Source organism: Pogona vitticeps, chromosome 2 (genome assembly GCF_051106095.1).
Source record: "Pogona vitticeps strain Pit_001003342236 chromosome 2, PviZW2.1, whole genome shotgun sequence".
Taxonomy (NCBI): Eukaryota; Metazoa; Chordata; class Lepidosauria; order Squamata; family Agamidae; genus Pogona; species Pogona vitticeps.
In genome coordinates this window covers 28,837,120-29,062,210 of record NC_135784.1, presented here as the reverse complement: position 1 = coordinate 29,062,210, position 225,091 = coordinate 28,837,120, and the positions used below count along the sequence as shown (strand labels likewise).

General features: G+C 44.0%; 6 protein-coding genes, 3 long non-coding RNA genes and 1 other non-coding gene across 17 annotated transcripts; 4 read left to right on the top strand and 6 right to left on the bottom strand.

Annotated features, from left to right (window-relative positions):
* Positions 1–5,081: 5,081 nt before the first annotated feature.
* On the bottom strand, positions 5,082–32,785 carry LOC110091279 (neural proliferation differentiation and control protein 1). 2 transcript variants are annotated; one of them, XM_020815351.3, is made up of 9 exons: positions 29,755–32,785; positions 22,461–22,607; positions 17,812–17,925; positions 14,852–15,067; positions 14,677–14,743; positions 12,608–12,692; positions 11,196–11,272; positions 10,103–10,218; positions 5,082–5,787 (listed from the first exon to the last, which is right to left on the bottom strand). In XM_020815351.3, the coding sequence occupies exons 1-8, from the start codon at positions 30,215–30,217 to the stop codon at positions 10,146–10,148; spliced, it is 1,242 nt and encodes a 413-aa protein (XP_020671010.3). In that variant the 5' UTR covers positions 30,218–32,785; the 3' UTR covers positions 5,082–5,787; positions 10,103–10,145. The 2 variants fall into 2 exon arrangements, with proteins under 2 accessions (XP_020671010.3, XP_020671009.3); XM_020815350.3 differs by having other exon boundaries at positions 10,103–10,199.
* An 11,945-nt stretch (positions 32,786–44,730) lies between these two features.
* LOC140704300 (uncharacterized) lies at positions 44,731–51,302 on the bottom strand. Of its 2 annotated transcripts, none has more exons than XR_012083398.2 (3): positions 51,168–51,302; positions 46,804–46,910; positions 44,731–44,937 (listed from the first exon to the last, which is right to left on the bottom strand). It is a non-coding gene; the product is annotated as an uncharacterized LOC140704300 (long non-coding RNA). The 2 variants fall into 2 exon arrangements; XR_012083397.2 differs by having other exon boundaries at positions 51,164–51,295.
* Positions 51,303–80,495: 29,193 nt separating this feature from the next.
* On the bottom strand, positions 80,496–100,649 carry LOC110091289 (nmrA-like family domain-containing protein 1). Of its 2 annotated transcripts, none has more exons than XM_072989096.2 (5): positions 100,462–100,629; positions 99,076–99,308; positions 90,495–90,744; positions 87,680–87,870; positions 80,496–80,639 (listed from the first exon to the last, which is right to left on the bottom strand). In XM_072989096.2, the coding sequence occupies exons 1-5, from the start codon at positions 100,505–100,507 to the stop codon at positions 80,628–80,630; spliced, it is 732 nt and encodes a 243-aa protein (XP_072845197.2). In that variant the 5' UTR covers positions 100,508–100,629; the 3' UTR covers positions 80,496–80,627. The 2 variants fall into 2 exon arrangements, with proteins under 2 accessions (XP_072845197.2, XP_072845196.2); XM_072989095.2 differs by lacking the exon at positions 80,496–80,639 and adding an exon at positions 84,504–85,796 and having other exon boundaries at positions 100,462–100,649.
* A 6,778-nt stretch (positions 100,650–107,427) lies between these two features.
* On the top strand, positions 107,428–134,239 carry LSM2 (LSM2 homolog, U6 small nuclear RNA and mRNA degradation associated). 3 transcript variants are annotated; one of them, XM_072989094.2, is made up of 5 exons: positions 107,428–107,552; positions 130,248–130,315; positions 130,827–130,857; positions 131,650–131,709; positions 133,317–134,239. In XM_072989094.2, the coding sequence occupies exons 1-5, from the start codon at positions 107,550–107,552 to the stop codon at positions 133,440–133,442; spliced, it is 288 nt and encodes a 95-aa protein (XP_072845195.1). In that variant the 5' UTR covers positions 107,428–107,549; the 3' UTR covers positions 133,443–134,239. The 3 variants fall into 3 exon arrangements, with proteins under 3 accessions (XP_072845195.1, XP_020671019.1, XP_072845194.1); XM_020815360.3 differs by lacking the exon at positions 107,428–107,552 and adding an exon at positions 128,473–128,605; XM_072989093.2 differs by lacking the exon at positions 107,428–107,552 and adding an exon at positions 128,953–129,046.
* Positions 113,149–120,387, bottom strand: LOC110091286 (nmrA-like family domain-containing protein 1). Its single transcript, XM_072989091.2, has 5 exons — positions 120,154–120,387; positions 118,508–118,740; positions 117,505–117,754; positions 115,519–115,709; positions 113,149–114,706 (listed from the first exon to the last, which is right to left on the bottom strand). The coding sequence occupies exons 1-5, from the start codon at positions 120,197–120,199 to the stop codon at positions 114,536–114,538; spliced, it is 891 nt and encodes a 296-aa protein (XP_072845192.2). The 5' UTR covers positions 120,200–120,387; the 3' UTR covers positions 113,149–114,535.
* Positions 123,046–123,836, bottom strand: LOC144587574 (uncharacterized). Its single transcript, XR_013542720.1, has 2 exons — positions 123,505–123,836; positions 123,046–123,185 (listed from the first exon to the last, which is right to left on the bottom strand). It is a non-coding gene; the product is annotated as an uncharacterized LOC144587574 (long non-coding RNA).
* A 3,805-nt stretch (positions 134,240–138,044) lies between the features above and the next one.
* On the top strand, positions 138,045–180,385 carry VARS1 (valyl-tRNA synthetase 1). Of its 2 annotated transcripts, XM_078388683.1 has the most exons (32): positions 138,163–138,180; positions 139,219–139,316; positions 140,264–140,636; positions 142,618–142,761; positions 143,432–143,582; positions 144,446–144,609; positions 145,254–145,338; positions 147,999–148,099; positions 154,319–154,446; positions 156,212–156,376; positions 157,967–158,048; positions 159,010–159,129; positions 159,228–159,336; positions 159,563–159,651; positions 160,829–160,919; positions 161,809–161,933; positions 162,846–162,949; positions 164,616–164,774; positions 165,650–165,740; positions 166,028–166,133; positions 167,385–167,455; positions 167,585–167,710; positions 168,328–168,432; positions 169,767–169,835; positions 170,348–170,426; positions 170,551–170,678; positions 170,922–171,077; positions 173,786–173,995; positions 174,374–174,485; positions 177,515–177,690; positions 178,787–178,936; positions 180,122–180,385. In XM_078388683.1, exons 3-32 carry the CDS (start codon positions 140,283–140,285, stop codon positions 180,188–180,190), a joined length of 3,819 nt encoding a protein of 1,272 aa, XP_078244809.1. In that variant the 5' UTR covers positions 138,163–138,180; positions 139,219–139,316; positions 140,264–140,282; the 3' UTR covers positions 180,191–180,385. The 2 variants fall into 2 exon arrangements, with proteins under 2 accessions (XP_020671012.3, XP_078244809.1); XM_020815353.3 differs by lacking the exon at positions 139,219–139,316 and having other exon boundaries at positions 138,045–138,180.
* Positions 180,386–185,623: 5,238 nt separating this feature from the next.
* LOC110091285 (uncharacterized) lies at positions 185,624–188,792 on the bottom strand. Its single transcript, XR_013542721.1, has 3 exons — positions 188,687–188,792; positions 186,639–186,765; positions 185,624–185,779 (listed from the first exon to the last, which is right to left on the bottom strand). It is a non-coding gene; the product is annotated as an uncharacterized LOC110091285 (long non-coding RNA).
* Positions 188,499–219,778, top strand: VWA7 (von Willebrand factor A domain containing 7). 2 transcript variants are annotated; one of them, XM_072989098.2, is made up of 17 exons: positions 188,499–188,787; positions 195,105–195,361; positions 196,702–196,983; positions 198,245–198,341; positions 198,826–198,948; positions 201,553–201,748; positions 203,990–204,159; positions 206,393–206,505; positions 208,263–208,379; positions 208,527–208,706; positions 210,129–210,309; positions 212,806–212,958; positions 214,027–214,119; positions 214,851–215,131; positions 215,560–215,696; positions 216,844–217,012; positions 218,874–219,778. In XM_072989098.2, the coding sequence occupies exons 1-17, from the start codon at positions 188,553–188,555 to the stop codon at positions 219,294–219,296; spliced, it is 3,207 nt and encodes a 1,068-aa protein (XP_072845199.2). In that variant the 5' UTR covers positions 188,499–188,552; the 3' UTR covers positions 219,297–219,778. The 2 variants fall into 2 exon arrangements, with proteins under 2 accessions (XP_072845199.2, XP_078244810.1); XM_078388684.1 differs by lacking the exon at positions 188,499–188,787 and adding an exon at positions 189,317–189,414.
* On the top strand, positions 193,235–193,430 carry LOC144587678 (U2 spliceosomal RNA). The gene has a single exon (XR_013542836.1). It is a non-coding gene; the product is annotated as a U2 spliceosomal RNA (small nuclear RNA).
* Positions 219,779–225,091: the final 5,313 nt, after the last annotated feature.

Genomic DNA, 225,091 nt, shown 5'->3' with positions numbered 1-225,091 from the left:
CCCTGAGCAAACCAGTCTGTCCGGACTAAATGCGGGTGCCTCAGCAACTAAATGCTGCAGCCAGCAGCAACAAAAAAAAGTTAAGAGGTTTCAGGGGTGAAGCGGAGGACTTCTTAGGAACATAACTTAGAATTGAGCAATCTAGTCGAAACTGGTTTTGTGAATAGACTCTGATAAAAAGTTAGCTGCTTTAGCTGAGATATAATCAAGGGTGGAAAGGACTGTGCGGCTGTCCTGGAAAATCAGCTGGATTCTCTTTTCTTTCCATCTTGAACTATTGTTGTCCTGTATATTGTTGAAAAACTTTTAATATATACAGTATTTTGAATTGTTTTTATCTTGCATGTAGTGAGCTGCCCAGAGCAGACTATGTCTAGATGGGCGGCATATAAATGCAATCAATCAATCAATCAATCAATCAATCAATCAATCAATCAATCAATCAATCAATCAATCAATCAATCAATCAAGCCAAACCAGTGGGGATGCTGAACGCTGCCCACGAAAACGGAGGTGTTGCCTCCCTGTTCGGCACTGCACCCTTTGGCTCGAAAGATGCTGGCTAGCTTCCTCCGAAAGGCCACAGAGGGTCCTTGGGCAAGGCATCATAGAAAAAGTGGCCTGGAAGAGCCCTCAAAGCCAGATAGACTGAAGAAGTCGGCCACCATCCCAGGAGCCAAATGGCATGAGACAGAAAGAGGAAACAAGCCCAAAACATCTTTTGGTGGCATGTCGGGTGAACAGTAAAGGTTGTGTTGTGTTGGTTTTTGACACTCCTACCATTTTGCCGTCTGAGGCCATGGCATCAGTTTGGCCACTGTTAGAGCCAGCTCTGCATGTTCTACGACAGGACAACTCTTAGAGGTTGAGGAGGGAACTGGAGCCATTAGCAAATGCTGCTAACTGGGTAGCCACAGCAGGGGAAAGAAGAGAGAGAGGGAAAGTGAAGATGATTTGCTATCTTTTATCTACAAATGTTGCCCTGATTGGCCCACTCTAGGTTTTGCTGTTGTTCCAGACCACATGTGACACTGGCCGTTTAATTAAAAACTCTAGGTTTTGCTGTTGTTCCAGACCACATGTGACACTGGCCGTTTAATTAAATTGCAGGGTATAAATCTTTAAACAAATAAATTAATTATTGTGGGTTTTTCGGGCTCTTTGGCCATGTTCTGAAGGTTGTTCTTCCTGACGTTTCACCAGTCTCTGTGGCCGGCATCTTCAGAGGATTGGAGTAGGAACTGTGACCAGAGCATGGACAGAGCTCCTACTCCAGTCCTCTGAAGATGCCGGCCACAGAAACTGGAAAAACATCAGGAAGAACAACCTTCAGAACACGGCCAAAGAGCTCAGAAAACCCACAACGACCATTAGATCCTGGCCGTGAAAGCCTTCGTGAATACAAATTAATTATCCTCACTCCTCAATGCTATCCTAACACAAAAGAATTACAGAGCCACGTTTCCGAAGGTGATATTTAGAGGTGAGCAAAAGTCAGGCCTGCTGAATTCTTGCAACCATGCCAGTGTTAATGGTACAAGAATAATAAGGGGGAACCTCAGATACACAGACTGGAAAAATGACAGATACTTGGTGGCATCCCCATGATCTAAAACACCATGATTTCTGTATTCTGTTACCAGTGACTGCGCTGCCAAGGGCTGGTGGGACTTGTAGTCCAAAACACTACTTACTCTTAAGAAAGGCTAGGGTAACAGATACTTTGAACTAAAATTCCTCCAATGATTATGGGTTCCCAGCCTTGAGTCCCTAGATGTCTTTGGGCTTAAACTCCAAGAAGCCTTCACAACTAGATATGCTGGGCCAGGATTTCTAGGAATTGGATTTCTGAGGACCCAAAGTTGGGAACCACTGTGTCCCTTGCCTAAGGCTCTGTTCATTGAGGATGATGAGAGTTAAAGTAAAAAAAAATATATGGAGAGTAGAGATCGGCATGAACTGGCATGAATCACTGAACTGGCACTTTGTGCTCATCTCTAATGGAGGATAGTGAGTTGGGGCAGGATTGTTTTCAGTAGCTAGAGAGCCAGCAGCCCTATTTCACTGGTAATAAACAGCAGAATCAATGGATGGTGGCCCATTAAGGTAAAGGGGAGATGCCTTAAGCAAAGAGTCTTTCTCTTGGCAAGCCCATGCATGCCTGCTTCCTTACCTGAGGCAGAGGGGCCCAATCCCACCTGTGAGTGAATGTGGGAAACAATAAGGAAGTGAGGAGGGGAGAGAGAAAGTAAAGAAGTGAAGAAGGCAGCTAACTGCCCAATTTGGTAACCAAGCCCAGAGGGAAGGGTCATTTCTAATTTTGGGAGCAAGGTGTAGTTCCTGTTTCCAAGCTGAATTGAGGGGTGAAGGAATGGGGTGGGTGGGTAGGAATGTCTGAAGGAATTTTTGTTTGCTTCTGTGTAGCAGGGGAGCTCTGCCTGTCACTCCCACTTCATCCACACACACAAACATCATCCTAGTGAGCCGCAGCGGCTGTTAAGCAGAGAAGAGCTTCAGTAGGTCAAGGGTGGGTAAAAATGTACTGCTTCTATCCTGTTTCTTGGGGTATCACTCATGGCAACCAGAACCAGCATAGCCCACAGCGATCACGAATGGAAGACGGCACACTGTCCACCTGGGGTCTAAAAGTGCTACTGGGTGCCAGCTTTTTTAAAATAAAAAATCCCCAAAAAGCACATTTTCTCTCCCTGACCCCATTAACAGCCACTGACTTTGCACTTCAAGCTATTATTAAATGTATGAAAAGTGAGCCCCCCAAGCTTGGTCACTTGGCAAGCCTACAGAGGTGCTGCTGTGTGGCGGTGCAAATAACATTCACTCTCACCTCATAAAAATAATTACAAAATTTGAAAAAAAAGACACAGAGAATATAGAAACATCTGGACATACTCTTTATCTGCATTTCTTCCCCCTCCCCACTGCGCCCACAACACTTCCACATTTATTCAAGTCTGTGAGGAATTGAATGAGTAAGCCTAAGTTCTGAGGAGCTGAAAGAGGTTTTAAACAGTGAGATAAGAGGAGAGAAGAAGCTAGAGGTGCAAACCAAGGATCTGGAAAATTCCTTGGTTCAAAGAGCCAGGCAGTCTGGCCTTAGGCAAGCTTGCACAATTCCAGGGCGACCCCTGAAGAAGGGAAATGTAAACCACTTCTCAATGTCCTCTAAGTAGAACACCTTGAAAAGGGTCGCCATAAGTCAGAATTGACTCAACAGCACATTATTAATAATATTAATATTATTAAAGATGGCTGTCAGTTTTCCCTACAGCTGTTGCTTAATCTGAAATTCATAACTGATAAACATATCCTAAAATTATTATTTTAATGCAAACAGATAGGCACATTATATTACAGCGGCAAGTGCTATGCACAAAAATTATACTAACATATATCTATGCAGCTCTCTTCTTACCCTCACCACTCCGAATACCCTTGCCTGGTGAATTACTGCTAGTCAGAGATCATTTTGGCCTAGATGGACTGTCTAGTTGTATTCCTCCCCCCCACATGTCTGTGGATGTCCCAACCTCATGCTGTGCATGTAGGGAGCAGAATCCTTAGAGTCGTCGTCCCCAAAGTAACTTTTTTGAGCTGTGGGAGATGGTTAACCCTATTTGTTCTAAAACAAATGGAAATACAGCCTCACAACTTACAGAAAGTGAGTGCACTACAACCTGCTCCTACATTATAGGCTGTTGAGATTTCTATGCACGGGTTTTCACTGCTTGTTAATGGCAGTGCCATTTTAGCTGTCCTTTTCTTGCTCCGTCATCCTTGGGTCATTTCCAGCTCTACTATGGTTCTGTGTAGTGTGCAAATTACAATAGTCTCTCAAGACTGAAGGATGCCTAATGCCTAAGTATGCAAATGTCCTGCAAAGCATGGATCTTTCTTCCGGCACACCCATGGAGCTTCAACGGGGCCCATGCTCTTTCTATAGAAGGACGCACACACCCTGCAAGCAGGTCCAGAGCTTCCCCATGCATTTTGGCACACATCCATGTATGTATCTGCAACTGAGCTATACAGAGAAGCTGGCTGCTAGCATCAAAGCACTGCGTACGAAAGAAGACTCTCAAGGAACACTCCATTTAAACGGCTCAAGCTGGAGAAAGAAAAGGTTCCACACCACAGGCAGACATGGTATGATACAGTGGCAGGATCACTACAACTTTCAGGCATATATAAAAGGGAAAGTTTTGAACCTAGCTTCTAGGAGCGCACCATACAGAACTGAACGAGAGCTTTCTTTGCAGTGCTACTGCTAAGGCAGAATGGCTTCTTCACATGGGCCCACCTGGGACTTCTCCATGTAGCTTTAAGCGCCCAGAGGTATTTTCTTCCTCTGATCTTTAATATGTGTTTTGTCTTGTAAGTAGAGCAGCTTCAATTTCCATACTTTTGCATTAGGTGCACCAGTGGCTGCTTGAAAGAATGAGCTGCAAGCAAGATAATCCTATCCTTGAAGTCTGAGCACACGACACATCTAACACCCTGAATGACCCATATGATTTGTTTGCTTGTTGTTGTTGTGTGTTTGCTTGTTGTGTGTTTGCTTGTTTTCTTTGTTGCACATGTAGATGATTTGATGCTGGAGCAGAGAAGCATTTTTCTGGGCTAAGGGAGAGATCAGAGGTAAGAGCTCCCTCTATTTGATCCTGAAAGACCCTTTGGTCAGGGATCACAGGCTGACACCATGCAAATATATAATATGAAATCAGAAACATGCCTCCCAGTTCAGTTGCATTTGCAGGCAAATAGGCACAACACTACGGGGAAGGATGCAAACCCCCCCCTCCCCACCCCTTTGCAGAACTTGGAAAAATTCCTTTTTTGGACTACAGTTCCGAGAACTCTTAGTTGAGACAGTGACCGTGCTGGCAGGGAAATTTGGGGAGCTGTAGTCTGAAAAAGTAACTTCAGCAAGCTTTGCCCTGTTTGATTCAAAGATGCTTCACACCAATCCATCAGGAGCCAGAGAATTGCGAGACCATTGTGAAGAAAGCTACCTACCATTGGGCAGAGTGAGTCTTGGGTGTCGTCATGAAAGGGAAGCCAAGTGATTTTTACTTAATTTATTACTACTGCACATGCTTGTGGCCGCTTTCTGATGCTGGTGCCAAACTAATTTGACCTCTGCTGGGTACTGGGTACCTTTTATTTGTGGGAGTGGGACGGGGGAGGATGTAGCGGTGTGGATTTGCTCATCTTCCTGGGATAGCAATATACTTTGGGCCAGCCCTGGATGGGGAGAGAGGATACACATGTACATGCGCATACACATCCACAACAGCTATGCATGAGGAAGAAGTCCTCCCGCTCACAGGCGCATCCCTAGCTGGATTGGGTTGGAGGAAAGCTCCCCAGTGGAGAATTAATAGGATCAGAACAGCTTGAAAAGGGGTATCTAGGAACACCAGGAATGCAGGCACATAATTACCAGGTGATGTTAATTTGAGGCATTTCTACATTAAAAAAAACAAAACAAAACCACGCCACTAGAGATGCCTCCCTTTGAGTCCATTCCCATAGGATAGATAAAATGGTGATGGAGGAATACATAATATGGATTCTATCTTTCCTCAAAGGAGCAGAATACAAGGCTGGGTTTTCTTTTTGCAAACTGGAGTCTTCCATGTATAAATTCATGAGGTGAAGGTGGAGATGGTCACCGAGTGGCGCAAGAGAGAAGAAATGTTCTCAGGGAGGGCATTGGTGCAGGGTGGTGGTGTCAAAGAGAGGGTTGTGGATCTCCATCTCACCGCTCTGTGGAAAGAGAAAAGGAGAAGATGTCAATTAAAGTATTCTCAGAAAGGAAGGTAGAACCCTTCTTGATGGCCAATTTACGTACTTATGGATGAGAATCACATAGTTCTCTTTTTTCTGGACTCCTGTCACTTCAGGTTGCATATAGCAGAACTTAATCTTTGAACATGTCTCGGTTAAAGGCAGGGGCACAACAACCAAAGAGTAAAGCTTTTGTCAGACATGCTAATTTTCTATGTGCAATGAATGGTTTTCCTCCATGTGACAGTGCTCAAATATGTGACTTTTGTCCATAGATATGAGCAGTGCAGTCCAGGAAAACACTGTGATCCTGTTGCATATCTAGACTGGCCTTTACCTTTACTTTTTAATGTCTTATTCCCATTTTCTGCCATGAACACTCCCTGAGTAGAGCATGCAGCTAGCATCAGGTTTAAACCTGGAGGCTCTGTCTTTGGAACCTTTAAAGAACTCTGCGCTACGGAGGTATAAATGGAGGACTAAGCCATTTGACTCCACTGCTCCAGAGGTTCAATCATTCACACATCTCTCTACGTCTCTGCAAAGGGTATTAGGTGCAGCCAGGTGTCACACTGAAAAGTCATAGTTCTGTGCATAGCTAGCCGCACTCCTGTATAAATGGGGGACTATAAATGGGGGCAGATCTTGAAAAGTTACTATTTTGGCCTAAACAGTCAGCATGGTCGCTGACCATCATGGTAATAATGGAAGGATAATTGGAAGCTGTAGTTAAAAAAAAAGTACTAGGTAATTCCAAGCTTTGGGTTGTAACACCTCAAGCATAAATCTTGGAAATAACTAGTTACAAATAATGTACTTAATTGCTTTCTCATTAAGTAGTTACTTTTCTAGTTACTTCTAAAAGTGTCCTAAATAGCTCCAAAGTTGTGTTTGTGTGTGTGCTTGTCTGTCTGTAGCAAATTGTTTAGAAGTAACATTCAAATGTAGTATTCAAATGTTATTTTTAAAGAGCATTTTTGAAAACCCTCTTCAAGGCACTTTGAAAGGAATTCTTTTATCAAGTTTAAGCTGCAAAGGGAATTTTTTTCCCTCTGTTTGTTTCATCTGGTGGGAACTGGAGGTAATTTATTGCTACCAAAACAGCAGCAATAACAGCAACTTAGAACTTATAAATTTAACCCTTTTTTGATTGTGACACCTAGAATCTCCTTTGGCTGGGATTCTCCCATCTCCAGCAAGAGAGCGGCGCAACTTCTAGCCCATTCAGGCTGAAACAGTGGCGGGAGTGAGTTTGGGTTTCAAAGGTTGATGATGACACAGAGATTCGGGTAATCCTTCAAACTCATGTTCTCACCCCATCCAGAGGTCCTGAAGACCTTAGTAGATTCCTCTTGCAGTCTCCCAGGGGAATTTCTGCGGAGCCTGCAGCCCAGCACACAGTTCTCCCCAACAATATATATACAATATACATTTGTTTATTTTTTGTTTGCTTGTTTATATACAAAGCAGATAATTAACCTGTTTCTGCTCCTGAATGCTTCCAGCAGCATTCAAGTTGAGAGTCTTGGGAAGACCCTTAAAGCCCCCTGCCCCACTCCATGCCCATAAAAATCTCTGATACAAAACTAATTCTATATAACAGATTTTCATGGGTTATACTAAAACTAGTGTGCGGCAAGGAGAAATCAGCAGGGCAGAGGAAAACGCCCATCCCCAGACCCATTCTGTCCTGGGGGAGGGGGCCTTGGAGACAAAGGCTGGCCCCCAAAGCTACTTGAGATGTCCCGCTTTTGTTTCCATGATCAACAGCCCTGATAAGGAAATGGCAGCACCTATAATTACACCCATTGGGACACAAAGGTCTTCAGGGTGTCCGTCTGGAGGTCCACACCCTTGTCATCCTCACCTTTTGAGATTAAATGCCTGAAGGGATTTTCAGTGATGCAGTTGGTTGATTTTAGGTTCTGGGCTTTGGGCCATAAATAACGCACAGGAGTTCACTTATTTCGAAAGATTAAACCAACCTGCCTGTCTGAGTGAGGAACTGGACTGGTGCCAAATTCCTTCCCTGATGCCACCACTGACCAAGCCTGGAGGTCTCCTCCACCTTCCTTCCTAAAGCGAGCAGGAGCTTGCGAGAGGAACCTCATCTCTTGCTCCATTCAGGAAAACGTTCTAGTGGATCATCTCTCAGCTTTGGCCTGACAACTCCAGTCAGGTTCCAAGGTCTCTAAACACTACCATCGCCAGTGACACGCGACAATCTCCTGCTGTCCCAACATGCTGTGCAGACTAGTGTGGGGCGAGGAGAAATCAGTAGGGCAAAAAGATGTGAGTAAATGATCCAGCTGGCATCTCACATAAGCAAGCCAAGAAGCCGCTCTTGACAAAACTAGAGAAATATGAAATGCAGAGAAATCCAAGTAGCCCCATAAGCTATGATAGAACAGCCTTCTGTGATCTGAGGCTCTTCAGATAGGCTAGGATGATGGGCCTTGTAATCCAAGATACCTAGAGAGGACCAGCTTGGGGAATGCTAGCTTTAATTAATTCTTTTAATGTAACCCTCTTTCTTACATATACCTAAAAGAAATTATGGCATTTAAATACAAATGGCCTTTATGTGAGATTTATGTTGAGTGGAGGAAGGGTGGTAGAAATGTCAATTATAATCCTTACATTGTTCAGGGTGGGAGGTAGGGAAAGAGACACATGTCAGTGGAAACCAAACACACTAAAAAGGGGGGTGGGGATGAAAGTAATCTGCTTATAGTTTAGAAACAGAATCTTTATTTGACTTTATTATTCTGCCAGTTACCATAGTGCTTGTATTTTTTTCTCTCTTTTTAAGATCTAAGCTATTCTGCTTTTCAGGGGATGAGGTGCTCCCAGAGTGGATGCTAATTATTCATGTTCATTAAAATAAAATTAATAACCCTTTGCACTCAGGACTAAAAGGAGGGTTTATGCCCTACTAAACAATTGGGTAGAATACTGTGTGCATAATTTCCTTGGCAACCCAAGAGATATTGCCCAGCAGCACACCTGAGGCCCGGTTGCGGCTGCTTCTCTTGGACTGAGAAAAAATGAGTAATCCCAGTGAGGAAGGAAGTAGAAGGGACGGTAACCTAGGGCAATGAGACCTGCCAGAAATTAGGGCCGTCCCTGCCATTGGACAGAGTGAGGTAGCTGCCGGAGATGGCACAACACTGGCAGCTTTTTCTTATCCTCTGGACTGTCTCTTTCTCTTTGAGGATAGAGCCATGCGTCTTTCTCCCCTCAGGTGGGCTGCCATCCTGAGGGGCATTAGAAGATTTTACCCCCATACAAGGTTCAGTTAGCAGCCCAGTTGGCTTCTGCATGTAAAATGCCTCTTTTGCCTCAGGTGAGAAAAGGGTCGATCCAGAGCGGACTATCACAGACCCAGTGGGATTGAATGATTGTATGTAAACTGCATTTGGGACCGTTGAGGACTGAAAGGCAGGATAGCAGGGCTAGCCAAAATGAGGCAGCCATCTTAGGCCTTGAAAAAGTGGTGCGCTCACGACAGAGCAGCCACAGCCACTCACTTTGCCATGCCTCACGCAACCTCTCCAGCCACCCTTTTCTTTTTCCCTGTTGCCACACACCCCATGTCCCATCTGAGGATTGCTCCTCTCCTGGTCTCACACGCTGATAAAGAGGAGGAGAAGCAGGGCCACTGTGGTGTTTCAGTCCCCCACAGCCACCCACTTACATACCCTGGGTGTGCTTTATTGATTTATAAATATTTTTACCTCACTTTTCTCCTAAAAAAAGGACCCAAGGTGGCTCACATCATTTAAAACACAACGTTAAGAGCTAAAAACAGCACATTATCCAAATATGAAATAATTTGTCATCCTGGCTGAGGTATCAGGGAGGGAGCCAGCCAAATAAGGTCCTCTCCATAATGGCCTGGCTATAAAGACATTTGGGCCTTATTTCCAGGGCCAGCCATGGAGCAGCCAGGGTCCACCGGCATGGGGCCATGGGGAGCAAAGGGCCACCCACCGCCTTCCACCTCCTGGTAGGTGCTGCATAATGGGAGTTTTATCATGGGGGCTCAGCAGGCGCCTTTCTCTTCCCACCTCAGGTGTCAGGGGAGCTTGCGCTGTTGATGCAGGCTAGAAATCAAAGCAATTAAAATATATATAGATCTCCCTATTCAGGACAGCTGAACCTGTTTTCATGCCTGTGTTGTGATCAGAAGGAGAACTGAAATTTTCAGGAGAAGGGCTTGGAAGGCTGAGCAGGAGTTCTTGCAAACCGCCCTCACTCCTGACAGCATGAGCGCTACAGGAAGGTTACATACCGGGGCTAGCCCAGGACACTCGTACACGGTATAATCTCCATTTTCAGTCTCTGACTCTGTGGAGAGCTGCTGTACTGGTGGTTTTGGAGGATCTCTCCTGGAGAAGGAGAGAAGAGCTTCAGATAGGAGGTTCAGGACATGAAAAACAAAGAGATCCCAGTTTTTTTAGAATAATTAAACAATGTGGTTTTAACAGCCTCAGCATAACTGTTTTTTAAACCTTTCAAGAAACTCTAAATCAGCTACTTCAGTCTTGCCTGGGGAAGGTGGGTGTTGTAATCCAACACACCTGGGCAATACTGGGTTTAGGAAGGCTCCTCTTGACAATCTGTCATATGGTAAAGCTGTTCTTAAAATGCTACCATTTTGAATCACGAATGGATGACCAATACGCAGGGGGAAACCCTATTATTTATTATGTTCTGCTTAGGAAACAAATAGACGTGGCAGAAAGTTATGCGAGATCCTCCTTAACATCTAATTTCTAAAGGGGAAGGGCTTCTGGGAGTGATTGTAGTGCTGTTTAATATAAAGCAGTCCTGAAATTTCTCACTTCCATTCTGATCCAAATAAAAAACAAAAACCAGTTTTAGCTTGTAATAAACTCTTGGTGGAGAAAAACCTCTGAACCAAACCAAACATCCATCTGGACCAATATTAGCTCATCTGACATGAAGGGGCCTTCTATTATCTGAGACAGAGGCCTTCCAGAGGCTTGTTACCCGTGTGGTCCTTTTATTGGAGGTGGGCAGGAATTACGCCGGTGGTTTTGCACATTCTGTGCAGCCAATATGCCCAGCCCTACTGTTTGTCAGAGTGAGGCATCTACCTGAGGCAGTAGATTTTGGGATGTCATGGAAGAGTGGCAATTTGACTTTAATTGTCAAATTGCTTTTCCTTGGGAGAGGAAGAGATGCTTATGGGATTTTTAATTTTATTTTTGCTTTAGTTACCAAAATGATTTTCCTCTGGTTTGCGAGAGATAGGAGCCGTTCAGGCAGACTTAACAATTGAATGGTGAGCCTTTCCCTCTTAGTAGTTTCTCAATTTCTCCCACTCCCCAAAAGATGCTTTTTAAAAATGGAGTACTTACTCCTCACTGGTGAGCAGTTTCTTCTGATGTTGATAGTGGTGAACTTGGCAAGACTGGGCTAGCCTAGAGTCCATGTACTGAAGGGGAATCACAGAAACAAAGGATTAAGGACCGCCTCATTGATAAAAACCCTACCTGGTCCATGATTCTATTCCCCATAGTGACCAACCAGGTGCTTATGTGAAGTCAATGAACAAAACTGAAGAGACCACCTCATTTTTGTTGTTGTTCTCAATTAGGAAATCCAGAGGCAGGCTGAATATGATCCTGAAGGCAATCGCTATGATGATAACAAGTAGCGGATATTAATTGGTATGATCCTAAAATTTGGGACTTAAATGAAGGAGCCTTATGGTGCCATGGTTAAACTGCAGTCCAGATTCTGCTCACAAACTGAGTTTGATCTCCTTGGTCTCAGGTAGCACACTCAAGACTGACTCAACCTTCCATCCCTCCGAGGTCGGTAAATTGAGTACCCAGCTCGTGTGTGTAAACCACCCAGAGAATGCTTTATAACTTTGCAAGCAGCACACTTTGCTTTTGCTTTTGAATTTGTCTAATCCCCATTAAAAACCATCCATGTCAGTAGCCATTACATACATATTTATAGTGCCTCGCTTAACGAGGAAATCGCTTGACGATTAGTTTTTTTAAACAATGGTTTAAATGGGAAAAATCCACTTCACGATGATTGGTTCCCTGCCTCGATCTAAAAACAGCTGATTGTCGGGTTTCAAAATGGCCACCGGGTGTAGAAAATGGCCCCCCACTGTTTCCTAGGACAGATTCCTCGCTTTACAGGCACCGAAAATGGCCGCCCCTATGGAGAATTTTCGCTGGACGGTGTTTTCAGCCCATTGGAACGCATTGAAGGGTTTTCAATGCATTTCAATGGGCTTTTTTATTTCGCTTAACGATGATTTCGTTCTACAGCGATTTCGCTGGAATGGATTATCCTCGTTAAGTGAGGCACCACTGTACTCACCCACTCACTCATTATGTTCCTATGCGGTCTTTCTCCTGGCATTGGGACCGTACTAGCATGTATGACAATAAATTCCACAGCCAAACTAAAACAACCAGAGTTTTGTGGCATCTTTAAGACAGAATAGTGTTATTTGGAACCAGCTGTTGCAGATGGCATTCCCACTTCCCTGGAATGTAGAGCTGTAGATGGAGCAGATAATCGGGGCTTTAAGCCAAGGCACTTGTATAGCATAATTACTGCTCTCCAATAGTTCACCTATGCGCTGTGTGTGAAGTAGCTCCTTTCTCAAACTTCCCAATAAGCCTCTGTATGGAAACTGGGATCCAGAACTATGAACTGAAGGAGTTTTCTGACACCTCACCATCACTCTCACCCCCACCTACACAAATACCCATGAAGAGAACCGAAGAGCACAATCACTTACAGCACTGGGCTGATGGTATCGGTACTGGTTTCCACGTGTGGCTGTGTATGCCATCTTCTGAGCTAAGCGTACTTCTGTCTGTAGCCTGTCAATTAATCACAGGATGGTGGGGTTTGTTTTGTTTTTTGGTATTGTACTCATTGATCCTTTTAACATTGTATACTCATTGCTGTTAACTTAAATATTGTCTTTTAATAGCGGTAAGCCGCCTTGGGTCCTTTTTAAGGAGAAAGGCGGGTTCCAAATAAATAAATAAATAAATAAATAAATAAATAAATAAATAAATAAATAAATAAATAAATAAATAGAGTTGTCAAATTTCCTGATTTAGCCATATTCAGCCTCTCTCTCTGGTTTATTTCGTGTATTCCGTGTCATTGCTGCTTTCTAGTAGTTGTTAGGATCATCAAATTAGGATATTTCAAGGAAACTGATAACCAAATATGTGGCACCTGAAAAAAATTAGGGCTTTTGCATATCTATACCTTTGCATAGATTGAGGCAGTGATTGACTTAAAACACAAATTCATTATCTGACGAAATGACTGTAAGTAGTTAAAGACTAAGGCCAGACTACTGCTGTGGGAAAACCTGGTGCACAAAAGCACCAGAGCAAATGAGATCCTTCTTCCAAGGAGGTCTGTTTCCCATCACCCTTCACACTGCAGGTTGTGCGGTCGCGTGACCGATCAATAGGGACCCCTGCCGGAGGGAAAAAAACCTGCTGCACAATGGCCCTTAGGCATGCAGTTTTTCTTAACAGGATTTTGGTCTAGCATATGTAGATTTGAAGCAACATTTCTTTCCCCTTTTTAAAGTTCCATGAGACTCTTTGTTCTTCAGTTTTTCCCATAAAAAAATCTTTGATTCAAACAATTTGTCTCCAGCCCCTTTGGAAACAAAGGCTAAGTATGCGAAAATTACACAGGGACAAATTCTTCTCTCAGTTCTCCTTCTCTATCTTTCATCCTGCCCTTCCCTCTGTACAACTACAGCTTGTTTGAAATTTACATGATAAGCACCGGGGCCAAGCAGCTATTTTTTGGCTTTCAGAACTCAGTAGAGCAGCACTTACATTGACTGCACTGACTAAATCAGAGGAGGCAGAAGAGAGATAATGATCTATTTGTGGATCTAGGAATGCTACACAGGGATGTTTGCCTCCTCATAACAGGGCAGGAATGAAATAATCTTAGGAGTGAGCTGGATTACCTTTTTTTTCTATGGCAGGAGGGGTTCTGGTATTCAGAAAATCTATATTCCTTTATTCTAATTATTCAAGGTGATTCTAAGGCATTCAAAATATGTTCTTTGCACTCATCTCCAGTTGTCCGATCTTGGTTACCCCTCTTGTTTAACGATTCTGGGAAGCGGATCCTACATGGCTAAGGTCTATCTAATACTAGTAGTAACAGTAATAGCAATAGCAGCAGCAACTTGGAATTTCCTTTTTGGGATTACAGGTTCCAGAGTCCCCAAACCAACATGGCTGCTGTTCTGTGAGCTGTAGTCTAAGTTCTGAATTAATAAAAATAATAGTAAGAAATAACTAAAAACATCAGCAGCAATTTATGTTGGAGTTATTTCAGCCTCATACGCTGCCTTTAGTAGATTTGATGGGAGGCACCTATCTGGGCTGAGGTGACTGTCAGTCAATCCAGCAGTAACCAATTGTTCCTTCCCTGTCTCCGATATCAAAGGGAGCTACGTCTCTCTGTTTAAGTGACTTTTCCTCTCTCTTTTTAGTCAGTAAACAGTTAGTGCGCAGTTAAAGAACGTAGTATGTTGCAGTCAGTGTTGAAATGGAGTTAGTCTGTTGAGGCCTGTTGCTTAAAGCAGTCATGTTTTTAGTTTTCTGTTATCTGTTCAACTGTAAGTAAATGAAACATTTTTATTTTGTCCTCTGCTAATGTTTTAGTGTGGGTTATTGAGACTGTAAGTGCCAGTTGATGAGCAAAAGGGTTGGACTACTCTGGGGAACTTGAAGCTAATTCAGTTTTGTCAATCCCTGCACTTCTCCTGTGCAGCTAGAGTAATTTAACCAAAACTCAGTGACAATTGCTACCTACCTGTACCAACAAATGGCAGCCACCACCAATCCAGAAACCCCTGTCACTGTGCACATCACCACAAGAGCTGTAGAGATGAACAATTAATCCTTTTAGAGTCAGGTGGGGATGACCAATTGTAGTTTTCACACAATCAAGCTCTCATTCCAACCCTCCTCATCACTCATATACTCACTGAGGGATACAGCTTTGTTCAAACTTGTAGCTGGGGGACGGGATCGTTGCTTAAAATCCACTTTCACCCTCCCTGGGGGTGTGGTGGCCAAGGCAGGAGTGTCTTCATAGGATTCTGAAGAAACTGGGATGGTGCTCATGAAATAGGAGATGTTTGTAGGGAGAGAAGTGGGGAATGGGGTAGGCTGGCTGGGAGGTTCAAACAGCCCAGTGCTGCCTGACAAGACAAGACAAGAAAAAGAGTTTGAATAATCCTGTTTTTCTATAGTTCTTCAGCATTTGACGTCTGAGTGGCACATTGGCTATTGCAATTTTCTGTAAGAGAAAATACTCCTTAGTAATGCCTGTAATTTAGTGGCACCTTTTCATTTAAATGATGAGCTTGAAACTGATAAGACTTACACAGTTAACTCATAACAAGTCCTGCTGGCTTGACCTACGGACATAGATGATGGAAATTTGACCTCTGGATCTAGATGGTGGGAATTTTGCTCCGACAACATTGGAAAGGTATCAGGTGTTTTATCAGTAAAGCTGAGGTGAGCAACCTGGGTTTAATTTCAGCTTCGCCAAGGTCTGCACATCCCTGCTGCTAGTACATCTCCACAAACCAGAAAAAAACATTAAAGCATTTGATGTGCTTTAAAGTGTACCACCTCCTCACCCCAGTTTGATGTCAAGTTTCAGGGCCAAACCACAACAAGCCATTTAAAGCAAGCAGACTTTGTTCGCTTTCATTGAGATTGTTCCAGTTCATTGGCAGAGTGAGGCAGCACAGTTTTGGGGAATGCTGCAGGATAGCCCTGCGGGAGGGGATGTATGAACGTTGCTCTGTCATTCCATAATATGGTGCCTATATTCTGGTTAAAGCAGCAGTGTGGTGCAATGCATAGAGCAACAGACTGGGATTCGGGAGGCATGGATTGAAATCCCTAATGCACCATGGAAACCTCACTGGGTGGTGATACTGGAAAAGTCATTTGTTGGATAGGTCACATACTTTGAGAACCATATAAGGGTCACCGTAAATCAGATGTGACTTGATTTATGGAGGCATTCAAGAGAAATTCAAACAACCATCTGGCAGATATCCTTTGATTCCGATTCCTGCATTGAGCAGGGGGTTGGACTGGATGGCCTTATGGGTCCCTTCCAATGTCATGATTCTATGATTCCATGTTATGCAGAATTAGAGAGCTGGTATGATGCAGTGGAGACAGTGTTATGTCAGAACACCAGAAACCTAGGTTTAAACTCAGCCATAGAAATTCCCTGGGGGTGACTGCGATGATAAACCATCCCTTGAATGTCTCTCATATTATTAGGGTTGCCACATTTCAGAAGCAATCTGAGGGCACATGACAATTATATAAAAATTTACATTTAATATATTCACTGGTAGCTAATTAATCAAGGATTTAAGGTTTGCTTTCTTGCTTGCTTAGTTAAATGGACCTTCTCTCCATTTTTCAGTGGTGGCAGAGCATGAGCTTTGGAGCTCCAGGTTCAGTCTGTGACACTTATGTCCGACTAGCAAGGACTCGTGTTTAAAAGCCCAGATAGCTGCTTGCACTCTAGACCAATAATAATGAGCGTTTTGTATCCAAGGGCTTCCGATTTAATATAATGAAGTTTCCTCTGTAATACATGCTAGCAGTTATGGGAACAGCCAACTTTGATAGGTATGAGGGCCAAATTTTCACCTCCAGCACCACCATGGGCTGTATAAGGCCTGTAAATAGTAGGAAATGACAAAAGGTTTGGCCAAAAAAGATCAAAACTGGAAATGCCCACTTCTCATTTTGATTGTTTTGGCTGGCAAGAAAACTTTGGCTGAAGGAGTTTGGACACACACACACATACCCACACACATACACACTCATAAATGAGCCACTTTTTCTGAGGGGGGGGGGAAATACACCACCCCCATGCCCATTCAGGGGTCCCATTTGTGGATACATCAGGTCCCTCAAAAGTGGGTTTAGTGGGTTGTGCAAGTCTCACTGGGCACAAGTGGGCATTCACTTCTCAAAAGGGGTGATGGTGGTCAGAATATAGAATGTTACTTTTAACAGTGGAACTTTGTGTGTTGTTTATTATATTGACAAAAACAACAGAAAAAAATTAAAAAGATAAAAGAAGACAAAAACATTGTGGCACCTTAAAGACTCACTGGTATTTTAATGTGAGCCTTCATGGATCAAGTCCACTTTCTCAGACCTAAGAGTGAATCTACATGGAAAATATTTATACACGGCTCCAAATCAGAGACTGTATTTGGGCACAAGTTGTTGACCTGGCAATGACCTTTAAAACCCCTGTTAATAGTCAGTTCCCCTCCCAGGAAGCATTATTCTGTAAACAATGACAATGATTGGTGGTTAAATTAATTCCAGACTATATTTAACAGCAGGAACAATAAGAGAATGATTATCTCTAATCACCAGTGGGGACTGTGAGATGGGATTGGTAGGTAGTAAAGAAATATACAGTACCTGGGAATTTCAGCAGATACAACACAATATTTTATAATGACCTAAGAAACCTTTGCTTATATTGAGTCCATTGAGATGAGTTCTAAACATGTGTATATATTTTATCTCAGCTCTCTCTCTCTCTCTCTGGGTTCTTGCCCTGTAATTTTTCTTCTCCAGAATGGCAAATTTCAGGTCTAGTGTGGAATGTTCAGGTAAATTAAAATATATATATTAAAACAGTCAAATGAATGTTTTCATAATATTTCAAAAAAGCAGATTGTTGCATTATACTTTAATAACATGAAATGCATTATTGTTGCTAAAAGGAAAGACTTTCTAATTTCCTACAGTGGCTGGGCCAGTTCTGATATTGCCCCTTGAAAATACCGACATGCCAACAAGGACCTAGTTACAGATTTCTGTAAGCAATTGTACTTTTTTTAAAAATTCCAGGCTCTGGGATTGGTCGATTCGATATACATACCAGTCAGAGTGGTCTCTGGGCTTGGCAGTCGCAGCCCTTTTTCATGCTTGGCCAGGAGAGAGCGGATGAGGCCAGGCAAATCTTTGGGCCTCTTCTGGGTTTTGGGTTTGCTTTCTAAAAGAGAGGGGAACGAGTAAGCAAAAGGAGGTACATATTTGAAGCACCACTTAGCAGATCCTCTCCTCTCCTCTGTGACTTCTACTCGCCAACTGTCCTAGTTACAACACAAGATGTAATGTACCCAAGTCTACTTGACAGAATATTATGAGCAACAACAACCAGACATTTCTTTGCCTTGAGGAATATATAATCTTTATTTATGTTGGAGCTTTGTTTGCAACCTTACATGCTGTCTGTGGTTTGTGTAACTGGGAGGGACATTTCTGGACTGAAGTGATTATACATCTATCCAGCACTATCTAATCATCCTTTCCAATATTTGATTTCCAAAGAGAGCCCCACCTCTCAGCTAAGTAGCCTGGCTTCCTGCCTTTCTCTGTTGGAAGCAGTTTGTTTGCTGTTGATCTGTTTGCAACTGTAAGTAATGAAGCATTTTTACTCTTTCTCTTACCAATATCTCAGAGTGAGTTACTGAGATTTTAAGTGTCATTTAATGAGAAAAGGGTGGACACTCGGGAACTTGTAGCTATTCTCCTCCACAGATCTCTGTATTTCTAATGCCTAACAAAAGGAAATTTTACCAGAAATTCAAAACTCTGCAACAATGTCAACAGTGGAGGAGACAATGAAAAGAAAGGCCACAATAAGAGCTAATACGGGAAACAACAAAAAAATAATGATATGTATGATGCAACTCTTTAGGATACTCCATTGCTGTACTTTCTACCTCTTCTTCAGAATGGCAACACTTCCTCCACTGACCCTTGCCCAACCTGGCTAATCAAAGCAGCCAGGCCTATAACAACTGAATGGGCCACTGCAATAACTAATGGGTTTCTCCAGGAGGAGACACTCATTAGGCCCATTAGGAAGAAACCAAGTTTGGCAGCGGAGGACATCGGCAATTATAGGCCCATCACCAATGTTTCTTTCCTTAGCAAAGTGGTAGAGAGGGTAGTGGCTGACTAGCTCCAGGCTCTTTTGGATGAATCCAATGTCCTGGATCCATCTCAGTCTGGTTTCAGGTCATGCCCGTTCATTTCCACATTGATTTCAAAGTATAAATAATGACATATAAAAACCTAAACGGTTTAGGATCTCACTATGTAGCAGAACGCTTCCTCCCACCTAGATCTACCCAAATCACTTGTTCTAGCCAGGATGGGCAGCTGAGGGGCCTAACGCCGAGGGAGGCCCAGAGAGAAAGAACAAGAAACCGGGCCTTCTCAGCAGTGGCTCCTCACCTCTGGAACAATCTCCCCCCAGAAATTTGTCTGGCTCCCTCGCTGGGTGTTTCTTTAGGCAGGCCTTCCCTCCTGCCATTATTTATTTTTCCTGTCTTGTATTATATTAATGGTGTTGTTTTATTTTATACTGTTATTATTTTATGAATTGCTGTTCACCGCACAGAGCAGACTTCAGTCTAGATGGGCAGGATATAAATAAATTAATTAAATGAATAATTTCTTCTTTATTTCTTTCCCCCCCCCGGGGGGGCAGTCAGCACTCAGTGGCTATTATTGAGCATGATCCCAGGTTGGGGAAGTGTACTTCTGCACACGATGCATTTTCCCTGAGGGCAATGGTCCATCTGTTTTGTGCACGCATTATACAAAATGATGCATGGTCAAAAAATTCTCTTAATACTATTATGTGATCAAATGTAGTTTTTGCTTGTAATACAACTGCATATCATTCAAGGCCACAGTTCAGAAACATTTTTTTCTTGGACAATAGCTCCAGGAGACGTTTCCACTGGAGATAGAATAATCTCCCAACACTAGGCGTTTCTGTACTAGACCTAAGGTATGATTAGTTATTGATATTATTTCTTAAAATTATATCCTACTTTTCTACCATAAATGGTGCTCAAGGTGGCCAGCTGCACTAAAATGCAAGATGAAAATGCAAGATGAAATTGATACATTGTAACTAAAACATAAAAACAATTCAGTTAGAGGCACATGAGCAGAATTAGCTCCATCACCCACCAGCTAAGACCTGGTTTTCCTTCACAGGAAGATCTACAGCCTGAGAGCAGCCACCAAAAAGGCCCCATCTCACTTTCCGGCCAAACGTAAACGCCAGTAATGGAAGGCTCTAGAAAAGGGTATGTCATAAGTGTCTCAGACAGCCTTGTATGCGAGGCTGTGGTCTCACAAATGGCTTGGTTCCCAAGCCATATAAGGCATAAGCTAGGATCCTACTGGATATTTACATAAGCTCAAGAGGAATTGCCAAAGTTACCATGGCTAACTGACAAGGTGACCTTGCCTGAAGGTCATGTGTCTGATCATGCCTCTGACATGTGCCCAGCAGCTTGACATACTTAGCTGTGGGAACCTCTGCAGCTCCTCTTGCATAGGCATAAATGTCCAGCAAGCTTTTGGCTAGCATGTAGCTAAAATATATGCCATTGTGGTTAGATCTGACATTCCAAGAATGGGTATAGTTAGCACACTAGCCTTGGGAACACCATCATTACAAATAACATCACTAAGATCTGGGCAACTAGCTCTCACTACAGTCTGGGCATCAACATTTGACAGAATCAAGAAGGACTCCCTAACTGTGAAACTGAGTTTTTACAGAAGAGAGTGTATACAACTTGGTATTCCTTCTTCCACCTTCATTTGACCAAAAGCCCTTCTCGTCTGAATTAAAAACTTCAGTCTGTTCACTCCCATTCTGTCCTTTACTAACATCAAACACTGATTTAGAAGTTCAACAGCTTCTTTGGACTTAGGCAGAAGGAAAGCAAGATGTCTATTACACATTATATTTTTTCTGCAACCTATGCTTGAGTTTCTGTGTGGGTTTGAACATTTTTATGCGTAATCTGGTGAGAAAGGCCAGATTACTCATAAACATGTTTGAACTTGCTTATGGGTTCAAATGTGAGTTGCAGAGAAAATGTGAAGTGTCATAGAAATCCTCCCCTCGGTCATATGGGAAGTACTAGATACCAGAACTCCAGACAACCTTTCTCAGCAATTTCATTTATAGGTTGCTTAGCAAGAGCAATAAACTGGAATCTTGCGGGGACACCACAGCCTCATAGCCTAGAAGACGTTATTTAAAAAGACTTCTTCAGCACTGCTTTTTCAAGTCACCCCTCCAGAAAACAGTGTCTCCAAATCCTATCCTGGGCAGGCAGTTCAGAAGAATATTGCAGTCCATGGGAGACTTCCCTGCAGCTTCAGAGCATTGAGTGGATGCTGTCAGAGGCTGCAAAGAGTTCCGATGGAGCCAAAGAGGACATAATCATCAGGCCCAAGTTACATTATAATGGGTCTAGATCAGCCGTTCCCAACTTTTTTTGTTTTTGTTTTGGCCATAGTCATAAACACAATATGAAATAAACACAGCCCCAATCAGGATAGTATAAGTTGCATAATGAACCTTGTAAGGTGATGTACAGAGAATTGTTTCCAGACTGTGGCCCCTTTCAATTATGCCAGGGGTCCCCAAAGAGGACATATTGTATGACCCCCCATAGAGAATGGCTGATCTAGATAATTCAGCCCACTCAAAAACACTTGGAGATAAGATGATACAACATACTCCATTCTCAAAAATGATGAAGTTCAGGAGGATTTTTTTAAAAAACAAAGATCTCACTATTCTTCTTTTCAAAAGAATGATGGAATCACTGTTTGTTCCAAAGGGCATTCACCACTACCCAGAGTTTGCTAAAGTTACTCATTTGGACTACAAGCCCCAGAATGCCCCAGGCAGCAACATGGCATCTTTTCTGGTTGGAGGAGTCTGGGTGCCATCCAAAAAGATAAATGTTCCAAGCTAGTCACCAAAAGGATCGACTTAGCCTGTTACCACTCTCAGGGCACTTTTATAAGCCAGGAATGGCAAGGGTGAGATACATAGTAAGTTTCACTTCATGGGATCTGGCCTTAGACTCTACAGACTGAAAAATGTTTATTATATCCAGACAAACAGGGACTAAATGCACACATCAGCTGGACCTGTACCATAAAATTGACACAACAGTGATTTTTTTTTCCACAGAAGTGTCACATAATAAATTGGTCACAACAGTTTATCAATGGGTTTCCATTTCTTTTTCTTTCTCCTTTTATGCTGAAGGCAGAAAGACAGACAGACCTGAAGAGCAACAGTTCAACAGATATCAAGAGTAGGCACAGATTCGTTCCCTCAGCTGTTGCAGTGGTTCTGATCCTAATTCACCTCAGGCAACAAGGATGTATGGGGTAAACAGGGCCAAAACAACCTTAATTTGGCGTCACTTGACCATATTTATCTTATTGCACTGGAAAGTATAATCTTGGTTTGCACGGTTAGTGGTTTTAATGCCAATAAAGGTTTTGATTGATTGATTGATTGAACAACCTTAATGTACTTTTTTTTTTTGGCTGAAGAATCCCTCTGTAATCCTCAGTTATCATGACCAGAATCTTAACCCAAATATTTTTGCTCTTCCTGTAGACTCTTGAAAGGCACAGTCCCTCTCCACTTATGGGTCAGAAGAATTCTCAGCTTGCAGCTCTTACCATGCTTGGGGACTTTCACACAGTCGCCATCTGCATCTTCCTCATAATTGGGGAAACATGGGCCACAGCTAGGTGCCCCCTCGGGCCCACATCCCAGCCGTCGACGGAGAAGGCAGTTGAGTTTGTCTCTGGCAGGGCAGAGGGGATCTGTAAAAGGCAATGTGGTAAAAAAAAAGAAGAAAAGGAAGGTTTGTTTGAAGATTTACAGAGAGGGTCTCTGCAGTTTGCAAAAAACCCTCATGACCAAATGCTAATAGGGTCTCTCCTTCCTCATTCCTGACAAGGCAGGAATCCTGGCTTCTAAGATCCAAAGTACATATTACAACAAGTGTGTATCTGTGTATGTGCATCTGCATGCACATGATCTTATGTGATTTAAAGAAAAAAGCATTGGGATATAAAACCTTCTTCCACCATTTTGTCTCACATAGTCCTTTCTTCCAGTTACTTTTTGCTCAGATGATTCCAGCTTGAGAAAGGGGCCTAGCCAGAGCTCGGTAATAATTAGTTAAAAGTCATATATTCATGTGCAATTAAGGGGTGGTACCTAGTGTGGTGTAATAGATAGAGCGGCAGACTAGGTTTCGAATCTCTTCTCAGCCATGGAGAGTGGAACTGGTAAAACCACTCCTTACATATCTCATTTACTTTGAAAGCCTTGTTAGGGTCCTCTGTAAGTCGGCTCCGACTTGACAGCACATAACTAACTAACTAGTTATTCAGGGCAACAAGAGTGTAACTAAATATAAAAAGTACCACAGCATATAGTTGCATTGTGACTGCTTTTGTGTAATAAGTAATGTTGTACAGTTCTTCCCAGTTCTTCTGGATCTTCAACCTGTACCATGGAAGATTTGACACTCGCTGCCCCCAAAAGCTCTTTATATTGGGTGAAAGTTCTGTTCTGTTCTTGATTGTACTCTGGTGGTTCTGACATGAACAAAGAAAAGAGACTTACCGATTACAACTTTTAAATGTTATTTAAAGGCATTTTAGGCAGGATTTCTGAACCTTTTATGTCATCCCCTTATCTCTTATTAGTCCTACCTGGAAAGAGGAATATTATTTTGCTTGGTTTTTTGTACTTTTAAACAGAAGGAACCAGAGTGTGTCTCACTGTAAATTTCTGGTCTGTTGTACATGACTCATAATAATAACAAACTATTTGCCCAAATAAATTAATTAGATAACCAGTTCTTTAAAAGGAGAGAAAATAAGAAGAAAGATTGCACTTGGGAAAAAGGGGGCCTGGAAGAACAAGCTATGAGTCTCCCATCCTCTGTTTTTTAAACAAGAAATTCCTTCTTTTTCAGTTTTGCACCTTATGTAGTATAATATTTAGGTATGCTTCATGTATATACTCAAAAGAGTGGGTGCTACAGCCAATTCCAGCTCCTTGCGTGTATTCACACATGAGATTTCAGATGTCTTAAGAGTGATATCTTCTCTTCAATTATAACATGACTTTGCACCACATACCAAAGCATAGTGCTGTAACCATGGGGGAAGAGGAAGGTGAGTGGAAGGCAATGGTAAAGACCTGGGTTTAGAGCTTTATTTTCAGTCAGTAACTCCATAGTCATCACTTTTGGTTAACATCATGCCTGTTATTTGAAAAGTAATGCATTATTATGTAATTACTAATGAGCTGCTTTCCTGTCATTTAATTTTTAAAAAAAAATCACTTCAAATTATACAGAAAAAACTACTTAATAACAGAAAAACAGCATGACAACATCTGTGGTTTAGAAGTAACCAGTAAATTTTACTCATTACTGCAAAAAAGACACAATATTGTAATTTCATTACTTTAAAAAAAATAACAAAGGGGGAAAAAACTTGTATTACACTGATGAAATGGTTACTTGTCATTTGTTACTTCCAAGCTCTAGTTAACAGGGACATCCCTACTGTTAGTGAGGTCCAGTCAATTCACAGCCTCCAATAGCAGTTCTTAGGAGTCCCCGGTGGCCTTGCCCCAGCTCCTTCCCAGCTGATCCCTCAACTACTTCCAGGTCTTGGAGGCAGACTCCACAAGCCACATAGCCCAGCCTATAACAGTGATGGCCAACCTATGGCACACATGCCGCAGCTGGCATGCAGAGCCCTTGAGCCATAAGTCACTGGATCGCTACTCCCCTCCCTTCCTCGCAATCAAACCTCAGGAGGCGTCAGCAGCTAGGATCCGGACCAGCTGGCACCGGCAGCAGATCCGGAATGGGGTCTTGAGGCACCTCCATGCCTGGGATTCCCCATTTTGCCACCACTTCAGATTCCGCCACCACCGCAGCACGTCGCCTGCTGGTTGCTCCCCCCCCCCCCCAATTTTGGGCACTCGGCCCCAAATAGGTTTGCTGCCACTGTCCTATAACCTCCAAACTAGTCCATTACCCTTGGGTATTCTCAGCCAGGTAATTGTGACAAAAAGCGCCATCTTCCCATTCCTACCTTGAGGAGGAGAGGCCTAGAGAGGCCCATTTCATGACTGCAAGGACTACAACACACCTTCAAAATGCTCTGTGGAGACACTGTCTGGTAGTGTTTCCCCCCCCCCCCCCCAAGTACTAACCAGTTCTTAGCACAAATAAATGCATAGTGGTTGCGTTGACATTTGTTTTCATGGTGACCTCCTACCTCTAGGCTACATTTCTTTTTGTTGGTTACTGTATTTCCTCTCTACTAGATACTGTAATCTTCTAGATAATCCAAAGAAAGCATTCATTTCTTCTGTCATTTGAAATGGGGTTGTGAGCCTTTCATGCTTTGCTAGTGTGCAGTGGTTAAGAGTTTGAACACAATGGGCCTGCAACATCTATACTCAGCTGTTGAGTTCGGTGAGTTGCCTCAGGAAAAATGCAAATGCTTCAGCTTCGGCTCCCCGTCTCCAAAGTGAGGACAGTAATACTGAAACCGTGGAGGTAAATCATTTCGAACTCTGTGCAAGTCTTATTGGTTTTCACGGTGGCTGCTTGCTCCCACAGGGTGCAACAGAAGCAACGATTCAGACTTAGGTTCTTAGGCCATTATCCCATTTGATTAAACCCCCTGCAGACAGGACCATTCTGCGTACAGTGGACCCTCGACTTATAGACGGCTCGACTTACAGACTTTTCGAGTTACAGACTTCTCTGGCTGCAAAATCTAGATTCGACTTGCAGCCAGAGAATCGACTATTTTTATTCCAAAATGGAATAAAAATAGAATAAAAACCACTGGTTATAGGATTAATCGGTTTTCAGTGCATTGTAGGTCAATGGAGATTCGACTTACAGACTTTTCGACTTGCAGCCACCATTCCAATACGGATTAATTCCTTAAGTAGAGGGTCCACTGTATAGTTCCTTTTTCCATGCTGCTTGCACAAAGCCGAACCCACCAACCCCTTGGTAAAGTCCTCCTGTTTGCAATAGGGAGATCTCTAGCGTGGCTAATGAAGGTATGGAGCCCATTTGTAAACTCGGTACTCATGTTAACATTGCAATATTTATTCATTTATTTATTTAATTTATACCCTGCCTATCTGGTCATTGCAACCACTCTAGGCAGCTAATAACAACGAGTTTCAAGAGCAACAAAGAACAGCAAAGTTGAAACCCTTTTGTTTGGCATGAGCTTACAGAGACCAGAGCCCACATTATAAGATGGGTTGAATGTAGTCTCTGTTGGAGTTTTTGCAATCTCGGATGCTGCCTAGTAGGAGTGGCTGGAAGGGATCTTTCTGTCCTGGGTTGACTGTCAATCCAACAGTAACCAATTGTTCTTTCTCTGCCTCTGAATTCGAGGAGAGCCACACCTTTCTGCTAAGAGCTCTTTTCCTCTCTTTCGTCTGTTGGAAGCAGCGAGTCTGTTGAGGCCTGTTGTTCAAAGCATTCATGTTTTTTTTAGCTTGCCATTATTTGTTCACTGTAAGTAAATGAAACATTTTATTCTTTTTCTTACAAATGGAAGAGTGAGTTATTGAGACTGTAAGTGCCAGTTGATGAGAAAAGGGGAGGACTACTCTGGCGAATCTGAAGCTAATTCTGCTCTGTGAATCTCTGCACTTCTGTTGCACAGCTAGAGGAACTGAACCAAAATTCAAAACTCTGCAATAGTCTCAGGCTCCAAGAATCTGGTGAGGTGGGCTAGGATCCATGAAAGCTTCCGCCAAATAAAATCTCTTCATCTCCAAGGTACCACAAAGACCTGCAGTTTTTGTTGTACCAAACTAACATGGTTACTCCCCTCCTCTGGGACATTTAAATTTCAAGGATCATCAGGGCTAACACTTCTTGCTATTGAAGGAAGCTTTAAGTTTTATAAAAGTTAAGGGCTTCTGCAGGAATTTATCCAGGGTGCTGGAGAGCTGCACAGTAGTATGTTTGTGTAATTTTAAAAAAGCATAGGCAAACGCAACACAGTGTGTATATGTAGATTAAAATAGTCGATGGATTTAGAATTTGTGAGGAGGTGTGAGTGCCCTTTGCTTTCCTTAACTCCCATGAGGAAGATTGATTTGCTAGATCTGTATCTCCCATTCTTAGCACTCTATAATACTAGCCCTAGTACATTTACCAACTCCATTAAGAAAAAAACACTGCCAGTAGCAGTAGCCTATAATATTCAGACATTGAAATGATAACTGACTTGGCACCAGGATAACCTTCCTGAAATGGGTTTTCCTAAGACAGGACACCACCATGGAAAAGGGCCTGTCTGCCTTGTCTCCAACTCCAAATGTAACATGAAAAGCAAAAAGTGTTCTGTTTATATACCACCCCACCCCATAGAGCACTCTTTGGGTGGTTTACAATTTAATTACGCAGGCTAAACATTGTTCCCTGCTCCCATGAGCTGGTTCGTTAATTTACGGACCCTGGAAAGATAGATAGTTGAGTCAATCTTGAGGCAACTACCTGAGCCGGCTGGGATCAAACTCAGGTAATGAATAGAGTCTTAACTAGGATACTGCAGTTTACCCACTATGCCATGAGGCTACTAGGAAGATCTTTGAAGAAGATTTTGACATTTGGAGAGGGAGATGCAGGAGCAAGTGGCCCTTGATGTATGCTGGTACTTAGTAATAATGACTTTTAAAGATTGAAAATGGGATTTGAGATTCTCCCTAGAAGAAGACCAAAGAAGTAAGACCTTAAGTCATTTGCCCCTGATACAGTGGTGCCTCGCTTAACGAGCGCACCGTGTAACGACGAAATCGCATAGCGATCTCTTTTTTGAGATCGCGAATGCGATCGCTTACCGATGGCCTCTATGGCCAAAACTCGCATTGCGAAGATTGGTAAGCGTTTTGCTTACCAATCTTCGCCTTGCGACGCCGTGAAATCAGCTGTTCGGCGGCTCCAAAATGGCCGCCGGACGACCCAAAATGGCCACCGCAACCATTTTCGCGCCCTGCCCTCGCTTACCGAGGGCGTGAAAATGGCGGCGCTATGCGGAAACTTCGCTTAACGGTGAGTATAGAAGCCACTGGAACGCATTAAACTAAGTTTAATGCATTCCAATGGCATTTTGCGTCCCGTTTAGCGATGTTTCCTCATAGCGAGGGTTAATCTGGAATGGATTAACCTCGCTATGTGGGGCACCACTGTATTTAGAATTAAAATACCAGCCACTCTATTACTTAGATTAATTTAACAATCACGCGCTGTCAAGTCAATTCTGACTTATGGCAACCCTTTCCAGAGATTTTCCAGGTCCAGAATACTCAGAAGTGGCTCACCTTTCCTTTCTTCTGGGCGTGTTTTGGGACTGTGTAGCTTACACAAGGCCACACAGGTTGGCTCTACTCATAAAAGCCCAGCGGGGAATTGAACTCCCAACTTCTGGTTCTGCAGCCAGATGCCTAAAACCACTGAACTATCCAGCCAGCTTCTTTTAATTGATTCCACCAAAATGACAGATAGTTTCTTGAAAAAGTTGCAACCAGGAGATCTGAACACACAAACCAGTATTGTTGGTACCTTGCAGTAATGGTGTAGTCATAAACCATGAAGTGCAGGCCCAGTGACAATGACAATCCCCAGTGATCCATAGGGTCCCATACTTTGCAGTTCTAAGATGATCATGATAAAGGCAATAATGGTTCATAACTGTCCCTTCTGAACAAGGACAATCCAAAACACTTTGTATTACAACGAGGAACATCCACAAAATCCCTGCGCACACATATGCACACACAGTGAGGACTAAAGCTAAAGTCAAAGCGAACAGGGAAGCCCGAAGCAGGATGGTAAATGATGTCATTCATAAAAACAGAAATAGTTAATCCAATGATTCTTGTGCTACTGTACAGGCAGTAGGATTCGGAAGCTGAGTTGACACCTTGCTCCCTTCCCCACCTCTTGTGGCCTTCCTACAGTCACAAATCAACAGGTAAAACGTACTGAGGCAGTCAGCACCTGTTGAATGCCTGCCTGCTGCAGAACTGTAAAAGTGCCAGAATATTGTGGAAAAGAGGGTCTAGAGATCTTTCCCCAGTGATCAACTGAGGAAGTTGCTTTAGAAGTTTTGTTTCTGCGGTCATGAGGAGGGGGGGGGAAGCAGCATCGTGTGGTTTGGTCAGAAGGCTGGCAGCCAAGACGTCTTTTGTTCTCTATGAGCAATTATGCCCAGAGAAGTGTATCCATAAAGGTTGAAAGCAAAATGCGGGTGGAAAAAGTGAAAAAAAAGAGGCAAGAGTTAATCCAAGCCCAGGCTTTGAAGCTAGGATTCATTGCCTGGGCATCTCATACGACAATCAAGACCAAAGCATGCACAGAGTACTTTCGTCCCATCACGTCGCAGTCTGCAGAACTCAGCCTCAGCCTATTTGGAATTGAGCTGAAGAAGCTTGAGATTAAAACAGAGTGAGTTCCACTCGGGCAGTATTAGATTCCCCCCCCCTTTGCACCCACCCATCCATCGACCGACCCCTCTGATAAGTTAGAGGAAAGGGGGCAGAAAGGGCGACGCGATTGCTGCCATGCCGGGAGCCTCAAACACCAGGCTAGTAGAGCATCATGTTTCCTGCAGCGGTGATTAAACCCCCCCCCCATTTATTCTTTCACTCCGAATTGCTTATTGCGCCCCCGCCCCCCCCTTGGTTTTCAGCCCTCCTTCTTATCGGATGAGCTGAATATTGATTTATCAGGTTTCTGTTTTCTTCCCGCCCGCCTGTATTTTTCTGCCTGTTTCCTCGTTCACCAGTCAATCATGCGCGTCCCTTTCTGCCCCCCCATCGGCTGAAACCTGATTCTGCATTCCTCGCGCCCCCCCCACAGCACCCTTCCCAACCAGGTACCTACCCTCCACTCACCTGCTTCCCAGCCGGCCCCGGCAGCTGTCAGGGCGGCGAAGAACCCCAGCCATCGGATCGCTTTGGCCAGCATCTCTCCCCTTTTTTTCCCCCAAGAAGAGGTGGGTCGTGTGTGGGGCTGGGTGGGTAAACAGTGAACACCCCCCTCCCCAGCTATAGCGTGGGGTTGACCCCCTTTGCGGCTGCTGGCATCTCGCCGGATGCGTGAGAAGACCCGGTGCTGGCGGGGGAAGGGACTGCGGATCTTTATGAATGAACTCCAGATGGGAGGGTGGACGGGGAAGTGGTGGTGGGGGGAGACACAGAGATGGAGAATTAAGAGGAAGGAAAAAAAAATGGTCCTCCGTACCTGGAGAGCTTGCCGTGTGCGTGTGTAGTGGGGGGGTGGCACAGGGAAGGAATGCGAACAGGTTGATTGATGGATAGTTAGGCCGATTGACAAGTTAATTAGGTGGAGAGACATAACGGATACATGAAGGCAGAGATGAGTTCAGATTGGCTATTATCAGGCCCCTACCTGGTGTATGAGTAAACAGAGGTATTATGTTCCCTTTGTCCATTTTCACTCATACAGGCACGCACGCACACACCTACCTTTTGTGTGTGTATAAATATATTCCAGAAAGTATTTACTAATCTATTAACCAGTTTAGAAATATTTCATAAATGATTACAGCATATAGTACATTTTAAAAATGTTATTCTGTTAGTGCTTTTCTTCTAAAAGCTAGATAAATATTATCTGTAAAGTCTTTGCAGGAGAATACAACCTTTGAAAGCAATAAACATAGAAAATGTAAGCATATGCGCGTGCGCACAGAATGTGTAACATCGCTCGAACATACATATATTCATATAGTTTGTCTATGGATTTGTTTATGTAGTCAAACATAAAACTTAGGCTGCAATTGCATACATCTTTAACCATCATCATCATCATCATCATCATCTGCTGACAAGTCAATTCTGACTAATGTTAACCCTTTTTATGGTTTTCCAGGTACAGAATACTCAGAAGTGGTTTACCTTTCCCTTCTTCTGAGGGTGCCCTGGAACTGTGCAAGTTTGCCCAAGGCCACATGCAGGCTGGCTCCTCTTCCAGGAAAGGAGAATCAAACTCCCAACCTCTGGCTCTGCAGACAGATGCCTAAATCACTGAGCTATCCAACCAGTCATACTTTTACACTTTTACATGGGGATAAATTTCATTTATTTTATTTATTTATTTGATTTTTATACCACCCATCTAGCAATTGCTACTCTGGGCAGTGTATAACAGAAATAAAGAAACATAAATTATAGAGACAAATTATATAAAAGTTAACTAAATCCCTTGTTGGAAATAACGAGACAGGTGGCAAAATAAATTGTTGCTCAATTTAGCATGTATCCTTCCTTCTTTCTCTTCTATCCCAATTAACTGGGGAGGGTCTCTACAAAAGTTTTCCTTAAAAGCTCAGTTTTCAGCCATGTTTTAAAGGTGCAAAGCGAGGGCAGCTGGGGTATCACATTCCATAAGGAGGTCACCACAGCTGAGAAGACCTGGCCTCTAGTTGATGTTTTATGGGCCTTTCAAGGTGTCAACACCTGCAGGCCTGAGGTCTATGAGGACCAGGTCAGATGGGCCGTCAAACCTGACATTCAACCAAGTCCAAACCAGTAACAAGGTCCTAAACAGTTTAGGGCTTTATATGTTAGAACGAAAACCTTGAATCTGGCATGGAAGTGAACCAGTAACCTGTGCATGTGGATAAGGTGTTGGGATGATATGATCAAATTTCATCTCCCCAATAATCAGTCTGCTCACTTGCAATGTTCCATCAATGGAACTTACTTCCAAATGTACTTGTATAGAATTGCCCTCTTAGTTGTGTTGGAAGAATTAATACACGGGCAATAATGTATTTAATTATTTGTGTTATGAGCTCCCCCCTCCCACAAGAAGTGGCTGCAGTTTAGTTCTAGGGCAGCAGAGTTCTGAGTTCAAAGTAGCCTAACAGCTCAATCCTATCCATGCAAGTAAGCAGTTATAAAGTTTAGTGAGATATTTTTTTGGATAAGGGTATGAGAAGAGGCAGCTTGTGATCCAAACCCAAAGGGCTCCCTTTCTGATCCATAGTATATTGGACTGCAGCCTAAACAATATTAATAAGTTATGAAATCATTAGTTAGGATTCTTAACCAACATCTCTTCACACTTTGAAGAAATCATTCCTGGGGATTTACCAAGAAGTCATTCCTAGTGGTCAAACAACCCAAATTTGCTTCCATCTATTCATTAATAGGACTCCTTTGACTTTAAAAATATACATGTACGGTAGCTGTTATATGTACAGAGTTATATTAGGAGAATATACATTATTAAAAAAAGAGAAATGTACATTTTTGTTATACACTAAAACTTATAAGATTAGAAGTCTCTGCCTTATAGGTTTAAATTTAAATAAATTTATTGTCATTATAAGTACATACATAATATACACATACAACGAAATTCATACAGACACCCAGAGACCAGGCCCACATGCACACACATAAAAAGTCCCCAAACACTGCCCACCCACTAAAAATCCCCAATAAGAACACAAACATCTACACCGCAGGCTAAGTAACACTGTCCAGCTGAAGCTTGTGAAGTCCACCTCCTGTCAAGGAGGCCCAGTGGGGAATCGAACTCCCAACTTCCACCTCCACAGCCAGATGCCTAAAGTACTGAGCTATCCAGCAGTTCTTTGCTATATGTTTTCTTTGCTGTTTGTTTCTGTCTCCATTCAAAGATAAAACCCTAGCCAGGCCAGTCTCATACATGGGCTTTCAGTCTCCATGGAGACACATCTACCCACCCTGGGGAGACAAATCATTTTTAAAAACATCTAACAGCATTTCACAAAAAATGTTCTGGATCCCAGAAAGATGCTGCTGATCCTTTAGAAAATATGTTTATTATAGCGACTAACAAATGAAGAGTCCCCGTCACAGATTGCTGCCTTGTCCTGGCAAAGGGGTTTGAGTAATTCAGAGAAGCTATGGGCTATGCTGTGCAGGGACACCCAAGACGGACAGGTCATAGTGGAGAGTTCTGACTAAACGCGATCCACCTGGAGTAGGAACTGGCAAGCCACTCCAGTATCTTTGCCAAGAAAACTCCATGGACAGAAACAAAAAGCTAAAAGATATGATGCTGGAAGATGAGCCCCTCAGGTTGGAAGGCATCCAACATTCTACTGAGGAAGAGTGGAGGACAAGTAGCTCCAGAGCTAATGAAGTGGTTGGGCCAAAACCGAAAGGACGTTCAGCTGTGGACGTGCCTGGAAGTGAAAGGAAAGTCCGATGCGACAAAGAAAAATACTGCCTTGGAACCTGGAGTGTAAGATCTATACATCTTGGTAAACTGGATGTGTTCAAACAGGAGATGGCAAGAATAAACATTGACATCCTGGGCGTCAGTGAACTAAAATGGACGGGAATGGACGAATTCAATTCAGATGATTACCATATCTACTATTGTGGGCAGGAATCTTGTAGAAGAAATGGAGTAGCCACCATAGTCAACACAAGAGTGGGAAAGGCTGTAATGGGATACAATCTCAAAAATGACAGCATGATTTCAATATGAATCCAAGGCAGACTTTTCAACATCACAGCAATCAAAGTTTATGCACCAACCACCGATGCTGAAGAGGCTGAAATTGACCAAGTTCTATGAAGACTTACAACACCTTCTAGAACTGACACCAAAGTAAGATGTTCTTCTCATTATAGGGGACTGGAATGCTAAAGCAAGGAGTCAAGAGATAAAGGGAAGCACAGGCAAGTTTGGCCTTAGAGTTCAAAACAAAGCAGGGCAAAGGCTAATAGAGTTTTGTCAAGCAAACAAGCTGGTCATCACAAACGCTCTTTTCCAACAACACAAGAGGCGACTCTACACATGCACATCACCAGATGGGCAATACCAAAATCAGATTGATTATATTCTCTGCAGCCAAAAATGGAGAAGCTCTATACAGTCAGCAAAAACAAGACCTGGAACTGATTGTGGCTCTGATCGTCAGCTTCTCATAGCAAAATTCAAGCTTAAACTGAAGAGAGTAGGAAAAACCACTGGGCTAGTCAGGCATAATCTAAACCAAATCGCTTATGAATACACAGTGGAAGTGAAGAACAGATTTAAGGAACTCGATTTGGTGGACAGAGTTCCTGAAGAACTGTGGATGGAGGCTCGTAACATTGTACAGGAGGCAGCAATAAAAACCATCCCAAAGAAAAGGAAATGCAAGAAAGCAAAGTGGCTGTCTGATGAGGCCTTACAAATAGCAGAGAAGAGAAGGGAAACAAAATGCAAGGGAGATAGGGAAAGTTACAGAAAATGGAATGCTGACTTCCAAAGAATGACAAGGAGAGACAAGAAGGTCTACATCCCAATCCCAAAGAAGGGCAGTGCCGAAGAATGCTTCAACTACCATACAATTGCACTCATTGTCTCCCCTGCTTATTTAACTTATAAGAATATATCATGCAAAAGGCTGGACTAGAGGAATCCCAAACTGTAATTAAGATTGCCAGAAGAAATATCAACAACCTCCGATATGCAGATGATACCACTCTGGTGGCAGAAAGTGAGGAGGAATTAAAGAACCTTGTAATGAGGATGAAAGAGGAGAGTGCCAAACTGGTCTGAAGCTCAACATCAAAAAAACTAAGATCATGGCCACTGGTCCCATCATCTCCTGGCAAATAGAAGGGGAAGATGTAGAGGCAGTGACAGATTTTACTTGGGATCCATGATCACTGCAGATGGTGACAGCAGCCACAAAATTAAAAGACATCTGCTTCTTGGGAGGAAAACGATGACAAACCCCAACAGCATCTTAAAAAGCAGAGACATCACATTGCCGACAAGGTCCGCATAGTCAAAGCTATGGTTTTTCCAGTAGTGGTGCATGAAAGTGGGGGCTGGACCATAAAGAAGGCTGACTGCCAAAGAATTGATGCTTTTGAATCGTGGTGCTGGAGGAGACTCTTGAGAGTCCCGTGGACTGCAAGAAGAACAAACCTATCCATTCGAAAGGAAATCAACCCAGAATGCTCACTGGAAGGACAGATCCTGAAGCTGAAGCTCCAATACTTTGGCCATCTCATGAAAAGAGGACTCCCTGGAAAAGACCCTGATCTTGGGAAAGAGTGAAGGCAAGAGGAGAAGGGGACGACAGAGGACGAGATGGCTGGACAGTGTCATCAAAGCTACCAACATGAATTTGACCAGACTCCGGGAAGCAGTGGAAGACAGGAGGGCCTGGCGTGCTCTGGTCCATGGGGTCATGAAGAGTCCAACACAACTTAATGACTAAACAACAAGCAAAGGAAGAAGTATTTAAATGCTATAACAATACAGTATATTCTTTTTTCAACTTCTGCCACTCTGAATCACAGGAAATACCCATAGGGAGAAGAAGCAGATTTTGTAGAGCTGAACATCTCCCACTTTCAATTCAAAGAGCAGAAGTTAGCTTCATGGGAGATTACTGGCCTGCCTACTAATTTAGTTTTGAAAGTGGAGCCAGTAGACAATTAGTAAGAATAACTGTGTACTGTGTACTGTGAAGTCTATTCTTATGGTTGTCCTTTCCAGGGTTTTTTTTTTTTTTTTGGTGTAAAATACTCAGAAGTAGTTTATTAGTCCCTCCAACTTGCCAACTTGCCTGGTTGTTATTATCATAAATTCCATGTATCTTATGTTTTTCTTCTTTTAACAGAAAATAATAGGAATATTAAGAAAATGGGCATTTCCTAGAATTTCTTGGTTAGCCGCCTAGAGTGGTCCGTTTGGACCAGATAGGCGGGGTATAAATCAAATAAATAAATAAATAAATAAACCTTGTCCATTATACGAATATTTTAATTCAGTGGTTGCCAACCTTGGGTCCCCAGATGTTCTTGGACTAAAACTCTCAGAAGCCTTCATCACTACCTGTGCTAGCAAGGATTTCTGGGAACTGTAGTCCAGGACCATCTGGGGATCCAAGGTTGGAAACCACTGTTTTAATTCTTTGATAATAAATTACATCAATTGCCCAAAATCCTGTTGTGTAGTTATGCCTGCATAACACTAGTAGCAGAACTTCAGGAAGAGGATTGCCTCAAGTTAAGAAATAACTATCAATTACACAATAAATTGTATTTGCGAAGGCTTTACATTACACAATAAATTGTTCAATTCAGCACACAACAGATAGTACCTACAGTGATTTCCTAATCTGAAGCAGTTCTTTTCCAAAAATTATGCCATTGGTATTAAAGCAGCATAAAAATGCCAAGAGGATTTGGCAAAAACTATTTTAATTTAGGTCATTTGTAGACAAGATCATGAGCACTCTGAGCATATGCTCTGTGTGTTTTTCTAGCTCTTGTTTGTTATATTTATACTATTCAATTATGTTAGTTTGGTGGCAGCAGCTTCACAGCACCTATGGGATTTTATTTCAGTCATCCTTCCATTGCTGAAAACAGCCCTTAAAATCCTAGTTTCTATCTGAAACTTTACAAATCTCCTTGCAGATGTCCCAGGATTTTGATAACTGTAGATGTTCAACAGGTAGACATCCAATAGGTGCTTCTCATGTCAGCATGATGATGCAATGGTGTACAAAGTCTTCACCTGTTGAATTTCTGAGTTGTTGTACAAATGTTCTCCTTTGGTGGACAATACCTCCATCTCTCTCCTGGCTTAGTCAGGCCTAGCACTGTTATCTCCACTTTACATCTGCAGCAATGGTTGCTGTAGCAACCATCTCTCCTGGTTGCCCAACCATAAATTCCTCCAGCTTGACTCTTTGTGTTGCCATGGCGATGGAATGGCAGGGGGAGGGGGAGATAAGGCTTCATCTTCCTTTGCTCTGAGAGTGATATAGTTATTGATGTAGTGATGGAGACAACAAAAATTAATCAGAAAGTTCCATTAGCAGAAAGGAAAAAGGAAAAGGAAAGGATGATGTCACATTTCTGCTTCTTTTAGATTAAAAAAAGTATTAATACGACACACATTATATGAAAATACCATTTTTGCAGGAAAAGCATTTTTGTGGAATTTCTGATATTTAGCAGTGGAAGGTAGTGAGAGAAATACACAGGAGATAAATAAGATGATGGTAAAGTGAACTGAAGTCACTTCCTTATAAACGGGGGGGGGGGGGGGAACCATGGTTGTGTGAACAAAATCACTGACAAACCTGCCGAAAGGAAGGCATTTTTAAAATTATTTTCCTGATATAAGAGTTTAAACACGAAGGTTTAATTCAATTGTCCACATGGACTCACTAAATCAGAGCAAGGTGAATTCAGTGTCACTTCAGTCTCTGTATTCAATCACACATTTGAGCTACAGTAAAAAAACACACACAAAGGAGAAGAATTCCCATGCTTCTAAAAACATCAGAGTAGAAAATAAAACATCAGCAAGTATTCTTCTCATATGTTGCTAGACAAACACTATCTGCTGAAGTTTGCTCTCTTTTTTAAAAACGAATTTTAGACATTTTTCTGTGCAAAATATGTAGTAGATGAATACAACAAGAAAAAAATCAACAGAATTAGAGGATTTTCTGTATTCAGTCCAGTCATTAGTCCAAAGGGAGACTGCAGCCAAAAACTGGAAGATGACTGAGGCTAAGCTGTACAGCAACTGGAAGTGGGAAGATCAGTAAGAGTAAGAAGATGCTAGAGATCAAGGCCAAGATTATCTATATTACGTATATTCTTCCAAATTACTATGTATTAATGTGAAAGGGACACAGTGAAGAAAGCTAACAGGGGGGGGGGGAAATTGACACATTTGAACTGTGGAGTTGGAGGAGAGATTTACAGATACAGTATCAGAGATTACAACTAAGGGTTTTCTATCAAAAGGATTCTGTATCAAATCTAGTCTGAATTCTCACTACAAGCAAAAATTAGTAAACTGATGATATTATTCTTTGGACATATGAGAAGACAAGATTCACTGGGGAAAGACAATAATACTCTAGCTGCCTAGAGTGGTCTTATAGGCCAGATGGGCGGGGTATAAATCAATCAAATCAAATCAAATCAAATCAAATCAAATCAAATCAAATCAATCAATAAATAAATAAATAAATAAATAAATCAATCAATAAATAAATAAATAAATAAATAAATAAATAAATAAAAATAGGAATAACGGAAGAAAGTAGGAAAAGAGGAGAACCAAATAATTTATGGATTGACTCAATAAAAGAAGCCCATTCTGCTTTCAGTCTGCAGTGCCAAGGCTGTTAATAATAAGACCTGTTGGAGGTCATAACTTTGTAGGGTCACCATAAGTAGGAGGACGTGATGGCACATGACTGCAAGGTGCTCTTTGCACTACAGAATGGTATTTTGAGGATTTTATTCACATGACAAATACGTAGTTTGCTGAATGAATAACTGGGAAAGTTATGCAGAGGAAAGAGCCAACTTCCTTATCTGCTGCCAAGGGGAGAAATCACACAGTTGCACACATGCTAGAAAAATCCAGATTGGTTCTCCTGTTTTCATATATGTTATTTTTTACTGTATATGATGTCATGTTGCCCTCAACTTACTGTATGGTGACCCTATGAATAAGCGATCTCCAAACTGTCCTGTCCACAACAGCTATGCTCAGCTCTTGCAAACACAAGCCTGCAATACATTTAGGGAGTCAATCTATCTTGTATTTAGGCTTCCTCTTTCCTGCTGCCTTCCACCTTTCCCAGCATTATTGTCTTTTCCTGAGAATCTGATCTTCTCATAATGTGCTTGAAGTAAAAGAGCCTCAGTTTCATCATTTTTGTCTCCAGAAATCGTTCAGGCTTGATTTGATTTGGGACCCACTCATTCATCTTTCTGGCAATCCAGGATACAGTATCTGCAAAGGTTTCTTAAAATGATTCATCTTCTCCCCTGTCAGTTTTCTTTATTGTCCAGTTTTTACACCTGTAAATGGTAATCATAAATACAAGAATGTGGATGGTCTTGGTCTTGGTCTCCAGTGACTCATCTTTGCATTTCACAATTTTTTTTCCTATTTTAAATTTTTTATTTCATTGGTTAGGTTTGGGGATAGGGGACAGGGGACATGGGTTAAATAAGGGTTGTAAATCCACATGAACATTTTACAATATTCATTCGTATCTATTACATTTCAAAGACAGATCAGTTTCTGGTGTAACTTATTTATAATTCTTGTTGTTTAGTCGTTAAGTCGTGTCCGACTCTTGGTGACCCCATGGACCAGAGCATGCCAGGCCCTCCAGTCTTCCACTGCCTCCCAGAGTTTGGTCAAATTCATGTTGGTGGCTTCGGTGACACTGTCATCCACTCTACTGTACCAAAGAAAGGCATGCCACCCCCATTTCAAATCATGACCTTCCAATTTTAACAGTCTTTGATTTTTGAATAAAATCCAATCTTTAATCCACGTTAATGAGGCAGCCCTATAGTATAGCAGCCAGTTAGGAAGACCCATTCCTCCTCTTTGTTTCCTGTCTTGAAGTGACTTTAATCTTATCCTTGGTTTCTTCCCTTGCCAAACAAACTTATATATAATCTGATCAAGTTCTTTACATATTGATTGTTTCAGAATCACTGGAATGTTTTGGAATAAGATAAACTTTAGTAGAATATTCATTTTGACTGTTGCAATTCTGCCCATCTAGTCAAGTCTTTCTTTATTTCTTCCATCAATTTCAGGTAATTATCTTTCATTAAGGTACTAGGCTTTTTTTGGGGTAAAGTTTATTCCAAGATATTTTACTTTCTTTCCCTTCTGGGAATTTGTAAGATTCAAGAGGTCATCTATTTCTTTACGCTGCATGTTTTTGGATAAAATGTTTGTGTTTCTATGGTTTATTTTCAGCCCCACCATTTTTCCAAACTCTTTTAATTTGTTCATAAGTGCTTTAGTTGATTCTTGTGGATCTTCCACCACTACGAGTAAATCATTTGCAAAGGCCTGTACTTTAAATGACTCACCTCTAATTTTGAGCCCTATAATTCTATCAGAGATTCTTATCTGATGCATTAGAATGTCAGTTACTATCAAAAAGAGCAGTGGTGATAATGGGCGGCCTTGTCTTCTACCTTTTCGTATTTCAATTTCTTCTGATAATTCTCCATTAATTTTTATTTTTGCTTTTTGATGGGAATAGATCGCTGTGATGATTTAATGTATTCGCGAAGGCTTTCATGGCCGGGATCTAATGGTTGTTGTGGGTTTTTCGGGCTCTTTGGCGGTGTTCTGAAGTTTGTTCTTTGATTGCCCACTTCACTCATGCCATTCATATTCATGAGATGATTTGCATGAGCCTGTGAGAGCACTGGAGAGGTGGAGCCAGCAGCTACATGAGGTTTGGTGGGAGAAGAAGGAGTCAGATAGAGATTGGGATGAGATCCAGATAAATAAATTTGTATGTAATTGCCATAGTGTTGGTTGTTTAGATATCTCCAACTATAATGTTATTATACAATGGTCTGATATTGTTCTAGGAATTTTATCTGTCTCCACTAGATTCATTATCCATGTTTTAGGAATCCAAAAAGTGTCAGTTCTGGACTAGTTATTTGATTTTCCTCTTTTCCTATTTCATTCCACTTTTCCTAGCAATATTGTTCCTCCATTCATGAGAACGGTTGTGAGAATGGCTGAAAGTCAGATTCCAAAAGATCTCCTGTATGGAGAATTGGTGGTCCACACAGTCAAAGGCTTTTGCATAGTCAATGAAGCAGAAGTAGATGTTTTTCTGGAACTCTCTGGCTTTCTCCATAATCCAGTGCATGTTAGCAATTTGGTCTCTAGTTCCTCTGCCCCTTCAGAATCCAGCTTGTACTTCTGGGAGTTCTCGGTCCACATACTGCTGAAGCCTACCTTGCAGGATTTTGAGCATAACCTTGCTAGCGTGCAAAATGAGTGCAATTGTACGGTAGTTGGAGCATTCTTTGGCACTGCCTTTCTTAGGGATTGGGATGTAGACTGATATTTTCCAATGACCACTGCTGAGTTTTCCAAACTTGCTGGCATATTGAGTGTAGCGCCTTACAAGTGTCATCTTTTAAGATTTTAAATAGTTCAACTGGAATGCCATCACCTCCACTGGCCTTCTTGTTAGCCATGCTTTCTAAGGCCCACTTGACTTCACTCTCCAGGATGTCCGGCTCAAGATCAGCAACCACACTACTGGGTTGTCCGGGACATCCAGATCTTTCTGGTATAATTCCTCTGTGTATTCTTGCCACCTCTTCTTGATGTCTTCTGCTTCTGTTAGGTCCCCACCATTTTTGTCCTTTATCATGCCCATCTTTGCACAAAAGGTTCCTTTAATATCTCCAATTTTCCAGAACAGATCTCTGGTTTTTCTCTTTCTTTTATTTCCCTCTATATTCCTGAACTGTTCATTTTGTTGGGTTAAAAAATCACTAAAACATCTAAATTATAATTTTTTGTTAGCTTTAATATATCTGCAACAATATAATTGAGTCTAAGAGCTTTACCAAGGGTATTTTAAGCTGTATTTTGTTTTGTTTTCCAGATTTTTGTATTTCTAGTTCTGTATTGACATCTAGAATGCATCCTGTTGGCCTCTTATCTTCTTAATATATTTATTTCCCACTATAATTTTATACTTGATGTCAAGTATCAGAAAATTATTATTATCCATCAGCTGGAACTGTCATTTTTAAAGTATGCCTGCTACTTCCTTGATATTTTATGCACATTAAAGGAGTAATATATCTTGTCTTGGGTTTCTGTTTTGTGACATTGTTCGGGCCACAATTTTTCTGCAATCTCCTTAATTTTGTTTTGAATATTCTTCTTCTGTTTTCTATATTTTATGTCATCTCTCTCTCTCTGTGTGTGTGTGTCTCTTGGGGGGGTGTGTGTCTCTCTTCCAGTAACTCTAATCCTTCTTCTGCCATCCATTTTACTGTTCCTTTACATTTCTATTTTCCAAGTTGTTGTTGGTCACATCTACTAATAACTTTGTCAATTTAGAAAAAATTGCACTAATTTCTGAGTGATTTGATTGTGCAATATTACTGATGCCTTCAGGAATCCTTCCTTTCAAGCAGTTTTTACGCTTGGCGCACTTAGGTCAGAATCTGCTTGATTTTATATACAGCATAAGTAGGCAATTGTAGAACCACAGAATAATATAGTTTGAAGGGGCTTATAAGACCATTGAGTCCAAACCCCTGCTCGATGCAGGAATCCAAATCTAAGCATATCATGCAAATAATTCTCCCTGTGCTTCTAGCCATCTGTTTTGCTCCTCTGACTTCTTGGATAAGGGAAGCAATAATACAATTGGATGATTCTGTCTTCAGGAATTTCCCACAGCCAGATTTCTGAGGGCTAAAATCAAACCCAACCTGGTTAGGCATCCTTCAGTCTTGAGAGACTATGATATCATGCTCTGTATGGAGGACTTGGAACAGCATCTAGTGCGGCTGAGGAGGCCGATTCAAGAGTGACAATCCCTTCCAAACTGAAGACAAATACTATCTGTACCCCATCTAGCTTCCTGATTTTGCTGTTTTTGTGACTGCCTCTTTGCCTCAGCTTGCTGGGCGAGGGTCTCTTCAAATTGGGAGAGGCCGTGATGCACTGCCTGCCTCCAGGCGATGCATCAAACCAAATCTACTCCTTTCAGGTGTCTGAAATCATTTCCCTTTTTGCTTTTCTCATATGTGATGAAGACATGGGATGAATTTGTCTGGGAACTGCAAAGCATTATGGATCTGGTAGTTTTACGCCTCTCAGGAAGCAATCAGACCTTGTGGTTTCCAGAGAACTTAGCCCTGCCTAGTCACTTCACCTTCATCAAGAAGTAATTATTTCTCAGGGGAAAACCCAAAGGAATCATCATCATCATCACAATCATCTGTTAATGTCCAAAGATTGCACAAACAGATTACAAAATTAGACACGATAGAGTGGCAAAGTTAGTGCACTGGTCATTGTGCAAAGAATATAACTCGCCAGCGTGCAAAAATGAGTGGGAACATCAGGTAGAGAAGGTGTCAGAAAATGAGAAAGTCAAGATCTTGTGGGATTTCTGGATTCAAACGGATAGACACCTTGAACATAACACACCAGATATACCCCGTTTCCCCCAAAATAAGACTTGATATGATTTTTCAGGATGCTCATAATATAAGCCCTACTCCAAAAAGCCCCCTTTATGTGAAACCCTGTCCTCCACCCTTGTGCAGCAATCATAAGAAGATGACATGACTGTATTTGAATGAATGTTGACTGTTGTACATGAAAAAAAATCCCCTGAAAATAAACTGATACATTTTTGGAGCAAAAATTAATAGATGACCCTGTCTTATTATCAGCGAAACATGGTAGTAGTAATAGAACAAAGAAATGCCTGGCTCATTGACATTGCAATTCCAGGGGATGCCAGAGATGGGGGGGGAAAGAATTTGGAAAATTAACAAAATACAGAGACCTGGTCATTGAAACATCTCGCCTCTGGAAGAAACCCACTTCTGTGGTTCCCGTAGTCATTTGAACTTTGGGAACAATATCAAGAAACTTCACACAGTACAGTGGTGCCTCGCATAACGAGGTTAATCCGTTCCGGATTAACCCTCACCCAGCAAAACATCACTGTACGGAAAGGAAAAAGCCATAGAAACGCATTGAACTTTGTTCAATGCGTTCCTATGGCTTGAAAACTCACCGTTCAGCGATGTTCCTCCATAGCGCCGCCATTTTCGTGCCTTCGGTAAGCGAGGGCAGGGCGCGAAAATGTGGCGCGGGCCTTCCGGCGGCCATTTTGGAACCGCCAATCAGCTGTTCTCCCCTGCTTCATTATGCGAAAATCGCTAAGCGAATCACTTAGCAAATACCGCATGACGGAAAACCTCCATAGGGGCCATCGCTGAGCGAATGCTCCAGCGATGGCCCAGAGCCCCTCGTTAAGCGATTTTATCGCTCAGCGGAGCACTCGCCATGTGAGGCACCACTGTACTATAAGCAGTCGCAGATCTCAGAAATCACACAATCAGAGCTACAAAGGATGGCAATATTAGGGACAGCAAACATACTGCCCCGATATTTAAGAGATAATTAGGGTTTTTATAATATTGACTGTGCCTGTTTTTTTCAAATCATCGTTGTCGTCATCATCACCATCATCATCATTATTATTGATGATGATGATGATTCAGAAACAGCAGGCACACTTAGTTGCAGATCTCAGAGCTATAAAAACAGAAGTATTAGGAACAACATATATACTATGACAACATATATACTTAGTTTTTTGGTTAAAACTTGTATTTGACTGTGCCTGGTATTTTTGAATAATAACAATAATATAAAAATTTTAACAAGACAAAACCCCCACTAACTGTTATATTTTAATGTGAGATTTCTGTGGACAGCTGATATTAAAATATAACACTTAGTCTTTAAAGTGTCATGGGTTTTTGTCTTTTTAAAAAATTATTATTATTTTTCCTTTGGGTTTTGCCTGAAACGCTTGCGCAAACTAACATGGCTCCCTCCTCTAAATTTACCATTATTTCAAAAATACAAAAAATCTCATGTCTCGTGATTACAGGATTCAGATATTTGAGATTCTTAATAAGAAGTATGTGACCTGCATCGAAAGGCCTGGATAGAGGCAAATAAAATATGCATTTCTTACAATGTGATATGCTTGGGTGCAAAAGCAAACCTGTTGATATGAATACTTTATTCTTGCATTTCATTATGTAATTTTTTTAAAAAATTGTGGTCGGCTGCAGTCAGAACACAGGAGGAGGAGGAGGAGGAGGAGGAGAAAGAAAGAACACATGAGCATCTGGGTAATTAGATCCATCTATCCATCCATCCATCCACCCATTGATGCATTCCTCCATTCTCAGCTTGCTAAGACAGTTCCTTTCTGAAATTCATTCAGAAAAGAAACCAAAATGCAAAAGTTCAGATCCAAATGAGCTTTATTCTCCTTTGGAATTGTACATCAATGTTAACACTTGACAATAAAAGGGGGCATCTCTGCTGTTGCCAGGATAGGTGGAGAAGGTAATGGTAGAGTCCATCATAGAAGAACATTACAAAGTGCAGCCTTTCCTGTCAGTCTGTTTTACCCGGCTTGTTTGGTGATTCGAATGGATGCTCAATCACTTCTGCAGGAGAAACACAGACAGGGAAAATAGTAGGGAAGAAATTAAAAATAAAATAAAACAAAATTTACAGTAAGAATATTCATTGGTATGGATGGCACAGTACTAGTAACCCTACCAAAGCTTAATCTTTATGCTACGGATAAGATAACTTTTAAGGGAGGGGATCAGATCTTCCCTTCAAGGCATTCATGGGCTGGCCGATGTCAGGAGAAGGGGCGCATCCTCAAAAGGGGATCAGAATCCTGCCCAAAGCACCAGGGGGAACTTCTCCAGCTAGTGCTTCTCTTGGGGAGTGTGAAACTAAGGGTGCAGTCAGACAGCTTGCAAAGGTGCGCACATGATCGCACTGGAAAGGGGAGGGATCAACCCTTCGGGCCGCCGGGGAATTGCTGCACTTTGGCCCTCAAAAGTAGAAGCCCTTCAGCAGAACCACGAAGGTCCAGTTTGGTCTTGGATCACGCTGGAGCACATTCCCCTGTACAACCCACAGGACTGCTCCCAAATTGCCATCTATTTCTCCATGTGATCACGCCATCCCGTGGTTCCTGCAAGCATTCCCTAAGTGCATAGCTGGCCTGGTTTCTCTTTCCCCTTCTTGACACAGAGAAGTAGAAGGGAGGGGGGACCATGTCCGCTGGACAATTTGAGTGCAATTATTTACAGAGTGGCCACCTTTCCTCCAGGGACTGCCCTCCGCCATGGAAAGTCACAGAGCACTTGGAATAACATTTTTAGGCACTAGGCGAGGGTGTTTGTATTATTCCAGGTATTTTAAAATGTGTTTATCATTTTTAATGTCCTTCTTTTCTCTTTTCCGTTCACTATTTCAGCAAGAGAATTGGAGTCATGGCTACTACCCTGTCTCCCCGAAAATAAGACCTACCCTGAAAATAAGCCCTAGTAGAATTTTTCAGGATGCTCGTAATGTAAGCCCTACCCCAAAAATAAGCCCCAGTTAAGTGAAACCCCGCCCTCCACCATTTTGCAGCAACCAGAAGGTGACATGAGTGTATTTGAATAAATGTAGATTGTTGTATGTGAAAAAAACATCCCCTGAAAATAAGCCCCAATTTTTTTTTTGGAGCAAAAATTAATATAAGACCCTGTCTTATTTTCAGGGAAACACGGTACAAAGGTTTTCTTACTATTTGTAATTACTTGATGTAGGTTTAAATTTTACTGTCATATCTTTATTATGTATTTTTCACCTTCAGAATCCTACTGAGGAGCTAGAGGTTGGGAGTTTGATTCCCAACTGCACCTCCTGCATAGAGTACTCAGAAGTGGTTTATCCTTCCCTTCTTCTGGGGCTTTCCTGGGACTGTGCAGCTTGCCCAAGGCCACCCAGGCTGGCTCTGTTGATAGGAGGTGCAGTGGAGAATCAAATTCTCCATCTCTAACTCTGCAGCCAGATGCAGAAACCACTGAACTATCCAGCCAGATTTAAAGTGGACTTAAAACATATGCCGTTTTCCCGAAAATAAGACCTAACCTGAAAATAAGCCCTAGTAGGATTTTTCAGGATGCTCGTAATATAAGACCTACCCCCAAAATCAGCCCGAGTTAAGTAAAAACCCGCCCTCTACCCTTGTGCAGCAACCAGAAGAAAAAGACATGACTGTATTTGAATAAATGTAGATTGTTGTACATGAAAAAAGTAAAACATCCCCTGAAAATAAGCCCTAATGTGTTTTCTGGAGCAAAAATTAATATAAGACCCTGTCTTATTTTCGGGGAAACAGGGTAAGTACAATTTAAACACAACCCAAAATGGAATTCTGTATGATTTTGACAAAAGTGTGTTGTTGCTGGTCTTTGAAGATACAGTGTAGTGCTATGTCCCCCTCCATCATTCTAAGCTCTTACCTTTTGCCTTGTCAAATATGCCCTTCAACGTCCTAAACAAACACCTGAATGTATCTGCGACACAATCCAGGTTACACATCTTGCCAGCTTGATGGGATCCCCTTGACCTGTAGGTAGGAATAGGGACAAGTTCTGTCAATGCAGCTCCAGATCATTCCAGGTGATGCTAGGTAACATTGCATGCCCTCTTCTCTCTGAGCCCACTGCTTTTCTTTTGCAAAGCTCGCACCTCCCCAAATCCTTCTTCAGAGTCCCATATCTTAAAACCATGAATTGGTAATGCTTGGCACTACTGATCTGACTCACGCCATGCAGTGGAATCAAGGACTACATGGAACTCCCAGCCCAGCCCAGGATTAGATAGGGTAATTAGCTGTTTGAGGCTGCATGAACAGGATACTCAGCATCTAGTTGTTTAAATCGGGGGTGTAATTCAGGGAAAGGACCGGGACAGTTTTACCAGCTGCTTCAGTGATGGATGTGTAAGAAGTGGAAAGGATTTTGCTTCCATTGATTTTAAAGATTTTTTTAACTAAACCCTGCAATTTTCTTTTAAATATTTGGGACGGAAAACACAATGTTGAGATTTAAAAAAAAAAAGAGAGAAAGAGAGAGAGAGAGAGAGAGAGAGAGAAAGCAAATGGTGGCAGTGGGACCACAAGAGAATCTCTCCTGACCCAGGGCTCTGCATGGTTAACTCTTTTTAAAAAATGAGGTTCAGTCCTGCATATTCAGTCCTCTTAGTGTAGAATTTGAGTTGCTATATCTACCTCTCTCTTTGTGTGTGTGTGTGTGTGTGTTTATGTCTCTGTCTCTGTCTCTTTCTCTGACTCGGTCTCTGTCTCTGTCTTTCTCTCTCTCTCTCTCTCTCTCTCTCTCTGTAAAACATTTTTGTTTCCTTATTTAACATCTGTATGGTAGGCATATACAATATGGTCCTCACCAGGCCACAAATAGCTATACTGCTTGAACTTAACTGATGCAAATGAATGGAAAGGATGTTATATTCAGTACAGAACGAACTTGATATTTTAAGCATGAGACGTTAAAACATTAGAAGGCAGGAAAAAGCAAACCAGATGCGTTTCTCCACCCACCCACCCATAGCTCCTTATGTGCAATCATTGCAGCTCCATATACATCCTCTGTATAGAGGCATCCGTTCCAACAATGAGCGTTTCCAAATAGTTTTGATGGAGTCACACCCCCATGAGAGGTTCCACACAGTATGAAAACATCGTTGTGGGAGCAGGGGCACCAGTTGTACCAAATTGTCCTGTTTGGGACACCATAATGATGCCATGCATTATTTCTTCTTCCTGAAAACTAGGTCACATATGCATATGCAATCTCAAATCCATTTCCCAATATCTTGCTGCTGACTCAGAAGCTGCTTTTGAACTACAGCAGCTCCCAGGTGTTCTGTAGGTGCTGTTCTTTCTCACTTATTTACACTCCTAATATCTGCATCATGAGCCTTGATTATACTAATTAGCACCAGCATCTCCTATCTATTCTCTGATTACATTCAGGTTCACCCTAGATAAGCATCCCACACACAATACTTTACAGGCGTAGTTTTCGATAAATTATAATCTCCATATTATTTGGATATAATGTACTTAAGATGAAGTCAGTGCTGTAGTATGTCTTCCAAAACTTAAAAAGTTTGATTACATGTTGCACTCGCTATCAACAGCCCAAGCTGTGACTCCGTAGGATTGACAAATCTCCCTGTCCAAAAGGGAGATAAGGCTCTTTAGAAGATAGCAAATCACATGCCAGCTGAAGCAGGAAGCATGGGCTGCCCCATCTCCATGGCAGGAAATCTCCTTTTGTCTTTATTCTCAACGACAATTTTTCTTCTCTCTGCTGTTCCCCATCCTGATTCTTGTTAGCTGGGTAGCCCTCCTCTCCTCTCTAATATCAACAACCTCCGATATGCAGATGATGCCACTCTGATGGCAGAAAGTGAGGAGGAATTAAGGAACCTTGTAATGAGGGTGAAAGAGGAGAGTGCAAAAAACGGTCTGAGGCTCAACATAAAAAAAAAACCCTAAGATCATTGCCACTGGTCCCATCATCTCCTGGGAATAGAAGGGGAAGATATGGAGGCAGTGACAGATTTCATTTTCTTGGGCTCCATGATCACTGCAGATGGTGACAACAGCCCCGAAATTAAAAGACGCCTGCTTCTTGGGAGGAAAGCAATGACAAACCTCGACAGCATCTTAAAAAGCAGAGACATCACCTTGCCAACAAAAGTCCGAATAGTCAAAGCTATGGTTTTCCCTGTAGTGATGTATGGAAGTGAGAGCAGGACCATAAAGAAGGCTGACCACCGAAGAATTGATGCCTTTGAATTGTGGTGCTGGAGGAGGCTCTTGAGAGTCCCCTGGACTTCAAGGAGAACAAACCTATCCATTCTAAGGGAAATCAACCCTGAGTGCTCACTGGAAGGACAGATCCTGAAGCTGAGGCTCCAATACTTTGGCCATCTCATGAGAAGAGAAGACTCCTTGGAAAAGACCTTGATGTTAGGAAAGGAGAAGGGGACGACAGAGGATGAGATGGTTGGACAGTGTCATCAAAGCGACCAACATGACTTTGACCAAACTCTGGGAGGCAGTGGAAGACAGGAGGGCCTGGCATGCTCTGGTCCATGGGGTCACAAAGAGTCAGACACGACTAAACAACTAAACAACAACAACCACCTCTCTGTATATGCTTGCCCATTAATTGAGGTCTCCCTGAGGTGCCTCCTTGATGCCCAGCCACAGAGAGTGGTACTTCATCTGGCAACACCAAGGAAAAAACCCTTCTTGTCTCTGGCACCCTCGTTGTCAAATGCCCTCCTCGTGGAGGTCCAACTAGCACCAATGTTAGGTGCAATCAGATGGTGAGAAAGGCTTAAGTCTGATCATGGTGGAAAGGGTGGGTTGGTCAAGAGCGATCTCCCTTAAAAACAACACATCAGTTCCTCAAGGAATGGCTCCAGCCTAGCCCCAGATAGGAGCAGCCCGGCTACAGGAGAAAAAGGATCCAACCTGGGCATAGATTGGGGTTGAGCTGGAATGCTATGTTGTGTGGTCACTGGGAAATAGCTCACAGAAGCTGTCCAAAATGTGAGCTGCATGCCCTTGTGATCTGTGGATATAGGTCAGGTTATCAAACAAACAAAAAAACGAACTCATGATTAGAGAGAATATATTTTTTTCTCCATCTTATCCAATCTTGGTAATCCTTTCTTAAACTAATTGTATTAATTAATATACCAATTGTATTTTTATAATTATCTATATTTTATATTGTTTTTATTTTATGCTGTAAGCAGCCCCGAGTAGACATGGTCTAGAGGGGCAGGGTATAAAATTAATTAATTAATTAATTAATTAATTAATTAATTAATTAATTAATTAATTAATTAATTAATTAATATGAAAACAGTTCTGGTAGGATGAGAAGGTAGAGGTTGAGTGGAAAACTCACAGGAAGGGAAAGAATGCAAGATCTTAGGCTGTTGTATTAATATTTATATCTGTATCTGTATCTATATCTGTTGTATTCATATCTATATTAGTAGCCATATTTCTCCAGGGAAACATCAAAGAAGAAAATGTAGATGATTATACCACAGATTGCATGTATCCTGATAGTGTTTCTCAACCTTTGTGGTTTTTTTTTTCAAATACATCATGTCCCCTTTTGAGAAGCATAAACATTTCATGCCCCCCTTCCAATTTGCCTCTTGCAAAAAAAATGCCTTTCAAGCCTGAAATATTGTAAATTTAAAAAAAATCAAAACATCTGGAAATAAAGTGCGAAAACATCCCAATCTTTGGATTGTTACATCAGTTAAAGTTGTTTAAATATTAAAGATGCTTTCCCTCCCCAACCACACACGCCTCCCCTCAAATCTTGATTATGCCCCTCTTGAGTGGACAGGGATACCCCGCTGGTTGAGAATCACTCTGTTATGCTAAAATTCAATAACATTATAACCCTATTTAACGTTATTAAGTGCAATCAATATTTATTTAAAAATAGTGACTATTATTATATAAATACAACCATGTGCAGTCCCATTTACTAGATGGGAAGCGTTTTGGAATGTAGTCAGCAGGGCTAAGGGTTTCAAAGGACTTTGCTAAAAGATCCAATCCAGTCTCTGTGTGGAAGGTAACATGGCTCAGGGTCACTGGTCCATCTGACTGAAGATCTTTCTCCATCCATTCCTTTCCTCCCAATATATTTAGTTTACCCACTTATCTACTGTTGTCTTTCATTAATAATCACCCATCTCAACAGCCCTGGAACCATACCCACTGTTTTATTAGGTACCAAAGAGATTCTCACTTACTTACAAAGCGGTCTTTTCTCTGATGTCCTGGATGTCTTCTCCTGGTGATATCCCAGCCCTCTGAAGATCTCAGGTGGCTTATATAGCCAGCTACCCGATCCTTCCGTCCTGCCCACATCAGGTAGCCACCACAAATATGAAACAGATAGGTGGAGTCAACTTTCACAATTATGATGCCGATAGTTCTGTGCTCTACAAACTGGGAGTCTGCTGACTTGTGTAGGTGGAGGAAGGTCTAATCTCAGCTCAGTCATGAGTGCTTGAAGTAACAATGGCATTCATCCTTGGCCTTCAGAGATTTTTGAATAAATCTATTGATGCTTAACTGTGAGTGCTTTAGAAATAAAAGCATGTAACGGTAGAAAGGCATGAAGAAAAGGGCTTATATCACAACTTACCATCAGTCATCAACCCAAATGGAGATTGCAGTTAAGAAATAGAAAAAAAACTGAGATTCAGAAGGGTAGCAATGAAGGAATTAGAAAAGATTATCAGGTGTAAGGGTGTTTCACTGGAGACCAAGACCAGGATCATCCACAGTCTGGTATTTCCAATCACCATGATGGGTGTGGAAGTTGGATAGTGAATAAAGCTGATGGGGGAAAATAGTTTTGTTTGAAATGTGGTGCTGGAGGACAGCTTTGAGGGTAACCTGGACTGGCGAACAAATAGGTCCTAGATCAAATTAAGCCTGAATGATCTCTGGAGGCAAAGAAAAATGATGAAATAGAGGCTCTCCTACTTCAGGCACATCATGAGAGAAAGCAGGATTCTCTGGAAAAGATAATCATGTTGGGAAAGGAGGAAGGCAGCAGGAAAAGAGGAAGACCAAATAGGACTGATGGACTGATTTCCTAAGGGAAGCCACAGGATTGGGTTTACAAGAGCTGAGCAGGGCAGCTGAGGACAGGAGATTTTGGAGATGGCTCATTCATAGGGTCCCATAAGTTGAAGGATCTCTCTCTCTCTCTCTCTCTCTCTCTCTCTCTCACACACACACACACACACACACACACACACCAACAACAGCAACAACAGTAGCAGCAGCAGCAGCAGCAGCAGCAGCAGCAACAACAACAACAACAACAACAACAACAACAACAACAACAACAAGAAGGTAGAAGAGCATGAATAGAATGGCTTTTATCTCAGCCTACCACCCAATGTGCCTAACGGCTAGGTAGCCAAATCTGGGAAAGTAAGGACATACATCCATCTTGAATGCACACCTTAATGGGGTGAGGGGCTTTGAGTGTTTCAGTGCAGCTGAGAGCAATGCTGTCAGGAGCCCAGGTAAAGGTAAAGGTAAAAGGTTCCCCTTGCCATTTAGTCCAGTCGTGTCTGACTCTAGGGGGCAGTGCTCATCTCCGTCTCCAAGCCGTAGAGCCAGCGTTTGTCCGAAGACAGTTTCCGTTGTCACATGGCCAGCGCGGCTATACACGGAATGCCGTTTACATTCCCACCGAGGTGGTACGTATTTATCTACTCGCATTTTTACATGCTTTCGAACGGTTAGGTTGGCGGGAGCTGGGACAAGCGATGGGAGCTCACTCCGTTGCGTGGATTCGATCTTATGACAGCTGGACTTCTGACCCTGCAGCACAAAGGCTTCTGCGGTTTAACCCGCAGTGCCACCACGTCCCAGTGAAGGATGACAGACTCCATTACAAATCTGAACTCCTAGCAGGGTCACTTAATGCAGAATAATTACAGCTGAGACACCAGACTAAGATTCATCCATCCTCTTCAAGGCAGCTACCGGGCAGCAGCAGTAGCTGAAGGTGACACTAGTGGAGGAGGCAATGACAGTGACACTCAATCTATCTTTTGTTAGTACTAGGCAATGGTAAGCCACTGCTGAACTTTCTTTACCATGAAATCTCTGCCATGAGACAGTCCAAAATGAAACAAGAGATAGTGTTGGAAGATGAGACTCCCAAGTGAGTAAGCACTCAATCTGCTACTGTGGAAGAGCAAAAGCGAAGTATAAATAGCTCTCTCACTAATGAGACAACTAAATTAAAGCTGAAAGGCCATCTGTGGCTGACATGCACAGAAGGGAAAGGAACACATATAATTGGAACATGAAACATGAGAAGCATGACTCAAGGTAAATTGGAAACAATAAACTACGAAATGGAATGTATAAACATTTCAGTGTTTGGTGTCAGTGAACTAAAGTGGACTGGAACAGAATGTTTTCAGTCAGACAACTACAATGTGTTGTACTCTAGAAAAGATAAACCCAGAAGAAATTAAATGGCTCTAATACTGAGTTAAAATATAATACAGGCAGGAGCTATAATGTAAGATCTGACCAATTAATATCAATTAGACTACATGGAAAGTCTGTCAACATAACAATAATTCAAGTCTATGCTCTCACTATTAATGCTGTAGATGGAATTAAAATGCAAGTATCCACGAGGAAATTGATCATACACCAATTACTTATAATCATAGGTGACTGGAATGCCAAGGTAGGGAACAAAACAGAACAAAATGTTGATGGAAAATTTGGCCTATGGGACAGAAATGAAGGAGGAAAATGACTCAAAAAGTTGTGTGAAGCCACAATCTATTTATTCTAAAGACATAGTTCAAGCTACTGAACCAATGGCTGTACATGCGGGCAACACCAGATGATCAATACAGAAATCAAATAAACTATGTTACTGGAATCAGGAGGTGGAGAAGCTGTATTCTCTTTGCCAAAACAAGATCAGGAGTGGATTGTGGTACTGCTCCTGAACTGATAATATCCAACATAAGAGTAAATCTGAAAAAAGAACATTAGTGTCATAATGTAATTTAAACAACATTTCTGATTACAGTGGTGCCCCGCATGACGACGATAATCCGTCCTATTGGAAGAGATTTGCATTATTATTAAACTCAATTGACCAGAAGAACTGTGGACTGAAACCAGAGATATTATTAGGGAAGAATGGAAAAATAAAATTCGTGCAGTGAAAAAGAAAAGAAAAACCAAGATGGATAATGGAAGAAACACTTCATATTGTAAAACACAGCCAAAAAGTAAAAGTAAAACATGACAGAACTAGGGTCAGAACCTTGAATGCAATTTTTAAGTGACTGTCAACATAGAGACAAAGAGAACTAATATGATCACCTGGGCAAAGAAATAGAGGGGAATAGCAAATGGAGAAAAAAAGAGATATCTTCCAGAAGATTTGAGAAGTGAAATGGAAATTTAGATTGGGACTACTGAATGACCAACCAGAAAGCACAGTATCTGGCCAGGAGAAAATAAAGAGAAGGTGGAAATAGTATTCTGGAAAATTTCTACAGGAGAGACAAAATGATGACAGACTCCTTTGAGGACGAATCCTATAATGAGGATACTGCAGTTTGAGAAAGGGAAGTGAAGACTGGTCTGAATGCCCTGGAAATAAATAAATCACTAAGAGTAGATGGAATACCAACATTAAGCCAGAGAGACTGGGGGGGGGGGGGATAAATAATTTAAGATATATAGAAGACACCATCTTTCCATCAGAATGCAGCAATTACTTGAAGTGACTTTTAGTGAAAGTGAAAGAAGAAAGTGCCAAAGCAGGACTGCAATTGAACATGAAGAAGACAAAAATCACGGCTACAGAAAAGCTATAGAACTTTAATGTTAAAAATCCAGAAATTGAAATAGTGAACGATTTTGTATATCTTGGTTCAGTCATCAATACAACTGACTGAAGCCAAGAAATCAGAAGACTGACACTAGCAAGGGGAACAATGAAAGACCGTCAAGTGCAAAGATGTGCCATTGGAGAGCAAGACCAACACCAAGACCATCCACATTTTTGTATTTCTGATTACCATGTACGGGTGTAAAAGCTAGACAGTAAAGAAAACCGACAAGGAGGAAAATGATTCTTTTGATGAAAGCTTTGAAGATATCCTGGATTGCCAGAAAGATGAACAAGTGAGTCCTAGATCAAATCAATCCTGAACAATATCTGGAGACGAAAGTGGTGAAACGGAGGCTGTTTTACTTCAGGCACATCATGAGAAGGTAGGAGTCTCTGGAAAAGACAATAATTTGTTATTGTCATTGCTATGGTATTTATTGATAAATTAAGAAATTAATGGGGTTGTACCAAGGAGCAGTGGTCCAGGTACAGGAGGTTGTTAGGTTTAACACACCCACACCCACACACATAGGCACAGAACACATAATTAAACTGTGGAAATAGCTATCATGCAGTGTACAAATGGCTTCCAATTTGTACTGCTTTAAAGGGGAATTGGATGTCACTTTGTATCTGTATTCATTCATTCATTCATTCATTCATTCATTCATTCAAAGAGAGAGTTCTTGGTGTACTCTTTCAGTCAATATTTATTTCTCTGCTTTACTTTCTGAAATATATATTGTTGGGATAGGAATACAGATAGGTTTCCAAGAGCTGAGCATGGACAAATGATATTTTGGAGGCCGCTCATTCATAGGATTGCCCTGGGTCAGGATATGAATTTCAACAGGGAGAAATGTAAGGTCCTACGGCTAGGCAGAAAAAATTAACTGCACGGATATAGGATGGAAGACACCTGGCTAGACAACAGTACCTGTGAAAGGGATCAAGGAGTCTTGGTAGACCACAAACTGAATATAAGTGAGCAGTGTGATGCGGCTGCCAAGAAAGCCAATGCAATTCTTGGTTGCACCAATAGGAATATAGTGTCTGGATCAAGGGAAGTGATAGTACCACTCTATTCTGCTTTGGTCAGACCTTACCTGGAGTATTGTGTCCAGTTCTGGGCACCTCAGTTCAAGAAGGATGTTGACAATCTGGAATGTGTCCAGAGGACAGCAACCAAAATGGTCAAAGGTCAGGAAGCCGTGTCCTATGAGGAGCGGCTTAGGGAGCTGGGAATGTTTAACCTTACAAAAAGAAGGTTAAGAGGGGACACGATAGCCATGTTTAAATATTTGAAGGGATGTCATGTCGAGGAAGGGACCGGTTTGTTTTCCACGGCTCCAGACACTAGGACAAGGAGCAGTGGCTTCAAACTACAGAAAAAGATATTCTACCAAAGTGAGTTACCCTCCAAGGACTGACAACATTATGTTTAATTTGACTACTGATCACCACAAGCCTGTGGGCGTCTCCAAGACCTTATGGTGGTGGTTGCTGTTGTTTTGGCCTTGGCTTGTTCTGTACTAAATTATAGCTTTCATTTTCTCCCTCCACTCAATTCTCTCCAGACCAAACCTTCTAACATGCGTCCTGGCATTCTTCACTCTTACCAGAGCCTTGAATTATCAGTTCTTAAGACTACAGATCCCAGAATCCCCCAGGAAGCATGGTCAGACTATAGAAGGTGTAATCTACCAAATGACCCCTGACTCTGATCAGTTTTGTTTTGTACTCAGTAAAAACAGCACACAGGCATCTACTGTACTGATATTTAACAGTAAGAAGTCTAGGGAACCAGAGGTTGGGTGTTTGATTCTTCACTGTGCCTCCAGAGAGAAGAGACAGCCTGTATAGCCTTGGGAAAGCTGCACAGTCTCTGAGCAACCCCAGAAAAATGGAATGGTAAATGACTTCTGAGTAGTCTCTATCTAGAAAACCCTTAAAAGGGTCCCCATATGTCAGAAGAACACCAACAGGATTCTGGTCAGTAAATGCGGATTCTGAAGCCATGGTGGAAAAAAATCTGGCAAAGATTTTGGACTTCAGCTCCCAGAAATCTCTATCTTTATAGGCAATGGCAGAGGGTTCTGGGATTTGCAAGCAAATATTTAAAAACGAAATAAAAATGTGGGCAGCCAAACATTCCCCAAACCCTGTTCTAAAGTTACCCAATTATGTTTTAGCAAGTTTCTACTTGGATCAGACACTGCATGTATAATAAAGACACACGTGCCTGGTTTGGCTTGCGGAGCAATAGGGCGAGTGAGTCGGGAAGGAACGTCAGCCGGCTGCCACACATGAGAGAGGAGAGGGAGAGAGAGAGAGAGCCTCGTTTCTTCAATAGCTTCTCATGCTAATTAGATGCCCAGCCATGAAACAGACATTTGTGGACAACCAAGGAGATCCACTGGATTGGATGAATGCTGCTGGGACTGGAGTGAACGGCAGTCAATGACAGAAAGACTCTAGAGATGGGTTTTCTGCCCAAGAGGGCCAGCAGCAAAAAATAACTCCAGGTATTCATTCATTGAACTGTTTATATATATGGCTTTAAAACTGAGCTTCCATAATGATACGTGTTGCAACCTCCAGATTGAAGAGCAGCAGTAAAATAAGTACAGTATGGCGTAACGGTAAATACGAACCAATAGGGAATCCATCTAAAAAGATCCTGCTGGTAGTACTGTAGTAGCAACAGAATAACAACAAGAGCAACAACAATAACATAGCAGATTCTCCAGTACTGTAGCGGAATACAGGAAGGATTTTGTTAGAGCTTCCGGCAAGGGCAGTGGGGAATCCCAAAAACGGTGGAGCCACAAGCTAGAAGGCTTTGTGTCTTGTTCGGTCTTGTTCGGTCTACCAGAGCGTTGCATAATTTAAAATTCTGGCTGTATATGAAATATGGATAAAATTAAAAACAAATTAACATGTTAAGATGATCAGACTGCTTTTTTTATACCAGAAGCAGGCTACTTCAATAGTGTTATCTTGTCTGTTTGCTAGATCTTTGTTTTACATGCGGTGGGCCATGTACATATTGCACAACATGAGTGCTGCATTGATTGAATTTCTCCGCAGTCACAGAAAAAATTGCACTGTGTCCAAGCGCCCCATTTTACTTGATTTTTCTTGGAACTTCCTCCCTGCTTCTCTGTCCTTTAAGTGGAAGGCACAGAGTCTGTGTTTTAAAAGTGTTTGGTTTCAGCTGGTTGTTTTTATAACATAAGGAAAAATCTAATGTAGAGATCAGCTGGTGCTCAATAGTCTCAAAGGTTTCTCCCTGGATTGTCAAGATCATCAGCACCGATGAAATTCCTGGCGCATGAGAGAGTTGGTTGAGCATCTGTGTCAATGTTCAAAAGTAATGGCTCCAGGACGTCTACCCAGTGGGAGATGGTTCCTTTGATTTCTCCAGCAACTCTGCCTCCCTTGAAATTCGACAAAGAATTTTCAGTTTTGAAGGTTGAATGGTGATCATTTCTGTTAGTCCATTCTGTTAGCCACCTTGAAATTTTAGGGAGAAACAAAGGGTAAAAAAATATTTTAAATGAACAATGAAATAAAAATAAAATAGTCCATGATCTTTAGTAAGGAGGTTCAACCTTTCTGAGCAGCCATTGATGGTGGACAGTGTCCTGTGCCACTGTAAGGCATATATGTCTTCGATCAACCACCCTTGTAATGGATCAGATATGAAATTCTATCCGAACAGGGTTTGGGGAATCCTGGGAGTTACAGTCCAGAAAACGTATTTTTTTGCTGCTGTAGTCTGGACCTGAGGCTGAAAAAAATATCAGCTTATTAAAGGGGACGAGTATCTGTATTTGGAAATAATTGCTTTGATATTTCCATACAATATAGGTGAGGAATAATGATCGTGAGCACCTTATTTTTTGAAGAGGCTCAAGAAAGTTTTTCCCCCCTGGATATGAGTGTATTATCTTAAGCACTTTTGGAATGTAGGATGGTGGGCTTTTTGGAATGCAGTTTTGATGGTACCGGGTAGAATCCTTATATCTTGGCAGAGATCTTCTCATGACCACTGAGTTCATACTGACTCCATGTAGAAACTGAGGAGGGTGTGTATGTCTGTGCATTTCTATGGTTTAAAGTGGCAAGAAGCAAAATTTAGATAATAAGGCACCAAGTAGGAGATGATTCCCTTCAGCCATTAATAGGAATGCACAAAGTGTCCCTAGATCTGGGTTGAAAAGCATGTGTAGAAAGCAGAGCTTGGAAAAGGTAGGGGTGTGTATGTGTGTGTGTGCGTGCACGGGGGGGGGGGAGAGGGATTGTTGCCTTTGTTCCTGCAATCAAGACAAGGGATTTCAGGATACAGTACTTTAAAAATCTTCCCCAAGTTCAGCATATATATATGCAGAACTTAGGAAATATAAATATTTGGAGATATATATAGTTGAGTTTGAATCAAGTCACCGGTAACTTGAGTCAAGTCACTTGAGTCCTGTAAAATATATATATTTTACAGGATTCACTGTCAACTTGGTTTTAAGTCACACCGGTGACTTGACTCAGACTCAACTTGTGACTCAGAATTCACTCACACACTCCTCACTTTTTTGGGGTGGGGGGGAAACTTTTTTTAAATAGAACCTTGGACTTAGGGCTTGAGACTCCAGACTTCATATCAGAGACTTCCAAAATTCGCCCCCCCCCCCCACAGATCATCACACAGATGGGCAGCAGTCATCTTCCATGTGTTGCCTGCCCCTGATGTTGTGCCAGGAGGCCAGCTGCTTTAAAGGAGAGAAATCACTTGTGGTGCTTTCTTTTCCCCTCAACCTTAAACAAAACAATAAAGTATTAAAAAATGCCTGGAAAATGCCTGAAGCAAGACTGACTCAAAATATTTTGCCATTCATTACTGAATGGTGAATGGCTAGTCTCCTTTGTAACATCTAAAGAAAAGGGGCGACCTCGTGGCTTATGAGGAAACCGGGGAGATTGAACGTGATAGGCCCGGCTGTCCTTCAAAACCCCCTCTGTGTCTGCGGCCTGAGGCAGATTCCTCAGTCTGTCTAATGATGGGCCTAGCTCAGGGCTAATGGATTTGGCTAATGTCCGAAGTTACTTCACTTCTGAAACCATTCTTGTTAGTCTAGCTAAGATTAGTTGAGTTATTCAAGATAGCTAATCAGTCAACCATCTGTCCTTTCCTCTCCAAATGCCTTAATGACGTTCCTCTAGCCTTTGAATTTTGTTGTTGTTGTTTAGTCCTTTAGTCGACTCTTCCTAGCCTTTGAATTTTGTTGTTGTTTAGTCCTTTAGTCGGACTCTGGACTCTTCGTGACCCCATGGACCAGAGCACGCCAGGCCCTCCTGTCTTCCACTGCCTCCCGGAGTTGGGTCACATTCATGTTGGTAGCTTCGGTGACCCTGTCCAGCCATCTCGTCCTCTGTCATCCCTTTCTCCTCTTGCCTTCTCTTTGCATTTAGGATCACACAAAGCTGGCCCTTGGTTGATTCTCCCTTCCTGAGTTTAATATGCAGCCAGATCCAAAGTTTTTGGCAGAATCACAGAGGATAACTCTTGTCGCTGTTTCAATACAGTATTTATTTGATCACCAATTGCTGGTTACAAATAGGAGGACAGCAATGTTCTCCCCTGCTTGTAAACTTTCTGTGGCTGATCCCTGTTGGGAGACAGGCTGCTCCATTACTCAGGACAGCTGTGCCAAACCTCCAGACTGAGATGTGACATGTCTCTGGATCAGGGACAGCCCTAGCAATGGACAGAGCGAGGCCCCAATCTCAGGCAGCCTCATGGCTGTTTATGCATGCGTGTGTGTGTGCATGTGTGTAATAGCCAGATAGACAGCTCAAGTGTATTCTCCCTCCCTTTTTTAAATTTTCTAGACGGATGTTTAGATGGTTATTGTCAGGCTCGCCTCTTCTCTCAGATCACTTTTCCCTCTGTTAAACTAGGGAGAAGCACTCTTGCATGGATTTCCCATAAAGACTGAGGAAAAATTATCCACATAGAAGCCAGTTTTAGGAGTTGCTATCAGCCGGTTTAGAATGCTTTCTCCCATACTATCCCTGAATGGATTTCCTGAAGCAAGAAATGTACACTTTCTGTTATTACCCTAGTATGGATTTCTATAGTACTTATTCTTGTTTAATAACCGTAAGTTCAGCACTTACCTGTCGCACTCCGCTAACATAAATAGCAAATGTTTTTATACATTTTCCTGTCTGGGGGACAGACAGACTGTCCCAAAGCTGCTGTGATGTTGCCAGTTGTGGTGGAGAACATTATTATCCATTCACTAGTCTTAATTCGGTTGCTATTCTATTTGGTTTTTGAAGGTGGGGGGGCAGGGGGGCAGCAGCTTTCCACTGGAATTTTCATAGATCAAAAGCTGGCTATGAGCCAGTGTGATATGGCTGCCCCTCAAAAAAAGAGTCTTTTTAGGATTCATTAACAGAAGTATAGTCTCAAAGCCTGTGAGGGACTAATTCTCCTCTATTCTGCACTGGTTAGGCCTCATTTCCAAAGCATTTTTGGCATCACTTGGCAGGACAAAGTTCCAAATAGTGTAGTCCTGGAATGAGCTGGAATTGTTAGCATGTCTATATTACTGAAACAGCGACATCTGCATTGGCTTGGGCATGTTGTGCGAATGGCTGATGGCTGGATTCCAAAAGATCTCCTGTATGGAGAATTAGTGCAGGGAGACCACAGCTGCGATACAACGAGATCTGCAAGTGGGATCTGAAGGCCTTAGGAATGGACCTCAACAGATGGGAAACCTTGACATCTGAGCATTCAGCCTGGAGGCAGGCATTGCATCACGGCCTCTCCTAATTTGAAGAGACCCTTGTTCAACAGGCTGAGGCAAAGAGACAGTCCCGAAACCAGCGAAATCAAGGAGCTGGACAGGGGACAGATTGGATTTATCTTCAGTGTGGAAGGGATTGTCGCTCTCAAATTGGCCTTCTCAGCCACACTAGACGCTGTTCAAGACTTCTATTCAGAGCATGTTACCATAGCCCCTCCAGACTGAGGAATGCCTACACAGGCCTCATCTTGAAAACTGTGTCCAGTTCTGGACACCACACTTGAAAAAGGATGTCAACAAAGTGGAGCAAGAGGAGGGCAACCAGGATGATCGGGGAACTGGAAAAGTGAGGAAGGACTGAAAGAATCGGACATTTTTAGCCTTTTAGAAAAGAAGACTGGGGGGAGATATGATAACACTTTTCAAATATTTGAAGGGGATTCATACAGAGGAAGGGCAGGATCTGTTCTCTATCATCCCACAGTGTAGGGCACATAAGAATGGGTTCAAATAAAAGGAAGCCAGATTTAGGTACAATATCAGGAAAAAACGTCTTAACTGTTACAGCAGTACGACAATGGAACCAATTATTTTGGGAGGTGGTGAGCAGTCCAACGCTGGAGGCATTCAAGAGAAAACTGGACAATCATGTGTCAGATCTATTTTGATTTGGATTCCTGAACTAAGCTGGGAGTTGGACTCTATGGCGTTATAGGCTTCTTCCAGCTCAATTAGTCTGTGGGTCTATGAGTCGCCTCAGGCAGCAATATGTCTTGGACAGGTCCAGCTTTTAATACCAAGTGCTGAAGAGCAACAGCTAGGAAAGTTCTGGAACTCTTTGTGGGCTTCTGGGCTTCCCACCAGGGAAGCATATTGGCTTAGGGCTGGCCCAAGATAATTCGCTGTCACAGGCAGAACAACAAAACAATACCCCCCCCACAAGTCATGCAAATCAAAGTGGTTAGTAACCCATGACCAACTCACTGATGTTGGCACCTGATGCAGAAAATCTCATGAGGACTCATGAGAGTAGACTTTAGGCCAGAGCTCTTTCTGTTAGGTATAATACCAGAAAGTGTTGATAAACAAAATGTATATTTAATACTGCATATTTTAACAGCCGTGAGGATTATATATGTACAGTACTGGAGAAAGGAAGGAACACCTACAAATCAATAAATAATTAAAAAGATACTGGACTGCGCCGAAATGGATAGACTATCACTTAAAATCAAAGGGAAAGAAGATACAAAATATTATCAATCATGGGACTTGTTCTATCAATGGTTAGAAGGACGTTGTATAGATTAGGAGCGTAATGTGTATGGTAGTTGTTTTAACAAATGAATATAAGCTGTACTCAGGTGGCACAATGTTAAATCAGCATGGATGGATTTTATATAATAAAAAATCTCAAAAAAACCACACGTGAGGGGAATTGCAGTTGTTGCAGCTAATTGCACTTAAGTAATGAGTTGCTGGTGCATACCAGGTGCAGGACAGATATATGACTGACAAGCCACCATTAATTAGCTGCAGCAACACCCACAATTCCTCTTACACACACACACACACACACACACACACAAACAGCCTGAACATATGATTGTGATGGATAATTTAAAAATACATAGCCATTTTACTGCCCTGTTAGGATATCTACAACCTGTTGCCTGAGGTACTGCCTCATGCTGCCCAAGGATGGGGTGAAATGGGGAGGGGGTCACGGGGAGGCCACTGTGGGGAAAGCATGCTGGACTAGGTGTCCCTTTGGTCTGATCTCATCCCGTTTTTTTTTCCTGCTCTTATGACCTTCATGTTTATCTTCCAAAGGCAGCCCTTCTATGCGTATGTGGGTAGCAGCTCTTTTGTGTGTAAAATGTCTCTGACTATTGCAGACTTGTATGTACTGGCAAATAATTCCATAAATTACTGCAGCTGAGTCATTGATCGAGGGGTGTATCTTGCCATCAATCCATGCACTGACTCACTGCCACAGGGAAAACAAGCTGCTGTAGATTAGGATGCTATTATGGAGAAAGCTATTATGGACAGATAATAAACATGTTGCAGTGTTCAGTGTCCCTGTACAAATCAGTGGGGCATTCGCACTAAGGGTGTCATGTGATTCCAGTCCCTGCAGTTTTACAGGGACAGGTGTGGCAACTTCCATGTTCTTCTTTAATGCTCCTTCCTTCCCTTTGGGAAGTTTATTTAAGCAGCAAAGAAAAAGAAAGCTGCAAAACGTGTGTATAAATATTTAAGATTGATTAATAGCAATAATAACGGCATGCTGTCAAGTTAATTCTGACTTATAGAGATCCTTTCCAGGGCTTTCTAGGCAGAGTGTACTTCAAAGTGGTTTCCCATTCCCTTCTTCTGGGGATAATCTGGGACTGTGCAGCTTGCCCAAGGCTATATAGGCTGGTTTTACTACTCCCAAGAGGCTTAGTGGGGACTGAACTCCAAAACTCTGGGTCTGCAACCAAATACCTCCTTTCACTGAGCTATCCAGGCAGCTAATAATTGGTTAATAAGTATGATATACAATGTTTGAGAAATGAATAGAGTAAAGCATTGGACTGCTTCGTTTTGTCTTATCCGTGGTCATTCGTGGCTTTGGCTTTTGTATATTTGCGAAGGCTTTCACGGCCGGGATCTAATGGTGGTTCTGGGTTTTTCGGGCCCAGAGCACAGGTTGCTGTCCTCTGAAGATGCCGACCACAGAGACTGGCGAAACGTCAGGAAGAACAACCTTCAGAACACGGTCAAAGAGCCCGAAAAACCCAGAACAACCATTTGGCTTCTGTGCCTTTCTCTCTGTGGATCTCAAACTGCTGCTAATCCAGCAAAGAATTATATTCTACGTATACTGGACAGCACCGTGTCTTCTCAGTAAAGGCTTGATTGGATTTAACAAAGGTCAGGTGATTAAGACTTCCAACTCCTCAAGTCCTTTATCGTTGCCTATAAAGGCTGGGGATTCTGAGAGTAGTAGTCCAAAATATCTGGAGTGCCAAGGTTCATCATCCCCCAGAGTCAGCCTGTGTGGCCCTGGGCAAACTACATGATCCCAGAGTGTCCCAAGAACGTGAGAATAATAAATCATTTAAGATTACAAGTAGTACTGCAAAACTGGAAAGATTAATATCCTCTCTTTATTATTTAATTAATTGAGGACCTTAGAAGTCTTGCAACATTTGGATGTGTGGCATACAAACGGCAACTGTGGCTGGATATAATCTGCACATTTAGACATATTTTATTACTGTTTTTATTGTTTTGACTTATGTACTACCCCAAAGTGCTAGAGCACTCTCTGGGTGGTTTGCAACATAATTTTACCAACCTTGAGCTGGCTACCTGTATCCATTGGGATTGAACTCAGGTTCTGAGCAGAGACTTGATTGCAGTACTGAAGTTTAACCGCTGTGCCACAGGGCTCAGAAATATTTTATTGATGTTTATGCTTAAATTTTTCTTTTATGCATACTAACAGCATATATACATACACACACACACACACACACACACACACACACACACAGAGAGAGAGAGAGAGAGAGAGAGAGAGAGAAGCAATAAATAAATATATAAATTGTTGCTTCCTTGATGTCATGTTCTTCAGGACTTGACACGAATTATTGCATGGTTGCTTTTTAAACTAAATCCACCCTTGATTTATTTCTTTTAGCACTGATTTTTTTTCAGTACATGGATGTACAGATCACATACAATTCCTTTGCTATATGAAATCACAATGTGTCTGCTCAGTGTACAGGAGGTTCTAGTAAGGCTTCCAAATTGTTGCGCATAATCTGCCTGCAGCTCAGAAAACCTGGCTTGGAAAGGATCTGGGGTGCAACTGCAAAATCCAGCCGCCTGTGTGGATTCTGGGGTGGCAGTGACAGCATAAACTTCAACTGCACACCAGAGCTTAAAAAGGTTACTTAGGGGGATTCTGGGAAATATGGTCCAATCAAGCAATGTTTTAAAAGTTGGAGACAGACCCAGTTTTCTGGGACTTGCTCCTAATACGTTACTCTCTCTCTCTCTCTCTCTCTTTCTCTCTCTCTCTCTTATAGTGTGGCAATGTGTTCTGTGTTACAAAAGACACTGATCTGTTTGTACCTATTTCAAAGTCATTGTGTGATTGAACAAATGTGCAGTCCACACCCAAGTTGAAGAACTATCAGCAAGGAGAGCAGGAAGGCTCTGGACATTGTTCACCCATTCTTGGCATGTGGACAATAGCAGAGGAGGACTATGCTCCTTATGAGGGTCATAGCCAAGATTGTATTCTACCGTTGCTTAAAGTATGGCAATTATTTATAAATATGTACCTGTGTGTACAAATTAGCTTATGTAAACCAGTCTCCTCTTTCCTTTGGTGATTCACTTCCTCTTTTCCAACCACGCTGATGTGATTCGTATACTCTGGTCCCTATATTTGCCTTTATGAAAATGCTTTATTATCATGCTGTTAAGTCTGATGTCACAGCTCAGCCCCTCCTCTGATGTTACGCTTTTGAAAGCGGACGGATGCAACTTGCCTCTTGCACAACCCGATGGCTCTAGATCTCCTTGATCAGAGCGTGAGGCATCTGAGCAAGTGGGCTGAAGTTAATAAAAGCTTAGGCTACACACAAAGTAAAAATTTTCAAGCACGAAGCTCATCTTCTGAGCATGAAAATATTGCTTTTCTGAACTGCTAACCCCCAGAATTCTCCAGTGAGCATCGTCTACTCTAGTACCCACCAACCAAAAGCCAAAAAAAATAAATTAAAAAATTTTATTTTTACGCTTGAGCTATAAGACCTGTACTGTTTTTGATCCAATTATGTTAGCTAACTCTCCCCACCCCCATTTTTTTCTTTCTGCAGTATAATGGCAACTTGATACAAAGGTATAATAATACTGTAATAATCTTTTCAGGATTTTCTAGGTAGACCATACCACTGGTTCTTAACCTTGGGTTACTCAGGAGTTTTGGACTGCAACTCCCAGAAGCCTTCGCCACCAGCTGTCCTGACTGGGGTTTCTGGGAGTTGCAGTTCAAAAGCATCTGAGTAACAAAGGTTAAGAACCACTGGACTATACTCAGAGGTGGTTGACCCTTCCCTTCTTCTTGGGGGCACCCTGGAACTTTGCAGGTTGCCTAAGACCACACAGGCTGGCTCTACTTCTGTGAGGCACACTGGGGAATCAAACTCCCAACCTCTGGCTCCGTAAACCACTAAGGTGTTGACATGGGTAAATGCATACCTCCATGCCTTGGAAAGCATCACCTGCTGATATTTGCAGACTGAAATCATCTTAACAGCCCCTCCCTCAAAAAAGCCAGAGTTCCTGGACAACCAGTACCCAAATCCTGTGCTGTAGCGATTGCAATGTAATTTGCTTTCTTTATGTTAACATAAACATGTTTATCTCTTTCCCAGATAATGCAACTTTGAATGCTGTAAAGATATTCCCACCATTCCAGTGTTGTATATTCCCTTTCCATTATTACCTCAATTTCTCCTTCATTCTGATTTTTACAACTTCACTTTCGCTTAACTTAGTTTAAATTCCCCAGGATAAAATTCCTTCCATGTCAATCTGTGAATTTTTGGCAAATTCTTCAGAAATGAACCAAAACTAAATAATGCTCCTCTAACTGGGCTGACTACCCTCACTGTGTAAATGTGGGGCACTCAGGCTGATCTGCCTCAGATGATTGTTGTTGCAAGGATAAACATGGGAAGAAAATATAGCTTTATACCGTATGAGTTTATTGGTGGAAAGGTGGGGTATAAATGTAAATAAATAAATAGGCATAGTATCAGTAGAAAGAGGATCAGGTTGTACCTATTGATTGGTGTTAAAGATGGAAGAGCCTCTCAGAAAAATGAGGTGGCAACCCTAAAACATCATCATTATCATCATCTTAGAACTGCAGAGCTGAAAGTTTGTGGTGAGTTGAAAGCACTCTCTGATCCCACCCACCCCCATACTGAAACAAGATTCATTTGGCAATCCAGCTGGCCCTTGTAAGTGATACGGCAGCAGCATCTCATATTTTACTCCTAGTAGCAAGTTGCTTTGGGTCAACCCAGCACAGAACACGTTCACATATACAGAAGTCACTCTTCCAAAGTGTATCTCCTAAATCGTGTTTCTCTCTTCTGAAACAGAGGACTGCACCTTCTCTCTCATGAGAAGACACTTCATTGAAGAGGGACTGGCCTGTTGAAAATGCACAGTTATCGTGAGCTGCTCTGGTTTCACTCAAACGTTGGCACATCTTCCTTGTGAAACAGACTTATCTGACAGCATCATCTTCACAACAGACACCTACCTCTTTTGTTTCGTAATCTGGACAGACATTTTAGTTGAACGTTGACCGAGGCTCAGTTTTGCAAAGGTCTGTGGCCTCTTATTTATGCCAAGCTTTTTTCAATGACCTCAAAGCATGGTACTTAATAAATACACTATTACCCCTGCTCCTTATCCTGCAAATATAAAACCCTGTGGGGTTTTCACTGAAGCTGTTCCTGTGAGTGGGTAGATGGGCAGGTCTTGAGAGGCAGACAGATACCACTGAGAGGTGTCTTGAATCAACAAGTGATCAGGATTGATAATGGGGAGGTGTGTGTCTTAGCTTAGGTAGCCTTGCTGACACTTTAAGATAAATGGATGCCCCCAATTCTGATGCAACAAGAGGTTTAATAGGGCAAAGGTGATAAACCTAAGTAACCCTAAACAGGTTGCTGTTTGCACTGATTAGAGAGATGTTAAAGGAAAACAAATTTCTTTTCCCCTCTGCACTTGTGTCCTTATGCAAAGGGCTGTCCTTTATGCACCCATGAGAGGCAGCATGGGTCCTCCGTTTTCCTAAGTTCTCAGTGCTTTTAATTGAGATCTGGAAGTTGAGTCATGGCAACTGGACTTCTTTCTTATTAGGTTGGAATGTTTCACCACTCATCCAAGTAGTTTCTTCAGTCTGAAAAAGCTACCATATTTTTCCATGTATACGACTTCCCCAATGTATACGACAACCCCTTAATCTTGTCCCTTGCTGGAGGCGGAGTAGGAGTCAATGGGAAGCCATGAGGGGTGGCTCTGACTCCATCTCCTGCTGCCTGATCACATCGCCGCCTTGTCCCCTGCACGAAGGGAGCCTGCGGGTGGCGCTGGAGGAGGCGATCTGGTGGCAGTGGCGGCAGCAGTCAATGGGCAGCCGCGAGAGGCAGCCAAACACAGCTGTTCTTTTGCTTCCATCTCCTTCTGTGTACAAAACGACCCTCAATTTTTCCTCCAATGATTTTAGGAAAAAGTGTTGTTATATTTATTTATTTATTTTATTTTATTTACTGGACAACACCAACAATCTGTATGTTAGACTGCACAGAGAAGCCATTGAAATCCATAAACATCAACAGAACTTTAACAAAAAGGAAGACGGCCTAAAACTAAACACGGTCTGGCTCCCAATATTGAAAGATACAGCCTGTAAAAGGTCAACGAACTCTACCCAGCCACAAGGACCAGGGATCATTGCACAAAAAAGACCAGCTAATGACACCCATCAATCACAGTAACAGATAATCTCCCCCCCCCCTTATCATAACAAAAAACACGCTGATCACCCTATCTCCTGAAAAAGACAAAAGCTGTTCCCACAGCTATAAATACTCAACTATCCAACAAACAGCAACAGAGCATGGACAGAGTTCCTACTCCAGTCCTCTGAAGATGCTGTCCACAGAGACTGGCGAAACGTCAGGAAGAACAACTTTCAGAACATGGCCAAAGAGCCTGAAAAATCCACAACAACCATCAGATCCCGGCTGTGAAAGCCTTTGAGAATACATTGTTGTTTTACATGGAAAAAATTGCAGTACTTAGATGATTGGCGAAATGTTTCAACCTAGTAAGAAAGAAGTCTGTTGCCATGACTCAAAATCTGGATGACTGAGAACCTTCACAGATATATTTTAATTGAGATGTACGTCATTGCCATTTGGGTTACATTTCAATGGATTTGTGGCTACTGCTTTCTTTCTCATACGGTTATCTAATTTTGTATAATACCTGTGATGGTTTCACTTTTTTTTAATGGCATAACATACCACACTTTTATATACGTATCCAAGACATTATACATAAGAACATTATACATAGGTCTTGGTGTAATAAGCAACATTTTCTACGCAGCTACTTTTTAAGGGCCTTTTTAGCCATTTAAAACAATTTTGAGAGGCTTTTTTTGTGTAGTGGTTTATGTCTATATCATCATTTACTCCAGCTAGTAGCCCTAATAAAGCAGGCCTATTAAATTAATGGATTTCCATCAAATGGTGGCTAAGTGGATTTATACTAACAGGAACCTGTGACCAGATTTAGACTGATTTTTTTCCCTCGTCTCAGAAAGTAATGAAGAAGATGCAAAAAACACAATGAGCAGTGCAATGCAGAACTAAATTTCTTTTGTAGATTTAATAGTGATAAATTACTCAAGTAACAAATTACTTTGCAAGAGGAAACATAACAGCACACTTTTTACAATGTTCCAGACTTTATTCCCTGTTCCCTTAGAAACTGTCCTCACAAAATATCTGCCTAAAGGTCAATACGAAAACAAAAAGTATGTGCCGGAAATGTCTGTCACAGATTACTTTATACCAGCCATTGGTATAAAAGTTAAAGAGCCTTCAGCCTCTTCGTCCACCTGGGACAGCTGATTTCACTGGCACAGGGGATGACTCTGTGTTAAATATGAACACAAGAACCTGCTACCTTTCCTGGTCCCCAGGAGAAATTCTGGGAAAGGGCAGTAAATCAGTGGGGAATATATATCTATAATCTATATATATAGATATATATATTCTGTCTGTAACGCTGATCTAGCACTATGCCAGTTTGAAAAAAAAAAGGCATCCTTAGGGAGCCTCGGAAACTGGATGGTGGTGGGAATAGGAAATGTTTATTGAAAGATTAATGTCTGTGGCTAATGACATAGTCGGCCTTGCCCCTATAGAGCTGTGCAGATAAGATTCCAGATTATATGTTCAAGACTCTAGCCTATTTATTAGTAAGCTATTTCATCAGCTGCATGGAGTGGGTTGATGTAGAAGGCAATTAAAATGCTGATTGCTAGTGCAGCAACAACAATTTGCTATTCATCTAAAGTTTTCCAGCTTGGTCCTTCTGGCTCCTTGTGGGACATCAGAGACTGGACTGGGGAGAGGGCATGGGTGGAAGAAATACATCACAGTTTGACTTCCTCAGAGTTCCCTAAGTGTGGTGAAAATTGTGTGCATGCAAAATCCCAAGTAGATCCTTTCAACCTCTAGAGAGCATCTTTCCACAACATTTTTAGATGCACCCATATGATGTTTAAACAGTGGAATGGTATGAACGTGGTTTATTTTGAATCGTTTTTCCCTGTGTGCTTGCCTGTGTTGGCGTCTGTGAAGTACTGGATCATGGGTTTCGGACTGCAGGGTAACCTTGCTGTCTGATCTGTTATGTATAATTTTTCTATCTGTATGTAACACTCATCTAGCACTATGCCAGTTTGAAAAAAAATAAGAATATAATAATAAAGCAAATACTAAAAATCACATCACAGCAGAAGAACATGCCGCCTAGAGTGGTCTGGTAGTCCAGATAGGCGGGGTATAAATCAAATAAACAACAACAACAACAACAACAACAACAACAACAACAACAACAACAACAACAACATGGCTTTTGTCCCTGCTGCCCATCTCAATGTGGGAAGTGAAGTGGTGGTGGTAGCAGTGGCAGTGGCAGTGGCAGCAGTGGCAGAGGTTGTGAGAGACAGCCTGCACAAAGGTGGGTGGGCACAGGACAAAAACCTCGGGAGCAGTTCCAGGATGATGTGCCAGTAACTAGATTGTCTCCTTGTAACTATGGCAGTGTAAGGCTTGAATTTCATTTTTTACTGCAGACAGCAATGCATAGCCTTGGGAGAGCGAAACACAGGAAGCTGGAGCCCTATAGTGCCAATTTTTAAAATGATTTTAAACATCTGCATAGCTCCTTAGACTGATACACCATCCATCTTACACTTGAATTAAAACTTGTCTCAAGAAGATGGACACACCAACCAAAATGCTATGGGACTAACATGTGACTCTGAGCTGATGTTCAAATCCCTGATCCAGCTCCAGATTTATTTCAATAGTGTAACCGCACCCTGAGATAAAGAATATAATTCACACCAGAAGGTTAACATATGGAAGAGGAAAAGCCTTGACATGCAGTAGCAGAGAAAGTAGGAGCAGTGAAAGGCACTCTCTGCATCCTCAGATTGCACATCTGAGGATGCAATCTGAAAAAACAAAAACAAAATAATAAAGCAAATACAGTATTAAAAAAAACATCATAGCAGAAGAACGTGGCTTTATTTGCTTTATGATTTTGTTTTTATTTTTTCAGATTGCATCCTCAGATTGCACAGGTTGAAACAGAACTGGTGATGGATCTTGCCCAGTCTTAGAAACATATCATTGATCCATCTAGTCAGATTATTACTCCATCTAGCCCATTATGATGAATTCTTAATAGCACCGTCAGAAAAGGGAGCCCTAGTATTACCCAGTGATCTCCCATCCAAGTAGTATCAAGCTGAATCCTGCTAAGTTTCTGAAATCAAGCAAGATCACCTTTCTTTGGATCACTAAAAAAATTAAACAAATTGTAAGCTTTCGTGGATGAAATCCACTTCCTCAGGCTAAGCACACCTCCTTCATGGATAGTGCAGAAGAACTGTTTACCAATTTTCTTTACTTTTTACTACAGTAACAGTCTGTTTGCTTTGTTCCCTAATCTTAGCTCTGGTTTCAATCCACAATTCTTCCAGTTCATGGTCAATGGAGTTTAGTGATGCAAATCCGTTCACTGGGCAGACTTTTAATTCATTGGAAATGTCTTTTAAATTATGTTTTGGCACTGATAATCTTTAGCTCTGTAGAATTCTATTATTTTTGCTGGGGGGGGGACCAAAGGAAGGGTGTGGAAAGGATACTTGCTAATAAATCTTCCGTGGCACAGAATGTTTGGTCTGATCCAGCGTGATGCTTCTCAGACTGGGAGCTGTTTTTTCCAACCTTGTGCATTCCAGATGAGAGGGAGGTATACCTTAACCCATATGGAAGGTGGCATGTTTCATTTATGATTTTAAAATAAACCCCTACAATCCTTTGAAATAAGTAACTTTGGTCACAGATTTTATTGAGCCTATGGATTTTCTGCAGTTCTTTCGTAATCACATTTCCCTTCTCTTTTAATAATGAGTCTTTTTTTACAGGTAAGCTAGCACAGCACAAGAACACCACCCAAGAAGAGTGGGAGATGAATGTCCTCCCCCATCCCACAAAACAGAAATGGAAAAGATGATGCCAGCCTCAAGCAGGTGCATGAAACCAGTAATTTATTTTCTCATTACAAAAATGACGGCCACTTATAGATAGTAACATCTGCGTGATGCTGAGTCAAAAAATCGTTTATAGGTTTACAGCTCCAGGTAAGGTAAAGGTAAAAGTTCCCCTTGACATTTAGTCCAGTCGTGTCTGACTCTAGGGGGAGGTGCTCATCCCCGTCTCCAACCCATAGAGCCAGTGTTTGTCCAAAGACAGTTTCCGTGGTCACGTGGCCAGCGTGACTAGACACGGAACGCCGTTACCTTCCCACCAAGGTGGTACCTATTTATCTACTTGCATTTTTACATGCTTTCGAAGTGCTAGGTTGGCGGGAGCTGGGATGAGCGATGGGAGCTCACTCCATCGTGTGGATTCGATCTTACGACGGCTGGTTTTCTGACCTTGCAGCAGAGAGGCTTCTGCGGTTTAACCCGCAGTGCCACCACGTCCCTGGAACAGCTCCAGGTTGGTACATTTAAAAAAGAAAGGAATGATTATGGTCACCAATGCAGAGTGACACATCCATCGATGTGTGCTGCGAACCATACAATCGTCCACCTACCCCATCATTTCCTCTGCAGCTCGGGAGGTGCTCCTGGTTATGCTCACCCTGAAATGTAACCTCCTGCAGCTAATGTCCGATAGCTGTGTTGCAGTAAAGGTGGTATATACGGGCCCAAAGGGAAGGAGTAAAAGTGTAGCCCAGCTTTGCATAGGTTGCCATTTTACAGTGCTTGTTGGAGGGTGGGGAGGAAGGAGGGTGGGGGTAACCCCCCCACCTCCACAGTCCAGTTGGAAGATGGGAAGAGCCTTCCCCACCAATGGCATGGTATTGTTGGGTGGCTGCTCAGGCACCACTAAAAAGGGAAGGTGAAACAGAACAAGAGTTTACCTCAAATTGCCTATACTAATTTATATGTACAGCTGTAATGGATCTTATTTCAGCAGTTGTTCTAAGGCACTTCGCGTGAGTGAGGAAGACTATAACCCAGTGCTCTCTGGCCTTGCTGATCTTAATGGCCGATGGGGCGCCTTCAAAGTTCCTGATTGCCGAGCAGCACTTGCAACAGAGGAAGGGGGGTGGTCCTTTGGCAGGACAATTTTGAAGACTCTCTTTCCCGTTGCGGCTGCCAGATTTTGGAACTCCCTCCCACAGGCGGCCAGGCTGGCCCCATCTCTGCTGTTCTTCTACAAGCTGATAAAGACCTTTCTCTTCAGGCAAACTTTGCCTTAGGGACTGGCTGCTTGAGTGGGGTTCTTAAATGGATAGCTGTGCCTTTGAATGGCTTTGAATGGGTTTCTGGTGTTGCTTTTGTTGACCATTTTTCAGTGTGGTATTTGTTGATCCTTTTTAGAATTTTTGTATTGACTGCTTTTAGCTTCAAATTATTTATATTATCTTTTAATGATGTGAGCCGCTTCGGGTTCTTTTTGAGAATGGTGGGGTAGAATGTTTGTTTAAAATAACAAAGGCTTTTAATTGAAATAATATCAATTGTGGGTCCTGATGGCAATTTTTAGAGTATCTATTTTAGTTGTATTTTAATTGTTTTATCTTTTTATTGTATTTTAATTGTTGTAAGCCACCCAGAGACCTTTGGGTAGAGTGGGCGGCATATAAATTAAATAAATAAATAAAATATGAACTGGGAGATTACAGATTCCCTTTAGCCAGGGTGGGTTAAGTCAAAGGAATGTATGTACCATTACTGCCCTCTAGTGGAGAAAATGGAGATTGTCCCTGGTGTGTATTGGGGATAAATCAGAGACTTGCCTGTGGAAGAGGTAGAGAGCGCATCTGGCAGCAGCTGCAGGAAGCCTGGTTGGCATTCAACATGATGTTGTCGGTTTGTTGCTGATGTTGTTATAGGCCAACAACTCACTTTTGATTTATGGCGGATGAGCAACCTCCAAACTGTCCTGTCCTTATAGCTCAGCTCTTGTAAACTCAAACCTCTGGCTTCCTTGTATTTGATTGCCCTCTTTACCTGCTGCCTTCCACCAATGCCAGTCGTTTAGTCATTTAGTCATGTCCGACTCTTCGTGACCCCATGGACCAGAGCCCGCCAGGCCCTCCTATCTTCCACTGCCTCCCGGAGTTGGGTCAAATTCATGTTGGTAGCTTCGCAGACACTCTCCAGCCATCTCATCCTCGGTCGTCCCCTTCTCCTCTTGCCATCACACTTTACTAACATCAAGGTTTTTTCCAAGGAGTCTTCTCTTCTCGTGAGATGGCCAAAGTACTGGAGCCTCAGCTTCAGGATCTGTCCTTCCAGTGAGCACTCGGGGTTGATTCCCTGCAAAATGGATAGGTTTGTTCTCCTTGCAGTCCAGGGGATTCTCAAGAGCCTCCTCCAGCACCACAATTCAAAGGCATCAATTCTTCGGCAGTCTGCTTTCTTTATGGTCCAGCTCTCACTTCCATACATCACGAGAGGAAAAACCATAGCTTTCACTATGCGGACTTTTGTTGGTAAGGTGATATCTCTGCTTTTTAAGATGCTGTCAAGATTTGTCATCGCTTTCCTCCCAAGAAGCAGGTGTCTTTTAATTTCGTGGCTGCCGTCTCCATCTGCAGTGATCATGGAGCCCAAGAAGATAAAATCTGTCACTGCCTCCATATCTTCCCCTTCTATTTCCCAAGAGGTGATGGGACCAGTGGCCATGATCTTAGTTTTTTTGATGTTGAGTTTCAGACCATTTTTTGCACTCTCCTCTTTCACTCTCATTACAGGGTTCTTTAATTCCTCCTCACTTTCTGCCATCAGAGTGGTCTCATCTGCATATTGGAGGATGTTGATATTTCTTCCAGCAATCTTAATTCCGGCTTGGGATTCTTCCAGTCCAGCCTTCCGCATGATGTATTCTGCATATAAGTTAAATAAGCAGGGGGACAATATACAGCCTTGTCGTACTCCTTTCCCAATTTTGAACCAAGCAGTTGTTCCATATCCAGTTCTAACTGTTGCTTCCTGTCCCACATATAGGTTACCCAGGAGATAGATAAGGTGGTCAGGCACTCCCATTTCTTTAAGGACTTGCCATAGTTTGCTGTGGTCCACACAGTCAAAGGCTTTTGCATAGTCAATGAAGCAGAAGTAGATATCTTTCTGGAACTCTCTGGCTTTCTCCATAATCCAGCGCAAGTTAGCAATTTGGTCTCTAGTTCCTCTGCCTCTTCGGAATCCAGCCTGCACTTTCTTGTGGTCCAGGGTATCCACAACCCTGCCCTCCAGCACCATCTTTCAAATGAATGGCTGGAGGCAGCCTGATGACCCTACACCACCTTCTTCAAAACAAAAACAGAAGATGGCATCTGATAAGGGAAACCACCAGCAGGTGACCCATGCAGTGCAAACTATTGGTAAAGCCAAGGATGTGGAAGATGTGGCAAGAAGGATGACCCCTTATGCCAACTGGGAAGAGTCTCTTAAGCCAGCACCAATTTCCATTCTGGGGGAGCTGGTTGTGATCTTTGCAACACAAAAAGACTTCTCCATCAAGCTGGGATGCTTTCGAAAAGGCAGATGTCAACATGGATACTATCCGTTTGCTCTCAAACACTGTCCCAGGCCGGATAAACGACATAAATAAGATTCTTCTTCAAGATGCCGAGACGACTCGAGCCGTGCTGCCCACCAAGCTTAGGAAAGATCACAATAGAATGTATCACACTCACTTCGAGTGTGAAGGAGAACTTCTATGATCTCCTCTGCCCTGGTCCAGGAGCTACTGCAGGCCTGTCTCAATGCCAAGCAACACCATGACCAATCCATCAAAGAAGCCCAACAGGCCATGGAGCAAGCCAAGATCAGGGAGAAGGCAGCTGAAAAGGCGAAGGAATTAGCCGAGGAATATCATAAGACGATGGGACAGCAGCTCAATGATATTTTCAACCAGTACAAACAAGCTGTGAACAACATTCCTACAGAATGAGATACTGTGGGCTTATCCATTGTGAAAGATTTGGTAAATGTGGTTATGAATGTTGGAGTTGCATTTGCAAGCCGTTACGCCAGAATACATGCCGTGGCGCCTGATCAAGGGCAGTTTCAAGAAACACAGAAACCAAACAGTGCCTTTAATTCCTCACAAATTAATGTTTGTGTTTTATCAGGTGAGTTTATGGTTCTTTTACGGAAGATGAAAGCCATGGTTGATGGAGAAGGGGGCTTACGAAGAGAACAGATCTATGATGAGAAGACAGGAGAGGTTAATACCAACTGGATAAAAAAACATCTTGGTAGTCCTTCGGCACAAGATAAACATAGAACAGCCAAGAACTGTGCAGGAAAAAGCCCAAAGTATCTGTCAAAAGGGCTTTAAAATTTGTGAAAAGCTAGAAAAAAATAGCTAGATCCAAAGGTGGAGACAAAGAGGACGGAAAAAGAATTGTCCGTGATATTTTAGAACTGCAGAAGGAGGCTGTGTTTTTTTGACTCCTACAGTAAGAGCTTATTAAATTCCCCACTGTTTAATGTCATACCACCAAATGTGGATAAAGTCCTGCAACAATTAGGGGAGTCAGACGCTGTGGAAAATTCTTATTTCATGGTAGAGCAGAGCCGGAAGGCACTGGAGGGCACCGAAAAAGCCTATCAGGAGAGCTTTGAGAGATTCAAGAAGCAGAAAAATGAGTTGGCACAGGTTTTGGCTGAAATGAAGAAATGTGAAATGTCAAAAACTGATTTTGAGACAGCTCAAAATATGCCAGTGAAAAGGCCTGAAAGGCCCTTGGGCACGTGAAGGAACAGTGGGAGAAGATGGTTATGTTTTTTCCAAATGATTTCCGTTGTAGCCCATGTAGTGAGCATAACTGCTGAGGCCTACTGTGAAATATCATCAAAATACTTGATGGAGCCAGTCAGAAATTTAGGGCCGCTTCTCAGTATGGATGCCTCTGATCCAGCTTTCCCATCTGAATGGAAGAAGCTGATTGATGGGTGTGAGAAAGCTCAGAAAGCCATCTATGACCTCCTGATTAAAAAGAAGGCTGACTTTGACAAGAACCTACAAGCCCGAGCAGGCGATTCGGCGGGTTATTTATTTATTTAAACTAATAAAGGCTCCTCCAGTTCCAAGGTTCCATAATTCTGTAGTGCCTCCCTGCCCACCCCCATGGTCACTTTCAGGTCATCCAAGGAACATCCAAATGGACTGAAACAGCTTTTGTGTGTGTTGCCATTTCTAATGTGAGATTTATGTCCATTAATTCTCTGGCATAGAGGACATCCTGTTTGTCCCACATAGAATGCAGAGCGGCATTGTGGGTAAAGGATGGTATAGAATCACATTAGCAAGGACAAGCAATACACCTCTGAGGTAATGTGACATTACTGGAGCCCGGTAGATTTTGTTGCCAGAGTAGATGAGAGACAGAGCTGGCATTCGGGATTGTAGCCGGGTTCAATTCCCAGCTGTTCTGTCTCAGAGAAGCAGCTAAGATAAGATAATGTACATATAGATGCCAGAGACACATTAAAAAATATAGAATATCAAGCAAGGGTTCCTACATCATCACCACGTGTGAAATCCTACTTTGGTTCCCACAGTTTGCCCCTTATGTCAACGGTGCATCTGTTGCCCTGTAGACTCATAAGTGAAATTATAGAGTCACACCTGAAAGTATTCTCAGCCTGAGAGTGCTATTCCTTTACTAAAGAAACAATTAAAAACACTGATGTATAGGCAGGCCTTCCCAACAGATAACCCCTGACGATCTTTTCCTTTTCATACTTTCTTTGATTTTTATTTTTGTTCAGCTGTAATGTTTTTAAAAATTTTATTGTTGTTTCGATTGTAAGCTGCCTAGAGTGGTCTAATATGACCAGATAGGTCGGATAGAAATAAAATAAATAAAATAAAATAAATAATAATAAATAAAGAACCACAGTCACTGTGTCCATTGTCCGACTCTCCCACCAGGTCATGAGGCTATGCATAAATATGTTAGTCATGTAGTCTCACTCTAATGTCTGAGGAAATCAGAGCAAACGGATTGTATCCATGTTGACATCTGCTTTTTCGAAAGCATCCCAGCCTTTTCTGACCACTTGATGCAAATTTGCCTTGAAGGAATCTGGGAATACAATGTATTTGAAGCCATCCTTCAGTGGTTTTTTGTTGATGGAGAAGTCTTTTTGTGTTGCAGAGATCACAACTAGCTCCCCCAGAATGGAAATAGAGATTGGTGCCGGCTTTAGAGACTCTTCCCAGTTGGCATAAGGGGTCATCCTTCTTGCCACATCTTCTTCCACAACTTCATCCAGGAAAGCTCTCATTAAGAGAAGCCATTGCATCTCTAAGGTGCCACATTTTTGTCTCTTGTTCTCTTTCTTTCTTTCTTTCTTTCTTTCTTTCTTTCTTTCTTTCTTTCTTTCTTTCTTTCTTTCTTTTTGTCTGAGAAACCTGATAGGAACAATTAACATGGCAAGCTCTTGGTTCTTTAGAAGTCCTCTCCTTTCAGGCAAAAAACAAATAGTAACAACAAGCAAAACCAAAGGAAGCTGTGTGCTCAGTACAGAATACAAATGTAGAAAATGTGATTCCAGTTTTAGATCACACAAAAAAGTTTAGCACTAGATCACCTTATCATTGCACTGATATACATTCGTTTAGTGCACTGTTGTTGTTTAGTCGTTAAGTTACGTCCAGCTCTTTGTGACCCCATGGACCAGAGCATGCCAGGCCCTCCTGTCTTCCACTGCCTCCCGGAGTTGGGTCAGATTCATGTTGGTAGGTTCGGTGACACTGTCACCGACGTTTAGTGCAAAGACACACACAAAAAGAAGATAAACATCAGTACAAACTGGAAACTAACTACAGCAGACTGTTATGTTTCTTCAGTTTGCGTGTATGAACGTGTGCATTATGGAGAACTTTGGAAGCCTGCCCCCTTTCCCTAACATTATGCAAGACTTTAAACATCCCATCGGCTTTACAGTGAACCGTAAATAGAGGGCCAAGGATCAACCGAGGGTGGGGTCAAAGGAAAGGAGGTTGTGGTGTGGATCAAGCTGCACTGGACTGAGTGGCCAGTGTGGGCATTGACACTGTAACAATCTGTACTCTCTGTGTGATCCCGATTCGAATAAAAGCATAAAATAGGCTGCGAATCAAGTCACAGAAATGCCGAATCACTCCCATTTGGTTTATCAGTGTAGTCACAGCCTCAAAAACTTCCCCTTCCCCATATGTAGATGGCAGTGCTTATTACGGATTTACTCCAAACAGTGGTCCGTGGACTTCTGCCCCAAAGTCTAGCCCTGACGGCACCACTCTGTGTTTCCTTAGTTTGAAGTAGGGGTAAGGAGGGAGAAAAGATTCGGCTCTTCTAATGGAAATCCCTCCCTTTCTCTCTCACTGTTGGTTATTGTCAGAGTGTTAATTCTTTCAAAGCCGAGTTCATAAAACAGAGCTTTCTTAATGTCTTATCTTGTTTACTTCGGAGTTTTCTTCCGTGCTTTTCCATGACTTTCCATTCTTCCTGAGAGGAGGAGTGTTCTAGGGGGGTAGAGTTCAGCGCTATGGCTTGATGTCCACAAGAGAGCTTCCGAATCAGAAGACATCAACGAACACACTAAGAAAACAATAAATAAACACCCAGACCTGAAACTGTTCAGCAGAGACACGGATTCATTTAGCTTTTCTGTAAACATTTCTTAAGACCTCCTAAACAAAAGCAGTTTTCTTGAATTGAAGAGAAGTGGATTTAATGGTTGTTGTGGGTATTCCGGGCTTCTTGGCCGTGTTCTGAAGGTTGTTCTTCCTAACGTTTTGGCAAGCATCTTCAGAGGACAGCAACCTGTGCTCTCGTGTAGTTTGCTTGGGAGTTGAGTGCCTTGTGGTCAGTGAGAGGCCACTCCCAAGCAAACTGCACCAGAGCACAGAGTGATGTCGTCTGAAGATGCCGGCCACAGAGACTGGCAAAACGTTAGGAAGAACAACCTTCAGAACACGGCCAAAGAGCCTGAAAAACCCACAAGAACCATTAGATCCTGGCTGTGAAAGCCTTCGTGAATACACAGAAGTGGATTTGTTTGGACACAATCCCAGTAAATTGCATGTTCCTGTGGTGGAAGAGCAGTTAGTCATGGTGACACTGTAGGAACTTACTCTAGTCCCTCGTAGACGTTACAGAACTGCATATCTGGTCTTTCTGTGGATTTGGCAACAATCTGGGAGCCAAAATGCACCAGTGAGCCACTAAACAATGAGAAGTCATTTAAGATGTTAACAACTCATCACAAATCCTGCCATACTCTTAGCACAGACTGAGGCCAACATGGTAGATCTCTGTACTCTTTCTCCAGCAGCTGCCAAAAATATGGAATGGAAAGGTTCACACTTCAGTGTCACCAATCTATCCACTGAGTGCTTGGTGGAGGATTCTTCTACCATTAGGTAGAATGGGGCTTGTCAGCCATGGAAGGCAGCCCATGTAGGAGAAGGAAAACTCCGATTTCAGACCTTCACTGCCTTGTGGCTATATCCATTCATGGAAAAGGCTTCAGGAGTTGACCTACAGGCAAAATCCAGAGCCGGAGTCCCGGAGGCAGTTCGTGTCGTTCTGCCAACTCCTGCAACGTTGCTGGAACCAGTTGTATTGGCTCTTGCCTTTCCATTGGACCATTTCAGCAACGTGGAGAGGGGGGATCTGCTGCTTGGGTAACAGCCTATCCTCCATACTACTTTACCCAGGCTTCATGCTCTGAAGAGGACACTTCTCGATACAGAGCATGTTACCATAGTCTCTCGAGACTGAAGGACGCCTATGATGATGAGGCAGAGTGAGGTGGTTGCATCAGATGGCAGATGCTATGTGGTGTGAAGAGTATTCTGGCCATTCCTCTCTGTTGACAGAGTTACCCGCTGTCCTCAGGCATAATGGAAGCTGTTGAATTGCCACTAGCGTCACAACATGATTCAATTGCGGGTCCTGTCAGCTTTCATAGGCAGTGTGAGTTTTTGCCCTTTGACTCAAGTCAGTCCTGTAGTTGGATGTTTTGTTTTGGCTGCAGCAGAAATGATTTCGTCCCTCAGGAGATACAGTATGACTCAATCATCTTTTAAGATTCCCCCCCTGGCTCTACAATTTTATGGTTCTGTGATTCACCACAGGGAAGCCATTTTGGTCAGCATTGCTACGGCAGGCAGACTTTCTATGCTCTGTTTGCTGGCCTTAATACGAGTGTCTCTGGATGTAACTGACTAAGGAATGGTACAGCAAGTGCCTGTGTACCAATGAGATCAAGCAGAGGCTGTCAACTAATTTAGAAGCAATTCAAGTCAAAATTTGCTCCCAAATCTTACCATTCCTTATGAAAACAATGGAAAAGATATCTCTGCTGCCCCCTGTTGGGACTAATGAAATATGCTTGTTTCAAGTTGAAAGGTTATCCTTTCCCCTACAGCCGGACTGGGTCAAAAAACCAGTAAAGTTACAATTCTTTTTCTATACATAGCTCTGACTTTCTCTGCACCATAGCCCTTTTTTGAGATGTAGAGGGATTTGTTCCAGCTGTCTTTTCCCATTCTTAAGAACCTTAGTCTCAATTCTGCAATAGAGGCCCTGCTTTTACTTTTTGCTGCTCTACATGTTCCTTTTTCTCCCTCCCTCTTTCTTCATTCCTTAAAACAGCTAGATGTCCATCATAGACTCCGGGCCATCCTATCAATCATGCTGAAGAACCAGCTTTACTGGATTCCTCGGTCAAGAGACCCCAGGCAGCAACGATTCCTTCCAGCTACAAAAGTGGGAGAAAGGAAGCAGGCCGTACCACCAGGTTTTCTGAGGACCTGTTCCCGCTGCCGGAATAAACTGGCAGAGAGATCATTTGTTGTTGTCGTTGTTCACTTCAGGGTAAAGTCACAGGAAACACGCTTCCAATCGCTCTGACTCGGAACTGCCTCTCCGCCTTTGTCCAACCATCCCATCATTCTGAAGGCTGAGAAGCAGGATACTACTGTTATGTGTCACACTTCTATTTGGGTGAAAATAGAAAACCTGAAATGGATAGTTTCAAGGAGTTCATTCAGAGCTAGCACAGGACCTCCTAAACCTGGTTACAAAAATCCCCACAGCTAGTTAGCTAGTTTCCATGCATGAGGACGTGGTGGTTCCCATAGAGAGAGTAAAGCAATTTACCTATCATTACATGGTTACTTGGGATAGGCAGGAGAATCAAACTGAACTGGCTGTCTCACTTCCCCAGCCCCGGTCCCTCATGTTCAGGTTGCTAATTGTGGGCATGGATGAGGTTTTGATTTTCTCTTTGCTTTCAATGAGTTCTGTGTCAATTTATTTATTTATTTTATTTAATTTATATCCTGCCTATCTAGCCAACTCAGGACCACTCTAGGCGGCTCACAACCAAAATAAATTCTCCTCAAGCATTAAAGTGACACTTTTGCATGAAACTGTGCAAAGGGAGGGGTACTGAGGCCTTCCATTTTGCTGGAGACCACTGCCCCAGTACGCAGAGGACGGACCTGTCCTCGGCTAGCATACAGGCCATGGTGGCATGGAAAAACCGGCTGAAACTGGCAGCAGCTAGAAATGGTGTCTGCCTGCCTGCAGCTGCAGCTGCCTCACAATGCTTGAGGGCTTCTGCTAAACAGTTTCGGCTCAAACATGAGCACAGCTCTATGTGACATGGACTGCGAAGCCAGTTCCTATTCTTCTAAAGATATTTCAATTGTTGTCTGGGTTGTCAACAATCCCAGACAACCTGATACTGGGGAGTCTAATAAAGGTCGAATACACATTATTGCAGTCACTTTTTTCTTGACATGACCTCTTGGGCTCCTGCCTGTTAAGTGGAAATAACTATCAGAGATCTATGCTGCAGGGCCAAGGCACAGAATAATGATCGTATTACTCTGTGAATAGCGGAAAGGATTCTCACAGCCTCTCTCTCCAGCTGCCTGGCCTTTTAGCTTTAGGAGGAGGTGGTGGCAACTTCTGCTGTGCAGGGACTGTGTCAGGGGACCCCACAAGATGCCAGAGGTTTCACCACTTCTGTCATCACTAATATTTGGGGATAGCTACACAGGTTCCCACTGCTGGTGTTGCCAAAATTCAGTGGCAACAAAATGTGAAGATAGTCTGTGTAAATAATATGAGACCAAAACAAAAAAAGCAAAAGACAAAATCATAGTGGCATCTTAAAGACTAACAACTATATTTTAATTTGAGCTTTGGTGGGTCACGCCCACTTCTTCAGACATAAAAGGAAAATGCCAGAGTGTGTCCTCTTATACCACAGAGTCCTGAGGACTGACAGGGCAGAGTGTCTCCTTTTTTATTTTCCTTTCCATCCCCTTGAAGGCAAAGAAAGTGTGTGTGTGTATACATACAGTGGTGCCTCGCTTTACGATTGCCCCGCATGATGATGAATCTGCTTTACAACGATCTTTTTGCGATCACAAAATGATGGTCTAAATGGGGGAATTTCGCTTTGTGATGATCGGTTCCCTGCTTCTGGAACCGATTCTTCGCAAAACGATGTTTTAGAAAACAGCTGATCGATGGTTTCAAAATGGCCACCGGCTAATTAAAATGGCTCCCCGCTGTGTTTAGGGATGGATTCCTCGCTATACAGGCAGCGAAAATGGCCGCCGTATGGAGGATCTTTGCTGGACGGTGAGTTTTTTCCCCACTGGAATGCAATGAATGGGTTTCAATGGGATTTTTTATTTCACTTTACGATGTTTTCGCTTAACGGCGATTTTGCTGGAACGGATTATCATTGTTAAGCGAGGCACCACTGTACATATATGTGTATGTATGTATACACATGAAAGTTTGTGTATACATACACAAAAGTTGTGTATACATACTGCCACAATATATATATTGCAGTATGACTTCCTTGAGGATCCAGTAAACCCCAAAGACTCAGGAGGAGGCATAAGGGAAGAACAGCACCTGGGAACAGCCGGAGGGAGCAAGGCACAGAAAAAAAAAATCCAAGACCTGGGAAAAGCCCAGGAATGGAGGAACAGCCCCTGATGGAGGGAAAAAGACCTTGGCGAATGGGTGCTTGTAGTCAAGAAGAAACAAGGAGGGTGGGGAATATCAAGGTAGAAAAAGCAATCTAGGTATAAAACATTTCCTCAGGAGGAGAGAAAAAGAGAGAGAGAGAGCAGAAAGAAGATGAAGACTGGATGATGCATCACAGAACTCGGGCACAGAGGCATATCACCTAGAATCTAGAGAGGACTTAGAAGAACCTGAATCCCTTATAAACCATCCTTGCAGCACCTCTCCTTGTTTGGGTCAATCCCAGAGACCCCACTGACCGGCTTGACAGTATGGACCCATTTAGGAGACACATCTTCTGAGGTCATAGGCCCTGAAGTACAGGACACAGAAGCTAGCACCTGGATAGTAACATTAACTAGTCTAAGATGGTTTCATGCTGAGGACGTTCCTGATTCGTTGCCTAGTTTAATAAACCCTGTTCTGTGGCAAACTCCATCTGTTTCATTGATGAAATAGAGAATGGACGAGGGAAGTCGCTTAAACCCACTGGGGGTCAGGAGGGGGGGGCTCACAGCATGTTCAGAGATCCTGAAATTTCAGCTTATTCTCCTCTACCCACTGCTGGAAGCTCTTGGCTCTGGGGTTCAGTTGACAGGTTAAGGCCTCATCATAACCTGTCTTCATTTGGAGGTATCGGTACATGTCAGCATAGGCCTTGGGACCCTGTTGCTCATAGGCTTCCACCGAGATCTGCAAACAAAAGATTTTTTTTTCAATGATGCCTTTCCCACTTCTTAACATCCCACCCATTGTTCACTGATGAATCATTAAACTTGTTGTCAGGCTGCAGCTGACACAATTCTGCACAACATCCGTGGCACGATATTGTCAGGAGTTTTATTTGCAACCTTGCATGTTATCTATAATCTATATGACTGGGGGGGACCTTTTTTTGACTGGGGTGATTGTCTATCCATGACTAACTAAAGAGAGCCCTGCCTCTCTGCGGAATGTTTCTTTCTTTCACTTTTGTCTGTTGGTGGCAGCTGTTCATTTGCTGTCGATCTGTTTGGTTGGTCCTAAGTATGTGTGCAGTCAAGAAAGCAGCATGGAAAATTCTGATTTCTAGCAACTGTAAGTAAAGACATGTTTTTCATTCTTTCTCCTTCAAATGTCTCAGAAAGAGTTAATCAGACTCTGACAGTTAATGAGAAAGGGGTGGACTCTGAGGAACTTGTAGCTATTCTCCTACATAGATCTCCGTAGTTCTACTGTGTAATAAAAAGGAGATTTTAAGAGAAACTCAAAACTCTGTAACAGATAGAGTATATGTGTACATGATTTGTCAGTCTACCTTTTAAGACATGTGAGGGGAAAACTGTACCTCACCTTGAAAATCTGGATGTTTGCAAAGTTGCTATTTTAGAAAAAAAATATACAGTGGTGCCTCACACAACGATGTTAATTGGTTCCAAAAAAATCAACGTTGTATGAAACATCATTCTGTGAAACACCATTTCCCATAGGAATGCATTGAAAACCGGTTAATCCGTTCCAATTGGAACGGACTGCCGTCCTTGAGCAAAAATCCCCATAGGAAACATCGTTGAGTGAAACAATGTTTCCTCCATTCAAATGTATTGAAGCCGACTCAATGCATTTGAATGGCATTCCGATGTCTATTTTGCCTCATTTAAAAGTGCCTTAAACTGTTTGAAACCTGTTTGAAATGCTTGGCATCGATAGTCCAGCTTGTGAAAGGTACGCAAACTTAATTTGGTGTTGTTCTGAGTCGTCATTAATTTTTGGTGATTTTTTGTTTTCTCTACTGAAAGTCATTAGACAGACCATTCAATGGCTTTCAATGGAGAAAACAAAAAATCACCAAAAATTAACGAAGACTCAGAACAACACAAAATTAAGTTTGCATAGGGTTCAGGAGGTGGGCCAACGATTGCAAGCATTTAAAACAGGCTTCAAACAGTTTAAGACAATTTTACAGGAGCGAAAAGGCACATCGGAAAGAGCTTCAAAAGCAGGGAAACGGAGATCAAAGAGCCCTTTCCGATGTGCCTTTTCGCTCCTGTAAAAGTGTCTTATACTGTTTGAAGCCTGTTTTAAATGCTTGCAATCATTAGCCCACCTCCTGAACCCTATGCAAACTTAATTTGGTGTTGTTCTGAGTCTTCGTTAATTTTTGGTAATTTTTTGTTTTCTCCATTGAAAGCCATTGAATGGTCTGTCTAATGGCTTTCAATGCAGAAAACAAAAAATCACCAAAATTAACGACGACTCAGAACAACACCAAATTAAGTTTGCATACCTTTCACAAGCTGGACTATCGATGCCAAGCATTTAAAACAGGTTTCAAACAGTTTAAGGCACTTTTAAATGAGGGAAAAGAGACATCGTTCTGTGAAAATCCCCCATAGGAAACATCGCTGTGTGAGGCAGCAAATTGATCAGAAAAATCCATCGTTGCGTGAATTCATCGTTGTGTGAAGCACCCGTTGTGCGAGGCACCACTGTATTCACAAAACAATTCATCTGTTTAAATGCACAAACACAAACAATGGGCACAACTGATAAAGAGAGAGTCAGCAAGACTGTTCCCAGTCAGTATCCTCTTTTACCTTTGCATCTTGGATGTCTTTTCCCAAGTGTTGTGACAGAATGCTGGCAAAACCTTGGACGGTCAACGTCTCCACTGAGAGATTGATGGTTTTCCCTATGTAGATTTCAGGGGCTTTTAAGATGTTGAGAACCACAGGGCCCAGATCAGACACAGACATGGCATGAATGAGGGTATCACCCATGGGAATTGCTGCAAAAGAAAGATTAATTCATACACTGATTTAAACTTATGCCTCAAGTTTTTCAAATCCATTGGAGTTTGAAGATCTGCTGGTTCCAAAGAGTTAAAGCATAGGGACAGAGGAGAGGCCATGCAGGATCAGATCAAATATTCTATCTAATCCAGGATTCTGTTCTCACAAAGGAAGGCTGATGGATCTGCTGTCTATGGTCTGGTAAACCAATTCCGGAGTTTAGTCTGAACTATTTTAAGCATACGGTCCAGCACTCGGGTCAGCTCCTGCAAAGTTCAGAATACAGTTGTGCCCCGCTTGACGATTACCCCCTCCACAACGAATCTGCTTTATGATAAGTTTTTTGCAATCGCAAAACGATGTTTAAATGGGGAAAATCTGCTTGATGACGATTCGGGAATCGATTTTTCACTTAATGATGATCAAAAACAGCTGATCACCGGCTTTTCAAAATGCCCCCCGCCCGCTGTGTTCAGGATGGATTCTTCGCTTTACAGGCATCGGAAATGGCCGCCCTATGGAGGATCTTCACTGCACAATGAGGTATTTTGCCTATTGAAACGCATTGATCACTTTTCAATGCATTTCAATGGTTTTTTTACTTTCACTTGACGACAATTTAGTTTAACAGCGATTTGAACAGAATAAATTGTCGTCAAGTGAGGCACCAATGTAAAACAGGGAAGAGGTTTTTACTCTGACATCACAACTACCAGCCTAACCTGGTTTCTGCAGTGCCCAACCGGCCAGGTATAGGAATCTTTTATAAGAAGTACCCTCCTATTCATATTCTACAGCAGCCAGTGTTATTGTAAGATTTAATTATCAGTTCATTGGCTTGTATATATAGAACTAAGGGTAGTACTTGGCTTCAGGCAGAAAAAGTCTCCATCCTATACAGTGGTGCCTCGCTTGACGTCGTTAATCTGTTCCAGCGAAATCGCTGTAGAGCGGAATCATCATCAAGCGGGGGGAAAAACCAATTTAAATGCATTGAAAACTGCTCAATGTGTTCCAATGGGCTAAATACCTAATCATCCAATGGGCTAAATACCTAATCATCCTCCATAGGGCGGCCATTTTCCAGTGCCTGTTTTGCAAAAAATATGTCCTAAACACAGTGGGGAGCCATTTTGTGCAGCGGTCAGCCATTTTGAGAGCCACTGATCAGCTGTTTTTAAACCATCGTTAATTGAAAAATTGGTTCCTGAAGCAGGGAACCGATCATAGTAAAGCGATTTTCTCCCATTAAAACATAGTTTTGCGATCGCTATAGCGATCGCAAAAACCTCATTGTCAAACAGATTTGCCGTTTAATGATGTAATCATTAAGCAAGGCATCACTGTATTCTATATACAGTAGGTCTGTCGTATCTGGAGGATCAGTATCAGCGGTTTTACTTATCCACAGCCTCAAAATATTAAAGAAAAACAACCACAAATACATATTTCCAACATGTATTACCAGAACTGGCTAAGAGATAGAACCAGAAACATTGTTATATATAACAATAATCATGTGCCATCATAGGGTTTGCTATTATCCGCGGTTTGCAACATCCACAGTAGATCTTGCAACAGGGATACAGCGATCTTACTGTATAGCATCCACTGGACAGGTTGCTGGATGTTACTTCCATACTGGTAAAGGGGTAACTTCTTATCTGCTACCACACACAGGAGTAGCCACCTCCATGAAAACAACTTGTTAGACATTGTTGGACTATAACTCCCAGAATACCTTTTTACTGGGCATACTTAGCTGCGGTTACTGGGAGCTGAAGTGCCAGAACACCTGGGGAGCCTGGGTTGGGATCCACTGCTTAGGGAATTTAAAGGAAATAGAGGAGATTGGTTGCTCTTCCCCAGGAACTGACCTTCAAAAGTATTATCAGCCTAAATTTGTAGCTGGCACATGGCTGTCAAAGGCTGTGGCATCTAGTGGCTTATATAGCTAACACAACAGGCTGCCCCTGCTAAGGGTGGCACAGTAGCGGCATGGCATTACAGGTCAGTGTTGTGGGTACAATATTGCCTGTCCTGAGTTTCTGGCCTTCTGATAAACTCGACAAGATACAGTGGTGCCTCGCTTAGCGACGTTAATCCATTCCGAAAAAAACATTGCTAAGCGATTTCATTGCTAAGAGAAATTTATAAGTCCATAGAAACACATTAAAAACTATTAATGCGTTCCTGTGGGCTAAAAACTCACCTTTAAGCAAAGATCCTCCATAGGGGTGGCCATTTTTGGCGCCTCTTAAGTGAGGAAACACAGCAGGCAGCCATTTTGTTTACCCGGCGGCCATTTTGAAACTACCGATCAGCTGTGCAAAAATGGGCGCTTTGCGATCATTGCTTCCCTGCGGTCATCGCAAAGCGATCGCAAAAACCCTGTCGCTAAGCGATTTCGTTGCTCAACGGAGCGATCGCTAAGCGAGGCACCACTGTAGTCGGCAATCCTATTTTCCATGCTGAAGCGGCATTTAATGGCTACATTTGGGGGGAGTCTCATCATGCGTTTTGTTTCAGGATGCAAAATAAGCTTGGGCTGGTGCTGTTTAGAAGCAAGACCAGGTAGGAAAATTTGGAGGGGAACCCTTGGCAGATACTCTCCCCATACCTATAGTGTAAACATCTTTCCCGGGTTCCTTCTGTGGGGGGCAGAAGTTCAGAAAGTTCTCATAAAAGCAAGGCAGCCGAACGCTTGTGAAGGGCACCCCGAGCTTCTGATAATGGGCCTCCGCTTCTCCTTTGCTGTCCAAAAATGGCACCTTCAGGCGCCCACCCGTGACTTTCTCCACATGGTCGAATCCACTAAAGACAACGTGTTTCAAACCCTGGTGTTTGGCAGCCTCTGCGCTGTTCCTGCCCTGCAGAAAGGCAAAGGAAATTATTATCCTCATCTTAGAACTGCAGAACCGGAAGGGATCTTATGGAGTCCAGCCCTCGACAAGGAGGCAGAGTGGGGGAATCGGACTCCCAGCTTCTAACTCCACTGCCAGAGACCTAAACCACTGAGCTATCCAGCTGTTCTGACAAAGGGGCGTTCTTTTTCTGAAGTCATCTTTTCTAACTGTGCTGTTCTACATCAGCATGGAGAGAAACCCTAAGATGTGACAGCTCTAATCCTTGGAAGTTGCCAAGCAGCAGAACTATCCACCATCATCCTCCATGCCATGAGGAAGCAGGCCGGGTAGGTGGGGCTCATCAGCCTTGGGAGGCAGCCCATCAAGAGTAGTTGCAAAGACCAGATAGGCAGGATATAAATAGAATAAATAAATAGGGGAAGGAAAACTCCAATTTCAAACCTCCACTGCCTTGTGGCTATATCCACTGATGGAAAAGGTTTCAGGAGTTAACCTCGAGGCAAAATCCGGAGCTGGAGTCCTGGAGGCAGTTCATGTCGTTCCAGCAACTCCTGGAACCGGTTGTATTGGCTCTTGCCTCTCTATTGGACTATTCTTGTTGTAAGCCGCCTAGAGTAGTCTTAATTGACTAGATAGGCGGGATATAAATATAAATATAATAATAATAATAGTAATAATAGTAATAGTAATAGTAATAGCAATACAGTAGTAGTAATAGTAGTAATAGTAGTAATACTACTAATACTGTGACCTCGTCTAGATCGCTGGCAAACCACGACTGGAAAGGTCATGTTGACCCTGATTCAGTAGCCAGAAAACAATTAGATCATCTTGCCTTTATCTGGAGCCAAGGCCTTGCATGAAGACAAAACATTGATAACGCACCTGCTCGTTAGCATTGCTTACTAGATGTAGTATTGTTTACTTTGTACTATAAAATAAACCTCTCACTTGGGTGAGAAGAGCTTTTTGGTTCATGACACTTGTCTCCGTGTCTTAATTGCTGGATCCTGGCCTAGGATCCCTCATCAGCTGGTGACCCCGACGTGATCATCCAGCTCCCAGCAGCCGAACCTCTTCTGATGTAGGTTCAGCTCCCATTCACCCTGCTTCCCTCGACTGGAATAGTCTTCGTGCACCCAGCCCACGGGCTCCCCGGGTAAGTATGGGTTGCTTATCTACTAAAGAGCAGCATCAGAATGCTGAAGAGTTAATTGTGAGGCAAAATGACGGATGGCAAGTATCAGGCAAAGAATTAATGGAACAGGAGCAACACGCTCGAGAGCTAAGTAGGCTCGTTCAGCAGAATTGCAAGAGACAAGTGTCAGATAAAGAAATATTGGAATTGTTAAGTGAGATAGATCAGAGTTGTGCTTGGTATCCTATGCATGGAAGTTTGAAGTTAGAAGTTTGGCAAAGGATAGGGAAAGAATTGCAGTCAGAGCCAAGAGCAAGTATTACATGTTTGTTAACTTGGAAAGTTATTTATGAGGCACTCTCTGTATTTCATGGAAACTACAATTTGCTTTTAAAAGGAGCAGAGGAAAAACCTTCGTCTCCGCAGTTTGTGTTAGCCCCCCCCGCTGCTTCTACAGCGCTGCCTCCACCGGCCCCCCTTGCTGCTGCTTCTTCAGCATTGCCTCCACCAAATTTAGATCCTTTACCGTCTGCTCCTGTAGAGGAAAAAACTGAAACTTTAAGTGAGAGTTCTCGAGAAGGTTGTGTAGTATCTGGCATACGAGAGACCCCAGTGAGTCAACGTAACATTCTTTTTGCTCCAGAAGGTGAAAGTAATTTGTTTAAACTCCCTCAAATTCTTCTTCCTCTCCCTTCGGCCTCCCTGATAATTGCGGAACAGCCTGGGATGCCTCGCAGTCCTCCTGTGTTGGACCCTGCCTGTGTGATTTTAGCTCAGAGAGATGAGACAGCTGTTTCTGCTTGCTGTGACTTGCTCCCATCTCAAGGGGTCTGTGAACTGCAACTCAGTCTTACAGACAAAGGGACAGAGGCTCTCCCCAAATGCTCATCTGTCCAACAGCCAGTCCCTAGTGACTGGAACAGGGGTCTCCTGCCACAAGAGGAAGGAATCATTTGCCCTAAGCAAATGAAAATTAACCTTGCATCAGCCACTGATGGTCTTCAAAGACCAGAGATAGCCAAGACAGGGGAAACAGCTGACTGCTTGCATCCTTTCTGGCCAGGTCTGGACGCACCAGCCACATTGCTGATGGGGTCACATTACAGCACAGAGAAATGGGATTCAGGGCAGCCCCCAGGGCAGCCCCCAGGGGATTTGCGAGAGTTATTTCAGGTCATGTTTGCAAGGGAAGCTTGCTGTGTGTCTTCTGTGCAGGTAGTTTGCTACGTCTCTGAGTAAGGGGGCAGCTGTTACACCTCCAGAGGAGTTGATCTCATGGTTGCTAAATGCAGTTTGCTATATCTCCGAGTAAATGATTGCTTGTGTCAGGAACTGTTTATGTTCTTTTCTGTGGAATGCTGTCGTTAAGGAGCGCTTTCTTCTGTCTTATCAGCTGGTCAGATGTTAAAGGGTAATAGGTTTAAAGGGTAATAAGTATTGAATTTCAGAGAAACAATTCTTAGTTTAAAGCTCAGAAAATCCGAAAGCTTTGTCCCTATTTCTTACAGTAATAAGAGGCAAAATAAATTCAACAGATGTAAAAGTTTTCTTGAGATTACTGTCAAAGAGCCATTATTGCATAGGGTTAAAAATTTGCTCTGAGTCTATGGCTGTTCAAGTCTGTATAGGACAGCTCCATGATGCCACCTAAGCATTTTTATAGGTAATTTTTGTTATGAGGCCAGTCATTCATCAACAGGTAATTTAATTAGTGACCCAGCAGTAAAAATACTGGGACATGTATGGAAGCTAGTATTCATATTTATTATAACATGAAAGCATTGTTCCTTTCCAGCTATTTGTACAATTTCTATCATACCTTGCATTGCTTAGTAGTTTCCTAAACATCTCAGCGTGATGGGTCTAATCTCATCCACGGATACAGTGCAGCCTGCTAGGACATAAAGTCTGCATTGTTTTCCCTGCTCTGTGAAGTAGAAAACTCTAGGTCATAGCCTGGCGTAAAGCCCAGACTTCTTATCAGCGATTCTGGGCGTTCTGCAAGAGAATGCTATTCATCTCGGACAGTCTAAGAGAGAATCATTTGTTAACACTTAACTCCTGTAAATATGCTTGTGCAGCCTCAGAGGGAAATAAACAGAGCATAAAAATTTTGCATCTTTAACACATCTATTGCATGTCAGTTTTAGCATTGTATACACATGATCTCTCAACAGCTTCATCTGTGGATGGTCTACTAATCTTAGCTATACCACGGCTGTCAATTACAGTTCTCTTCTTCATCCATAACTAGAAGGATAGGATCACAATTAGTGAAAGATGCACTTATCAGACACTCCTTTGAACTTGTACTCCCGCATTAAAGCAGTTACAGATTTGTGTTGCCAAAGCTTGTTCCAGATAGTGCCGTAATCAACTTTTGCTAATTTTTTTGTTGTCTGCAGGTAATGTTGAATTCTCCAAAAGACAAGCGCCTGCTTCTCTGTGTTTTCTGTCAATTAACCATTTGTTTTCTTCCCAGCATCTTGTATTCTCTTCACAGACAGTTCATCTTCTCGAGGTTTTGTTACGTGACAGCTTTTGAATTTTTTTCTATGACTTTAATTGTTACTTGCTTTAAGACATGTGATCCAACACTGTATTTGAATATCTTGTGTACTCAATAAGGAATCACCCTGAAGCATAGGATTTCTTTTTAAGTCTACAGGACAGAAATTGTGGAAAGCGCACATTTAACATTAATTCTCCAGATATTTCTATGCAACAGTTCTGTGTACCTTAACATTTTCTGCCTTTTTCCTTGTAGCAGTCTGCTGTGTTCATGCACTCCTAGCAATGGAAACAAGGTGATGCTTATGACTCACTGATTGCGCAGAGATGGATTTTGCAATGGTTCTGCTGATGGTAAAACATAGAGCTTATTAGCTAATTCTGGTTATGTATCTTTCCATATTTAGGTCCTATAGGGGTATATAAGCTAAGCCCAGTAGATAGGTTGAAGAAATGCTGTAGTGTTTATACATAGCTGTTCACACACCACACTCATGTTTTTGTGTTTAAAGCTTTAAGGAGTTATACTATATGTGACAATGTTTGAATACCTCCCTAATTAGAACATTCCACATTGGGAGATATCTATCTAAATTTTCTTTTCATGCCAGCTAACTGTACAATTACAAGATCAGGTTTTATCTGTGTTCACATGTTTCTGAAAGATCCAAGTTTACAGGACCGCAAACAACAACTCAAAGAGCAAAGTTGGCTGCTGCTATCTTAGTCTTTCTTAATTCACTAGACAAGAATTCAATCTCATTGTAAATAGTCTTTAATATTGCTAATCAAGTTGAACTTACGTATCTATCCCAATCCACATGGTTTAGAGCCAACTCACTTATGGCCCATGGATACTTTTGGTATTAAGTCAGCCTTAGCACAATTAAAAGAAAAGGGGGAATTATCCCTGGATTATCCCTGGACTATCCCTAAGGATGGGTCTCATGAATAAAGAATCCATGGTCTCATGTATAAAGAATTCACTCTTGCATCAATTCTCTTCACTTCCTTCTAAGAATCATTTCAATAGTTACTGCATTAATAATTGTTCATACTCAAAGTTTTAAAGGTCTCCTTATCTATATATCATCATTCTTTATTACAGTCACAGACCTACAAAGTCCAATAAAGACCTACAAAGTCCAATAAAGGCTTCCACGTTCGTTTAACGTTCATCAATGCTTTGTCCTTTATCTTTTTATTAAATCCTTTGTTCCTTTTTCTTCCAAACTAACCACTTGTGTTCATAGACACTCTAGGTGTCCAACCCTTAGTTCGCTATCGGAAGCCTCCAGGTCCAGGTTGGCTGATTACGTGGCGGTTGACACTCCAGACGGTCCCTTGTGGGTGCCAGCTCGGTGCAACCACATCATGTTGTGGCCTTGACATCTGACCACTCCAATCCCAGACTTCAGCTCATGCCAGAACAGTCCCAGGATGACACCAAGGGAACAGAGATGGCAACAGCAGGAGCCTCAGCCGCCACCTGTGACATGGGGTGCCCTTAAGACTCTCTCAGCAGAGGCCGCAGGACTTTTGCAATTTACTCAGATGGAACTTACACCCGAGAATTTTCTGGCCGCCATTATCACCATTCTTAATTATAACTCTGCTCTTACTATTGTAATGTATTTTATTTGTATCTTTCCAATTATGTTGTGTGCACCAACACATGCATTGCTTTTACACGATCGCTTGCAATATAACATTTGGGTTCGTCTTGCTGAGGAGGTTAACACTACTGACTTCTGTCTTTCTCAAGTACCTGACATACATGGCTTATTAAGTACTTGTCTTGTTCCAGTCTGTAAAGCCCCTGGCAATATTGGTACTGACTCAGGATTAAGTAAATTCATGAATGAGTCACAGATACAATATTCCTCTCTACCGAATTGGGGACCTATTCAACAACAGCTGCCTGCAGAAGCATTTCAGGTACTTACACCTCATGTTGCTAATGCTATTAATAATACATGTGCCCGCATAATAAACTGTACCCACTCAAAGGTTTTTGGGGGTTCTGAACCCTGGCAGTCTCCAATGGAATTGTACCAGAAACATCACTCATATTACAAAGCTTTGTAGGCTTACCAGCTATGGTAAAAGTAAATGCTCGCAACACTGCACGAATTGCCTGCTTATTAGCAAAAACCATTAACACTACTTCCACTGCTATCAGTTTATTGGCAACTGAACAGCAGGAACTGCAACAAGCCATTTTGGACAATCGGGCTGCTATTGATTATCTATTATTACAACAGCATTTGGGCTGTGAAGCCATAAAAGAAATGTGTTGCTTTAATCTAACAGACAACAGTCATAGAATTCAACAACAGATCAACACTCTAAAAAGTTATGCAGCCTCTATCAAAGAGCAAATCGGTCCAGCATGGTGGGATGCTCTCTGGAGCTGGTTACCTGTGGGCTGGATTCGAAAGGTAGTGCAATGGCTTATCATGTCTGGGTTCATTTTAATTGCCTTTTGCTGCTTCTTGCAATGCCTGCCAAATTTACTCAATCTTTTCATGTCTTCATGCTCCAAAACAAAACCACTATCACCTCGACAGGTTTATTATCAACGGCTAAAGAAAAGGGGGAGATGTGACCTCGTCTAGATCGCTGGCAAACCACGACTGGAAAGGTCATGTTGACCCTGATTCAGTAGCCAGAAAACAATTAGATCATCTTGCCTTTATCTGGAGCCAAGGCCTTGCATGAAGACAAAACATTGATAACGCACCTGCTCGTTAGCATTGCTTACTAGATGTAGTATTGTTTACTTTGTACTATAAAATAAACCTCTCACTTGGGTGAGAAGAGCTTTTTGGTTCATGACACTTGTCTCCGTGTCTTAATTGCTGGATCCTGGCCTAGGATCCCTCATCATAATACTAATACTAATACAGTGGTGCCCCGCACAACGGTTGCTCCGTAGAGCAACGAACTCGCAGAATGGCGACGTTTTTGCGATCGCAAAAGCGATCGCAAAACGGCACCTAGATAGGGGCTGCTTCTTAGAGCGAAGGTCGGTAAGCCGTTCGCTTACCGACCTTACCTTAGCAACCCGCCGATCAGCTGTTCGGCGGGTATACAATGGCCACTGCGCACCCCAAAATGGCCGCGCGCAGCCTTTTTGCGCCCTCGTTGTGCGAGGGGAGGGCGTGAAAATGGCTGCCGGGCCATTGGAAACATCGCACAACGGTGAGTATTTGCTGCCATTGGAACGCATTAAATGCTGTTTAATGCGTTCCAATGCCTTTTTCTGTTCCGTTGAGCGATGTTTCCCACAGCGAAGATTAATCCGGAATGGATTAACCTCGCTGTGTGAGGCACCACTGTACTACTACTACTACTACTACTACTACTACTACTGATGATGATGATGATGATGATGATGATGATGATGATGATGATGATGATGATGATTCAGTGATGTGGAGAGGGGGGATTTGCTGCTTGGGTAACAGCTTATCCTCCATATTGTTTCAGCCAGGCTTCGTTTCCCAACCAAACGCTGTTCCAAGTCCTCTATACAGAGCACATTACCATAGTCTCTTGAGACTGAAGGATGCCTATGTAAAATATAATGCACAAATAACACCTGGCCGCTGTCTTCTTTACCAATATGTACAGTGTTTCTGCTAAAATTAAGATATTTATATTTATATAGGCAACCTTTGAAATACAGTGGATCCTCTACTTACAGAATTAATCCATATTGGCAGCAGGTCAAAAAGTCTGTAGGTCAAGTCTCCATTGACCTACAATGCATTGAAAACCAATTAATCCCATAACCGGCCATTTTTGTTTTATTTTTGTTCCATTTTGGTTTTTTTCTGATCGATTCTCCGGCTGCAAGGTGAATCTAAATTTTGCGGCCAGAGAAGTCTGTAACTCGAAAAATCTGTAAGTCAAGCCGTCTGTAAATCGAGGGTCCACTGTAATTCCTATGGGCTAAATAAAACTGTTACTTCTAATTAGAGCAGACATCCTGAACAAATAAAATTTCTTGCGTGAACACTTATGTAAGAAGTCCCATTGATTCAGTGAAATATACAGTATATATAAATAGTCCTGCAAATGAAAGTGCTTTTAAAATTGAGGCATTAAAACCCCCAACACATACGGGTCAGTTGCATGGTTAGTGCCATATATTGTTTAGGTTTTACATAATTACAATTACCATGATTCCAGACAGAGTCAAACCAGATCATATTCATAGTGCAGACATGCAACAGACACCAGGCTGAAATCCTGCTGGTATAGCTACACCTGTACAAGGGCGATGATGTGAGCAGGAAATTTTTGATAATGACAGACAACCCCCCAGTTCACTCTCATGGCTATCACTCCCATTAATATTCCCCTGTATCAAGTGGAAGCTGGGGGAGCCATGGGATTGGAGGAGGAAGTCTTTCATTCCTAAGAATTGCCAGGGAATGTATTACTGGCAGGGAATGATTTTTGCTGATAAATGCCTTCCTCCTACTATCCCATGGCTTCCATGTGATGAAAGCAATATTTGCAAATCAGAAAAGCCAAAGGAGAGAATGGAAAATTTCTTTATTATAAAAAAATCTCTCACTGCTGCTGCTGCCATCACCTTTCCACAGGCTAGATGCTATGCCAACAAGATTTCAGCCAGAGAGTGGTTGGAACTATCTCCCCTGTATTTGATTTACTTGATTGCTTTCTTGCTCCTTGCTGGGATCCCCAGCAGTGACCACAAAGGCTCCATAGGCTCCGAACATGATCTGCTCCAACACAGGAAGGTCATTTAGATCTCCTTTCACCACCTCCGCTCCACGGCTAAGCAGGGCTTGAGCTGCTGGCTGGCTGGGATCACGAGTCACAGCACGGACACCGAAAGTACCATCATCCAGGAGGGCCTGAGCAACCGAACCTCCCTGTGCACCTGCCAAAGGAAAGAGGTGGTCAATAGCGGAACAATTTCTTTTTGCTGAAAATACAGGATTGTGTCCAGATAATACTACCTAGACTGTGGTGGTAGCACTCTGAGTTGCACTGGGAGGCTGGCTCTCGCTGCCCTTAAATCATGGACTGTATAAATCATGGGCTGTATAAAGTTCACTAAGCTGGCTGGCTGGATAGCTCAGTGGGTTAGGTGTCTGGCTGTGGAGCCAGAATTTGGGAGTTCAATTCCCCTACATGTTTGGTGCCCCCCATGTAAAACTTCGTACTTATCCCTGTTATTTATTTATTTATTAATTTGATTTATACCCCGCCCCTCTAGACCATGTCTACTCGGGGCGGCTAAATTTCATTCTGTTGTTTTTAGCCCCGTGCTTGAGCCTATCAGGATCTTTTGAGTTTCTGTCTTCCAATTCTGTGCCACCCACAAATTTAATATGCACACCCTGCACTCAGTGTTGTGCCTTCCTTTACTGAGTCAATACCTCTCACGTTGCTTCTTCCTCTCCTCCTGCTTTCACATTTTTCTCACCTTGTCGCCCTTTCCCCTGAATCGTTCCAGCCCTTTGATAACATTACAATTTCTGCTAAACTAAAATCCCAACCACCCTCGTCCTACTAGAACCCAAATATTGCCAACCCTTCGCTATTTTGGAAGGGGATCCTCCCCCCTTTAACTTTAAGCATACTGTTAGCTCTAAATCCAGATCTCTACTTACAGCAAATCCTCCCTCAGGGAGAGAAGGATACCAGTGTCCATGCCACTCCCATTTGGGGTAAGGTTACTACTGTAATTATAATAAGTAACAAATAACTCCCTCTAACTAACAGGCATTCCCAGAATTGCTGGCCTCTGTCGTAACTGCAGCGGCTGGTTATTTGGTGTTATCGTTGTTGGTGTCTATTCCTGAAAACGTAGCCGTAAACCAGCAGCACCACATACCGCAGAGTCACCCAGCAACTCCTAAGGTCCCGATCCAGATTCCCCGGCGCCTGCTGGGCTCTTTCCCCAAAGCTATTGAAGGACGCGGGGCGCCTCATTTTGCCTTTCTCGGTGGAGGGGCGGCCCTTCCCGACGTTCAGAGGGGGGGGCATCTTCAGATGCCTGACAGAGAAACTGGGGTCCCCCTCCTCACCTGTAGCTCCAAACACCACGACTGTCTTCTTTTGAGTGGCTTCCATCACGGGACCCTTTTCCCACCCGACGCTACAGCGAGCAGAGAATCTGGCTAAACTCCGAAACTCACTCCGCCTCCAAACCACAGGTCCTTGACTCGCCTCAGGACCTTCCCCTCCCCCTTCGGTTGCAGCTGTGGCCGAACAGAGCGGGGTGGTGGTGGTGGTGGAGGATTTAAAACAAAAAGCATAGATTAAAAGCAAAAGCACTGTCCAAGAGCAGAACGGGGCGGAGACCTGGCGGCGTCTTCCTGTGGCTGTTCAGAAGGAAGCAAGGCGCTTCTCTCTCTGGCGGCTCAGTTATTTTTACCAGTTTGAAAGAAGTTACTGGGAATGGAGTCCATAAAAGTCAGATTTATTTTTAAAAAATGTATATACATGTAAACCGGAAGGTCATTTAGATCCTAAACTTTGGAACAATTGGTTGTTGTGGGTTTTTAGGGCTCTTTGGCCCAAGGTTGTTCTTCCTAACGTTTCGCCAGTCTCTGTGGCCATGGGCATTTTCCGAGGACAGCACTCTGTGCTCTGGTGTAGTTGGCTTGGGAGTGCAGTATCATAAATACTGCACTCCCAAGCCAACTACACCAGAGCACAGAGTGCTGTCCTCTGAAGATGGTCATGGCCACAGAGACTGGCAAAACGTTAGGAAGAACAACCTTCAGAGCCCGAAAAACCCACAACAGCCATTAGATCCCGGCCGTGAAAGCGTTCCCGAATACATCCAGAAGAATTATTATACACTGGGATTACACTAAAAAACATAGGTAAAAGAGTAACTTAAAACACCAACAATCCTATTTGATTGAATTTACAGGTTTCACGGACACCAGTTGACTTCACCATCCACTTGCAATCCAGGAGAACTTATGTCTGACCATATTTGCTAGTGTTTCCTTCATAAAACATGGGCTGAAATTCTGCAGTAAGTCACAACTAGAGTAGGCCCATTGAATCCATGGAGATTTGCTGAGTCAGCTGCTCTGTAAATTCCACTTGCTTCAACGAGTCTTGAACTCCAGTTGCAAATTGCTACTAGCTTTTAGCCAGTGTTTCTGTTTTTAACAGGTTAGTCCATCATGTTGACAAAGCAGAATGGGTTCTTGAATTAAGGACACCAAACATTCTTTTTGTTTTCCATATGGGAGAATGAGTTGTACGAGGACTGACAATCCTTGCCTGGTGCTAGATTGGGATTCAACATAATTTTTTAGATTTAATTACTTAAGATCTTTAAGGGGGGGGGAACCTTTATTATCAAAATGGTCTGAAATGAATTACAGTATATACTAAAGCTAATCATCATTATCTGCCATCAAATCTACTTGTACTGACCCTACTAAATGTTCCTGTTAGGTTTTTCTAGGTACAAAGCATTCAGAAGTGGTCCTCCTTCTGGTAGACCTTTACAACTGTAATGCTGCCCAGGTGGTAGGAGCACATAAACGCAACCACAGACTCCAAGACAGCCTTGTGGGTCTTTTTCTTGGGGTTCACAGTGGAGATCAAAGCTGTTGACTGTGGGTCATGCAACTGACGGAGCCATGTCACCCAATAAAGCAAGGTTGGGAATAATCTAGTCATAGGAAGTCGCTGCTTGAGAAGAAAATTCTGTACTCCCTTCTCTTTTCAGGCTTATTTCTTAAAACCTGGTCGCTTTAGAAATGGGGAGGTAAAACCACACTTTTCTCTGCATTTTAAAAGGCAGGATAAATAAATCATGTTTCAACACTACAAGCTTCTCCCCCAGCATCTCATCGATCATGTGAGTCTGGTCAGAGTTCCTGCTTCTTTTACGTAGCTGATTGCTGACAGGAGCAGCTCAGACACATTTTCTTTTAGCAGAAGGTCATTAATCAAGAGCAGTATCCCATTCATGGATCTACGAGGATGTCAAGGGGGTAAGAGGTTTCTGAAGGCCTCTTCAAACAGTAGCGTTTTTACCTATTTCCTAAAGGCCAGAAGGGAGGGAGCCTGGCAGATATCCATGGGTAACACATTCCATAGTGTTGAGGCCACCACTGAGAAGGCCTGGCTCTGGGTTGTAATTTTTGGGGCCTCTCTAGGGGTGGCCACCCACAACTGCAAACCCTGATAATTGAGCACAGCATCTCAAAAGATTTCGGATGAGCTTCTGTGAACATGGCCCAGTGGGCCATATCCCTGAAAGCTCATGCTGAGTAAAATGTGTTTTAAGTATGTCACGAGGTTGTATATTGTTTTGGGGGGCATGGATTGCTGCCTTGTCGTGGCGAAGGGGCTTGAGTAATTCAGAGAAGCTATGGGCTATGCCGTGCAGGGACACCCAAGACGGACAGGTCATAGTGGAGAGTTCTGACTAAACGTGATCCACCTGGACCGGGTAGGTGGGGCTCATTAGCCTGGGAAGGCAGCCCATCTAGGAGAAGGAAAACTCCGATTTCAATCCTCCACTGCCTTGTGGCTAGATCCACTCATGGAAAAGGCTTCAGGAGTAAACCTCAAGGCAAAATCCGGAGCCGGAGTCCCGGAGGAAGTTCGCGTCGTTCTGGCAACTCCTGTGACATCGCTGGAACCAGTTGTATTGGCTCTTACCTTTCCATTGGACTATTTCAGCGACGTGGAGAGGGGGATCTGCTGCTTGGGTAACAGCCTATCCTCCATATTATTTTACCCAGACTTCGTGCTCTGGAAAGGACGCTCATACAGAGTAGATTGCCATGGTCTCTTGAGACTTAAGGATGCCTAAGAATGGGGGCATGGCAGTTTAACACAATGACATGCTGACAAATTACTTCCCGGTGTAATGAATGATGAGCAGGCATATTTTCTGGGCCAAGCAGACTATTATCAATGCAAGCCAGTTTAATAATGGTGTAATGGGGAATGTGGAGGAAGTTTCACCTGCTGAATTTCTGTCTGCCATGCCATTGTTAAAGAAGCACAGCCTTTGAAGGGGGCAGAGATGGCAACTCCAAGCAACAGTTGTGTGAAAAGCAAGTTATTTCTAAACAGAAAAGCATTTTGATGCCAATCAGGGCATCAACTGAAGACTAACGTGAGTTCTTGGACATCATGGATTTTTGAAAGGGTTAAATTAATAGATATAATACTGTATATGTATCTTAGCCTAAACATAGCAACTTTGCTTCATGCAACTTGCTTTGCTACATAAATGTGTAAACCTATTGTGTCATGGTTTCTGCTTAGCAGATATGAATAGACAAACGGCGGGGGGGCCGAGGGGGGGAGGCTGCTTGAATTGCTGTTGCTTGCAACTAACTAGTCTAACTGAGAATGTGTCCTTGGTCAGTGATAAGGGACCTGAGAAACCACTGAGAACTAGGAGGGATGACATCTACAATCCCTCCTTCCCATCCTTTGCCTCCCCCTTCTCATTTAAAACTTATAAAAGTATATTCTGTCATGAGTGTGGCACACTCCCTCTCCACATGTTTTCTGCAAGTGAAGTTTGCCACTATTTGCTGGCTTCCAGCTGAAAAATAAGCAAATATCTACTGGATCTCTCTCTGTCTCTGGCTGATTGATTAATGCATTAGAGACAGGCAAAAAGCCAGGAAATAGTATTGGCACCCTTGACTTTTTTACATCAAACAAGCAGTCATGCATGCTAAAGAGAGCACCCACCAGGTCAAATTATCTACCGTATTTGGCTTTAACCCCTTCATGGATTGCTGCCTTGTCATGGCGAAGGAGCTTGAGTAACTCAGAAAAGCTATGGGCCATGCCATGCAGGGACACCCAAGACGGACAGGACATAGTGGAGAGTTCCGACTAAACGCAATCCACCTGGAGTAGGAAATGGCAATGCCACTCCAGTATCTTTGCCAAGAACACCCCATGATCAGAAACAAAAGGCTAAAAGATATGATGCTGGAAGATGGGCACCTTAGGTCGGAAGGCGTCCAACATGCTACTGAGGAAGAGTGGAGGACAAGTACAAGTAGCTCCAGAGCTAATGAAGTGGTTGGGCCAAAGCCGAAAGGACGCTCAGTTGTGGACGTGCCTGGAAGTGAAAGGAAAGTCCAATGCTGCAAAGAAAAATACTGCATAGGAAACCGTGGAATGTAAGATCTGTGAACCTTGGGAAGCTGGAGGTGGTCAAACAGGAGATGGCAAGAATAAACATCGATATCCTGGGCATCAGCGAACTAAAATGGACGGGAATGGACGAATTCAAATCAGATGATTACCATATCTACTATTGTGGGCAAGAATCCCGTAGAAGGAATAGAGTAGCCTTCATAGTCAACAAAAGAGTGGGGAAAGCTGTAATGGGATACAATCTCAAAAATGATAGAATGATGTCAATACGAATCCAAGGCAGACCTTTCAACATCACAATAATCCAAGTTTATGCACCAACTACCATTGCTGAGGACGCTGAAATTGAACAATTTTATGAAGATTTACAACACCTTCTAGAACTGACACCAAAGAAAGATGTTCTTCTCATTCTAAGGGACTGGAATGCTAAAGTAGGGAGCCAAGAGATAAAAGGTACAACAGGGAAGTTTGGCCTTGGAGTTCAGAACGAAGCAGGGCAAAGGCTAATAGAGTTTTGTCAAGAGAACAAGCTGGTCATCACAAACACTCTTTTCCAACAACACAAGAGGCGACTCTATACATGGAAATCACCAGATGGGCAATACCGAAATCAGATTGACTATATTCTCTGCAGCCAAAGATGGAGAAGCTCTATACAGTCAGCAAAAACAAGACCTGGAGCTGATTGTGGCTCTGATCATCAGCTTCTCATAGCAAAATTCAAGCTTAAACTGAAGAGAGTAGGAAAAACCACTGGGCTCCTCAGGTACTGTATAATCTAAACCAAATCCCTTATGAATACACAGTGGAAGTAAAGAACAGATTTAAGGAACTCAATTTGGTGGACAGAGTGCCTGAAGAACTTTGGATAGAGGCTTGTAACATTGTACAGGAGGCAGCAACAAAAACCATACCAAAGAAAAGGAAATGCAAGAAAGCAAAGTGGCTGTCCAACGAGGCTCTACAAATAGCAGAGACGAGAAGGGAAACAAAATGCAAGGGAGACAGGGAAAGTTACAGAAAATTGAATGCAGACTTCCAAAGAATAGGAAGGAGAGACAAGAGGGCCTTCTTAAATGAACAATGCAAAGAAATACAGTAGAGGAAAATAACAGAAAAGGAAAAACCTGAGATCTGTTCAGGAAAATTGGAGATATTAGAGGAACATTTTGTGCAAAGATGAACATGATAAAGGACAAAAATGAGAGGGACCTAACAGAAGCAGAATACATCAAGAAGAGGTGGCAAGAATACACAGAGGAATTATATCAGAAAGAGATGGATATCCCGGACAACCCAGACAATGTAGTTGCTGACCTTGAGCCAGACATCCTGGAGAGTGAAGTCAAGTGGGCCTTAGAAAGCCTGGCTAACAATAAGGCCAGTGGAGGTGATGACATTCCAGTTGAACTATTTAAAATCTTAAAAGATGATGCTGTTAAGGTGATACATTCAATATGCCAGCAAATTTGGAAAACTCAACAGTGGCCAGAGGATTAGAAAAGATCAGTCTACCGAGAACTCCCAGAAGTACAAGCTGGATTCCGAAAGGGCAGAGGAACTCGAGACCAAATTGCTAACATGCGCTGGATTATGGAGAAAGCCAGAGAGTTCCAGAAAAAGATCTACTTCTGCTTCATTGACTATGCAAAAGCTTTTGACAATGTGGACTACAGCAAACTATGGCAAGTCCTTAAAGAAATGGGAGTGCCTGACCACCTTGTCTATCTCCTGAGAAACCTATATGTGGGACAGGAAGCCACAGTTAGAACTGGATATGGAACAACTGATTGGTTCAAAATTGGGAAAGGAGTACGACAAGGCTGTATATTTTCCCCCTGCTTATTCAATTTATATGCAGAATACATCATGCGGAAGGCTAGACTAGAAGAATCCCAAACCGGAATTAAGATTGCCGGAAGAAATATCAACAATCTCAGATATGCAGATGATACCACTCTGATGGCAGAAAGTGAGGAGGAATTAAAGAACCTTGTAATTAGGGTGAAAGAGGAGAGTGCAGAAAACGGCCTAAAACTCAACATCAAAAAAACTAAGATAATGGCCACTGGTCCCATCACCTCTTGGGAAATAGAAGGGGAAAATATGGAGGCAGTGACAGATTTTACTTTCTTGGGCTCCATGATCACTGCAGAGGGAGACAGCAGCCACGAAATTAAAAGACGCCTGCTTCTGGGGAGGAAAGCTATGACAAACCTTGATAGCATCTTAAAAAGCAGAGACATCACCTTGCCAACAAAAGTCCAAATAGTCAAAGCTATGGTTTTTCCTGTCGTGATGTATGGAAGTGAGAGCTGGACCATAAAGAAAGCAGACCGCCGAAGAATTGACGCCTTTGAATTGTGGTGCTGGAGAAGGCTCTTGAGAGTCCCCTGGACTGCAAGGAGAACAAACCTATCCATTCTAAAGGAAATCAACCCTGAGTGCTCACTGGAAGGACAGATCCTGAAGCTGAGACTCCAGTATTTTGGCCATCTAATGAGAAGACTCCTTGGAATAGACCTTGATGTTAGGAAAGTGTGAAGGAAAGAGAAGAAGGGGACAACCAAGGATGAGATGGCTGGACAGTGTCTGCGAAGCAACCAACATGAAATTGACAGAACTCCGGGAGGGCCTGGTGTGCTCTGGTCCATGGGGTCACGAAGAGTCGGACACGACTAAACGAACGAATATGGCTTATGTCCCACCCACCCCACTTTGGTGACTGAAAGTAGTTTCAATACTCTCGGAAAACCCCAAAGACCGATGATGGAACACACAGCCCTCCCCTTTAAGCCGCGGAATCACATCCGAGGCGCCATTGGATGCCCTTCCCTTTAAGAGCCCCTTCCTATTCGCTTCCCAGTGAGTTTCAAGCTATTGCGTCTCGTCCCTTCCCCTCGGCGTTCGCCAAGGTTGCCAGGACGCATGCGCAGCCCGGGAAGTTCTTTCTGGTTCTGAAGCGGTGGATCCACGCGGGGACTTGGGGCTGCCAGCAGGTGCTATGGTGAGTGTGCGTGTGTGACGTGGGTCTCCTGGCGCTGGGCATTGGTGGCGTGGCCTCAGTTGAAGTAGACAAGGTGAAACCCCATGGAGATTGGGGGGGGGGGTTGAGGGACGGGCGATGTGGCCCTATGTTGTGTTGTGGGGAAAAGGCAACCCGGCCTGTGCCACCTTAAAGCGTGTGTGCGTGTGCGTGTGCGTGTGAGTGTGTGCGCGTGCAGAGTGGGCACATGTCCTCTTTGAAGGAGGACAGACCTGCATCTCCATGGCTGCTAGTGCACAGTCCTTCTTTTTGAGGGTGCCCTTCGTTTGACGATGAAGAGGAGAAAGGAGGAAGATCAAAGATCAGATGCCTTAAAGGAGCCCATTCATGGTGAACACCCCCCACCACTCCCCAACCCCCCCCCCCCCAGAGGATACCAGGCATAACCTTCCACGGTCTTGTCCTTCTGTTTAAATTCTGAAAAGAATTCCTAGTTTTGCATCTACACACGTAAACTGCTATCAGCAAACAGCAGCAGGCCTACCCAGATGGAGTGCTGGTGGTAGCAGGTGATTTCAATCAAGCCAATTTAAAGACCGTCCTCCCTAACTTTTACCAGTATGTGGACTGTCCCGCTAGAGGGGAAAATACCTTGGATCAGGTATATTGTAACATCATGCATGGATATAAGACGAAGCCATTGCCTAGCTTGGGACAGTCAGATCATATATCTCTGTTTTTGATTCCATCGTACAGACCCCTTGTTAAAAGAATCAGACCATCAATTAGAGAAATACAAGTGTGGCCAGTGGATGCAACTGAGCAACTTCAAGATTGCTTTAGGAGCACTGATTGGACACTGAGGAGGACAATGTTGATACTTATGCCTCGACAGTACTGTTTTATATCAAAAGCTGCATCAATGTTATTACTACCACAAGACAAGTACGAGTGTTTTCTAACAACAAGCCTTGGCTAAATAGAGAAGTGCGCCTTTTATTAAAAGCCAGAAATGCTGCTTTTCATTCTGGTGATGAACTACAGTATAGAGAGGCTAGAGCTAAACTGAAAAGGGGCATTAGGGATGCCAAAGCTATGTACAGCCAAAGAATTGAGCAACACCTTGAGAGTTCTGACACTCATCAAGTATGGCACGGCCTACGACAAATCACGGGGCAGAGTAACAAAACAGTCTGTGCAGCAGCAGTGATTTTTTGGCTGAGCAGTTAAATCAATTTTTCAGCCATTTTGAGGTGGAAACAGGAACAACCATTATTCCAGCACCTACTGTCCATAATACATCACTAGAATCTACCATCGACAGACAACCACTAGTACTGCAGATTTCAGCTGTGAGACGCGCTTTCCAGAATATTAATATTCGAAAGGCAGCTGGACCAGATGGAATCATGGGACGAGTTGTTAGGGGCTGTGCTGCAGAATTAGCTGGAGTTTTTACGGATATTTTCAATCTATCCTTGTTGCAGTGTTCTGTCCCCACTTGCCTGAAGACATCTATTATAGTGCCAGTCCCGAAGCAGTCAGCTGTGGTATCTCCCAATGATTATAGACCATAATAACATCTGTTATTATGAAATGTTTTGAGAGATTGGTGCTGGATTACATTAAGGCTAGTCTTCCACCTTCTTTGGATCCATGGCAATTTGCATACAGGAGAAATAGATCTACTGATGATGCTGTGTCCATCGTACTCCATACTGTACTGAGCCACTTAGAACAACAGGGAACTTATGCGAGGCTGTTGTTTGTGGATTATACAGTAGCTCTGCTTTTAACACCATTCTACCAAATAGGTTGTTTTTAAAAATGATCAACCTGGGATTACCTCAGGAGATCTGCATGTGGATAAAGGATTTTCTGACAGATAGGCCACAGTCAGTAAGGATGGGATCCCACCATTCTTCTACCCTGGTACTAAGTACAGGAGCTCCCCAGGGCTGCGTGCTAAGTCCCTTCCTCTATTCCCTGTACACACATGATTGCACCCCACTATATAACACCAATGCAGTTATTAAATTTGCGGATGATACGACAGTGGTGGGACTCATAAATAAGAACAATGAGTCTGCTTATAGAAAGGAAGTACAAAGACTGATATTATGGTGTAAAGAAAATCATCTCACACTTAACATCAAAAAAACTAAAGAACTCATAATTGATTTTCGGAGGAAGAGAAATGTACATTTACCACTGTACATAAACGGTGAGGAAGTGGAGAGAGTTGGTAGTTTTAAATTTCTGGGTACTTACATCTCAGAGGACCTCTCATGGACTATAAATGCCAACATGCTAATAAAGAAGGCACAGAAGAGGCTGTATTTCCTGAGAATGCTCGGGAAGTTAAATTTATCACAGCATGTACTTCTGTCCTACTATCGTAGCACCATTGAGTGTGTCCTAACCTATGGCATTCTGGCATGGTTTGGGAGTAGCTCTGTAGTGGACAAAAAAGCTCTACAGAGAACCATTAAAATTGCCCAGAATATCATCGGGCTCCAGCTACCAACCCTGGATGACATCTTCACATCCCGCTGTCTGAGGAAGTCACACAGCATCCTGAGAGACTCTTCCCATCCTGCTTATAACTTTTTTGAACTGTTACCGTCTGGCAGAAGATATAGAACAATTAAGACTCGGACCACACGTTTTCTAAATAGTTTTTATCCTAGAGCTATAATTGCAATTAATAATGAGCTTAAAGACCACCAGTAGTGAATAATTAGTTGGACTGTGTTACTCGGCCTGAGGTGTAGATGTTTGTATTTTTAGTGGGGGACTTCTAGTGGGTGGGGAGTGTTTGGGGAATGTTATGTGTGTGCATGTGTCTGGTCTCTGGGTGTCTGTGAATTTCGTTGTATGGGTATACTGTGTATCTACTTACAATGACAATAAATTATTATTATTATTATTATTATTATTATTATTATTATTATTATTATTATTATTATTATTATTATTATTATTATTATTATTATTATTATTATTATTATTATTATTATTATTATTAAACCAACATGTACAAATCCGTGGCTTGTTTTGTTCTTTTTTTGTTTCCACGACAGTAGTGTAATGGTGAAAGTGGGCGAGCTTTAAGTCTCCGCTCAGGCATAAAACATCATGGGGGCAATTACATTTTGGGAAGCTTATCTATTTCACAAAGTCCTGGTTATGAGAGTAGCAGGCTCTCTTTCACTCCCTGCAGGCTGTTTATAAATGTAAGTAACAACAGGCAAGTAAAGGCTATGCCTTAAAGGTTAAAAATGGTGCAATCAGGTCCCATCAGTTTAAGTGGTTTCACTCTAAGGTAGCATTTCCAAACCTTGAGTCTCCAGGTGTTCTTGGACTACAATGCCCGGAAATCCTGGACAGCACAGCTGGCAGTGAAGGTTTCTGGAAACTGCAGCCCAAGAACATCTGGGGATCCAAGGCTGGGAACCACTGGTCTAAGGCTTATATTGACCCACAGAATCAATTACTGAGTCGTGAGCCAACACATTGAGTTGACTCGTGGACTTCAGTTAGAACCAGCTGTAGAATTCTGCTCCAAGGGTGACTCTGTTTGATGTTACAATTCATGGACTGTTCACCAGATGCTTGAAGTTCAGAAGGTTTGGAGTTTTTGTAGACGGCAGGTATACCTTTTTTCTTTTCTTTATCCTCCATCAGATGCTGGAACCCTCCCCCCCCCCCAATTGCTTGAGGTTTCCTGTGTTGTTAGGTGCATACATATACACAGATGTATGTAACAACAAGGGCATTTGGTAAATACAGAAATAAAAACAAGCCTGATCCATTTGTTTTTGGGTGCAAAACAAGGAGCCATTCAGAGGTGCTGGGGGGGGACCCTGACATTTTCAGCAAAGAAAGATGAACCTTTTTGGTAAAAGCGTGCAAAGCAATTGGTGATATTGTGAGCTCCATTATGGAGAGGAAGTTTAAAAGACTGTAATGTTGAAAGGTGAATATACATTAATGCAAGTTACTTCTTGGGGAATGTGAATTGAGTCTGCATATGGAGCTTGGAATGGAGCTTAAAAAAAGATGTTTTTTTGGAACTACAACTCCCAGAATCCACCTGCCAGCATGGCTACGGGGAGATCCTGGAAATTGCTCTAAAAAAGTAACCTTTTAAAGCTTTGGTTTCCAGAGACATGCATGTTTGCATTGTGATGTACTTGACACATTATTCTTTCCTGCCAAACAGTTTGGAAATGTGGAATGTTTCATTTGTTGTTGTTTCTCAGTATTTCCTATCGCTTGGTGACTTCTTGTGTTCTCTTGTTCTTTTGACTTCGGCTGATTCCCTAGCTCTTTTACTCCTTCTTCAAGTCCCTTGTAGGGAAAGACATGGTGGTTGAGTTCAAAAATGACTTAAGGTAGGTCTGCTTTTTTCCCCCTGCTGGTTGGATATTGACAATCCAGAAGTCCTGGATCCGGAGTCTCAATCTCTTTCTCCATGTCCCTCCCTCCCTGCAGCCCCCAATTTCCACCCGTTTTAACAAAGAAAGAAAATGCAGGACTAGTTTTGCAAAGGACATGACTGTGTAGCTTGTGCCCTCTTTCCCACTCGTGGTATGGAATCAAAGCATACTGGCAATTTTAGTTTCCTTTTAGCTTTTGAGTGTGGGACAGCCTCCTCCACTACACACAAGGATAGCAGGCTGGTTTGGGGAGTGTCCTTCAAAAGAGTTGACATGCTCAGGAGAAATGACCTGCCTTTGATGCCCACCTGCCCCAGTATGTGCCACCTGCGGTTATTGCATTATCTAGCGGTAGGGCCAGGCACAATCCTAATTAAGTTCCATTGTGCTGATAGAGATCTCCTGTTTCCTGGCTAACTTTTAATTGTCTTCCTCTTTTTATATACAATATATGCGGGACACTACACTCTGTGGATCAGGTATGAATACCTTCCTGAGTTGAACTTTATTTATTAATATAACAGCCTGACTTATTCTTAGAATGTGGAGTAGGTAATTCAGGGTGTGGAATAGTAGATGATAATACTACAGTGGACCCTCTACTTAAAGGGGCTCCTGCTAAACGGTTTCGGCTCAAACATGAGCACAGCTCTATGTGACATGGACTGCGAAGCCAGTTCCTATTCTTCCAAAGATATTTCAATTGTTGTCTGGGTTGTCAACAATCCCAGACAACCTGATACTGGGGAGTCTAATAAAGGTCGAATAAACATTATTGCAGTCACCTTTTTCTTGACATGACCTCTTGGGCTCCTGCCTGTTAAGTGGAAATAACTATCAGAGATCTATGCTGCAGGGCCAAGGCACAGAATAATGATCGTATTACTCTGTGAATAGCAGAAAGGATTCTCACAGCCTCTCTCTCTCTCCAGCTGCTTGGCCTTTTAGCTTTAGGAGGAGGTGGTGGCAACTTCTGCTGTGCAGGGACTGTGTCAGGGGACCCCCAAGATGCCAGAGGTTTCACCACTTCTGTCATCACTAATATTTGGGGATAGCTACACAGGTTCCCACTGCTGGTGTTGCCAAAATTCAGTGGCAACAAAATGTGAAGATAGTCTGTGTAAATAATATGAGACCAAAACAAAAAAAGCAAAAGACAAAATCATAGTGGCATCTTAAAGACTAACAACTATATTTTAATTTGAGCTTTGGTGGGTCACGCCCACTTCTTCAGACATAAAAGGAAAATGCCAGAGTGTGTCCTCTTATACCACAGAGTCCTGAGGACTGACAGGGCAGAGTGTCTCCTTTTTTATTTTCCTTTCCATCCCCTTGAAGGCAAAGAAAGTGTGTGTGTGTATACATACAGTGGTGCCTCGCTTTACGATTGCCCCGCATGATGATGAATCTGCTTTACAACGATCTTTTTCCGATCACAAAACGATGGTCTAAATGGGGGAATTTTGCTTTGTGATGATCGGTTCCCTGCTTCAGGAACCGATTCTTCGCAAAATGATGTTTTAGAAAACAGCTGATCGGCGGTTTCAAAATGGCCACCAGGTAATTAAAGTGGCTCCCCGCTGTGTTTAGGGATGGATTCTTCGCTATACAGGCAGCGAAAATGGCCGCCGTATGGAGGATCTTTGCTGAACGGTGAGTTTTTTCCCCACTGGAATGCAATGAACGGGTTTCAATGGGATTTTTTATTTCACTTTACGATGTTTTCGCTTAACGGCGATTTTCCTGGAACGGATTATCGTTGTTAAGCGAGGCACCACTGTACATATATGTGTATGTATGTATACACATGAAAGTTTGTGTATACATACACAAAAGTTGTGTATACATACTGCCACAATATATATATTGCAGTATGACTTCCTTGAGGATCCAGTAAACCCCAAAGACTCAGGAGGAGGCATAAGGGAAGAACAGCACCTGGGAACAGCCGGAGGGAGCAAGGCACAGAAAAAAAATCCAAGACCTGGGAAAAGCCCAGGAATGGAGGAACAGCCCCTGATGGAGGTAAAAAGACCTTGGCGAATGGGTGCTTGTAGTCAAGAAGAAACAAGGAGGGTGGGGAATATCAAGGTAGAAAAAGCAATCTAGGTATAAAACATTTCCTCAGGAGGAGAGGAAAAAAAGAGAGAGAGCGGAAAGAAGACTGGATGATGCATCACAGAACTGGGGCACAGAGACATATTACCTAGATAGAGAGGACCCAGAAGAACCTGAATCCCTTATAAACCATCCTTGCAGCACCTCTCCTTGTTTGGGTCAATCCCAGAGACCCCACTGACCGGCTTGACAGTATGGACCCATTTAGGAGACACGTCTTCTGAGGTCATAGGACCTGAAGTACAGGACACAGAAACTAGCAGCTGGATAGTAACGTTAACTAGTCTAAGATGGTTTCATGCTGAGGACGTTCCTGATTCGTTCCCTAGTTTAATAAACCCTGTTCTGTGGCAAACTCCATCAGTTTCATTGATGAAATAGAGAATGGACGAGGGAAGTCGCTTAAACCCACTGGGGGTCAGGGGGGGGGGGCTCACAGCATGTTCAGAGATCCTGAAATTTCAGCTTATTCTCCTCTACCCACTGCTGGAAGCTCTTGGCTCTGGGGTTCAGTTGACGGGTTAAGGCCTCATCATAACTTGTCTTCATTTGGAGGTATCGGTACATGTCAGCATAGGCCTTGGGACCCTGTTGCTCATAGGCTTCCACCGAGATCTGAAATAAAAGATTTTTTTTTCAATGATGCCTTTCCCAGTTCTTAACATCCCACCCATTATTCACTGATGAATCATTAAACTTGTTGTTGTCAGGCTGCAGCTGACACAATTCTGCACAACATCCGAGGCACGATATTGTTGGGAGTTTTATTTGCAGCCTTGCATATTGTTTATAATCTATATGACTGGGGGCGACTTTTTTTGGACTGGGGTGACTGTCTATCCAGCACTAACTACAGAGAGCCCTGCCTCTCTGCGGAATGTTTCTTTCCTTCACTTTTGTCTGTTGGTGGCAGCTGTTCATTTGCTGTCGATCTGTTTGGTTGGTCCTAAGTATGTGTGCAGTAAAGAAAGCAGCATGCAAAATTCTGATTTCTAGCAACTGGAAGTAAAGACATGTTTTCCATTCTTTCCCCTACAAATGTCTCAGAAAGTGTTAATCAGACTCTGACAGTTAATGAGAAAGGGGTGGACTCTGAGGAACTTGTAGCTATTCTCCTACAGAGATCTATGTAGTTCTACTGTGTAACAAAAAGGAGATTTTAAGAGAAACTCAAAACTCTGTAACAGATACAGTATGTGTCTGCATGATTTGTCAGTCTGAATGAAAGGAGTCTGCTCTAACCTTTTAAGACATGTGAGGGAAAACTGTACCTCGCCTTGAAAATCTGGATGTTTGCAAACTTACTATTTTAGAAAAATAATGTATTCACAAAGGAATTCATCTGTTTAAATGCACGAACACAAACAATGTGCACAACTGATAAGAGAGAATAAGCAAAACTGTTCCCAGTCAGTATCCTCTTTTACCTTTGCATCTTGGATGTCTTTTCCCAAGTGTTGTGACAGAATGCTGGCAAAACCTTGGACCGTCAACGCCTCCACCGAGAGATTGATGGTTTTCCCTATGTAGATTTCGGGGGCTTTTAAGATGTTAAGAACCACAGGACCCAGATCAGACACAGACATGGCATGAATGGGGGTATCACCCATGGGCATTGCTGCAAAAGAAATATTAATTCATACATTGATTTGAACTGATGCCACAAGTTGTATGCACTGAGGACAGGTAAATTAAAAAAGAAAAAAATCATTGTAATCTCAAAGTTTTTCACGGCTGGGATCTGATGGTTGTTGTGGTTTTTAGACCTGCTAACAACACCTCTCAATCACAGTGACAGACAATCTCTCCCCCTTATCACAACAATACACCCACAACAAAAAACATGCTGATCACCATAATCACCCAATCTCCTGAACAGGACAAAACCTGATCCCACAGCTATAAATACTCAACTATCCAAGTAAACAGCACCAGAATACAGAGTTCCGACTCCTGTCCTCTGAAGATGCCCATGGCCACAGAGACTGGCGAAACGTTAGGAAGAACAACCTTCAGAACACGGCCAAAGAGCCCGAAAAACCCACAACAACCATTAAAAAAAACCATTTGAGTTTGAAGATCTGCTGGGACAGAGGAGAAGCCATGCAGGATCAGATCAAATATTCTACCTAATCCAGGATTCTGTTCTCACAAAGGAAGGCTGATGGATCTGGTGTCTATGGCCTGGTAAATCCATTCTGGAGTTCAGTCTGAACTATTTTAGGGATACGGTTTAAGACTCTGGACAGCTCCTGCAAAGTTCAGAATAAAACCGGGAAGAGGTTTTTACTCTGACATCACAACTACCAGCCTAACTTGGTTTCCGCAGTGCCCAACCAGACAGGTACAGGAATCCTTTATAAGAAGTACCCTCCTATTCTACAGCAACCAGTGTTATAGTAAGATTTAATTATCAATTCATTGGCTTGTATATATGGAACTGAGACTGGTACTTGGCTTCAGGCAGAAAAAGTCTCCATCCTATATTCTATGTACAGTAGGTCTGTCGTATCTGGAGGATCAGGATCAGCTGTTTTACTTATCCACAGCCTGAAAATATTAAATGAAAACAACCACAAATATATATTTCCAATACGAATTACCAGAACTGGCCAAGAGAGAGAACTAGAAACTCTGTTATATATAACAATAATCATGTGCCATCATAGGGTTCGCTATTATCCACAGTTTCTAACATCCACAGTAGATCCTGGAACAGGATACAGCGATCTTACTGTATAGCATCCACTGGAAAGGCTGCTGAATTTTACTTCCATACTGGTAACGGGGTAACTTCCTATCTCCTGCCACACACAGGAGTAGCCACCTCCATGAAAACAACTTGTTAGACACTGTTGGACTATAACTCCCAGAATACCTCTCTACTGGGCATACTTAGCTGTGGTTACTGGGAGCTGAAATGTCAGAACACCTGGGGAGCCTGGGTTAGGATCCACTGCTTAGGGAATTTAAAGGAAATAGTGGAGATTGGCTGCTTTTCCCCAGGAACTGACATTCGAAAGTATTATCAGCCGAAATTTGTAGCTGGCACATGGCTGTCAAAGTCACAGGAGTAGGGCTAACTCCAGGCATGCTGAAGGCTGTGGCATCTAGTGGCTTATATAGCTAACACAACAGGCCACTACTCCTAAGTAGTGGTGAGGCATCAGAGGTCAGTGTTGTGGGTGCCATATTGCCTGTCCTGAGTTTCTGGCCTTCAGGTAAACTCGACAAGATAGTTGGCAATCCTATTTTCCATGCTGAAGCGACATTTAATGACTACATTTGGGGGGGGGGGTGTCCCATCATGCACTTTGCTTCAGGATGCAAAATAGCTTGGGCTGGTGCTGTTTAGAAGCAAGACCAGGGAGGAAAATTTGGAGGGGAACCCTTGGCAGATACTCTCCCCATACCTATAGTGTAAACATCTTTCCCGGGTTCCTTCTGTGGGGGGCAGAAGTTCAGAAAGTTCTCATAATAGCAAGGCAGCCGAACGCTTGTGAAGGGCACCCCGAGCTTCTGATAATGGGCCTCCGCTTCTCCTTTGCTGTCAAAAAATGGTACCTCCAGGCGCCCACCCGTGACTTTCTCCACGTGGTCGAGTCCACTGAAGACAACGTGTTTCAAACCCTGGTGTTTGGCAGCCTCTGCGCTGTTCCTGCCCTGCAGAAAAGCAAAGGAAATTATCACCCTCATCTTAGAACTGCAGAACCGGAAGGGATCTCACAGAGTCCAGCCCTGGACAAAAAGGCAGAGTGGGGGAATCGAACTCCCAACTTCTCATTCCACAGCCAGAGACCTAAACCACTGAGCTATCCAGCTGTTCTGACACAGGAGTTCTTTTTCTGAAGTCATCTTTTCTGTGCTGTTCTACATCAGCATGGAGATAAACCCTAAGATACGAGAGCTCTAATCCTTGGAAGTTGCCTATCAACATTTAGCAGAACTTGGATAGCTGATTGTGTATGCACAAATAACACCTGGCTGAAATCCTGCTGATATAGCTTCACCTGTACAAGGGCGATGATGTCAGCAGCAGGATATTTTTTTGATAATGACAGACACATGCCCTAAGTTTACTCTCATGGCTATCGCTCCCATTAATATTCCCCTGTATCAAGTAGAAGCTGGGGGAGCTATGAGATTGGAGGAGGAAGTCTTTCATTCCTAAGAATTGCCACTGGCAGGGAATGATTTTTTGCTAATGAAAGCCTTCCTCCTACTATCCCATGGCTTCCATGGGATAAAAGCAATTTTTGCAAGTCAAAAAAGCTGCAGGAGAGAAGGGAAAATTCTTTATTATAAAAAAAAATCCCACTGCTGCTGCTGCCATGACCCATCCACAGGCTAGATGCTATGCCAACAAGATTTCAGCCAGAGAGTGGTTGGGAACTATCTCCCCTGTATTTGATTTACTTGATTGCTTTCTTGCTCCTTGCTGGAATCCCCAGCAGTGACCACAAAGGCTCCATAGGCTCCGAACATGATCTGCTCCAACACAGGAAGGTCATTTAGATCTCCTTTCACCACCTCCGCTCCACGGCTAAGCAGGGCTTGAGCTGCTGGCTGGCTGGGATCACGAGTCACAGCACGGACACCAAAAGTACCATCATCCAGGAGGGCCTGAGCAACCGAACCTCCCTGTGCACCTGCCAAAGGAAAGAGGTGGTCAATAGCAGAACAATTTCTTTTTGCTGAAAATACAAGATTGTGTCCAGATACTAACTAGACTGTGGTGGTAGCACTCGGAGTTGCACTGGGAGGCTGGCTCTTGCTGCCCTTAAATCATTGACTGTATAAATCATGGACTGTATAGTTCACTAAGCTGGCTGGATAGCTCAGTGGGTTAGGTGTCTGGCTGTGGAGCCAGAGTTTGGGAGTTCGATTCCCCTACTTTACCTCCCAGAAGTAAAGATCCTTCTCACTCGTAGTACTACTGAGCCAAGTATCCCCACCTTGTAACTATGTGTTCGGTGCCCCCCATGTAGAACTTTGTACAGTGGGGTCTTGACTTGAGAACTTAATCCGTATTGGAAGGCGGTTCTCAAGTCAAAAAGTCTGTAGGTCAAGTCTCCATTGACCTACAGTGCATTGAAAACCGATTAATCCCATAACAGGCCGTTTTTGTTCCATTTTGGTTTTTTTCTGGTCTGTAAGTCAATTCTCAGGCTGCAAGTCAAACCTAAATTTTGCGGCCAGAGAAGTCTGTAACTCAAAAAGTCTGTAAGTCAAGCCGTCTGTAAGTCAAAGGTCCACTGAACTTATCCCTGTTAAATTTCATTCTGTTTTTTTTAGCCCTGTGCTTGAGCCTATCAGGATATTTTGAGTTTCATTTCTGTCTTCCAATTCTGTGCCACCCACAAATTTAATAAGCCTGCCCTGCACTCAACGTTGTGCTTTCCTCTACTGAGTCAATACCTCTCATGTTCCCTGTTCCTCTCCTCCTGCTTTCACATTTTTCTCACCTTGTTGCCCTTTCCACTGAATCGTTCCAGCCCTTTGAAAGCATTACAATTTCTGCTAAACCAAAATCCCAACCACCCTCGTCCTACTAGAACCCAAATATTGCCTGACCTTCCATATTTTGGAAGGGGGTCCCCCCCCTTAACCTTAAGCATACTGTTAGCTCTAAATCCAGATCTCTACTTACAGCAAATCCTCCCTCAGGAATAGAAGGATACCAGTGTCCATGCCACTCCCATTTGGGGTAAGGTTACTAATTATAATAAGTAACCAATAACTCCCTCTAACTAACAGGCATTCCCAAAATTGCTGGCCTCTGTCGTAACTGCAGCAGCTGGTTATTTGGTGTTATCGTTGTTGGTGTCTATTCCTGAAAACCTAGCCTTAAACCAGCAGCACCACATACCGCAGAGTCACCCAGCAACTCCTAAGGTCCCGATCCAGATTCCCCGGGCTCTTTCCCCAAAGCTATTGAAGGACGGGGGGGGGGGGGGCGCCTCATTTTGCCTTTCTCGGGGGGGGCGGCGGCCCTTCCCGACATTCAGAGAGAGGGGGCATCTTCAGATGCCTGACAGAGAAACTGGGGTCCCCCTCCTCACCTGTAGCTCCAAACACCACGACTGTCTTCTTTTGAGTGGCTTCCATCACGGGACCCTTTTCCCACCGGACGCTACAGCGAGCAGAGAGTCTGGCTAAATAACTCCGAAATTCACTCCGCCTCCAAACCCAAGAGGTCCTTGACTCGCCTCAGGCCCTTCCCTTCCCACCAGCGGACTTCCTCCCCCACTCCGCCCTTTGGTCGCAGCTATGGCCGAACAGAGCGGGTTGTGTGTGTGGATTTATAACCCCCCCACACAAAACACAGATTAAAAACGAAAGCACTGTCCAAGAGCAGAACGGCGGCGGAGACCTGACGGCTGTTCAGAAGGAAACAAGGCGCCTCTCTCTCTCTGGCAGCTCAGTTATTCTTGCCAGTTTGAAAGACGTTACTGGGAATGGAGTCCATAAAAGTCAGATTTTTTAAAAATTGTATATACATGTAAACCAGGAGGTCATTTAGATCCTAAACTTCAGAAGAATTATTATACGCTGGGATTACACTGTAAACATGGGTAAAAGAGTAACTTAAAACACCAACAATCCTATTTGATTGATTTAATGGACACCAGTCGACTTCACCATCCCCTTGCAATCCAGGAAAACTTACCTCTGACCCTATTTGCTAGTGTTTCCTTCATAAAACATGGGCTAAAATTCTGCAGTAAGTCACAACTAAAGTAGGCCCCTTGAATCCATGGAGATTTGCTGAGTCAACTGCTCTGTGTGAGGGTTTGTTTGTAGGGGCTTCAGTCACACCCAATAAAGTACGAGAAAGTTTAACCTCAACAACATTATCCTCATTTATTATAGCTTCAGCATTTTAACAGAAACATCTTTTTGTACAGGTTCTAATGTCTCTTGCTGTCAAAACCGTGACTGCAAGGGTGTCCAAACGTTATTAACAAAAGGGTTCAACTTGTCAAACTCCCGTGGTCCTGATAACACTTTCTCTGGTACTGGCGGGTCACCATCATCTCCCTCTGACGCTAATAATGGTAGGGTTTCTTCATCTTCAGTCCAACCCCAGACTGGGGACCCCTCTCTCAGACTGGCCAGCCACGGTCCGGGAAGACTCCCATCTTCTGGAGTTCGGAAAGATGCCATGTCTTTTTGGCCTCGATTTCTCGAGCCACGGCTTCCCGTTCCTCTCTCAGGCGTCGCCTCCACTCTTTAGCCTCCGTCTCTCCCCAATAAGAGGGCCGGGGTTGTTGTCCCTGACACCTTCGCCATTCTGCCTCTTCATGGGGAACTTTTACCTGTTCCCATTTTCCCGTCCAGGGATCCTGGACCCAGACTTTCTCCCAACCACCCGAGATGTCATCCCGCCTCCCTCTTATATCTCCTACCCCCACCTCCACCAACCGCTCTCCCTTTCCCGCCAAATCCTCACCGGTTTGCACCACCACATTTAACCCTTTCATCCCTAACACCAGATGTCGGGTATCCACTCCCTGATGTTTCTGTCCCTCTCTGTTTCTAAGTTCCTCCAACTCTTTAGTGTCCACCTTCTTGTTCTCTTTCCTAGGTGAGGAAGGCGGGGCGGGGGGGGAGGTCTGAGTCTCTTTAGAATAAGATGGGAGCGACGGCACTCCTACAAATGTTTCCTGGCCCTGGGCTGGGGCTTCACACTCTGTAAATTCCACTGCTTCAAGGAGTCTTGAACTCCAGTTGCAAATTACTACTAGCTTTTAGCCAGTGTTTCTGTTTTTAACAGGCTAGCCCAGGGATGGCGAACCTATGGCACGCGTGCCACAACTGGCACACAGAGCCCTCTCTGTGGGCACATGAGCCATAAGTTGCCATAGAGAAAAACTTACCTGTCCTCTGATCCCGGATTTCGGCACTCCCCTCTGCTGGTGCAGTGGTCCAGCAGAGGGGTGCAATGGCGACCATTACCGGTCTAGCCCAATGGGGGATTGGAGGATCAGTAAATATTTATAGGGCCCATGGGGGGGGGGACACAAACATTTAACAGTTAAATTTTAACCCTTGCAGTACAGGAGCAGTTGTTTTTTCTAAACTAAAACTTCAGCATTTCGGTTTTAATTGCAGTATTGGCACTTTGAAATAAATGTTGATTTTGCATTGCAGTTTGGGCACTCGGGCTCAAAAAAGGCTCACCATCACTGCACTAGGCACTCAGAGGCAGCCACTGCCCTCAAGCAGCAGATTTTGCAGTACCAGTGTATTTTTGCCATCTATCCATGGCATGGATCCACATGAATTTTAATGTATGCTGATCTCCAAATCATTGCCCATTTCCATTTCCTTGGTTGTGGCACTGCCATTTATTTATTTTTATTTTTTATTTATTTTATTTATATCGTTAAGACCACTCTAGGCGGCATGACAGGTTGGACTCGAAGCTTCTTTGAAGTGGCATGTTTTCTCCCCACTTGTACAGTACTTTGCAAGACCGTGGAGTGCTCATGGTGTTTATGATGATGAGGCTTGCCAGGTCTCAGAGAATGAGCTGCTGTGCCAGGAAATGGCTGGGCTCCCTTGAATCTCCAGGCCAGGCAAACAAATGTGAGGAGCAGTGGTGGAAGGGAAGGAGCGAGTCTCGTTTATTGTTACAGGGTGGCCACAGTGTTTAGGTACCCAACTCCAACCCTCTCCGAATGGCACCAGGGCTCACTGGCTTCCTGTGTCTGTTCAACACGACACATAATATACTTGCTTAGGAGCTCAAACAGGGAAGCCACAATGCCTAGCTCACTCCCTCACACATGCATGGAGAAATATTATGTTCCCAATTCCTGTGACATCACAGGGCCCTACACCATGACTTCACAAAGACCCACCCCAGGCATTGGGCCCCAGATATAATGAGGGGATGGGGAAGATAATCCCGTGACAGCCCCTGACAAACAAGACAACACTTCAAAACCATTCCAGAAAATTCTTTTATTGGTTTTGGAAAAGAGGCTAAATGGGTATCCTCAGCGGAGACAACAGCCTGGTTCAGCTCCAGCAGGACGCCTGCCTTCTGGTCCCTCGCATCCCCCTGGGGAAGAGGAGGCTTCGGGCCCTACGAGAGAGGGGGGGGGAACAACAACTAAGGGGCAAGCTCATCCACTGGCGTCAACCAGTTTCAACCCAGGCATATCCACCAACCAATGTTCTGGCAACTTCATCCCGAAGTTCCGCCTGCCAACATACACTGGCTTCCACCAGGAATATCCACCCGTTCATCTCTTCCACTCCGCTTCTGAAGCCAGCCTCCACCAGCTCCCAAATGCTTGGGTCACACACACGCTCTGGTGACATCCCCATGGAACACCAGCCAGCCCATTCACACACACATTCTAACACACACACATACCAGCCATCCCCCGGCACACACACACCTTCACACACGCGCCCGGGCTTCCATCCAACGATGTCCACCAAGCTTCCGCCAGCTGGTTTCAGGAGGCTAACGTCCCCCGGCTTCATCCGCCAACCTCTGCCAGCCTCCACCTTGCGGCTTCAGCCAGCTTCCGCAGGGAGATTCCACCAGCTTCTGTCTGCCAATGTCCACCGACTTCCCCCCGGTCCATCGCCGACATCAGCCAGCTTCAAGCCACGGATCTCCGCCAGCCTCGAGCTGTTAACTTGCAAGCCCACTTAGCAAGTTCAGAACTTGGCTTGGGCAAAGGGCTAGGTCCCCTGCAGCTGCTGCCGCTCTCTCTGCTGGACTGCCCTCTGGCCACTGGCCTCCCTTCTGGTCTCCTGCCCTGCCCAGCAAGCCCATTTTATCTGCCAGCAGAGAGGTGGGGCTCTCTGAGGTCACAAAGACCCAGGAGAGTGGGGTTGGGTTCCCAAGGCAGCAGCAGCAGCAGCAGCACCCTCAGGATTGGCTGAGTCCAGAAGATGATGTCAACAGTCCCTCTGATCATGTGATTCATCCACAAAAGCTTGCATTTTGCATGATTTTTTTAAATTTGTGGCCTATTAATGTATCCTCTGTCACCAATCCCTCTGATTGTTAAATCTCCCCATGTTGGCCTTCTGACAGGATTCTAGGCTGGTGCTCCAAAAAGTTATCTTCCAGCATTTGCACCAAAAGGAACTTTCCTAAGCCCTGAGCTGGGGGGGGGGGGATGAAAGTAATAAATGAATAAGGATGGGCACAGTCGCACAATGAAGCCTTTGATGCTTTTTTTTTTGCCTCTTTTAGGACATTTTTTTCTTGCCCTTGCCATGAAAAAGATGTTATAAGGAGCCCGTTAAGAAAACAACCTAAGTGTTTGAAACACATACGATTATTTTAACACCATCCCTGCACTATCAAAGATGCAGCTGTGTTTCAAAGAATTTCCCAGCCTTTGGAACTCCCTTCCACTGGAAGGCAGATTTGCCCCACCAGTAAGTATTTATTTGTTAATACCGCCTGGGGAGGGCGGGAACAAGCATTTAACCCTTGCAGTGCAGGAGCAGTTTTTTCTAAACTAATACCTCAGCATTCAGGTTGTAACTGCAGTATTGGCACTTTGAAATAAATAAGTTGATTTGGTGTTGCAGTTTGGGCACTCAGGCTTAAAAAGGTTCACCATCACTGAGCTCGCCCACCATGTTAACAAAGCAGAAGGGGTTCTTGAATTAAGGACACCAGACATTCTTTTTGTTTGCCATATGGGAGAATCTGTTGTGTGAGGATTGACAAAACTTGCCTGGTGCTGGATTGGGGTTCAACATAATTTTTTAGATTTAATTACTTAAGATCTTTAAGGGGGGGAACCCTCATTATCAAGCTGTCTAAAATGAATTATATACTAAAAACTAATCATAATCATTGTCGTTTAGTCGTGTCTGACTCTTCATTACCCCATGGATCAGAGCACACCAGGCCCTCCTGTCTTCCACTGCCTCCCGGAGATGGGTCATGCTGGTTGCTTTGATGACACAGTCCAACCATCTCGTCCTCTGTCGTCCCCTTCTCCTCTTGCCTTCACACTTTCCCAACATCAGGGTCTTTTCCAGGGAGTCATCATCATTATCTGCCATCAAGTCTAGTTGTACCAACCCTACTAAATGTTCCTGTTGGGTTTTTCTAGGTACAAAGCATTCAGAAGTGGTCCTCCTTCTGGTAGACCTTTACAACTGTAATGCTACTCGGGTGACAGGGGAACATAAACACAACCACACACTCCAAGACAGCCTTGTGGGTCTTCTTCTTGGGGTTCAGAGTGGAGATCAAAGCTGTTGACTGTGGGTCATGCAACTGACAGAGCGATGTCACCCAATAAAGCAAGGTTGAGAATAATTAGTCACAGGAAGAGTTTGGAAGTTCCTGCTTGAGTAGAAACTTCTATACTCCCCTGTCTTTTCAGGCTTTTTTTTTTTAAACCCGATGACTTTAGAAATGGGGAGGTAAAACCACCCTTTTCACTGCATTTCAAGAGGCAGGATGCACAAATAATGTTTCAACACTACAAGCTTCTCCCCCAGCATCTCATCAATCATATGAGTCTGGTCAGAGTTCCTGCTTCTTTTACACAGCTGATTGCTGACAGGAGCAGTTTATTTTCTTTTAGCGGAACGTCATTAAGACAAAGTTAAGCCTTCTGTCTCCTTCCTCTTATTTGTCTTCCTCCAGATGGGTAGCTTGCCCTGCAAGTGCTCCTTCTTTGCAAATACTCTTCCTGCATTATTTACCCCCTCATACCCCCTCCATCATCATCTTAGAACCATTGAGCTGGAAAGGACCTTATGGATTATTCATTCATTCCATTTGTATCCTGCCCATCTAATGCCCAAGCACTACTCTGGGTGGCTAATATAGTTATTAAAAGCACAACTGCCCAGCCAGCCCATAAAGACGTAAATAATGAGATTCAGACCAAAGCAGGTATAAATCAAAATATAAAATAAACCTAGAGCCAACAGTTAATCAAGAGCAGTATCCCATTCATGGATCTACGAGGATGTCAAAGGGGTAAGAGGTTTCTGAAGGCCTCTTCAAACAGTATCATTTTTACCTATTTCCTAAAGGCCAGAAGGGAGGGAGCCTGGCAGATATCCATGGGTAACACATTCCATAGTGTTGAGGCCACCACAGAGAAAGCCTGTCTCTGGGTTGTAATTTTTGTGGCCTCTCTGGGGTGGCCACCCACAACCGCAAAACCTGGCAATTGAGCCCAGCATCTGAAAAGATTTTGGACGAGTTTCTGTGAACATGGCCCAGTGAGCCATATCCCTGAAAGCTCATGCTGAGTAAAATGTGGTTTAAGCATGTCACAAGGTTGTTTATTGTTTTGGGGGCATGGCAGTTCAACACAGTGACACTCTGAGAAATTTCTTCCCAATGTAATGAATGGTGAGCAGGCATATTTTCTGAGCCAAGCAGACTATTATCAATCCAAGGCAATTTGATAACGGTGTAATTTGATAATGGTGTAATGGGGACTGTGGAAGAAGTTTCACCTGCTGAATTTCTGTCTGCCATGCAATTGTTAAAGAAGCACAGCCTTTGAAAGAGGGCAGAGGTGGCAACTCCAAGCAACAGTTGTGTGAGAAGCAAGTTATTTCTAAATAGAAGTGAGAAAAGCAGGGGAGGGGGGGTTTCTTAACAGATATCCCAAGACTGCCTGATGTCAAGAGTCCATGATGTCCGAGACCTCACATTGGTCTTCAGTTGATACCCTGATCAACCATTCCATGGTATCTTACAATTCAGGAAAAATCAGGAAAAGGCTGTATAGTCATGGAAATAATACAAAAGCCTTTTGATGCCCATCAGGGCATCAACTGAAGACCAGTGTGAGTTCTTTGACATCATGGACTTTTGAAGGGGTCAAATTAATACATATAATATACAGTATGTATCTTAGCCTAAACATAACAACTTTGCTTAATGTAACTTGCTTTGCTACATAAATGTATAAACCTATTGTGTCAGGGTTTCTGCTTAGCAGATAAGAATAGACAAGTGGTGGGGGGAGGCTGTCTGAATTGCTGTTGCTTGCAACTAAAGTAGTCTAACTCAGAATGTGTCCTTGGTCAGCGATAAGGGACCTGGAGGTCTAACCGCCTGGAACTGAAAGGGATGACGTCTACAATCCCTCCTCCTCCTCATCCCTTGCCACCCGCTTCTCATTTAAAACTTAAAAAGTATATTCTGTCATGCGCGTGGCACACTCCTTCTCCACATGTTTTCTGAGTGTGAAGTTTGCCACTATTTGCTGGCTTTCAGATGAAAATAAACAAATATCTATTGATCTCTCTGTCTCTGGCTGATTGATTAATGCATTAGAGACAAGCAAAAAGCCAGGAAATAATCTTGGCACCCTTCACGTTTTACATCAAACAAGCAGTTGTGCATGCTAAAGAAAGCATCCACCAGGTCAAATTATCTATTTGGCTTTAATCTATTTATTATTTATTTCTTATTATTATTTATTTCATTTTTATACCACCCATTTGGCCGAGGCCACTCTGGGTGGTTTACCTTACAGCATATAAATTCCATCAAGTACCATTTAATATAACAAAAAATAGAAATAACAAAATACAAATAAACAATAAACTCAAAACATCAAAAGAAAACATTTAAAAATATTCAAAGCATTTAAAACATTTAAGATGGTGGACATTTGACAGATAGGCTAATTAGCTGAGCTTGCAGGTATGATGTTTTCCAAATAGGTAGTTTTTTAGTGATTTGACCAAGATTACCTATGGCCAAATGTAATCCAGTCCTCTCAGCCCATTAATTCGGGGAAGCATCTGTACAGTCAGTTCCTGGGGAGTCTTCTGATTTCCTGTTTATAACACCTGATGGTCAGATGTATATGTATATGTGCTCTATGCTTACAGCGACCCTAATAAAGTTTTCAAGTTAAGGGGGGGGTACATTTAAAGAGTGGTTAAATGTCCCCAGGGCGTTTCCATGTCCACGAGGGGATTCGAACCCTGCTCTCCAGAGCCCTGGCCCGTCCCTATATCCACGAGAACATATACGGCACTGCCCCATTGCTGTACTTGGAAGTTTCATTTACCGACAATTTTGTGATCAGCACTTATTTATTGGCAAAACTTGGAAGCGTCTGGCTCTCCAAACATGTTGTGATGCAAGTCGTTTCCCAACACCTTCTCATTGATCAGGCTAGCTAACTTCTTGACCGCTAAAATAAATAAATAAATAAATAAATAAATAAAAACAACCCTTACGCCCCACCCACCTCGCCCGTCTTGGTGATTGCAAGTCGTTTTTGTTTTAATACTCTCGGAAAACCCCAAAGACCGACGATGGAACAGACAGCCCTCCCCTTTAAGGCGCCATTGGACGTCCTCCCCTTTAAGAGCTCCTTCCTATTCGCTTCCCAGTGAGTTTCAAGCTATTACGTCTCGTCCCTTCCCCTCGGCTTTCGCCAAGGTTGCCAGGACGCATGCGCAACCCGGGAAGTTCTTTCTGGTTCCGAAGCGGCGGATCCACGCGGGGACTTGGGGTTGCCAGCAGGTGCTATGGTGAGTGTGCGTGTGTGACGTCAGAACTCCCTTGCTCTTGCTCCGGTTCGAGGCTGGGATGGGGGTTGTGATGGGCACCGGAGAATCTTCTCTAAGATACGTGGGTCTCCTCACCCCTGGCGTTGTGCGCTGGTGGCGTGGCCTCAGTTTGAGTAGAGAGGACAAGGTGGAACCCCATGGAGATGGGGGGGGTTGAGGGACGGGCATTGTGGCCCTATGTTGTGTTGTGGGGGAAAGGCAACACGGTTTGTGCCCACCTTAAAGCTTGATTGTGGTGGGGTGCAGGGTGGGCGCACGTCCTCTTTGAAGGAGGACAGCCCCGCACCTCCATAGCTGCTAGAGCACAGTCCTTCTTTTTGAGGGTGCCCTTCGTTTGACGATGAAGAGGAGAAAAGAGGAAGATCAAAGATCAGGTGCCTTCAAGATCAGATGCCATTCATGGTGAACACCCACCCTACCCCCTGGGATACCAGGCACAGCCTTTCACAGCCATGGGGGGGGGCGTTGTTGTCCTTCTATTTAAATTCTGAAAAGAATTCCTAGTTTTGCATCTGCACATGTAAACAGACATGTACAAATCCGTGGCTTGTTTTGTTCTCCTTTTTTGTAGATGTTTCCATGACGGTGTGTAATGGTGAAAATAGGCAAGCTTTAAGTTTCCACTCAGGCATAAAACACCATGGGGGCAATTGCATTTTGGGAAACTTATCTATTTCACCTGGGTAGGTGGGACTGGTCAGCCATGGAAGGCAGCCCATCTAGGAGAAGGAAAACTCCGATTTCAAACCTCCACTGCCTTGTGGCTCTATCCACTGATGGAAAAGGCTTCAGGAGTTAACCTCGAGGCAAAATCCAGAGCCGGAGTCCCGGAGGCAGTTCATGTCGTTCAGTCAACTCCTGCGACGTTACTGGAACCAGTTGTATTGGCCCTGGCCTTTCCATTGGACCATTTCAGCAACGTGGAGAGGGGGTGGGATCTGCTGCTTGGGTAACAGCCTATCCTCCATATTACTTTACCCAGGCTTCATGCTCTGGAGAGGACACCCCTCTATTCAGAGCATGTTACCATAGTCTCTCGAGACTGAAGGATGCCTATGAAGGGCATTTGGTAAATGTAAAAATAAAAACAAGCCTGATCCATTTGTTTTTGGGTGCAAAACAAGGAGCCATTCAGAGGTGCTGGGGGGGGGGACCCTGACATTTTTAGCAAAGAAAGACGAACCTTTTTGGTAAAAGCGTGCAAAGCAATTGGTGATATTGTGAGCTCCATTATGGAGAGGAAGTTTAAAAGACTGTAATGTTGAAGGGTGAATATACATTAATGCAAGTTACATGTTGGGGAATCTAAACTGAGTCTGCAGTCGAGCTTGAAAAAGATGTTTTTTTGAACTACAACTCCCAGAATCCACTGCCAGCGTGGCACAGGGAAATACTGGAAATTACTCTAAAAAAGTAACCTTTTAAAGCTTTGGTTTCCAGAGAAATGCATGTTTGCATTGCGATGTATTTGACACATTCTTTCCTGCCAAACAGTTTAGGAAATGTGGAATTTTTTGTTGTTGTTGTTTCTCAGAATCTCCTATCGTTTGGTGACTTCTTGTGTTCTCTTGTTCTTTTGTCTTCTCTTTGCTTGATTACCTAGCTCTTCTACTCCTTCTTCAAGTCCCTAGTAGGGAAGGACGTGGTGGTTGAGTTGAAAAATGACTTAAGGTAGGTCTGGTTTTTTTCCCTGCTGGTTGGATATTGCCACCTCTGAAGATAACCCAGAAGTCCTGGTTCCGGAGTCTCAGTCTCTTTCTCCATGTCCCTCTCTGCCTGCAGTCCCCAGTTTCCACCCCTGTTTTAACAAAGAAAGAAAATGCAGGACTAGTTTTGCAAAGGAGGTGACTGTGTAGCTTGTGCCCTCTTTCCCACTTGTGGTATGGAATCAAAGCATACTGGCAGTTTTAGTTTCCTTTTAGCTTTTGAGTGTGGGACAGCCTCCTCCACTACACACAAGGATAGCAGGCTGGTTTGGGGAGTGCCTTTCAAGAGAGTTGACATGCTCAGGAGAAATGACCTGCCTTTGATGCCCACTTGCCCCGGTATGTGCCACCTGCGGTTATTGCCTTGATTTGTCTAATGGTAGGGCCAGGCACAATCCTAATTAAGTTCCGTTGTGCTGATAGAGATCTCCTGTTTCATGGCTAACTTTTAATTGTCTTCCTCTTTTTATATACAGTATATGCGGGACTCTACACTCTGTGGATCAGGTATGAATACCCTCCTGAGTTGAACTTTATGTATTAATATAATAGCCTGACTTATTCTTAGAATGTGGAGTAGATAATTCAGGGTGTGGAATAGTAGATGATAATACTACATCTGTTCCGCTATTGGCCAAAGTTTATATGTCCCAATGGTCATTCTGTGAACCTAGCCCTAAATTCTTTAAATTTTAAGTAATCTTAGAACTGCAGAGCTGGAAGGGACCCTATGATTACAGCCAGAACTGTAAATCAGGCCTGAAAATTCTCTCACAACCGGCACAGCTACTATTGAATTGGTGTTATATGTTCAGCTGTCTGGATATCTCAGTGAGTGAGTAGAGGCAGAGATGAGGAGGTTGGTTCTTTGCTGTAGCTCCTTGGAGAAGAGCCAGCCTCTGTAGCCGTGGGCAGGCTGCATAGTCTGAAAACACTCCTACAAGAAAGGAATAGTGGATGACCTCTGAGCATCCTGTACCTAGAAAGCTGTGCAAAAAAAGGATCACCATATGTTGGAATCAACAGGATGACATGTCGTTATTATGTGTTTGTATTGTTGTGTGTGAGCAAAAATGTCATTCTGCACCAGCTGAAGCTTCTGAGCCATGGTTAAAGACCGCCCTGTGTAGAGCACATTACATGTGACCTAGGTAGGGATAGCAGAACAGATTTTGTGCATGCACATTAATAACTGCGCTATAAAGTGATGGCTCAGGTATGTGAATGAGTAATTGCAGAGAGAGGATTCCTGTAGCACATCCCACCCACCTACCTGCCTGTCTTCTCTGTCCTTTGCAGTACCTGAATATCAAGCTCACAGACATCAGCGTGACGGATCCAGAGAAATACCCTCACATGGTGAGTCCTAGACATAGGCTGATGGGAGCTGGCATGGGGTAAGAAGTACAGACCAACATGGCTGTAGCAATAACTTGCATCTTGCTAGCTTTTAGAAGGGGGATTTCTAGTCTCTAAAGCAGCCTGCGGAGGTTTCCCACCTAGTCGGCAACTGTCTGTAATTATTTCCAAAGAGTGACTAGAATAAGAGGCTGCATAAAATCTGAAGCGTGGCTGTGTTTTGTATTTGAGAAGATGTTAGCATAGGGCAGGGATGGTGAACCTATGGAACATGTGCCACAGCTGGCACGCAGAGCCCTCTCTGTGGGCACGCAAGCCATAAGTTGCCATTGCCATTGGAGGACCAGTAACTATTTCTCTGTTAATACCACCCCTAGGAAAAAAAAGAAGCATTTAACCTTTACAATACAGGGGCAGTTGTTTTTAATTAAAACCTCAGTATTCAGATTTCATTGCAGTGTTAGCACTTTGAAATAAATAAGTTGGTTTTGCGTTGCAGTTTGGGCACTCAGGCTCAAAAAGGTTCGCCATCATTGGCATAGGGGCTTCTTACTATAGAGTAGACACGCGTCGAGTTGAGCTGTGCGTTTGTATGCTTGGTGGGAGAAAATGTACACATTAGTATGAATTTGCTGTAACCGGATTAGAGCATTTGCTTTGTGTGCAGGTGCTCTCGTGCAAAACCTTCATGTCTTAAGTTGGGGAGAGGAAACAATTTTGCCTAAAGCTTGTTTCCTGCCAGTCACTATACAGAATTAGGCTTGATAGACCAATGCGCTGATTTGATACAAGCCCGTTTTCTCTGTTGCTCTGCTACTGCACCAGCACCTGTACTCTTGTGTATCAATACTTTTGTTCTTTACCTCAAGAAGGGATGGAGGAGAGAGACCTTATAGCATCTTAAAAGAGGAACAAATTCTATTTGCAATAAGTTTATGTGGACTGTAGCCCATGTCTTCAGATGGGGGCAGTTCTGTGAAGGATCCAGCACTTAACATTGTTTTTAAGAACCAGAAAACAGTTAAAAAAAAAACAGACAGTAGAAACACTTCCTTAATTTTTTTTTCTGCCCCTTTCCTAGCTGTGAATAGGCCATGCAGATTAAGAAATGGGCTGCTCCTTCATGAAAGCTTTACAATATTTAGTTATTACTGATTGATTTATTACATTTCTATCCCGCCTATCTAGCGGTAAGCCACTACTCTTGGCAACTAGCAACTAGTAACACACAAGCCACCCATGTATCTACCAGAAACCATCCAAATCATAAAAAAATGATAAGGGAAAAAACCCTCCAAAGGCGATGGCAAACTAATTTTAAAAATACAATCATATAAAACTGATCAGTTTTTAAGGTGCCATAAAAACCTTGGTGCTTTTTTCTCTCCTTGCAACAGATGAATGTGGTGAATTCAGTAAAATGGAGAGAACTTCCTTTTTTAAAAAAAAGGCACCCCTTGTTCTCACGACAGCCCTGTGCGGTAGACCAGGCTCATAGCAACCAGACCACAGTTCTCTGCCCCACATGGGCTTCGTGGTGGAGCGGAGATTCTGAATCCAATGCTTGTCGTCCCAATTCTGCAGCATGTCGTGCTCTTCTCTTCCAGCTTTCCGTCAAGAACTGCTTCATTCGAGGCTCCGTCGTCCGCTACGTCCAGCTGCCGGCCGATGAGGTGGACACCCAGCTGCTGCAAGATGCGGCGCGCAAGGAGGCCCTCCAGCAGAAGCAGTGAGGGCTGCTGCTCTTCCCCCAACCCCTTTCCCCTGTCCTGCCCGCTCCCTTAAGGGAAGTGTTGCAGGATGCGGGGAAACCATGCCGATTTCTAAGAGAGAGGGAACCACCGAGAATTGTGTGTGTGTGTGTACGCATTTAGCCAAGGTGTACTTCTGATGGTTGAAAGAAGGTGTATCCATAAGTATTCATGTTTTGTTTCCATTCCTCCAGTGGAATCTGTAATCTGAGTTTCCTTGTTCATAATTTTGGGGGAAAGGCCTGGAGTCTTCTGTGTTATTCCGGGTAGGTGGATCCGAGACTGAATAACAGCAGCAATTTTCCCCCTACCTCTGTAGAGCCTCGTAGCTCGTTGGTTTCGTTTTCTCTTTTCATCCCATTCAGCATTTCGTTTCCGTGACACAGCTTCAGGATGGAAAAGTTCCTTTTGGGCAGAAGGCTCATGTCCCCTTTCATCATGAATAGCTCCCCTGCAAACTTTGGCTTCAACCTTCCCTCACTAGGGGTAGGTCCGATTGTGTTGGAGTAAAACTCTCGTCTCCCCTGGGAGCGATGGGAGTTGCACTCCAACTCTTTTGAAAGGCTGCTGAAATGTTGTTTTGATTAAGCATTGGCCACAGTGGGTGGGCATGTTGGTCCACATGGACCCCTAGCTCTTTCTGCTGCTTAGCAAGAGAGAACTAACACTGAAGATGCTTCATGCTTGATTTAATGCATGAGGTGGGCGATCAGTGTAAATTGCTCTTTTCTTAGCATTTCTGCAGGAGCAAAAGGGACACCGTGACTTTAAGCCCCATGAACCTTGGCTGCCCATTTTATTTCGGAGCACCAGTCTATGGCACTGCTTCCCAACCTTGGCTAACCCAGATGTTCATGGACTGCAACTCCCAGAAACCCTGGCCAGCACAGCAAGTGGTGAAGACTTCTGGGAGTTTTAGTCCAAGAACATCTGGGGACCCAATGTTGGGAACCACTGATCTATCGAATTCCATTCAATGGCCAACTCTAGGCTGCTTTATTAATAAGCATTGCAGATTGTAGTACAATGATCTCTTGTACCGCTAGAGGCCACAATAAGCAAAGCTGTGCTTCCTTTTGAAGCAAAGTCAAAGTTCTTCACTTACTGTTGCCAGGAAGAGAGAAATAATCCTCTTGGGTTTGTGTCTCTGAAACGATGTTATCCTGGTGGCTTCTGTGGAAGGGGTGGGTCTCTCTGTGTTTTTTTTTTTAACAATGTGTTTTTTTGAAATAATGTATAAAATAATTTTGGAAAAATAAAATGTTGCATTTGAAAGATGGTGGCAGTTCTGGGCAAGGCCCAATATGTGTCATTTTTAAAATGACAAAACAAAGCTAAATATAAACAACACACAATAATGTGTCCCTAATTTATCCTACTTTTTTTCCAGTTGTGGCTAAACAAAGGAGCTGTGGGGGTCCCATTTGATGGTTTAATAGGTGTTTTTAAGTAGGGTCTGTCCTTTCCAAGCCTCTCCCTTCATAGTTTAAGGGCTAAAAATCGGTACTGTATTTACATAATCATACATGGCTGATAGATTCCTTGTGTGTATATTTGCAGCCATGTAGGTCCCACCAAGCTAGTGAAATGTCCTATCTTGCCTAATGTGAGGTTTGTCTAAAACAGGAACAGTTCTACAAGTTGAGTTCAGGTCTGGTGTTCGTTGTCTGGAACACAGTCCCTCACTATTGGTCATCATGACAGGCATTTCTTGGATTTGAAGTTCAAGACAGCGGCAGGACGATAGAGATTTCCATGTCTGCTAAATGAAGTTATAGCCTTTGGCAATGGCCAAGTCCCCAGGGAGCTTAAAATACAGTGCATGTTTTGAACAAAATTTGAATTGGTGCTCAAATGGAAGGAATTTTGTGAACATACACTGAGAGGCCGACCCATATTGATGTATGTGTTGTGCACCAATCTTTTTTTCTCACACAAAATAAGGGACAGAATTCACTGGTTTAAAATATATATATAAAAATAATGTGTCATGTGTCAGCTTTTCTCCGGCACAGTTACTTCAGCTTTAGCTCCAGTAGGGTAAACAGAAATCCAGGCATCAAGAAAACCATCCACCGTTGCTGGAATTGCATACACACAAGGTCCCTGCCTGAAATGCTTCATATCCTGCAGGGTGGGGTGGGGGGTAAGAGGGTGAAGAATTGCAGCCTTCCTACAGACGCAGCAAGCTTGAAGGCCGTGATAGCAGAGAAAGGATGTGGGCAGATGCAAAGGAAACTTGGGGATTCTTTCTCCTCCTTAGAAGCTTTGCAGAAGAGCAATTCAGCCAGTGGAGTTTTGCAGAATAAGCAGCATTTTTGCATCATCATCTTAGAGCTGCAGAGCTGGAAGGGACCCTATGGATCATTGAATCAAGGAAGCACAGTGGGGAATTGAGCATCCAACCTCTGGCTCTGCGGCCAGATGCTTAAATCTCTGAGCTATCCAGCAATGCCTTTTCCCCACCACCTATTAAGAGATCCAGGATTTCGGCTCTTCCTTGCACCTTCTGCAGCCATGTCTGTCTTCTCTGCCCCATAGCCTTTCCAGTCTATCCTTGAAGGACATCCAACGGTCGCCTGGGAAATGCAGACCTCATTTTCCCACTGGAGATGTTGCACAGACAGTGACTTTCAAGGGTCTCTCCCTACGACCGCCAGAACTTGCCTGCATGAGGGGCTTTGCCATGATAAGCCTGGGGAGGGGGATGGAAACTCAATCCAGAATCTTATTGGGGAGGGGGGGTCCACGCCCCTCCCATTTCTTCCTCAGAAAGCATCCTGCTATAATGCAGGAGTTTGGGAACACGCACCTCTCTAGATGATGTCTGATTACAACCCCCATAATCACAGCCTATGCAAAAGATGGGACACTGGATTTGTCCCGAAGTCCATTCTCAAGAACCCAAAGCCTACTCAGGTTTCCATCAATCTTAGCCCTGCTAGTCATTGAGTTTTGTCAACATTCTGGGAAGCAACTGTCATGATTCCTTCTCGCCACAAGGAGGCGTTGCTCCCACATACGTATTGTCCCCACTGGGAACCTTCGTCCAAAATTTGCCCTCCGACCCGCAGGCAACATTAAAGCCAACGAAGAGGAACGGTGTGCTTCTTCCTCTATTATTTCCTATCTCTAGAGTCACACGGCGGTTCCAAGCTCATTCTGTCTGTCTGTCTCTCTCTCTCACACACACACACAGAGAGAGAGAGAGAGAGAGAGAGAGATTTCGAAAGAACACTGATTTCCCACTCTTCCTTCCTATTCAATAATTAAGATTTATTTATATTACAGTTGTCAGAGGCGAGCGTTACCTTCTCTGCCCACCCTATGAGGCAAAGGAGGTTTCAAAATTTTACCGGAAGTTGAAGAACGTGTATCACTCTATATATTTGTCACCGGCTTTTCGGCATGCTCTATGGTTATGTGGGGCGAGCATAACAAGAAGCCCCCGGGTAGGGGCGGCTAAAGAAGTGCCTGACTTGAAATGACTCAGGTGTCAATCATGGCGTATGATGCAATTCTAAAGTCGTTGGCTGAAATCCTGTCTCCTACTGCAGTAGGCTGCAAGTGGAGTAGATCTACTGAATCAGTTGAATTTGGGAAGGAGTTGATTCGCCCAATCCTCACTGATTCAATGGGCCTTAGGGTGCCTTATTGCACTGAGCAACAGGATTTCAGCCACTCTTATGTTATCCCCTGTCAGCTGAGACATTCACTGGGTGACCTCGAACATCACCTGTAATTTCTCCGTCCAAGCTACATACTTCACTGGTTGTAGTTTTACAAGAGGTGGCTTGATGCAACACCTCAAGCAGAATCCAAAGAAACAAAACAATTTAAAAAAGGACAAGAATGCGTGTCAGCTTAAAGACTAACCATTATATAATTTATATAGACTAACCATGAAAGCTTATATTAAAATATAATGGTTATTCTTTAAGGTGCCACATATTTTTGTCCTTTTATTATTGTTTTGCTTATTTGGATTTTGCCTGATATTACTTCACTGGGTTGTGGTGATTATAGAAAAGGGGGAAAACTATTGAGTATTGCCCTGATGTTCTTGATTTAAAGATGGCGTGGAGAGAGAGAGAGAGAGAGATAGGTAGGTAGGCAGACGGACAGACAGGCAGGCAGGCAGGCAGGCAGATTAGATAGATAGATAGAGAGAGAGAGAGAGAGAGATTAGAGAGGCAGGCAGGTAGGTAGGTAGGTAGGCAAGCAGGGAGGCTGCCAGACAGACAGACAGGCAGGCAGGCAGGCAGATAGATAGATAGATAGATAGATAGATAGATAGATAGATAGATAGATAGATAGATAGATAGATAGATAGATAGATAGACAGATAGATAGATAGATAGATAGATAGAATGAAAGAATGAAAGAATGAAAGAATGAAAGAACAGGAGCAGTAACTTTTATCCCCTAGCTCTAATTTAGGGGGCTGAAGGATAACCTTCAATTACTCGGCTACAATAAAGAACGCAACTCTGCAGGCACAGAGCGTTACTGGAGCGGTTGTGCTGACGGGTAGGAAGGAGGTGAGACGGAGGACAGCCTCCGTATGGAAATAATCCGTTTCGTAGCAAACTTGCCTCGGTGCTCCTTTGCAGGCGCCGTGACGCAGGCAATGCCGTAGACGGCTACAGGCGCGGTCCTTCTGCAGCAGCGAAAGCCGCACGTGGGGAAGATCAGTGGCCGCCGCCGGCTGGAGGTGCAGGTAAGAGGGGGGCCCCGCCCCCCGCCCCCTCCCTCCCTCCGCAGGGTCCCAGAAGACATGGCCGGGGGGAGGTGTCCCCAAACTCACCAGATCGGGCCTCCCTCCCTTCCCTTCCCTTCCCCGAGAGGCTCCTGTGATCCTTAGAGCCAGCTGAAGTTCCTGCATCTTCCCTGAGAAATCGGGGGGACTCTGGGCTCCTAGTTGTGTTTCCTGTCTTCCTCCCTCCCTGTGCAGCCCAGTTTTTTTCCTAGTCTCCCCAATATTTTTTTTTAATTTGGAACAACTCTTTCCCAAATTAAAATCACGTTTCTTCCAGAGATAGTAATTCACAAGCTTCTGTCGCGTTGATTTCCTGGCTAGTTTCGTGCGTACCCCCAAAGAGCCCAGATTCCTTAGTACGCAAACCTGCTGCTTTTTTTTTTAAAATGTTCCTTATAGGCAGGAGTAAAACTTTTACATTCCTGTTCTTAGAAGAACGGAAGAGGTTATATGAGCTTTCCCCATATGTCAGGTTTATCTGTTTGAATTTTCAGTATTTGATCATTTGACATCCTCAGAAAGTTGTATGAGTTACTGGAATATCTAAAAAGAGTTGTGCCATGAAGTTTTTTTTCTGACCGATGGCCATCCTATGAATTAGTTTTCTTTGTCGTCCACCTTCATGACTGGGGGAGAGCAGGGACAGGAAGACATAGGAGCTAGCCATACTGAGTCCTCTGGGTGAAGTCTCGGGAATAATAGCAGCAATAATAATTCCTGAAAAGCTGCATTCCTTCCTTGTCTAGAAGGGAAACAGGATTTGAAAGTTTGGGGGGAACCAAGGATATAAAGCTTCTGCCTGTCTTCCAGGTTTCTTCCCCATGGTACTAAATAAAGGATTCCTGCCTCATTCCCACCTCCACTAACATCTTTAAGAGTGTGTGTTTGCTCTCTGCACAGGCGTATTCTATGTCTTGGGAGGGAGGAGGGTGAATAATGGAGAAAAAAAACCCTGAGTTTGATCTCTTGCTGTCATTTACATTTGCCTCTTAATAAAAGACACTGATGAATCATTGAAAGACTGCTGCATATTGCATCATCTAAGTGAGAGTACCAGATCCGTCAGGGGCAGGACAGAGGCCAATGTGACTGAACAGGTACAGGACTCCTCATTTCATATATTGCCCTTCTTATAGATGGGAGGTGAATCTGGTGTTTGGGGAAGCACATGAACTAGTGTGCATGCAGACTAGTAATTTTTTAAAAAAATAGTTTTGCACACTGGCTTGATGCCCGTAGCTATTCTGATACAGTTGAGAAATCTATGGCTGCATTGAGATAGAACTGGAAAGGGGCACAAATCTCGGTTTGGAAGTGTGTGCTGGTTCCTTTCCCCTGCCTCCCCAGCCAGTGAATGCCCCATTCACCAGCAGGAGCATGGGCTTGCCTGTCTCACCTCATCTGAGTGAGTGATCAATCAAGGAGGCGGGGCAGAGAAGCTGGTGCTCCTGTCAGGGACTGGCTGGCCCTCCGAAGAGGAAGGAGGAAAGGAGCATGCGCCAGCTGGTGAGTGGGGGGGGGTGAGTGGGTTTCTGGCTGGCGACGGGGGGGGGGGAATTGAACACAAACCAGCATGAACCTCTGGACTGAGGTTCAGATGGAGCTCTACACAGAACACTTTCCCATAGATGTGGTTTTGAGTTATATGGCTTTAAGGATTTATAAACTGTACAGAGTACAGCTGGGATGGTTCAGTTCAGTCCTTCCTATTTTGATGGACTACAACTCCCAGCATTCTCACTGTTGGTTGTGCTGATGGCAGTTGCAATTGAAGAGCGCCTAGAGGACTACCTTTTCCCCACCTTGATACTCAGGGTAAAGTTACCAGTGATGGGGGGGGGGAACTACAGTCTTCAGGATGTTGCTGAGCTAAGTTGCCATCGTTCCTGATCATTGAATATAGTGGCTTAGGCTGCTGGGGTTTGGAGTGCAGCAACACTGGAGAGACCACCTGTTTTCCGCTCCCCTCTGCTTTACACAGTTTCTGGGCCTCTAATGAAGGAGGTTCTTCATTACCAGCTGTTTGACTGTTCTTTGCTTACAGGTCACTCTGTTTCCTCGCCATGCCTACCCTCTATCTTGCCCCACATCCTGATAACTTCCAGAACCTCCGCGTACTCGTGGCAGCTCGTTATGGCCAACAGGAGCCCAAGGTGGTTGCGCTGGCTCCCGACACGAAGTTGGGGAACCCTTCCTTCTCTCTGCCCAAGCTCCCAGCTCTGGAGACTCAGGCGGGCACCTATGTGTCTGGCCCAGCAGCGGTTTCTTACCTGCTCTCCCCTGATGCCATGAGCGGGCGAGGCTCCGAAGCGGGCGCCTTGGTGCGGCAATGGATCAGTTATGCCGACTTGGAAATCGCTCCGGCTGCCTGCGCGGTGGCCTTCTCTGTCCTTGGGGTCTCTAAGCAAAATAAACAGGTGAGAGGCCGGGTATAAGGGAGGGCAATACCAGTTTAGCAGGCTGTATCTGGTAAGGGAGCCAGTGGGATGTAGCAGATAGAGTGTGGGAGTAGGATTCAGGAGACGTGGGTACAAATCCCTACTTGACTACAAAAACTCATTGGAGTCTGGCAAGAATAAACTACTCCTTGAACATCTCATATATCTCAAAATCTTTACTTAGATCGTGAAAAACCAGAATCTATTTGCTGGAACAGAACAGTGAGCATGTAGTACAATGGCTAATAATATGAAGGGTGTCCACTCAGAGGAGGAGGAGGTGGTGGTGGTGCAGGAAAGTTCAGGTACTGGGTGCAGGGGGGCAGGGAAGAGGAGCCATGGCGCCCAAAGAATAGCTGTGTGTCCAAAGAAGGAACCATTATGAACTGTGGGATCGTCAATTTGTGCCCATCTCTAGTATTTTGCATTGCTTAATCTTGCTCCAGCATCACCATTTTTCTCTCTCTCTGAAATATCTCCTCAGCCTCAGATGGAGCCTCAGAAAAGCTGCTCTCTAAGCCTGTTGATGCATTTTTTGTTTAGACTCTAGAATTGTCCACTCTGGAAGTTCCACCTGCCCAAAAGATACTAAAATGGTGGTCACCTGGATGAAGCCAGGACTGGAAGGCCTCGTAGCCCTGAATTAGACTCAGCTTGGGCTTTCTTTCCTGTTGGGAGAGAAAGCTGCCTCCAATCCTTAGCGGCACTCAGCGTCTGAATTCCCTGTTGCAGGGAAGGATGGGGCCCGTAGAAAGGCGAGGTGGTACCATTTCACCTTCCCATTACCACCTTCTTCTGTTTAATAGGGAATTTGGGTATTGAAAACAAGACTAGTGAGGAAGAAGCGTGTGTCAGCAGGCTTGGGCAAGGTCTAAAATCTGCAGAAGTAGAATCATTTTTGTTAAGAATTATAAAGGAGAAATCCCTGTTGTTTGAAAATACGGTTTGCACTGAATGCTCAGCAGCAGCAGGACGTGGAAGCGATTTTCAAAGAGGTCTGTCTCAGTATAACAACAACAACAAAAAAACCCACGATTCTTGTGATATCTTTTAAGACTACAGATTTATTTTGGCATGGACTGTTGTCTCAGATGCATGAAGTGCTATATTCAGCCTCAGATATTTATACTCATACATGGTTGTGGGACTAGGGTGTAGAAAATAGCAGTAGCATTATTAGCATGAGTAATAATGTTGAGTGACAGGTCAAAAAGAAACTGGCAGATGGGGTGCAAAGAATGATGGATTCTTGTGGAAAAGGTCGTGGCTGCCATGTTGAGTCCTGAGCATGAGGAGTTCTCTAAAGAGGTAAAGATGACCTGCAGCATTTTATAAAATCATAATATCGATGCCTCCCTTCACTTGTTTTATATTGCATGCAATTCTTCATCTACTTTTCCTGTCCTGTGTAAATGTTAACTAGTACTCTTTCAGGAAGACATTTTGTGAGTGAAGGTTGCAATTATCTGCATGCTTATCTAGGATTAAATCCCATTGAAGCCAGGATTTACTTCTGAGTAGATGGAATTGTAAATCAGATTATTCAGAGGCCTCTTGTAGTCTTTCTTCCCTGATGTGTCTACACACATTGGCCGTCCATAAAAGATGTGGAACAAATCTCTGAAAATCACATTTGGAAAGAGGATGGGTTGTGATATCAGTGATCTTTTTGATGGAAGAGAAGGTGGTTGCAAAGTGTCAGGTTGGGATTAAGGAGATCCTCCTTCAGCTCTCTCTGCCGCTTGGAGGTGCCTTTGGGTTTGTCAGCTAAACCCCTACCCTGCGTTGTGAGTGTGATGAAGGCTTGGTGAGGAACATGTCGGTCATGTTGAGCTCCTTGAAGGAAAATTTGGAGAAAAACACAATGGCAGTAAATGTTGGGGACAGTATAATGTCATCTACACTTCAGGGGCGCTGTGTTCTGAGAGCGAGTCATGTCATCCTCTTGCTTCCTGCCCAGGTGACGGACCGGGCTATGGCAGAACTTCAGAACCTGCTCAAGGTGTTAGATCACCATTTGAAACTCCGGACGTACCTGGTGGGGGAAGCTGTGACGTTGGCTGATGTGACCGTTGCATGTTCTCTGCTGCTGCCATATAAATACGTGAGTCACCTTGCTCTGTCGTAAACCCGTGGGATCTCCAGATTGCGGTTGTGGGAGCTTGTTAAAAGAAAGGGGAATTGCATGTGTGCAATGGGGTCCTGGATGCCTTCTGAGACAAGTGCCAAGTAAAAAACATCCAGATACCCAATGGATGTTGTACATGCAGTTAAAGGGAAGACTTGACCCACAAAGGATGCTATAGCAAGACCACGATATGGCTAGCGTAGGTCCAGCTTGAACTGTCCCAAAGGTTTGTGGTGTGCATAAAGTGCCAAAGAGGAGAACTGACTGGGAGAAAAATAGATTATAAAAGTAACAGGAGGAATAAAGATTACCATTACTGTGATTTAGTTTCTTTAATGCTTTGTCCATATTTTCAGTGGCAGGCTACTCTCTGCCAGTTATAAAAGCAGATTCCATTTCTTTTACGTATCAGAAAGCAGAGGAAGTAAAACAGCAGTAAGACAATAAAATTGTCTGAAATTTATATTCTGAACAATGTTTTGCTTCACAGTTTTTTAACAAAGTGATCATGGATCAGTCTTTCCCAGATCCCATTCCTGTCCACACTGGGTCATGCTCTTTATTAAGATATCCTCCCATGCAAGAACTTTACTCATCTCTGATTTATTAGTCCTATTTTCCGCCTCCCTCTTGATGTTTCCTTTAGGTCTTAGATCAAGGTCTCCGCACGTCTTACACCAATGTGACCCGTTGGTTCCTGACCTGCATCCATCAGCCAGAATTCCAGTCTGTTCTGGGACCCGTGAAGTTGTGTGAGCAAGGCCTTGGGCAGGGGATCCCCAAACTGGATCTCAAAGGTAAGAGGAAGCTGCCAAATATCCTCACCTCACCCCAGATCCTCATAAATTGGCCAAGAACAACCAACCAACCAAACAAACAGAAACCTTGAGCAAAGAACACAGCTTCATGGTTCCATTGAAATAAAATATAAATGCAAAAGTAGGCAAAACTCATCATACAATACACGAGCTGTTATGGATTAAAACACTACTTCGTTGGGTTTGTGCCCGTGTGAAGGACTTAAAGTCCAAAAGTTCATGGTACGATGGATTTTGCCAGGGAAGTTATTCTTAAATGTAAAATCCGAAAGGTCTTGGCTTGATGGAATTTGCCAGGCATGTCTCTCTTCGATGTAAGTTGGAAAGTAGTACGGCTGCTGTTTTATGGCTGCCGCTGAAACAGGTGTGGATTGAGTGTAACAAGCCAGTTCTCCAAACAGATGCATGGCACAGGCCATGCGTGGTTGAAACTATGAATCAATTAAATCTTCCCCACCTTGGGAAATGGTGGATAGAACTGCTGGATAGCTCGGTGGTTTAGGCACCTGGCTGCAGAGCCAGACGTCCGGAATTTGTTCCCTTACTGTGCCTCCTTGACAGCGGCCAGACTTGATGATCCCTTCCAGCTTCGCTGGTCTAAAATTGTGATCATGACGATGAGTCGCTCCAGATAATTTGTGATTAAAACTTCCATTGCCACTGAGCCAGCCGGGTCACTAGATTGGTGTGAGTTGTGATGTCTCGCACACGGAGGATGTCAAGCTTGAGAAGGGCGTCCTGGTTTCTGTGCCAGCCACAGAAGGCCATGCTGGGTATCGATTAAACCAGATTTGTTAAAGGAGGTTGAAGAGGCTTATTTGGTTCGTGTCCTTTACCCCAAGAACCGGTGTTGACCCACAAGGAAGCCTTGGCAGAGCAGAGGAAGTTAACTGAGCCGCCACCTAAAAGTGCTTCCCAGCTGAAGAAGGAAGCCAAGAAGAAAGAAAAACTGGAGAAGTTTCAGCAGAAGAAGGAAAAGAGCCAGCAGCAGCAACAGCAGGGGGAGGTAAGAACTAGAGAGGGAGAGTGCATTTAATTGTGGTAGGAAGGCAGAAAGGATTGTACAGTGGTGCCCCGCTTGACGACGATAATCCATTCCAGGAAAATCGCTGTTAAGCGAAATCGTTGTCAAGCGGAAAAAACCCATTGGAATGCATTGAAAACTGGTTAATACGTTCCAATGGGGAAATATCGTCCAGCGAAGATCACCCATAGAGAACCGCCAATCAGCTGTTTAAAAACGCTGTCTTCTGAAGCAGGGGTCCGAAAAACAGCCATTTTGCGAAAGGAAGCCAGGCATTTTGCAAATGGAAGCTATTTTGCGGAGCCGGAAAAAAACATTGTTTTGCGAACAAACGGTTCGCGAAGCAGGGACCTAATCAACGTAAAGTGAAAAAACCCCATAGGAACCATCGTTTTGTGATTGCAATAGCGATCACACAAAACTCATCGTCAGGCGATTTCGTCGTCAAGCGGGGCACCACTGTACCACTTGGGTGCGTATGTACGTTGAGGAGGATAACATGCCGCACCACCCAGCGAAATAAACAAGAACGAGAAACAACCCAACCCCACCCACCCAACCCCACTATGGAAGGTTGGTATGTGGTGAGGAGAGATTGTACTTTTGTCGTTTGTAATTCTCTGCAGAAGAAGCCAAAGGCTGAGAAGAAAGAGAAGAAGGATCTTGGAGTCATAACGTATGACATTCCGACCAAGCCAGGGGAGAAGAAAGGTATGGCCGAGTTTGGCAAGAAATGATGAGGGGCAGGACTTCTCTGTTTTACACCTTACCCGGTTATTCAATATGTTAACAATATTTTAAAAATGGTTTATACAAAATGAGGGGCCCAAAGGAAAAATGTGATCAGAACATTTTTGGTTCATTTGCTTTACCCATATTCTTAAAAGCACCTATTCAGGCCAGCTTTTCCTTATTTTGTTTAGGTAGATCTACGTACAGCCCTCCTTAAAAAAATGATCCCACCGCTTTCTGCTCTGTATACAGAACAGTAGACATTGAGGAGTTGGCTACCTATGTAAGAGCCCAGGTCCCGTGTTGTTTGCTCTGACTGGAAACGACGGAGTCCTAAAAGACCTTTTACATGCTGGTTGCCTGAGACACACTGGAGGCTCTAAGAACTGACCTTATAATAGCAGCATGCTGCAACCTATAGATGGAGAACAGATAGCATTATAGATAGAGAATGTATGCTGAGGCTGAGGGTTCGTGACTTACATAAGGGCATCAAGTAGATTTATGCAGGATGTGAGATCTGAACCCAGGACTTCCTGATTTGCATGAAAGTTAAAATAAAACTGTGGTCCCTCTCACCTTATTCATGTTTATCCACACAGGCCTTTAGTCTCCTGCACTGCCTTAAAAAAAGAAATTATTAATGTTTTTTTTTCTTTTTTGTTATTGTCTAGCTACCTTGTAAAGATAGACCCTTGCCCGGCCTGGCTAATCAAAGCAGAACAGAATGGGCCACCGCAATAATTAATGGGTCTCTCCAGGAGGGCAAGGTTCCCCTTGCCCTCAAGGAGACACTCATTAGGCCCATTAGGAAGAAACCAAATTTGGTGACGGACGACATTGGAAACTATAGGCCCGTCGCCAACGTTTCTTTTCTCAGCAAGGTGGTTGAGAGGGTGGTGGCAGATCAGCTCCAGGCGCTCTTGGACGAAACCAATGCTCTGGACCCATTCCAGTCGGACTTCAGGCCGCGCTATGGTATGGAAACGGCACTGGTCACACTGATGGATGACCTGTTGAGGGAGGCCGATGGGGGCAACTTGTCCTTGTTGGTCCTCCTTGACATCTCAGCGACCTTTGATACAATTGACCATGGGGAGGCTCTCTGAGTTAGGAATAGGTGGCCTAGCGTTTGCTTGGCTCCGTTCCTTCCTGGAGGACCGGCCCCAGAGAGTACAGCTTGGGGAGAGTGTCTCGGCCCCATGGAGCCTCAATTGTGGCGTCCCACAGGGGTTGATCCTCTCTCCAATGCTGTTTAACATCTACATGAGGCCGCTGGGGGGGTCATCTGGGGGTGTGGGGAGCCTCGTGTCACCAGTAAGCTGATGACATGCAGCTCTACATTTCCTTTTCATCTACCTCAGTGGATGCCGTCCGGTCCCTTCAGCGCTGCCTGGAGACTGTACTGGAATGGATGCAGTCGAATGGGTTGAGGCTGAACCCGGACAAGACGGAGGTCTTGAAGGTGGGCGGCCCTTCCGTCAGCAGTATAGGTAACCCCCTTTCTTTCGGGGGGATGACCCGCAAAGAATGAGGTCCGCAGCTTGGGGGTACATCTGGACCCGGCGCTTACCATGGAAACCCAGGTGGCGTCCATGGTCTGCTCTGTCTATTTTCATTTATGGCGGATTGCCCAGCTGTGTCCATATCTTGATCGGGGGGCCCTCACTACTCTAGTACATGCGCTCGTAATCTCGGGGCTACCTTTGAGGCTGATGCGGAAACTCCAGATGGTCCAGAATGCGGCAGCCAGGCTCCTTAGTGGGGTGAGAAAACACCAACGTATCTCCCCCACTCTGGCTGCTTTGCACTGGTTGCCCACCCGTTTCCATGTCAACTTCAAAGTGCTAATGATCACTTATAAAGCCCTAAACGGTTTGGGACCTCAATATTTGGCAGACCGTCTTCTCCCACCCAGATCTACCCGAATCACCCGCCATAGCCAGCAGGGGCAGCTGAGGGGTCTGACGCCGAGAGAGGCTTAGAAGGAAAAAACTAGAAACCGGGCCTTCTCGGCGGTGGCCCCTCGGCTATGGAACGCCCTTCCTACAGAAATTCGGCTGGCACCCTCGCTGGGTGTTTTTAAAAGACAGTTAAGAACTTGGTTATTTAAGCAGGCCTTCCCTCCAGTCAGCTAAGTCTTTTATTTTTATTTTTCCCATCTTATCCTATTGGCAATTCTTTCCTAAATTAATTGTATTAGCTAATATACCAATTGTATTTTTATGATTATCTATATTTTATATTGTCTTATTTTATACTGTAAGCCCCCCCGAGTAGACCTGGTCTAGAGGGGCGGGATATAAATTTAATAAAGAAATAAAGAAGCCACCCCACAAAATTAACTTGAATTTACTAGCCTGCCAGCTATCTATCTATCTATCTATCTATCTATCGATCTATCGATCGATCGATCAATAACCTTCAGGGGTCTAAGAGAAGGGGTGATTCTCTTCCTTTTGTAGCAGATGGATTTATTTCTGTGCCGGGCCCAGATGTTTAAAAGGTCCCAGTTTAAAAGGTCCCTTATCCTTCTTTTCTCCCAGTGAAGGGCCGAAAGACTTGATGGGTTAAGTAGGGCTTTCTGTCTGCCCCTTTTGTTCCCGCTCACAGCTTTCCTGTTTTCTCCATCCTTGCAGATGTGATGGGCCCAATGCCGGACTCCTACAGCCCACAGTATGTTGAAGCTGCCTGGTATCCTTGGTGGGAAAGCCAGGGTTTTTTCAAACCAGAGTATGGGGTAAGAGTGAGGTCTGTTTCCCCCCCCCCTCCCCGAATAGCTTTACAAATGGATCGGTTAGTTCAGGGTAAGTGGAGGGCATTTATCACAAGAGGAGGAAATGGATTAAGATTCTGTAGGCTTTCCATTCAAACTTTGGGAGTAATGATACTCTGGGCCAGTTTAGGGCCCTGAACCAGGAATGAGTGATCCCCAAATGGAAGAAGAGGAGACTGTACAGATCAATTGTTGGACCTTGGATTGACTTTACTTTGCTCCCCCAGAAATGTCTTATAAGGGCAATAGAAAAAAACTCTTTGCGCCCTCCAGTGGCTCAGAAAATATTTTTTAAAAACATGGTTACCGTATTTTTCCGTGTATAAGACAACCCGATGTATAAGACAACCCAACCCTTTTCTAACCCCAAATTTGAAAATTTGATCCTTGCTTTTCCCTTCCTTTTGCTAAGCCACAGGGCTTAGCAAAATGAAGAGGGAAAGTAGGAATCAAAAGGCTGTACGATCACTGGGCCCATAACCAGTGGTGGAGGCAGCAGCAGGAGGAGGTGGAGACTGAGGCAGAGAAGCAGCTGGGCTTGGCCGCCTCTCGTGGCTGCCCATTGACTGCTGCCACTGCTGCCCTATCACAAGGAGATGATTGCTGGAGGGGTGATTGGGCAGCTGTGGCAGTCAATGGGCAGCCACAACAGGCGGCCAAGCCCAGCTGCTTCTTTGCTCCAGTCTTCACCTCCTGCTGCTGCCTTCCATGTATAAAACGACCGTCAATTTTTTCTCTAATTATTTTAGGGGGAAATGTCATTTTATACACGGAAAAATACAGTATGTTGCTTTAAAAGGTGGCAATGTTGCGCTTGTTACATACAGCACTGATGTTACCTGTCTGTCATGGGTTTGGAGGGAAAGTTCCATCCTATGGGGAGTGGAAGGCGGGACATCAGGAGGAGGGGCTGTACTGTATATATATGTGGAGCGTGTGTGGAGATGCTAGAAGGGGAAAAAGCAGCAGCTGGGAAGAAGAAGCTGGTGTGGGAGTCTGTGTGTCAGACAGGGTACTACTGTGTGTCAGAGTACCAACCTGATAGGTTCAGGTGTCTGTTGGTTAGCCAGAACTGATAGGTTCAGGGTCTGTGCTTTAAGTTAAGTGTTCTGTGTGAACCAAACTGTGTGTATGTATGAGTGAAACTAAGCCACGTTACTAAATCTTATTCACCTGATCATTTTATTTTCCCTGTGTGTGTTTTAAATAAACCTTATTCTTTTATTGGTTGAAAATCCATCCCTGGTCTGTGTGACTTCTTAAAGGGAATGGTTGGTGGCAGCTTAGTGTAACGTGTGGCAGATCCCAGTAGGTCTGGGTTTGTCACATTGATTGGTGTCCAGCGTGTGGGATACGACTGGTCCAGTTGTCCAGTGGTACAACAAAGCCTTGGCAAGTGTGCCCAGAGCAAGGGGGGTCTAGTCAGGGACAATCTGAGAGCGCGTAGGTAATCTTCTAGGTGTGCCTCACGGGGGGGTGCACTAGTAGAAGAACGTGTAACCTCAGATTGGGGGCTAGATTAGGGAGCTCTGAGGCAGCCTGTTTTGGCGGGAAAAAGCTGAGGCAAAACTGTGAAATAGCAGTGAGCTAGCTTGTCTGCTGAGAGGCCCAGCAGAGGGGGGTAGACTCTAGCTCGCAACTGTTGCAAGTAGTGCTGAAGAACAGCAGTGATCTATAGAAAGCTGGTTCTGGGGCAAAAGAAAAAAAAAAGTGGTCGTTTTATTTTGAGGCTTGACTTTTTAAAGCAGCTTGTTCTGAGGGGGGATTATGCCCTTGACTCGAAGCCAGATGGCAGAAATGGGTGAAGTGAAAGACCCCCAGGTTGACCAAGGTTCTGAGGATGAATTTGGCTCAGTGCAGGGTGACAGCACGGGAGAACAGACCTTAGAACTCAGAAAAATGCTCTTAGCCCAACAGCATGAATTTAGAATGAGACAATTGGATAGGGAGGCCAGAGAAAGAGCTGAAATCAGTCAGGCAGAGGCAGATGCCAAGAAAAGGGGAATGGCCATGAGGATAGAAGAGATGGAACTGGAACACAGAGTTAGAATGGCACAATTAAAATTAACATTCCTAAATAAGAAAAATAACAACTTATCAGTTGAAGAAATTGCGGAAAGAGAAAAGTATGAGGCTCAGGTCAGACAAAGTGAGCAAGATCTTGAAAAATATAATCAGCAAAAAGACATTAAATTAAAAGAAATCAGAGATGAGACTGAAGAAAAAGTAAAAGAGATAAAAGCTAGGGCTGAGGAAGAAATTTTACAGATCAGGGCTGAGTTTGAGGCTAAGCGAAAGGAGCTGGATTTGAGAATAAAAGGGAAGAAATTGCAGCAAGGGGGAGGGGCCCATGGTGAAGGGAAGCCCTCAGACATGAAACCAAGACCTCAGATTTTGGAGAGAAAACCAAAACAAGATGAGAGAGAATCAGAATACACCAGAAAATGTTATTTCTGTCAGGGAAAGGGCCATCTAATCTCAGAGTGTGAGAAATTAAAGCAGCTAAAAGGAATTGTGCCTCAGAATTCGAGTGGGACCAAGCCAAAAGCTGTGTTCTGTGTCCAGAAAGAGCAAGGCTCATTGTCACTGAGGGAGCCTGTTGCCATGGCTACTCAATCTGGAACAGCTACATCTGCTGATCAGGCTGAGGAAAATGGTCCTCTTGTAGAGGTCAGGCGCTGCCTGCTGGTGAGAACAGATTCTCAGTTGTTTGAGACAGCAGGGGTGGACGTAGGAATACTTGGACATCAGTATCGGGGGCTGCGGGACACTTGTTCTCAGGTGACCCTGTGCCATCCAGATATTATTCCTAGGGAGTATGTAATCCCAAATGAGAGCATGAAGGTGGCAGGGATTGAGGGGCAGGTAATCTCACTGCCAGTAGCAGAGGTACCTGTCAACTTTCAAGGCTGGAGGGGAGTTTGGCGGCTAGCGATTTCATCGACTCTGCCAGCAGCCGTGCTCGTGGGAAATGACCTGGCTGAACATGTGAAACGGGTGCTAGTGATTACACGTTCACAAGCCACCACGGGGACAGTTCAGGGGGGTAATGATGAGCCAGAGACGGAAGCAGGTGGGGGGAGTTCAGAAGCTGTGGTGGAAACCTTAACCACAGACAGCAGATTTGGACAGGAGCAAAAGGCAGACGCCACTCTCCAACAGTGTTTTGAACAGGTGACTGACGCCCAGCTAACACCTGAAACCCCAGTGAGATTTCTAGAGAAAAAGGGGATTTTATATAGAGAGACCCTGAGGAATATCTCAAAAGGGGGAGATGGGATCAGAAGTCAGCTGGTGGTACCTGAAAAGTATCGCCCCATGATCTTACAAAGGGGGCACTCTGACATGTTTGCTGCACACTTAGGGGTGAACAAAACACAGCAGAGAATCACACAGAATTTCTACTGGCCTGACATAGGGAAGCAGATCAGGGAGTTCTGTAAACAATGTGATGTGTGTCAAAGGCAGGGGAATAGCCGCGACAGGACCAAAGCAAAGTTGTGCCCTTTGCCTGTGATTGACACTCCGTTCAAATGCATAGGGGTGGATATTGTGGGACCTTTGCCCAAGGCCACAAAGAGGGGGAACAGGTTCATTCTCACCATTGTGGACCATGCCACGAGGTACCCTGAAGCCATACCCTTGACTAACATTGAAACTAACACAGTGGCAGATGCCTTGGTGGGGTATATGTCCAGGATGGGATTTGCCTCAGAAATAATCACAGATTTGGGCGCATCGTTCACATCAAAGCTCATGAAACGCTTATGGCAAATCTGTGGAATTAAGCACAAGGAAACTACTGCCTATCATCCTGAAAGTAATGGGTTAACTGAGAAGTTCAATGGGACTCTACTGCGCATGATTAGGGCTTACTTGGCAGAGAATCCAAACAATTGGGACCAGAAGCTGCAATCCCTTTTGTTTGCTTATCGATCAGTGCCACAAGCCAGTACCGGGTTCAGTCCATTTGAACTTTTATTTGGGAGAAGGGTGAAAGGGCCCCTTGATCTGATCAAACAAAATTGGGAGCAGATCACCCGGGATGACCCACAAGACGTTGTGACATATATAGGTTCTTTAAGGAATGACCTAAAGGGAAACCTAGAGCTAGCAGCAGAGACCCTGCAAGCTCAAAAGGTCAGAAAGAAAGCCTGGTGTGTCCAGAGAGCCGGGGAGAGGCGCTTTGACCCAGGGGAGGAAGTGCTTTGGCCTAGGCTCTGCAAAGAGAACAAACTGCAGCTGGGTAGCCCAGAAACAAAAGACTTGGGTCACATGGTAGGGGGAGGAGTGATAAAACCCCTGGAGGCCAAAATAGAAGCTGTTCGTGATTGGCCTAGACCCAACACCAAGAAAAAAGTCAAATCATTTCTTGGGTTGGTGGGCTACTACAGAAAGTTCATCCCGAGGTTTAGCGAGATTGCGGCTCCGCTGACCAATCTGACGAGGAAGAAGACTGATGACAGCATCCCGTGGACCAGCGACTGTGAGGCGGCGTTCCAGAGGTTGAAGGAGGCGTTAATCAACTATCCAGTGCTGCGTGCTCCAGACTTCGACCGGGAGTTCATCATCTACACCGATGCGTCTAACAGCGGGGTAGGAGCAGTTCTTTGCCAGGAGGATGAGAATGGCGACCAGCATCCGGTGTCCTACCTGAGTAGGAAACTTCAGAAAGGTGAGAGACATTTGGCAACCGTGGAGAAGGAGTGTTTGGCCATAGTCTACGCGATCCAGAAGGCCAAGCCTTACATCTGGGGAAGACATTTTGTTCTGTGCACTGACCATTCACCACTGCAATGGTTAAAGACAATGAAAACCCACAATAGCAAACTTATGAGGTGGGCTTTAAATCTACAGGACTATGACTTTGAAGTGAAGGTGGTCAGAGGGTCAGTGAACTGTGTTGCTGACGCCTTGTCAAGAAGACCTGAAGAATGAAGACGGCGAAAGAAACATGGACTATGTATATATTTTGATGACAAAAAGTTAAATGTACCTGTTTTTTGAACTTGGTTTGTATGAATAAAGGTAAATTGATGTAATGTATATGGTAAATGTTTAAATGCCTAATTGCTATGGTTAACTTAGAATGTAAGTATAAGTAAGTATGATATGGTATGTATAACTGTTGTTGTGTGTTTTATCCAGGTTGTTTTTTGGGAAAAAGCACGTTAGCTTTCCCCCTACAAAACAACTTATAAAGAGGGGAGGTGTTACATACAGCACTGATGTTACCTGTCTGTCATGGGTTTGGAGGGAAAGTTCCATCCTATGGGGAGTGGAAGGCGGGACATCAGGAGGAGGGGCTGTACTGTATATATATGTGGAGCGTGTGTGGAGATGCTAGAAGGGGAAAAAGCAGCAGCTGGGAAGAAGAAGCTGGTGTGGGAGTCTGTGTGTCAGACAGGGTACTACTGTGTGTCAGAGTACCAACCTGATAGGTTCAGGTGTCTGTTGGTTAGCCAGAACTGATAGGTTCAGGGTCTGTGCTTTAAGTTAAGTGTTCTGTGTGAACCAAACTGTGTGTATGTATGAGTGAAACTAAGCCACGTTACTAAATCTTATTCACCTGATCATTTTATTTTCCCTGTGTGTGTTTTAAATAAACCTTATTCTTTTATTGGTTGAAAATCCATCCCTGGTCTGTGTGACTTCTTAAAGAGAATGGTTGGTGGCAGCTTAGTGTAACGTGTGGCAGATCCCAGTAGGTCTGGGTTTGTCACAGCGCTCACTCTGTCTCAAAGACACAACAGGATCCATCCCCTCACTAAAATTTAAAAATCTGGGGTGTTGTTGTTGTTTTTTTTTTTAAAAAAACCCCATTTTAGGGAGAGGTGGCTCAGAGGCCCTCAGCTGTAGCTTGCTTAACTTGTGCATAAATCTGGCACTGATTATAATACTTTACTTTTATGATGGGCTCTTTAAAAAGGGTCCAGAATTATTACAAAGGGACTGGTACCTTTTTTTCCTGGTCTCAAATAGAGTAGACCCACTAAATCAAATGCTGAATGAGAACTCAGCAGTTCTGTAAAACCAAGGCAAGCTACACCAACTTGACTCTGCTAGATGTATACTTGGATGACTTTTGACCTTCTGAAAGTTCCAGCATTCTATTTACTATCCCGTGCTATAGATCTCATGCTTCACGCAAACTGTTTTCTCCTCCTCCTCCCTCTTTACCAGCGTTGCAGTGTTTCTGAGCCAAATCCTAAAGGCCTCTTCATGATGTGCATCCCTCCACCCAATGTCACAGGATCCCTCCATCTTGGTCATGCCCTCACCAATGCCATCCAGGACTCCCTGACTCGATGGTGAGCATCAACTTGAATCTGCTCTTCTTTGGCCGCTTCACTAGATCTGCCAGCTATTTCTTGCTCTCCCCCCCCCCTACTTTGCCATATCTCTGAGCTGCCTTGTTCCTGACAGTCATGATTCCAGGTCACACAAGATGTGTTGGATATGCTCTACCCACCGAAAATCTGCAGAGTGGCTGCAGTGTGTAGAGTTTAGATTCTCAGTAATTGCACCTTCCATCTGAAACTTGCCAGTGTCAGTCTTAATGGCCCAAAATCCTGTTGCATAAAGGTGGAGTCATTACTTGCAAGGGGAAGTTTCAGGAGGAATTCTTGCTCCAGTCTTGCGCCTTGCACGGCTGGGGCCCAGTGAGACTGATTTGTCCACAATTTGTGTGAGCCTAGGATTGAAGCAGGAACTCTTTAATTACTGGAAATCTGCCTCTGCCAATGACATTATCTCCCTTAGGATGGTGTGATTTTTTACAACAGGATTTGGGGTATGTTAACAAAAATTCTCATGAGGAGCAGTTGTGAAAATGGCAAGATATCTTTGTTTTATTTGCAAGATCTCTCATACAGGTTGCAGATTTGAGCTTTTCGCTGTTCTTATTGCAGAATTGAAAAAAACCCAAGGGTGGTGGCTTCTGTTGTGAGCAGAGGAATGATGAGAAAGGGGTGTGTAGCGTTCTCCATTTATTAGATCTATGGTTCTCGTTGTATTATGTAATGGTTTATGAATATTCATATTGCTGTGAGGCGGAGCCGGGAGCGATGCTATAAAAGGCGGAGTCAGAGACAGAAGAAGTTTAAGTCAGATAGAGTCAGTTAGAGAAATGTAAGAGTCAGGCAGGAGAAAAAAGCTAGACAGAGTAATAGAGTGTGTAGTTTGGGGAAATTCTGAGGAATGATTAACTACTGAAGATATTCATGAATCAATCTATGTAATCAATAAGCCAAAGTTTTATTTAAAAGAAGTTAAAGTGTGGACCTAAATCTTTCTGAAGTAAATGGTGATTTAGAGATCACCTGGTGGCAGCAAGTGTAAAAGAAGAGAGTGTTTGCCTTCGTGTGCTCTGAGGCTTGAAGGTCAAGCAAAGGGGCACGAGGGTGGACGCCACAGGGTAGTTCACTCTTTCGTCGCCATGAGTGCCTTCACTCAGAATTCTCTCAGCTTTCCTGTGGCCTCACAATGCTCCATGTACAGATCTGTGCATGGCAAAAGACAGCTGTACGATGGTGATTGAGAGCAGACAAATGAGCCAGTGGGGAAAGACGGATGACCCCATCTTCTCTGATGGTTGCCTTCTAAATCTATTTTTCATGTCTGTTTTTTAACAAACTAATTGAGGCTTTGCTACACCCGTTTTCCTACTACAACGGCTCATTGTTTGCAAACACATGGCGTGGTATTGTCTACTTCAGCAGTTAGCTTTGCTTCTTTCAAACAAAGAAGACTTCAGGATGAGGGTCTTCATGCTGCTGATTTTTTGGGGTCACTGACCTCGCTTTCATCATCAGTGGCATGCCTGCTGTGCTTATGTGCCCACGTTCCAGGAAGGTCTCGTGGTCTCAGCCAACCATTAGTTGAGGAAATACCCAGATTTAGTCAGCCACAAAAGAAGATTTGCTTGTTGAGTGACAAACTGTTGTCATTTGCTGAGGAAAAAAAAACCATTCAGCGTCCCTAGAAGAAAAGGGCTTCCTTGAAGGGTGACAAATGAGCACCAGTTTCTTGCTCGTATTGGCTGATTTAGGGGAGCCTTTTCTGTCCGTCTTGCAGGCACCGGATGAGGGGAGAGACCACCTTATGGAACCCGGGTTGCGACCACGCCGGCATCGCCACACAAGTGGTGGTGGAGAAGAAGCTTTGGAAAGAGCAAGGGAAAACCCGGCACGACCTCGGCCGTGAGCACTTCATCAAGGAAGTCTGGAAGTGGAAAAATGAGTGAGTGGCTGTGTTGAGTTTGCCTTTGTTCTGAATTCAAGTTAAGCCTAAGAAAATGGGGAATTTGCACCGACACAGTCCTTTGTGAGTGCAGAGAAGGACAGGCAGCTCCACGCCTGTGTCAACATACTCTATGCCCTTCGAAAAGCATCGTGGAACACTTTGTGGTAGCTGCCCCCCCCCCCGGCTCTTGATTGCTAGATGAAAATGGGCTGTTTTTTTTTAAATTAATTGTACTGTCATGGTGCTAAATATAGTCTCCAAATCCCGTGAAGTACTAGCCCCCTTCTAAGCAGTATTGATTCTCATCGAGAGTGCTGCGTCCAATTCTGGACACTGTACTTAAAGAAGGAGCCTCGTGGCGCCGCGGTTAAACTGCAGTACTGCAGGCAAAGCTCTGCTAATGACCCGGATTCAATCCCAGGTAGTCTACTCGAGGGTCACTCAGCCTTGAAATCCTTTAAGGATTTTGACAAACTGGAACAAGTTCAGAGGAGGGCAACGAGGATTATCAGGGGACCGGAAACAAGAGCCCCATGAGGAAAAGAACGGGACATGTTTAGCCTGGAGAAAAGAAAACGGAGGGGAGATGTGATCACGCTTTTCAAGTACTGGAAAGGTAGTCATATATAGCAAGGGTCCCAAACTCCCGGTCTGTGGCCCGAGCCAGACCAGGCCGCGGAGACAGACCCCCCTCACCCACCCCCACGCGCACTCCCTCTGCACAGCCCTTTTGTGCCTGCATGCACACAAATGGCCCCGCAGTGCCACCTGCCCTTCGCACATGTGCATGAGTGCACGCACCTCTGCATGACCACAGCATGCGCACGAGTGTGTGCACCCCCACACGAGCACCCTCCTGCTCCTTCGTGCATGCACACGACCATGCATGTGCCCAAGAGAGAGAGAGAGAGTGCCCTCCTTTGCGCATGAACGTGGGGGGTGCCCTGCCTTCCCCAACCTGTCCACAGAGTTAAAAAGGTTGAGGACCGCTGATACAGAGGAAGGACCGGTTCTGATCCCAGAGTGTAGATCATGTAATAATGGGCTCAAGCTACAGGAAGCCAGATTTGCCCTGAATATCAGGAAAAAGTCCTTGACTGTTAGAGCAGTACAACAATGGAACTAATTACCTCAGGAGGCCTTCAAGAGAAAATTGGACAGCCATCTGTCAGATCTTCTTAGATTTGGATTCCTGCCCTTGAACAGGGGGTCGGACTCAATGGCCTTATAAGGCCCCTTCCGACTCAGTTATTCTATGATTCTGGCGAAAACCAAGGAAGAAGGGCGAAAGATCTTGTTGAGTCCTCTGTTGAGCTGCTTGTATGATTCCGTGCATCACTTCCAGTCACAGAGGCGGTATGCCTCACGGACAAGTACCTCACAGGATTTGAAGAGTGTGAGAGGGAGGGTGAGTTGCCTCATGTCCCATCCATTGGCTCCCTGTAGGAAACCTGTCGGCCCCTGTGTGAGCAGAGTGCAGGACTAGACGGGCCTTCCTCCGACCCAGCATGCTTCCCATGTTCTTCTACTCTGCCCCCTATTAGACCGTAGTGGACAGTGTGGTTTTCTGTGCCTCGTTTCTTGCAGAAAAGGGGATCGGATCTACCACCAGCTGAAGAAACTGGGTTCCTCAATGGACTGGGACAGAGCCTGTTTCACCATGGACCCAGTAAGACCCGAGCGTGTGCCTTTCGGGATATGACAATTGGGGGGGGGGGGCAGGGCACAGCTTCCCTTCCTCACAGATGTGTGGAGTAGAAATGGCCACGTGCCGGTTTGTTTTTCATGCAAACAGTTGCTCAGGGCTTCCCAGCCCCACCTCCTCCGTTGGGCACTGCCTCTGGTTGGGCATCTGTCGGAGGAGGTGGGTCTGAGACGCGCTGGACACCTGTTCACACAAAAACAAACAAACAAACTAGCCCATCTCTAGTGGGGCCCCTTTGGCTTTCTGAGTTTTTTGGACCACAACATCTCTCAGTCTTTTATCACTAACCTTGGTGCCCAGGACTTTTGAGAGTTGGAAGCCCAAAAACTCTGGACAAGCAGAAGTTCCTGCCCCTGCCTGAGGAAGTCTAGTATTTTGACGTTCCTAGTGCAGGCGTGAGGTGATGGTGGAGACTGAGGTTCAGAGAGACCAAGATCACCTTGAGCTCAGTAGAGCTGAGTGGAGAAGCCCAGTTGGAGTTACTGGAGAATTAAATTGGAACTTGTTTGTGTTTAAGAAGAAGGCCTGACCTTTGAAATGTGTTGGGCCTAACAGAGGCCTGACTCTGTGCACCTTGTAGTGGGTTCTGCTCCATTTCTCGCACTGGTGCCATCTCGCTTTTCCTTTCTTGAGCAGTTATAGTGACTTGTAGAGCATGCCGTTAGCTCCTAAGAAGCCCATACTGGGTAGCCTGATACGAAGGACATGTGCTCACAAGCTTCTTGACTGAAGTGGGCACACAAGCAGGGTGAATACGAAGCCATCCCAGCTTTCATGGTGCCATTGCACCTGATATGTGCAAGAACTGGTTGTAATCCTGAGACATGGACATCCAGAGTGGAATTCACCAGATGGGGTTTGGGATTTAGTGCCTCAGCTGGGAGGGAAGGCCTGACCATGTTGCTTTATCTGGGTTTGCCAACAGAAACTCACGCGTGCGGTGGAAGAAGCTTTTATCCGACTGCATGAGGAAGGGGTCATCTATCGCAGCAAACGTCTTGTGAATTGGTCCTGTACCCTCAACTCGGCCATCTCTGACATAGAGGTGATGGGAAGAGAAGGTTCAACGGGTGTACTTTATGTGCCAATCCGAGTGAGCATCCCAATGATGGTGTTTTTTTTTAAATTGTATCTTTTCACCAGGTGGATAAGAAGGAGTTAACAGGCCGCACGCTCTTGCCTGTCCCCGGCTACAAAGAGAAAGTGGAATTTGGAGTGCTGGTTTCGTTTGCCTACAAGATTGAAGGTTCAGGTGAGTAAGGAGACTTGGCTCATGGTTCATCAGGGATTGACCTGGACTGGAGGTAGGCCCTCCAGATACTATTGAGTTGCAGTTGCCTTCATTCTGGGAAGCTTGCTATGTTGGCTGTGGACGATGGGATCTGGAGTCCAACCACAGGTAGTCGTTACACTTGGGCCAGTGGTATGGCTCCATTCTCCAACGGAGCACAGTTTTCTTATCTTTCTAAATTCTTTAGATGAAGACGTGGTGGTGGCCACAACTCGTATTGAAACAATGTTGGGGGACACCGCAGTCGCCGTCCATCCTCAGGATCCCCGGTACCAGGTGATGAGCTCTGAGTACATAGATATAAGTGGGGTACTAAGGATTAGATCACAGCTGGTTGAATAGCTCAGTGGTTTAGGTCTCTGTCTGCAGAGCCAGAGGTTAGGGGTTCAGTTTCCCCACTGGTGCCTCCTGGGAGATGAGCCAGCCTGTATGGCTTTGGGCAAACTGCACAGTCCCAGTGCAGCCCCAGAAGAAGGGAATCGGAAATCACTTCTGAGTGTCCTGTACCTAGAAAACTCTGAAAAGGGTTGCCCTAAGTCAGAATCAAATTGACAGCATATGATGATGATGATTGATCAGGAATGGGAGAATTGGTGATCCAGAAAATGTTGATAGAGCTCCCATCATACCTCATGCTGTCGAGGACTGAGCAGAGTTACGAATCTAGCAGCAGCCGGATGGTCTCATATTACTCAGTGGAGAATTCCCACCATCCTCTCCAAACTACAGATCCCATGATGCTTGGGGGGTGGAATCCCGAGTTCCCCGGCTCATGATTAGACTTTTGAAGAGGAGGGTCCAGAGTAAGCTGATTGGTAGTTGCAGAGAAGTTTTTTTTTTATGGCCTCTCCTTGTATTTCCATATGCCGTAAGTTGGATATAAAGTGTATTTCCTGTCTTTGCCCAAAGATGGGCACGTGGGTCAGCCGCTTAATAGTGCCTTGTTGGAACTATTTGAACAAATACCCTGACCGGGATGGACGGGCCATCCTGGGTAATGGGAGGTACAGCAACTAGACAAGTGGAGAAGGCAGTTGTGGATGGTAATGGTGTGTTATAACAGCAGAGTGCCGAGTTGGTTTATTCATTCATTCATTCCATTTATACCCCCCTATCTGGTCACTCATATATATATGAGAGAGAGAGAGAGAGAGAGAGAGAGTGGTGCCTCGCATAGTGACAATAATCGGTGCAGCAAAAATCGCTGCAAAGCGATTTCGTCGCTATGCGATATTAAAATAGCTGATACTATTCTAACATTCCGGTGTTTTACACTATAGCCATTTTCAGTTTCATTTGCATTTTTAATTTAGTTTAGGGAACAGTCATGGGGTAGAAGATAAGTTTGTAGGTTAGGTGAGGGAATCCAGCCAGCCGCTCCCTTTCAGACTATCTGGAATTCCCCGACGGTTCTTCAGTACATCTCTTAACTCTCCTCTGGCTTCTCTTCCAGCACCTGCACGGCCGAAGTGTCCGGCACCCTTTCACTGGGCAGCTCATGCCTATTGTATGCGATGATTTCGTTGACATGGAGTTTGGAACTGGTACGTCTGTAGTTAGTGACAACGGTCCAAGAAGAAGAGAATGTGACCTTATACTGAGAGTCTGTCCGACTACTCCATGGTCCACAACCCACTGCTGTCAGCTGTGACGGGCAGTCAGTCTTCAAGGTTTTGGCTTAGCCATAGCTACACGTACCTAATATTCCCTGGGGGTCTCCCATCCAAGTATTAACTAGGCTGGACCCTGCTTAGCTTCTTAAACAACACCATGTGTCTTCAAGGTACTATGGTAAAGTGTATGCTGCTGCTGAGTTTGAAACTTGATAACTCTATGCATGGTGGCTGTCTCCACTACTAAGGTGGGCACGTGGTCCTAGATGGGGACTCCCAGCACCCTCTGGAAAAAGTATGTGCGTTTTTATTTGGGAAAAGAAAATGCTAAAAAAAGGTCTCTTTGTGCCATTGTACGGGAGGGAAAATTTTGCCATAGAATCATGAAGTTGGAAGGGGCTTATAAGGCCATCAAATCCAACCCCTTGCTCAGTGCAGGAATACACATCAAAGGATATCTGCCAGGTCGTTGTCTACCTTTCTCTTGAATTCCTCCAGGGTTGGAGAATTCACCACCTCTCGAGGTCATCGGTTCCACTGTCTTACTGCTCTAACAGTTAGGAAGATTTTCCTGATATTCAATCAAAATCTGGCTTCCTGCAACTTGAGCTCATTGTTGCATGTCCTGCACCGGGGGATGGTTGAGAACAGATTGTTCTCCTCCTCTTTGTGATAGTCTTCCAAGTATTTGAAAAGTGCTGTTATACCATGTTTTCAGGCCATCCTGCCCTGTTCAGATAATAAAATATTTTTGGCTGCTAGAGGATTTTTTGGTAAAAAGACAAAACGGACCCATTTTTCTCCTCTTGCTGCCCTCCAGGTGCAGTGAAAATCACGCCAGCCCACGATCAGAACGACTACGAGGTCGGACTGCGCCATGGGCTCCCCTTTGTCACCATTTTCGACGAGGATGGCTATCTCATCAACGTGCCCCCTCCCTTCTTGGTATCCATGGGACAATTAGATGGGGCGGGTGAGGGTGTGGAACCCAAAGGGTTTTTCCTGTGGTGAGGGTTGAGCTTTGGAAAAGCTAGAAGTATTTGATACGTGAACCTTGCGTGTATCAGTGATAGTCAGGACTGGGAGCTTTGTGGCACAATAGTTAAAAACTGCATTACAGTGGTGCCCCACATAACGAGCGCTTCGTTTAACAACGAATCCGCATAGCAATGTGTTTTTTGCGATTGCAGAAGTGATCACATTGCGATGTTTTAGATGGGAAAACATCGCTTTGCGATGATTGGTAAGCGTTTCGTTATTGCATAACGATGTTTTTTAAACAGCTGATCGGCGGTTCCAAAATGGCCGCCGGGTAAAGAAAATGGCTGCCCGCAGTGTTTTCGCACCCTTTCCTTGCTTACCGGGCAGCGAAAATGGCGGCCGCATGGAGGATTTTCGCAGAACGGTGAGTTTTTTGCCCATATGAACGCATTAAACGTGTTTTAACGCATTCCTATGGGCTCTTTTGCCCCGCATAGCGACGAATCTGTGTAGCGACGATTTTTTTGGAACGGATTATCGTTGCTATGCGGGGCACCACTGTACTGTAGTCACACCTCTGCTCACAACCTGAGTTCAATCTTGATGGGCTCCAGTAGCTGGTTCAAGGCTGACCCAAACGTCCATCCTTCCAAGTACTGTAAAGGCAGTATCCAGATCACAGGGGGAGGGGGAAGTTGTTGTTTGCATCATTGAATTGTAAAGCGCCTAGAAAATGCTGTAAGCACTGTGGGGTGGTCTAGAAGCAGAACACTTTAATTTGGAGTTCAGTAACCCATACAGTCCTTCCAGCCCATAGAGTCCTTCCGGCTACCTGATTCTCATCTCCGTCCCTATCATCATCTCCGCCTCTTCCAGGGTATGAAGCGGTTTGACGCTCGCCGAGCTGTGTTGGAAGCCTTGAAGGAAAGGGGTCTTTTCCGGGAGGTGAAGGACAACCCCATGGTGGTCCCAGTCTGCAGGTGAGGAGAGGGTACAGCATGGAAGAAAGTTGATTGCTGTGAGCAATCTATGCAGGGTTGGGTGGGTGGGTTGGGGAAAGCAGTTCTGTTCTGCGGACTGTAGTCTGTGACCTGGGAGAATATTTTTTCCTCACTCAGAATAACCACCTTGTGGTTGGTTGGGGCCATGCAGTAAAAGCTTTGGAGTGATGGGAGCCCAGTCTCACATAGAAAACCTTACAGGAGGGTAGATGGTGTGTTACCAGGATCATTGCTACACCCATCCATGGGCTTGGTAGGAAGTCTGTGCCCTTGAGGAAGGACTCAAGGACACAGACTTCCTACCATTAGCAAAACCTTCCTTTTCAGGCAGGCTTTTAAGCAATGTGACTACGGAACATGAAATTTCAGTATGTTTCTTTAAACTTTTTAAAAATATTTGCAAAATTGTTTCTAATCCTAACTAATGTTTAAGTATTTTTAGATATATAGTTTTCTATGGCACTTTTAACTGTCATTATTGTATGGTTTTAATTGTTGTGACCCTCCTTGGGTCCCCTATGGGGAGGAAGGTGGCATACATACATACACAGCACACACACTACTCTCTCTCTCTCTCTCTCTTCAAGTGACAATGCAGGATCAACACGTTAATTCAAGCTGTTTACCGGCTCTTCAAGAGCAGTGCTTGTCTTTTGTGACACTTAAAAATCTTATGATTTTTAGATGTGCTTCCCTCTGATTTTATTTGAAGTCTGAGATTGCAGTTGAAAACAAAATGAAGCCATTGTGCATCTAGGAAGAAAAATTTTATATCATTTACAATGTACAGTGGACCCTTGACTTAAGGAATTAATCCGTATTGGAACAGTGGCTGCTGGTCAAAAAGTCTGTAGGTCAAGTCTCCATTGACCTACAGTGCATTGAAAACTGATTAATCCCGTAACAGGCCGTTTTTGTTCCATTTTGGTTTTTTTCTGGTCTGTAAGTCAATTCTCAGGCTGCAAGTCAAACCTAAATTTTGCGGCCAGAGAAGTCTGTAACTCAAAAAGTCTGTAAGTCAAGGGTCCACTGTAACTCAAAGGTGGAGGAGAAATGAAATATAAGAGGATGTGCACATCTAAAATGTGCATGATAGGATAATGCAGAGATTACTATCTGTGGACTAAAGTCGATGTGCATAATCATTTCTGTCATTTCCAAGATACAGTAGGTTGTATTGATTCCTTTCCCTGGAGAATTCCTAGTTCGGAGAGGTTGCAGCCCCATCCGTAATAGGCGGAATCGCCCTATCCAGGATCAGAGAATCATCCCTCCATAGCACCTCTGTCCACCTCACAGATACAACTCTTGTATCTCTTGCCCCAACCCTGCCACCTTTCAGTATGAAGAGCAGGAATTGAAATGGGGTGGCCGGTAGTGTCCTCTCAATAGGCAGAGCTAGAATTTAGAGGATCTGAAGAGGAAATGAAAGCCATTATGAAGAGGTGGAGGATTTCCTCCTTGAAACAAACCCAATGTTTGTTAGAAATAAGACTCTCTGACATAAATACAAGGACTATATGAACAGGTTGGAGGCATTATGGGGGGATTCTAGAAACCTACGTTGTGAGGGGAACCAGTGGCAGTGGCTGCGCCTCTTGGCCTCGGCTAATATTTTTTCCCTCTTACCCTCTCGATTCTGTAGCCGCTCCAAAGATGTGGTGGAGCCGCTACTCAAGCCCCAGTGGTACGTGCGCTGCGACACAATGGCCAGGGGAGCAGCCGAGGCAGTCCGACGAGGCGACCTGCGCATTGTGCCGGACTTTCACCTCAAGACCTGGTTCAGTTGGATGGACAACATCAGGTGAGAATCCCGTGGAATGGCTGTGATGTGACGGGATGTGGCAAATGGGGGGGGGGGGTGTCTTGTATGAGGCAGGGAAGCTCAGGAGGAGGAGGAAGTCAATTGAAAAGCCCCTGGAAAGTAAAGGAAGAGTAACTGCGAGCAAAGGGACTGAAAGGTGGAGCTGCAACAAAAAGCGGCAGTATGAAGTTCTCCTGTTCAGAGTTCCAGATAGCCATCAGTCACCCACACTCATTTTCAGGGTATTCCGTTTTCTGCTTGCCCCCTTGTTTTTCTACCTATTCTGAATCTACTGTGCATTCTTAGTCCTCTCTGCTGTATATTGGGAGCGGGTTTTAATCCACGCCTCCTCAGGGGTTCCTCCAACCTTGGATTTCTGTTGTCCATTCCAATCCCTCCCTCTTGTTTCTCCCATTTTGGCAACCTTTTATTTATATGTTTTATTTCTACCTCAACTTTCTCCATGCAGCTGTTAGAACGTTCTGCACAGTGGTCAGCATTTAGTGCCAAAATTCACCGTTAGATCTGAGAGACTCAAAGGAACTTTGTTTGACAGGGAGCGACCACTGTTTAGCTAATATCATGCCCCTCTCAGCATCCCCCCCCCGCCGACCCTGAAACATAGAAACTTGGGTGCAAACTGGAAAATCGCATGGCTCAGATCGTTCAGCGCTAGCTGCCATTTTTCTGTTCGTCACCTTACAACTTTCTGAGTTGCTTTCCACAACCCCCCACCATGTCAAAGGCCAGAATGATGTGTGTTAGTTATGTTTTGCGTGTGTGAATTTCAGAACCATCAGAAATTGCAAGTGCTGTGAGAGATGTTTATGACCTGATTCTTGCTATCTCTCTTCTCCCCCCCCCCCCCTTTCTAGGGATTGGTGCATTTCTCGACAGCTGTGGTGGGGTCACCGTATCCCCGCATATTTTGTGACTGTTCATGATCCCTCAGTGCCGCCTGGAGAGGTAAGACTCTTAAGTTGTTTTGGGATGGCAGGCTTTGTGTGATGGCTCCTTTTGAGGAACATTGTCTTAGCTGGAAGGGAAGCTGTGTTGGAGTTGTCCTCATTTATTTATTTATTTTCTCCTCTCAAAGGACCCAAGGCAGCTTCCCTCATTAGAAGACAGCATTTAAAGCTAGTTCTCAGTCAGTCAATCTACCCAATTGCTTTTCATCTATCTTGGATGGTAGCAGAGTTTAGGCTGATTTCAGGGAAGATCTTTCAGGAAATAATCCACCTTCTCCCTCCCAGGACACAGATGGCAGATACTGGGTAAGTGGCCGAAGCGAACAAGAGGCAAAAGAGAAGGCCGCCAAACTCTTCAAGGTGACCCCGGATAAAATCTCCCTCCGGCAAGGTACAGCACCTAGGGGTGGGTGGGGTGTGAGGTTTGGGGAGGGAAAGTGGTAAGGAGGCTGGGAAGTGCAAACAGGGGACGAAATAGGTAAAAATAACCATGTGTTGGGACAAGACAGGAATACGTATTGTTTTTCAAATAGCAGTGCTGAAACTTGCTATAATCAGAAGGGCCGTATATCTTTTATGGCAAATGTGGGTTACCTGTCAGAGCCCCTCTCCCTGAGATCCACCTGCCACACCACTCGTATCTCTCAGGTGTTGATGCTGCCAGTGGCCATCTGGAAGGAGGCCAAGGACGTCCACCATGAGGAACCGGGCCTTCTCAGTGGTGGCCACCTTCCCTGTGGAGTGCATCCCCCGTGGACGTGTTCCAGGGCCCTTTCCTCCCACTCTTTAGAAAGCATAAAGATACATTGCTTTTAAGAAAGACCTTTCAGAACCTCCTCCCCTAATAATGGTTGCTATTTACGCTTATATGCAAATTGTGGTTTTGGATCCATTGCCACCATTTTGGATTCTCTCTGTGTGTGTGGGGTGGTGTTTTTACATTATTGCAGCTTGGGTGGGTAGGGGGATAAAAGGTGTTCATGTTTATGTTCTGTGTTGGAAACTGCCTAGTGTAGTGGCCTGCCACAAGAAGGGCAGGGTAGAAACTTAAGTACCATGTTTCCCCGAAAATAAGACAGGGGCTTATATTAATTTTTGCTCTTTAGGGCTTATTTTCTGGGGATGTCTTATTTTTTTCATGTACAACCATCTACATTTATTCAAATACAGTCAGGTCATCTTCCTCTGGTTGCTGCACAAGGGTGGAGGGCAGGGTTTCACTTCATTGGGGCTTATTTTGGGGGGTAGGGCTTATATTATGAGCATCCTGAAAAATCATACTAGGGCTTATTTTCAGGGAAACAGGGTGGCAGACAGACAGAAAGAAAGAAAGAAAGTGTGATCGCTGGACAAGAAACCTGTTTAGACTCCCTCCCTCTATAACCTGTTAGCTGATCCTCTCAGCCCCTGCCTAGGCCCTTTAACCTACCTCCCGGCAATTTCTGTGACTTTTTGACTCTCCTCAAAGCATTCTGTCTATTCTTCAATGCACAGAGTCATAGAGCTTCCCACTCTACTGGCATACATTTGCTGCAGAATGTTAGGATTACCTTTGGAAATTGCTCGTTGGCCCACCCCTGCTCTCACTTCTCTGCTTTGGTCCATGTGCTTCTTCCATGTGCTTCTTGTGCCTCCCTTGCAGATGAGGATGTCCTGGACACCTGGTTCTCCTCCGGCATTTTTCCTTTCTCTATCTTTGGATGGCCGAACCCTGTAAGTCTACCGTCGTACAGGCAGGGCTGTGTGGATGGTTGTTGGGGTGTGTGGGATGTTTGTTGGCTATTGCTGTTCCCAGATTTCATTTCTTTTAATTTTTTCTTTCTTGCTTGCTCTCCTCTTAAGAGTGAAGATCTCCAGGTTTTTTACCCAGGGACTCTCCTGGAAACTGGGCATGACATTCTGTTCTTCTGGGTCGCCCGCATGGTTATGTTGGGGCTGAAGCTAACGGGGAAATTGCCATTTAGAGAGGTGAGAAAAAAGGTTTCAGTATTTCTTTCCCTTTCTTCACCACCCTTTCCCCCATTTTCCTCCCCCCCCCCCAAGACCACTGCACTCTTCACAGCTAGGACCAAGTTTGACTGAAGCTTAGATGACTTGCACCCTTAGATTAAATGCACAGACTTGCAGAATTTTGAGTCTGAGAATTGATTTGTATTTTCAAACAAGTTACTAGACCTTATAAGAAACGGAATGGGAATCTTTAAAATGGGGGTGGGGGGTGGATAAAATTTGAGGTGGTGAGGATGCTTAGGTCTATTTTTTTTTCTTTGTTTCTCTGTTAATGGTTATTGATTCTTGCTGCTGAGTTTCCTTGAGCCAACGTCGGTCTTTGCACTTTTGGAATCATAACTGGAGGCCTGCCTAGAGATCTCGTGAAATACTTCAATGTCAGCTGCCTCTTATCCCTGGCTTGTTTCCCCAAGTGGAACAAACCAGGAATGGGGGGGGGGGACACATGCCATGAGCTGCTTGATTGTCTCCCAAGCTAGGCAATAGGCTGTGCTCAGCCCCAAGTCATCGTTTATCATGGTATGCAATCGCAACTCTTCCCAGCGCTGTTCTAATGTGCTCCTGTCCCTTTCCAGGTTTACCTTCATGCTGTTGTTCGGGATGCCCACGGCAGGAAGATGAGCAAATCATTGGGAAATGTGATTGATCCCCTGGATGTCATCACTGGCATTACACTGGAGGTGACCTCTTGTTCTGCTCTCGGGATTCGGGGACAGGTGTCTTATAAAAGCAGGGCTGCAGCTGACTTCAGCGTTGTAATGGGTTGTTAACTGGGTACCTGCAGGGCACGTGGCCAGCAGAGTGATGTGCCTTGGTTTTTGAGAATCTCATCTGCTTTTTTGAGGATTACCCTGAAACCTGGACTTCCCAGGGAGAGAGCAAGAGAGCAGTTGGTGAATGGTATGGGAGGAAGGAAGGGTCACGTTAATGATGTTCTAATGTAGAGAAAAATATGAGATGACCTGTGTTGGAGACCTGTGTTGGCCAGCGGCCGCCTTTGGTGGTTTCTCTTTGTTTGTCCTAGACATTTGTGATGGCCAGTCCAGCTTGAAGGAGGTGATGCAGACCTCAGCCGCTTCTGCATTGTTCTGTTTGTCAGGACAGAAACTGGCTCTGGATCTCTGGGTGATCAGTAGTGGATCAGCAAGGTTTACTGACTCACAACATGTTGCAAATGGCGAGGAAAATGGAAGATTTAAAAGCAGCCCCTTGCTGTATGCTAATTGTTTATTTTGTAGCTTCTCCTCCTGGAATGGGAGCCTTTCTTAGCAGCTTCTGGCCAGGTTGTGGTGCAATACTGGGGGCCCTGTTAAGAATGTTGTGCTAGAATGTAAACTTCCGTCTAGGTGGGACTCTGCGTGTCTTCCTCAGTCTCCCTCTATTAATTTGCACCTGGCTTTCCTTAGTGGACCTTGAGATTCTTTTAGGGAAACGTGGTACATCTGGCATGCCTAAAGGCTGGACACCTCAGTCACTTATCACATTGGGGTGATAAGTCCACAGACAGAATCATCCTTGCCAGCTGGTGCAATCTGACCCTGAGCAGCTTGGCTGGAGAAGATTTTCCCTGACACCCATCTGAAGGCATGCGTTATCACCCTCCCTATAGACCAGCTTTCTCCTAGCGGGCTGCTCTCCAGATCTGTGGAGGAACCATGACTGCCATCTATGGTGGTGATGACACATCTGGAAGCAACCAGGTTGGGAAAGGCGATTATAGGCAGAAATAGTCCACCTGGACTTAGGTGGACATCTTTGGTTTGATTCAGAAGAGGATTTTCGAGTGCTTGGCCTCAGCTGCAGATAATGAGAACAGTTCCACATCTGTGCTTTGGAGGGAAGCAGCGCTTTCTGCTCCGAGTTGGTTGAAGAAAACTGGGAGAACGGGAGCTGTCAGGTTAGGGGAAGTGGAGAAAAGACACTTTTGGGGATGGCGACATAACCTCCTGTTGCACCTTCATGTTGTTATATTCTACAAAGAACCAACCTTTTCTTTTCTCTCTCGTCTCTTTAGGGCTTACATGCTCAGTTACTAGAGAGCAATTTGGACCCTGCTGAAATGGAGCGAGCAAAACAAGGACAGGTATGGTTTCCCCCCCTCTCTTGCAGCTGATGGGATCCTGAAACGGCACAGAACACTGACCTCATTTGGCCCTTTTAGTTTCTGTGAATAAACAGACATGACACTCACAGTTGCAGGATACCTTTAAGGCTAAGTATGATATACCTATATCTGGCTGTGGGAATTAGCTATCTGGCTGCAGAGCCAGAAGCCAGGAGTTCGATTCCCCACTGTGCCTCCTGGGCCAAGCTGCACAGTTTCGGGGCACACCCAGCGGAAGGGAACCATGTCTGAGGACTCTCTTCCTGAAAAAACCTGGAAAGGGTCTCCATAATTCAGAATTGACTTGATGGCACATAATTATTGTTGTTATATACATGTTTGGATAACTTCTTGACAGGTGACCAGTCTAACAAACTGTTCTATTTCTGACATCTCAGTTGTGAGGATTGTGTGGCAGAACATTTCAAGGTTAGTGTGGGAGACTGCCTGTGTGTGAAACCTGCGGGTAACACACTCTGCTTGCTTCCCAGAGATCCGATTACCCCAGTGGGATCCCCGAATGTGGGACAGATGCCCTCCGGTTTGCTCTGTGCGCTTACACATCTCAAGGTAATTTCTCTTTTTCCACCTCCCTCCAAAGGAGGCGTGCGCAGCCTGCTCCATTTCTCATCCTTGGCCTCCCCTTCTCAGGCTGATGCCGTGATCCCTCTCTTCCTTCCCCTGCTCTTTCTAGGCCGGGATATAAACCTCGATGTGAACAGGATTCTGGGCTACCGGCACTTCTGCAACAAACTCTGGAACGCGACCAAGTTCGCGATCCGCAGTCTTGGGGGCGAATTCCGGCCGCAGCCCAGCCCAGAGGTAAAGCCTGTTTTCTCGTGGTTCCCTTCTCTGTCCTCCCACCACCTTCCCAAACGCAAGGCCTCCTTTCAGTTCCCCCCCCAAACACAGTTCTGTGGGGTACCTTTAGCATCACAGCATGCAGAGCACAGGTGGTGGGTCTTAGATTTCCTCTCCCTCTGCAACCTCCGCGGGTCAGAGTCCTGCCCCTCCCCTCAGGACCACCAGGAACCTCTCCTTCTTAACAAGCAGTCTCTCTTGCAGCCCAGCGGCTCTGAGAGCCTCATTGACAGGTGGATCCTAAGTCGGCTGAGCCATGCCGTGGAGTTGTGTGATGTCGGATTCCAGGCCTATGACTTCCCAGGCATCACCACAGCGGTGTATAACTTCTGGCTCTATGAGCTATGTGATGTTTACCTGGTGAGTGTCATCTCTTGAGTGTGGGTGCCCCTCCCCCTACTTCTGGGGGCTGTACATCTCTTCTTTTGGACTTTTGGAGGGATCGCTTATATATTAATTCATTCCATTTTTTTAAAATTGTGGATAAAGTAAACCACACCAATACAGAATTATGCAAGTCAGCAGCTGAAATCCTGTTGTGCAGTTCCGCATAACGAGGATCATATCAGCGGCGGCAGCAAATTGCTGTTGATTAAAAGGCTTCCTTTGGGATTTTGGGATGCACCTGACTTTGTCACATTGTGTACAAATCACAAGCAGCCCCAAATTACCTTTAATTGGTGGTGATATGCCGTTGATGATGATGTGACTTCCATTGTGTACACAAAGCTGTGCAACAGGATTTCAGCCAAGACATGTACTGAGTAGACCGGTGTTTCCCAAACTTGGGTAACCCTGCTCTTTTTGGACCACAACTTCCAGAAATCCTGGCCAGCAGAGCTAGTGGTGAAGACTTCTGGAGGTTGGGAAGCACTGGACTATCTGTCTATCATTTATCATCAATCAATTAATTAGATTTCTATCCTGCCCATCTAGACTAAAAGTCTACTCTGGGCAGTTTACAAATTTAAAAACAATGAAACCAGTAAGCATATATTATAAGTCCAAGATGGAAAAGTATAAGAAATTAAGATACAGCAGGAGGGAAAGCCTGCCCAAATAGCCAGGTTTTGTTTCTGAAAACACCCAGAGAGAGAGCCAGGTGGATCTCCACTGTCAAGTTGTTCCAAAGGCAAGGGACCACTGCCGAGAAGGTGCGGTTCCTCGTTCTTTCCTTCCGGACCTCCCTCGGCGGTCGACTCCTTAGCCACCCAGCCTGGCTGGAATGAGTGACTCTGGCAGAACTGGGTGGGAGAAGGCGCTGTGCTAGATATCGAGGTCCTAAACCATTTAGGGCTTTATATGTAATCATAAGAACTTTGAAATCAATGAGGAAATGAATGGGCAGCCAATGCAAGGTGGCCAGAGTGGGGGAAATATGGTGGTACCTTTTCATCCCAGTAAGAAATCTGGGCGCTGCATTCTGCATCATCTGAAGTTTCCGCGTCATTCTCAAAGCCAGCCCCACGTAGAGAGCATTACAGTAGACTACTGTTTTAGATGTATCCATCCTAGTATCAAAATCCATGCTGGGCCATCCGTCTCATCTTGCAACAAACTGACCTACAAGATAACCATACCAGCTCGTTCTGACCCTCCACACAAAGCTCTTATGAAACAAGACTTCTGTGTTTCTTTAGGAACGTAGTAAACTGAACTGGATAGCCTTATTTTTAATAACTTATCCGGTCACCCTAAGTGACAAGGGATTCCATGCAGGCGAACGGGCGGGCGGGCCAGATTTGTCCCACTTCTCCATCAGCCTGCTTGACAGAAAGGAATGTTGTTGTTTTTTCCAAATTATTTATTTTGCAATCCCCACCCCCCACCCCCCGGCTGATTTTGTTCCTTTGAGGCCAGCCAGGAAATGAAGGTTTTTGGTCTCCAGTCAAGCACACTAGTGAATATTAGGGACATGCTGTTCTGTGTTTTCAGACTGCAGCCCCCCAGTCATGTGACAGCAGGGGTGGGTGACTGGCCGGCCAGGCCGTGGCTCTCCCAAGCGTGGCAGAGGTTGGGAGTCATAATCCCGCTATCCACTAGGATCTACAGAGGGCATTTCCCCAAGAACTGTGACTCCTCGATAGCATTGCAGCAGCTTTCTTGTTTTTTAAAAAGGCAAAGCCCAGGAATATGGCAGTTCTAGAGATAAATAACCCAAAAGCCCTCCTCAGAGGGGGCAAAAATGTAGAAGTCTGCAGATTTGTGTTTGTGGGCTGCAATTCCCAGAATTCTGCCTGGGGAATTATGGGAGCTGCAGTCCCATAACACAAAAGAACTCACCCCTAGCCAAAAGGTCTATCAATGCAGGAACCTTTTCCAGCCTGATTTGGCTTCAGAGAGGTTTTTTGGGGGGGGGGCTGTATTTCTGTGCTAGGCAAGGGCAAAAGGGTAAACGAAAGCTCTGGCTGTCAGTCGCTAAGGCCTTAGGGTCTTTCCAAACTTGGAGAATGGGGAAAAAACTGTACAGCCGCTGGAAGCCACCGAGTGACAGTGCCATGGGGAGGAGCCTAGAGGACCAGATTTGGCCCTATGGCCTCAGGTTCCCCACCCTGATACATACAGTGGTGCCCCGCTTAACGATTATCCCACTTGACAACGATGTTTTTGCGATTGCAAAATGATGTTTTAACTGACTTTTTTCGCTTCCCGACGATCGGTTCCCTGCTTCGGGAACCGATTCTTCGCATTACGACGATCAAAACAGCTGATCGTTGGGTTTTCAAAAGGGCCGTCGGCTGCTCAAAATGACTCCCTGCTGTTTTTAGGAGGCATTTTTCGCTGCACAGGCACCCGAAAATAGCCGCCCTATGGAGGATCTTCACTGGATGAACAGGTATTTTGCCCATTGGAACACACTGAACGGTTTTCAATGCGTTTCAATGAGCTTTTTTATTTCGCTTGATGAGGATTTTACTCTACAGCGATATCGCTGGAACGGATTATCCTCGTCAAGCAAGGCACCACTTGTATATTGCAAGGTGGGTACCATTTGTAGGCTAGTCATATACAACACTGTGTTACAATAGGACCTGGTGTGCTTACACACGTTTAAATTTGCCACCTAGGAGTGCCTGAAACCCGTCTTTGCTGGTCCAGATGAGACGGCCATCCAGACCGCCCGGAATGTTCTCTACACCTGCTTGGATGTTGGGCTTCGCCTTCTCAGCCCTTTTATGCCCTTTGTCACGGAGGAGCTGTTCCAACGGCTGCCCCGACGGTGCCCCTCCTCTGACCCTCCCAGCATCTGTGTTACCCCTTATCCTGCCACAGAGGAGGTAACGGGGAGCACATTCTTCAAGCTTGCAGGCAAAAAGAGGCATGGTGTGGGTGGAGTCTTCGTGGTCCATGAGCTGAGGGGTGGTGGTGGCAAATGGACATGAAACAGATTTTGAAATGAAAATACAGTCAAGAAAAGGGACGAACATTTACAGCGTGTTTTGCAATGTGTACTGTATTTTATTCAAATTATTTCTTCAGAGAGTGTAATAGGTTAAGTTCTGTGCCTGCCCCCCTCAGTGCAGAAAATTCTGGCTGCTCACTCATTTGCTGTTAAAAGTCTGGACATGAGAATTCAGCCCAGGGTGTCCTTCTAATTAGTTTGAACTCGTGAAGCCCAACCAGTTTATACATCTTTTTTTTCTGTTTGACCTCAGTACTGCTGGCGGGACGAGACCCTGGACCGCACCATTGACTTTGTGCTGAGCATTATTAAGGCGGTGCGTTCACTCCGGGCAGACTACAACCTCACCAAGACCAAAGCTGACTGTGAGTACCAGGCGTGAGGAGAATGGCAGGTTCTTAATCGTCGAAATATTGAGAAGAGGCTGGTTGTGGAGGGAAAGGAACAGTGTTCACCCAGGCAGCTATTAGAAACCAAGGAAGCTAACCTTTTGAGGCGGAAAGGTTGCCGAATCCCCACAGAATCAGTTAACATGAGGGTTGGGTCTCGTTAGCAGACTGTGCTCTCTGGTTCAGAGCAAGGCAGAGCAGGACTGCCTCGGGTCATGGCTGATGAGGAGTTTGGAACTGGTCGTCCTGGTTCCCCGCTCAGCACTGGGCTGCTTTATTTATTTTATTTATTCGACTTGTATGCCACCCGCACTCTGCACTCCACACTTTATCTAGCCGATGTTGGGATGTTACATTTGGGATTGGTTTGGTGGGGTGGGGGAGAGGAAAAGAGAATCTGAAACGCTACACTTTTTTCATGCATTATCAAGGATACTCAAAAAAGGTCTGTGAGGTTTCAGTCGCAAGAGTAATACTTTTAATTATTAACTTGTCAAACTAAACATGTTAAACAAAGATCACAATAACCCTCACTTCGCTCACTTCAGTGGGGATTGGGCTTCTTTAAAGCGCTAGGTTCCTGAGCTTTAATAAAACACATTTGTGTTTGGTCACAATGCCCCCCCACACACACACAATGTGCCCCAAGAATTTGTCATTCAAGGAAGGGGAAGGGGAGGCAGGCGACGGCTGGTCTTACCGGAGTCCATGGTGGAATGCGATTTTATCTTTCCGGGCCGTGGAACTGCCAATCCCAGAATTCTTTGGGGGGGTATGTTAATAGCTGCAATTAGAGCTTTTGGTTGGATGGTTTACTTTGCCAGCTTGTATTGCCAGCTTGTAGTTGTTGTTGCATGCTATCAAGTTGCTTCTGACTTATGATAGCCCTATGAATTAGTGAAAGGTCCTATCATTAATAGACTGGTTCAGGTCTTGGAAACACAAGGCTGTGGTTTCCTTTAAGATTTGTTGTCAGTCTTAATTCATAGTTAAGATTAGGTCTTACTAAAAGTTTGGTTCAGGAAAAATATTTTCATATTTCCTAAATGCTGTTTATAGATGCCCCTGTAATAGGAGGTCCTTTACACCCAGTCTGCAGTCTGGTACCAGGCCTTGACAGGACTGGGCCGCAGAGACAGATCTCCCACCCACCCTCACATACACACACGGACGCACACACGCCTTGCTCATGCATGCACAGATGCACGCACGGGTGCCCCACCCATCACCCATGGATGCCACCCCCCCACACACACACGCTAAATTGATCCGCGGTTCGGAAAAGGTTGGAGACTGCTTTAGATGGTTTACAGAATAAAACTACTGTATTTTTCCGTGTATAATACTATGCTTTTGTCTAAAATTTTAGACTAAAAATTGAGGGTTGTCTTATACACAGAAGTAAGCTGAGGAGAGTACAAAAACATGTGGTGGGAAAAGCAGGGATCAAATTGTTCCTGCAGGGCTTTGATCCCTGCTTTCCCCTCCACTTGCTAATCCTTAGCAAAAGGAAAGCAGCAATCAAAGCACTGCAGGATCACCTTGATCTCTGCTTTCCCCTCTGCTTGCTAAGTCCCATGGGGCTTAACAAAAGGAGGGGGGAAAGAATCAAAGCAATCCGGTGGCTGTATAAGGGGGAAAGGGATCAAAATGATTGTGCAGTTGTGGGATTGCTTTGATCCCTTTCCCACGGGGCTTAGCATGAAGGGAGAAAGCAAGGATCAAAGCGATCCTGCAGCGCTTGGATCCCTTTCTCTCTACACTTGCTAAACCCCACTTAGATTTCTTAATTTTGGGTTAGGAAAGTGGTGGGCATCTTATACATGGGGGCGTCTTATACACGGAAAAATATGGGTATGTTTTAAAAACATACAATAAATTTTGATTCATAAAACATTTCTCCACAACTCATGTTTGTTTCGAGTTCTTAAATCATATTTTAGACACCTATTGAGAACATTTATATCACTCTCTTGAAACATACACATCTCTAAATTTTTATTATATGTAGCAAATGATCATGAAAATCCATCTCACATAAAATAGAGAGGGAGGTTATGTTGGGGGGATGTGGTGAGAATCAGCATTCTTTGCCAAGATAACAAAGTTGAATTCCTTGAACCGAATGAAGTTCACAAAGATGCATATATTTGCCTTTTCTGTTGCCAGATTTATTAGGCTTCAGCCAGTCACAGAGCTACACAGAGCTCTTCAGAACTACCTTGGATATTTGTGTTCAGTCACCCATCTAAATTCAGAGGTTTCACCTAGGAATTGGGAACCGGTTAGATGTAGGTTGTGACAGACTAAGACGTCAGAAATGTGGGTTAGAAGTCTCACTTGGCCCTGGAAACATCCTGGATGACAATGCTAAAACCACACCTTAAATATCTTACGTACATTAAAAACCCTGTTTTGGATTCCCCTAAGTGGGATGTGACTTGGCAGCACAGAATGACAACATCAGACGTTGCTCACATGCTTTCAGGGCCAAGACCAGCATCTTAAGGGCTAGAAACCTTTTTTTTAAAAGGTGGTTTGGGATACTGAATTTTGCATTTAATTTTGATTTGGAGGTTTATATGGAACTGTGGGATTCACACAGTTTTGTGCACAGGATATTCCTCCCTGAGAAACAAAAGAAACAGCAAATGAGTATAGTTACAAGCTTGGGAATACAGTGTGCTGGCCAACCAGGGTATGCTGCACTGTTTTTGAAACTGGGGAAAGCTTTGGCAACCCTTCAGAGGGAAAGATGGCCTGAGTTGTCAGGCATGATTTACCAATTTTGCAATGAGATGCAGTGACTCCACAATTTGGAAAAACTCACTGTTTTTGCCACTAGCTAGGGACTCTAGGAATATTGACTTTGCCAATCCGTGGATAGTGATTTCCATAGATCTCTAAGGAGGAAGCAAAAGGGTGGAGAGGACTAGCTATTAAATAGAGGGTGCAATCCGCTCAGCGTCTCTGTGACTCCGATCGCCTCTTTCCGGGCTTTCCAGGTTATTTGCAGTGTCTGGATTCTGAGACAGTAAAGGCTGTGACTCCCTGCTCTGAGTACATCCGCACCCTCTCTTCCTCCAAACAAGTGCTGGTTCTGGGGACTGGGCAGGATGTCCCTTCAGGTTGCGCCGTAGCCATCGCCTCTGACAAATGTACCATCCACCTTTTGCTCAAGGTAAGGGAGTGCATGCATTCAGTCGAAAGAACCGGGGAAGCCAGAACTAGGGAACCGAAATAAATCTTTAGAATGGAACATTTTTCTTCCTAACTTTTGGAAGACAGTCATGCTGCTTATCCTCTACTGTGATGTTCTCAGGTTTTGCATAGGCAACATACGGTGGTGCCTCGCTTAACGAGGATAATCTGTTCCAGCAAAATCGCTGTAGAGCGAAATCCTCGTTAAGCAAAATAAAAAATCCCATTGAAACGCGTTGAAAACCCATTCAATGCGTTCCAATGGGCTGAAAACTCACAGTCCAGTGAAGATCCTCCATAGGGGTGGCCATTTTTAGTGCCTATAAAGCGAGGAATCCATCCAAAAACACAGCGGGGAGCCATTTTACATAGCAGGTGGCCATTTTGAAGCCGCCGATCAGCTGTTTTAAAAACATCGTCTAGCAAAAAATCAGTTCCCGAAGTAAGGAACCGATTGTCAGGAAGCGAATTTTGCCTATTAAAACATCATTTTGCGATCGCAAAAACGATCGCAAAACAGTCATCGTATAGCAGTTTCGTTGTTTAATGAGGCAATCGTTAAGCATTGTACACTGTATCTACAGTGTACAATGTTATACAGCTGGGTGGAAAGGGGGCACCTGAAAGGGACTTAGTCATGTTAAGGGGCCTATAGTTTGAGCTCTCAAGTTCATGAAAAAGAGCTTGGAAAAGGGGGTGGTGATAGTAAAGAATTAATTCTTAGATGGCTTTGAATCTAGGCTTCTGGCTTCTATCACAGCCCAGGCCTCTACCCTCCTACAGCAGTCGTTCCTAACCTTGGAGTAACCCAGGTGTTATTGGACTGCAATTCCCAGATACCTTCACTGCTAGCTGTGCTGGCCAGGATTTCTGGGAGTTGTAGTCCAAAAAACATCCGGGGACCCAAGGTTGGGAACCACTGTTTTACAGCGGATATTGCTAGCAGCCTTTCTCCATAGTTCAACTCCATCCAAACCTCTAACCTTCAAGAAGAATAAGCCATACCAATTAGGCCCGCCCTGTGCAAGTTGATGTAACCATCGTGCCGTTCTGTGCCTTTCCATCCCTTGTACCAGGGCTTGATCGATGCTGAAAAGGAGATCTCCAAACTGGCAGGCAAAAAAGCTGAGCTACAGAAGCAAATTGCACGGTTGCGGGAGCGCCTAGACAGTCCAGACTATGCTGCTAAGGTGCCAGCCAAAGTCCAGGAGGCAGATGCAACCAAGGTAATGGGCGTTGTGGCTGAAACTCTGAGGCCTAGTGTATCATGAAGCAGTCAGATATTATTTTAGCATGCCGTTGGGCTCAAAATGCACAGTTCGGGGGGGAGGAGGGAAAGGGTACAGACGGAAAGGTGCTGTTGGAAAAATGGGAAGAAAAGTTGACACGTGACCATAGAACAAGAAACATGCTTGAGTGGAAACGTGCAGTAGCAAGAGAGTGCTTAAACTCTTGCAGAAGCTTTTTTTAAGCACTCAAGTAATACAGTAGGATCATCCTATCTGCTGGATCATCATCCATGGATTTATCCGCTGCCTGAAAATGTTAAATAAAAAGCCTACAGAAATATGTATTTATTCATATTTTCATGGTGTATTTATCAGAACTAGCCACTAGAGGGAGCCATTGACAATCCAAAGCATAGCATTTGCTACTTCTGAATTTTTCAGCAAGGGAGCCGATCCCACAATACCTACTGTATTATGAACTTAGAGCTAGATGACGAGAGCCAGTGTGTTGTAGTGGAAGGAATGTCAGAGTACAGCTCAGGAAAGCTAGATTGAAAGTCACTGAGGAGGGAGGAACAATGGTGAATCTCTCCTTGAGCCTCTTATATATCTTGAAAGCCTTTTAGGGGTGCTGTTGCCAGAAGTGACTTCTGTTGAAACAACAGAACATAAGAAAAACAATACTGATAACTGTATCAGTTTTGTCAGCAGAAATTTGAGGCAGCAGGAATAAGCAGCTAACACTGTTACACACTAAGGCAGATTCATAAACGATGCATTGTACAATAGTAGATAAGAACTAGCAAGTCTACAAGTTAACATCACTGGAACAGGGTGTATGTAAGGGGTAAAGCACCCTTTGCAATTGTTCTTTCTGTGAGAAATCTGACTGTTCAGTTACAAAATCTCAAAAAAATCATAGTCACTGATGCTTCGCTCTACTGCAGTGTTTCCCAACCTTGGGTAACCCAGATGTTCTTAGACTGCAATTCCCAGAAGCCTTCCCCACTAACTACTGGCCCAGGTTTCTGAGATTTGCAGTCCAAGAACATCTGGGTTAGCCAAGGTTGTGAACCACTGATGTGTTTCTCATGGGGGAATACAAGAAGGGGCATTTCAGACGAGGATGGGAGAGAATATAGATGTCCCATCAATAAATACATTTTGCTCTTCTTTTCTCAGCTGAAACAGAGTGAGACTGAATTGCAGAAGTCGGAGGAAGCCATTGAAAATTTCAAGAAAATGATTTGAAACAGAAGGAAGGGAACTCACAGGACTGTTAGATTCTATTTACCCAGAAGGTTGGGATGCAGGATTGGGAAACTTTTTAAATGCAAATCTTTTTCAGTCAAACAAACAAAACCTGTTTTTTCCCCTCGTTGTCGCTTCTTGGTTTATTCTCTTTTCTTCAAGATACTATATTAAAATATTTTGCTGAGTTAAAAAGTGAAATCTTCATTGGTGTGTGTAAAAGAAAAGAGGAGGTGTTGGTGCAGAATCTGCACAGGCTGTTCAGACCAGGGGTGGAGAAGTAGGTTCATTGTTCGTGGACTGCAGCATCAAGGGAAAACTTGTATGTCTGAATGGAGCCATCTCAGCAAGACATTTTGGAGTGCCTCGAAATGCAATGATTTTCCATCTGCCCACACATCCCTGTGTGAGTCATCAAAATTGTAACCATCAAATAATGCGGAATCAAGTGAAGCACCTAGGACCCAAGACTTAAAAGAGCAGCTGGGAGTTAGCAGAACTGTATTTACCCCACGGCTGTAATTATGTTATCTGAAAATACATGTAGACATTCCGTTTTTAAAAAAATTAGGAGCTGAATTCTGCAATCTCTTCAGCTTGTTCATGTTGCGCTAATGGGTGTCAATTCTCATAATGTGTCTTCTTTGTGATCTGTGTGAACCACACGTTAGGAGAAGCCTAATGACTCTAGAGAGTCAACTCCCCAAAGACTAAAACTGAATCTAAGAAGGCAAGAGGGCATCACACTCCAGCCTCCAAGATGTCCACATCACAACTTTATCTTGGCCAATGCTCACTTCATGGCAAGGACTCTGATGGTCCAGGGGACTTGGGTATGCTTAGGTCCTGCACCCAGGAAAAAAGACGTACCATTTCATCCGCCTTTAGCCACTCCTCAGAGTGGAGGCAGCTTGCCCAAGAAACTCTGAGCGAGCTCTCTTTACTCTGATAGAGCCCAAGGGGTGTTCAAACTGAAGAGTTGTTTGCATTCTGAGAGTGATCTCTTTCCTCATCCTCTGACTGCTTCAACCTTGAAAGACAGGAGGTCCCCTCGTAGGAAGAGGCATTCACAATCACATCACCTCCAAGAGACAATGCACCCTGCTCAATACTATTTTGAGGCCACGCTTACTGCCTTTATCCACTTTCGTTCTATGATTATCAGGCAATACAGGGAATCAAATCTGTTGGCCCATTGCCTTGCACTCAACCACCTTATGGACATGAAACCTCATCATTGAGGTTGCCACAAAGTACCCTTTCAGAGCTTTGGCTTTCAAACAGCCTGAAGAAAAGGGGCCACATTGGTCAGCCCACCCGGACAACCACTAATTCAGTTTTGACCGCAAAAGTCTACGGAACTGAAGCAACATCTGTGGCAACATCGTCAGACCGATCACTCACAACTGTAAACAGTTTCAAAGCCCCCAGTTTTGTCCACCCAGCATTGACATACTAGATCCTTCACACAGGAAACTAGGCCAAGAGAGTCTTTTGCAATGAAACCCCCAATACCAGCCACTCAGCAGAAGGGATCCACTTCAAACTCCTCAGCCACCAAGTTCCCAACACTGAGGCCAAGGAAGACACAATTTTCAGAATGACAGGCCGTCTTGTGATCCATCGCTTCAAAGCCCGCCTGCAGTGGGAGGTCCCAAGACCAGTCCTTGGTTTCTAACAAGAACAACACACTCTCCGACCCAATTATCAGGGCAAGCATCAACCGTGCGCCATCAGTTCCAAGATGGTCCCACCTAAAACCAAAATCTAAAAAAGATATAGCTATCTCTAGACTTCTCAATTCCAGCGCATCTCAGCCTAAGGCAAAACACACCAAGACAACTAGACTTGGAGAAAGAACAACAGGCAATCAGTGACAATTCCCGCTTTCAAGATTCTGATAACTTTCTTGGATTAGTCCCTTTCCATCCTAGCCACCATTCGTGAACTGGATGTGGGGGACATGAATCTCTCCTCCCCATTGGAGGATTTTAGGTCCTACTCCAACTTCATTCTTAGAATGGCCAAGTCTCTGCAAATAGAAGTTCAACAGCCTCCTCCACCAAGGTCAGATCCAGTCTATGACCAAATCAATAAGAATGGCTCTGGTCTATATCAGTATGTTCCCTTCACTTTTAGATCTCATGAAGCAGCCTTCCACCATGCCGCCAATGTCTAGGTGGGTAGAGAACTTTTATAAAACAAACGATGAAGAAGAGACCGACCTTCCTGCTAAGATAGAACAGCCAAACTCCATCAAAGTCAAGGATTCTCTCAAAAAATTCAAAGGTTGCCATAATACAGCCCCAAACAACATGATAGATATCAGTGGAAGGAGGATTTACGGCACTGCTGCACTGGCGAATTATCAAGCAGCAATGCGTGCATATCACAGGTTTCTTTGGGACAAAATACAACCGCTCCTCAATAGTCTACTGGAGGGCAAAAAGATCTGTGCATTGACCTTCTAGTAGAAGACCATGTCCCTAGTGACCCAAGAAGTGCACACTGATTGATACACCACCTATGAGGAATAGAACATAGATTGACAGCCCAGGAAGGGCCCTCCCGGCCACACCTACTACAGGCAGCATGGAAGGTTGTAAAAACTCCAGCAAGAACTTTTGTGCTTTTCCCGTCAACTTGGTTCCCAACTAGCAGCATAAAAGTACACAACAACCTGATTTAGATATACGGAGTACTTGTGGCTACTGAACTATAAGTGGACCCTCTACTTAAGGAATTAATCCGTATTGGAATGGTGGCTGCAAGTCGAAAAGTCTGTAAGTCGAATCTCCATTGACCTACAATGCACTGAAAACCAATTAATCCCATAACCAGTGGTTTTTATTCTATTTTTATTCCATTTTGGTTTTTTTCTGGTCTGTAAGTCGATTCTCTGGCTGCAAGTCGAATCTAAATTTTGCAGCCAGAGAAGTCTGTAACTCGAAAAGTCTGTAAGTCGAGCCGTCTGTAAGTCGAGGGTCCACTGTACTTGTTGACACACAACAAATTTAAACCTGATATTCTTAACTTTCCTCAGATCTTTGGGCAAACAAACTCATGTAACAGTGGCCCGTCAAACTAGTTCTAGAATCATTGAGCTGTAAAGGTGGAAGGGACACTAAGGATCATCACGTTCAGCTTCTGCCAAAGTAGGAAAGTCGCGGCTTAAGCATCCTTAATAAATGCCATTCAATCACCATTTAAAAACCTCCAATGAAGGTTTTTAAGGTGATGTTGCATGACAGGATGTGGTACCATTATGGTATCAATGTGGAACTTACTGCCTTCTCAAAAATAAGCTTTCTTTTCTCTCTCTCTCTCTCACTCAATCCTTTCTGTTACTATTCCTATTGAAGTCATGTTATAGGCATGTAGAAAGTGTGCCCAATCCTCAAGTTTGAGCTCAAAAAGCTATGCCTCGCATGAACTCGTGTCTCCAATCAGGAACTTCCTAGTCCCCCACTGTCTTGGCGTATTATCTCCCACACATATAGACCCACCTCTTTGCTCTGTATTTGCCTCCACACTATGCCAAATTCTCTGATTCCATCTGTGGCCCTAATATGGTACATAGGAAAGCCAATTAGCATTGCATACACCTGGGAGGCAGGAAAGTTTTAAGGGTCGGATCCTACTTCTGCACTATTAGAGAGCAGGCCAGGTAGGTGGGGCTTGTTAGCCATGGAAGGCAGCCCATCTAGGAGAAGGAAAACTCCGATTTCAAACCTCCACTGCCTTGTGGCTATATCCACTCATGGAAAAGGCTTCAGGAATTAACCTAGAGGCAAAATCCGGAGCTGGAGTCCCGAAAGCAGTTTGCGTCATTCTGCCAACTCCTGCGACGTTGCTGGAACCGGTTGTATTGGCTCTTGCCTTTCCATTGGACCATTTCATCAACGTGGAGAGGAGGGATTTGCTGCTTGGGTAACAGCCTATCCTCCATACTACTTTACCCAGGCTTCATGCTCTGGAGAGGACACTCCTCGATTCGGAGCATGTCGCCATAGTCTCTCGAGACTGAAGGATGCCTATGCTATGCCAACTAACCTTTTTTAGTACCCTGACTTTGGACGAGGCGGGTGTGTTGAAATACAGCTCCTAGATTCCACACACACAAACATTATTAATCTGTTGTCGTTCTCCAGCTTTTCTCAGTAGTTTTTGCCCTTTGCCAGTCATTGGCGACACAGAAATTTTATAGCCAGTGAAGCTTTTCACGGCACAGCTATAAACATGTCCTGCAGAGCTAGGTGCTTTCAACAGCGCAGCACAGGAACTGCTTGGCTAACCTGGCATTCTCTGCACCCCGGTGTTTCTTCCAATGTGCCGCTAAATTTTATATGTAGTTGAGAAATTCTGCTTTCGAGTCTCTTTGCCTGCCACAACCCTTCCCCAACCCCCCCCCCCCCAAGATATCCTAGCTTCCAGCCTGTTCCTTTTTTCTGTGCCCCACCTCCTCTGCCTTGGTAATTCAGTAGGGTACTCCTTGTACGTACTCAGCAATCTCCTGGCGTGACTCAGTTCTCTGTTCTGAGCCAAGAAGGCACTTAGCTTAATATGGAAGAACCTTTTCCTGATGGGCTAAAATTTATCTCTTGTGGGTGAGGTGCACTGCAGATGGGTGCAGAAGGCATACTACGTATAAGCCCTGAAGAGAGCCAGTCCTATCATTGGGCAGAGTGAGGGAATTGCTTCAGGCAGCAAATTTTGGATGCCAAGAAAGGGCAGCATAATTGAAGTTGTTTGATGCGGCTGTATATTTACTGCCAGTGAGGTAGGGAAGAATTCATGGGATTGTCTTCCTCATACAAAAGTAATTTGGCTGGTGTCGGGTACCCTATACCTTTCGTTGGGAGCTTGACAGCGACGTGTTCCCATGCCTCAGGCAGAAAAATGCCTTAGGCCAGCCCTGACCATCTGCACTTAAGGCCTTCTACTTTTTTTTAGTGAGGCCTAGTAGCCCTGGTGTAAGGCTTAAGAAAACAACACAACAAAAACTATGGTGCCTTTAAGATTAAAAAGGTTATTTCAGTGTAAACCTTCCTGGATTATAGACTACTTCAGATATACCACACCGTTCTGAAATAAACATTTTTGCTCTTAAATGTGCTGTCGAGTCACTTCTGACTTCTGGTGTTCCTAGGAAGGAGCCATCTCCAAGAGGCCCTGTCCTCAACAGCTCTGCTCAGCTCTTGCAAACTCAATCCTGTGGCTTCCTTTAGTGTGTCAGTCCATCTCATATTTGGTCTTTCCCTTTTCCTGCTGCCTTCCATTTTTCCCAGCATTATTGTCTTTTCCAGATAATCCTGACTTCTCATGATGTGCCCAAAGTAGGACACACTCGGGTTCAACATTTTTACCCACAGAGATGGTTCAGATCTTGATTGGATCTAGGACCCACTTGTTCATATTTCTGGCACTCCAGGGTAATGTTTAATGTTTAATAAATAAACATTGTTCGGCTTTAAAGTATCACCACACTTCGGTTTTGGCTACTGCTGAAACAGGCTAATATGGCGACCACAACGTTGCTCAGCACATCCACTTTATCCGATCTGGCCCCGTGTCTTTCACAGCAACCACCTGAGAAGATATTAAACAAGTAAAGCTTTTCTCCTCATTTGTGTCTCAGGTGCTATTAAATATCTATTTAAAAACTGGGGGAAAGAACCAATAAGAGCTATGGAGCTGCTTCTGTATTCCAGGAATACAGTAGACAAGGTGTTGCCCTCCAGACAGTGTTCCAGACTATGGAACGCCCTCCCAACTGAAATTCGCCTGGCGCCGACACTGATGATATTTCGGCGCCAGGTCAAAACCTTCCTGTTCCAGAAGGCTTTTAATTGAAATAACATTAACTGTGGGTCTTGATGATGGCAATTTAAATTTTAATTTGTATTTTAATCGTATTTTAATCAATTTATATTTTATTGTGTTGAATTTTAAATTGTTGTAAGCCGCCCAGAGACCTTTGGGTAGAGTGGGCGGCATATAAATAAAATAAAATAAAATAAAATAAAATAAAATAAAATAAAATAAATAAATAAATAAATAAATAAATAAATAAATAAATAAATAAATAAATAAATAAATAAATAAATAAATAAATAAATAAATAAATAAATAAATAAAATAAATAAATAAATAAATTACAAAACTCATCAGCCTTAGGCAGCATCGTCAAGGGGGAGGAATACTAAGTGTTGTGACTTAGCAACATTTCTAGGGCCACACCTTGCTCACCCTAGTGGTACCCTTAATTAAACTCCCATTTGACTTAAGAATCCAATGAATCAGTTTTCTGTTTCAATATATGCTGTTTGATTTATCTCTGTCTGCCCACCTACGTTTCTGGGGTACCTTCTTTATTAATGATTAATGCATTTTAAAATGTTCATCAAGATGTTTAACCGATTGGTAGGTGAGTGCATCTGTTCTCTACCTTTCCAAGCCTTGCTCCCAATTGACTTCCTTCAGGCCAGGGGGATCTGTTGGTTCATCCTGGTGAAAAGGAAGGTGGCTCCCTTCCAGGTCTGTCACTATCATCAGGCTAAGCGAGGCAGCTGAACCTAAGAGAAAGGAAAGGAGATGGTTGTTTACTTTCTCGTTGTTGTACTTGCTGCCAGGGAAAACTGCTTGTGTGATTTTTCTGCCTCAGGGCCCGGGGGAACAGGTCTGGCATTGAGTACTGCGCACTTTGATTTGAATGGGAAAAAAGGGGATGCAATGGGCTGCTATGTCAGCAAAATGTTTTGCATCAGCCCTGCAGTCTTCCCTCTTTGATGCACACATATCAACCGGTGCATGAATCCAAGAGGAACAGGTTGTCTGGGAACGACACAGCTTGGCCCTTCAACACGTGGAATCAACTGGGGGTGGGGAGGGGAAACTACTATGGCAGCCACCCATGCTGCCTGGTGCCATCCTGTTGAGGTTGGTACCTCCCTATGCCTAAGGGTAGGGCAGGTCCTGCCTGCCGAACTCCTCTGTTGTACCTCCAGGACTTTGCTACAGGAGCTCGAAAATATAAGTGGATACCTGAGCCCAACTTGTGCAGTCTCCCTGAACACAGAGGACTAGAACCCACCTTTCAGGGAGAAAACATTGCAGAAAGTGGCAAGGAAGACCCAGGGCTTCGGTATCTCAGGACAGAAGGTTCAGGATTCTGGATACCATCTGGGTTCTGGCCAAGGCAATGGATTGGGGAAAAACTTGAATTAGTGTGTGTGTGAGGAGTGTAGAAGTATGGTTCGAAGATAAGTGCGCACACTCCAAACAGCTATGCCCTTGTCTGCGATTATATCAACTTTTACAGGAATATAACAAATCCAGAAACCAAACCAAAAGTATACTAAGATGTATTTCAACATGAATGTACACGGACTTCAGATTACCATGCATTTCTTCAGACACATGGGAGTGCAGTATCAGTCCCATAGGTTTATGCACATGGTTGTCAGTGCGAAGAGGGATGCAGACATGAAGGATGAATAAGGACCATGACCTTAATAATGCAAGTTGTCAGTGGTTACATATAGTGAACAAAATATCTCAGTGTGTTGTGCCAGCTCAAATCTCCAGTGCCGCTCCACAGAAGGCAGCCAGCTCACATCACCTGGTGGCTGATGGGATTATGTATCCTTCCACCTAAGGGCAAACTCCAGAGGTGGCCCCAGAGTGCCACCAGAAGGAGGGACTAATAAAACCACTTGTGACAACATTACAGCTAGAAAACCCTGGGAAAGGGGTTACCTTAACTGTGGCAGCTCAAGAGGTGAAGTGGCAGGTGGGAGATTAAAACTAGGAATGATGAGTTTGGCTAGGAATAAATTTGCCTTGAAAACAATCCTTCTGCTTTCCCTTGCTCTTGTGCCTCGAACACCGCAAAAAATCAAGCCATGACTGAGGTTTATCCCCAGCGGGCTGCAAAAAGCGGGAAAACAACAAAAGGACCCCCCGAGCCCCTTAAAAGCTGACCAATAAGCAGGTGCTCCAGCGGAGAGGCTGGCCCTGGTCCCCTTTGCGCGGGCACAAGGCAGCCCCTCTTCGTTTCTGGGCCAGGCGGGCAGTTTCCAAGGGCAAATGGGGGGGCTCCTAGCTTTTCGGGCGCGGGAAAGGGGGCGTCGGGGTTCAGGAGCCCAGCCAGGACGCCTGAGTCCTTTTTGGGGTGGAGCCACTCCGGGTTTCACCGGGTGTTATCTCTGCCCGCCTCAATTCCCCCCCCCCTTTTCTTTGCTCGTTCGCCGTTCGCTCAGCACCCCTCCGGCGGCGGCGGCGGCGGCGGCGGCGGCGGCGGCGTCCTATCGCTCACGTGTGCTGTAATTATAGCCCGTGACTGCAGCGGCGGCACCACTGGATGGCACGGAGGATAGCCCTCCCCTCCTCTCCGCCCCGATCCCAACCTTTTGTGCCACCTGCTATTAATAGGCGCTGGCGAGCTGGGCGCTGCGTGGGCACCGGGAGCTGGCAGCCACACGCCCTCCCTCCCACCCGTTCCCACGTTCATAGCCGAGGACACGGTAGCGCGCGCGCACACACACACACGCACACCCCTGGACGCTCAAGGAGACAGACGCCTGAAGCCTGCCTGGGTAAGTCCGGAGGACGGGGTTGCTGGGTCTCGGGTGTGTGTGTGTTTGTGAGAATGAGGGTTTTCTTTGGGGTGTGGTGGCTGGGAGGATTCCCTTCAGGGTGCAGGTCGGGGAGACATGGGGGGGGCTGCACCTTGGTGGGCTTAGCCCCTTACAATACTTACTCTTTCCAACGCCTTTTTTTTAGCCTTTTAATACCTGAGCCCCGCACCTTTCAGCCCTAAATGTATTTACATATTTTACTTATATGCCGCCCACACCACCCAAAGGTCTCTGGGCGGCTTAAATGGCAGTAGAAAGACATCTTTATCACATATGTTTCTCTCTGCCCCTCTCTCCGCCTGTTGTTATTCATCCTCCTCCTCCTCTTATCTCAAAAACCTAGTCCTACCCACTGAATGGGTTTACAGCTGGGAACAGGTGCAGTCCATTGGGCCTGATTCAGACCTTCCCCAGGTATCCAGCTAAAGTGCCATCGCACTGACTGGTCATCTCGTGCCTCCTCTCCCCCTCCCTCCTAATTAACATGGTTTGATTAAGCCCCCCACCCCAGCTTGCCTTGGCACCTGATGTGACGATTCTCACCTGCCTCAAGATTAACCAACGTTAATCTGTTTATTGTTAGGGGTAAGTACATTTCACACAGGTCTTGGCTGAACTTTTCATTTCAGAGGCTGGGGTCAGTTTTGGGTAATTGCAGTAAAAAAAAAAATGAAACCCTTTCCTCAACCGGACCACTTCCCAGTTGGGGGCAATGACTGGGTGTAAATGTGTAACTCTAAACAGAGTGTGTGTGTTGTTGTTGCTGTGCTGTGTATCAAAAGCAGGGAATGATGGGTGCAGCTTGTGCAGCAGTGTGGTATAGAGTTTTCTCCACATTAGATGCAACGCAGTTAGCAGTTGTGTAAATGTCTCTTTTAAATGTAAATTCCAGCACAGGGACTGGGTTGCGACTGCCATGTATGCAGCCGAAGGGAAAGGTTAAAGCTCTCCTTGTGCCTAGAATTGACATGCATTACTTGGGACCTCATGTAGTTTGACCACAAAAGTAATTTGCTGTAACTTTGGATCATATATGTTACTCTCTCTCTCACGCGCACACAAGATCATGCTCTTTGAATTTACAATAAGTAGCTTATTGTCATGACTACAGGTCATAACAAACAGTGCCATACACATACAAAAAAACCCATATGAGCAAATTGCGTGGTGTTAATTATTGTAAGCCGCCCAGAGACCTCTGGGTAGTGTGGGCGGCATATAAATTGAATAAATAAATAAATAGTCATGGTCGACTCTTCATGAGATTGCATATGATAGACCATAAAGTGGGAAGAGACAGAAACAGTGGTAATAGAAAGTGTTAATGAGAAGGTTATAGCAACCCACTAAGTAGGATTATATTAAATAACATTTTGTTTTGCCTTTACAAAAGCAAATAGAACTTCAGCTAGGCTGCAGACCTGCAGACCTCTTCTTTAGTTGGGCGTTAATGTCTGCTTGAAGCTATTCCCAGGTTATGATATAATAGGATTGTGGGGTTTTTTTAAGTTCCATACTCAGAATCTCTACAATCTTGAAGCACCTCTTTCCCTTAGAGAAAATATGAGTGTTTATGAATGTACCAATTTCATGGGTGCAGGTTTTGCTTTTTCTCATAGATAGTGGTGCTAGAATGGTGGAATTCTGTGTGAAATTAACTGACAGTAGATTCAGGACAGAAACAGAAGAGAGTGTATTTCCTAATTACTCAGATTGGGTGAGGGCTGCTGGTTTAGATGACTTTAAAAGAAGTTTGGCTTCATTTATGGTAGCTCTTCTCTTTAACTGAATAGAACGTCCTTGTATAGGGTAAATATATCTGCAAGGATAAAAGAACAGGAAAAGGCTATTGCCTTCATGTCATGATGATGTACATCCCTACACATCTGTGCAGTGCTATTGGAAATTGTGGCTGATACACATCCCTGAAGTTATTCCCAGCTTAAGATATAGGGATATACAGGACGCAACAAGTTAAGTCATATGTTATCTTGTCTGTCAGTTCAGAGCAAAGTCTAGAAATGTAAAAATGTTTGGACTAGCCCACACGTCTCTGCAACTGGATTCTGGGAATTGCTGTCAAGGAAGATACCTTTTGCAGGCTCTTATTAGAGTCAGCAGGAGGGTCTTTGACCAAATAAGCAGATTGTCTAGCAGGACACATTAAGTGGTTCCTGTTCAGGACAGCCGGCCAGGAGCTTTAAATGAGACCAAAGGTTCCTTGTTCGCATCAAACAAGGCTGGCTAAGTGGGACTAATGAGAAATAGCAAATGCCAGTGGTTCTCAGGGCACTGCAAGGGGGCTTCTGTGGTATTTATTTATTTATTTATTTTATATCCCGCCTATCTGGTCGGTTAAGACCACTCTAGGCGGCTAAGCTACCTTCTAACAGGTAGTGAGTAAGGCTGGAAGGAGAAGCCTGGATTCCTCTACTTTCAACAGCGTGCGCTGATCGTGGTGTGTTTTGGGCGAAGTCAGGAGAGGAGCAGCTCTTATCTTTGAAGCCCAAGCTGCCTGCCTGAGCAGCCAAGTTCTTGGAAAACAAGACAGATCTCAACTGTCAGCATGCAGAGTTTGTGAGAAATATGGCAAACCACCCAAAAAGAGAGGAATGGGGGCTCCCCAGTTTTTTTCCTCATGCAATGGTGTGCAATGAACTTATATGTGAAAAGCGATCATGACACTGTTTCTGATGCGAAATAAATTTACTTGATTGGATAAACCAGAATGAGCTTTTATGGAAGGACCTTTTGCAGAGCACCTGCTGTTTGCCGGTGATAACACTGCACAGGTTGATGTGGGATTATACCCTTTGTTTGTCCTGTTAAATAATGGCAGGTAGACCCCTGAGTGAAGAGGCAGCTCAGCTTTTTTTCCTCTAGGACCCCAGCCTTGGTCTGCCGTTTCAGGTGGCAGTCTTGCGGTGGGAGGTTTGACATCTTTCATGTTCAGTGAGGAAGTAAAGGTAGCAGATGCTAAGTAAGGAGCAGGCTGGTAGATGGGTGAACCTACCTAGAACACATTTGAGGGTCAAGTCACCCATTATGTAGAGATCTTTCCCTGTGGCTTTTGACCCACCTCCAGGAGGCAGTGGAAGATAGGAGGGCCTGGCATGCTCTGGTCCATGGGGTTACGAAGAGTCGGACATGACTTAATGACTAAACAACAACAATCCCTGTGGCTCAGTGGTAAAATCAGGACAGCTTTCTTTCCCCTTCTTATTAGGAGGAGCAAGTGGATCTCCAGGTCAGACATCTCTCTCTCTCTCTCTCTCTCTCTCTCTCTCTCTTTCTTTCTTTCTTTCTTTCTTTCTTTCTTTCTTTCTTTCTTTCTTTCTTTCTTTCTTTCTTTCTTTCTTTCTTTCTTTCTTTCTTTCTTTCTTTCTTTCTTTCTTTCTTTCTTTCTTACTTCAATTTTTACCCTACCTACCTAGTGGCGAGGCCACTATTCTGAGTGGCTTGCAGTCAGGTCAGCAGCATAAACTAAAATTCAATAAGGACATCAATTAAGAGATCCCAGCCTAACTGTCTAATAAATTCTGAACTAAGATAAAGGTAAAGGTTCCCCTTGACAATTTGTCCAGTTGTGTCCGAATCTAGGGGGCAGTGCTCATCTCCGTTTCCAACCCATAGAGCTAGTGTTTCGTATGAAGACAATCTTCCGTGGTCAGGTGGCCAGCGTGACTAGACACAGAACGCTGTTACCTTCCCACCATGGTGGCACCTATTTATCTACTCGCATTTTTGCATTTTGCATGCTTTCAAACCGCTAGGTTGGCAGGACCTGGACAAGCGACCGGGGCTCACTCCGTTGCGTGGATTTGATCTTATGATTGCAGGCCTTCTGAACTTGCAGCACAGAGGCTTCAGCGGTTTAACCCGCAGCGCCACCATGTCCCACCACATCCCAACCAACTAAGATAGAAGATGGTGTCAAAACCATAAAAATCAGCCTATAAAACCAGAGATCATCAAAAAGATGCCAAAGGTGTAGAGCAGCTGCTTCAAGCAGCAGATTTTTGATCATCTTGAATAGGACAGCTATGAGTTATTTTATTTACTGTTATAGGATTTTACTACTAAGGAGAGACAGAGGCATTTTTGGGATTTCCCATCCTCACGTGCCAAAATAACATGGCCCTCTTGAGCCACTGCATATACCAGGACTTGCCTCTATGTGGCAGAGGGTGACCTTGGTTGCTTTGTCTCAAGTACCAATCTTTCTTGGCTCATCATATTTCAAAGGAAATGAAGTAATATCCAGCATCATTTAAATATGAGAGCCCAAAGTATAATAGGAAGTGACAGCATGCAATCAGACTTGCATTTGTCCTGCTATTTTGTCTGTTGTGGGGATGGCTGGTTCACTTTTTTTTTTTTCTGGTGATCACAAGCGAATCAGCTCATCGCTTCTCGGCCTTTTGGCTAAGATCAAGTGTAGTCATCCCCAGAGTGTTCCTACTCACACCTTTCTGGATCCTTGTGAGGGGTTTCTGCCGTAATGTATTTGCAGATGTATTTCTGTCACGTTCAACACACAGGCATGCTTATGCATCGTACTTTTTAAAAAGGCAGACACTTTAAAATCTGAGTGAAGTGATACTTGGTGGTGTCAGGCTCTGAGGCGTGATGGCTATTTAGATACATTCAGATATGGGTTCTTGGGGAAATCTCAAGGTTCCTCTTTTAACAGAAATCTATAATATAAAGGTGGTTGCAAGCCTCAGACCTTCCCATCCACCTCACACACAGAACCCATCCACCCGTTCCATTTTTTTTTGGTGAGGGAAAAAGCTTGTTTTTAATAGGGACTCAGACTTGGGACTTGGCACTTTGTACCAAAAACCCGGACCCAATATCCCTGAACTTAAGTGCCTTAAGACAGTAAAAATTTACTCCTTGTGCTGGCTCTCTTTTTAAAGTAAACTAGTGTTAGTATTTTTTTCCCCAAGGGGTTTAATTTTAATTCTAGTATTATAATGAATTTAATCCTGTGTTAATGTTTGTAGTTCTACTGTATCTTAATTTTCTTTTGTGTTTGACTGCTCTATAAGCCCCTTTGAATCTCAGTTGTGGGAGAAAGACAGCATATCCCATAAGTCTACAACTGGGAACTCTCCGAGGGAATTGCCTCGTTATGAAACTCATTACCAGCGGAGGCGCATCACGCTTCTAGCATTCAGACAACAAATAAAAACATTGCTCCTCAGTCAGGCTTTTGAGAATCCTCTCCCTATTTAATTATTTGATTGTCTGATTTTTTAAAATCGCTTAATTTGATGTCATTGTTATCGCTGTCTTGGGATTTGTGCTTGTGTGTTTGTCATGTTGGTGGCCTATAGGGGTGGGTTTTTCCCTTTTTCTTTGATGTTTTACTTTATGTATACATTTTGTTGTAAGCTTTCCACCAGATGGATGGGGGTAGAAATTTAATACCAGTTACAATAAATAAATACATAAAAATCTAGTTGCTTCTCACTACTGAATTTGAACTAGTATGCTTTAAGGCAACAGCTGCTAACCCAAGATCACATTATACAGACTTATGTATGCCTCATCGTTGGTGTCTGTGATCTAGCTCTATAAATCTGAAACACGTCATGGGGATTTTCTTAAAAACAAGATCCACCAAACAATGGATTCAGTCAGCGCCTTCCCTCTGGCTGCCGCAGGTCTGGGATTGCCTGGGAACTCCTTGAACGGCGTGAGTGAAGAAAGTCAGATGTTCATGTACTAGGTGAACAGAACAATAAATTATTATTCCAGGAATAATGGAGCATGCGAAAGAATTCCTTTCTGCACATCATTATGTTTTGGAAAATGTTTTCTAAGTTGTTTCGCAATATGACCCTGTGGGATATTCTGCCTCAGGTGCCGAAGTAATTTGTCTGGCTTTGGATAATACACACTTTTATTTGGGTAGTAATGGGGCACTGTGTGTTCCTCTGCCTCAGTCAGCAAATGTCTTGGACCATTTAGATATTGCCGTGGATTCAGTCAGCCTGGGCACATCCCTCTGATTCTCCTGTTCTTTCTGTGCTCAGATGCCTAAGAGTTGGATAGCTCAGCAGTTTAGTTCTCTGGCTGCAGAGCCAGAGGTTGGGAGTTTGATTCCCCACCATGCCTCCTTGACAGAAGCTGGACATCAGCCTAAAGTCGCTTCTGGCTCAAGGGGACTTGCTCCAGACCATCACCTCTGCCTTTGCTAAGATAGCACCAAAGTATGAGCAGCTACCGATTCCAACGCAATTTCTTCTTTTCTGTCTCTGTCTCAGATATAAATGTATCTGGTATGGACCATACCTTGGCCTGGTTCTGGCATCTCCTGTGGATGCTGACCCTGTGGTGCTTCCATCCACAAGAAGTCCACGCCTTCTTCCCCAATTTCTGGACTCGTGCCATGACGTTCACCTGGGGGTCCATCACCCACCAAGACATAACCGAGGAGGCCATTCTCAACATCACAGTGCGGCTTTTCGCAGAGATGTCTCACTCCACCGAGGGAAAACGTCTCCAGGAGGAAGACTTCAAGGTGAGAGAAAATGGAGTCTGGGCCATCTGAAAAAAAACTGCTGTGATTTATAAGAACATGGTTCTTTTCAAGTTGGTAATAGAGAGTGTGTGCCCTCCCCAGGTGGGTAACATCTCTGGATAGATGAGACCAGTAGTCCATTGCTTCTGGGAGCACCAGTTGGCAAAGGACAGGAAAGGATTATGTCTGTTCCTTTAAGAACTACTAACGCCGAGGGAGGCCCGGAAGGAAAAGACAAGAAATCGGGTCTTCTCGGTGGTGGCTCCTCGCCTCTGGAACAGTCTACCTCCTGAGATTCGCGGGGCCCCCTCGCTGGGTACCTTTAAAAATCAACTTAAAACATGGATGTTTTGGCAGGCCTTCCCTCCAGTCAATCCCTGATTCCCTCTTTCTCCCTTCTATTTGTCTATTTTATCATGTCTATTTTTATGTAAAATTGTTTTATATATATTCACTGTTCTATTTTATGCTGTTAGCCGCCTAGAGTGGTCTTAACTGACCAGATAGGTGGGATATAAAATAAATAAATAAATAAAATAAAGAACACATTAGCATATGTAGCACTTTGGTGCTTGGAAATTATATGAGAGCTTGGAAATTTTTCCTTTTTGGACTCGCATTCCCAGAATCGCCCGGCTAGCATAGACAGCTTTGTTGTCATTGTTGTTTTTAAATTTTGAAAGCTATTGGACCCAGACCACAGTGGCACTGTCTGGGAAATTTGTTAGACCAGAAAGAAACATTTTCAGATTCTGAGTGACTCCCTCTGTGTGATTTTTCTCTCACACAGATGACATTCTCCTACTTTGTATAGAAGAAGCAGAAGCTGGTGCTAGGACCAAAAAAATACAATTTGGAAAACTAAGAGTTATGTGGACTTTTGCTTTTGGACTAGAACTGTCAGAATCCCACACTGGGGGAGAAGACACACAAATGTTTTCTGTCCCTAGCTGCAATGTTGTCATTTTTCCATCCCTTAAACGGTACACTCCCAAGAGATGCTTTTGTCCAGAGGCCTCGAAGCACAGCCCATCAAAAGATACTGTGCAGTGATCCTCTCTTCCTCCTGAAAGGACTCTGCTGTGCGAGGTTGGCTGGAATTTCCATTGAGATGCGTTTGGGTCAAAATCCTTCCTCTTCCCCCTGGAAGCTGCCAGTAGAAAACAGGCCCAATTGTAGGGAGATGTTATTGATTGGGGAAACAACACAGAAAAGACATTAGGTTTTGCACCACTGCCAAAGCACCAATCAATGAAATGTAACCTTTCCAAGCTGTTTTATGACCAAAAGGCATGGGAGAATGTGTGTGTGTGTGTGTGACCTCTCTCTCTTTCACTTAGGACAAGACCCTTTTGGCTGATGACATCTTTGCTGCTTTCTATGGTCCTGGGGTGTCACCCAAGCGCTTTTGTGGCGCCATGGCCCAAGTGGGCAATGCCAATGCCGCCATGGACTTCGACAGTGCCACACGAAACGATCCCGTGCTCCACTTTGATTCTGAGCTCATCTACTCCAGCAACGCTTGGCTGTTGCAGGCCCGCAAAGAGATCCTTCAAGCGGTGCGCTCGGAGCAGTACAGCATCGCCCGGGTCAAGCTGGGCCAGCTGCTACATTCTTTACAGGTGCTAATGCCAAAATGTATGGACCCATAAGCAAGAGCAGGGAAAGAAATTTGTGCTTGGTCTTGAACATGAGATCGTCTAATTTGGGGCCTGCAAATGCACCAGGGCTGCTATGTGGCACTAGGCAAGGGGGCGGGTGGTTGGAGGAGAAGGATGAACATTATAATAATAGAACTGCTGAGCTGGAAGGGATTTTAATGGACATGGTGCTTCTTTAAGATGTTAATCCCATCTGTTTGCTACAGCACAGGGTTTCCCTCAGCTCCTTGCATTCCATTGAGCTTTATTTTGTGGTTGGCCATTAGAAGGTAAACACGGGCTTTATTTGCAAGTCCAATTGTTGGATAACACATCTTTGTTAGGAGAATTAAAACAGGCTACCTGTGCATAAAATGCCTTTCTTTTATCTTGTGGTTTGACTCTGAATTTCAATTTTATCAAAGTGTAGTTTCCAGGCTCCCTGTTAATTGCTCTGCAACAAGTCCAGCACTCACCCACAAAATCATGTCTTAACTCCCAGGTTAGGTGTTATAATATCTTTATGGGATCACTACAAGATTACAAAAAGGACAAGCCTTTTAGTGTTCCAGAGCTCTTCAGAAAAGCTGGTGCAGAACTGGAGCTTAAAGCATGTGGTGGCTGATGCTTCCCTTCATCAACATAATCCTTTCTGCTGCCACATTCTGGTGGTAAAGTTTGGGATTCCAAGTTCACCAGTAATGTACAATTCTAACTTCTACCATGAGTCTTATCCTGAACCCTTTCCATTTTGTACTCAACCCCGGTGATGTCATGATCTACCTTATTGGTTTTTAGTATAAAATTCCGAGTTTCCGAGACAAATATGTCTGCATTTTTAAAAATACTTTAAAAACTGGTAGCTACTTTACTGGTGATCTGGCAAGTAAAGAAAAAGTAAAGCTATGTATCAGTGTGAGTGTGTAATTTTGCTTCTGGTTGAGTTTAACTCCTAAAGTAAGTGTGTCTGGACGCCATCTCTAACCTAAACTTCTAGACTAGATTTTTTTTTAGGGTGACTGTAATCTCTTATTCACCTCACGTTCTGAGATTTATTTATATTTAACGTATTTTTTTACTGTGCCCTTTTCACATTAACAATTCAAACAATAAAAGCCGATCTGCTTTAACCGACAAGAACAGTTGTCTCTCTTCAGAGGTGTGCAGTACTACCAGCACCCACAGTCAGTAAAACAGGAGATACTAAAACCAACAGCCACAAATAATACTTGTTTCTGACTAGGATTTCTACAGCCACAGCAACTGGGTTGAACTTGGAAATCAGCAGATACACCCCGATCTGGTCCAGCCAGGACGAGAAATCAAGTCCATTGCTAAAGGTAGCATTATTTTTCATGTATTGTCCTAAGTATTCACCTCAGCATGGAAAATGGAGTCTGGAAGTGTTACTCTCAGAGTCCCTTGGGCCAGCATGGCCACTGGCTCCACTGGCTGGGGGATATTGGGAACTGTAGTCCAAAAAAAAACCCAACACCACAAAACCTTCCAGGCTGTCATGGGAAGCAATACCTGCATCGAGTATTGGAAAGGTTGGCAATCCTCTGCAGAAATGCACCTATTAAATAAAATAAGAGAAACAGGTCTGTTCTACAGACTGTATATAAATGCCTGAGTCCCTTCTGCCTGGCCTAAATAAAGGTGTTGTAGCTGATGGGGTTTTGAGATTTCCCCCACCTCCCCCTTATCTCCAACGTGACCCGCTTTGCTTTTTGTCCGTGTGGGAACTCAGTCATGGGACTCATCTGGGGGTCCCTCGTTGGCCCATTCTTTCAAACGTTCTTTGTCTCTCTTATATTCCCACAGCTGGCGTCCGGACTTGCAAGGACTGCAGTGACTGGACGTGTAAAGGAAATCTCTTGGAAAATGTGGCTGCGAAAGGGCTCCTGACGACTGGTTACTATGGCAGCGATCCTGAGAAACCAACCGGTATGTGATAGGGTGGGAGACTCTGTTTGGAGTCAAAGGGTTTTTCAACACACACACACATACACACACACACACACACTAAACATTCAAGGAGATTGAGGGGTGCCCTCCATCTGTATTCCTCATGCATCTGTAGACAGTGCCAGCTAAATCCGATGAGAACAAACATTTGTTTTATCTCAGTTGAGAGAAGGCTTTTCTTTCCCCTCATGCTTTCATCGGATGATTTTGAAATTGCCCTCTCTCTCCCATGGCTGCTTTTACCCCTTTTTAGTTAATCTTCCCCTTTTCTTTGTGTGTATATTTCATTGTTTTTTCTAATAATGTCATCTTGCAGAACCAGAGGGCTTTGTCTAGAGAGCTTTGTCTTGCTCCACCATCGATAATTAATGAGTGAGAAGTGGCTCTTTTGAACGATTCTCTCTGCTCAGCCCATTTTTTTCCCCATCCGCGTTGTTCCATGACACCCAATGCAGTCTTCTGTTTCAGAGCTGTTTGCTGTCTCTTGAGGCATGTCGGTTTCAGCCTTAGCTCTCACACCGGCAGGCAGAAAACAGAATAATGGTGGCACTTAGTGATGGAACAAAACACTAGACCCAAAAATGAACAGCCGGGTTCATTATGGAAAATTGTTTATTTACATCAAGAACCTCAACAGCAGCGATTAACAATTTAAAAAAAAGTCAAGTAAAGACCTTACACCTGATAACAGCAGCTAGAATTGCGTATGCCAGTAAGTGGAAGAGTACAATGGTGCTGACAAAGAAGGAATTTATTGGGAAGATTTTGGAACTAGCAGAAATGGATATTTTGACAGATACACTAAATGACAAACTGGATAATAATAAATGGGAACATCCAGGGAACCTGGATGAAACCTACACCAACTTAAATAGAATAGAATAGATTAGATTAATATTATGTTAGAGAGCATAAGACAAGATTAAATGAATGGAATATATTGTAATAAATCACTCTGGCTGCAACAGATAGAAAAGTAGAAAAAATACAATAACGATCTTTTAAAAAATTTAAAAAACAACAACACAAACACAAACAAACACAACCAGTTGTTATAAGTTTAGCATGACATTTTTTCTGGCCCTAATTTTTGGGTGGAGTGGGTGGTGGTGAGAGATCTGGACTACTAATGTATGTGAAGTAGGTCAGCTCTTTCCTTCCCTGCTTCTGATTCAAATAATGTATACTAAACATTTCTACTCTGCATCTTCTTCTCTCATCAACTGGCACTTATAGTCTCAGTAATTGATGCTGAGACATTAGTGGGATGAAGAATAAAAGGTTTCATTACTTAACAATTGTACCACACCAAACAGTGAAACTGACTGACTGCTCCAATAGAATCCAGACTGGCATCAGATAACAGATAGGGAAAACCACTCTCTGCAGAGAAACAGGGCTTTCCTACAGAGGCAGGAAAGGAACTTGTATTGGTTGCTGCCAAATAGATTGACAGTCACTCCAGAAAGGGCCCTCCCAGCCAAACCTACTTAAAAGCAGCATGCAAGGTTGCAAAAACTCCAACAATTAGTCTTGAGAGGCTAAGCTTCTGTAAACACTTGTGAGAGGTTGATTTCCAAGGGTGATACGTAGCTATGATGGGAAATATTTTTTCCGCCAAGCTTATGGAAGGAGAGGAGGCAACCATGGTCCTCCTGAAAATTGGGTGGGGAAAAAAAAACTTCAGTGGCTGTTAATTAAAAGCAAGAACCACCAGCAATCACCTCATGTCATGAGAGGTGTTTGGCTGTGAGACATCGGTACACACATTTTTTCAGGTGCTACAGTTACAGACACCGACATTCATAGTGCTGTATGGAGTTCTGAACTTTTCATTCTATAAAATAATTAGCTTCTTAAAGAAAAGCTTGAGATGGTCCTGATGATGAAATCACCCACTGCTTCCATAGATGTCTGGCTTCTAAAATATTTCACTGTCAGGGCCTATAGTACCTTTTCTGTTCTTCCCACTCATGGAAAGAGTGATCGGACATTTCTGGGATGGCCTGCCAGACAAGCCAGCAGGATGGTGATGAGGAAAGCCAGTATGAGACGGTGACTGGCTATGGTGTTGGGCTGGGACCTGGGAGGTCCCAGTTCACATAATCTCTGAGCTTCAACACTCTCTGGGTCTGGCCTACCTCATAAGGTTGTTGTTGTGAAGACAAAGTAGGGAAGAGAAGAGTCCTGTACTCTGTCTTGCAGAAATAAGAGAGGGATAAGTAAAATAATGAATGGGTTGTTTCTACTTTTTTCCTTTCACGTGCTACTCCTGTCCTCTGAAGATGCCAGCCACAGAGACTGGCGAAATGTTAGGAAAAGCAACCTTCAGAACACGGCCAAAGAGCCCGAAAAACCCACAACAACCATTTCTACTTTTTGTTTTTGGATGAGGTTATAGTAATTAACTCAAGTAGCAATTGAACATCCACTTTGCCAAAAATTCAACTTAACCTCGATTAAATGAGATCTTCATAAAGGGCACCAAAGAGAGACTTGTCATGTAGGAAGCCAACAACGTCAAGGAATGTAAGGGTGTAGGAAGTGAGGGAAATATTCAGTCATGCCCTTTTGTCTCTTCAGGGAAGTGCAGCCATGGCGGGAGATTTGACGATAGCCGCCACAAGGAGCCTCGTGGGGGTATCAATAAAGACAGTGCTTCCTTCTTCTTTTCCCCTCACCACTATCTGCACAGCGAGGCGGCTGCTTTGGCCTTGGAAGCCACCAAACGCTTCTTGGAGCAGCTGTGGAGAGAAATAGGGAGCAAGCCATTCATGAGGTAACGTTGCATGGTCTGGAAAGAAGAGGGATGTGAGTCTGTGTGTGAGGCTTTCCTGCTCTCTTTCTCTTTGTCCCTCAGGCTTTTTTCATTGGTGAGAGCTTCTTTCTTTCTCCCACTCCATTCAATCAGGGGGATAGTTATTCATTCATTTGTTCTGTCTTGATGCTAAATTTTATTTTATCCCATCCATATGATCTTCCTCTTGTCTCACTTTGTCCAGTGCTTTTTTCCTCCTAGGATTTTCCAGTCCTTCTGAAAGCACGGTTCATTTTTAGCGTTGGTTAGGACTAGGGACAGGTTTTAGTATTTCTCATTTGCAGATCATGTCCATGAAGACAGCCACTGGTTGAAAGCTCTTAATTTGGACCTTGCTACCACTTAAAATCTAAAAATATGATGCTGTTAAGGTGCTACAGTCAATATGCCAGCAAGTTTGGAAAATTCAACAGTGGCCAGAGGATTGGAAAAGATCAGTCTACATCTCAATCCCAAAGAAGGGCAGCGCCAAAGAATGCTCTAATTAGCCGCCCAGAGTGGTTGACCAGACCAGATGGGCGGGATATAAATCAAATAAATAAATAAATAAATACCGTACAATTGCACTCATTTCACACGCTAGCAAGGTTATATTCAAAATCCTGCAAGGTAGGCTTTAGCAGTATGTGGACCGAGAACTCCCAGAAGTACAAGCTGGATTTTGAAGAGGCAGAGGAACTAGAGACCAAATTGCTAACATGAGCTGGATTATGGAGAAAGCCAGAGAGCTCCAGAAAAACATCTACTTCTGCTTCATTGACTACGCAAAAGCCTTTGACTGTGTGGACCACAGCAAACTATGGCAAGTTCTTAAAGAAATGGGAGTGCCTGACCACCTTGGTTCAAAATTGGGAAAGGAGTACGACAAGGCTGTATATTGTCTCCCTGCTTATTTAACTTATATGCAGAATACATCATGTGAAAGGCAGGACTGGATGAATCCCAAGCCAGAATTAAGATTGCCGGAAGAGATGTAAACAACCTCAGATATGCAGATGATACCACTCTGATGGCAGAAAGTAAGGAATTAAAGACCCTCTTAATGAGGGTGAAAGAGGAGAGCGCAAAAAATGGTCTGAAGCTCAACATAAAAAAAAAACTAAGATCATGGCCACTGGTCTCATCACCTCCTGGCAAATAGAAGGGAAAGATATGGAGGCAGTGACAGATTTGACTTTCTTGGGCTCCATGATCACTATGGTGACAGCAGCCACAAAATTAAAAGGCGCCTGCTTCTTGGGAGCATCTTAAAAAGCAGAGACATCACCTTGCCGACAAAGGTCCACATAGTCAAAGTGAGAGCTGGACCATAAAGAAGGCTGACCACCGAAGAATTGATGCTTTTGAACTGTGGCCATCTCATGAGAAGAGAAGATTCCCTGGAAAAAACCCTGATGTTGGGAAAGTGTGAAGGCAAGAGGAGAAGGGCATGTCAGAGGCTGAGATGGTTGGACAGTGTCACTGAAGCTACCAACATGAATTTGACCCAACTCCGGGAGGCAGTGGAAGACAGGAGGGCCTGGCATGCTCTGGTCCATGGGATCACGAAGAGTCGGACACAAGGACATGACTTAAGGACTAAACAGCAACAACCACTTAAACTTCAGCAGGAAGCTGGAGCTTTTATAATTTTCTTCCAAAGGCACCTGAAAGGGTGGTAGGTTTTAAAAGAGGAATTCAGATCCAAATCCTGGAAAGCCTTACAACCCTTAGGCACCAATTCACAGAAAGGAGAAAGGCAGAGATAAGCAAGGCAGAGCCCTACATTTCCTGAGGTAAAATATTGAAATTTTCCCTCCTTGGTTGATTTTTTTTTAACTTTCCTGAACTTTTTAGCCTGCTTTCTGAGCTAAAGTTTTAACCTTTGGGTCAGAACTGAAACAGGCTAGCAGAAAAAAAGAAGAAGAAAAGCCAATATAATTCAATTCTGCAGTAAAATCTGTATTTCAGAATGAAAGACAGTTCACGAACAAGGAAATAGGGGCTGGAAGAAGACAGTTAGCCGGCATGATTTGAGCAGACATCCTGTTGCATGACAGGAAATTAGGCCTAATTGTTGGTGCAACAATTCCCTCAACTCCCACGAAAATTCAGTTGACTCAAATGTCTCACGATGAATACTATTTATCCCGCTGAACAACCCAAGAGACTACAGGATAATGAATGAGTCATTGTTGTTTTCTTGCTTTTTTTAATTTGCAGGCTACTGGATATCAGTCCAGCCACAGGTCTGAGTTTTGTTGTGGATACCACAGGAAGCATGGGAGATGAGATCAATGCTGCTAAGGTCCAGGCACGAGAAATCATTGACCGGCGCCGTGGAACCCCTCAAGAGCCAGATTTCTACATTTTAGTGCCTTTCCATGATCCCGGTAAGATGGTCGAGAGCGGGTAAGCAGCTTGTTTATTATCCCTTTGTTTAAATTCATATCTTGTTGTAGCACCTTAAGACTAAACCAGTTCTATTGCCTGAGGTTAAATGTCACATACTGTAAATCTCTGATGAAGTGGATGGTGGTCCCTGAAAGCTTATATCAAAAGCAACTTCATAATCTTTTGTGGTCCTCAACATCCTTTACTGTTTTTGCTACAGCAGTGCTTCTAATCCCACCCCAAGTAATTTTTACCAGTAGTGTTCAAGATGCTTAACACTGAGAAAATGAAAATAAAGCGGAAGTACAAAATACACATTAATCAGGGAGAGGACACACGGCCATAAAAACAGCCAGTTGAACAACTTACAACACGTTTACAGTGGCTTATTGGGCCAGAGGCCTCTTGGAAGGGGCCTATAAAGGACATTGAGTCCAACCTCTTGCTCAGTGCAGGAATCCAAATCATTTCTGTATTTCTGAGAGAGGGTTGTCTAATTTTCGCTTGAATGCCTCCAGCATCAGAGCACTCGCCACCTCCCAAGGTCATCGGTTCCATTGTTTTAGTGCTTTTAACATCTAAGAAGTTTTTCCTCATATTGAGCTGATATCTGGCTTTCTGTAACTTGAGTCCATTTATACAACTCTCAGAATTGCCCAGACAGCTTTTCTGGGAGTGATGCTCCAAAACCACAGATCTACACACCTTCAAACAAATCTCTTCTGTATTAGTGGTACAGCAGGTGAAAAATCTATATTTCTGCCCAGAAGCCCTCATGGGCAGTGAAAGTAAAGGTGCCTCTGTCTTGGTACTTCTCACTACTATCTCCTGGCAGCATAACAGGTGATTATTTATCCGCATTGAATCAGTTCCAACGGAATGACGTAACCTTTTTTTGAAACTGGCTCTGCAGGTGGGAACTCTGTGTAGGAGGTACCCTCAAGATCCAGACTGAATGGCAGGCCAGGAAAGGTTAGGTTCCCAAGCAGACGAGGTTTAAGCTGTCAAGGGAAAAGGATTGTGAAGAAAAGCACAGCTGGGAGCAGAAAATCCGGTTTATTCTTTGAAAGAAAAGCTGGGTGGAAGATAAGGGAGCTGTACCAGGGCTGTTAATAAGGAGACATCAGATAGCCTGCGATCAATAGATTCTGCCCGTAAAGAAGCCCTGCTCGCTTCCTCAAAGGTCAAGACGCTTAAGAAGCTATCGTTCATTATGTGTCGCGATCACTGAATCAGTGTCACTTTGGATAGAAATGACGCAGAACTGAAAAAGGTTACTTTTTGGGACTACAGCTTTCACGTAACTCTAGTGGGACTTACCGGGTTTTGTGTTCAGACTTGGCTAGTGCTTCACCAAACCTGTCAGCTGGGGAATGCTGGGAGATGTTGTCCTGAAAATCCAACCTTTCTAAACTCTGCTGTGATGAGGTCTGTGGGAGGTGACTAGCATTGTGCCACTCTGATTCCATAGCCCCCAACTTGCTAGCAGATTTAGTTTTGAGCCTTCAAGGAATCAGAAACCATCTAATGTGAATGTGTTCTCCACGTCATGGTGTATCTCGGGCTTTCCCCCCCATCCTCCTTAAGGCCCCATGATATTCAAGAGGGGCTGTTCTTTCTTATTCTGATATTTCAGTCTCAACATTATTTACAGTGGTGCCTCGCTTAACGAAGATAATCCATTCCAGGAAAATCACTGTTAAGCGAAAACATCATAAAGCGAAATAAAAAACCCCATTGAAACGCATCGAAACCCGTTCAGTGCGTTCCAATGGGGTAAAAACGTACTGTCCAGCGAAGATGCTCCATACGGCGGCCATTTTCGCTGCCTGTATAGTGAGGAATCCATCCCTAAACACAGCAGGGAGCCATTTTAATTACCCGACGGCCATTTTGAAACCGCCGATCAGCTGTTAGAAAAACTGTTAGAAAAGTGAAATTCCCCCATTTAGACCATCGTTTTGCGATCGCAAAAAGGATCACAAAAAGATTGTCGTAAAGCGGATTCGTCGTAATGCGGGGCAATCGTAAAGTGAGGCACCACTGTATTTTAAAATCCTTATAGGGTAGGTTCATGGATATTGAAATGTACAAGTTACAGGCCAAATTTAAAAAATGCACAGTACCTCTGGTGCAGATTTTTTTTTCAATTGAGTTGATTCATGCATTTGGCTTAAGTGATGTTTGGTACATTGGTTTATCTTCATGCATTCTCCCTCCGCTTCCTTTAAGAGTTTGGCCCTGTTCATAAGAGCAGTGACCCAGAAGAATTTTGGAAAATGTTCAACAACGTCATTCCTCTGTCCGGCGGGGATGAGCCAGAAATGTGCCTTTCTGCACTGGAGGTAGGATTCATGTGAAGCCCATGATGTCTGCAGACATTTAGACAAGATGTTCTCTGAACTGTGTTCTCCTACCACAGGCAATGTATAGGCTTCATTCATACAGTTGGCAGAAAAGCTGGAAAACAGTCGTGAATACTTCACACCTCCTCCAGATTTCTGGAGGAAAAGTCCATCGTAGGTTACAAGCCATGATGGGGATGTATAGTCTGCAGGCTTGGAAGGAAGGGACCTCCAAATGCCAGATGCAGGGGAGGGGTATCGGGAGACAGGTATCTAATTGTCTCGTGTGCTCCCAGAGGCCTCTGGTGGGGCCCCTGTGACATCCAGGAAGTTGGACTAGATGGGCCCTTGGCCTGATCCAGCAGGACTCTTCTTATGCTCTTATGTTCTCCCCCCCACTCCCCAATAATTGTGATTGTTTTGATTATGTCTATGTTATTGAAGTGGCCTCCTAATAGATGCTATCCACATGGAATCTCGCCCTGCCACTCCCTTGTGTTAGTCCTTTTCACCTTTCAGGAGCAAGTATGAGCTCTCATCCAGATGGGGCAAAAGTGTCACACACACCTCTTCCCCCAATTTGGCCCCTGTACTTCATGGAGGACCCACCAAGTTTTGTGTTCAGACTGGGCTAGCGCTTCGCCAAGTAATTGAGAGTGAACTTGGAATCTGTTCCTGCTTCAGAGAGGTATTTAGGTCAAAATAACAAAAAGCGAGTTCAAGGAGGAAGAACAGAGGCAGAGAGCTGGCAGCCACTAGGAGGAGGAAGGCACAATAGCTGGGTGCTGCAGAAATGAGTTTCTGGAGGTAGTTTAGCAACAGCAGCAGCAGCTTCTTCAGACAAGCTTCATCTGACTTGCATGCTCACCTCATTAGTGCTGCAGGTCAGACGGCAGAGCCGGAGAGAAAGGATGAGATGGGGCAAGTCAGCTGGTTGGGCTGTCAGATGCAGGTGGAGCGAAGGCTGGAGGAAAGAGTATGTTTGGTTGCTTCAGGTTTGAATGGGAAACCAACACCCACTTTATTTTACAAAAGAGCTGCTCTTTTTGGAGATGAAACAGCCCGATCTTCTTCACTGAAATAGGTCGACTCATTTTTGGACTTTTGGAGGGTGAGCGATGTCAGTTGTCATTATGAACTCTTGAACTTCGAAATCTAAAACTGCAAGACTGCCTGTAAAATTCTTATTTGTGACTGTTGCCAGTTAATGTCATAGAGAAAGCACTGCCTAAAGTAGACTAAAACATAAACCACCTTCTTTTGGTTCTGGCCAAGACAAAGAGAGGATGTGTCTTTAAAAAATAAATAAATCAGAATTTGAAATCTGGTTCCAGTTACTGACATTTCGTTTTCATGTTTTTCTGTAATCTTTTTAAAGGTGAATTTCTTCATTGTGGATTATCACAATCACTGTCTCAAAAGTTTTAACATCTTTAAAATTACTGTATGAAATTTGCTTTCTAGTCATTCATGCAGATCGATGAGGGATAACACTGAAACACCAGTAAGATTCTCTTAAATTTTAAATTGATTGGTCGCTTAATTTTTTATTTTATTTTATTTTTTTACTGCTGGCAGACAAATCAGCCAGGTCTCTCTGTTCAACCTTTTGTTCAAACTTGTAAGATAAGGCAAAAACACCAGCTGTTTTTTTTTCCTGGCACTTTTGTTTAGCTCCCTTTCATGACCAAGAAGTCAAAGGTTGTGCTTGTCAGAGAGATACAAACTTCATGTTTCCCCCTTTTCCTCTTCTCAAGCTTGCCCTCCAGGATTCACCACCCTTCTCTGAAATCTTTGTTTTCACGGATGCCTCTGCAAAAGATGCTCATCTCAAGAACAGTGTGGAATCTCTCATTCAGGAGAAGAAATGCAAGGTTAGCTCCAAAACTCGGACTTCATGAATGTACCAAAGTTTGAGTTTCTTGATGTTTTAAATATTTTGCAAAATAGGCCAGTTTTCTTGCACATACATAGATACAAGTACGTGCCTAAGGCTTATTCCCTTCTCCGTCTACTGTTAGGTGACCTTCCTAATTACAGAAGACCCATCCAGGACCCGAACAAAGCGGGAGACTCTTGCCCCAGACCGATTCAACCTCTATATACATCTAGCTCACATTTCGGGTGGCCAGATCTTATTTACAGATGACAAGAATATCCGGCAGGTGACGGAGATCATTGGTGAATCCAGCATATCTTCGGTAATGTTCTGAATGTGGTTTTATTGTTAATTAATATAGTTTTATTGCTGCCCAGCATAAATACCGAGCTTTACAAGGGTTAGAAAACCTACTGTAGTTTCCTGACCTGCAACCATGGTTGTATTTCTCTCTCTTTTTTCTTCTTTCTGCTCTCCTTTTTGATTCTCACTCTATAGCAGCAGTCCCCAACCCTGGGCCTCCAGATGTTCTTGGACTTCAACTCCCAGAAGCTTTCACCACCACCTCTGCTGGCCAGGATTTCTGAGAGTTGAAGTCCGAGAACATCTGGAGGCCCAAGGTTGAGGACCACTGCTCTATAGGGTACATTAAGGGGCTTTGCCACCTAGTGACTGATGGTGATACTGCAGGCTAGAGACAAATAACTGAAATTAATAAATCTGTTTACAAACAAACCATACTAAGGGTGCCACTAGATGGGCAAATTATCCTGACCTGGATCGGTCTAGATCAGTGGTCTCCAGATATCCTTGGACTAAAACTCCCAGAAACCTTCACTACTAGGTGTCCTGGCTAGGATTTCTGGGAGTTGTAGTCCAAGAACATCTGGGGACCTAAGGTTGGGAATCACTGGTCTTGATCCTGCTAAACGGGATTGCTTTGAGTTGTGGGTATGTCATTTAGCACAACAAATACGTCCACATGCAAGGATCATTGACATCACACCTCAAGCCATCCTTGTTTAGTATAATCAAGATCTCTCTTCAGGAAAGGAAGCTTACCTTTTTCCAAGATTGTTAACCAATTGGCTGTTCCTTCGGTGAAGCCACTTAATGACCTTAACAAAAGGGAAGCTTCATTCCAGCTCACCTTTACATGGGAAGGAAAAGGAAATTTTGCATTGTTTTTTAATTGTTGTTAACATGATCAGCAGTGCTTTGAAATGATTTTTGTTAAAGCCCTACCAAAGCATCACTGATGTGCTGTGTGAGCTAGGAACAGTTGAAAAGAAACGAGAAGCTTTGTCTCTCTTACCCTCCAAAGGCGAGCGGAAAGGAAGCTTCCCATTTCTCAATATTGTTAGAGCCTTTGTGTGAGGATTTTGGAATAGTAAAACAGAATTCTTGGTTTTAAATGATGTGTAGTAAAACAGGAAAAGATTCTCCTTCCCCTAATATGACAATTAAAAAAAAATGAAAGGGTCAGTGAGTACACTGAATACAAAATCAGAACAAAGAGATGTGTTGTGAGTTCAGTCAATTACAAGACTCAATAGTAGTGAAGTAAACAATGAAGACATTCTCAGTGCAGTTTAGTGGATAAAGTGATAGACTAGGACTCCGGAGAACAGGTTTGTATCTCCCGCTTAGCCATGGATATTCACTGGGGGGCTGGGACTGGTAAAACCACTCCTTAAATATCTCTAGCAAACTCCTAATGTTGTTGGGGCATTTATCTTTACAGATGACCCTCTTCCGCCACCAGAAAGGAAATATCTTCAGCCTTGACGGGGCCCGACAAAAGATAAAGAAGCGGACAATACAGCAAGAGGAAGTTCACCATTTCTTGATCGACAGCTTGGTGGACAAAGTGGTTGCAACCATCCAAGGTGCCATTCGGGCCTTTCAGATATCAGACCCTACTGGTAATGGTCCCTAAATTTTCCACCGCATTTAACAACTCAGCCAGAACGCTTTTCCCTTAAACGTATTGCTTCCAAGTTTGGATTCTTAAATATCTTAAAATTGGTTTTATGCTTTGGTCCCTTGCATACGATAGGAAAGCAGGGGATATGGTAAATAAACACCCTATAAAGTTTTAAGGCAACTTCTAGACCAGTAGTTTTCCAAGAGATAGCTGTGTCCATCTGTTTCAGCTTGTATAGCAGAAACAAAACCAAAAAAAAAAAAAAGAAAGAAAGAATTGTGTTACTTTAAAGGCTAGCAGATTTATTTCAGTGTACATTTATAACCCCCTTTCTTGGACACAGGTTTATGTACAGAGAGTGCATGGTATAGGGCTGAGATCATGTGAGAGGGGAAAGAGAAGGTAAAAATTGCAGAAATCAGAAGAAGACAAAGAGCAATGAAGGGACTAGAAAGGATCATCAAGTGTAATGATGTGTCACTGGAGACTAAGGTGAAGATCATCCACATTTTTGTATTTCCAGTCACCCTGTATGGATTTCAAAGCTGGCCATAAAGAAAGGTGACAGGAAAGTTCATTGATTGATTTGAAATATGGTGCTAGAGGAGAGGTTTGTGGATGCCCTTGACTGCCAGAAAGACAAACAGGTGCGCCCTAGATCAAATCAAGCCTGAACTATCCCTGGAAGCAAAAATGTTGAAGATGAGGTTGTCCTACACTGGGCACGTAATGAGAAGGAATTTAGGTAGGCATCCTTCAGTCTCGACAGACTATGGTAATGTGCTCTGTATGGAGAACTTGGAACAGTGTCTAGTGTGGCTGAGAAGGCCAATTCGAGAGTGACAGTCCCTTCCACACTGAAGACAAATCCAATCTGTCCCCTGTCCGGCTCCCTGCTTTTGCTGCTTTTGTGACTTCCTCTTTGCCTCGGCCTGCTGTGCAAGGGTCTCTTCGAATTGGGAGAGGCCGTGATGCAGTGCCTGCCTCCAGGCTGAACGTTCAGATGTCAGGTTTTCCCATCTGTTGAGGTCTATTTCTAAGGCCTTCAGATCTCGCTTGCAGATGTCCTTGTATCGCAGTTGTGGTCTCCCTCTGGGGCGCTTTCCCTGCACTAATTCTCCATACAGGAGATCCTTTGGAATCCGACCATCACCCATTCTCACGACATGCCCGAGCCAACGTAGGTGTCGCTGCTTCAGTAATGTATTCATGCTGAAAATTCCAGCTCGTTCTAGGACTACACTGTTTGGAACTTTAGTCCTGCCAGGTGATACCAAAAATCCGTCGGAGGCAACGCATATGGACTCTGGAAAAGACAATGATGCTGGGAAAGGTGGCAAGCAGCAGGAAAAGAGAAAGACTACATATGATATGGATTGACTCCCTAAGAGAAGTCACAGGCTTAAGGTTACAGGAGCTTAGCAGGGTGGTTGGCGACAGGACATTTTGGAGGGTCACCATAAGTTGGAAATGACTTGATGGCACATAATAACAATAGGTGTTCAAAATGAGAGCAGTATAGTTAACACCAGTGTATAGCTGTAAAAGTGCTCATTACACAGATTGTTGTTAGCAATCAGACAGTTTTCAGAGACTGTACTGAGATGTAGACAGTTATGTCAAAGAAATCAATTTTGGGCTATTGGTATACCCAAGATTAGATGAACCATATACTGTATAGTGTGCTAAGAATTCTTGGTCCTTATTTAATCCTTTTGATGTATTTTAGTGTTTCTGGATCTATCCACCTCTTCCTCTCTTTCTCTCTCTAAAAATGTCCTTGGTAATTCCTTTTTCTCCACAGAAGTTACTATGAGATCTGTAACAGAGCATCCTGGGCCGTTGAAGTGTTTTGAAGCTGGGTTTTTGTGTGTTGCCATTTCTGGTGTCGGATTTGTGTCCGTTTATTCTCTTGTGCTGCAGAGATTGCTCTGTTTACCCTACTTAGAATGCAGAGGGACACTACTGGCAAAAATTGGCGTAAATCTCATTAGCAGAAGAACAAATGAATGGGCCCCTGGTGTTGTGGGTGACATTATTGGGGGCTTGTAATGGAGCTGGCAGGGTAAATGGGATGACACTGTTGGTATCCCGGTTGGTAGCAGAGTCTAACTCCTCCATAGCTGTCGGTTGTATTCTTCCTTCATAGCATATTTTCCCTAGCAATCCTGCTTATGTATTTGCGAATGCTTTCACGACCGGGATCTAATGGCTGTTGTGGGTTTTTCGGGCTCTTTGGCTGTGTTCTGAAGGTTGTTCTTCCTAACGTTTCGACAGTCTCTGTGGCCATGGGCATCTTCAGAGGACAGCACTCTTCAGAGGACCAGAGCACAGAGTGCTGTCCTCTGAAGATGCCCATGGCCACAGAGACTGTCGAAACGTTAGGAAGAACAACCTTCAGAACATGGCCAAGGAGCCCGAAAAACCCACCACAGCCAATCCTGCTTATCTTTTTAATGTTACTCATGCTCTTTTCTCAACTTTTTTTTGGCAGGAGAGACCCAGCATCATTCATCAACCCAGGGTCCCTTAGCAAAGATTGAAATCATTGGTGGCATCTACAGGGTGTTTCTTACTCCCCCTGTCTGTGTTGGCGAGTGGACTTTGAAGCTTCGTTCTGAAGGCCATTATCTGGTGCATATCCAGGGTGAGAAAAGGGCTAAACCAGGCCCAGCGAGATCATTTTGTCCACCTACTGTGTGCTTTGGAATAACCTCGTAAGCACCAGTTGCAATGAATCTATTCCTAGTGTAAACCCTTGGTCATATCTTTTGGATTTTGTACCAGTGGATCCTGGAGATGATTGCATCAGTCCTGCAGAGTAGCTAACCTCTGGTGAACTGCTTAAGTTGAAATGTTGCTGGTTAAGAAGTGGTGCAAACTTATAAAGGAAGGAGGGATGCTAAAACACTGACTCTGTTTCCACCAGGGACTGAATGAGAAGAAATACTTAATTAATTGGGTGTAGACTTCAGGGAAGCATTTGAAAAAAAGTAATTTCAGAGCTGTAGGAGAAGTTTCCCAGTAGGCTGAATTTAGCAGCTGAGAAATGCGGTGTCCACACTGAATAGTAAGTGATTACAAGAGTAAACAAAGAAGATGAAGAAGAAGATGGGTAGAGTTCATTGACTTTTTTTGCAGGCTGTAGCTACCAAGCCACAAGGACTGGTGATCATTGCACACAAAAGACTATCCAACAACTCCCATCAATCACAGTGACAGATTATCTCCCCTCCTTATCACAACAAAACACCCATAATAAAAAACACCCTGATCATAGGAAACACCCAATCTCCTGAAAAGAACAAAAACCTGATCCCACAGCTACAAATCAATTCCACACATTACACTGGAACACAGACAGAGTTCTAGCTCCTGTCCTCTGAAGATGAAGGCCACAGAGACTGGCGCAACGTTAGGGGGGAAAACCCTCCAGAACATGGCCAAACAGCTCAAAAAACCCACAACAACTGTCCCAGGAACTTTTAGTCAACACAGATCAGTTCCCCCTGTGAGTTGCTTGGACAGAAGCGTTGCACTGTCAAACTAATGGGAGTGACAAAAAGACGGCATTTTTAAGGCTTTCAGAGCTTATGTGGAAACCAATTGTGGACCGAATGGATAGAGTGGCTTCTTAGGTTGGGTCCCTGACTCTTTGCTGTCAATGTCAAGGTTTTGCCTTTTAAAAGATCCAATTTGTTGTGCTTGTTGGCAGGTCAGAGCAGGCTTGATTTCCTGTATTACTTTGCTGTTCCGGTGGAAGGACGCCACCCAGGGCTATTCATGATGGACAGTCACCCTATAGAAGGTTTGTGTGGGATCTTTTCTCTTTCTATGGATCAGTGTTTGCTTTTCTACAACTTTGTGAGGCCAGTGGATGGGCAGGGCTGCCTGCGTTAAAATGGTCTTTGTTGCTGTTAAATCTCCCAATATACGGGGTAGTTCTGGCAGACCCCAAAGGAATGCAAACCACAGAGCTTGGAAATTTTTTTTGGATTACAACTCCCAGAATCCCCAGCTAGTGTGGGAAAAGGAAACCCTTTTCCAGTTCAGGTACAGACACATGCAAAACTGTTCCCTATATCAGAGATCCTCAACCCTGCCCCTGCATGCGCTCCCCCCGCACAGCCTGTTTGCAGCTGTGCACAAGCGCCTGCACAAGCGCTGTGTGGCCCTTTGTGCATGCGCACAGGTGTGCGGGCACCCACACAAGCCACACCACCCCTTGCGCATGCGCACAAGCATGCCTGCTCTTTTGCGCATGTGCAAAAGTGCAGGGGGGGTGCCCCACCTTCCCCAGCCAGTCCATGGGGCTAAAAAGGTTGGGGACTGGTGCCCCTAGATCATTCCATGTTATCTCATGGTCTTGGAAGTCTTTTTCATCTTGCCTTCTCAGACCAAATCTCTGCTGCTGGTTTTTGGCTTCTCATTTCTAATCACACCGACCGAGATCTCCCCGGCCCTGACTTTATAAATCAGGCATAACTGGGATGTTTGAATTGCCAAGGTCCCTTTAGCTTTCCACTTGCTTTCCCCCAGGTCTGCCCACTTACCTGGTTGTTAAGGCAATCGGCTTGAATCACTCAGAATCCGGCTCCGTTCAGCTGCAGGCGGTGACCTTGGAGGGCCAGACGGGGAGCCTCGGGGAACTGAAGCTGAAAGGCGGAGGCCGACGGGCTGACCTCTTCGTGGCGGAGCTGCCGCCGACTCTATCGAGCAGCAGTAACTTCTCCATCGTGGTGCATGGTGTAGATGGCGAGGGCAGGAAGCTGGCAAGGGCTGCTCCTCAAGCTGCCACTGTGATGGGATCCCTGCTGGAGGTAAGGGAGGGAAAGCCAAGGAGGAAGGGAGTGGGGCTTGCAGCCTGGCTCTCAGCTAGAGAATGTTGGGCTTGGGGTGGATTGGCATCGGTTCAAGCCCCCAGTGAGGTGTGAAATTCACCGACTGGGTGATTTCTCTTTTCAGCCTGACCTACTACACGGGTTTGTTGTTGGGATGGACGGGTGAAGCGGAGAGAGCCAGATAGATTGCCTTGAGCTCAGTGGAGGAATGCCAGAATAGAAATGCATTAAACAAACGTCTCGTGTCTTGCTGACTGGAACCAACTGGTTGAAAGGGCTGTAGTTTTGGCCTGTCTGCCTGCAGAGAGAAGCTCCCGAGCAGCTCTCGTGGCTTTCTAGAAAGCTCTCGCTTTGCAAACTCCGGCCTGCAGCCCAAGTTCTATAACCTACACCCCGGTTTGTTCCAGCTGAACAGAGACACTCCTGTGTTCCCAGGGCGGCCTGTCTCCATTGCCTGGAAGATGACAAACCCTGGCTCACCGAAGCAGTACGCTCTGGAAGTGAGCAGTGTGCGCCGGTTCCCAACCAACATCTCCAGCTCCAGGTAATTCTGTGAAAAAGCAAGAGGGAAGGACATCAGCTCCTTATACCGTATGTTGGTACGCTCTAGTCTTCCCTTCCTTGCCTCCCAGCCCAGCCACGAGACTTTGCATATTCCACTGCAGTCGAGTGCAACATTCATTCTCGTGGAAAAGTCAGATTTTTCTCATTCTTAGGACGATGAGGAGAGGATTGAGTGTGTGCTTGGGTGCAGTCTTGGATGTCTGCGTGTGGGCGTAACACGTAACCACAGAGGGAGAGAATAGCATTTATAGGCATCAAGGGACAAAGATCCACGGCTTAGCACACCGCTTCATCCCACCACAATGTCTAACCAGGGGAAGAATAAATTAATAGAAAAATACATGCCTTCAAATCTTAAACCAAGGATGTGGAAACACTTTGCAACCTTAGGAAACTCTGGAGTCAATGTGTGGCCTTCTGACACCTTCTGCACATGCTAGGAGTTTGGAGAGAACCCGTGGTTTAGTTGCAGAGCATAGGTTTGGCATATAGAAGATCACAGGTCCCTTCCTTGAGATTTTTCCAGACAGGGATGATTAAAAAAAAAAAACCCTATGTGAAACCCTGCAGACCGGCTGCTGGCATTTGCTAGTCTGGTCACCCCCATGTGCTTTGGACCCAGTTGACATGGCCATGGGTGAAACGTCACAGGAAGTGAAGTCTAAAACACTTTTGGATGGCACCAGATTGTGTAGGCAATAGGGGTTTAGATTAAGCACCCTTAAGGGCTAAGAATGCTAATTTTTCTAAACCAATGAAAGTTCAGGGTCGTGGGGCGGGTGCAATGTACCCTCTAACTTTTAGCTCCACTGGGCTCCACCTCTGACGTGCATGAACCTTGGGTGGGTGCCAGCCCTTCTTTATGGAGTGCCCCCAATGGCTGGCTGTCACCAGAACTGACATGTGTCCATCTTTCCCATAATGTCAGTTGGGTAATCCATCCGTATGGTCCACTTCAAATTTTCCTCTCCTTTTGTTGACGTTGACGCGTGCTGTCTCATGTGGTGTCCAACCTGTGGCGGACCCTGTGAATGAGTGACCTCCAGTTTTTGCAAACTCAAGGCTGTGGTTTCTTGCATTAAGTCAATCCTTCTCATATTTCGGTCTTCCTTTCTTTTTGTCTGCAGGCTATCGTTAGGCCTTAACCAAACAGCGACAGGACAGATCTTCCTGAATGTACCTAATGCAACTGCTCCTGGTTCGGTGATCACTGTAACCCTGCAAGCCAACCTTGTTCACCCAGCTGGGGATCCTAGTTTTGCTCATATCCAGCTGCTTGTCATGCCCTTGCCTACGGTAAGTTTTGGGTAGAGGAACCCTGGAGTGGAGGGGAGAAGAGAGAACAGAGGACAGCACCAAGTTGAGGTTTTAGAGATTTCCTGTTCTCTTTGCATCTTTCCCCACCTCCCCAACATTCAGTGCATGCACTTATTCTGTGAAGTGTTCTCTTCTTAAAGATATTGAAAGAACATTGCCCTAACAGAGCAGAGATTCTTCTTATCCTGTAGTCTTGTTCCAACAGCAGTGAAACAGGTTTTGCTGGAAAGCTTACCACTGGGCAGAATATAGCTGTCACCAGCTGCCTGTTCTCAAAGTGTCTGATATATTTCCTCTCGGTATGAAGGTTCTGGTTTGTGTTGGCCTATATTGTAAGTATGGACAGGTTATCCCCTAAGGGCTTTTAAAAAAAAAAATAAATAAAAAATAAACACTAAGCTGGCATCCATCACACTTTGTGAATGAATCCCATACATTATCCTTCTGGAAGTGCAGTCCCCATGCTTCTCATCTGACCCTGTGATTCCGTTTTTAGACGATCAGGCTAAAAAAAAAAGAAAAGATAAATAAAGAAGACAAAAACATTGTTGACTTAACTGCTATATTTTTATGTGAGCCTTTGTGGACAAGTCCACTTCCTCAGATGAGGTTTGTAGAAGAATGCTTCACAGTAACTTGGAACTGCTCTGCTTTAGATATACGTATCTTGGACAATTACTTTTGAAAAACCATTACAGTTCCATGGCCCAAGAAAGTTGGTTACCAATGTTGCTGCACTTTTAAGAAGTAATCTCCTTTACTATTTTCAAAAGTAATTAAAATAGTTTTTTAATATCTTTAAAAAAACAAACAAACCAAAATTACAGCAACATGAGCCGAAAATGTGAAGAATGAGAAATATCTTCTCCATTGTAGAGTAAGGTCAGATTCCTGAAACTATAAAAGTTGCTAAATCTTTGTAACTATCACAATCATAAAGTAATTTAGTTTTCCATCCATTATAATGTGTTCTTTGTAATCAGTTACTTCCAAGCCTTGGTACATCTCTTTCACTTGATTCAGGATTGTGGTCTGACCTGCCTGGACTCAGCTCCTTGGATTATATACAATCAGCCAGTTCCTGGATTCTGGGGTTTTTGTTTGTTTTGATCAACTTCAAGCATGACAGAGAAATCTCTCTAATTCCACAACAAAGTAGTCCTGAGTCCTTATCTTTCCTAGATTACATCAGTGCATTCACTGACAACAGAAAGTTGGTGGAGGCTGGATAGATAGGTGGTAATCAAACTTGGTCCTTGTAAATTAGATCCTCTTTGGTTGTAATGTAGCAAAACTCTGCCACAGAATGTGTGTTCCCCTGAGTTATTGAATTAAGCAGTTAATGACCTATACTATATAACTATATAGGTGGATTATAGTACTCTAACAATATTTGTGAGTGGCCTCAAACGGCATCAGGATGTAGACCTGTACACCTGTTGATGTTCCATGTGTGCATTAGAGCTACATTGTTGGGGAAGACAAATTAGCTTATTGTGAAGAGAGTTCCAGCATCCGTCACATAATCCAAAATGTAGGCAGGTGGATCATTGCATATCTGTAAATGGAGAGTGTGTTTTGTAAAGCTAAGGCCTCTTAAGAGCCCATTGAAGACCTAACCTTCCTCAAACACTTTGCATTACAAAGGGAGTAGCTTGCAATAATATACGATTATTGGAAAACTCAGTTTATCTTCTAGATGCTTGGAGAACTGTAGCTAAGCTCTGAGGGAGAAGGGAAGCAGGGGCGGGGGGGATTGTGTGGTAGGGGGATGGTGTGGATGATACCGCACTCCCTGCACAAACACACACCTTACACTTGGCTATTCCTCCTGTTACAGGTGCAGATTTTCTCCCCGCCGGTCTGCAAAGTCACATCTCTGGACGGTTCCTGTGCCCCACCACCAGCCCCTTGTAGCAGCCAACATTGGACAGCTACCGTGCAAATTAGGGATGAGGCTGGCATTCGCTCAGTGCAGGCAGAAGGGGGCGCGGCGGTACCTCACCAAGCTGATGAACTGGCAGAATCAGTCACTTATTCCTCGGACTGTTGCTCACAGCAGGCTGAGCTGGAGGTCACCAATCTGCTTGGGCAGAGGTATCGGTGTCAGGTCACGGCACCCCCAGCCGTTCTTCCTACTAAGGCACGATCAACGCTGCTTCCTAAAGTTATTGCGATTGCAGGGCTGGCCCCACCGGTTGCTCCCCCCTGGTGGTGTTGGGTATGGATGACCTTCCTGGCAATGGACTGGATGGGACTCTAAGGCTTCCCAGTTAATACTGGCTCTGTTCCATGGGAAGAGCTCTTGGATGTAGAGAGAATGCCCTCTGGTGAGATATTGTGGCATTGCCCTGAGCTGTTGAGTAGGTGAATAGGTTTTGGCAGGGTGTATGTGTGTCTGTCTATGGGGAAGGAGAGTTGCCAAGCAAAGAGCAATTTTTGAATGATGGGCTCCTGTGATGAATGCTGTACTATGACCGTCTATGGATGTGTCTTGCAGTAGGTCAGCCTCCTGGAAGCCTAAGGTCTTCCTGTCCCCTGAGCTGGTGCTCCTAAGCCTGATCTTAATAATCAAGATAGATCTAAGTGCCTCCTGCAATTCAAATGGCAAGCACATGATGGAGTATATGCAGCGCCCTTCTGTTGATGAAGGCCAGTAGTCCCTGTCCTGCTGAACCACCGGCCTGTCGCTTTGCAAGGTGTATCTGCTGCTGGCTTTGGCAGATTCATTCCTTCAGATCCTTTTAACTAAAATGGTAAGTTTGGCACGGGGGCTCCTGCACGCAAAGCATGTGCGCTATCACAGAGGTACGATTGTTCCCAGGAAAAGAGTGTGGGGTGGGGGGCCTGAACTCACAGCCTTGCTGCTATGAACTCCCAGGTTCTGAATTGCATCAGTAGCTTGGGGATGTTGAACCTACTTTTTTATTTTTTACTGATCCTTCCAGACCTATCTTTCTGTGTCCATACTTTTCAAACTGTTTGCCCCTCTCTGCAATTTCCTGTTGTTCGCTGTGGTTTCCACCCACCCACCCACGTTTCAGTATCTTTTGTATTTCCGTTATCTTTTGACCCCACTATCAGACACGATTTCCACTTGGCCAACTGCATGCTTTGCTGAAGTGGCAAAAGGGAGGACCTAAATAGACAAGGACAGCAGAAGGCTTAAATTTCCTCCCTTTTTTTTTTTTCCTTTCTGTTTTGTGAGCAAGTAAATAGATCAGGATCATGGGCTCGAGGTTCCCTTCTGCAAAGTCCAGAATATGGTCCACTGACTTTTTCTTATACATCCACCAACCAAGAAGGTGAGACATGGCTTTGAATAGCTGAGCATTCAGGAAAGCCAGAAATGCCACAGGGAGCTTTTGTGGCCATAAAGCACAGCTTTATGAGTGGAAACAGGATCTAGAAAAACATTCAACTAATAAGTCTTTAAAGTCTCTGAAATCTTATGCCGGATAACCCCTGATTTCACAGAGGTTCGTTTTCCTGTGTAACTCTGTTCTCTTTTCCTCCTGATTGTGAGCCATCCCAGTGTATTTTGAAGAAACTCTTTATCAAGAGAGGGGAAAAGACTTCTTGCTTCTCTCTAACTGAAATTTGGATGTCATAATGGCTGTTGTGACTTTGGATGTATCTGTTCTGAACAATGATTGTTGCATGACAACAAAAAGAAGGCCTGGATTCTTCAGGATAAGGTTTTTCCCCATTTATTTTCCTTTGAATGATCAGCAGTAACCGTCTGTCCTTGTTCCTCATGATGTGACCAAAGTATTCTAATTTTCCACGTTTTACCATTCCACGGTCTTTACTTGCTCTAGGACTTTTTTTGCTGGTCATCGTCTTGCTCAGAGACATGTTTACCATCTGCATTGAATAATAACTTCACATCTTTCAAATGCTTCTTTTTTAAAAAGTTGCCTGAGTTAAAACATCTATTATTCCATGCAGCAGAATTGAGAATGCATAGCCAATGTGTTGCTTATTTATTAAGCCATTTAATAAGCAACTGTATTGCTTTTTTTTTTTTAAAGAGCATGTTTGAGTTGAATTCTGTTCTGAAACACAATCACTACATTTATCTTGAGGATCACTCACAAATTATCCTAACCTTCACACCAAGCAGAAAGCCTTAGGGGATGAAGTATAGCTGCAGCTCAGAGTAAGTATTCCTTAGAACCTGAAGAAAGAGGGTGATAATAAAGGCAATACATGCTGTGAAATGCTTACTCCTCCCTTCCTGTCTCAGTGGAGATGTTGGAATCAATACTGAAAAGAAAAGACAAAATGTTTCTCCAATTTTAAAAATGAACTTCTCCTCTCTCTCTTCCCCTTGGCAAGCAAGAGCAAGGATGGCTTCACTAGGTTAAAGATCTGTTTAAACATTTGCCAAAAGTAGCAGTCATCTTGGAAGCACCAATTCAAATTTACAGTGGTGAATTTGCCCCTTCCAACCTGGGAGGAAAGCCTTCCTCCTCCAGCCCCATCTTCATGGGCTTTGTTGTGGCCTCAATCTCATATTCTTTCCTCCCCCCATTTCCTCACAAGCCTTCCTAAGTTTTTTTTTTTAAAAAAAACACTGATGTTTGTGAAGATAGACTTTTTTGTGTCTTAGGGTATTAAAATATCCTCTTGGGTTCAGACCGCCCCTTTCCTGCCAGAGAGAGGGAGGGACTAAACACAATCTGTGTGCATCTGCTACTGAAAAGGGCTTTGGCCTTCGTCAAATCTCCGACCTACTTTTTCTAGCCAGTCTTGTTGTAGCTACATTAAACGTGACATTGGATGGGAGACTTGTGATCAAATGGCTTGTGGCTGATTTGAACAGGGAAGCAGAACAGGAGAAGGGATGCTGAATCCTGCCCTCATGCAGTTTCCTATGACCTGTCTTTCCCTCATTGACATTGGCTTGAAATCCTAGTAATAGCTTGGAAGGCCTGGGGACCAGATTTCAGTCAGCACCTTTTCTACAGCAAACGAAAAAGATGGCTAGTGCCCAGTTCCTAAATATCCTATGTTGCATTTAATTTGGCTTTAACATGGGCTGCCTTCCATTCCTCATAACCCCTTGTGTTTAAATTTGACCTGTATATTTTTGGCTACTAATATAAACCTATTTTTAATGCAGATTATTTTTTTATTTCCAAATGTTTAGCTTTTTGCTGTATAAAGAGGAGTAGTTTGTGTGTATATTGAGGTATTCTGATTAATGGAGCGGGGGGGAGGTACTTTGAAAAAAAAAGTTAGTGTGTTCTCTCAATAAACTAAACTGAAATATAAAACAACGTTTGCTTTCTTAACTTCAACTACTCCCACCACTGAAAACACCATAGAGGATGCTGGATAAAGAACCTTTTTTTTTCTTTGGAGGGAAGGAAGGGGTTGTATTGGAAGTGAAGTATCCCATTCAAATATTTCACTTTATTAAAATATGTTTGTTCTTTAATCACACATCATAGTCATTCGTTTTCTATATATTAACATTCAAATAAATACAAAATTGTTAAAATAGGGGCCAGGAGAATTAAAGAGAGGATACAGGTGCCAATGAAAGAGGAAAAGGTCAACAGATGGCTAGCATTCATTTGCAAGGAGTTGCTTCTCAATCCAGCAGAGGGTGCCCGCGGTTCATTCTTGTCTCTGCTTCCACTGCAGAGTGCCACTGTCAGTATGTGCGCTTAACAAACACAAGGCTGTGCTGGGCTGGCGTGCGGGGGGGGGGAACCCAGGGGTTCAGGATGTAAGGGTCAAGAAGGAAGAAAGCCCCTAGTCCCGACAAGTCTCTTGACACCTCTTCTTTTTAAACAGTACAGAGATGGTGGTGTGGCAGATATGATGTTAGACAAGAACTTGAGACATGGGTTCAAATTCACACCTAACGGTGAAACTCACTAGGTGACCATTGACTACTCAAACTCTTAGGCTGAACTATCTTACAGGGTTGTCAGGAGCATAGATCATCTTGAGCATATTAGTGGAAAGGCAAGATTTTAAAAGGTGATGGATAAATAAATAATTAAAAATTTCAGTGCTGAATATGAGACAAAAATATTGAAATAGGTAAAAAACGGTCTGATTTTTGGCAACTCTAGCGAGGACAATAAGTAATCTCAGTGTACTTACAGAAGGGCCTTCAACTAGTATGTGTTCCACAGAGAGGACTAATTAATAATAATAATGAGCCATCAAGTTGATTCTGACTTAGGGTGACCCTTTCTAAGAGAACTCGGATGTGGTTTAACCAATCCCTTCTCAAATCATCCTCCCTTAGCCTGTCTCAAAAGGCTGGGTTGATGCTGCCACTAGCAGGAGATGACGAGAGAAGTGAAAATGGACCCAAAATCCACCCAGAGTTAAGCTTTCTCCACCCTCTCAACTATCCTGTTGTTCTAAGGATGAATTCTTACCACATTTTCCAGTGTTGAACTGCCAGCTGAGGCAGGCTGTGGTCACACTGGCCACTAGAATCGATTTCTCTTCAGATTTTTTAAAAATCAGGTTCAAGTTGCACAGTATTTAAACCGGTTCATATGCACTGGATGGAAACTGATTTATTTCTGGTGATTTAAGCCGGTTTTGGCATCTACACTGCTGAAATGGACTCATTTCCACACAAAAAAATTGAACTGAATTGATTTTAGAAGTGAAGTATTTTGAAAAACTCCTGCCAGCCAGTTGAAAAAAAAACACCTAGCTTTGCGGCTCATATAAACCGATTTTGCCCTTGTGTTGTGTAAAAATAATAACATCCAAATTGATTTAAATAACACTTAAATGCGGTTCTAACTGCCAGTGTGACTTCAGTCAATTTCTGAAAATAGGACTGAGGGAGTGGGATGGGTTGGGTGGCAATCTTGTTTCTCATCCTCAGGCAGCAAAAGATATCCTCCTGGGTCAGTCATTCTCCAAGGACTAGGAAACTGCCTGATCGAAGTCTGACTCTTTGTCCAAACAGCCAAATAATGTTTAATTTGATTCGCAAAATCGGCCAGAAATATTTGAGCTAATTTTCTGAAAGCCATTGTGATCAATTGTGTAGGAGATTCCCAGATGTGAAGGGTCTCTTATTATTTTATATGTCTGTGATTTTATCATGATTTTATTTGACCATATCTGTATTTTAATACAATAAACTTGAACGGTACTGTTTAATCTGATGAGCTGATGCTCTCCAGAAAAAGTGGTCCTCATTTTATACCCACTGATCATTTAAACTGATCGAGGCATCAGTCATGCATCATCCCTTTTTAGGGTTCCATCTGCATGTCTTCCTAGCTTTTGTTATCAATTGCTTTTTCTATCTGCTCAGTCACTCAGAGTGACAGAAACATCATTATTAAGAAGGAAAGAACATCCTCAAAAACTAGACCCAAAGGGAGGAAAGAGTAGAACGGCATTGGATTTGGTAGAATTTGTGGTTTTGTGCACACAAAAATTCAACAAGTCCTCTGAATCGCAGAAATAATGTTGGAACAAAGTAAGCTACCAGAGACAAGATCTGGACCTATACCTCATGGTCTCAATTTTCCTAACTGTAGAATAATCATCACCACCTTGATGCAAAGATGAACAAAATATATAAATAGAGTAGACTTCGGTCTAGATGGGCGGGGTATAAATCTAATAAATAAATAAAATAAATAAATCAATATAGCCAAGTATTTCCGGCTTAAAAGTGCTACACAGTTCTCAAAAGCAAAACCACATGGTTTGGCAACCAAGGAGAGGATTAAGAAATTCTGGGTCTTGAGCAAGGTCCCTGGACAAGGAAGACAAGAAGAAGAGAAAGGAAGTGACATCACTCAACTTCTAAGAAACAGCAGATGGTGAAAAAATACAAATGGAAGTGACATCAGAACATAAATGCCGACGACGAAGACTGGTGTCGAGGGCATGAGTTCTGGAATTCTGCATTATTGCAGGACTGTCACAGGCTCAAATTTTCCACACTAGTACATCAACCTAATTTTTTTTAAAAATGAGGTTCTCTACCTCACAGCTGCTGTGAAACAGCTATAGCACCAGGGTCAGAGCAGGGGAAGTCCCCAAATGAATCTC

What these genes read in the sequence shown, in the direction of transcription:
- LOC110091279 (XM_020815350.3), bottom strand. Translation starts at nt 30,217, where the DNA reads ATGTCTCTCCACCTAATTAACTTGTCAATCGGCCTAACTATCCATCAA. An exon ending in CGGGGCCGGCTGGGAAGCAG is followed by an intron (nt 22,608 to 29,754) that starts GTGAGTGGAGGG and finishes TGCCTTTTACAG; the next exon opens with ATCCCCTCTGCCCTGCCAGA. An exon ending in AAACTGCTCACCAGTGAGGA is followed by an intron (nt 10,200 to 11,195) that starts GTAAGTACTCCA and finishes CTCCTTCTCCAG; the next exon opens with GAGAGATCCTCCAAAACCAC.
- LOC110091289 (XM_072989095.2), bottom strand. Translation starts at nt 100,507, where the DNA reads ATGGAAGCCACTCAAAAGAAGACAGTCGTGGTGTTTGGAGCTACAG. An exon ending in CGTGGTGTTTGGAGCTACAG is followed by an intron (nt 99,309 to 100,461) that starts GTGAGGAGGGGG and finishes TTCCTTTGGCAG; the next exon opens with GTGCACAGGGAGGTTCGGTT. An exon ending in AGGAGCAAGAAAGCAATCAA is followed by an intron (nt 90,745 to 99,075) that starts GTAAATCAAATA and finishes GCCTTTCTGCAG; the next exon opens with GGCAGGAACAGCGCAGAGGC.
- LOC110091286 (XM_072989091.2), bottom strand. Translation starts at nt 120,199, where the DNA reads ATGGAAGCCACTCAAAAGAAGACAGTCGTGGTGTTTGGAGCTACAG. An exon ending in AGGAGCAAGAAAGCAATCAA is followed by an intron (nt 117,755 to 118,507) that starts GTAAATCAAATA and finishes GCTTTTCTGCAG; the next exon opens with GGCAGGAACAGCGCAGAGGC. An exon ending in AAGACATCCAAGATGCAAAG is followed by an intron (nt 114,707 to 115,518) that starts GTAAAAGAGGAT and finishes CTTTTATTTCAG; the next exon opens with ATCTCGGTGGAAGCCTATGA.
- LSM2 (XM_072989093.2), top strand. An exon ending in GAGTTGAAAAATGACTTAAG is followed by an intron (nt 130,316 to 130,826) that starts GTAGGTCTGGTT and finishes TTTTATATACAG; the next exon opens with TATATGCGGGACTCTACACT. An exon ending in CTCTACACTCTGTGGATCAG is followed by an intron (nt 130,858 to 131,649) that starts GTATGAATACCC and finishes TGTCCTTTGCAG; the next exon opens with TACCTGAATATCAAGCTCAC.
- VARS1 (XM_020815353.3), top strand. Translation starts at nt 140,283, where the DNA reads ATGCCTACCCTCTATCTTGCCCCACATCCTGATAACTTCCAGAACCTC. An exon ending in AGCTATGTGATGTTTACCTG is followed by an intron (nt 171,078 to 173,785) that starts GTGAGTGTCATC and finishes TTTGCCACCTAG; the next exon opens with GAGTGCCTGAAACCCGTCTT. An exon ending in AGGAGGCAGATGCAACCAAG is followed by an intron (nt 178,937 to 180,121) that starts GTAATGGGCGTT and finishes TTCTTTTCTCAG; the next exon opens with CTGAAACAGAGTGAGACTGA.
- VWA7 (XM_072989098.2), top strand. Translation starts at nt 188,553, where the DNA reads ATGGCACGGAGGATAGCCCTCCCCTCCTCTCCGCCCCGATCCCAACCT. An exon ending in GACGCCTGAAGCCTGCCTGG is followed by an intron (nt 188,788 to 195,104) that starts GTAAGTCCGGAG and finishes TCTCTGTCTCAG; the next exon opens with ATATAAATGTATCTGGTATG. An exon ending in TCAGATATCAGACCCTACTG is followed by an intron (nt 210,310 to 212,805) that starts GTAATGGTCCCT and finishes TTTTTTTGGCAG; the next exon opens with GAGAGACCCAGCATCATTCA.